This window comes from Thalassophryne amazonica, chromosome 6 (assembly GCF_902500255.1).
Source record: "Thalassophryne amazonica chromosome 6, fThaAma1.1, whole genome shotgun sequence".
Taxonomy (NCBI): domain Eukaryota; kingdom Metazoa; phylum Chordata; class Actinopteri; order Batrachoidiformes; family Batrachoididae; genus Thalassophryne; species Thalassophryne amazonica.
Window position 1 is genome coordinate 73633317 of NC_047108.1, and position 271217 is coordinate 73904533.

The 271217-nt window shown below is 41.7% G+C and overlaps 6 protein-coding genes and 3 long non-coding RNA genes across 16 annotated transcripts in view; 8 read left to right on the top strand and 1 right to left on the bottom strand.

Moving 5' to 3' along the window:
• The window catches only part of LOC117512423 (neuron navigator 1-like), a 261229-nt gene extending 244283 nt beyond the window's left edge, over positions 1 to 16946 (bottom strand). For 3 of the 6 annotated variants that reach the window (XM_034172485.1, XM_034172484.1, XM_034172483.1), the window contains exon 1: positions 16779 to 16941. The gene's annotated coding sequence lies outside the window, so the exon portion shown is untranslated. Of the gene's footprint in view, positions 1 to 16778 lie in introns of all 6 variants that reach the window. The other 3 variants (XM_034172482.1, XM_034172481.1, XM_034172486.1) reach the window with 2 other exon arrangements.
• A 24186-nt stretch (positions 16947 to 41132) lies between these two features.
• On the top strand, positions 41133 to 69077 carry LOC117512426 (cysteine and glycine-rich protein 1-like). Of its 3 annotated transcripts, XM_034172491.1 has the most exons (7): positions 41133 to 41402; positions 49257 to 49326; positions 52820 to 52929; positions 60597 to 60765; positions 60849 to 60978; positions 61055 to 61151; positions 68879 to 69077. In XM_034172491.1, the coding sequence occupies exons 3-7, from the start codon at positions 52821 to 52823 to the stop codon at positions 68953 to 68955; spliced, it is 582 nt and encodes a 193-aa protein (XP_034028382.1). In that variant the 5' UTR covers positions 41133 to 41402; positions 49257 to 49326; position 52820; the 3' UTR covers positions 68956 to 69077. The 3 variants fall into 3 exon arrangements, with proteins under 3 accessions (XP_034028382.1, XP_034028379.1, XP_034028381.1); XM_034172488.1 differs by lacking the exon at positions 49257 to 49326 and having other exon boundaries at positions 41133 to 41376; positions 52802 to 52929; XM_034172490.1 differs by lacking the exon at positions 49257 to 49326 and having other exon boundaries at positions 41134 to 41402.
• A 10108-nt stretch (positions 69078 to 79185) lies between these two features.
• Positions 79186 to 84842, top strand: phlda3 (pleckstrin homology-like domain, family A, member 3). The gene is made up of 2 exons (XM_034172493.1): positions 79186 to 79807; positions 83621 to 84842. Exon 1 carries the CDS (start codon positions 79395 to 79397, stop codon positions 79794 to 79796), a length of 402 nt encoding a protein of 133 aa, XP_034028384.1. The 5' UTR covers positions 79186 to 79394; the 3' UTR covers positions 79797 to 79807; positions 83621 to 84842.
• Positions 84843 to 95093: 10251 nt separating this feature from the next.
• Positions 95094 to 104939, top strand: tnni1a (troponin I type 1a (skeletal, slow)). Its single transcript, XM_034172492.1, is given in 9 exon segments — positions 95094 to 95233; positions 97495 to 97526; positions 97654 to 97660; positions 99136 to 99177; positions 99316 to 99447; positions 99648 to 99737; positions 103717 to 103810; positions 103813 to 103892; positions 104466 to 104939. Coding segments are annotated over 8 exon segments (564 nt in total). The 5' UTR covers positions 95094 to 95233; positions 97495 to 97512; the 3' UTR covers positions 104571 to 104939.
• Positions 104940 to 118356: 13417 nt separating this feature from the next.
• Positions 118357 to 185720, top strand: lad1 (ladinin). Its single transcript, XM_034172494.1, has 14 exons — positions 118357 to 118487; positions 119123 to 119308; positions 148670 to 148925; positions 151482 to 151555; positions 154398 to 154569; positions 157925 to 158011; positions 158255 to 158295; positions 166039 to 166081; positions 166283 to 166323; positions 166760 to 166826; positions 166941 to 167069; positions 167229 to 167318; positions 176471 to 176590; positions 185220 to 185720. The coding sequence occupies exons 1-13, from the start codon at positions 118450 to 118452 to the stop codon at positions 176561 to 176563; spliced, it is 1317 nt and encodes a 438-aa protein (XP_034028385.1). The 5' UTR covers positions 118357 to 118449; the 3' UTR covers positions 176564 to 176590; positions 185220 to 185720.
• Positions 185721 to 185834: 114 nt separating this feature from the next.
• On the top strand, positions 185835 to 188048 carry LOC117511660. Its single transcript, XR_004561024.1, has 4 exons — positions 185835 to 186083; positions 186186 to 186243; positions 186670 to 186680; positions 188028 to 188048. It is a non-coding gene; the product is annotated as an uncharacterized LOC117511660 (long non-coding RNA).
• A 1880-nt stretch (positions 188049 to 189928) lies between these two features.
• LOC117511661 lies at positions 189929 to 198015 on the top strand. Its single transcript, XR_004561025.1, has 3 exons — positions 189929 to 190003; positions 197692 to 197721; positions 197990 to 198015. It is a non-coding gene; the product is annotated as an uncharacterized LOC117511661 (long non-coding RNA).
• Positions 198016 to 211135: 13120 nt separating this feature from the next.
• Positions 211136 to 213281, top strand: LOC117511662. Its single transcript, XR_004561026.1, has 4 exons — positions 211136 to 211279; positions 211382 to 211439; positions 211863 to 211873; positions 213261 to 213281. It is a non-coding gene; the product is annotated as an uncharacterized LOC117511662 (long non-coding RNA).
• Positions 213282 to 215144: 1863 nt separating this feature from the next.
• On the top strand, positions 215145 to 240953 carry tnnt2a (troponin T type 2a (cardiac)). The gene is given in 12 exon segments (XM_034172495.1): positions 215145 to 215238; positions 222947 to 222976; positions 223245 to 223269; positions 228671 to 228734; positions 229799 to 229915; positions 230007 to 230084; positions 230177 to 230287; positions 235343 to 235385; positions 235388 to 235451; positions 235609 to 235699; positions 235801 to 235841; positions 240783 to 240953. Coding segments are annotated over 12 exon segments (789 nt in total). The 5' UTR covers positions 215145 to 215147; the 3' UTR covers positions 240817 to 240953.
• The last annotated feature ends 30264 nt before the right edge of the window (positions 240954 to 271217 follow it).

The window sequence follows — 271217 nt, forward strand, 5'->3', positions numbered from 1 at the left end:
TCCGTTTTCTTTGTTCGCTTTTTGTTTTGTTTTATTTCTCACTGTGAAAACTGTAAACAAAGTCGCAAATTTGATACGCGATCTAGACTGATTGTCATGGTAATGGTCTGATATGGGAAAATATCAGAGCGTGCATACCGTTGTAGCCATATAATCACAAGGGTTATCAAACTTGTTAACTTGCACGAGCAACCAGTAGCTAGTGTCGAGGGAAGCATCCACTCTTTCATTGTTTTTCTGTTTGTTTTGTTTTTCTTCAGATTTCCGGCTACATCTGCAAAATGCAGAAGTCGGAGTAAGTGTGTCCCTTTTGAGCTACTGTAGTAACATGGCGGTGCAAGATGATAGCCTCTATGAGGGGTCCCACTCCCACATAGATATGAAGGGCTCATTCTAAGCTCATGAAAACACAGTGTTGTTGTTGCAGGAAATTGTACATTATGTACATTATTGTACATATGTAGTGGCTTGCTCTGAGCTGTGTTATGATTGACTCCTCCCACTCACTCCACTCGGGACACAAACTCATGCATGGGAGGTGGACACTCTGACCAGTCAGCTAAAACCCTGGGCTCTGGTCTGAAATAAATGGACTGCATTTATATAACGCTTTTCCATCTACAACAGAGGTTCAAAGTTCTTTACAATGATGCCTCACATTCACCCATACACACTCACACATTGATGTCAAGTTGCTGCCATGCAAGATACTCACTACACACCGGAAGCAACTTGGGGATTTGGGACCTTGCCCAAGGGCGATTAGTGATTTTCCGGTCAGGCTGGGGTTTGAACCGAGGATCCTTTGGTCTCAAGCCCAGCCCTTAACCACTAGACCATCATCCCCCGAGTGACCCCCCTGAGTATCCTTTGGCTGTCAGGGGAGTGAGGCCTATTGACTACCACATGCACAGCAACTCCTGCTGACCTCCATGACATGTCTATGAATGCTATATTCCATTTCTGCCAATAAACAAACACATAAAAGCAAATAACAAAAATCTGAAATACTGTAGCTTTGCCAACAAAATGGCTTTTGGGTATTTTTGAGTAATTCAACTAATAAACAGACAGAATGAGACAGCACCTTACACCAGCAATACGAGGTCTGTCCGTAAAGTGTCGTACCTTTTTATTTTTTTCAAAAACTATATGGATTTCATTCATATGTTTTTACATCAGACATGCTTGAACCCTCGTGCGCATGCGTGAGTTTTTCCACGCCTGTCCGTGACGTCATTCGCCTGTGAGCACTCCTTGTGGGAGGAGTGGTCCCGCCCCCTCGTCGGATTTTCATTGTCTGGAAATGGCGGAATGAAAAGGACTTTTTTCCATCAGAATGTTTTCAGAAGCTGTTAGAGACTGGCACCTGGAAACCATTCGAAAAATTTATCTGGCTTTCAGTGAAAATTTTACGGCTTCACAGAGAATAAGGACTTAACTACAGGTTTAAGGACCCCTTTAAAGGACGGTCGGTGCGCCGCGCTGCGAGCTGCGACGATGCGGCACAAACTACTGGATCATTTCTAAAAACGGATGGCTCTGTGGATACGAGACCGTCGTGTGCTCGTTCTCTGGTTATCACAAAGACCTGGACATCAGCCATTTTCCCGGCAGATTTCACTTTAACAAGAGATTTTGTCATGGAAAGCCGCGCGGAGGCTTCGCGCGTCATGACCGATTCGCTGATGAAGCGAGACAAAGGAACACCTCCGTTTCGGGAGTGTTTAGAGGACAAGTTGGGACATGTCCAGCTCTCCACAAGTTCTTTTATACTCACTCGACTGGTAAGCACTGAAAGCCGAGATAGGCTTTTCCATGACAAAATCTCTTGTTAAAAGTGAAATCTGCCGGAAAATGGCTGATGTCCAGGTCTTGTGATAACCAGAGAAAGAGCACACGACGGTCTCGTATCCACAGAGCCATCAGCTTAGAAATGATCCAGTGGTTTGTGCCGCATCGTCGCAGCTCGCAGCGCGGCGCACCGACCGTCCTTTAAAGGGGTCCTTAAACCTGTAGTTAAAGTCCTTATTCTCTGTGAAGCCCGTAAAATTTTCACTGAAAGCCAGATAATTGTTTCGAATGGTTTTCCAGGTGCCAGTCCTCTAACAGCTTCTGAAAACATTCTGATGGAAAAAAAGTCCTTTTCATGCCGCCATTTTCCAGACAATGAAAATCCGACGAGGGGGCGGGACCACTCCTCCCACAAGGAGTGCTCACAGGCGAATGACGTCACCGACAGGCGTGGAAAACTCACGCATGCGCACGAGGGTTCAAGCATGTCTGACGTAAAAACATGAATGAATCCATATAGTTTTTGAAAAAAATAAAAAGGTACGATACTTTACGGACAGACCTCGTATCTAAAACTCCCAAAGTTTCGTGTCAGCAGCACAAGTACACTTATATGTAGTTCATTTCACAGGGCAAACATAACATTAATGGAGTGAGTCACTCATTGAGTCATTGAGTCAGTGAGTGGGTCTGCAAAATTTCCATGAGAAAGTAAGTAAATATTCTAGTAGTTTCAGATGAGGACCACTGAACCTCCAATTTTGGCATCTTTTAACATACACAAGTCAAATCAACTTTGGGAACAATGAGCTTGTGTCTCGCTTTACTACATTCATAACACACCACAGAACTGAATTGGGGTCCTGGATGGACAGCTCTACCTCTCAAAAGTAACTATCATCTGTCACAGCCAGGTGTATTGGAGAAATTTAAATTAGTCTTGAATGCAGAAAAATCCAAAATAATGTTTTTCTCTAAATCACCTGTTTCCTTGGAGAACATACCATCAATCAAAACTACCCGGGGTAATGTTCTTGAGTTAGTCAGCAGCTACAAGTATTTAGGATTGACTATTGACACAGATCTCTCTCTTAAAGTTCATTTTAAACACTTGATTTCCAAGTTAAGGGTGAAGCTAGGCTTCCTTTACAGAAACAAGTCAGGGTTCTCCTCAACTGCTCCTGATAACTGCTGCCTTACTGCCCTTATTGGACTATGGCGATGTTGTGTATAGATGTGCCTCAACCAGTTGTCAACAGTCCTTGACCCCCATGTATCATTGTGCCTTGAGATTCATCACTGGTTGTAGCCACCTCACCCACCACTGAGTTGTACGCCAAAGCGGGCATGCCCTCTTTGTCTGTCAGGTGTTATACACACTGGTTGATTCTGGTTTACAGAACTCTTATTGGTCTGGTTCTGATCTAGTTGTCCAGTTTACTTCCGACATGTGAAAGCCGTTACGCTCTGGGCTCGAATGACAGGTTATGTTTTTGTATACCTTGTGTCCGCTCTGAAGCGGGAAAAAATGTCTTTAGTTTTTCAGCTCCCTCTGATTGGAACATTCTCCAAATCCAAACTGAAACTGTCCAGACTGACTTCCCTGAACACCTTCTTGTCTATTTTACAAGATCACAAATGGGATTTTTTGGCACAATGCCTATGTTTCTAAATCTAAATCTGTTTGAGACTTTACATCATGTGCAATGTTTTTATGGACAAGATGATTGTATTGTATTTATCACCAGCGTTTTATGTTGATGTTAACCTGTCCACTATGACGTGTCCTTTGTTGGCCAAGTCATCCTTGAAAAAGAGGTTTTGATCTCAATGGGTTTCTACCTGGTTAAACAAAAGTTGTTATTATTAGTGTCAGTGTCCTTTTGGTCTTCTCCAGCCACTGTAGTCCTCACAAAGCAAATAATAATTGTCATCTCTGTCTCTCTCTAAGTAACCACTCATTTGACACAAAGCCATTCCAGCCGTACCCAAGGACCCTCTGAAGCAACCTGGTACCAAAGACATCTAGGTCACTGGGTACCATCCAAGTCTTACAACCATACAGTAAGCCAGGAAACACACATCCTAAAGACTTGGACCTTTGTTCTCCTGCAAAGATATCAGCTTTGCCAAATACTTCTGTCTAGCAAGCTCATGACTTCCTAAGAGCGTCACAGGCGTTTTTTGATCTCAAAGACCGAGGACCCAGACACATGTATGTCACTGCTGAGATAAATTAATGTCTCTATAAGTTCAGCACTTTCAACCACATACGCATACACTTCTGATGGTCAAGTCCAGGAAGTCATTAAAAGCTTCATCTTAGGTGTTTAGTTTTGGACTTTTGACATTTGACATGAAATGCAAATCTTATGGTATGGAACTGGAAAACAGATTTGGACAATACGGTCCCTTTAAATGGTTTTTTAGCAGCCAAAAAGTTCAAAATACCACATAAACACACACACACACACAGAGAGAGCCAAAGAGAGAGAAATGCAGAGATTTAATGCTTACCCTACTTGGCTTTCCTTAAACAGCGGACGTTAATGCTGCCAGAAGACTCTTTGGGAAGCTGTCTCTGGTAAAGTAGAGATGTATCAAATTAAGCCATGATGGATTATTTGATAGCGCATCTAATCGTGTTTTTTTGCACACAGTGTAATGCGGATTGCAGACATGCATATTAAAAATGCTACAGCAGTTTGAGCAAAAGGTCTGTACTTTTCAGAATCCCAGCAGAAAAGAGATTAATTCCTTTGCCTCCAAAAGTCATAACAAAGTGAAATTTACCTTCCGTGTTCTTATAAGTGAAAGCAGAACTTCTCTGTGGGAGAGTTTACTAAACCTACATGTTTTTTTTTTCCTTTTGGTTTTTTTAAGGAACAGTTTGAGCTGTCCTGTCCCCTCTGCCCCCCACCCCTCAATCACACCCCGAATTCTGGTGGTCTGTCATGTCTAAGTCAACGCTAATGAAGAGCTGAGCAGCGGCGTGCAGCTACACGGATCCAACAGTGGATAAACAGAGACAGATGTGAGCATCCTTTCCCCTCATATTTCTCTTTAAATTACCCCCAATTCCCTCTGTCCTTCTCCTGGGAGGCCTGGACACTAGTCAGCATCAGAATGTGTGGCTGACTGATTCAGTTCCTGTTAGGTTTTCCAGGAGCACAGGTGTGGTCTCGCTGTCTCTATCAGTATGGAAATCGACTGCTCCCCCGGGACACACCGGGGTCATGTCGGTACTCCTGCAGACCACATAAGGGCTCAGCTGGCGTGTGCAGAATGAAGGAGAAAGAAATAGAGAAGAAATGTGTCCTGCCTGAATCCAGTCGCTCTAAGGTGCATGACAAATGAGCAAATCAATTTTCTGGTGGTTCTGTCAAAGTGTTTTACAGCTACACAGTAGACATATGAGATACGTTCTCCGTGTTGTGTTTACAACATTACACAAACGTCTTTACAAACAGATTACTGGTTTGTTGATGTTTGTGACGTGACTTGCAGCAGAAGACAAAAGGTGAGTTATTTAAAAATTACAACCTGAGATATTACAGATGCTTTTTGTTTGTTTTAACTGGTCTGATAACACTGCGCCTCCTGAACCCTCAGAGCTCTTAGGGTATTTTCTTGATTTTACCGTACCTTAAGATAATCCCCTTTTTAGGTACTTACTTTTAGTATAATGGCCATGCGTTGCCTATCAAAATATTCAGAACAATCTTTGTTTTTTTTACCCTCTCTACATATATAGTGATGGTAAATGCCAAACTGGCAGAACCATTTATATACATATATACACATATATGCAATTTGTTTTTGCAAGACAGACAGCATGTAGTGCACTGTGCGTGTGTGACCTTCACCTACCATTCCCAATCAGCCTATAACATTTTAATTTAAGGGCTGACAATCAAAACAACATAAAGACAGATAAGAACGAAAGACAAGTGGTGACCGTAATAACTGTGAAGTGATGTAAAACGTGAGACACCACAGAGGCAGAAGCACAACAATACAACATTCCAGGACAAACAACCACACATGAACAAGCAGTGACAACAATCACCTGTTGTCTGTTTAGTGAACATCCACACCCTATTCTAGGACACCAGAGTCTTGATCCTCTGGGGAACACCTAAAACCGAATTGTGGTGACAGCCACAAACAGAAACCCAGATCACAGCTAAATATCTGATCACTACTGTGTCTGGTGTGTTGGACAAACACAAAAGCACAGAACCTTACCATATGACGTGGACCACAATCATCGCTTTCTGAATGGAGACACAATTTGTCTTGAACACAGTATAAAGAAATGATTTATTAACAGAAATATGAAGATAACCAGGATGCAGGAGAGCATCATTTGGGCTCTGAAAGTTATGAAAAAATGAAAAGCCCATTTGGGGGTTGATCTGATCTGGATGTCAATTACAGACATGAGCCTCCCGCCCCCATCTGTATGATGATCAGCTCGGACTCTATGATGAGTCCGAGCTGGCTCATACCATTAAGAATGTATACATTTCTTTTTCTAATAATTTCACCAATTAAAATTAGAAGAAATAAAAAATATAGAGTGTAATGCTAAAGTACCCTCGACTGTATAAGCATGTAATCAGTCAAAAAGTGTGTAGAAAGAATGTGACCTTTTTGACTCCTTAGAATAGGTCAAGGTTTGCCATCTTTGAACTTGTCCAAGGTCTGTGTCCCAAGAATGTTCCCTGTGAATTTGAAGACCCCCACAGCAATAGGACTGGACTTATGCTGAGCACAGACAGCCAGACGGACGGATGCAAAGTCTATGCAGTACCTGATGGCCATATTTTGGCCTTGGGTAAAAAGTAGTAACAGTCAATTGCAACATCAAAAACCGGATAATTTTTGCCCAAGGCCAAAATATGGCCATCGGGTACTGCATAGACTTTGCGTGCGTCTGTCCGGCTATCTGTCTGTGCTCAGCATAAGGGGTCAAAAGGTCATATTCTTTCTACACACCCCAGCAGTAACTAAATTCCTGTTGCTGCCAGGGTCTTTAAATTCACAGGGAGCATTCTTGGGACACAGTCCTTGGACAAGTTCAAAGATGGCTAACTTTCACCTATTCTAAGGGGTCAAAAGGTCACATTCTTTCCACACACACATCATAACTCCATCCGTATTACTGCCAGGGTCTTTAAATTGACAGGGAACATCCTTGGGACACAGACGTTGGACAAGTTCAAAGATGGCTAACCTTGACCTATTCTAAGGAGTCAAAAAGGTCACATTTTTTCTACACACTCTTTGATCAATTACATGCTCATACAGTCGAGGGTATTTTAGCATTGCGTTATATTTAAAATCTTAATTTACATAGCAAGTTGGGACATTTTTTAGCACTGAGATCACATTGTCTAAAAGTCTTCAAGCAATCTCCATGAAAAGTCTTATCCAGAGAAAATCCAGATACGGGTTAATTTTTCTTATTTCTTTAACATGATGAGACAATTTTGGACATTTATATTTGTTGCAGAAATGTGATGACAGACAATCAACAAGGGAAACTTTGTATTGATTGGATTACAATGATATTTGCATTTGTACACTGAACACAATGACACCATTTAAAAATGGTGTTAATAACAATGTCAATGCAAAATTCAAGGTGTTTGTTAGTCTGTGACAGAGATGTGTGCACTTACAGTGATTTTCTAGGTAGCCTATGTTACAGGGTACATTTGTAGCAATTTTTTTTAAATGAAAACAAAGAAACAAAATATGAATTTGGAGAGTCCTACACCTCCACTGGGATAATAATGATCAATTATTATAGGTGATTAGGTCGTTACATAAGATCTATAGGCATAAAATTTGTGAATAAGTCTGGTCTGACCAGACTTGTTATGTTATGTAATCTTATGGCTCACAAATCCTGTGCCCCACCCCCCAACCCACCCCACCCTTACAAAATCCTGGCTCTGCCCCTGCACACTTTGCTTAGCTTCTGGGGTCAGATAGGATCAGGGTCACACGGAGAAGACTGGCTGCAGCACTCTAAACCTGAATGTTCAAGTTAATTAAAAGGATTAAGTAGTGTAAACTCAAAGTTTTAAGAAAACATTTGACTTACTAAAATATTTCAAGTTTGTGTAACATGGTCTTGCTTTTTGAGTAAATTAAACTCTTTGATTGACTTGAACTAATTATGTATTAAGTAAGCAAAACTTCAAAGTATAACTTAAGCACAACTTAAAAGAATTAAGTAATTATATATGGAAATATTTGAGTTGACTTAGCAAGCACTTCAACAGTGGTGGTGGTGGAAAGTGGTTAGTGTGCTTTATTTTGGTGCAGAAGGTTCCTGGTTCAAACCCTGCCACATTTCTTTATGTAATGTGGAGTTGTGTCAGGAAGGGCATCTGGTGTAAAAACCTGTCAGCTCAACATGCAGATCCACCTCTGATCTGTTGAGGTGACCCTGAGTGAAAAGCAAGGGAGCAGCTGAAATGGCTTACTTTTACTTAATGAATATGTTGTGTGGGCCGCTGAAGAGGAGGTACTGCTGGCCCACCACCACCAGAGGGCACCCTGCCTGGAGTGCGGGCTCCAGGCACCAGAGGGCGCTGCCGCCTCACAGGAGCAGCCGGGTGACAGCTGACACTCATCACCTGTGACAGCTGTCACCACTCATCTGATCTGCATCGGTATATCAGCAAGACGTCATCTCCACCTCTTTGCCGAGATATCGTTCTACCTGAAAGGTAATATCCTCAGCCTGACTGCTTGATAGAAAGCCCTTTTTGTGATTTTTGTGAGTGATAACAGACTTTTTCTCCAACGAGAGGTGGAGGTAGCTTCCCTGCCGTGCAGATTGCTGGGTGCAGACGCACCCACGTTTAATTGTGTTTTTGTTCCTCGCCAGCAGTACCAGGTCCGACACGCGGAGGCAGTGGCCACCTGGGAGTTCGGGACTTGGCGGCTCCAGTATTCCCGGGGTCTGGTGGCGGAGGAAATCGTGTGGTTCCGGTTCTGCTTTGGACAGGCGTCTCCTATCTTCGAGCCTGCCCACACGACACCTTGTAATTTGACCTCTGATCTATTGTGTAATCTGTTGTGTTTGTTGTGCACGTTCGCAACAGTAAAGTGTTGTTATTTGACCTATTCCATTGTCCGTTCATTTGCGCCCCCTGTTGTGGGTCCGTGTACTTACACTTTCCCAACAGAATACTAATTTAACTGTAATCCTGAGGTACAAGTAGCATATAATCAAAACTTTTAAGTTCTGGCAACAATTTAATTTTAAGTTCATGAACTCAAAAATATTGTGGAAACTGATTACCTCAGTATTTTTGAGTTCTGCAAACTTGTTTGGGTTTACTGTGGGAAAAATTGTACAAAATAATAATAATAATAAACTTCAGTCAGACTTAGATTTATTGAAGTCTTCCCTGCCCAAAGGACCTTCATGACGCAAAATGGTATCAAAACCTATCCTCAGTTTTTAAAACGATTATGTGCACAGGCAGCCTCATGAGTTGTGAACTGAACATGAGGAGGGTATCGAATAGCTTGATGACCAGCTCAGTCATTCCATAAGGACACTACTGACATCTGGTGGATGTTGTGTGCAATAGCAGTGCTGAGAGGATTTAAAACAGTTTTTTCATCACTTATGAAAGGAATGAGTCCAAATCTAACTTTTCTCAAAGCAAATAAATGAAGATTCTGATAAATGAATTTACAGCTGAGGTAAGGTGATGGGCTTGAACCATGACACACACACACACACACACACACACACACACACACAAAATGGACAAGCTCGATGTTCATAACAAATAAAGGATTGCATGTACATATTGTGACTACAGCAAGAAACTTTCAGGATTGTTTCTCTATAATAATAAATATTATTTTCAGATGTGGAAGCACTTTCAGATTGACCTTTGAGGGCACAGTATTGATATTTTATGTCATGAAATTATTATTATTATATACTGTCCTGTGAATAAACTATGTTGAAAGGAAACTAATGTTTCATTTCATTTGTTCATTATTTCTTTATGTACCTCCAGATCAACTTGAGCATCATCTGATCTTGGCATGTTAAACTTTGTGGGAATGTCCATGTTATGGTACACAATCAAAAAAATTCAGCTCTTTGTCATTCTTTTTTTATGGTTAAGATCTGTTTTTCAGCTAAAAACAAATAATTACATTTCATAAAAGTTAGAAGCTAGTGGTTATCATTAAAATTGTTGTTAAAATTGCCCAAGTCTCCCTTGCAAAAGAGATCTTGATCTCAATGGCACTAATGTGGTTAAATAAATGTTCAATTAAATTAGTAGCTGGAGCTAAATGTTTTATCGATTTAACATGATCACATTTCACTTAAAGTTAGCAGATTAGCAGCTATCCAAGTTAACTTTTAGGTTAGCTATGGCCATCACTGATATACACACACACAGATAGAGAACGAGAGAGTCACATCCATAGTATTTGGCCCTTAACAACTTTAACAATTTTGCTTCTGTGCATGACCACAATGTAATTAAAACACAGTGATCAATATGTGCTTGTAGAGTAGACTTTAAACTTTAATTCTTGGGATGTAACAAAACTAATCCATTAACCAATTGGGAATCACAGCCTTTTTACACCTCGTGTCACCAGTTTCTTCAGACAGGTGGAGGCATACAGGAATATGTCAGAGTCAGGATATAATCTGTCTTAATTCAGTGATCAACCGAGCGAGGGAAACCACCAAGATGCCTAAACAGCCCTGAAAGTGTTATAGGTCTCTATGGATGTGAGAGGAGAAAGTGGGAATGGTTCAACACTTGTCTGTTGGAAGACGCATCACCAGTCACTGCTTCATGGTGGAGTGAATTAGAGAAGGATGACCAAATCTAGGCTTGAGTCATCCATGTGCCTTCTGGGAAAGTGTGGAAAAAATTTCACATCTTTTTTATAAGAAATTCCTTCTCTATATACCACTTCACCATAAAAGTGCAACTGGTGATAAAACAGAAAAAAAAAAAGTTGCACCAGTGCAGTTACTCCAGTCATAGCCATAGAACCCTGTAACTCTGGGTGTCTTGTTGGTTTCCCTCACTCACATTGTGGTGGTGTCCAGAGGCAAAATTACCAAAAATATGTCACTTTCCAAATACTTATACACTTGACTGTATTATATATATATACAGTATATTTATGTCAGTTGATTTGTCAGTTGATAAAAGATATATAAAGGCTGAGTGGATCCTTGTCATTTGATTGGTGCTTAGTATGTCACGTGACATGGATTATTCGTCCCATTTGTATTGCATTCATTGAGTTCTATTTACTCAGGACCGAGGCGATCCGCTCATTTGCTGGCTGTTGCCAGAGCGCCGCCATCTTGGTTAGCATCTGACAACCAGGTATACGAGGTCTGTGAGAGTAGTATTGTACCTTTTTATTTTTTTCAAAAATTATATGGATTTGATTCATATGTTTTTACGTCAGCCAAGCTTGAACCTTCGTGGGCATTCATGAGTTTTTCCATGCCTGTCGGTTGCGTCATTCGCCTGTGGGCAGGCTTTGAGTGAGGAGTGGTCCATCCCTCTCGTCGTTGTTTCATTGCGAGGAAATGGCGGAATGATTTGGGCTTTTTTTCCATCAGAATTTTTTCAGAAACTGTTAGAGACAAGCAGCTGGAAACCATTCGAAAAATGTATCTGGCTTTCGTTGAAAATTTTACGGGCTTCACAGAGAATAAGGACTGTTACTACAACTTTAAGGACGGCCCACAATGGCGCACGGCGCGCCACGCTCTGAGACACCATCGAGAGGCAGAAACCACCACATCATTTCTAAACGGATGGCTGTGTGGAGCCGGGACCGTCATGTGCAATTTCTCTGGTTATCACAAGAGCTGGGCATCAGCCATTTTCTGGCAGATTTCACTTTTAACAAGAGATTTTGTCATGGAAAGCCGCGCGGAGGCTTTGCGCGTCACGACCGATTTGCTGATCAAGCGAGACAAAGGAACACCTCTGTTTGGAATGTTAAAGGAGAAGTTGGGACATGCCCAGCTCTCCACAATTTCTCTTATACTCACTGGGCTGGTAAGCATTGAAAGCCGAGATAGGCATGTCCCAACTTGTCCCCTGGCACTCCGAAATGTAGGTATTCTTTGTCTCGCTCGATCAGCGAATCGGTCGAGACGCGCGAAGCTTCCGCGCGGCTTTCCATGACAAAATCTCTTGTTAAAAGGGAAATCTGACGGAAAATGGCTGATGTCCAGCTCTTGTGATAACCAGAGAAATTGCTCACAACGGTCCCGGCTCCACACAGCCATCCGTTTAGAAATGATGTGGTGGTTTCTGCCTCTCAATGGTGGCTCGGAGCGCGGCGCACCGTGCGCCATTGTGGGGCTTCCTTGAAGCTGTAGTAACAGTCCTTATTCTCTGTGAAGCCCGTAAAATTTTCACCGAAAGCCAGATAAATTTTTCGAATGGTTTCCAGCTGCTTGTCTCTAACAGTTTCTGAAAAAATTCTGATGGAAAAAAAGCCCAAATCATTTCGCCATTTCCTGACAATGAAAATCCGATGAGAGGGCTGGACCACTCCTCACTCAAAGCCTGCCCACAGGCGAATGACGCAACCGACAGGCGTGGAAAAACTCACGCATGCACACGAAGGTTCAAGCTTGACTGACATAAAAACATATGAATCAAATCCATATAGTTTTTGAAAAAAATAAAAGGTACGATACTTTTCTCACAGACCTCGTAAATAGAAATCAATGTGGGCATGATGATCAATGTTTTCAAGAAAGTTTCACCATAAATCTGCATTTTCTGTGCTATTACTGTGCTGTTACATTAATTCAAACTCAGTCCCACATTTGTACAGACACTATTTGTCAACAGAAATACAGAAGAGGATCAGACTCTTTATACAAGGTGAACACAAAAACACTCCTTGGTCTCAAATATTTATAATATTAAAAGTTACCTGAATAATTTTACAATTTTGAAGAAGAAGAATCTACAAAAGAGAAAAAAAACTCGATGAATTTCTGTAACTGTAGATACCAAAATTGTAAAATTATTCAGGTAACGTTTGATATTATAAATATTTGAGACCAAGGAGTGTTTTTGTGTTCACCCTGTGTAATAGATTTGAATTAATTTAAGTTAGTTAAGTTAAGCACATCTGCCATAACGCGATATAATGATCCTTAACCCACCTGTGGCGATGCTTTTACACAGCGCTCAAATAAAATAAATAAACACAACAGCCATGCCGGCCAGTTTTGCTAGTACTAAAGTTGTCCCTTGTTAATTCTAATGGTGTGCGCCCACTCCAGCGGGATCTGAAAGCACTACACTGGAATATGGAGTATATCATAGAGAAATTAATCTCATTTGTGTATATTCTTATAGTAACAGAATATGTCAAAGATGGTTCGTGACTGTTATGTGACCCACCAAAGTGAGAGAAAAAACATTTCCATTCTGTGAATTTGCTCTTACACAATATCTCTGGATGGAAAACCTCATGTAAAGAAATAACCCCGAGGCTAATTAAAAAGGGATAAATTGAGACTTATGAAAGTGAGACTTCTAATTGAGTCGCTAAACAAATGGTGCTATATTTCTCACGACAAAGCATTCAGGCAGTAAAACTGAAGTCACTACTTTACAGAATACACATCGACACAAAACATAAATCACTTTCTCACTTTATTCACCAATTCACCAATTTTAGTCATGACATATAATACACACTTATGAAAGCTCACTCCACAATACTTTGTCAGCTTGTTGAGTGCTGCACTAAACAGCATTTTCAGATCACTTCAACCCAAGTTTAAGTCAGTGAATCATCAATTTCTATTTAATCTAATTCCTGATGACACGCAATAATGCTAAGCAAGATGGCAGATTAAATAGAAATCGATGGTTGGGTTGCATTTAGCGTGCAAATATGGTTCCATTTAAGGTGCAAATTTGGTTCCATACGTTTTGTACCATTGCACGCTGCAAACCCCGCCCACACACACGCCGCTTAGCTAAACACAGCAGAGTTTGTTTTGTTGACAGATGACAGTTTGAAAAAGCTAATTGACATAAAAAAAAACGAATCCACTACACCATAAGCCGTCTGGAGGCATGAAGAGCTGTTAGGATGAAAACCTGGACAAATTTCTGATGTGATTTTTCACTGGACTGAGGAAGTACATAAAGTCTTTTGGGGGGAGGGGGGGATATCGCAGACTACAGCATCAGAAATATTTTTTAACTATCTAATGCTTCTTCCAGGAACAATTTTGGACTCCTATTTAAAGGTCGTGTTCAACTGTTGATGTCAAAGCACCAGTGGTGCACACCAAAATGTAAGTCCCTTTTCTATTATTTATAAATTAATATATCAAATGACAAGGATCTTTTTTTAGCTGTTATATAAAACAAATAATGAATGTTTTTACATTCTTTCAATGGTACGAATATTTAATTCGTTGAGGCTGGAATGTACATTCCATCTTTCATCTCATGAAATAGTTGTACTATTGAACTCATAAACATTCATTATTTGTATACCATCCTACATAACACTCTCAAATATGAAAGAAATTCATTATGTTATGAGTTATGAGTTTTTGAATATTTGTTCAATGTTAAAGGATAGGGATTTTTTTTCTGACTTTGCCCTTTGATCTATGACCTTGAAAATTTAATCAGATCTTGCCTATCAGGATATGAATCCTCTGTAAAAAATGTCATAATGATATAGGAAACATTGCAGGTTGCAGGCTGTTCACAAGCAGGCAAACAAACACCCAACTTCATTGACGGAGGTAATAAAGAACTTAAAATAAATTGTATGCAATAATGTGGCCACTTAATAACACCAAAGCCTTTTAATTAAGTTGGTTGTAGAGGACAAAGCAAGTCAATCAATTAATTAAAGGCTTTACTATTAGTCAAATTCGTCTGACTATAAAAGTGTCATTGCATTTACTCAGTAATGACTACATCATGACACACTTAAAATGCTAATTGTTACCTGAATTTTTCTAAGTTGAGTTAGTAAATTATTTTTTTATAGTGTACTTTATGTACCCCCCCCCCCACACACACACACCAGATGAATGTAATCAACAAATGAGTGCCTATATCCTTCAGCCTTTGTACTTCCATAAGTCTGAACATGCACATTATTTAAGATGTGCACTTCAGGGCTGACTTTGAACATTTGCACCATCCAGTACAACCCTTTTTGCAGCTGCAGCCAGCGAGTTCATAAGTGTGAAGGTTCTGGAAGTGTGATCCAAAATGAATGGATGGATGGAGCACTTTAGCAGCAAGCTCTCTTCGCACTTACTAAGACACCTTCAGCGAAGGAGAAACATTAAACCTAGTAGCAATAAAAAACACTGATCAGGTTTATAAATTCATAACTGTAGAAATCTGTCAAAAATGTCCAAAATCATAATGAGCAGAATTATGAATAAATATATAGTTAAAATTGGACATGTGGGTCTTTTCCATTTCAAGGTCATCAAAGGTCACACTGAAAATACTTCCACGTCTGAAAATTAAACATATGGTATCTGCTATCACCCTCTCTACTTTTAAGATTAGGCTTAAAACTTTCCTTTTTGCTAAAGCTTATAGTTAGGGCTGGATCAGGTGACCCTAAACCATCCCTTAGTTATGCTGCTATAGACGTAGACTGCTGGGGGGTTCCCATGATGCACTGTTTCTTTCTCTTTTTGCTCTGTATGCACCACTCTGCATTTAATCATTAGTGATCGATCTCTGCTCCCCTCCACAGCATATCTTTTTCCTGGTTCTCTCCCTCAGCCCCAACCAGTCCCAGCAGAAGACTGCCCCTCCCTGAGCCTGGTTCTGCTGGAGGTTTCTTCCTGTTAAAAGGGAGTTTTTTCTTCCCACTGTAGCCAAGTGCTTGCTCACAGGGGGTCGTTTTGACCGTTGGGGTTTTACATAATTATTGTATGGCCTTGCCTTACAATATAAAGCGCCTTGGGGCAACTGTTTGTTGTGATTTGGCGCTATATAAAAAAATTGATTGATTGATTGATTGATTGATTGATTGATTGATTGATTGATTGATTGATTGATTGATTGATTGATGAGAATTTTAGTTTTTAGCCACAGAAAGCACAATTCTGCTTTTCTGCTCCATCAGCAGACCTTTTATGATGTGGAAGATCAGCTCCCCAACATGACCTTAAAATTCACATTAAGATTACCATCATATCTGATATCCTTTAAATGACATTTAAAATGTTCTTAACAAAAAAAAAATCTTTAAATGTGAAGACATGATAGTGAAGGTTTCATGCAAGATTCTTTCACAGACTGAGATGGGTAAATTTCAGCACACAGAAAAGTCAGATAAATACTTTCTTTTCATGTATATTTTCTTTTCAGAACAGATAAGATGACACGCTGACTGTTTACGCTCTGGTTTATGGTGCTCTATGTCACAGTGGTGATGTGGAACTGAAAACACTGAAAGCCACATGCACACTTTGGTCAGGATCATACCGGCGTACATCACTTCTGAAGTCTATGCAGGCCTTTTCAGGATATTTGTTTTAAAAAAAAAAGCAGAAACAAACCATGAGCACATCATGACAAACGCTCTGTGACTCATCCCAAAATCAATAGCTGGGGTCGTAACATGAACTGATGGGCATTGATTGTGTTTTTTCCACGTTGCCCAGTCTGGAGTGTCTGCAATAAATAAACGTGATGACATCCAACTAACAAAACTAAATCAAAGCTATGGCAATGTCCTCTTCTAAACCATCTTAAAATGATGCAGTGATGTCAAGTGGTACAAAAACACTGCAATATGTTGTTGACGATGCAGAAAAGGTGCAGTTTTCACAAAAAAGTTGCAACAAATTAATAATAATGTGATGCTCATGTATATGTTGTATCTTCTGTTACATTTGCTGTCTTGCACCGGAGTCCTACCTGTCAGTGGATACTCCGTCCTTTGGCGTGCCGTTAGTCTGAGCAGGCGGGAGCCGGCAGCAGGGAGGTCACACTCCTTCAATGGCCCAGGAACAATGGACTGACTTTTTCCTGGATCACTGTTGCATCCTCACAGCCTCCCTCCCATTGGTCCGCAGTGCCTCAGCTTTCACTAAGACAGGAAACTGTGACAAACAGGAAAAATATTTTCAGCCAATCAAATGGGTGGTGACTCAAGGTGACTCATTTTCAAAGAGATTATCTTGGGTAAGTTCAGTCTTCTAATGTTTTTGCCACAAAATTACAATTTCAAAAAAAAAAAAAAAATTATTTTAATCATAAAGATTTGAGGTTGTCCTGAGATCATTATTATTGTTGTTATTGTTATTATTATTATTACAAAAACCAGTAAAAGTGCTTCACAAAGTTACTACAATAAATATAATTAGTGTGTTGCCTGTGGAGATCCACGGGCTCTGGGTAGTGTTTATAAAATAGGTACAGTGGGGTAAAAAGTATTTGGTCAGTCCCTGATTGTGCAAGTTCTCCTACTTAGAAAGATGAGAAAGGTCTGTAATTTTCAACATAGGTACACTTCAATTATGAGAGACAAAATTAGAAAAAAAAAATCCAGGAAATCACATTGTAGGATTTTTAAATAATTTATTTGTAAATTATGGTGGAAAATAAGTATTTGGTCAATAACAAAAGTTCAGCTCAATACTTTGTAACATAATCTTTGTTGGCAATGACAGAGGTCAAACATTTCCTGTAAGTCTTCACCAGGTTTGCACACACTGTAGCTGGTATTTTGGCCCATTCCTCCATGCAGATCTCCTCTAGAGCAGTGATGTTTTGTGGCTGTCGCTGGGCAACAAGGACTTTCAACTCCCTCCACAAATTTTCTATGGGTTGAGGTCTGGAGACTGGCTTGGCCACTCCAGGACCTTGAAATGCTTTTTACAGAGCCACTCCTTTGTTGCCTGAGTGGTGTGTTTGGGATCATTGTCATGCTGGAAGACCCAGCCACATTGCATCTTCAATGCTCTCACTGATGGAAGGAGGTTTTGGCTTAAAATCTAACAATACATGGCCACGTTCATTCGTCCCTTAACACAGATCAGTCATCCTGTCCCCTTTGCAGAAAAACAGCCCCAAAGCATGATGTTTCCACCCCCATGCTTCACAGTAGGTATGGTGTTCTTGGAATGCAACTCAGCATTCTTCTTCCTCCAAACACGACTAGTTGAGTTTTTACTAAAAAGTTCTATTTTGATTTCATCTGACCACATGATATTCTCCCAATCCTCTTCTGGATCATCCATATACTTAAGCAGGGGGACACGCCTGGCACTGCAGGATTTGAGTCCCTCTCTGCATAGTGTGTAGCCTTTGTTACTTTGGTCCCAGCTCTCTGCAGGTCATTCATCAGGTCCCTCCGTGTAATTCTGGGATTTTTGTTCGCCGTTCTCATGATCATTTTGACCCCACAGGATGACATCTTGCGTGGAGCCCCAGATCGAGGGAGATTATCAGTGGTCTTGTATGTCTTCCATTTTCTTACAATTGCTCCCACAGTTGATTTATTCACACCAACCTGCTTGACTATGGTAGATTCACTCTTCCCAGCCTGGTGCACATCTACAATTGTCTTCCTGGTGTCCTTCGACAGCTCTTTGGTCTTGGCCAAGGTTGAGTTTGGAGTCTGACTGTTTGAGGCTGTGGATAGGTGTCTTTTATACAGATAACGAGTTCCAACAGGTGCCATTAATACAGGTAACAGGTGGAGGACAGAAGAGCTTCTTAAAGAAGAAGTTACAAGTCTGTGAGAGCCAGAAATCTTGCTTGTTTGTGCGTGACCAAATACTTATTTTCCACCACAATTTACAAATAAATTCTTTAAAAATCCTCCAATGTGATTTCCTGGATTTTTTTCTCATTTTGTCACGGCCAAATTCACGGCCACTTGGCTATTATAATATAGGTTTTTGGTAAGCCCTTGAATAAACACTAACAAGCTACACTACGAGCACATCTTGATTGTCAATGCTGTATACTACAATCACATGGGGAACTTTTACTATTTAAAGTGTGACTAAATCCAGCAGAATAACAGGGGAAGAAGAAAAGATAATACAAGACAATCACTCCACATGGATCAAAATAAAAGTTGAAACTTACTTGGACCGACATTTTTCGCCGCTCCATCAGCACAGTCCCATCCATGCCACTGAAACCTACCTACCTCACTGCCACTGTAGAGTCCCACAGACTGAGTATGAATCACTCACTATCAAACAAAATACCTCTCTAGGCACACATTAACAAAGTTGCAGGTAAATATAGCATTGCATACATGTAAACACGTGCACAATCCCACAAAAATAACAAGGCAGGACAAAACCACAGTGAGTGTGTGTGCACGCACAGCATCACTCTGTTCTAAACATCCACTTAATCAAAAACTGTCAACTGATCTGACTCAGATGGGCGCTCATTATAAAGGCTGCTGTGCACGCTGCGCTGAGTCATACAGCACTCATTGTGCTGACTCGGTGATTGCATCGTGTCACCCCTGGATATACAGAGCGACCCCCTTCTTGTCCCGCTTTCACTGTCTCCTTTATGACAGTGACAGCTCTACAAAGGTGCAGGAGTTTGGGTAGATCTTATCAACACTACGGCATGCTTCACACTTGCACAAATGAGACAATGCATAAAATGTAGACATGACAGTAAGAGTTCAGTGCTGAAGTGCTGAAATAATAATTCATGTAAACTCACCCTTTGGAAGAATCAGTACACAAAGCAGGAAGAGTGGAGGAGTTTGTCTAGTCTCTGTGCTGTATCCTTCCTCTGTTCCTGTCTACTTTAGGCCTCTGAGCTGCAAGCATGTGTGTGTGCGTGTGCGTGCGTGTGTGCGTCTCTGTCTATCATCTCACTCCTCTATCACGTCATGCCGCCTTGCTGCTGCCGCAGTACGCCTGCAGCCGTGTCCCCGCCCCTCGGCCTCCATTGCAATCCCTATCTCCATCATCCCATCTCTCTCTCTCTCCCTCTCTCTCTCCCTCTCTCAGTAATGGACCTGTTGGCAGTGGTCCCTCCCTCTCTGAGGTGAAATATAAGCTCAGGGTGAAGTAGAGACAGTCTGCTCCATTAGCTGGATGAGGTCTTGGAGGTCTGTGTATCCTTGCACACTGTGCAGTGTAAGTAATATGAGGTAATTAAGCAAATGTAGACACATCCAAACCCATCATCTGGATTTTGGATTGTAATTGGTGGTCACATAAAGCATAATAGAAAGAAGGAACTGAGCCACTGACATCAAATAGAAATGTCCATGATGCTTGATAAATGATGATAACTGAACCTGTACACAGTTCTGACATCTGTATTTGTGGAGACCCGTATCTGGATGAACACACCTCTGTTGAAAGAGAGTGACACAGGAAGAGTAGAGGTCACCTTATCCAGTCAGCTAACATGTCTCTCTCTGTCTGGCTTGACTTCGCAGACGAAGATTTAGGAAGGACACACACGACTACTACAAGCCCGCTCATGGCTGATGAAGCCAATCCGTGAGAGGCAAGTTCTACAACAGTGGCGGCACTTAAAGGTCTGGATGGTATTTGGTTTAGAAGAGGTGGTAGCAACCTGAGTTTTCCTCCTCTGGCATTTTTCTTCCAGGGCACCCCTCCGCCTATGCTCGAACTGATCTACGGCCTTATGGATTTGGTGGCACCAGCCCTCACGCTCGGCGGCCATGCGGTTCCACTGGTCTGGATCTATAGCACAGGATTTTAAGATTGTCCTTAAATCTTTTAGGGCCCCTCTCTCTCAGTCGCCAGAGATCCAAAACATCACAATCTTGGGAAGATGGTTGTTCTCCATTCTGGACACATGACCAGCCCAGTGGAGCTGGAACGTCAAGAGCATGGCTTTGATACGGGGGATCACTGCTTGTTCAAGGACCTTGATGTTGGTGATGAAGTCACTCCAGTGAATGTTAAGGACGGTGCGGAGGCAGTGCTGATGGAAACACTCATGTAACATGTACAACCCCAATTCCAATGAAGTTGGGACATTGTGTAAAATGTAAATAAAAACAGAATACAAGTTGCAAATCCTCTTCAACCTATATTCAATCGAATACACCACAAATACAAGATATTTAATGTTCAAACTGATAAACTTTATTGTTTTTGTGCAAATACAATAGAATAGAGGGTTTTCAATCACGTGATCGAATTGCTGCAGGACGGGTGCCGTCTCCATTCTGGATTACAAGGAGGCTGGAGCGTGACAGAAAAATGGAGAGAATGTACGGTTATTACGATGCTTTAAATCCTCGAGATAAAGCTATTTATCGTGATAGATGTGTAGCAGTTGGTTCAGTGGATCCTGTGAACTAGGAAGCTGCCGACCAGGTCAGCCTCGCCGGCCTCCTGCAGAGCATCACAGTGGAGCTCCGAAAGCGGAGGTCGTCTTGAGGTCCTGAGCGATTTCTCTCACCAGGCGCTGGAAGGGCATCTTGTGGTTCAGCAGCTCGGTGCTCAAGGATCACAATGTAAATAAGCATCCGTATTGGAAGTGTTCTTGTGTTATCCTCAGCGGTATTTTTATGTATTCTTATATAATTTTATTGCCGAATAAAATAAAATAAAATTCTGGGAGCAGTGGATTTCTGGTAGCGGCGGATCTCTCTCAGAGCCACGGTGCCGTGAGGCTTCTTCACACCAATGTTGAAGCTTCTGCAATTGTTCGCCAAATGCACGTAGCGTATCACAGCGGCCACCACGTCGTAATCCAGAATGGCCGCGGGACACAAAATGACGTGACCGATACATCACATGAAAACCCTCTATAGTTGCAGGCATCCATTTTGAAATGGATGCCTGCAACACATTTCAAAAAAGCTGGGACAGTGGTATGTTTACCACTGTGTTACATCAACTTTCCTTCTAACAACACTCACTAAGTGTTTGGGAACTGAGGACACTAATTGTGAGTATCATGATTGAGTATAAAAGGAGCATCCCCAAAAGGCTCAGCCCTTCACAAGCAAAGCTGGAGCAAGGATCATGACTTTGTGAACAGTTGTGTGAAAAAATAGTCCAGCAGTTTAAGAACAATGTTTCTCAATGTTCAATTGGTATGGAATGTAGGGATTCCATCAGCTACGGGCCATAATACGGCCATAATACTCGTATAATCAGAAGATTCAGTGACCTTCAATTCCTCAGGCGGCACTGCATTAAAAACCGACATCATTGTGTAAAGGATCTCACCGTGTGGGCTCAGAAACACTAAAGAAAACCATTGTCAGTTAACACAGTTCATCGCTGCATCTACAAGTGCAAGTTAAAACTCTACCATGCAAAGTGAAAGCCATACATCAACAACATCCAGAAACACCTCCACCTTCTCTGGGCCTGAGCTCATTTGAAATGGACAGATGCAAAGTGGAAAAGTGTGCTGTGGTCTGATGAGTCCACGTTTCAAATTGTTTTTGGAAATCATGGACGTTGTGTCCTCCAGACAAAAGAGGAAAAAGACCATCCAGATTGTTACCCGTGCAAAGTTCAAAAGCCAGCATCTGTGATGGCACCATCAATGCTGAAAGGTACATCAAGGTTTTGGAGCAACACATGCTGCCATCCAACCAACGTCTTTTTCAGGGACGTCCCTGCTTATTTCAGTAAGACAGTGCCAAGCCACATTCTGCACGTGTTACAACAGTGTGACTTCGTAGTAAGAGCGGGTACTAGACTGGCCTGCCTGCAGTCCAGACCTGTCGCCCATTGAAAATGTGTGGCGCATTATGAAGCGCAAAATACGACAACGGAGACCCCGGACTGTTGAACAACTGAAGTTGTACATCAAGCAAGAATGGGAAAGAATTCCACCTACAAAGCTTCAACAATTAGTGTCCTCAGTTCCCAAACACTTATTGAGTGTTGTTAGAAGGAAAGATGATGTAACACAGTGGTAAACATACCACTGTCCCAGCTTTTTTGAAACGTGTTGCAGGCATCCATTTCAAAATGAGCAAATATTTGCACAAAAACAATAAAGTTTATCAGTTTGAACATTAAATATCTTGTCTTTGTGGTGTATTCAATTGAATATAGGTTGAAGAGGATTTGCTAATCATTGTATTCTGTTTTTATTTACATTATACACAATGTCCCAACTTCACTGGAATCGGGGTTGTAATATAACTAAATATCTATCAGCAAATTTGTAAAAAAAACTTACACCCAGATTAGCCATAACATTGCAGCCACCTGCTTAATATTGTGTAAGTCTCCCTTTTCACACCAAAACAGCCATGACTCATTGAGCCACTGTGTGTTCGGATGCATTTCTATCAGAACCAACATGAATTTTTCAGTAAATTGAGCGACAGTAGCTCTTCTGTTGGATTGGACCACATGGGCCAATCACATGCATCAATGAGCCTTGGTCGCCCATGACCCTGTGGTCAGTTCACCAGTTTTCCTAACTTGGACCACTTTTAGTAGGTACTGACCACAACAGACTGGGAACATCCAACAAGAGTTGTCATTTTAGAGATGCTCTGGTGCAGTCATAGAACCATCACAGTTTGGCCCTCGTCAAAGTCACTCAAAGCTTTATGTGTCGTCATTTTTCCTGCTTCCAACACATTGTTCCCTAATACAGTAATAGTTCAACCCAGATGGCTCCAAGCCAGAGAGGTCAATGCAGCTTTTGGACAAGGTTGACACAAGGTTTATTTTTTGCACAGTAAAGTTTTAAGACACAGCCATTCGTGGATACTGCTTTTGTACGAAATTATGATTACAATCATCTGTTGATATCACATGTTCGAAAGAACATCATGATTATTATTTTTGTTTTGTTTTTTACCTCAAACCTTAACTTGTGGCTGTCCCAACTCTTTTTGGAATGTGTTGTAGGTCTTAAATGCAAGAACAAATGAAAAAATGAAGCTGGCTTCACAAAACATGAAATACGAGGTCTATTAGAAAAGTATCCGACCTTATTATTTTTTTCAAAAACCATATGGATTTGAATCACGTGTGATTACATCAGACATGCTTGAACCCTCGTGGGCATGCGAGAGTTTTTTCACGCCTGTCGGTTACGTCATTCGCCTGTGGGCAGTCTTTGAGTGAGGAGTCGCCCACCCTCTCGTCGTTTTTTTCATTGTTTAGGAATGGCTCAGAGACTGCTGCTTTGTTTGATCAAAATTTTTTCAAAACTCTAAGGCACAACTGAGTGGACACCATTCGATAAATTCAGCTGGTTTTCGGTAAAAATTTTAACGGCTGATGAGAGATTTTGGTCTGGTAGTGTTGCCGTAAGGACTGTTATATGGCTGGGGGGGGCCTGGCTGCCGGTTTGTTTGTCTGTTTGTTTTCCTCCCAGGTGGCGTGCATTTGGGACTGAGTGGCTGTGTTGCTGAGGCTGTCAGGACCTCACCCTGATCACCTGCGACTCGTCAGGACTCACAGCTGAGGTGCATCTGGATGGATTGGAGCATGTTGGCATTTAAGACTGGAGTGCACAGTGTGTATTTGCCAGAGACTCGACCTTGTGACCAGACGGGTGAGATCGTCGTCTCGGGAGCCATCTCATCAGCAGCGGATGCTGAGAAACGTCCAGGTTTGATGCACAGTCTGTGAAAGAGGAGGGGGTGAGGTCTCACGCTCGTCAGCACACTTCCTGAGGTACGTTAGATTTTGTGACTAACAGTTATACAGTCAGTAAATGTGGTGTCCCTCACACCTTATTGTATTGAGCTGTTTGTTAGTCATGTATCAGCTTCCACTGCGGTGGAGTTTTGTGAACTGGATGTTCCATGCCTGCAGGTTGGAAGCTGATCAGCAATCAAGCCAGGAAGTGTTTGCTGTTTGTACACCTTTAAGTGTTCTGTGTGTAGAGTGTGGACTCACATAATGGTTCCTTCTTTCACAGACTCGGTTGTTGCGGCCACCTGGGGGGTGTCGGCGGGGTCCTTGGGTCCGAAACAGCTTCTGGCTCCGGACCGTTAGCACTGCTGGGAGCGCACCACGCCAGGCCGCATCTTTTTGTATTATCACTGTTATGTATTAAATTCAGTTAGCCTTTGTACCGTGCTCTGCTTATTTAATACTGGGTCCTTCAAACGCTGGTCGGTTCTCCGAGCTGCGTCCGACACATAACAGTAGTCTCTGGCCAAACATCACGGACCCAGCGTTAGCAGAGACGGTAACGCGCCGGGAAGGCGGCAGCAGACGTTCAGTGGTTATCCGGATCAGTTGCGGGGCTCTCCGCCCGGAAGGTGCGTGTGTGAGACCCATTACTGGATACTAATTTGTGCTCTCTTGCAGCCGTGTTCCTGTGTTGTGCCTCATCCGTGGATCGTGGTGGAGTGTGACTGGCGACGGCTTCGCGTCACACTCCGACCGGATGGGAGGTGTAAACGGGAGCTGCAAGAGTGCGTTTGTAATGGGTTCACGCGCACGGCGGAGCTCTGTTAGCACGGGTCGCTGGGCTTCCTGTGTTACAGTCGTAGCCCCGTTTCCCCGGATAAAGGTAACTACTGCGTCTGTTGTATCAGCTCCGGCGTTATTTAGTTGAGCACATTTTGGTTGTGTGTTGCACTCAGCTGCGCACACAAAAGCAGCTCGTTTGTTTTTTTCTGTCGCCCAAGGGGTTTTTCATTTTTAGCACTCTGGTTCCCCCTTGTGGTGACTGAATCACGGTACCGTCAAGCTCTGGAGTAGGAACAGGTGTGTTCCATTTGGTTGAGCTTGACGGTATAACTCACTGATTTGTTTTGTGTTAGTTTATTTTGTGTGGGTGTTTTTTGAGTTGGTTTTTGTGTGGGCTTTTCTTTTTTGTTGTCCACTATTTGTCTGGGGGTGTGACCCTGTAGCCTTTGCTAACCAAGAACAAAAAAAAAAAAAAAAAAAAAGAAAAACGGGGACCCAAACAACTGTGTGTTGGTCTGTTTTTTTTTTTCTTTTGTTTCTTTTTGTTTCACATCCCCAGGGTTAGATGGAGCGGTCCCCTGGGGGGTGATGGGGTGGTATTTGGGTTGTTTTTTCTCTTTGTTTTTTGTTGTGCCCTCTCTTCTCCTCTGACTCCAGCCGGGTGTGCCGTAGTGTCGGCATTGCTGGAGGGGTGCAGTTAGGTTGTGCTGGGCGTTTCCCAGGTGGCCTCTGCACCCGGGAGGGGAGGGGGGGGGGGGTTTGGGGTTTTTTTTTGTTTTCCCTCCCCCAGTTTCCGCCCTCAGGGTTTGACTGTGGTGTCCTCTGGGGGGGAAAAGGCGTTGGGTCCATCTAGCCGTGGACGGCCGGGGCTGGGTCCATTGGTCGTGAGGGGAGGCATCTCCTGGGGTTGACGAGTGGTCCTCTGGGGGGCGCTGGTAGTCCCCGTGGGTGACGGTGGATCCCAGAGGGACCTCGGCCGTGGTTATTACTCCTGGAGCTGGCGGGTGGCCCTCTGGGGGGTGTTGGTCCCTGCGTGTCGTTTGGGGGGGAGGAGGGGGGGTATTTTGGCATTTTTGTTTGTGAGTTTACATGTGGGTTGTTTTTCTTTTCTCCCCTTCCCTGGGGTTTGATGGGACGGTCCCCTGGGGCGGGGGGGGGGGTGTTTTGGTTGTTTTGTGTTATGACTAATCACACGTGTTTGGTTAAAGGCTGACCGCACAGGTGTAGGAACTCCTGGCCACACCTGTGCTGAGACTGTCAAACAAGGGCAAAGATGCAGCCAGTTCAACCAGTCTGTTGGAGGACGAACGCAGACGCGGTTTCCAGCCATGGTCCCTGGAGGGGGGTGTTTCTCCTGGGCCAGGTGTGTGTGGTCGCCGGGAGGCTTCCCGTGAGGGTGGGGTACTGTTATATGGCTGGGGGGGGCCTGGCTGCCGGTTTGTTTGTCTGTTTGTTTTCCTCCCAGGTGGCGTGCATTTGGGACTGAGTGGCTGTGTTGCTGAGGCTGTCAGGACCTCACCCTGATCACCTGCGACTCGTCAGGACTCACAGCTGAGGTGCATCTGGATGGATTGGAGCATGTTGGCATTTAAGACTGGAGTGCACAGTGTGTATTTGCCAGAGACTCGACCTTGTGACCAGACGGGTGAGATCGTCGTCTCGGGAGCCATCTCATCAGCAGCGGATGCTGAGAAACGTCCAGGTTTGATGCACAGTCTGTGAAAGAGGAGGGGGTGAGGTCTCACGCTCGTCAGCACACTTCCTGAGGTACGTTAGATTTTGTGACTAACAGTTATACAGTCAGTAAATGTGGTGTCCCTCACACCTTATTGTATTGAGCTGTTTGTTAGTCATGTATCAGCTTCCACTGCGGTGGAGTTTTGTGAACTGGATGTTCCATGCCTGCAGGTTGGAAGCTGATCAGCAATCAAGCCAGGAAGTGTTTGCTGTTTGTACACCTTTAAGTGTTCTGTGTGTAGAGTGTGGACTCACATAATGGTTCCTTCTTTCACAGACTCGGTTGTTGCGGCCACCTGGGGGGTGTCGGCGGGGTCCTTGGGTCCGAAACAGCTTCTGGCTCCGGACCGTTAGCGCTGCTGGGAGCGCACCACGCCAGACCGCACCTTTTTGTATTATCACTGTTATGTATTAAATTCAGTTAGCCTTTGTACCGTGCTCTGCTTATTTCATACTGGGTCCTTCAAACGCTGGTCGGTTCTCCGAGCTGCGTCCGACACATAACAAGGACGGCCCACGGTGCCTGATGGCGATCTGCGCTTCGAGGCGGCAGCGTCTCGCCGTTTCACATTGAAAACTTTCACATTTCAGGCTCTGTTGACCCAGGAAGTCGTCAGAGAACAGAGAACTTTCAGAAGAAGTCGGCATGAGGAGTTTATTCGGACATTCCATTGTTAACGGACATTTTGTAATGAAAGAACGTGCGGGCAGAGTCGCATGTCGGCCGGACCCGACCGCGGGGGGTCGCGACAGGAAAAACACCTCCGTTGGAAACCTTAATGGGCAAGTTGGAACATGCCCACGCTGTTAAACAATTTCTCAGTTACTCACTTGTTGAAAGCCATCAAAAGCCGCCTGAATTTTACAAATGGTTTTCAACACGGAGGTGTTTTTCCTGTCGCGGCGCACACAGAATTTGCGCGCACGTCTTTCATTAAAAAATGTCCTTAAACAGTGGAATGTCCGCATAAAGTCCTCATGCCGGCCTCTTCTGAATCTTCTCTGTTCTCGCACGACGTCCTGGGTGAATTAAGCCTTAAATTAGGATGTTTTCAGGTCTAAACAGGCCGACGACGGCGCCTGGAAGCGCTGCAGGACGTCCCGTTCTGTGGGAAGTCCTTAAAGCGACAGAAATACCCCATAATCTCTCATCAGCTGTTAAACTTTTCACCGAAAACCAGCTTAATTTCTCGAATAGTATCCACTCGGATATTCCTCACAGGTCCAGAAAAAATTTTGATAAAGCAACATGCGCCGTCTCGAGCAGCGTGTGAAACAAAGGAATTCAGCTGAGAGGGCGGGACCACATCTCACTCGAGGCCTGCCCACATGGAAATGACATCACCGACACGCGTGAAAAAACTCACGCATGCGCACGAGGGTTCAAGTACGATTGGTGGAATCGCACGTCATTCAAATCCATATAGTTAAAAAAAAATAATAAAAGGGTCGGTTTATTATCTGAGAGACCTCGTACAGTATGTTTCATTCAGGATTCTACAATAAAATAAAAGATCAAGAACATGTCAGGATCATGGATCACTGATCACTGATCACTGTAGGGTGGGGGACGGGGAGGCACGTTTTTATATTGACCCAACATTTTTGATCTGGGGTTGGTTTGTATGGTTGGCATATAGTGCTACTGAGTGTTCAAATGAGTCTCTTTTTCTACAGTTTGACAATCTGCATGTTCTGTCTCTTTGTGATTTTCCTTTTCTTCTCTCTTCTCACATTTCTGCTGTGCTGGCTTACAGTTTGATCCTGTGACATAAGGGATGCTCTAAATATTTAATGAGGACTCTGATACAAACAAGGAGCCATGGCCTTGCTGACCACCAGGCTTAGGTTTTGGAAATGAAAGAAACTGACAAACCAGCTCATTTTAAGCAACGTGTAACTTCAAACGTAGACATATTATGTTATGAGAGACACTTGGAAAAGGAAGAATATTCTACTTTGGCTATATTCATATAAATCTTTTCTGGAGGGTTGTGTGGATTTCTGAGTTTCAAAATGTAACAGCTGTTAAACAATCAGAAAATAAAGGTTTATTTCTCCTCTTTAGTACATTTTTGTTCAAAAACAGCCTGTCTCTCACTGATAACCCCACCTGCTCCTAATTTCCATCATCCATCCAGCATCCACCAACCACTCAGCAGGCGGCAGTGTTCAGCAGGTGTCAAACAAGCTACATGTAAATTCAACCCCACTTGCTCCTAATTTCCCATCATCCACCCAGTAAGTCCATAGGATAGTACATGAGCAAAACAAAGTTGGTTTTGGATGGGTTTATCCTGTTTTTAATGTTGACAAAAACAAGATGACAGCATTTATTGTGTTGGAGTTATAATGTTAACAAAGTGAAGGGGATAGACTCATTTATTTTATCAATTCACTTACTGCATTTTACAGGGCGCATACTCAATGTAGGTTGTCCCAAAGCCTAGGAAGAGGACTTCTGCATGGGAACATTTCTCAAACCGCAAACTGAACAGCCTCCAGAGAAGTGCTGCAATCCAGATCTTGAAGCAAAATTTAATCAAAGTTACACTGCACAATGATCGGGCAGCAAGTCACTCTGGATAAATTGGTCTGTAGATCTTTGACTGAAAGACCACCTACAACTAGAGAAACTACCCAAACTGATCAAGCAACCAGCCAGCTTTGACAGACTGAGACATTAAACCTGGGTGTCGGACCTCACCCACACATACAAAATGTGTTCAGTACATATGACTCCCCCCACCCCCCCACTCATCACATTATATGCCCCGTAATCTCCTACTCACCACCAAGTACAGACATGCCAAGGTGTCTCTTCTTTGAATATCAGATCACGGAAATAGAACAGGTTAAAACCCAAGCACAGCAAATACTGAAAGTCATGATTAAGTACAGAACTCCCTCACATGATCATTGCTTTGTCACATGAAATGGGAAGTCACTTTTAACGGAGGCATTACGGGGAGGAGCGCGCAAGCATGTGTGACAAGTGTGAGTGTTTAGAGGCCGGAGGGGGTTAATGCCATAGCTGATCTTTTGATGTCCCCCAAAGCATGTCCACCCCTCCCAAAGAGGCTGAGTCCAGCAGACGCTGTTGTGACAAAGAGCCACTTTGTGCCACTGTCACCCAAGAGGCATCTGCATAGATTGGGAGGAGACGGACTCAACCATGTGGTGTGTGGAACTAAGGGACTCTCAGATGAGATGTTTTGAAAAAGATAAAATAATGGAGGAAATCTACAACTACACACACACACACACACACACATATATATATATATATATACATCCATGTAATGTGGAGTTATATCAGGAAAGGCATCTGGCGTAAAACCTGTGCCAATTCAACATGCAGATCCACCTTGGATTCGCTGAGGCAAACAAGGGAGCAGCTGAAGGGACTTTTATATATATATATAGAGAGAGAGAGAGAGAGAGAGAGAGAGAGAGAGAGAGAGAGAGAGAGAGAGAGAAATAACGTACAGCTTAAAACAACCAGCAGATAACTTGTAATCAAATTATGTAAGTGACATCATAAAGAAGTCATGAATTCATGTCATAGTTGTTCAAAAAACACATTTTCCAGAAGCAGTAGCCTTATACATTTACTGATCATAAGATCAGGGAATCACTTGTGATTCTGTGGAATTGGTGATGTCGCGATAACATGACCAAAAAATAAATTAAATGAAGTCACAACAGTATGAAAAAAAGAGAACATTGCCTGAATAGTTGCAACCAACAGGGTGGGATGGCGGAAGCTTATCACACATATGACAAAAATTAGGAGCAGGTGTGGTTGGAGTAAAATGTGTCTTTAAATAAACTCAATTGTCAGTTTCTATCATTTCCAAAGCCAAGGTCAGGTGGCCACCAAGGCCATCGCTGCTTATCTTTGAATGTGTGCGTTGTGTTTCCCTGTATCATCAATACGATATTTCTAATATGGGGTAATTCCATCTCAAGTCACCCAGAGGATCCCAGGTCACCCCTCAGTTCCATTCTGTCAGTTTGATGTGTTATTCCTATTACAAACTTATGGTGAAATGCCAAATATTAGGTCTGTAACACCATATTTGCAGCATATCATCTTGAGATATGTAAGAGATATGATAAAAAAAATATGAATATGATAGTCAACTATCCACACTGGCATCTGGGGTGACGAAAATTGGTATATTTCGACACTTTTTTAAAAATTACCATTTTTTCAACAACCAGAAATTTTGTTAAAACAACATGGTATATCATTTAAATGTGTAGATATGTTCCATTATATCACAAACCATCATAGAAAAAGTTCTAAAATTGGTAGAAAACACTGTTTTCATGATATGTGAAAAATTCACAAAAAGGCTATAACTTCAAAAGTTTTCAAGATACAGACCTAACATTTGGCATTTCACCCTAACTTTGGAGTGTGATGAACATATAAATTTGACAGAATAAAGCTGAGGGGTAACCTGGGAATTTTTTTCAAAATTGGGTGATTTCAGATGGAATGACCCAATGGTTATTGTTTTAAATGATTGTTTATGGTGTAATGAAATAAGATGGAGCCTTGATGATCTCTGCAGCACAATTTAATGTGACAACAGCAAGTTACATGTTTGTGGTGAGTTGGAGTGATTAACTGTAGCTGTGGCATGTACGTACCTACTAAAAATACAATGTGAAATGACTGTACAGACAAATGGACTGCATTTATATAGTGCTTTTTCATCTGAAATGGAAGCTCAAACTCCTTTACAGCAATGCATCAACTTCACCCATTCACAGATACACACACACACATACACAATGATGTCAGCGAGCTGCCATATTGGGCACTCAGTTGCACTCCTGGTGCAACTTGGGGATTAAGAACCTTGTCCAAGTGCCCGTCGTGCAGAGATTGAACCAACGATCCTCTGGTTTCAAACCCACGGCTGAGCCACTACGAGACCATCAGAGTTCATCCCCATCAGATTGCCAACACAACTAAAAACAGAAATCAATAATAATGAATGAATACATAACTAAATCAATAAATGCAATCATCCTGTTACTCATTGGTCTGTGCATGAAACAGCGCGTACAGACAGGGCCAAAAGTATTTTGACAGTGACTTTTTGCTGTGATTTTCCCTGTAGAACAATGCAATAGAGTTTTAAAAAATCAAGATGTGCTCATAGCGTCGACTTTCAACTAAAATTAAACATGTTCAGGAAAAAAATCACATTATTCCTTTTGCTTTTACAGTTACTTTATAAAGTCCTTTTATTTTAATTATCACATTTACAGCAAGTTTTCTTTCAACAATTCAAGGGATGAATACATGAACATTCCCAAGTCCCTGAAGATGTTTTAGAATTTATGCCATCAATCATTAAGAAGTGTAATCAATATGGTACTGTGTGTTAAATCTGCCTGAAGTCAGTTCTTTAAAAAAAAAAAGACAAGCGAGGGGAGCCACCAAGACAATTTGAAAATGCATAGCCAGATAACTGTGGTAGATTGAAGACATTTAACATAAAACCCAACCATGTTTTTCTTTCTTAAAAGTAGATGAAAAACATTTTTTAAAGTATAACGTATGATTTTGTGTCATACTACATACTGTGTCAGTATAAAGTATGAATCATACTCATGATCTCATTAACATCAACATAAATATATCATTGGTTATATGCTCCCTAATAACTGACGAGAAAAAATGATCCTGATGTGAACCTGAATTATCTGTTGAGTTGTGTCCTGCTACATATCTGGAACAACATGTGTGATGTATCATGGCTTCTTTATGTCGAATATTTTTCTGCTCTGTGGCATCAAATAAGGTTTCACATAATGAACATTTTGGAAAAAAAGACTCTAAAGCCTCACTGCTTCATAAAGACTCATGATGACATCACAAAACTGCAGTGCTCACATGTCATAAAGTGCTTAGCTCCTCCCACATCAGCAGTCTGTGTGTGACAGTGAGTTCAGTTCATCATCTGCTGCAGTTGGAAAAGAAGCTCCAGGTTGGAATCACTGGATAAACATTTGTAATTATTATCATTATTAAAGCTTTTGATTTTATTGTTTGTACGTTTTTTTAAATTATTTGATTTCTGTGATTGTTTTCTAGGAGTTAGCATCAAAAACATCACATTTAAATCTTCCATTCTGTACTTTCAGGTGATTATATATTTGTTCTGCATCACAGACATATTTGAATGAGGTGGAGTTGAATAATTGTTCTTAAATCAGCCACTAAGAGGCGGTAGAGAGCATCTGGTTCATTCTCACTTTTCTGCTACATTAAATGTTTTTGATTGTGGCTGATTCAGTTGGACAGTTTGAAAGTGGAACATAAAGATGAATAAAAAACAATATTACAGAATAGATTAACATTAACAACACACGCACACACACACACACACACACACACACACACTTGTTCAACTCTGTTTTTGGAGCTACATCCTCCATATGAACACATTCAGACTCTTAAAATGACAATAGTGACTTTATGTCAAAAACAAACAAATATTTTAACCAGTGAAAGAGGAAGCAAATCCAAAATATATTTTTCATGAATAAACAGTACACGCTAGAGTCTACTTACTGCCCCCTACTGGCAGACACAATCATTACATCAAAACAAACATTAAATTTTCCCTTTTTACCAGACTTCACTAATTTACTTCTGTCTTCTTTCGTTGTAAAACAGGTGTTTATTGTTGAGGACTGAAGCTCAGTGCTGCCCTCTACTGTTTCCACATCAACAATGACAGCTCAGTTGATAACCTCTGACCTCTTTATTGTGGCCGTGGTGGTTCTGGTGCTGGTTCTGCTGGTTCTGTTGGGTCTCTGTTGTCTCATTGGACACAGCAGCAGAAGGTAAGAAGTCAGTTCTTACTGAAAAAAAAAAATCTATATTATACAGTCAATATTACAGTGTTAAATTAACACTGCAGCAAGTGCACATGGTCATGTTCAAAATATTGTTAAAATCAACTCTGGCATAGTGTGAATTAACTATATTAGTGCCGACCTGTTTGATTTAACACTGGTAGAGTTGTTGTTGTTTTTTTGAATGGGACCATTTGTTCTCCTTCTGTTCTAGTTCTGTTCAGTTCCTCCAAACATCATAACAATCACTTTCCCAAAATGTGTTCATATGAAATCAGACAAAATTATTAATGACCAACAGTCTGATCTCTGTTTCTATTTATCCACCAAAAATGTTCTGGTTCTCAAACTGGTTCCTTGGAGTTCTGATCTATTTCCTCTGTCTTCTTCTTCTTCGTCGTCTTCAGAGACTTTGTAGAAATCGAAATCTCAACTGGGAAACCAGTTGATTTGTTTTACTAAATTTGTTTTACTAGTAGTTGTAAATGTGCCAGAGATAATATTGGAATTTATCGGTTATCTGTAACTTCCGATACATTTTTGGGTGGTTTATTGTTTTATCTTTATCGAAGATAACTTTTCAGTTATCTGATTATCTGTTATCGAAGTTCATTTTTTGGTTGTCTGTGCCCACCACTGCCAAAAGAGGACCCTGAACTGGAAGGAGAGACTGAAGCTGAAGAAGAACTTCAGCCTCCAGAGTGTTCTGCTTCAGTCCAGACAGTCTGGGTCCAAATATAAAAATTGGACAAAATAATAAATAAGCTTTTTAGATTGAATCATGTATTTTGGAGTGAAGTACTTCTGATGTAGTATTTTTGTATTGAGATATATTTTATGTCTTCTCTTAAATCTTTGTTTATTCAAAAATAAAAAGATGAAACACTTGTACATCTTTTGTTTTATAAAAATGTTTAATTTGTTGCTACAAAACAGAAATATTTGAAACATGTTGACACAAACACATTCACGCTAAATTTAAAGTTTTCAATTCACCAAACATGTCTTTGGATGTGGGAGGAAGCCGGAGCATCCGGCGGGAACCCACGCAGACATGGTGAGAACACACAAACTCCATGCAGAGAGGGAGGGATGTGACACCACAACCTTCTTGTTGGGAGGTAACAGTGCTCACCACTAATGGGTGATTCTTTAACTACGGGCACTATTGGCCTTGTAAATGTAATTTCCACCACACCATTGCCTTACAATATAAAGCGCCTTGGGGCAACTGTTTGTTGTGATTTGGCGAAATATACATGTGCTCTGATGTCACTGTTTATCACCATAGAAACTACCCAAACAATCTTTCATACAAACTGTTTAGGGACATTACAGTGTTGTGGTGGAAATTACGGCAATAGTGTGGGACAACTACATTTTGTTTAAAAAAAATCACAACAGTTGTATGACATTGAATACCCCAATTATATTTTGATTATTTTACTGATATTTTATTCAGAGATATTTTAAAACATTAGAAAAAATGTTTCTTTACCATTCATTTTTATCATTGAAGATCAAAAGTCTGGGTGTGGGACAAGCACAAAACGGCAATATTTGCATATAATGATGCTGAAAAAAGGTGAAAAAGTCATCATAGACTACTAGAACAAATTTCTTAACACACTTTCATTGTAAAGATTATAAAAGTGTGAAATTTCCCCTTTTTTCTGTTTTTCATACAATATGATCAAAGGACATAATAAGTGCCCGTAGTCTAAGAATCACCCTAATCCATCATGACGCCCCAACATTTGACATATCAGGGATCATTTTTACTTCCTGCAGGGGAGTTTCAAAACATAGTGTCAGTTAATTACGGCAAATGAATTATGTTTAACATGAAAACCCAACCATGTTTTAAAAAATATCAACGAAAAATAATGTTCACAATATAACCTATGATTTTGTGTCATACTACACACTGTGTCTGCATAAAGTACACACAACGGCCACTTTATTAGGTTAATTAGGTTCAACTGCTTGTTGAAGTACTTCTGAGGTCCAGTGAGTTTGTTTGTTTTTCTGTGAAAAACAACACAATGGAGTTTAAATAAATCAAGGTGTGCTCGTTGTGTCAACTTTCAGCTTTAATTTAAAATGTTCAACAAAAATATCACATAATTCATTTTGTGTTCACTGCCCTTTTACAGAGTCCTTTATTTTCAGGGACAAAGTAAACACAAGGATTATTATTCATATAAATCATCACTTTTCAAGCCAGTTTTTAAAAAACAAGTCAGGGGATGAACACATGAACATTTCCAAGTCACTGAAGAGGTTTTGGCGTCATGTACATCAATCATTCAGAAATGTAATCAATAAGGTACTGATAAATCTGTCTGGAGTGACTACTTCTCAAATACTGATTGACTGTGCAACAGATAAGTGAGAGAAGCCACCAAGATGAGCCTGACAGCTCTGAATGAGTTATGGACTTGTGTGGATGTGACTGGAGAAATGGGGACAGTTATGATGACCTTTTCTCGTAATTACGAGATCAGGGGTCTCTTTTTTTAATCCACTGAATGCAAACTTTGTTCCTTATTTTGTACAGTAACAAGATTAAAGTCCTTCAGTTTACTCAGATTGAGAGTTCCAGTTCCTAAATGGTAAATGGACTGCATTTATATCCATCTGCATCAGACACTCAAAGCGCTTTACAATTATGCGTCACATTCACCCCAATGTCAGGGTGCTGCAATACAAGGCGCTCACTACACACCGGGAGCAATATGGGATTAAAGGCCTTGCCCAAGGGCCCTTAGTGATTTTCCAGTCAGATGTGGATCTGAACCCATGATCTTCTGGACTCAAGCCCAACACCTTAACCACTAGACCATCACCTCCCCTCCTCCTCCTCTGCCAGGGTTGGTGATCCCTGGTTTAAATGTCCTTACTGAGTCAAACTGAAACTGCCAAATTGGTGGCAGTATTTTTGATAGTTGAAGTTCAAAGTTTGTGCATGTATTCATTCACATTCTTAGTGTTCATGTAAAATTCATCGTCATGAGAACAGAGGGCACTGTCACTCTCTGTGCTTTAGATGTGTTTGACAGCAACATAGAACATTAATTATATTACCCTCAATTTTATTATTATTCTTTCTTTTTTTCCTTTTTTGTTAAGTTTCTGTGTAGGCTCTCAGTTGTCCAGGTGGTTTCCATAGTAGAGAAGCTTGAATCTTCGACTGGACTGGGTTGCTTGATGCGAGGATGTTTCACTTCAAATCGCAGAAGCTTCCTCAGCTAAAATTCTTGCTCTGGTAGTCTGACTTCTGTCTTGACTCTTGTAGAGAAGAATAAACAGAAGCCAACACACACTCACTTGTTTTTTGTTAAGGGTGATTATCACTTAATGGGCTTGACTCGGGTTATACTCCCTCGTCATTGCACAGGCCAGACTCAATATTCCATATTACTGGAATATTCTGGAATATTCTGTGGACTGATGAGAGTAAAACTGTTGTTTTTGGGTCCAAGGGCTGCAGACAGTTTGTGAGACGACCCCAAAACTCTGAATTCAAACCACAGTTCACAGTGAAGACAGTGAAGCATGGTGGTGCAAGCATCATGATATGGGCATGTTTCTCCTACTATGGTGTTGGGCCTATATATCACATACCAGGTATCATGGATCAGTTTGGATATGTCAAAATACTTGAAGAGGTCATGTTGCCTTATGCTGAAGAGGACATGCCCTTAAAATGGGTGTTTCAACAAGACAATGACCCCAAGCACACTAGTAAACAAGCAAATCTTGGTTCCGAACCAACAAAATTAATGCCTCGCAGATGTGAAATCATGAAAAACTGTGGTTATACAATTAAATACTAGTTTAGTGATTCACAGGATTGCTAAAAAAAAGCAGTTTGAACATAATAGTTTTGAGTTTGTAGCGTCAACAGCAGATGCTACTATTATTGTGAACACCTCCTTTTCTACTTTTTTTTTACTAATAGCCCAATTTCATAGCCTTAAGAGTGTGCATATCATGAATGCTTGGTCTTGTTGGATTTGTGAGAATCTACTGAATCTACTGGTACCTTGTTTCCCATGTAACAATAAGAAATATAGTCAAAACCTGGATTAATCTTTTTAATCACATAGCACTACTATTATTCTGAACACTACTGCATTTTCCTTTTACTGCATTAAAAAAAGCACAATTTCTCTCATATGGTAACTTTGGCGTTTAGACGTAACAATGATTTAATATGATTTAGGCTGAATAAAAGTAAAGTTGTACTTTGGTTTGTTCCAGTATTGAGTGTATAGTATGACCAGACAGTGGCAGCAGAGTTCAGTCATCATATTGCTGAATCCCCAAACACCCTCCTGTATTTAACAGTCACGAATAGCTCCACACAGCATGTATCACATCTATTTCACATCCATTAAATAGATGCGAGTGACCTTTAATAGTTTTCCTGAAAGGTCATTTAAGGTTCTGGTGATAAATTTTGACAACTAGAATTAGTTGGAGCTTGCTACATTTGTATAGAGGAAAAGTACTGATTTATGATTTGCCATTTCAAAGTGACTGTGCGGTAAAGGTTAACCTCTAGAAAGAGATTACTGTAAAGAGAAGATAAAGATATTCACACAATAAAATATAGGTCAAATGAGAAAACTGTATCAAGCAAAATGCCTAAACATTCATTCTTATTCATAACGCAGTTTCCAAGGTAGCTTGTAATATGACAGCCACAGTAGTTCCTTCTTTTACCAAATAATCTATTTAGTGATGATGGCAAAGCCTTCTATGCAATATTGCATCAGCAGCAATAATTTCATATGGATTTGGATATATCACAATGGAGACATGGTCAGAGTCAGGCCTGATGCATGCTTTTAGGGTAGATTAGAAAGCCAACAGTCCCTTAAATCTTTACCCTGTTGGAACAGCTCCACATTACATGAAAAAGAAGTAGGATTGACCTTGAATGCTGGACACAAGTCCACTTGACCACTTGGCCACAGCCCCTCAATGTGAATGTGAATATGACGGCCATTTTTGGTGTCGGAACAAGACTCTAAACCTGTCTTGGATGCCTAGCAACTTTATATTTAGGTGTATGATTAGAATTAGGCTCTAGGTTGAAGTATTGTTTATGTAAAAGACATAAAATATTTAGAAATTTGAATACCTCTAGTTCTGGACCAGAGCTTTGCACACTTCTGGGAGTCTTACGAAGTAGCACAATTCCAATATGGCATAGGCAGAAACTTGCATTTGTATTGTCAGTACTTCCATTGTGTTGTTGAATTATTTTCATTGTGTGTGAAACTTTCCAAAGTGTTTCGGTGTTTGCCTGTGTTGTCTGTATTTGCAACAGACACGTTCAGATTAAATTGTTCCATGTGCTGTAGGGTGTTTGCTTTGTCTGTGTCTGCAAGCATTTGTCAATTTGCAAGACATTTTTTGATGCAACTACTGTCTTGATCAATCGCTTTGGGTCCTGGATAGCAACCACCCAGACAGACTAGTCCATCACCACATCTCTAAAATAACCATTTATTAGCTGCAGGCAGGTGAAGTGTAGGTATCTCCTTCGCCTCTCCATCTACTGGGCTCCTTAAATTGATGCAGGTTATTTTTTTTCTCTTGTTAAATGTTTAACGTATTTGCTGGTATCGTGTGATGGCTCATTTTGTTAATCTGAAAGCAAAAATAAAGAAAGATAGTTTGCATTTTTTAAAAAACAGAAGTGTATCAAAAAAATGAAGAAATGAAAATACAGACATTTTCATACAGAACAGAAAGTATTTCATATCAGCCACAGAATACAGAAAACTAGCGTATATCAGGCGTGGCACAAACCGGGTAACTGATAGAGTTCAAAAGGTTTAATAAGTACAACAGGCAGGAGGTCGGTACACGGGGAATCCAGTAGTGAGGCAAAGGCAGCAAAAGGGCAAGATGCTGAGACGTAGGGCAATAAACGGGCACAGGTCAAAACACGGTATATGGGCTATCAGAGGCAAGACAAAATCAAGGTCAAGAATGAGGCAAAGTCAAAATACAGGCAGGCAGAATGGAGCAAGGTACAATGCTGGAAAGTGACACAAAATCAACAATCTGGCAGTGAGCTGTGAGACTGTGAGGGCTTAAATAGGGAGCAGACTTATCAAGGTGTGATGAAGTGCAGGTGTGTGGCTGGCTCTGGAAAGGGTCGTAGCCGGGGAAGACAAAGGTGAGTGCAAGGGAGTGCAGTGAGACAAAAGTAAAGCGAACTGAGGCAAGATAAAGAAGTGACAGAAAAACGTGACAGTTCAAAACGTGACGTGCTCGACAAACAATAATTAACATGAACAAAAGGGGGAAAAAACAGGAAATAACGAGACTAACCTAAACAGCGAGAAACAGGAGGATCAATGATTATAATCGAAACTAGAACCAAAATGACAAGATTAAAGTATAAAAATAAATGCAATAACTGATGAGCAGAAAATAAATGACAGAAACCAAAAATAGTGACCAGAGAATAAATGAGAATCAGAGAATGCAATAAATAACTAAAGGAACATAACCAGATAGGAAACACTTGAAGGTAAATAATAACCAAAACCTGTGACTGAAGCATAATACAAAAAAATGTGATAAACAGAACTAAACTAAGATGACAACAACTAAGGAACCAAGAGTAAAAGAAAACAATAAAGCAAAACTATACATGGCAGGCAAATGATATACTGAAAATAAATTAAACAAGACCAAACATAACCGAAGCTTGACCATGATTACATGACGACATGAATAAAAACACAAAAGGCCCAGAGCACGGAAGTTGAAAAAAGTCCAAAACCATAACAACTGACCTAAAAGGGCCAGATCATGACAGTGTATGAGGAAAAACAATGCTTTTTTCCTCAACTGGCTGCAGCATCTTGAAACAATGGCAGCAGGAGGAAAATGGGCTTTAAACTGCAGGAATTTGACAACGTGAAAATTCAGAGTCCTGGTCCTAGACACCGCCTCGCTCCTGGCCTTATCATGCATTACCTCCTGATTTTTTTTTTTTTTTTTTTGTCAGAGTGTTACTTTTCCTGATCCTCATTTTTCTCCATGTTTTTATAAAAGCACTTTATCTGGTTTCCATGTTAAATTACTTACTCTGTTACCTTCATACAACTTCCCCAGTTTCTGTTGTGTGAGGCAATACAGTTCTCTCTCTCTCTCTCTCTCTCTCTCTCTCTCTCTCTCTCTCTCTCTCTCTCTCTCTCTCTCTCTCTTGTCTCTCAGTCAGTCAGTCAGTCAGAAACTGCCCTGTTCCTGTCACCCATAAGAACAGAAGCTCCTCCTCTGTCAAAACCACATTCGCCTCACACATTCACCATCACCAGAAATAAAGTCAAACAGTTGGATCGCCTCAGAAGAAACCACCTTGCTGGTGCAGACTTATAGTGGAACTGAGCCGCCTCCCTCTGTGCACTGCTGGCTTCCTGAACACACCCAGTGCTGCAGTACTCAAAAACTGGGACTCAAACCTAAAGCCTGTGCACCAAAGCTGACTGACAGCACTAACTGACTACAGGTACGTACGCTGCTTTTAGTTTTCACTCAGGGTTTAAAAAGTGACAAACAACTTTCCTTTTTGCTGCTCCCAGAGGTGATACCTTTGTTTGAACAGTTGTGTTGTGTTAGTGGTGTCACATGCTAGTTTGGTTAGGGAGCAGGTCAACAGTAACACGGTGACTCTAAAAAATAACACGCTGAATGCAAAATGTTAAAAGCACTGGGTAACTACTAAGTGCTGTTAGTGTACAGTTTGTACTTGAAACGTTCTTATCCTGTTCCTGAATGCCAAGGATTTCACATTGTGTTTTCCTTGTTTTCAGCTTCCTTTTTTTCTTGCATTCTTGTTCTGCCATCCAACGTGGAACTCTGTCCTAACTTGTCGAAGCATGAAAATGATCAGAAATGCCTCACTATGAACTCGCCTTTATCAACACACAAGAGCTCAGCTAAAAGACTCAGATGCTTCACAAAAGCAAAAAACAAAAGAAAACTAAGCTCTGTCACTGGTGTGAGAAGTATTTGTTGGGCACCATGTATCCAACTGTGCCAAATTCAGTGAGGTGCCTCTTTGAGCATGAACGTTTCACCTGTTATGAGAAATATTTCTGAATTGGACCTGGAGTATTTCATAATTCTACCATTGTTCTAAAAGTGTTAGCATTGTTAAAATTTCCCAAATTTTTGTGTGTTTTTAGAAAAAAAATGTAACTATAATGGGATCATTATGCTAACAATAAAACCATTTAGGAAATATGCAGCTGAGACAGGTTTAGAGCATTGTGGTACCAGAAGTGCCAAGTAGTCATCCCAAAATGAAAGCTTGATTTTGTCATATGAAAAAATTTCAATTTATTTTTATTTATATAGCGCCAAATCTCTACAGAGTTGCCTCAAAGCGCTTCACACAGGTAAGGTCTAACCTTACCAACCCCCAGAGCAACAGTGGTAAAGAAAAACTCCCTCTGAGGAAGAAACCTCAAGCAGACCAGACTCAAAGGGGTGACCCTCTGCTTGGGCCATGCTACAAACATAAATTACAGAACAATTCACAGAACAATTCACGGACAAATATACAAGAAATGCTATTGGCGCACAGGACAGGAGGATCGCCAACACGAACACAACTCCCATCTCTGGATGGAGCTGCACCTTAAACAGAGAGAAAAAACAGAATCAGGCATCAGAAAGACAAAAAATACCGTATAATTTGCCAGCATTAAACAACAAGAAAAACAGAGAAATACTAAGGTGATTGCCGGCCACTAACCCTAAACTTCACTAAAAGACCCAGAATTTAGGTAAAGTTGAGGCCGCGGCCCGCTCCAATTACTAATAAAATGAATTAAAAGAGTAAAAAGCGTAAAACAAAAGTGTACCAGTATGCTAGCCATATGAAAGGGAAAATAAGTGCGTCTTAAGTCTGGACTTGAAAGTCTCCACAGAATCTGACTGTTTTATTGACGCAGGGAGATCATTCCACAGAACAGAGCAATGATAAGAGAAAGCTCTGTGACCCGCAGACTTCTTATTCACCTTAGGGACACAAAGTAGTCCTGCACCCTGAGAACATAAAGCCCAGGCCGGTACGTAAGGTTTAATTAGGTCAGCTAGGTAGGAGGGTGCCAGTCCATGAATAATTTTATAGGTTAGTAGCAGAACCTTAAAATCTGATCTCACTGGGACAGGAAGCCAGTGAAGGGATGCCAAAATGGGTGTAATGTGGTCAAACTTTCTGCTTCGTGTCAAAAGTCTGGGTGCAGCATTTTGAATCAATTGGAGACCCCTAATGCTAGACTGCGGTAAACCAGAAAATAGAACATTGCAGTAGTCCAATCTAGAAGAGATAAATGCATGCATCAGGGTCTCAGCATCAGCCATAGACAGGATGGGACAAATCTTCGCTATATTTCGCAGGTGGAAGAAAGCAATCCAATCCACTCCACTTTATTTATATAGCACATTTAAACAACAGAACAGTTTCCAAAGTGCTGCACATAAAAATGATTATACAACTATACAAAACAATAAACCCACTCAGATACTAATAAATAAATAAACATAAAAACAATAAAACAATAAATAAATAAAACACTAGGCCAAAGACAACAGAGGACCATACAACTCATGCAGAGCTAAAAGCCAGAGAATAAAAGTGGGTCTTCAGACGAGACTTAAAACACTCCATTGTGGGGGCTGTTCGAACGTGGAGAGGCAGAGCATTCCAGAGTCTGGGCCCAGCCACAGTCCTAGTAATATTTCTAATGTGGAGGCCAAAGGACAACGAAGGATCAAAAATTACCCCAAGGTTCCTCACTTTGTCAGTGTGATGTATGACACACGAGCCGAGGCTGAGCGTTAACTGGTCAAATTGATGCCGATGTCTCACTGGACCAAGAACCATCATTTTAGTCTTATCAGAGTTTAAAAGTAGGAAGTTTCTAGACATCCAACTTCTCACTGCTGCAAGGCAGTCTTCTAAGGATTTTATGTGAACGAGATTACCAGCAGTTACTGGCATGTATAACTGAGTATCATCTGCATAGCAGTGAAAGGTAATCCCAAAACACCGCAATATGTGCCCAAGGGGTGCTATATAAAGGGAGAAAAGCAGGGGGCCTAAGACAGACCCCAAATTTCATGTCACTAAGGTTAGAGGTAGTGTTACTGTACAAAACACAGTGAGAACGACTGGTCAAGTATGACGTCAGCCATGCAAGGGCACTCCCAGTAATCCCAAAATGATTTTCCAGCATATCAAGTAGAATATGATGATCCACTGTATCAAATGCAGCACTGAGATCTAACAGCAACAGAACCGTAGTGGTGTCCGAATCTATTGTAAGCAGAAGATCATTCACCACTTTAGTGAGAGCCGTCTCTGTGGAATGATATTTTCTAAAAGCAGACTGCAGTGGCTCAAAGAGATTATTCTCAGTAAGATAGTCTACGAGCTGCCGTGACACCACTTTTTCCAGAATTTTAGAGAAAAATGATAGATTTGATATCGGCCGATAGTTTGTCAATACACTAGGGTCAAGATTAGGTTTCTTAAGTAATAGTCTAATCACTGCAGATTTGAAACATTTAGGAACAGATTCAGAAGTTAAAGAAAGATTAATAATTTCCAGCACAGTCGGCCCAAGAGTGGGCCACAGGTCCTTAAACAGTTTTGTTGGTATAGGATTAAATAAACAGGTTGTGCTTTTTGTTGACATTATGAGTTTTGTCAGCTTGCCTAGTGAGATACTATCAAATTCTGTAACTCTAGGTAATACCTCAGTAGTGGCGCCCACATCAATAGCAGGGTGTAGTGGCTGGATTAAGGCATGCCGGGATATGTTTAACCTGATGTCTTCGATTTTCTTCCCAAAGTAATCCAGGAAATCTTGTGCTGTAAAAGGAGAGCAAACTACAGGTGGTTGTCCATGCAAAAGTGTTGCCACCGTGTCGAACAAGAACTTTGAGTTATGCTTGTTTTTGTTGATCAAATCAGAGTAGTAAGTCCGCTTTGTAGCCAATAATGCATGCTTATAGTCTAAGATAGCATCACGCCACGCAAGGTGAAATAGTAGAGAAGCAGGAATCTTCGACTGGACTGGGTTGCTTGACGCGAGGATGTTTCGCTTCAAATCGCAGAAGCTTCCTCAGCTAAAATTCTTGCTCTGGTGGTCTGACTTCTGTATTGACTCTTGTAGAGAAGAATAATCAAGAAGTCACAAAAGCTAGAGTTTTAAACCTAACCAGACCCCTCCTACCGAGAGGCAGACTGCTATAGGCCAGTGACTAAACAATAGCTCTAATTAGCAACTATTGTGCTCTAGTTAGCACCCTCCTAATGACAGGGCAGCTGTCCCCCCTAATGATGGGACGGACCCTCTCTTGATGGCTCCCTTGACGACTCTGCTGATGATGTGCCATGTCATTAGGAGGGTGCTAACTAGAGCACAATAGGTTCTAATTAGACCTATTGTTTAGTCACTGGCCTATAGCAGTCTGCCTCTCGGTAGGAGGGGTCTGATTAGGTTTAAAACTCCAGCTTTTGTGACTTCTTGATTATTCTTCTCTACAAGAGTCAAGACAGAAGTCAGACCACCAGAGCAAGAATTTTAGCTGAGGAAGCCTCTGCGATTTGAAGCAAAACATCCTCGCGTCAAACAACCCAGTCCAGTCGAAGATTCAAGCTTCTCTACTATGGAAACCACCTGGACAACTGAGAGCCTACACAGAAGCAAGGTGAAATACTTCTAATTTTGAATGACGCCATTTCCATTCTTGACCTCTTGCTTTATGCTTGAGGTCACGCAGATAATCACTGAACCAAGGTGCCTGTGATTTGGGGGAGCGCGGTTTTAACACAGGTGGTGCAATCATGTCGAGTGTAGTTTTGAGCACCGAGTTTAAACTATCCACAAGTCTGTCTACTGACTGTGTATTTGTCAAATGTGAAGCTAAGACACCAGGCAGTCTAGCTTCGAGTTCAGTCTTAGTTGAGGAGTTGATGCATCGCTGTAAAGATATATAAGGTTGTTGTTTCACTAAACACGGCAGCGAAACTGTAAACTTAAGTGAGTGATCAGACACCACTGATGTAAGAGGCATGATGTCAATATTCGTGACAGCAATACCTCGTGCGAGAACCAGATCCAGGGTATTTCCACTAATGTGCGTCGAATCCCGAATGCATTGCCGAAATCCTAATGCATCCACTAGGCTTAAAACTTTCCTTTTTGCTAAAGCTTATAGTTAGGGCTGGATCAGGTGACCCTGAACCATCCCTTAGTTATGCTGCTATAGACGTAGACTGCTGGGGGGTTCCCATGATGCACTGTTTCTTTCTCTTTTTGCTCTGTATGCACCACTCTGCATTTAATCATTAGTGATCGATCTCTGCTCCCCTCCACAGCATGTCTTTTTCCTGGTTCTCTCCCTCAGCCCCAACCAGTCCCAGCAGAAGACTGCCCCTCCCTGAGCCTGGTTCTGCTGGAGGTTTCTTCCTGTTAAAAGGGAGTTTTTCCTTCCCACTGTAGCCAAGTGCTTGCTCACAGGGGGTCGTTTTGACCGTTGGGGTTTTACATAATTATTGTATGGCCTTGCCTTACAATATAAAGCGCCTTGGGGCAACTGTTTGTTGTGATTTGGAGCTATAGAAAAAAATTGATTGATTGATTGATCCACAATTTCCATAAATGATTTGCAGAGGGGATCAGAAGGCTTATTTATATGAATATTAAAGTCACCAATTATCAGAATGTTATCTACACTAGTTGACAAGTTGGAGATGAACGCACCAAATTCATCTAAGAATTCAGAATATGGGCCAGGAGGCCTATATACAGTGACAAAGTAACACAACTGATTTTTATTATTATTGAATAATATTATTATAATATAATATAATAATATATAAATTTATTATTGAAAAAATAAAATAAAAATAAGAGTTTGTCCAAGTGTTCATACTCTGTGGAATACGCTAACAGGAAGTGTAAAGTGGTATTCAGTCAGGACAAGGGTACATTGCCCCAGTTCACTGTCAGTTGTTGTACTTGCAACCCCAACCCTTTCTTCATCTGCTGAGAGAGAATAAAAAATACATTTTTAACACTCTGCAACAATAGGTACATGGGCAAACTGCTAGGATTACTCAGTGCAGCCCACATAACTCACAAGGTACACAACAACTTAATGGCCCGGTCACATGGCATACAAGGATTCCTGAACGAAGGGAAAAAATAAGAAAGTCACACAATTCGTCAAGAAAAGGTGGACGAATGAGCTTTTGACTTTTCCCATCACCGAATAGCTTGCGAATCAAGAGCACAAAAGGAACGATAGAGGAACGAAGCTAACGTTGATCTCCATGCTTTAAACAAAAACATGCCTGGAGTGGATCCACCTGCTCTGGGTGCTCGTCCAGAACAACAGAGGGATCATCAGAATCCTCACTGTCTGGTTCAGACTGATGACGTGCTGTGCCGCTGCTGCTGTTGCTGCTCCGTTCAAGTACCTTTGAAAATTAAACAAGCTGTTGTTGTTTCAAATTTAGCAGTTGCTTGTGGCAGGAGCATGGTTTTTATTTTATTTTTGGTAAAATAATTCATTGTGTCCACACAAAACATTAATTCTGGCCTATATAAGGTGCCTGAGCCCATTGAAGCTGACCCCACCACCCCAAAAAAAAAAAAAAAAATCCAAGTAAACAGGCTGAGTTTGCCCCGTAATTTACAACGGTACATGAATGCAGAGGCAGCAGCAACTCTCACAAACCAGCTTCTGCACTGTATGAAAACATTCAGCTGGTTGAATGAAGTTGAAATAATGCTAACGTTACAAAACTAAGCAAATGATAAAATCATTAAGAACAACAGCAAAACGAAATACGGACAAACTGAGGTTTCTGGTGGCATTCGTTTAAATCTTTCGACAGTTTAAAAATCCTGACAAAGCACCAGCTGCAGGAACGAAGCTGTGCAAAGGTTAAACAATGCCAACGAAAGTCAACGAAACTCCAGATTTCTTGTTTCGTTTGGGCTTCATCGCACTTCGTTAAGTGCCGTGTGACCGGGCCTTTCGTAGCACTAGTCATCGTAACAGAGCACGTGGCATCCAACAGCACTCATCCTGTGGACTTATGATACTACACAGAGGACTTTTTGAAAATCCCACAGTCTTAAAATGAGTTACATGATGCACTATTTCAACAAGCTAGCGTAGATGCTAATATGCGCATCTTAAAAATGAAGGCACTTTCACTTGTGCAGACATGTAATTGTAGTACTTTGTGGGTGCTTCAGTCAAAACCCCAAACATTTTAACTATTAAAAAGTAGTTTTAACACAATATAATCCTATTGACTAAAATTATAAATAAACTAAACTAAACTATAAACTAAACTAAAATTGTATAATCAGCTACAGCTAGCACAATCAGCTAGCACTTTGTAATGCTCACAGTAGCTTTTCAGTCACATCTTTCCAATGACTCATTATTAAAAGTCAACACAGAACTACGTGATACAAATGTAGACCACTTCAACTGATAAAACTTCATCAGCACCTGCTTTGTCTCATTTTCTGGTCTTTGTTCTGGAGTTGCAACTATTTGGACACAAAGTCATCTTCAGATAATGACACTCAGCTCCAAGCATCACCAGGTCTAGTTGATTTTCTTGACTTCAGAGTATAAAAACATGAAAAACTCTCGGGACTCCTTTTTTTTTTTTTTTTTTAATCAGGTGCTTGGAAGGTGACAAAGTCAAAGTATTTTTTCTCTTTAAAACATTATGAATATGCATAAGCTATTCCTTAATATACAGTAATCCCGAAAATACCCATTTATATCTGTGTGGTCGTCTACATTCTCTCCAAAAGATGTAAGCTTGGTTTTGACTTTCCTCCAAGTTTGGCTCATGGAATTTTGCCTCACCACTGCTGCCTTAAAGTTAGCAAATTTAACTTTCTTTCTTTACAGTTTGTGTGTCTATGAGGCCGTTTCCGTCACTGTAACAGAGATACAGTTGTCTGACATTCCTCCGAATAATGTACAACATATACTGAATGATAACATACACAACAAACATTGTCACTAGACCCTAAAGACCAGAGTTTGGCTTGGCTGCAAGTCAACCACTGTGCAGGAAGAGTGGACTGAAGCTGACTCTAAGTCATAACCGACCAATTCATGCATGAAATACTCATTTAGAGGCTGGAGCATAATGACTTTCCTAAAGTCAGACCTTCACTCTTGTATCGGAAACAATATTTTGAAGGTTTTGATAAAAATGTTAGAGGAGGATATCAATCCATGTGAGCATCTGCCCCTCTCCACCGCTGGAAAACAGCGTACCAAACCCGTTGCACTGTCTTTGCAGGTGGAAATCCAAGGCGGGACTTGGCTGATGATAGGGAAGTGCGGGAAGAGCTGCTTAGTCTACTGCCAATGTGACCCAGATTTGGATAAGTGGCATAAAATGAATGAATGTTGGAGGATATTTTGTTCATCATTTGTTGTTTGTGTATTTACCTTGGTTCAGAACTGGGTTATGGGGAAAATAAAAAAGCAAAATCAACACAAACATCAAAGGGATTCAAACCACCTCAAGTTTTTGTTAGATACTGGCAACATTAATGGTTGTTCAGATGTCATAATGAGCAGATGTTGTGCTCCAATGTAACATCCAACAATTCTCATGTATAGTTTGTTTTTTGTATGAATCTGAGTTATGACCATGAAGAAAAACGAGATCAGGGTCAGGGTCAGGGTGCCCCCCACCACCATTCCACAGACCAAAACTACTATGTGCTTTTGTTCCTCTGGCAGTATCTTTTCAAGTTTTTTAGATATCATGGAGAACAGATGAACAAAAAGTAAACAAAAATCAATGATTATAATAATAATAATCCTTCTGTGTAGTTGTCATGATGATAGTGACAGAGCAAACTGCATTACTTTTACATCCCAGTCAGTATAACTGCAGTTTGAATGATCCAGAATCAGGATAATACAGTACATTTCACTGCTTCACAGACTGTACATAAAAATATATAAATACAGTTTCATATACAGACAGAAGTTGTTGATGGTGGAGGTCACCATGCAGCAGCATGACACAAATAACCACATATCAGTCTGAGATTAAATACAGAGAGCTGTTACCCACATTGAACACCTTTTTTGTCATCAGAAGCATCATATGAGGCCATGTTGCAACGATGAATCCATTTATTCATTGACTACTAAATTAATCACCAACTATTTTGATCATCTGAGCATCTGGGCCCCATGAAAAGAAATCTCACTGGGCCACCCCCGATATTATTTTGTCAATATTACAATTACATTAGGGGTCTCTTTGGGCCCCTGTCAGTCATGGGCCCATAGAATCCTTCTTCTTATTCCCTTTTTGGCAACCCTGCATCTGCGGACCACAATGAAAATGTTTTCTGCCAACCTCAGCAATCTTTGTTTTTATGTATTTTGTGTGCATAGACTTAATCAATGGATTAACCATTTTAAGTTTTTTTTTTTTTTTAAGCTTAAAATGTCTCTGGAACTTTTTCTAGTTTCTTTAATCTTCTCCAGCACTAACCTGGAAATTTTTAGGTTGTGGACAAACAGACATTTTTAGGATGTGGTCGTTTTGGTCATTAATGATGGATATTTTTCACCATTTGCTGACATTTTATGAGGCGAACAATGAATTAGTCATGAAAATATCAGAATCAAATTTGTCAAGTAAGTTTGCACATACAAGGAATCTGATGTGGTGTTATTGGTGCATAAACAAAAAGAAAAAGAAAAGAAAAAAATACACTTCTGTAAGAAGTAAAAGAGTCAAATAGGCCAAACTATATTCACTAAGTAAATAAAATGGAATGGGACTGTGCAAAGACAGGTGACTGGAGTACACATGTACAGTACCTTTCAGTGCAGGGATACTTACTTACCTACAGGGATAAATACTTAACAGGTGAATCAATAATTAAAATAATCATTAGTTGCAGGCCTAAATTTGATTTTTGTTTATTTATTAGGATAAACTTGGGTGCATTTATAAAAAGAAGTGTGAGTTTGGGTGATAATGTATATTACATTATACAGTTCTGCCATTTGACCACTATGAAAAAGGAACTGACACAAGCTTTTTTAATCTCATTTCCCACCCAATAAACAAACCTACAACTCGAGTCTGTCTAAGTGAACAAGACAAAACAACAGGCTGATATGAGGAGTTGGGGGGTTTGTACAGGCAGGAATGTGGTTTGGATATGTGAGAAGTGAATGGGAGGGTCATGTCGGGAACGCTACTGGGTGGAAACAGGCAGGATTCCAAAACTTTACATCACACTGACTTTAGGCAACAGAGAGTCACATTTTCACATTATTTCCACATTTGCTGCCTCTGGCGTTCAAAACAACACATGACAATGTGAAGCAACGCCACATTAATTTTTATCCAATTAACAACAATGAACAAACAAACAAAAAAGTTCTCTGTTCTTCCAGTACAGATTTGCTTTTTTGTTTTTTTGTTTTTTTTGAAGATACGCACAACAAAGAGCAGGAAATGACTAAACCTGGGCCTGCCATGAGTCAATGAAAGCTACAGGCAGCTAAATTTGGATGATGTTAAAACTGCTTTTTTTAATGCAAATTATTTTAATGGCAAGCTTCGTGGTCAGGAATCTAATAATTAATTTGTTGAACCCTCAGTGTGACTAATGAAAGACAATTCTTCTTCTGCTGTGAAAAATAGATTTGATTACTTTTCTCTGATATAAAATGAGAATAATCTCTCTGTGTAGACAGCTGATGCTGCGATAATGAGGAAAATAAACCATCTATAGCTTCTGTAATATGAAATTTCATCACTTGAAATTAAATTTTGCATGGGACTGACATCATTTGGTCATTTGAAAGTGATCAAGACTTGGTGAGCAAAATGAAACAGCCTATTTCAGAGTTTTAGATACAAGCCTGCATTCAATTTTGAGATTTTTAGATTTATCTCAGTCAGGTTGCCTGGTGAGTGCCGAACTCTTGTTAGATGTTTCTCTGACCTTCTTTAGCATCACTAAATGACCGACAAACAGCTTCTGTCCTACACCTCACTCGCTCCTGTGTTTGATCAGACTCCTCTATGAAGACATTTAAATCTAGATGGCACTCACAGTGTTTACCTCCACTGAAGCCACTGAACACATTTCCCCTCTAACAAAATACCCACTCTAACTTGCATTTATCATTAAGCCTTGTTTCTGAAAAAAATCCATCTATATGTTCATAAAATTTAATCAAGATCCATTCAGAACTTTTTGTGTTCAATGTTGCTATATCTCTAACACATGTTTGTGGATCCATGATCCAGACTATGTTCCATATCAAATCAAAAAGTACATCAATTATTCATCTGCTCACAAAATGTTATTGAAATTCATAAATTAAATTTAATAAATTTTTGAATTAAGTGTTCCTGAGAGCTTAAAATATCTTCTGGAGTCTGGATCTTTTTAAGTTAAATGTTGCTATCTCCCAAACATTCTTCTGGATCTCAGTTCCAGAATATTTTTCCAAATCACTTCCAAAATTGAATCACTTATTTCCCAGAACATTATGTATCTGCTCAGTAAATTTCATAGAAATCTGTTCATGATGTTTTGAGTTATCCTACTAAAAGATAAACAGATAAGTGGCGGTGAAAACAGTATCTTCTTGGTGGAGGTAATTACGTATGTTACTTATTTCACTGCAATTTCAAGGAACTGCTATTTATAAGAGAACATATATATATATATATATATATATATATATATATATATATATATATATATATATATATATATATATATATATATATATATATATATATATATATATATAAACTGTACACATTTAAAAGGTGTCTGTGTGTTTTCTTATGTGTATATGCTACAGAATGCCATTAGGAGGAGGAAACAAATGTGGCAGATGTCAGAAGACGGTCTACTTTGCAGAAGAGGTACTGTGTGATGGGAGGAGCTTCCACAAGTCCTGCTTCCTGTGTAGTGAGTCAGTTCTGCTGCTTCCTATGATTGTCTGAGAACTTTGTGACCTTTACTCTTATCAATACAGTGGCCCTGAAATGCAACGATAAACATCAGAGGGAGAAAAAAACAAGTTAACAAATCATGAAATGCAACATTTTACAAAGCAAACTGAAAAAACTTTGTTATACTTCCACAAATGTACTTGTTATTTGAGTATGTTGCATGCAATTATGTACAGCTTTTCCCCTGATGAGAACCAAGTGCTGGTGTATAAGACTACTACAACAGTAGGTATTCTGCCAGTGACCAGACATGAAATTGTATCAAACCTCAGAAAGTACAGAAAAATGTGTGCATGTGTGTATATATGTATATATATATATATATATATATATATGTATATATATATATATATATATATATATATATATATATTCACTGGTCATTTCCTTAGGTACGCCTCTTCAAACAGCCATTAATGAAAACAAACAACCAGCCAACCATGTGACTGCATTTTGGCATGTAGAGTCTAGATATGGTCAAAGTTTCAACCATCCATCAGAATGGGTTGTACAACCATCTGTTGGGTCAACAGAGTGGTCCAAAATCGAAGAAACGTCCAGAGAGTGGGGTCTCGCTCTGGGTACGAATGCCTTGTTGCTGGCAGATGTTAGAGACGAACAGCCAGTGTTTCACGATGATAGAAATCAACAAGTAGCATATCAATCCTTGAAGAAGATGAACCACAGCAGCAAAAGACCACACCGGGTCCCTGTCCTGTCAGCTGGGAACAGTCAACTGAGGCTACAGTGGGTGAGGCTCACCAAAATTGGAAAATTGCTGCTTGGTCTGAAGAGTTTTGATTTCTGCTGTGATACTGAAATGGGAGAATTTGGCATACACCGCATGAAAGCATGGATCTATCCTGTTTTATATCAACAACTAGCTGGGGTACCCGGCGCTGCCCGGGTTAACCTGTTTTAGACATAAGCCACATGCCAGTCATTTTAATCAAAACAATTGCCCAACATTTGTTTTTGTAATGCTGATGTCTTATAAATATAATAGTTAATGGGCTAAAGTTTGTATGGCAGAACTATAAGAGGTGGACTCCCCAAACTAAGTGGAAATGGTTAAAAGACAAACACATTTGAAGTCCTTCATGCAGACTTTGTTTTGCAATCAAATTTATAACAAAATCACAGACAAAAGGTAGGTAACAGTAAATGTAAATATCAATGAATCAAACTTGAGGTAGTGGTGTATTTCACTGTTTTTACATTGCAATTTTACAAACATAAAATGAATGTATTCAGACAGGAAGGCAAACTGGGTTGTACAGGACAATCAGGTGCTTAATAGTTGAGAACATAAAGTAGCTGAAGGAAGGGATTAAATAAACAGAGATGGCCAACACATATACAGGGCTGGAAATTTGAATCTGCCTGGTCATACCCTCAGCCTAAGCATGTTGTTGTTTTGCCGAGTGTGCTGTGGCTGTGCTGTGCTGAGTGCGCTGTAGAAAGGGTTTAAATAAACAGAGATGGCCAACACATACACAGGGCTGGAAATTTGAATCTGCCTGGTCATACCCGCAGCTGGCTATTTTGGGGGTAATTTTCAGTTCAACTTTTTAAAAAATGGTACCAGTTTGTTCCCCATGTCATGAGGATTCAGAATATATATAGTTTTTAGGGCTACATATTATAGTTTGGGAGTTTATCCTGGACAGACAGACAGACAGACATACCCTTTATGTATATAGATTCAGATTGCTGGTGATGCTGTAGCAAGTGTGCAATGATATCTTGTCAATATTTACTGAAATCTCTGAGGAATGTTTCCAGCATCTTGTTGAAGGTATACTGTGAAGAATTAGGGTTGGTAGGGTATGCACTGATGTAGAATCTGACAGAATTTCAAAACTGCCGGGTAACTGATGAACCCACTTGATGAATAGTCCCATGATCTTTACCACTTTAGTCTTTGGACAAATTGGTCACAATGATCACTGGACTTTATGAGTACCTGGATGCTTTGGTCCACTGTCTCTCACTGTCCTCTGAGCGGCGATCAACAGGCTGAAACGACCAGATCATTTCCAAACTGAAGGTTGTGTTGATCTGGGACGTTGTCTGACTACCAGAGAAATGGCAGAAAAGGTGGACATCAGCACTTTTCCGGCACATTCCACTGTTAAAAGAGATTTTGTCATGAAAACAGGAGCGGAGGAATTCACCACTGAGCCGCTAATGGCGCAGAACTAAAGCACCTCCGTGTTGGTCTCACAGGACATGTGACATGCCCAGATCTTCGACAATTTCTCGGATACTCACTCGACTGAAAAGCCACCCAAAGCCGTCTGAATCTTCGTTCAGACATTTTCCTGACAATAAAAATCCGCTGAGGGGGCTGGACCACTCCTCCCACAAAGCGTGCACACAGGCGAATGACGCAACCGATAGGTGTGAAAAAACTCACGCATGCGCACGAAGGTTCAAGCTTGGCTGATGCAATCACACGTGATTCAAATCCATATGGTTTTTGCAAAAAATAAAAAGGTCGGATACTTTTCCAACAGACCTCGTACAAGGCAAACAAGTATTTTTATGTCCTCACTTTAAAGATTAAAAATATTAGTCTGTTTTCCTTCATATTTATGTTTATGATTGCACACTTCACTGACTGCACAGTTTATCTTTAACAGTTTCGTGTTAATAAAGCACTTAAAGCTTTACGTATAACTAAATGCGCACTCTGCGTGCATCGCAGAGTGTGTGCACGAGCAACTCCAGCGGTCACTGGGAGCCCCTCTGTTTTTCCTTGGAGATTTCAATCATTGTAAGCCAGAGTCCGTGTTGGCAGGATTTGATCAGTATGTACAGTGTGACACACGGAAAAACAAAACTTTGGACAAATGCTATGGAAATGTGAAGAACGCCTATGTGGCCAAACCCAAGCCCCCCTGTCCAATTCAGATCATAACACTGTACATCTAATTCCCTCTTACAGATCAGTGTTCAGGACATGTAAGCCAGAACACAAAACAGTTAAGATATGGACAAATGATACAATGGAAGCACTTAAGGGATGCTTTCTTTGCACAGACTGGTCCATCTTCCACTCACTAGAGCTTGATGAAGCAACTGACACTATTAGTGATTACATGAATTTCTGTGTAGACAGTCGTGTTGATAAAAAAGAGGTTGTTGTGTATCCAAACAACAAACCTTATATAACTAAAGAAATTAAGCAGTGCATAAACAAGAAGAATCGGGCTTTTAGAGAAAAGGACAGAATTGGGTCACAAGTTGCACAAAAAGAGCTTAAATATCATCTAAAAAAGGCAAGGCAAAAGAATAAACAGGCCATGGAAAACAGCTTTCATGGGTCAAACACCAAAAAGCTGTGGGACATGATGAGGATGGTCACAAATATGAACCCGGCAAAAACTCATATCACAGCAATTGATGAACTCCAAAGAGCCAATGAGTTAAATGACTTCTATCTTAGATTTGATAATCAAGACTACTCAGAGCAATGTCACAAGCTCCTTCAAACATTGCCAGACACTAGGGCAGCCCCTTGGGTGGAGATAGACCCTAGTGATGTGCAGCACCTTTTTAAGCGTCTGTGTCCAAACAAGGCAACAGGGCCTGACAAGCTGTCAGCTTTTCTATTAAAAAGCTGCACAGAGGAGCTGGCATCTGCCTGGACTCCTCTATTTCAACTGTCCCTGGACACGCAGACAGTACCAGCTCTATGGAAAGTGTCACATATAGCACCAATTCCCAAAAGACCTGGTACTACTGCAAATAACGACCTGCGCCCTGTGGCTCTAACATCTAATGTTATGAAATGCTTTGAGAGGTATGTTGTCACTCTGCTGGAGAAGGAGGTGGCACCACAACTGGACACTTTTCAGTTTGCCTATAGAAAGAACAGGAGCACTGAAGATGCAGTTCTAAGCACGGTTCACTTTGTCTCCAAGCACCTTGAGAACACAAAGGCCTATGCCCGTATTTTATTTGTTGATTTTAGCTCAGCTTTTAATACAGTGCAGATCTATCTACTTTTAGAGAAGCTTTTTAACATGGGTGTCAGTGCATTTTTAATCAAATGGTTTTACTCATTTTTAAATAACAGAACCCAGCGAGTAAAGGTGAATGGTACATTGTCAGAGGTCAGAAGCTGCAACACTGGTGTTCCACAGGGCTCTGTGGCATCGCCTGTACTTTTTGCACTTTATACTAATGATTGCAAAAATACACATGAAAACAATTACATTTTGAAATATGCAGATGACACGGCCATAGTGAGCCTTCTGCATAAGGACACTGACATCTCCTCATACCACAGTGAAATACAGCAGTTCACTCAGTGGTGTGAGAGGAACTGTCTGCTACTAAACACCAAGAAGACTCAGGAAATGGTGCTGGATCCAAGAAACATCTGCCAGCATGACCTTGTCACAATAAAGAACACCACCATCCAGCAGGTGTCTACCTACAAGTACCTGGGGATCCAGGTGGACAGCGCCCTCTGTTGGAAGCCTCATGTGGACTTTCTGTGCTCCCGCCTGCAGCAGAGGCTTTGAAGGCTGAGGCTGTATGGGGTGAGCACAAGCATTTTACTTGTTTTTTACTGAGCCATGGTGGAGAGTCTGCTCAGGTACGGGCTCATAGCCTGGTTTGGGAATATAACAGCTCAATCAAAAAACAAGTTAGCAAACATTCACAAGACAGCAATGAAAATTATTGGACTCAAACAATATCCCACAATTCAACACATTTATGAAGAAGCAGTGATGAGGCAGGCCAAGATCATCTCCACCGACCCAGATCACCTGCTGTTCCCTGAATATGTGCTGCTGCCATCAGGGAGGAGACTGAGAGTGCCTCAGTGCAGGAACAACAGGCTGAAACTCTCCTTTGTACCAGCCTCTATCAAACTCTTAAACACAAAGCACATTAGCACTTTACTCACCCAAAAACTGTTTTGTTTTGTTTTTTTTTTAATGTTTGTGTTTGTGTTATTTGTGTTTGTCTTTGTCAATGTCTTTTAATGCAACTCTGTAGTACTTTGCCCAAGACAAATTGCCTCTTGGGGACAATAAAGTTTATTCAATCAGTTCAATCAATAAATGTTTGTTGTTGTTTTTTTTCAAAATTAAATATACAACTCCTTGGGTGGTGGTAGCGACCCCGAGGAGCCGTGGTGGGCGTCCTTTATTTTCATTTCTGAAAGGTGGCAACCCTATCTCATGGGCCACTTTATTAGGTACATCTTGCCAGTACCGAGTTGGACCCCCTTTTGCCTTCAGAACTACCTTAATTCTTTGTGGCATAGATTCAAAGAGCTGTTGAATCTATGCCAGACCAACAACCATGCCACATTCAAAGTCACTTAAATCTCCATTCTTCCCCATTCTGATGCTCGATTTGAACTTCAGCAAGTCATCTTCACCATGTCTAGATGTCTACATGCATTGAGTTGCTGCCATGTGATTGGCTGATGAGCTATTTGTGTTAAAATCAAATTGAACAGGTGTACTTAATAAAGTGGCCAGTGAGTGTATTTCATTGTCTGTGGGCACAACATATGCCCATTGTTGGTATATATCAAAATTAATTTCAGCAATAGAAACACATTTCTGTTTTCCAAACAACCATGTGCAATGTACTATCTTATCCATAATTGTATATTAAACAAATAATGAATGTTTGTGAGTTCAATGGTATGAATATTTCATGAGGTGAAACTGGAACAAACCATTCAATGAGGCGAAGCAGAGTTGAATGGTTTGTTCCAGCTTTCACCGAATTAAATATTTGTTCCATTGAAAGAATGTAAAAACATTCATTATTTGTTTGTATAACGGTTAAATAGATCCTTGTCATTTGATATTATATTCATTTATAAACAACAGAAAAGGGACTTACATTTTGGGGTTCCACTGCTGCTAAAGTCCAACACGAACTTTAAATAGGAGAACAAATTGTGACGTGTAATCCAAAAAAAAAAAAAGATGCCAAAATTGCGACGATGTAGTCCATCATGCTGTGCACTGACTTCGTGTACTTCCATAAAAAAGACTTTGTGTAGTTCCTCAGTCCAGCGGAAAATCACGTCAGCTTTTCAGCTTTTTATCCAAACAGCTCTTCATGCCTAAAGACAGCTTCCAACGGAGTGTGTGTGTTAGAAGAACTAGCACCATCAAAACGTCTTCCGTCAGCAACACAAACTCCTCCATGTTTGTTTTAAAGCTAAGCGACGTCCCGCTTGTGCGCACATGTACATGCAAAAAAAGACTGTGTACTTCCTCAGTGCAGCAAAAAAAATCACATCAGAAGTTAGTCCAGCTTTTTATTCTAATTTCCTCCTAACAGACGGCTTACAGCGCAGTGGATTTATTTTGTGTGTGTGTGTGTGTGTGTGTGTGTGTGTGTGTGTGTGCGCAGAGTGCAATGGTACCAAACATATGGAACCAAATTTTCACACTAAATAGAACCAAATTGCACTCTAAATGCAATGCAACACAACACAAATGAGACCAAGAATACACGTCACGTATCATACAAAGCACCAGAATCCACTCAGCCATTATATAAAACAGTATAACTGTACTAACAGTCAACCTTTTGTATTGTCTACTGACACTGTATATTTCAAGATTGCTACCATCTGCTACATTGTCAGAGGAATTAAAGGACCCCTATGTATTCTCAGAGGGTTCATCCAGGCCTGTCAGAATAGTAAAACATTTACTTTTAGAAGTACTTCTATATAACACTCAGGAAGCATTGTCTATAGACACAAGAGAATGCTTTGAACAAGTCAATTGTGTCATTTCTGATGTTGTAAATCTGAAAAACATTGCTTTCAAACATTTTTTTCATCAATATATCATTAAATAGCCAAATAACCATAAACCAGTTAAAAGTTTATATTATGATGAAATGTTAGAGGGATTATATCTGTCATATATCACACACACACACACAACTTTGTTCACTGGAATACTTCTGAAATGACATTTTGGATGGCATCCTTTGTCAGTATTATAGGGAAGTTAAAAATAATATCTCTGGAAAATTCAGTGCCTGATAGAGTTGCATTTTTCAGCTGCAACTAATGTTTGCAGATTTCACCACAAAATAGAGATACGTAAAAGACAAAAGATATCTACACAAGGTTTTCAGGGACAGTACGTTTTAGGTAGTTCCTGTACCAGATTCCATCAAAACTCACTCACTCAATCGCTTACTTCAATTAAGGGTCACAAGAGTCATCAAAACTGTTTGGGATCATTTTGAAAAAAGCTGATACACACTTTTTGTATTATTTGTTACACCTGATTGTGGAAAAAAACGAATGTTTATTCCTTAATCTGGGGAGTTCTGGTTTTCATAGTAAATTATTTCCAAGTGTGTTCTTCTTGGCCTTCACTTGAAATGCATGAGTTCATGGAGTTCTGAGCAGAACTATTTGTGTCCAAACATTCTTGTGATGGAATTTTGATGAGAACGCGATTTAAAAAAAATAAATAATACAGCTCTGTAAAAGGAAACAATTCGGAGCCAATCAAATGACTCTCCTCAACAAAATATACAAAAAAAAATTCAAGCAATAGCATATCTGTGTGTTTCTGTAGCTACAGTATAATTTGTGTGTGTTTTGTACAGCGGTGTGTAGGAAGTTACTGGACAGCACAACTGTGACTGTTCATGAGGAAGAAATCTACTGCAAATCATGCTACGGCAAGAAGTATGGGCCAAAAGGCTATGGTTATGGCCAGGGAGCAGGAGTCCTCAGCATGGACAAGGGGCAGGCCTTGGAGACTAAACCTGAAGAGTGAGAAACACATACACACAGACGCACACCGCTTCATCTGTGCACATCGTTATCCACACGTTTTCCTTTGCTGTCTTTGTCAGACCAGCTGCTGACCATCCAACCAACAACCCGAATCCGTCCAAGCTGGCACAGAAGTTTGGTGGGTCAGACCGATGCTCACGCTGTGGTAAAGCTGTTTATGCTGCAGAGAAAGTGATTGGAGCTGGGAGTGTAAGTATGCACACGCACGTGGGTGCATCTGCAGAAGCACTTTTTAACATAATGTAGATCTTCTGCTTGTTTGCAGTCGTGGCACAAGGCTGGATGTTTCACCTGTGCCTCGTGTGGGAAGGGCCTTGAGTCAACTACACTGTCTGACAAAGATGGGGAAATCTACTGCAAAGGTAAAACTACACAGTCCCAAGCATCAACTAGAAGGGCACTCAGTAGAGCACATTGTCATCCTTAATCCCATAGTCACTGAACTTTGATCCAGATCGTGACTTCTATCTCAATGATTAGTATTTAACTGATTGCAGCCGTGGATGTTTTAGTCTGATTACTGATCTTTGATCCTCACAGCTGAACTTTGATGCTGATTGTTGAATGTTTCTTTCAATCATGACTTTGATCATGATTTAAGTTAAATTATGGTCACTGACTTTTTTTTCTGATTGCTGTACTTTGACCTTCAAGTCTGGGAGCACACACTTGTGCTGTGCTTCACCACACCCACGACACCACGGAACCACCCTGGGACCTGGATAGCAACCACCCACACAGACACTCTGATCAGATCTTTCATCATGATAGTGATTTAATGCTGACCACGGCCACTGACCTTTCATCCTGATTGCTGAACTTTGATCCTGATATTTTATTGTAATTCCTCATCCATGACCTTCAAACATTTTGGCTGCTGATCATACGTTCTTAGTATCTACCGTTTATCCTGATTACAGTATTGCAGCAATCTACATCAAAGTCCGACATTAGAGATCAAAGTTGGGATCAACGCGAAACTTTAATAGGTCTTTCCTTGGCCCGTGCATAGCAGCGGTCTTAAAACTGAATATGCACAATGGCTGAGAGGAAAGCAGATGTAATTTTATTCAGATGTGCGACAAATTAAGTGGACTGTATTTCTGTAATGTTTTGCCTTTAATGTATGGGAGAGTTTGGGTTGTCACCACTCAGTGTTTTTAGTTATTTAGTTCTGGTGGTAAAAGTGTTTGGTGGAGCAATGGTGAATTATTAAACTGTCGCACAACTTGTGCTACAGGTTTACCCTAACTACTTTCAACATGTCTTTTCACGTTTGGTTATCTGCTTGTTTTAATGTGTTCCACTCTATTTTTCTGGAAATTCCCACAGAGATAAAAAAAAAAAAAAGAAATAGTATTAGGGTGATTCTTTAACTACGGGCACTATTGGCCTTGTAAATGTAATTTCCACCACACCATTGCCTTACAATATAAAGCGCCTTGGGGCAACTGTTTGTTGTGATTTGGCGCTATATACATGTGCTCTGATGTCACTGTTTATCTCCATAGAAACTACCCAAACAATATTTCATACAAACTGTTTAAAGGGACATTACAGTGTTGTGGAAATTACAGCAATAGTGTGGGACAACTACATTTTGTTTAAAAAAAAATCAATCAATCAATCAATCAATCAATTTTTTTATATAGCGCCAAATCACAACAAACATTTGCCCCAAGGCGCTTTATATTGTAAGGCAAGGCCATACAATAATTATGTAAAACCCCAACGGTCAAAACGACCCCCTGTGAGCAAGCACTTGGCTACAGTGGGAAGGAAAAACTCCCTTTTAACAGGAAGAAACCTCCAGCAGAACCAGGCTCAGGGAGGGGCAATCTTCTGCTGGGACTGGTTGGGGCTGAGGGAGAGAACCAGGAAAAAGACATGCTGTGGAGGGGAGCAGAGATCGATCACTAATGATTAAATGCAGAGTGGTGCATACAGAGCAAAAAGAGAAAGAAACAGTGCATCATGGGAACCCCCCAGCAGTCTAGGTCTATAGCAGCATAACTAAGGGATGGTTCAGGGTCACCTGATCCAGCCCTAACTATAAGCTTTAGCAAAAAGGAAAGTTTTAAGCCTAATCTTAAAAGTAGAGAGGGTGTCTGTCTCCCTGATCTGAATTGGGAGCTGGTTCCACAGGAGAGGAGCCTGAAAGCTGAAGGCTCTGCCTCCCATTCTACTCTTACAAACCCTAGGAACTACAAGTAAGCCTGCATTCTGAGAGCGAAGCGCTCTATTGGGGTGATATGGTACTACGAGGTCCCTAAGATAAGATGGGACCTGATTATTCAAAACCTTATAAGTAAGAAGAAGAATTTTATCTATTCTAGAATTAACAGGAAGCCAATGGAGAGGCCAATATGGGTGAGATATGCTCTCTCCTTCTAGTCCCTGTTAGTACTCTAGCTGCAGCATTTTGAATTAACTGAAGGCTTTTTAGGGAACTTTTAGGACAACCTGATAATAATGAATTACAATAGTCCAGCCTAGAGGAAATAAATGCATGAATTAGTTTTTCAGCATCACTCTGAGACAAGACCTTTCTGATTTTAGAGATATTGCGTAAATGCAAAAAAGCAGTCCTACATATTTGTTTAATATGCGCTTTGAATGACATATCCTGATCAAAAATGACTCCAAGATTTCTCACAGTATTACTAGAGGTCAGGGTAATGCCATCCACAGTAAGGATCTGGTTAGACACCATGTTTCTAAGATTTGTGGGGCCAAGTACAATAACTTCAGTTTTATCTGAGTTTAAAAGCAGGAAATTAGAGGTCATCCATGTCTTTATGTCTGTAAGACAATCCTGCAGTTTAGCTAATTGGTGTGTGTCCTCTGGCTTCATGGATAGATAAAGCTGGGTATCATCTGCGTAGCAATGAAAATTTAAGCAATACCGTCTAATAATACTACCTAAGGGAAGCATGTATAAAGTGAATAAAATTGGTCCACAATCACAACAGTTGTATGACATTGAATACCCCAATTATGTTTTGATTATTTTACTGATATTTTATTCAGAGATATTTTAAAACATTAGAAAAAATGTTTTTTTACCATTCATTTTTATCATTGAAGATCAAAAGTCTGGGTGTGGGACAAGCACAAAACGGCAATATTTGCATATAATGATGCTGGAAAAAAGGTGAAAAAGTCATCATAGACTACTAGAACGAATTTATTAACACACTTTCATTGTAAAGATAACTATAAAAGTGTGAAATTTCCCCTTTTTTTCTGTTTTTCATACAATATGATCAAAGGACATAATAAGTGCCCGTAGTCTAAGAATCACCCATTAATCAAACAAATAAGATTTTGAATTGAATTGGATCCTGATTTGCCTCAGAGTTGAATCATGTTCCTGACCCATTTCTCCATAACAGAAAACCATATTCTACTTTTTCAGTTATCATGCGCAACCAACAAATGGTCAACCAGGATTACCATCACTAAATAACAGGCATTTTGTTTGTTTGTTTACTTTCATCGAAAGGTCCCTGTGAAGTGTAGGACTGGAAGTTTGTAATGTCACAAGGAAGGTTCTCAAAGTAGTAGTAAAGAAATCAAAAGAAAATATAACTGGTTTTAAAAGAATTTGAATAAGATATGTATTAAAATTTAACTGACATTTCCCTGATCCAACGAGCGATTATGCATATAATATACTCTACTTTTTTAAGTTAACATATAGACAGACATATGGGAGACAAGTCATTTTCTCAACCCTCCTCAGTCAGTTGTTACAGGTAAGAAAAAATATAATTAACTGCACTATATTGAGCAGGTGTGCCTTTTTTTAAATTAATTAATTAGTTCATTTAAACTTGCCAGATCAACATGCAGATCTGTTGTGGTGACTACAAGCAAAACAGGAAAATTATTATCTGTATTATAATAGCCATGTTTGCATGCTTGTGCATGGCTTCAATCGTGGAAAAACTGGGGAGAGCTGACATTTGTCATTTGGTTTGCTGACGTATTTTGGGTCAGGGATGAATGCTGCGAAAAGGGAAAGTTGAGAGGACTAATATTTTTGGAGAAATCAGCAATACGAGGTCTGTGATGAAAAAAGCGGTCCTTTTTATTTTTTTCAAAAAATAAATGGATTTGATTCATATGTTTTTACGTCAGACATGCTTGAACCCTCGTGCGCATGCGTGAGTTTTTTTCACACGTGTTGGTGCCTGTGGGCAGGCCTTGAGTGAGGAGTGCTCCACCCCGCCCGTCGGAATCTCTTTGTCTGAATAGCTGCTGCGGACGGCGCGCGTTGCTTTATCAACATTTTTTTCTGGACCTGTGAGGGATATCTGAGTGGACACTATTCGAGAAATTAAGCTGGTTTTCGGTGAAAAGTTTAATGGCTGATGAGAGATTATGGGGTGTTTCTGTCGCTGTAAGGACTTCCCACGGAGCGGGACGTCGCGCAGCGCTTCCAGGCGCCATCGTCGGCCTGTTTCGAGCTGAAAACATTCTAATTTAAGGCTTAATTCACCCAGGACGTCGTGAGAGAACAGAGAAGATTCAGAAGAGGCCGGCATGAGGACTTTATGCGGACATTCCACTGTTTAAGAACATTTTGTAATGAAAGACGTGCGCGCAAATTCGCCGAGTCGTTTCTGTGACGACTCGGCGAATCTGTGTGCGCCGAGACAGGAAAAACACCTCTGTGTTGAAAACCATTTGTAAAATTCAGGCGGCTTTTGATGGCTTTCAACAAGTGAGTAACTGAGAAATTGTTTAACAGCTTGGGCATGTTCCAACTTGCCCGTTAAGGTTTCCAACGGAGGTGTTTTTCCTGTCGCGACCCCCCGCGGCCGGGTGCGGCCCGACATGCGACTCTGCCCGCACGTTCTTTCATTACAAAATGTCCGTTAACAATGGAATGTCCGAATAAACTCCTCATGCCGACTTCTTCTGAAAGTTCTCTGTTCTCTGACGACTTCCTGGATCAACAGAGCCTGAAATGTGGAAGTTTTCAACGTGAAACGGCGAGACGCTGCTGCCTCGAAGCGCAGATCGCCATCAGGCACCGTGGGCCATCCTTACGGCGACACTACCAGACCAAAATCTCTCATCAGCCGTTAAAATTTTTACCGAAAACCAGCTGAATTTATCGAATGGTGTCCACTCAGTTGTGCCTTACAGTTTTTGAAAACATTTTTATCAAACAAAGCAGCAGTCTCTGAGCCATTCCTAAACAATGAAAAAACGACGAGAGGGTGGACGACTCCTCACTCAAAGACTGCCCACAGGCGAATGACGTAACCGACAGGCGTGAAAAAAACTCTCGCATGCCCACGAGGGTTCAAGCATGTCTGATGTAATCACACGTGATTCAAATCCATATGGTTTTTGAAAAAATAATAAGGTCTGTTACTTTTATCACAGACCTATTAGCTAATGATAGTAAACAATGGGTGTTGTGCTGCAATCCACCATGGGAGTTGTGGCTTTTGGGGTTTTAAATGTTGTTATTGTGGTTCATGTTAGTTTAACAGTGTCATAAGTGTTATTGATTTGTGTTTTGTAGTTCAATTAGTTTAGTCAGTTTCGTTAAGTATCATGTTGCCTTTACCATGAGTGAAAAGAGTATTGCTTTTGATGACTTCCACCACTGTTTCTGTTTCTGGGTGTGTAAACATAGAAACACCTGCTTGGGGGAGAATGCATAAAAGTAAAAATTTCTGCATGTGTGCATATAACTTCCATCACAGACAAACTGGAGAGAGCTGACATTTGCCGTTTGGTATGCTTATGTATTTTGGGTCAAGGATGAAGGCCACCAAAACAGAACGTTGACAGGACTAATGTTTTTGGAGAAACTACAGATATTAGATAACAACAATGGGCACTGATAATTACATTCTGGACTCACACATGAATCCAGCAGGGCAGGGTAGATCACCAATATATTAAAAGCGTGTGTGCATGAGTTTATTGAGTAAGTACACAATGTAATTGTAAATACATGTATGCGCAAGAAAGTGAAAACACGTATTTCCATTGTGGTCCATTTATAAATCAAATGACAAAAAAGAAGTAAAAATAAAGTAATAATAACTCTAATAATAATAATAGTGTGTATATGATGACAACATCCTAAACAATTTATAAATACATTAAGACAGTAAATTAACATTAAAAAATTACATAATTAACAGGAAATAAAAGGACTGAGTTCTTCTAAAAACTGTTGAGGTCTAAGGTTCTAAAAACCTTCTGGACTCACACACCATTCCAACTCATAGAAACTTTGCATAATTTATTACCACACTTGAACCCTATTTTATAAACACTACCCAATCTAGAGCCCGTGGATCCCCATGGGCAACATGTTATGTTATTATTATATTGGATCGATATCTATTTGATCCTATATGGAACTTGGCAGTAAATCATCTGTTCTTCCTCAGCTCTTACAAGATGAAAAGCTCAGTTATTACTGGCATCATACAGTGAGCCCAGAAAGTATTCACAGGGCTTCACTTTTTCCACATTTTATGTTATGTTACAGCCTTATTCCAAAATGGATGAAATTCATTTTTTCCTCTCAGAATTCTACTCACAACACCCCATACTGACATGAAAAAAGGGTTCTCCTCTCTCCACAGAGGAATGCTGGAGCTCTGACAGAGTGACCATCAGGTTTTTGGTCACCTCCCTGACTAAGGCCCTTCTCCCCGATCGCTTAGTTTAGATGGGAGGCCAGCTCAAGGAAGAGTTCTGGTGGATCTGAACTTCTTCCATTTGTGGATGATGGAGGCCACAGTGCTCATTGGGACCTTCAAAACAGCAGAAATGTTTCTGTACCCTTTGCCAGATTTGTGCCTCGAGACAATCCTGTGCCTTTCCAAATAATTTCGAATCAACTGTATTTACCCCAGGTAGACTCCAATTAAGCTGTAGAAACATCTCAAGGATGATCAGTGGAAACAGTATGCACCTGAGCTCAATTTTGAGGTTAAAGGCAAAGGCGGTGAACATTTATGTACAGTTGATTTCTTAGTTTTTTATGAATTTGTAAAAATAAAAATAAAAATTCACATTGTCATTATGGGGTGTTGTGTGTAGAATTTTGAGGGGAAAAAATAATCCATTTTGTAATAAGGCTGTAACTTCCAACAGAAGTTTAATGTCTATTATTTAACATATGTGTTTAACTTATGTTGACATTGAGTGCTCTTGCATGATGCTGTAAACCTCAGTCACCTCAGAAAATTATGTTGTCATAATTGAATTTCACTGAATGTCGTGTGAGATGTGATTTTTTTATTATTATTCTGCAAAATACACCTAATTGAAATAAGCAGATATAGAAAATGAATGAACTGTGCCGCCAATGTTTTCATAGAAGGCTTACATTTTAAAATCTACAGATATTTTAGAACATGTTTCAGTGTATCGATCTGATTGACTGAAACGTTCTAAAATACAGATCAGTGCTGTGTCTGAGGCCCTGCAGACACTGTTTCAGACTATCATGAGGAAGACAGCGCTAAGTCCTGAGACTTCAGTCAGTTTACACTCCTATCCTCAGCTATGATCATGAGCTTTGAGTATTGACCGAAAGAACAAGATCATGGATACAAGTATCGGAAATTAGGTTCCCCCATAGGGTATCTGCTCTTACACTCAGGGACAGCGTGACAAGTTTTGGGAGAAACTCCGCTGTTGCTCCTTCACATCAAAAGGAACCAACTGAGGTGATTTGGGTATCTGGTGTGGATGCCACCTGATCATCTCCCTAGGTAGGCCTTCCAGGCACATGCAACTGGAGGAGGACACGGAGAAGACCCAGAATATGTTGGATATCTCCTAGCTGGCTTTGGAACACCTAGGAATCCCTCAGCAGTCGTTAGAAGCCCTAGCCGAGAACACGGAAGTACGGAGAGGGCTGCTTATTCTGCTCCCACCATGACCCAAATAATCAGCAGAAAATTAATGAATGAATGTTTCAGCTGAAGCTCGTTTTTAAGAGACACATTTACCTGCAAAGCTCTTTGTTGCTGCCATGTTGGCTGTGAGTCCGAAGGATGGAGTGCTGACATTTTTAACCTTATCTCTCCCTCATTTTCAGCATGCTATGGCAAAAACTTCGGCCCCAAAGGATATGGATATGGACAGGGTTCTGGGACACTGGCGCACACTCAGTAAACCAGTGGGAATGCTGGTTCTTTAAAACAACGCAGTACTGACTTCGGCCTGCAGAGGGCAGACACGCGCCTGAAGATATGTTTGTTTTTTGAGCTCTGCAGAATAAATCTCATATCACAATGCATAGCGTCATCTGTGCAAATATAAAATGTGTGCAGATGTTTAACGCTCAAGCAGGAAGATAATTATAAATAAAATTGCAAGATGATGATTTTAGTGATGTTTTTATTTGTTCATGTTACATAAGGAGAGTAGGACTGGTTTCCTGATGACAAATTCTTAAAATTTTTGATATTCTTAAGATTCTGAAAACTGTTAACCAAAATAGGTTTGGTATTTTCATTGTGATTAACAGTTCAAGCGTAAGATTATTTGAGCCAGTCATTCCGTGAGTGGATAAAACATCTGTAAGTAACTCCACAAAAACAGCATATTCATCTATGACGATTTGGATTCTTGTAGATAAAAGTGAATTGAGCCAAAAAGTCCAAATTTAAAATCTATTTATACAGCAATTTTTACAGGCTTACTAATTTACTTACTTACTAAATTTTGCTGACTCATTGACTCGCCAACTAACTCCATTATGGCCATGCTTGACCTAACCGCTGGGAATTCTAATCAACCTGGTCACTCACATTGTTAATTATGATGAATTACCCATCAGGGGAAGTATACACAAGTTGATTTTAATGGTGTACCACGATAAAATAGAGAAGACAGCAAAATGTCCTTTGTTTTGCAGATATATGGTTTAGAACAGAGATCTCCAGCCCAGTTCCTGGAGAGCACCTGCCAGACATGTTTTCCAACTCTTTCTACTCCACCCACAGCTAATTAAGTCAGTCAGGTGTGCTTAGGCAATCAAGAGTTTATAAACACCAGTTAATTAATCAGTGATGATTAGAGCAGGTAGACTTGGGATAACATCCTGGGCAAGAATTCTCCAGGAGCAGGGTTGTAGACCCCTACCATAAATGAACATACATCTACTTGTATACTATTTAGCACACAAAACAGTACGGACCATCTGTAGGGTATCCAACTATTCCTACGCACCGAGATGACAACTCCCTCCACAGTGCACAAACAGACTACGCTACGCTATCCCATGATGCAGCTGGAGCCTGGTAACCAAAGAAGAAGAACTTCCTGTGGAAAATTCAAAGAATGTATGAAATATATGAAAGCGGTGCCATCATCCAATGGGCCACGGTATTGTGCAGAAATACATTAGGAGTCTTTTTTTTTTTTTTTAAGTCTGCCGTTGCAAAAAAGAAATTATGGCATACATGTGGGTATGCACACGTGCATCATCTGTTAACATCCAGGTCAAAGAGCAGGGCAAGTGGCTGTGGTGTAGTATGTCCAAATTGTGTCTCAACTACCTACTCCCTTTAGTATATACAGCAGTCGTAGCTGATTAGTATTTACAAATGTACATTAACTACATATGAAGTATTATGTCGTAGGATATATTTTGGGCTAAAACATCAAAATGGCAGATTATAGCCCTTTAAATGTCATTGGCCCACCTCCTGTGGAGCGGGCACTTTGCTGGTTTACCGGAAAATCAAGAAAGTGGAAGCAGCTTTGATTGGTCCTTCCAGGCTGCCCTACATGATTGATTCGATTGGGAAGGCAGTGGCTGCGCAGTCGGCGGGGGTTAACCGCGCGTTGGAAAACATCTCGAGCAGGATTGCGGCCCTGGAAACCCGCTATGACCGTCTGTGAAGACCACATTCTACATTCAGATGCATTGAGAGCCACTCTGTTCTCAGAACTGTGGAATCTTTCAGGCGTCTGCTAATCTGGCTATTCATTTGGCTCCCCCAAATACAGCTGTACTTCAAGGTCGCTGTGATAAAACCTCCTCAGAAGATCAACACTTAAGCCTCGCTCCCTGGTCTTCCCCCCTCCCCTCAGCTTCTCCAGCTCTGTTAGAACTGTTCAGGACTGTTCGGACTGCTCAGACTGCGCAGGGCTGCTCCCTCCCCCTCCAGGACTGTCGGACAAGGCCGTTGACGGCGCCAAACAGGCTGCCTCCGGAGTGTTCTGATAAACTGGTCCTTTCAAATCTCAGTTGTCGTCCTGTGTCCTTGTTTTTGTCTCTGTGATTATTGTTTTTCTGTGCTGATGGGGATTTTTTTTTTCCTCATTGCTGCTGTGTAATTTAGCAGCTATGAGGGGTTTTTTTTTTTCCTCCTTTCCCTCGTGTTTTGCTTTCATATATATGTTTTATGTACCGGGCCGGCCTATGTTTTGTGTGTTGTGTGTGTGTTGTTTGTTATGGGTCGGTGTTGGTTTGCTCAGCCCTGCTGTTGACCAAGGCAGGGATGTACATCTGGAGCTGGTCCCCGGGCGCCTATGGCGACTTCTGCTCCTACTGGCAATTAGGATTGGGTTAAATGCAGTAGACACATTTCATTGTGCAGGGAACATGTTCATGTTCTATATTGTGCATATGACAATAAATTTCTTTGAATCCTATATGTAATAAATAAGCTTTCCATCAGTCAAAGAACATAACATTTTTACATATACACAAAAAATGTTTTAGGGGAGGTGATGGTCTAGTGGTTAAAGCGTTGGACTTGTGACCAGCGGATCCTCAGTTCAAATCCCAGCCTGACCGGAAAATTACAAAGTCCTTAATCCCCTTGCTCCCGGTGTGTAGTGAGTACCTTGTATGGCAGCACCCTCACATCGGGGTGAATGTGAGGCATTATTTGTAAAGAGCTTTGAGCGTCTGATGGAAAAGGGCTATATAAATGCAGTCCATTTTGTTTTATACATTTATCTGTTTGGCAAAATATTGAAATATTGAGCTAAATATTGAAGTACATTAACAATAAATACATATTTGAATAAATATTTAGTTACACATTTATCTTAATGTGTGACTAAATATGTAGATTGATGTATCTAAATGCCATCCATCCATTTTCTATACCTGCTGACACCCATTAAGGGTCACAGCGAGGGGGGCGCTGGAACCTGTCCCAGCAGTCACTGCAAAATAGTTAGCATTCGTTGACATATTTAGTATATCACTTAATATTGTTGTTGGTTATCAAATTGTATATTAAATACTGACACAACTTACAAGTAAGAAGCTAAGGAGCATTTTGTTAGACCTTAAAAACAAAACATGGTGCAAAATTATGCTTGTCTTTTCCATATGCTTTGGAAAAACTCCTGCAGCAGGTTACTATGTCCATTCTTCATAATTAATGTCAAATAATGAGGACTAACTGGTTAAAATTTGGTGAACTTTGACATACCAGGTCAGTGAGGAAAAAACATTTCTCATGTAACATAACAACTCATAGACCTGCCTGCCACCTGCTAAACACTGCCATCTGCTGCATTTGTCTGGGTGTATTGCAGGGAGTAATGTCATCACATATGCAATGGAAATTATGATCAGGTGCGATTGAAATTACATTTATCTTGAAATCAGTTCGTCAGTCTCTAAAGCCTAGGTCTGGTTGCCACCAAGGCCACCACTGATTTCCAAGTGTGTGTGTACTGAAAAAGAAATACAAGTGTCATCTCTTGTGACCTCATGCGTGCAGAGGAATGAAGCATGAGGTCATTTGTGGTTATATAAAAATGTGAGTGAAACTGTGTAAGTATGGGAAATGGCAACATGTTGCAGATTTGATGTCGTGTTAAAGTTTCAGGGAACGCCACATGTTCATTGTAACCATTCTTCTCATAACACTGCAATGACACATCATTTACATCACTGTCACATCAAAGACACACACCTTAATAACAATACAAATGAATACCAGCAGTCATTCTAATTTCATAGCTGTGCTCCTGCAATCAAGGGTGTCTAAAATGTCACCAGTACTGTACTTTAAATGGTCTTTTTAACACAGAGGATATTTTTTATATGAAAACATAAACCATCTGTGTAGACTAGCAATATCAGTATGCTATAGTGGACATACTGTGCCTTGAAAAAGTATGTATTCAGCACCGTAGAATTTTACACATTTTAATTTGTTTATGTCATGTCAAATAAAAAGGTAATTCAGGCTTCTCGATATAAAGTTTTCTAAAATTATCCTCCTTAAACTCAAACTCAAAGCAAATCTCTATAATTTGATAAAATCGAAAAAGGAGTGCTACGTGGGTCCACAAATTGTGAATCAAAAATATTTAAAAAAATCTTAATACACAGGTGCTCAATTGGAGGTGGGGGTGCTATACAATACTCAAAAAACTCACGTTTTCGTCTTCAAATGATGAAAAAATGAAAAAGAGAACTGCTCAGTGTGAAAGCCCAAGGCACTCTGTGAAAATTAAATTAAAAAGCCTTTATTGTGGCATGGCTATATAATTAAAATTCGCACCAACGCGTTTCGGCCCAGCATGGCCTTCATCAGGATGTCAAACAGGTTTTACACAGGCGTCATAGGTCTCCTTTAATAAGGAGGAAATTAGTGCACGCCTACACTCAAATGATAGAAAGAAATTGACATGAGAAGTGCTTTTTTAAAAAAAAAACGAACAATGGAAAGACAAAACGCTAAAAAAAAACAGTATATAATATGTACAATATAATACAATTAAGTATATGTAATACAATCGCTCAAGTGATAAACTTTTATCACTTGAGCGATTGTATTACATATACTTTACTCAAGACATTCACTGACTTAAAAGTCACTGAATATGTCTTGTCTTTTTTTACAGCTATTATGGAGAAATATAAACAGTATGGCACCTTAATGTGTGTCACGGTGACACTCCTGTGTCGATAGTTAGTTTCCTAATGTCTGGTAAGATGTCCTGTAAATCACCTCAGAGGTATTATCTGGTTACAAAAACAAGGTTTTTTTTTATTTAGAAGTCTTTATTTTGTAAGAGTGTTCCATGACGCATAACACAAAATGGCTGACGTACATCCAAAATGCCCTTGGAACTATCTGATCTTAACCTAAGTATTTTTTCAAAATGGCTGATGCACAAAATGTCCTTGTATTTCAATCAACTTCAATCAACTTTTTTCTTCTATAGCGCCAAATCACAACAAACAGTTGCCCCAAGGCGCTCCATATTGTAAGGCAAGGCCATACAATAATTATGAAAAACCCCAACGGTCAAAACGACCCCCTATGAGCAAGCACTTGGCAACAGTGGGAAGGAAAAACTCCCTTTTAACAGGAAGAAACCTCCAGCAGAACCAGGCTCAGGGAGGGGCAGTCTTCTGCTGAGACTGGTTGGGGCTGAGGGAAAAAACCAGGAAAAAGACATGCCCTGAAGGGGGGCAGAGATCGATCACTAATGATTAAATGCAGAGTGATGCATACGGAGCAAAAAGAGAAAGAAACAGTGCATCATGGGAACCCCCCCACAATCTACGTCTAAAGCAGCATAACCAAGGGATGGTCCAGGGTCACCCGATCCAGCCCTAACTATAAGCCTTAGCGAAAAGGAAAGTTTTAAGCCTAATCTTAAAAGTAGAGAGGGTGTCTGTCTCCCTGATCTGAATTGGGAGCTGGTTCCACAGGAGAGGAGCCTGAAAGCTGAAGGCTCTGCCTCCCATTCTACTCTTACAAACCCTAGGAACTACAAGTAAGCCCGCAGTCTGAGAGCGAAGCGCTCTAATGGGGTAATATGGTACTACAAGGTCCCTAAGATAAGATGGGACCTGATTATTCAAAACCTTATAAGTAAGAAGAAGTATTTGGTAAAACTATTTGATCTTTTTACAACTGTCTAATTGATAAAACATCTGATGTTTTTATAGATGTTTAATTGATAAAACCAAAGTATTCATGTCTATTTTGAAAAGAATCAGCATGATGGAACACTCTGATTTAGTGCATGACACGCAGACACACTAAGATATTTTACATAACAACCTTAAATGCAAGTGAGCAGACACCCGCCTATAACCGCCTACTTCACTTTTGCAGCCAATCACACAGCCACTGATCCATGACAGGGTAAGGACCACCCACGTGGGGCCGGTCTTGACTCAGCAGTAAAAGTTAGTGGAGAAGAAAAATCTAGGTTCTTAATTCCAGGTGTTTGCATGTGATCCGGAAAACGATCCCAGTGCTGCAGATGACTCTCTGTATCAAGGTTTGAACTTTTTCAATACAACATCTAAACTTTGAAGTCCATTTCCTGTCCAATTCTTTTTAAGATCACTCACCGGAATAAAAGAACCTAACAATTTCTTGTTAACTTTTACAAAATATAAGAAAAACGGCAAATATGTGAGACTTCTACAGAAATACAGTGACTGGGAGTATATCCTGCCTTCTTGGGGTTTTTTTCTCCAATCAACCAACCAACATATATGCTGCTTCATTCTGATTGGAAGTCATTATTTTTATAAAACAGAGTACTCATCTATTTTGGCCCAACCAAACTGATGGCATAGTGACCTCTTGTTGCTGCAAATCACCTACTCTGATTGAAACTGAATGACAGAGTCACTTTGCCTCTGTCTCTAATAGCTAATGCTGAGTTCGAATGCAAGTCATTAATTCAGAGTCAGTGTTGCCGGCGTCCATTCTAAATGTGTTGTAGTGCATCCTTCAGCGATATTGTTGTTCTCCATCTTGGGAGTGGGGATTGTCATGAGTTTGCAACCCACCATGGTACTGAGAGCAACACTAAGGTCCACAACTGATGTAAGGACCCATCAGAAGCATTTATTGCATAAACTGGCCATCAAACACTCGGTACCGGTGTCGCCGCCTGAACGGTCCCCCCTGATGACGCGGTTCATGGATAACACCTCGTTTCTGCTTCAAACTGCACTCCAGTCATCATCTATGTCTGTGACAGATATCTGAAGCTTTAGCACAACAATCACTTCCACATAAATTCAGCATTATTTCATCATAAAAGGTGGCTGAAGCGATCAGAGTGCTGCGGCTAAACGAGCTGCTAGCTGATGGATTCACTGCACGTCGAACATTTCAAAGCATCATGGAATTTTGCCACATTTCTGCTTAAAACTGGCTTTAGAATGATTTAAAAGGTTTTACCTTTATCATCTGATGGTTAATAATACCATTAATTCATTTGATTGCTTTGGGTGAAGAGATTCCATCTCAGACAAGCTGCTGTGGTCCGAAATGATGCACGTGTAGATGCAAAAGGAGGACTGTTCGGTCTGCAACACTTATTATAAACAGCTTATTGTTTTTCAGTGCCACATTGCTGTGACATCAAATTGGTGAACCTGGTCTTTGTGGATCCCACCTGAGTTTCTGACTTGGAATCCCAACTTGAATGGACGGTAACATCCCAGTTGGCCTGTTCCCATTTCATCTACTTTTATAAGTAAGTCCCTTCGGCTGCTCCCTTGTTTGCACTCGGGGTCACCACATTAAATCCAAGGTGGATCTGCATGTTGAACTGGCATAGGTTTTATGCCGGATGCCCTTCCTGACGCAACTCCACATTACATGGAGAAATGTGGCAGGGGTGGGATTTGAACCGGGAACCTTCTGCACTGAAACCAAGTGCATTAACCACTTGGCCACCACCCCTGCACATTTCATCTACTTTTATACTGAATAGTATTCCCATTCCATTTACTACATATTATGCCCATTATCATGTTATTGAAATATAAAAGACAACTCGAGGAATAATTCTCAAAGGTTTATTTACAATACAAGACCTATTTACAATAGAAAAAATAATCACAAACACAATATAGAGTTAGATTGTGAAAAGAAATTTTTTTTATGATATTAACAAATTTTTCATAAATACAGGAAGTGTGTTATAAGTGACATAAATTTGCTCTATAACAGGAGTAGACATAATCGGAATAAGTGAAATTTAGCAGGTAGACAAAATGGGAATAGACCATGTTAATTCTTCCCCCAGTTCTTTCTGTAATACTGCCCCTTACAAAGCACAAACTCGAACTATTCCGCACTTTTAAATTTAATCAAAGTCACAGCAAAAATAATCAGGCCTGGGCCCTGCAAGAGCTTCTCTTACAGACAAGACCCGCTCTTACAGAACCCCGGACAATGGATACAAGCAGTTATTATACAGGATTACATATGCGTAACAGAGGTGGACCTTATTTCGCAAAATCCTTCTCTTATTGGCCCCCGTGGGCATTCAAGTGAGGTCCATCCCCCTGCCCCAGGCCCACGCAATAACAGGAGACATACAATTTGTAATTGTAACCTAACTCTCTTTATCCTAAGTGGTACAAACCGGTTAAATCCAGTTCTACATGCACATACCAAGAAAGAACAAAGGAAAGTGAGAATAAGAATGAAACTAAAAATATAACCCTAAATATAATAACTACCTTAATACCAAAAGAAATACAGAAAACAAATAAAGAAAACCATAATTAAACACAGAAATATATCTAACAATCAGTTGGGAGTAAACCAACTGGGAATATATGCTGCTACGAAATGGGGGTTTCTGAGTAGGCCAACTGGACATAAAGTGAATAAATGTTTTATTGCACTTTCCTGAGTCTGAGCTTTTTTCCCCCCAAATTCTGAGTACAATCCAGTGCAGCACAGTGTAACCAAGGGGTTACATTAATCAGGACTGACTACTTCTAAGGTAGGAAGGAACCAGCTGTGCATAGAATATGACAGTTGTTGCTATTATTACTACACTCTTAGAAATGAAACATACACTCTTAGGCATAAAATGTTGAATTTAATTGATAAAGGTAACTTTTTCCACATAACATTGTTAATTAAGTGCAAAACAACATTGTCATTGACATTAATTAAATCAAATGAAACATTATTACTTAAATTCCAATATTGTGTTGCACTTAATTGACAAAGTTATGTGGAAAAAGTTACCTTAACTTTATCAATTAAGGTGCGTTTACACATAAGCAAGACACGTTACGAATGTCATTTTTCTGTCATTCGTGACACATTCCTGACATTCTTAATGTGACTTAACACATCTGAATAGGTTTCTTAATAGTGCGTGTTGGTGCGTGATATTCTTGATATTCGTGGAGCATGTTTTTGTCTGTCAAAAAATCTCCCATGAATGTCACACACCATCCTCATTTTGTATCACATCGTGGAGGTCACAACTGAGCGTATTTTGATCCGTCTTGATGAATAGTGATCCTTAATAGAGCGTGACAACGTGTGATGGTTCTTGGAGCCCAAACGGTCACGCGTTATTACGAAGTGACACAGAATCTGTCAAGTTTTGACATGACTTGTAACGCAGCGTCACATTTCACTGCGCACCACGACGAATCAGTTTTCTGTCACATGCGCACAATTAAACTTGGCTCCAAATGTCATTCCACAGTTCCTGCTGAAGCTCCTCAGGACACTCCTGCAGGTGTTCCACCTGCTGTTGTAACCAATGAGCGGGAGAACGAGTCTGAGCAACCAGAGGAGCGAGAGGAGACTCACGTGCAGCCAGACATCTCTGCACTTCCTCCAGTCCGGCAGAGGAAGAAGCATGCACACAATTAAACCCTGCTGCATCGCATTCAGTTTGATCGCTGACACCAAGTTGGCTAAAAGTCTAATTTCAGTGCTCTTCAGTGCGCTCCTGCAGGTGTTCCACCTGCTGCATGTGCCTGATGTTTGGGAAAATGCACGAGACGAGAGCCGCATGAAGCCACACATCTGGGTCTGTCCTCCTCCTCCTCTCTGCGCCACTCCATGGCACAGAGCCCAACTACGCATGCAGTCACAAAGTTCTTCTGAAAAACTGGTGCGATCTGAATTCGGTTGGATGAATATGGGTGTGTGTGGAGACAATTCACCTCGTTCACAACATGACAAAACTTAATGATGCGCTGTTACGCGCAATAGCGCGCAACAACGCGGAACACTATTCTTGACCGTGCGTAATGGTTCCTGATAATTCTCCAGTAACACGTGCCATTAATCATAACGTGTGGTAACAGGTTGCAGCACTTCCTGAGGACACCTGACGCCTCTGTCCCGAATCATCACATTCGTGATCAGTGGCCAAGAATGTGTACTTCGTGGCATTCGTGACTTGTTGTCGTTATGTGTAAACGCAGCATTAAATTCAACATTTTATTTCTTAGAGTGTATTATTAGTGGGGGGGGGTGGCCCCCCTCAGCTCCCTCTGTCTACGCCCCTGCTCTGAAACATAAACACACTTTGTCAGCGCCATAGATTGTATACATAGGGTCAGCAGCACGCGCGCACAAACAGCTCGGGTCTGTCCTGTTGACGTCACGGGGAGGGGGCGGGGCGCGCCTCAGAGGAGCGGGCATGTTCCAACATATCCCAGCCTACCGAGCCGCTGCAGACGCACGGGGCGCGTGTGCGCAGGCTTTAATAAACACACGGCGGCGTGTGCCTGCGCTTTGAAGAGGTCGGATCATGTCTTTAGCGTGTTGATGTCGAGCCGCTCCTCCGCTTTCCTCTGAAGTCCACGCACGGGGCTCTTCGTGGCCATGTCTCTGCCGGCCAAAGTGATGAGAGACGGGCTGCTGGAGAAGCGCAGCAGCGGACTCCTCCAGCTGTGGAAGAAGAAGCGCTGCGTGCTGACCGACGAGGGCCTGCGCCTGCACAGCTGTAAGGGAGACGCTCCGAGTGCCAGAGCCAAGGAGCTGCGCTTCGAGCGCATGGCCACCGTGGACTGCGTGGAGTACAAGCGCGGGCTGGTGTACTTCACGGTGGTCATGGCGACGGGAAAGGAGATCGACTTTCGGTGTCCGCAGGACGGCACCGTGTGGAACGCGGAGATCGCGCTGGCGCTGGTTCGATACAAGAACCTGCAGGCGGTGCAGACCGGGAGGAACCGACACCTGTCCGCCACACACCTGGGCAGCACCGGGGAGGATGAAGAGCTCTGACCTGCCTCAAGGTAAGCCCGAGTAGAGCCTTGGACCTCTGATCGCTCATCAGAGGTCCAAGAGTTGGCAGCAAGACCTCATTTTAAAGATTTATGTGTCTACACACACACACACACACACGCACACACACACACACACACACAGCAGCAGCAGCAGCCTGATATAATTCATCAGGAGCTAAAAACAGACAGTGAACTTAGTATTTTCCAGATTGTCTCACTGGAGTATTTGTGAAATCTGGCTCAGAATGCATCACAAAAACCACAGCACTTTTTTTTTTCCTTTTCAAGTGCACCCAAGAACAAAGTTCAAAACATGGGTGATTCAAAGGCTTTGAAACATTTCGGAACAGTGATTTATGTGTGCCTTGAGCAATTTTCAGTACCAGTAGAAAGTTTCACTATCATCCCCATTCATATGATGTATCCAGTGATTAATTCTGTTTTTACTTTCTATTTTTGTTGTATATTTCATCCCTTATTTGGACACACAGTGGGCATCATGTTTGTCAATGTGTTTGCTAGCCTAACCTGTTAGCTCACATAAAGGCAAGCACCAGAACTCACAGGTGGCAGACACGTGTATGGGATTGTACACAGGCTAAACAAAGTTGCTTTTTTGATTGATCTATTGTATCAACGCTCACCACATTTTAATGTGTTTTTCTGCATTGTATGCCCTTTTAAATTGGAGCTGTCAAAGATTATAGCTTGTAATATTTTTGAGTTATTGTTTACACAATTCTTGTTGGGATGGACTAACCCACCCGCCCACCCAACTATATTTTTGCTGTTCAAATCCTATGCAGTTACCAGTGTAGAGAAAAACAATAACAATGCAAATATAGTGCAAAATTTGAGGTTCACTCATCTTGACCTCCATGGTGGAAGCAAATTTCACAAATTTGTTTAGCTTCTCCCATGTTTTGCTCATGGTTCCCACATCTGCTTGTTGATTTGGCACAAGTTGTCACAAAGTGAGTGAGTGAGTGAGTGAGTGAGTGAGTGAGTGAGTGAGTGAGTGAGTGAGTGAGTGAGTGAGTGAGTGAGTGAGTGAGTGAGAGCGAGAGAGAGAGAGAGCTACAAAGCAAATAATTATGTTATTTTATGCCCCACCAGCGACCCCAGGCAGGTGGTATAAAATCATAGTCCCTCTGTGCGTGTGTCCGGCACATTTCTCGTTCAACACTAAACACCTGAGCCCATTTATTCCAAAAATGACATCCGTAATCTTATGCTATGTTTCCTCATTCTCTGAACGTTTGTCCGTTGTATTACTTTGTTTGTTTCACTTAGTTACATTACTGATTGGCATTTGTTTATTGTGTGTATTTTTTGTTTGTACATAGAAACTGATGTACAGGGTCGGCGTTTATAAGCCTCTGCTTCTGCCCACACCCTTTCAACCGCACCAAATTTGTATTTGTTTATGAGTTTTGTTCTATATGTGTTAAAACTTTGTTTTCTCTTTATTTGTTTTGTAAATGAGAAATTTTGTTCGTGCATGCTGAATAAACCATTCATCATCATTCATTCATCTCTCTGCCAGGATTTTCACAGACACTTGGGGCACTGTGTGAACTCTGTAGGTCAGTGGTTTTCAAACTTTGTCCTCAAGTACCACTAACTTGCACTTTTTTCATCTCTGTCCACTCTTCCAAAAACTCATTAAGGTGTGCTCAGGCAATCAAGTACTCCCAGACACTTGAATTACTTAATCAGCTTGCGGCAGAGCAGAGAGAGATGAAGAATGTTCAGGTTTAGTGGTCCTTCAGGTCCGGTTTGAGAACCACTGCTGTAGATGATATTCTTGTTGTACGATGACTAGTATTATGTCTATACATGTTATACGGATAATCATGAACTAGATTTCCCCATCCTATGAACCTTTGGGCAATATAGCATAGTGCTTTTTCTGTGTGTGTGTGTGTGTGTGTGTGTGTGTGTGTGTGTGTGTGTGTGTGTGTGTGTGTGTGTGTGTGTGTGTGTGTGTGTGTGTGTGTGTGTAGCGACTGCACTCTGCATTGTGTTGTTATGACTCCGCCCATTTGCTCCCCTCAGGACGTGAACTCAAGATCTCCGGCATGGGAGTCGGACTCTCTAACCAGAAGGCTAAAACCCAGGGATCTGGCCTTGTGACCAGAAAATCCTTTTTGAGCTGTTGGGAGTGAGGTTTACTAACTACATCTGCACAGCGACACCTGCTGGCCTCCGTTACACATGTGTGTGTGTCCTTTTCTGGATTATGAGTGTGACTTATACATGAATGCATCAGTTACTCCCGCGGGGTGATGCTCGGCCATGAGATGCCTTGTTGTGATTATGTAATGGTGGCTCCAAAGCACAAATAATCCTGGTCACACTGTAGCACGAGCTTCTTCCACTTGTCTTTCTGCACTTAACACCCCTGACACGTTAAAGGAGGTGCTACACAACAGCAACAGTAATAGTAAGTCCCTTCGGCTGCTCCTTTGTTTGCACTCGGGGTCGCCGCAGCAAATCCAAGGTGGATCTGCATGTTGAATTGGCGCAGGTTTTACGCTGGATGCCCTTCCTGATGCAATTCCACATTACATGGAGAAATGTGGCAGGGGTGGGATTTGAACCCAGAACCTTCTGCACTGAAACCAAGCGCATTAACCACTTGGCCACCACCCCTGTCTTAACAACAACAATAATAATAATAATAGGCAGCGGTGGATTAGTGGTTAGCATGGTTGCCTCACAGCAAGAAGGTCCTGGGACCACTTCCCATTCATTCCTTTCTGTGATGAAAGTCACTAGATCCTCTGTTCAAAACCCAGCCAGATAGGAAAATCGCTAAGATCCACCGGGCAAGGTTCTTCATCCCCTAGTTGCTCCCAGTGTGTAGTGAGCACCCTGACATTGGTCTGAATGGGTGAATGTGAGGCATCATTGTAAAGTGCTTTGAGTTTCCAATGCAGCCATATAAATGCAGTCCATTTACCATTTCTGTGTGGAGGTTGCATGTTGCTGTAAAACACCCACTCTGATTGAAAATGATTGGCAGCTGCTCGCTTTGTCTCTTGTAACTAACGTGACCAAGGGGTGGTGGGGGTTCCAGTCACGCTTGACAGCATTGTAAACAATGGCGTCATCCCGCCCTCCGCATAGACAAGCTAAGGAATGACACCATTTCCAACAGACTGTGTTTTTCTGTATTATTTATATGTAAAATAAAAATAATATAGATACCGATACCCCGTAACCCTTAATTTGACTAAGCGGTTGTAGATGAGTGTGTGTAGATACAGATATGTCTGTGAAAGGCTAATATCAGCCAACTGAATCAGTCAGGCTCTAAAAATGAGTCGTTTCTACATAACCTGACGTAGAATTGTCAGTCTTTGAGAATGTTTAGCTTGAAAACTCCACTATATTTTAACTGTAAAAAGGTAGATGCATACCACAGCTCTAAACAAAAACCTGGTCTTAATCCTACAAATGAATGAACACAGAAAGTGAGTTCCCACAGTCTGAGTGTGTAAACAGATCTGTTCCCCTTTTCAACATTGCGGGCGTAATAAATACCATCACACAACGTTTCATTTTCTGAAACCGGGCGCGGACATTCAGACGTTCATGAAGATGGCGTATAAATCTGAACTATGAGCTCACGACCCAGGAATCCACAGCCGTGCTTCCTTGAGAGGGCTTCAACAGTCAAGTTCCTAAATTAACTTAGTAGCCATGGTAACAGTGCAATACAACTCACTACATGTGCACTGTGTACAACGCAGCCAACTGCATCATAACAAGGAAAAATCTAATTACCTGTCCCTTTTTTTGTTTGTTTTTCTGCAGCATCGCTACTTCCGGGGAGTCAGCCAGTCAGAGTGGAGAGAGGTCGAAACCCACCAGAAAATACCATCACAGCTGATTACGGCTTCAACAGTGAGGACAGTGACGCACGTCTCACCCTCCTGTGTGCACTTCCACATGCTGTCATGCATAGTTTCGGCATCATTAACGTGGATTTAAGTGTCTCCTCCTCAACCACCTGGCCCCCTGAGGTCAGACCAGACCCCACCGCCGAAACCACGTGGACAAAAACTGTTGAGCTGGGACCCTGTCACCCATTGTGCCTTGATATTTTGAAATATATATTTTATTCCAGATATTATTTTACGGGACACTTTAACACTTTTTGCTCCTTATGTATTGCTTTTGATGCAAACATGTGACTTGCTTTGAAAAGTCCTGCTACAGACTGAACCGCCTGCTTTTGTAAAAGTTGCATATGAAGAAGAAAAAAGAAATGCGTTTTGTTCTTACTCATTGCACATCGTATTCTAAGACCATATACAGTATTATACCCTCAAAAAAAAAAGAAAAAAGAGTAAGCTGCATTTTATTTTCGGTTCAGATGATTAATTGCCAACTTCATCTGTTTCCAATTATGGTGTAACCTTGCTGTTATAGCCTCTGGAAAATACACACAACTCTTGCAACAACACATGCTTCTGTGTGTATGTTGAAGTTGCCTTTTTGTTGTCGGCGGCGTTGTGAACTCTAACGAGACTGAGGCGCGCGCACGCCAACATCCACCCACGCGTATTGCGTCCACGGCCGAATTCATCGTCAGCAGACTCATTACTGAGACCTCATGGCTATTGCTCATCCAAGCATTTTGTGTGTGTGTGTGTGTGTGTGTGTGTGTGTGTGTGTGTGTGTGTGTGTGTGTGTGTGTGTGTGTGTGTGTGTGTGTGTGTGTGTGTGTGTGTGTGTGTGTGTGTGTGTGTGTGGGGTGGAGTTCAGTGCAGGTCAGGGATAAAGGCTCAATTGTGTGACAAGTACTCTGGTTACTGTGGAAAACCCCAAAGCTAACCGCAGTGACAGAGTGAGTCAGCGTGGTACCAGGGGCACTGCAGGCGCTGACTGACAGATCAGTGCACAAAAGATTGTGCACAGAGAAGTACCGCAGTCAAGGTCCCATGTTCACCGGGGGGCAGTTACTGTACAGTATCACTGGAATGTGTTACTTTTTTGCACTGCACCATAGAATACAATATAAACTGAAATAACAGACCTTAAAGAGGGCCTGTTTTTTTTTTTTTTTGTTTTTTGGTCTCCCTTTTATATATAAATATGGGTTGGTACTACTTGTTAAACATTCCCAAAGCTGTAATTCTCTGTGCATGTAGAGAAACTACATGCACAGAAATAAACACCACTCGGGTCTGAAATTGCTGGGTTGAAAATACTATGACAGATGTGACAGACGTTGTGGAACCTTGCTTGTTCTGTTATTCATTGTGTGCTTTATGTGACGCACCCACACCGTCTGTGGGACACAAGTGAAAAGATGGCCTCTCTGCAAACAGCGAGGAGGCGTGGCCAGCAGCAGTTTCTTTTAAAGGAACTGACAGAAATAGTGCTTTTCATAGAGGCCTGGGAAGAATTTGTATATCTATATATGTTCTACTTTATTAGTCTAAATATTATGAGCCACATCCCCACCACCATCACCAACACATTTTTGGAAAAATACTTTCTGAAGATCAAATCTCATATTTGAAAAACCAAATTTCTGTATTTGAAAATAGCGCTATTAAAACCACATTGAAGGCCCTACAGTGACTTAGTGGTTAGCACCGTTGCTGCACAGTGAGAAGATCCCTGATCCTTTTTGTTTGACGTTCGCGACGATCCCCTCCGACTTTCTCCCACCTCCAAAGAAACGTACGTGAGGTAAATTGGAGATTTAAATTAACTGTAGGCGTAAGTGTTAAAGTGTTTGTGTAAAAGTTGAGTCTGCAATGGGGGATTTTCAAGATCCCGCTCGACAGCGCCTACACGCATGTGTGATGATGTCACGTCACAACTCTGTCCGGTATGGGACACGCGGTTTCATTCAATAACAAGAACCGTCACAAAACTTTCTCATGTGGTTGGAGTTGTGTCGCAGTAGGAACAGCCATCTGTGGCGCACAGCCGTTTGTGTGTGTGTGTGTGTACAACGTTCGTGCAAGATGTCAGACTTAGGAGGTTGGACGAAGTTGGATGACAGTCAAACGGAAAGCTGAGGGTACGGGAATTACGCAAACGATGAGGAACCATCAGGACAGAAAGCAAAACGGAATACAGACGACTTGAAGTTGTCGATGGGATTCGTACAGGAACTAAGCTGGACGACGGTTAAATTATGTCTCTGAAAGTCAACGGAAGTCCAGATTTCTTATTTCATTTTGGCTTCAGTGTCCTTCATTAGTGCCATGTGACCGGGCTTTAGATCGATATTCGCACCAGTGCAGCACTCCTTCTCATTCCTTGTGGGTTAACAACAACAGTGACAACAAAATTGCTTTCCAATACAGCGTGGAATTTGCCTCCAGTGGCCATTTCACTCCCTGGAAATCTGATAGCTGAGCAGATGTTTCTAATGACTCCAAACACGCAAGCGAGAGGCTCCCTAACGATCTCGATTTCAAGATGGCAGCGCATCGTGAAAATTGTCCATTATGACTTGATTTTTTTCCTTCCTTTAAGATGCATTATTTCTGGGGGGGCGGGGCTTGGCGACCGAAGCCCTGTGTTATATTCAGGCCAATAACACCAAGGTGAAAACACCAAGGTGATCGAACCAATACACCCTTCCACAATAAGAGCCTGTATTTCAAAATAAAAGCCTGTGACATTGCTGCAGACCTGACAGAATTCATCAGTTTGTCCATCCTCTAACACCCCAGACAGCAGATTCAAATCTGGGCATTTTGTGTGTCCATGTGACCCCAAACCCAGAATGAACATGTTCACACTCTGGGCAAAACAGCAGAATTGTGTCTCAACAGTGTCACACAGGCAAAAAATAAAAATTTGATCTAATGTTAACACACATGGAAAATCTTTTTAAAAACTTTCATAAAGCAAAGAAATTTTTCTAGGTTAGTGTAGCATAACTGTAAACAGATTTCCCCTAAAAGTCAGCTATCCTCCGTATACAAACGACCACATCTAGACCCCATGGTCCCCCACGGGTCAGTGTTCTAGTATAGTATATTACACTGGTGACAAAAGAAGGTTTATGGCCATAAACGTTAAAATCACTTTTCAAGACACAAAAAAAGGTGACAAATGTGACCCTGTTATGATCCTTTGTATATCATCTGGGTGGCTGACAACCGGGACTGGGGTGCTTCAGTTGTGTGGTGGATGTAGCAATGTTTGGCACCAGTACATCCTCCCTCAACACCAAATTCTATGTTCTGCCTTGTGTTGTGTTTGTGTTTTTAACTTACTTTCTTGGTTATTACTAAATCTGCATGATAAATGCATTTGGGTTCTATCAGACTACCCCAGATTGACACACTTTCAAGCAAATATGTATAAATGTCATTCATGTGCTGCCAAATGGCAACAACTGACAAAATGATGATCTGTTTTTGTGTGCTGCTACTACAGATATTTTTCCTACCAGGTACTGCACTTCAGAAAAAAACAGAACACGAGCAATAACAGCGATGGATCGCATTGTGAACCAGTTGCACTTACATCCAACCACCACCAGGTGCCTCCACCAGCATTGGAACTGGCCATAATCACAAACCTTAGATCTGTTTCGTGGTAGAGGTCATCTGTCCAGTCAGCTGTCTAAATTGTACAAACAGCACAAACCTCCGTTAAGTCAGCAGACTGATTAGAAATGTCATGCGGCTGAAGTTTCCTGAAAGTGTGTAGTGGCTGGGATAGAATACATGTGTGTCCAGAAATGTGTGTTGTGGTGATATGAGAGTCATACAGCATTATCTTCCTGTGTTGAGGCAAGTTTCACATGGAAGCTGTGACCTGCTCTGGAATTTTGGCCTTGTAGGTATCTGCGTGATGGATCATACTTGGGAAAATGCACCACATGGCCATAATGTCATAGATTACTCTCCCTCATCTATAATAACCAAGTGGCCTCTGTGTGCATGCGTGCGGCTTCAATCACGCTAAAACTGGGGCAGCCAACATTTGCCGTTTGGTGTGCTTATGTACGAGGGTAGGCTGAAAAGTTCTAAGGCTCACCAAGAAGGAGCAATGCCATTTCAATAAAACTTGGCATGCATTAAGTTCAACTCTTCTGATGACTGTGTTATTTTCTTCCAGGTTGTGAGGTAGTTTGTGGTTCATAGCCAAGTTTGAAAGTTTGTGGTAGAGGGAAATGGCAAAAATGGACAAAATCTGGCATCACCGTGTGATTAAGTACCTGCATAAGAAGGGGTTAAAGCCCAAAGACATTCATGCGGATATGGTTGCTACATTAGGGGATGAAGCTCCCTCCATATCTACAGTGCAGAAGTGGGCAGCTGAATTTAAGAGGAGCAGAGAGAGCCTTGAAGACGACCCAAGGTCTGGGCGGCCTGCAACAGCCGCAACCCATTAAAACATTGACCTTGTTCATGAAATGGTGATGGACGACAGACGATCAACGATTAATCAGCTAGCAGATGCTGTGAGAATAGCCCGTGAGAGAATTGAACACATTCTGCATGAAGAACTTGGAATGTCAAAGGTGTCAGCTCGGTGGGTGCCACGTCTTCTGACGTCTGATCAGAAACACACCAGGCTAGTCATGTCGAAGGCAAACTTGGCACAATTTGAAGAGGATCCAGCCAATTACATGGAACGTTTTCTTACCCAGGATGAGTGTTGGGTTCACCACTTTGAACCAGAGACAAAAAACAATCAATGTAGTGGAAACACCCAAGGTCACCACCTCCAAAGAAGGCCAAGGTTGTTTCGTCTGCGGGGAAGGTCATGGTTTCAGTTTTCTGGGATGCCAAGGGCATTGTGTTCGTGGACTATCTTGAAAAGGGAGAAACCATAAATGGACAGTACTATTCTAACCTAATGAGACAGTTACGCGAGGCTATCAAAAAGAAGCGACCAGGAAAGCTGACGAAAGGGGTGCTGTTCCATCAAGACAATGCCCCAGCTCACAAGTCAACAGTGGCCATGGCCACTATCCACGAGTGTGGATTCGAACTGGTAGATCAACCACCATACTCCCCTGACTTGGCACCCTCGGACTTTCATCTGTTCCCAAACCTGAAAAAAACCTCATGCACCGCTGGAAGAAGTGTGTGGAGTTACAGGGAGACTATGTAGAAAAATAACCCTGAATTTGTTCAATTCGACAACTGCCATCATTGTCAGCCTTAGAACTTTCAGCCTACCCTCGTAGTTTGGGTCAAGGATGGATGCTGCAAAAACGGAAAGTCGAGGACTAATATTTTTGGAGAAATTAACTATTTTAGCTAACCAGTAAACAGTGGTGGGCACAGTTCAGCTAATCCGATAACAGATAATTATCAAAGCTCATGTTTTTGCTAGCAGATTAGCTTTTCAGATAAATTTCAAACCATCATCAAACCAATTATCTTCCAATAAATTTAGTTCTGATAACTTTCAGTCCCGATAACTTTTTTTTTTTTTGCTGGTAAAGTGAGCAAAGGTTTAACGGTCAAGAACGTTTGTAACCCTAAAATCAAACATTTTAGTCCATGTCTCGTGTTTGTAGCAGACTGGCTGTCACTTGACGTCATTATTAAGCGCAATTGGCCGGTTGACGCAGGGAGCATTGTGGGTAGTGTAGTTCAGGTTCACTTTGGACGTTAGAGTGAGTTCAACACAAAAACAAAACAGACTAATTTGACATTATTTTATTTCTTTGTGGCTTGTAATTTAATCGCCAAGACTCGGTGGGGGAGAGGAGCTCTCGCGGCACAGCTGTGTACAGAGGGACTTTTCTTCATGTTTAGACCTGTTTGGTTTTAAGAAAGGACGCTTTATGTGGATTATTTATTCAGATGAATCCCACAGGTAAGAATTTATATTTCATGTCTATTTATTAGGCCAATCAATGCAGTAATGGACATATTTTGGTTGTTTAAGCAATAGAGTTCAAAGCGTGTGAAAAAAGCACCAGCTTTTAGTTTGTAAATGATGTGTATCAAATACCGAGATAAACTGTGACTTCTAATACTGTGTTTTACTGCTTTTGAAAGATGATGAAAGTGTCTGGGGGTTTATTTTTATTCATTCGTTTTTCATGCATTCTTATGTGTTTGTGGATCCTTGAATTTACCCAGCAGCAAAAAGTGAAAATGAAACTGGTTTATCAGAAGCCGACAGTGTAATCTGATGTGGCCGCGTCCGAATCAATACTAAAAGTTGACGGTTTATTGGTTATCTGTAATAAAGATACATTTTTTAGCTCTGCATGTGTGCAATTGGAGACAGCTGACATTTGGCGTTTGGTACAGTATGCCATATGTATTTTGGGTCAAGGATGAACGCCCGCCCAAATGGAATGTTGATAGGACTAATATCTTTTAGAGAAAACTACAGATATTATCTAACATTTTAAATAACATCCTGGACTAACGCCATTCCAGCATGGGGTTGTAAATCAGCTTGATATTAAAGCTTATACAGAGAATAAAAGAATTAAAGTCCTTCATAGGCTCTGATGACCATTGCTTATCTCCAGACTCTGGTTTCCGTAGTGTTGCATCAAGCAGAAAGACTCCTCCTGAACAGGACACCAGTGTGACAGATTCCTACCCCAGCCAAGGCCGGTACCCATTTACAGAGTGGACTGAGACAACACAGATTTAAATATCTTGCTCAAGCACACAAACAGGTAGCATGAGTGGGATTCAAACCCAGCACTAGATATTGGCAGGTTTCTCTCAACACACAGAGAAACCGAACACAACAAAACAACTACCTATGGTATCAGTTCACTGTTCAACAAAGTAAGGCTGTGTTCACTGTGGTGCAGCAAAATGTGTTGTGCACATCTCCTCCATTGTGTGTTTCAGTGGTAACTGTTTTTGCACAGAGGAATGCAACATGCCCTGTGGAGCTGCACCACATCAAAAGTTTAAATTTATTGGAATTGCACCACACAGACATGGTAACTGTGGTCACAATGGAGGAAAAACTATTGCTAATAAGAAGAATTGTACAACAGCAACATAAATGTTTTTTGTTTTTTTAAACCCTACATATAGAAATGTCAGACAGTTGTCAGATTTGTTACAAAAATAGTATGAAGTCTGAAATAATTACTTGATGTCTAAATTGAGTGTAAATGTGTGTGTATATATATATATATATATATATATATATATATATATATATATATATATATATATATATCCCAGTGGTTCCCATCCTATCCTGCACATTTTCCAACTCTCTGAATCGAAACCAAGAGACATTCCAGAGCCGTGTAAATCTACAGTCCTCTTTCTCAGCTCTGCTCTGAGCTGCTTGGATTTTCCCATTATGCTGCATGTTGGTCAATCCAATAAATGCTGCCAAACAAATCCTTTTTATGTGGGCGCAAGAGGAGCTAACAGCTGTAGTTCATCATAGCACCAAAAGGCAAGTCAAGAGGGCTTTGGTTGTGGGAGTGTGTGTGTGTGTGGGGGGGGGGATTTTTGGCCCTGTGCTGATTAAAAAATAAGAATAAATCAAAATTGTTCACATAGGCTACTTCATGTTGTTGTTATTATTATTATGTCCGCCAAGGACATAATAAAATCATTGGTGCTTATTTACTCGTTTTGTCTGTTAGCAGATTTTGACAAAATTTGCACCACAGATAGATATTAGGACATGAAAGACTCCACTTAATTTTGGACATGATCCAGATCCAGATTGGCAGATGTCAGAAATTTCAGATTGCTCTTGTTATTATTACTATTATTAAAGATGTATTTGGGACAATCATTCTGCCCCAGAACATGAACAGTTCAAAGATTTCTTTCAAAGTCCAATATTGACATGATATTCATGTAGGTCATTAGTTAGGTTATCCTCACAAAATATTCACAGTAAAAAGTAATTAAAGGTAAGCACAACATTTTGTACATATCCTATGTATTCATCAGCCAGAAAGTGATGAAAACGTTACTGAAAAAGACTGGCGTGTTTGAGGAAGAAACCTTAAGCAGACTAGACTCAGAGGGGTGACCCACTACTTGGGCCATTCGAACGCAAAGTTTTTACAAAAAAAGAAAGAAAAAAAGAGAAAGAGGCATATTAAATTGCATATAGTCCATCTCGGAGCACAGTCTGATTGTTACAGATGTCATATGCATTGTGCATGTTTGTGGAAATATGCATGGTTTTCTTTGTGTATGATATCATTCACAGTGCTTCATAAGAATGGGTTGCACGAGTTTATTTATTTGTCTGTCTGTCAGCTAGGAGGATTATGTCAAAACTACGTACTGCACAGATTTTGATGAAAGTTTTGCCACAGATAGATATTAGGGCATGGAAAACTCCATTAAATTTTCAAGGTGATCTGGATCTGAATTCAGATCAAGATTTCACTTTATATAGGCTTTGAAGGATTAATTCAAAACTACTTTACGGATTATCACCAAATTTTCACCACAGATAGATATTAAGGCATCGAAGACTCCACTGAATTTTGGAGGTGATCCAGATTCTGGCTCAGGAGTTTTCTTTATGGGTTTTTAAGGATTACATCAAAACTACTTCACGGATTCTCAACAAATTTGCACTGCAAATAGATATTAGGGCATGGAAGACGCCACTGAATTTTGGAGGTGATCTGGATATGCGGACATCAGAAATCTCAGATTGCTCTTGTAGCCTGCAGACACTTTTTAACAAATATTCGTACACAGTGACATAATGTTTGACAGGAAAAGCTTCTTAGTGGTTTGACCAGATGCAATAAGTCATTATTTTCTCTCTGCAACAGTTATTACCTCCGCCAAGGAGGTTATGTTTTCGGTCGCGTTTGTTTGCTTGTCTGTCTGTTTGTCAGCAGGATAACTCAAAACGTTTGAATGGATTTTGATGAAATTTTGTGGAGTGGTTGGAAATGACAAGAGGAATAGTAATTACATTTTAGCGGTGATCCGAAGCACGAGCCCAGATCCAGGAATTTTTAAAGGATTCTTCACCATTGCGGGAAATGGGGAATTTTGACATTCTAGTTTCTAACTCCACAAAAACAAGACAGAAAAGCTTGAAAAAAATTAGGGTGTAACATAGTCAAATGTTCTGTCAAACAACAAAATTTGGTGATGATCGGATCCGGATTCCGGATCTGGTGATCCAGAATATGCAAAAATATAGGGAAAATAGAAAATGTGTCAGTGTGAGGTGACAAATGAAGCTAGAGATGCACAACTAACACCAAATTGTAGCTGAATCTGTACTGATTCAGTAAGGTGTCATCAGATTTGATGTAGCTTCAAATGTTATGGAGCTACATCCAGAAGAAAACCGCCATTCCCGAAAAATCGTTTTTATACAATAACTTTTGAACTAATAAAGACATAAAAGTGATTCCAAGTTCTAGTGGTATGTTTTCATGGTCAAGGATGTCAAATATACAGGAAAGAAAAGTGTATGTGTCATAGTTTTGGTTGTAACACTGAATTGTTGAATAGATCACTGTGCCAAGGAGGGAATCTCTTTAGGGTCAGTGACCCTATGGCCTTGGCGGAGGTTTGCACTCTCTGAGTGCTTCTAGTTGTATTTGGCACACTTCAGCTGGAGTGATTTTTGCACATCCCTCCTGTGATGATGTCCAGCAGTATGTGTGCTCACACTCTTCACTGGAATGTCTTCTCTAAACATCATAAACCATGTTCAGTGTGTCTGCGCTTCTCTGCAGACAAAATGTCCCACGAGGTCACAAACCGATTCTGAACGCACACACACACACACACACACACACAAACACAGTAATTTGATCAAGATTTCACAAACCCATGTCCTTTTGGCGTGGATGTTTGGCAGAACAACACTTATGACGTCTGTCTTTTGTAGGTTATAATCAGTCAGTATATGTGTGCAAGATAAAGGTTTAAAATCTGCCAGTAACCATCTGATTCCTCTCAGACGAAGACACTGCTGTGTGAGTGTTAAACCACAAGAGGTCTGTCTCCCGCTGACCATAAAAACACTTCAGCTCAGTGGCTGTGAGGCTGTCCTGTGCCGGCTCCTCTTCACATTTTTTGGCTCTTGATAGAAGCCAGCAGCTCAGCTGACTCCAGCTGTGTTTCTACAAAGTTCTGGCCGTTGTGATGCTCGATAACAGATTTGGTTTGTTTTCACTTCACAGTACTTCTGGGACACTTCTCGTCAGTCATCTGCTCCTGAAATACCACAGTGAGCCGTGAAATATCCCACAATGCCTCATACTGTATGTTTTTTCTGCTTCTGGAAAATTCTTCCTTTTGGTCGTCTTGCGAACAGGGAGCCTGTCATACCTGGTATTGTATTACAAATGTAATTTACAGGGAAAAACATTGAAACACAAACTGCGATATGCCACGAAACAGAAATACAGTAAAGCTCATTCTCTCTCTCTCCTTCATTATCTCCCACTGTCCAGACAGCGTCAGTAACTTCTGGTTTCAACAGCAAAACAGAACAATCCTCGAGAGAACAGAATCACACTTTAAATTAGATGGGATTTCCATGTGGTGTCACGCCTCTGTAAAGCCATGCCTCATCTAAATCTGCACGTTTTTTATATGTCAAAGCCTCTTGTTATAATTGTGACATGCAATAAAAAAAAGCATTTTGTGTGTTTCTCAAATATTTTGTGTGTATTTCATAACCTCTGCTATGGTTACTACTAATTACTAATAAGGTCAGTTCTGGAAGTACGCCCCTGGTGCCTCCACCATACACCATAAACACCCTGGATGACAACCACCCAGGCAGACAGCCAGTTCATCCCCATCTCTCGAATGTAGACATCAAACTTCCACTGCCGGATGACATGTGAGTGTCTCCATGGCTTTCTCCAGATGCTGAAGTCCTACACAATATTTATCAGCCAATTGATATATCAGTTGGGCACTACCTTTGACCTTGGGTGACACTTGGGTGACCTTGGGTGACTCCAGCGCCGTTTATGCTGGAGATGCGATTTGGATGGAATCTGACAGAAGCGTCTCACTGAAAAGCTTTCTGTTGATGTTTGAGTTCAATGATATCAGTAGGTTACAGTTTGGAGTACCCTGTACTGTAGATCGTGCCATGGGACAGGTGTCAGTCATGTTATGTCTTTCTAAACCTCCGTCCCCATCTCCCTGTCATTTCTTCCGCAAATTCCAGCATCTTTCTTCTAACATTCCAATGTTTTAATGACGTTCATGTTGGTTCAGACTGTTTAACTTCTGCTGAGACATTGTCTCCTGTTTGTTGACGTTGAGTTCAAAGCTCCAGGCTCTGGCAGCTGGTTTATAATAAATTGAATGGAGAGAATAAGCTTAGGCTCTATGAGAGGACTAATAATAGCCTCCACTAACAAAAGAGACAGGACAGAGTGATGCAGTGGGAGGTGCCGTTAAATAGAGGGTCACCAAATTGTTGACTTCATCTCTTGTCTGTCCATCTGGCATTTCTCTCCTGCTGCTGACGCCGGTAAGGTCCTTTTATGATGTTGTCTGTAACAGTGATCTGGTCTAGTTTGCCACCTCACCTTCGTCTTTGCATAGACAATCTGTATATATGAGAATAATTATCAAGTATTGGCAGTTGCAACCCTTTGTTTTATAGGATTTAATTTCTTTTTTATTGAACAGCCTTTAAAATGACCAATGATAAACTTTAATACATACCATATGATTTTTAGGGACAAGCGAATGTGATTAAAGATATTGTAGAAATCACAGATAGTAGCAGCTAGCCTAAACTTTAGCTTTAATACCTGCTAATCTGCTAACTAAAAAGTTCATGCTAAACTGATAAACTGCCTGCAACATTTAGCCAAAACTAAGTGTTACTATATAAATTATTTTTTGATTGTTTTTTTTTTTTTGTTTGTTTGGTTTTTTTGAAGGCGGGGCTCTAAAACCCTGAAAAAAAGATCTAAAGATATGAAATTTTAATCTGTCAAAGTGTAAACTTGGAAACTCCCAAAAAGGGTTTAGCATACTAAGATCAAATGTTGTAAATAATTAAATGAGCAAAGAAAATTAAACAGAGGTTTCCATTCAATGTACAGTTTATTCACAGTATAGAAACTATTTAATAAGAAATATAAAAAAAAAAATAGTCAGGAAAATAATCAAATTAATGCATTTGTTCTGGCTTGATATCTCGTTCCTTCATCTCCTCACCGTGATATTTGTTGCCTTTGCACAGCCGGGTTTACAAACATTTTTGACCTTTGAGCTTTGTTTTTATTTAAATGTTAGCTGATTTAAATTTAGCAGAGCTAAATTCACTGGACGCTAGTTCATCCGCTAATGTTTTTCAAAGTTAGCTGAAAAAGCTAATCCGCCAATGAAAAGGTTAGCTTCACTAATTAGCTGATTGGTGCCCACCAATGGATAGTACTGAACAGTACGGTGGGGGGCCTACCAAGTATTTTCCTCACTGGCCTCGACCTTGTGCTGATTCTACTCAAAGTAAACTTTGTGCAGATGACAAACTTAGTTCCGACCTGTGGCTGAAGCAACTCTGTTCAAATAACAGCCTGACTCCAACTTTCCAAAGCACCTATATGGCTGTTTCTGTTCCGCCAACTTGGCTGCCCCACAGACGCTCGTGAGCATCCATGAGTGACTGACGGTAAATCCCTGTGCCTGACCGACTACCCCAGACCACATTTGTCATTCACAGCTGTTTATCTGATGTCCCGCGTCTATTTGGGGATGAGGGCCACTTTAAATTCCTTTCCATCAGATAATCCTGAGGAGAAAGATGGGGATGAGAGGCAGCGGCTTTGGATGAGCGACGGCTATGAGTCTGGAATTTTCTTAATCCACTGGAGCATTTGTAACCCCATCACACTCAGAGGTCTTACGTGGTGTTATTGTTTGCAGGAATAGGAACGGAAAGAGAGAAAAGGTGAGATAAAATTCAAGATTAAGGGACTGAGGGAGGTAAAGCAGTTGCAAATGTGCTAAAGGGCAGAAGGTCATGAGATAAAGTGATAAGAAAAGTGAAGACAGTTACGTTGACGCTTTGAGATGAGTTAAGACTTTGAGTAGTTGAGGTGATTTAAAACAGTTTCACCCCCTGCACCAATAAATATGTATGTTACTAACAAAATAGGAATATTCACAACAGATTCTGTAGTCTGAATATATTTTTGACAAGACAGACAACAAAAAAGTTATTTTGTTTTATTTTACTTCTTGAGCAGCAAAAATAATAATAATAATAATAAATCAATAAAAATAAAACAGACAACCTTTTAACGTTTAATGCACTTTGGCTCCAAAGTGTTTTAGTTAAACTTCTATGACCTTGAATTTGAACTTTAAAGGTCACCCCAAGTCAAACAAGTTGACCAATTGCAAGGTGGTATATGACTTCATATTAGTGTTTAATAGTAACTATGAGCATATCTTTAACCAATTCCTTGGAATAGCCATTTTAAATATCTCCTGGAAATAGGGATCGGGCCCCAATTTAGACTTTGTCCTGTGACCTTGACTTTTAACCAGTATTTCTCAAAATCATATCCCTTTGTCCTGGATAACCCTCAGTCATTCCAACAAATTTTGTGCAAATATTATCAAAAACCTTTCAAGATATTTCCTTCACAATCGTAAGGACATGCAGGACCAGAGGCAGCATCTACATACACAAAAGCACTGAACTGGTTCCCCAAAAGTTGATTGACAAACAACAACTGTTGAACATGTCTCTTGTCTTTCCTGTCTCTCCTCCAGATATATCTTTTCAGCAGGATGCCTGAGCACGTGTGAGTAATCAGGCTTTGTGTTCTTATTATAGAACATTCACTAACACACGTAGGCACACATATTTTGATATGGTCTCTCAACATTTGTTTTTATACCTTTAAGTCTGTTCCATTTTTCTTTTTGCAGGCAAGAAGTAAGACTGTGCATTCTACTGTCTGGTACCTGTGCCAAGGAGCTCATGTGATGACTGTTTTTTAAATTATCAGAAGAATGTCTCACAAAGGTTAAAAATTATTTCAAACCATTTTTACCACATCCACCACGCAAGAGAATTGCCCTAGGTCCTGGATGGCAACCACCAAGCAGACAACCAGTCCATCCCCACCTTCCAAAACTACCCATCTATCTGACCCATTCAGGTGATACGTAGGCAACCCTTTGGGCTTTTGCAGTCATTGGAATCCTCCGCACTGAGGCACCTGTGCGCTGGATCAACCCCAAAGAAACATTTCATGTGCCCAAATGTTGGGGGCTGCATTATGTTTCCTCATAATGTAGTTCTCATCTGAGTCTCCCTAAGTAACCACTTGTTTGAGACAAAGTCATTCCAGTAGTACTCAAGGACTCTCCAAGGAGACCTAGAACCAAGACATTCAGTCGTTGTGTTAAGTCTCCAAGGCATCCAACACAACAATACAGTACGTCAGACAGCACCAGGACCCTAAAGACAAGGACCTTCATTGTCCTGCAAAGGTTCCGGTATCAAAAAGGCCTTTGTCCAGAGACCTCATGACTCCATGAGCTCCCAGGTATTTCTTGATCCCAAAGACAGGAATGTCATTACTGAGATAAGTGAATCTATCTGTAAGTTAGACACTTTGAATGCATACAGATCCAGTTCTGATGGAGGAATCCAAGAGGCCATTTAAAGCCTAGATATTACTCTGGATCCAGGACAATCAAACTCAGATGCTCCAACCTGTTGCTCAGCTTCTCAAGTCCTGCAATTGGGGTATCCATTGATTCAATGAAGATCACAGCATCATCTGCAAAGTCAAGCTCAGTAAACCTTTCTGTGCTAACAAAGGCCCTGATTTTGCTGGATACCACAAACTAAAGTGGTGAGCTTGAGATAAAAGGATTGACAGTTGAAATTCCTGTCAAACAGGAAAATCACTAAGGGCCCTTGGTTAAGATCACTAATCACGAACTTGCTCCCAGTGTGCAGTTAAGCACTTTGCATGGCAAGCACTCTGACATTGATGTGTGAATGTTTGTCTGAATGGGTGAATGTGTGGCATCGCTGTAAAGCGGTTTGAGCTACAGAAGAAAAAACAGATTCAAAACCCAGTCCGTGCAAGCATTAAACAGAGGAGGAACCAGAACATATCCCTGACAAACACCACAGTTCACTGGGAAGATATGAGAGACTCTACCACTACTCCGGATCTGCCTAAAATTCTGATCAGCTGGTCCTTGCCCCAAAGGCCAACCTGTTATAACATTTCTTATAAATTCTGATTTTTATTTAGATTTCTTTCTGAAACAGATAACAAAAAAAGACAGATATGCTTAATTCTGAAAATAATCTAAAGAAATGAATAAATGACTGACTTTTTATTTGCAACTCAAGCACTATATTTTTACCAAGTTGTGTTCTCTTTCCAGAGGAAACCAAAGATCTCAGCTTCCAGAAAGCTGATGCTTAAGGTAAGTGTGTGACACATATTTAACCACACGATGGCAGCAGAGCTCACATTTCGTGTCGTTATCGTGTTGTCTTTGTTTTAATATTGAGAGAACACTATGATGCAGCAGGAGAAAAAGCAGAATTTCCTGTCTGTTCAGAGTTTGATGGTGGCTAAGGCCAAGGAGGAATTGGAGCAGGAGATCCTGGATAAAGAGGAGGAGAAACACAAGTATCTGTCAGAAAGAGCTCCTCCTCTAAACACCAGTGGCATGAGCCTTTCAGACCTGCAGGTAACCTTTCCTCAAACAAATTGAATTTCCTTCCATCCTCCCTCAGCTTTGCATCTCAAACATCATCTCTTGCAGTTATCATGCAGATCGCTTCTACTGAAGATCTTAATGTGCAATCGATAACCTACACTGCAAGCATTCTAAATGATCAGTTTTGTCATGTCATAATTTTTTGCAGTCATTTGTGTGTTTGTGTGTAGAACCTGTGCAGAGAGCTCCATGCCAAGATCGACGTGGTGGATGAGGAACGATATGACATTGAAGCCAAAGTCATGCTCAACACGCGTGAGGTATAAATGTGTTCATTTCCTTAAAAACATCCCATTTTCATTGTAGTCTGGTGGCTAAGGGACAAATTTTAGGGGAATCATGCACTTTTATACAAAAGCGGCAAAACTTTATCAGAGGTACTTTATAGTGTCCTGAAGTATATAAGATCGGGAGACATTGAATCCATAAACGTCTACACTCTAAAAACTTGGGTTTAAGAGAATAACCATTGTCAGCCTTCTACAGCATATGATTCATGACAAACTCTGATCCAAATGTCTTTTTAAGTTCATAATATGAACATGAAGGTTATGAAAAATGTATTAAGGCTAAGTAGGGATGCTTTGGATGTACTTCAGTGTGCTTACACTCTTAGAAAAAGCGTTAATCTAGGGAAAGTGACTAAATATTGTCTAACTCATTGTGAATATCAATATACCTATGCAATATAGCTGTTTGTGAGCATAGGGCAAAGGAAAGATGCTACTCATGCACTCTAACATATTTACACTCTAAAATAACAACAGTGTTTGAACGGAAAGAAATGCTTTTTTATTAATTACAAGAAATCAATTTTGTTTTTATGGCCATAACCATTATTATTGTTGTTGTTGTTATTATTATTTTATGTTATTGGTATTAAGATGATTATCACCATATTTTTTAACTGAAAACATTGTAAATACCTGGTTGGCAAACTTCCTAGATATGCACAAATGTTTCATGAATATTTTTAATGAACTACTCTCTCCAGTTTTCATGCTAGGAAGATCACAGTGACCTAATTTTATGTCTCAGAGGTAGAGGCCTGTTAAAGATCCCTACAGGCCTGAAATGAGTCCTGTACCTCTTTCCATTTTGAAACATACCACCCTGCTAATATATAAGGATGTACGACGACGTATGACGCCGCACGACAGACGATACATAATCACGTAGGCTCAGTATAGCTTTGCACTAGTTGCAGTTGCCATTCTCTACAGCTTAACAATGTCCAATCTTGATCACTGGCCCCCTACATAATAACCATATGATCGTATTGTCATATGAATTGCAAAATATACACTGTATTATAACTATGCAAACACCCTTTTAAAAAATCAGGATACAGGGCTAAAATCAAATGTCTCCTGCTTTGACATGACTTAATATAACCTAAAGAGTCCCTGGACAAAGTTTGGCACTTTTGTAAAAAAGTGCACAATTCTATCCCTTAACTGCTGGACTATTGTGGATGGTTGTATTGAAGAAAAAAAGAATCTGCAGAAATGTATAAACCCAAATAAATGTGTTCCCATTCTGCTAGGATCTTCTCCCAAATCCATTGTGTATGTGTGTGTGTGTGTGTGTGTGTGTGTGCGCGCGCGCGCATGTGTTTATATATATATATATTACACTTCAACAGAGCAAAAATTGTGTGTAACATGTTGAACCATCATTATTGATGTTCATGTCAATTTTTTGCCAGAATTTAATATTATAATTTTTTTAAAACCCTGTCTCACAATGTTAGGAAAGGTTATAAACAGTCTAAAAGTTTATGGATTATTTATTGGCCTATATACGCCACAATTTCACTCTTTTTCTGAAAATTAGATTTAAAGTTCTATTATAGCATTTTTTTTTTTTTTTTTTAAGTGAAGAAAAACCTACATCCACCCTGTCTTTCTGGATCTTCTCAAGAACTCATTGGGTACTTTCTTGGCTAATCTCCTCACAGATTTCATGAAAAATGGCTAACAATACCTCCTTTATAGAGAACAAGAAGTGAGGTGAAGGTCTTGTGGTTAAGTGATGGGCTTCAGACAAGAGGTTCCTTGACCGGGAAAATTCTTAAGGGGCCTTGGGCAAGGTCCTGGTGTGCAGTCGAGCGCTTTGCATGGCAGCACCCTAACATTGATGTGTATAGGTGGCTGTGAGGCATCATTGTAAAGCACTTTGAGCTTCTAATTCAGATGAAAAAGCACTGTGTAAATGCAGTCCATTTAAGTGTCTTATCTAGTGCCTGAGGCCCATTGTTGGTGGCACTTTTGCCCAGATTCTATGGTGTGAAGGAGATGACTGTAAACAACTTCCGCTGGACAGGACACCAGTCCAATGCACGTGCTTTCTCAGATAAGGACTGGGACATATTTACGGCTGGGGGGCTGGGACAGTGCAGTCTTGCCCAAGAACACAGACAAATGGCCTTACCTTCTTCACAGTAAGAAGGTCTGGGGTTCAATTCCACTCATGCTCAGTTGCTTTCTGGGTGGAGTTTGCATGTTGTGTCTACATTTGTTTCCTCCCACCATCATAAAACATGCATATTACGGTCATGCTCCTTTCTCTGCCCTGGACCAAGGCAGCACCTCTCCATCTGGAGTCAGCTGCCAGACTGTGACTGCTCCTAGTGGTTGGATTGTGTCTAAATGTAATTTGGATGAGTTAAATGCAGAGGGCACATTTTGTTGTCTGGACAATGAGGGCCCTTCTTCTTCTTCCACATTTCACCAGTGCTTGTGAGACAGACCATTTTTGTTCATTAATTTCTCAGGCAATTATGGGCAAACATCCCAAAAAAGTCACATGGCGAAGGGTTGGAATGTGGACTGAGGGTAACCTGCCTGTGATGTGGTTCTGGTTGTGCATTCTACTGTGTGATCTGTTTTCAGTATACAACTCTCAGTTTTTAGAAAATACCTGTTCAAAGAGGCTCAGGCCGATTGATTTCTGGTCATATTTAGTGACACAGTTGGGTGTGTGATCTAGAAATTGATCAAAGTGAGTGTGGTGCACGCTTCGTGTGTATCCCAAAGGAGCATACCAATGGGTACACCAGTGGGCTCGTCTGTGGAATTTAGGCTCTTTTGCAGCTGAGGAGCCTTGCTCTCTGCGTGTGTCTGCAACTTTGGTGTGTGCCAGCTGGCTGCAGGGCTCCTGTTAGGCTACACTATTATTACCATCAGGGTTATTATCTTATTTTCCCTTTTTTTCATTACTTTCTTCTATCTTTCTTTAATCCTGCACAGCCAGTGCAGTTTGTGTTCACTTGTTTCTGGGTGTAACGTCTCCTCCCTTTGGCAGGCAGGATTATTTTTGGTCATTTCTGCACTGGTCCCTCAAAGAAGAGCGATACTGAGTTTACTGTACCTGTGCACATACATCTGCACACTTTCACAAATAAAAAAGTGTATTTGCTATTCTTGACACCATTTTAATGAGTGTTTTAAAGGCTTCTAAAATTTTAAGACAGTTGAGCAGATTGTTTTAAGCAGCAAATTGTGCTCTTCAAATGGGACAACAGGGTCAATTTTGGCATTCTGATTTAATTGGAGGTATGCTCCAAGTGTGGGATTCTTTTGACTGCTCCCAATTTTTTGCTCAGGGTGGCCACAAAAATCCTCCATGGATCCGCATTTTGATTTGGCAGGAATTTTTACGTTGTATGCCCTTCGCATGCAATGGCATTGAAACCAGGGGTCTTCTGTTGAAGGCATTGTGCTGTATGTTGAAAGTACAGTAGTACTGTAGAGGGTGACACAAAAAAACAACCCATAAAAATTGTAATAAATCCTACAACTTCAGTGTGTATATGATCATTCCCCAAAATTTCAGTTATCTTGGTCAATTTGCATAAAAGTCATGTTCTTTCAAAATTATGTTCCAAATGGTATGATTTGTCGGCAAAATAGGCCTCCAGGCAAAATGTTTTTTCCTTGGTTGGCCAAGACATGTTGGGGAAGCCTATTGTTCCAGTCGTCTTGTATGTATGTAAGGTTCATCACTGAAAAATTGTATTTCTTAAAAAAATGTGGTTGGTTAAGATTTCACATTTGGGTAGCTCTTTGTGAACAACACAACAATTGGTTGATCCTTGACATTTTTTTAAACCACTACCCTATAGTGCAGGAAGAACTTTAACATGAACATATACCTAAAGTACCACTTTTGACCTCTAGCTCATGACACAATCATGTTGTACCTAAAGTAATTATCAATTTTCTGGCCACAATTCAGATTAAGGACCTCAACATCAAGGTGTTGGACCTCAGGGGGAAATTCAAGAGACCTAATCTCCGACGTGTGCGTGTGTCTGCTGACGCCATCCTTCGCCGCTGCTGGGCTCCAAGCACAAAGTCTCCATGGACCTCCGAGCCAACCTCAAGTCTGTCAAGAAAGAGGACACCGAGAAGGTGTGTGCGGTACCCAGAACAATGGCTCCATTGTGCATTAGAGTAGCTTTTGTGTCCACGCAGTGATTGTTGTGTACTCTCACCTGTGGAAATGTACACTCAACAAAAATATAAACGCAACACTTTTGGTTTTGCTCCCATTTTGTATGAGATGAACTCAAAGATCTAAAAGTTTTTCCACATACACAATATCACCATTTCCCTCAAATATTGTTCACAAACCAGTCTAAATCTGTGATAGTGAGCACTTCTCCTTTGCTGAGATAATCCATCCCACCTCACAGGTGTGCCATATCAAGATGCTGATTAGACACCATGATTAGTGCACAGGTGTGCCTTAGACTGCCCACAATAAATGGGAAATGGTGATATTGTGTATGTGGAAAAAGTTTTAGATCTTTGAGTTCATCTCATACAAAGTGGGAGCAAAACCAAAAGTGTTGCGTTTATATTTTTGTTGAGTATAGTTTCACTGGTGCCGGTCGGACTTTTTCCGCAAGGAAATCTCACCTTCTGAACCTGCTTTACTTGTGATTTCATTGTTTTGTCCCTTCATTTATTATTTGTCTGCAGAAGAGGCCAGTGGAAGACAGTGACTGGAGGAAGAATGTGGAGGCCATGTCGGGGATGGAGGGAAGGAAGAAGATGTTTGATGCCGCTAAGGGTTCTGCCCAGTAAACTCAAAAGGAGTCAGTGTGTCATCAGAGGAGCCATCGTCATGCTCCTGAATTAGTTTTGCTCTCCTGCATTTCTTCCTTCATTCTTGTGTTTGCTCCAATCATGGAGGTGAACAAAATGCCCTTTGCCCCAGAAAAGTCTTTCTGCACTTCTCATAAGAACTGATCTGATGTCTCTTCAGTAATGTTCTATCTCTGCGGCACTCAGAATGTTTAAATATATCGATTAATAATATGAAAATGACTTTGAAGCTTACTTGGGGATGTACTGTAAGCATGACCTGAACATATGTGAACTGCAAACACTGGCATGAACTCAACTGGCTGGATAGAAGTGGAGATGTTTTCACAATAAAACAGGCTAAATCAATCTTTTTTTTTTTTTTGTCATATGTTGTGAATGTGTCCCAGAACTCATATTGGCCGGTTTATCTCTGGCAAGAAGATGATGGTTCTGTTGCTGTAAGTTAGTTAGTTTATGGGTTGGTTGGTTGGTTGGTTGGTTGGTTGGTTGGTTGGTTGGTTGGTTGGTTGGTTGGTTGGTTGGTTGGTTGGTTGGTTGGTTGGTTGGTTGGTTGGTTGGTCAACGGCATGAACAGATCTCAATTGAAAATTGTTGTACATGTAAATCATCAGAATCAGCTTTATTGGCCAAGTATGACAACATATGCAATGAATTTTCCTCCGGTTGTACTTGCTCACAGTACTATCACAAACTAGACATACGTAACCAAGACATAAAAGGGACAATGATGAGGTAAGGAATAATAATAAATTAAGGATAAATCAATTGGTATCATAATATTCGTGAAAAAAATCTAAGGAAAAACATTGTCACAAAAAGGTGAAATAATCCTTACTGGCTATTCCTACACCAACACAATTACATCTGCAATTTCAGGTATGCGCAGAATCACCTTTGATGTAACACATACACACAGTAGTCAGTAAAAAAATTAGATGTAGATGGACATGTATTTGAAACAATGTGCTGTTATGGAATTCCTCACAGTGGAGGTTATGCATCCATGGACATTTAGATACGAATGACTGCTGTCTGTTGCAAAGTCTGTGTGAATGTTGGTACAGCCAGGAGGTGGGCAAGGAATTAGAAGTACGGTGACCAAATGGTCCTGTTTTCCCAGAACATGTCCTGTTTTCATATCCTGCCCTGGCTGTCCTGGGTTTGTTTTTTGTTTGTTTGTTTGTTTGTTTGTTTGTTTGTTTGTTTGTTTTAGAAAATGATGAAAATGTCCTGGTTTTCATTGTTTTTCATCTTTGAGCGTCTTTGAGTAAACGAGTATCGTTTGAATATCTCATTGCCGGGCAGAGTGTCCTGGTTTTCAGTAATCAAAATATGGTCACCCTAGAGAAGGGTAGAAACCACATGCATGATGGGTCCCATGGATGCTGTCTCTTGAAATTAAACAGAGCCAAAAGTGGGTTTCTCAGGGACTTCTGACTCAGCATGAACAGGAAGGTGAAGTTCTCCTGTGCCAGATTGTCATGTGACCTTCAACTTGTTCCTTTATCCCAAACTGAAAGAACACCTGAAGGGACACCGTTACACTAATGATTCAGAAGAGCAAACACCTGTGCATCACTAGTGGAGAGACGATACCTGATTTATTCACTGACATGATACAAAAACTGGCCTAGGCATGAGTGCATTGAGAGCGAAGGTAATGACTCTACCTGTTAGAGAACACTCCGAGTTTTAAGCAGATGATGTGAGTGTCTTGCTTGTTATTCAAATAATTGCATAAGAGGCACATTTCAGCCAACCTTCGTACGACTATCTTCCACTCCTGTCACTTGGAAAGCTTCACATTACTATGAATGCAGTCTCTGAAGATCACTGACTGACTAGAGGCCAGACCTCGGTGAGTGGATGTACCTATTTTTGGTCTTGTCATTCCAACAGTCGGCGTACCATGGGAGCAGCAATTGCTGTGGCAGACTGGCTCCTTCAGATGGTGTCAAATATCACCCCTGTCAATGAGCATATTATGAGACTGAGACTTTGACTTTTTTTGTGTGTGTCCAACTTGTTGCCTCAGTCAACACTCTGGTTGTGGCGAGTGATATCTCTGTAAGAGACTTTTTCTTGCAACTTCATTTGGTGATTGATGACTGTGATTTCAATGCAGCCGCTGGCACCAACAGGGCTGGATACAAGGACTGTATTGGGCCCCAGAGATTTGTCAATCTGTCATAGTGAAATTGGCTCAACATTTTGGACATGTGATGCATTTCTCTGATCCACGATGCAGGTAAAAGGGGATGCACACTTTTCCTTTGGCTGTGGCAGATAAATGCTTACTTTTGAGAGGTGCGGATGGATCAGTTCTTTGCCTGGGTGGCTGCCATTCAGGTCCCAAGGCAGCCATAGTGTAGTGGATGCAGCAATGCATGGCACCAACACTAATCCCAGACCTGACCTGTGCACACACGCACACACAAAGGACTGAAAACAACACCCCCATGTGCTCCTTTGCACACGGGTGTAAAAATGTCAACAGGAGATGTGAACAGAAGGCTGGTGTAACTTTGGCAGAGGTACTGATGAATGTAGGGTGCAGGTCAACATCCTGCCCACTGCTATAAAACAATTGTGTGTTGTCACTGGTCTGTTTTAGAGTGCTGGTCATGGGACTTTCATTTTATTGCCTTATCCTGGTTAAAGCAAAGATCTTTCAGTGATCTTGTGTTTCAAGCACTGGCAAATCTTAAAAAAGTTTATTTCCGTAACAAGGTGCAAGACCTTTCTTCATGAATCATAAATTACCAACTCCTCTCCTTTCCCTCCAAATTGCACAATTTGAAGTACCTGAGTTGAAAATACGCTTAATGGAAACGCATATACTTGACAAAGAAAAGGAAAAAACTTGAAAAAAAAAAACACTTTCAAATATCATAAAAGGATTTTTACACTTGCAAGAGGTGGTTTAATCAGGCAATTAAAAAAAAAAAACTTTTTTGTCTATTACAGTCTCTTAGTAACTGACTACTGAAAGAGATGAGGATGAGGGGGATCACGTGTATTGTGAGGGAGTGTCAGCTGCAACATTTTGGCCATGCGGCGCACAGGTGCATGAGCACTGAGGACCCCAGTAGCTGCAGGAGGCCAAGGGCACATCCACATTTCACCTGACTGCGGCAGATAGATGGTTATTTGACTGGGTGGTTGCTACCCAGGACCTGGGCGTCTCCGTGGACTTTGCAGATGCGGTAAAGTGCAGCACCAGTGCACGCTCTCAGACTTGACTTGTTATAGGTCACATGACACTCAGAAAGCATCACATGGCATTTTAAAATACATGACAGGTTACGTGTGGGCAGAGAACGAGGTGGAGAGCTTGTTAAATGTTATAAGAGGTGACTTCATGGAAGTAGAGGATTAAAATAATAAATCAAAATACTTTTTGTCAACATTCTCAAAATATCACTAAACTTTGATTTAAATTTATAATGGACACCCGGTACGTTCTCCTCTCCTCTAGTGTTTTTGACTCTGTAGATGGTGTTTCCTCAGTACACACTTCTGTCAAATCAAGCTGATTTATGGCCACTAAGTGCCACTTTGTTGGCATAGTGTGGTGTAATAAGAACTGTACCACGTGCACACTTCCGCCAGCCTATTCTTTCATTTATCTCTTGTGGATATTCCAGTATTGATTTAAAGTGGGCGTGGTAAACTGCAGCTTATTTCCATTTAAAGAAACAGGCACAGAAACGTTTTTTTTTCTTTGAAATATTACAGGGTTTTTGCTGTTATTGTTTGCATAGTTTTTAGTTCTGTTAGTGTCCTAACAACTACAGTATGCAGGATTATGTGTCATCGAGTTGTAATTTGCAGAATGGATCATCGCCAGTCATGGCTTTGTTTTACTTGATATTGGAAACGCCTGCATCAGTTCAGGTTTCACATGAAAATCTAAGTGTAATTACAGGCATTGTTCCACCTATGAACTGTGCAGATGCACATTTGTCCTTGCACATGCCATTCATGGTCAGGGAGTGACAAGCAAATTGTTCCCTGAGACTGTGTCTAAATGATGTGTGTTAATAAGCCAAGACGTCTGTTTGCACAGGTGGAATTAAGAAGATGGTGAGGATTAAGAACAGAGAGAAGAAGTGTCACACTTGGCACAGACGTTGGCAGCGGTACAGGTGTCTGTTAGCAGTGGTGGGTGTGTTGGACTGATCCCGAGTTTGGGTCAGAGTCCACCACACCGGGCTGCGGGGAAAGGTGTGTTCTCCTCACACACCAGAGCAAACAATCTGACTCATACTGTAAAGAGACCAACTGCAACAACAACATCACTATCCACACATATTTAGACTGCACGTGAAACCTGGAACACGTGCAGCAGAATTTATTCATATTATAATCAGATGGAGCAGAACACACACCTCCGCTGAGGTACAACAGATCTTTCAAGCACTTTCACCGCAACTGACCTACTACCTGAATGAAGCAGTAATCTGATTAAAAAGTGATTGGCTACTTTGGTTTATCTGCACGGTGTCTTGAGAAAAACTGAGCCTCATTGCTCCTGACAATGTCCCCCAAGACACAGGCCTCTAACAAACAAAAAGGAGGGAACAAAACCTCCTTGGTGTGTTGTTAGAATAATAATATGAAGAACAGGAAAAAAAAAATAGAATGATTGAATGGATAACAAAACACCTGTCCTGACCACTGATCTGTATATAACACTGGATAGCTCATTGGCCAGTATTTCTGAAGCAATTTACCACTTGCATTTTCTGCTCCTGAATGGTCTTTTCTACTTATCTTTAACCAGGTGCACGCAAGTTTATTCTTTGTGATTTTTGCTAAAAAACCTTCATGTGCAGCTATAAACTGCGCAAATCGGCAGTTCAAAGGCTGTGGATGAACATTTCACCTGTGAGTATGATTGAAATGGAAAGTAATGAACAATAATTTGAAGCGTTCTATTCCTTATTCCAGCATATAGACATAGATAATAATAATAATAATAATAATAATAATAATAATAATAATAATAATAATAATAATAATAATAATAATAATAAGTGGCTTGTGTGTAGCCACATGCTGAGTTTTGTGTTGGACAAACTATTTTAAGACATTTATTAGGTCTACTTGTGCATAATTTTGAGCTTTAGTTGTTGTTGATACAAGCTTTATTACAATTATTAGGCTAAAGCTCTTAGAGCTGTGTGTAATACATATTGTCACTGCAAGGGAAACCACCTCTCCTGTAGCTAGTTAATTGGTGATTTTTTTTTTTTCAGTGCAACTAAAAAAAAATCCACTACTGCTATATTGTCCATATGGGGTGTGTGGATTTATATATATATATATATATATATATATATATATATATATATATATATATATATATATATATATATATATACAGTGAGGAAAATTATTTGAACACCCTGCAATTTTGCAAGTTCTCCCACTTAGAAATCATGGAGGGGTCTGAAATTTTCATCTTAGATGCATGTCCACTGTGAGAGACATAATCTAAAACAAAAAAAAAAAATCCGGAAATCACATTGTATGAATTTTTAATAATTTATTTATATGTTACTGCTGCAAATAAGTATTTGAACACCTGTGAAAATCAATGTTAATATTTGGTACAGTAGCCTTTGTTTGCAATTTCAGAGGTCAAATGTTTCCTGTAGTTTTTCACCAGGTTTGCACACACTGCAGCAGGGATTTTGGTCCACTCCTCCATACAGATCATCTCTAGATCTTTCAGGTTTGGAGTTTCAGCTCCCTCCAAAGATTTTCTGTTGCGTTCAGGTCTGGAGACTGGCCAGGCCACTCCAGAACCTTGAAATGCTTCTTACGGAGCCCCTCCTTAGTTGCCCTGACTGTGTGTTTTGGGTCATTGTCATGCTGGAAGACCCAGCCATGACCCATCTTCAATGCTCTTACTGAGGGAAGGAGGTTGTTTGCCAAAATCTCACAATACACGACCCCATCATCCTCTCTTCAATATGGTGCAGTTGTCCTGTCCTGTTTGCAGAAGAGCACCCCCAGAGTATGATGTTTTCACCCCCATGCTTCATGGTTGGGATGGTTTTCTTGGGGTTGTTCTCATCCTCTTAACATGGTAAGTGGAGTTGATTCCAAAAAGCTCTATTCTGGTCTCATCTGACCACATGACCTTCTCCCATGCCTCCTCTGGATCATCCAGATGGTCACTGGTGAACTTCAAACGGGCCTGGACATGTGCTGGCTTGAGTAGGGGGACCTTGCTGCCCTGCAGGATTTTAAACCGTGACAGCATCATGTGTTACTAATGTAATCTTTGTGACTGTGGTCCCAGCTCTCTTCAGGTCATTGACCAGGTCCTCCTGTGTGGTTCTGAGCTTTCTCAGAATCATCCTTACCCCACAAAGTGAGATCTTGCATGGAATCCCAGACCGAGGGAGACTGACAGTCATCTTGTGTTTCTTCCACTTTCTAATAAATAATCATAACAGTTGTTGTCTTCTACCAAGCTGCTTGCCTGTTGTCCTGTAGTCCATCCCAGCCTTGTGCAGGTCTACAGTTTTGTCCCTGGTGTCCTTAGACAGCTCTTTGGTCTTGGCTATGGTGGACAGGTTGGAGTGTGATTGATTGAGTGTGTGAACAGGTGTCTTTTATACAGGTAACAAGTTCAAACAGGTGCAATTAATACAGGTAAAGAGTGCAGAATAAGAGGGCTTCTTAAAGAAAAATTAACAGGTCTGTGAGAGCCAGAATTCTTGCTGGTTGGTAGGTGTTCAAATACTTATTTGCAGCAGTAACATACAAATAAATTATTAAAAAATCATACATTGTGATTTCCAGAATTTTTTTTTTTTTTAGATTATGTCTCTCACAGTGGACATGCACCTAAGAAGAAAATTTCAGACCCCTCCATGATTTCTAAGTGGGAGAACTTGCAAAACCGCAGGGTGTTCAAATACTTATTTTCCCCACTGTGTGTATATATATATATATACACACACACACACACACACACACACACACACACACACACACACACACACACACACACACACACACCATTATATATAATTATATATATACCTGACAGTTGTGGTGAAGAAGGACCTGAGCCAGAAGGTGGGGCTTTCAATTTACCAGTTGATTTATGCTCCTGTCCTCTCCTATGGTCATGAGCTTTAGGTAATGACTGAAAGAATAAGATCGCTGATACAACTGACAGAAATGGGATTCCTCCATCGGGCATCTGTGCTTACACTCCTGGACAGGGTGATAAGATCGACTATCCGGGAGGGACTCAGAGTTGAGCTGCTGCTTCTTCGCATCTGGTGAGGATGGGCCCTGGTCATCTCCCGTCTTCTCGGCATGTTCAATCGGTAGGAGACCCTGGGGAAGACTTAGAACACACTGTACAGTTTACATTTCCCAGCATGAATACAGAGGTGCAGTACAACATGTACAGACCCTCTATTTCTTTTCAGTGGAGTCGTCATGAGACCATTTATAAAGTTCTGACTCATACTGTTTTAAACATTAAAACCAATCACACGTTAAATACTGTTCAAGTGGAATTTTAAAAAATACAGCTTTAAAATCTACTTTAAGATATTACAGCTGTGACTGTGGTCAGATTATAATAGTCTCCAGAAAGTGTCACCAGTCCATAGCAGTTATCAATTTTGTGTCTTTACCCTTCCCTTCCTCTTATAAAATTGTATATATTCAGCTTTAAATTGTTTAAAGGAGGTACTGGATTGATTATCAGGAGGCAGAGAATTGAATATCACTGCTCCATCACAGCAAAACAGTTTCTTTGCTAAGGTGGTCATAACTCTATATGTACATAAAGACCATGAACTTCATGTCTAGATGCATGAGAATGGAAATCTCTAGCATATATATGAACTTTCCTCTCAGGTAGGAAGGAACCACATTGAAAAGGTATCTACCAATCATGATGGATGTATGATGCTTAACACAACATCTTCACAAAAAATCCAGCCCAGTGTCTTATGTACGTATATGTGCAATGTGTGTACACCTGAGACATTTGAATCCTCCTTGATTTCACAGAAAAAAGTAGGTCAAGGTCAGCACCCTTTGAACTCCATCAGAGGGCTGTGAGACCTCATTGGTGGAGGTTATGTTTTGGCCCTGTTTGTTTGTCTGTCTGTCTGTGAACAGCCTGGGGCCTACAATTTTACATACAGTAGTGTTCAGAATAATAGTAGTGCTATGTGACTAAAAAGATTATTCCAGGTTTTGAGTATATTTCTTATTGTTACATGGGAAACAAGGTACCAGTAGATTCAGTAGATTCTCACAAATCCAACAAGACCAAGCATTCATGATATGCACACTCTTAAGGCTATGAAATTGGGCTATTAGTAAAAAAAAAGTAGAAAAGGGGGTGTTCAGTCAGTTTGTCGACTTTATTGCCATATGCTACAAAAAAAAAAAAAAATAGTTCCAAGCTATATATATATTTTTTTTTTCAGACTTTCTTCACTATGGCTACATCCACGTGGATCCTGTCTATATACACAAAGATGCATTGACACTGAAGAATATCGATTTCATTTTAAAAGCCTTTGAATAAGTGGCATAATTAAAGACTAAGGAACCCCTGCTGTATTTTACTGATATTCCCACCAAACCCCTTCCACACAACAATAACAACAACAACAATAAATGATGTCACACCCTTCCACACACAACAACAATAATAATAATTTAATTATTATTATATTTACATTACCATTTAATAGCAATGTTGCATCACACCCCTCCTACATAATAATAATAATAATAAACGCCTATGGTTCTGTCCCACATAGAATGATTCGGTTCGCTTTGGATTTCTTCCACGTCCCAGGGAAATTGCAGCACGCAGTTGAGAAGTACTTCAGGAAATTCAAGTTCCGGTTTCCGACGGAGGAGTTCACGAATAAGCTCATGCGACTGGAGAAAGGTATCGCAATGGGATGTGCGATATCACCTGTCTTGTTCATTTTGGTGATGGAGGTGATTATAAGAAGCTGTGGTGGTGGTGAGTACCAGCTAAAGGCCTTTATGGATGACCTGACAGTTCTAGAAGCGGAGGAATGGAGAGCCAAGAAGTTGGTGGAGCGGTTACAAGAGTTGGTGACATGGTCAGGCATGGTGTTTAAAGCTAAGAAGCGTAGGTATCTTATGCTACGGGCTGGGAAGGTGAACGAATTCCATCAGTGAAAGAAAAGTGCATGAGGAGCCTAGGTCGTTGGTACTCCTTTCCAATCACAGACCGACATCGAGGAGTTGAAGTCCAGCAGCAAGCTGAAGATGGACTGAGAGCAATTGCAAAGACGAAGCTACCTGGGAAGTTTAAGGTCTGGATGGTTCAGTTTGGGCTACTACCAAGGTTGATGTGGCCGTTGACAGTTTATGAAGTGGCGCTGACAAGAGTTGAGAGTATTGAAGGGAAGATCAGCAAGATGGTACAAAAGTGGCTAGGAGTTCCTAAGATGCTGACGAATGTAGCACTCTACAGTCGGTCAACGAAGCTCCAGTTTCCCTTATCATCAGTGGTGGAAGAATATAAAGTTGCGAAGGTTAGACTACAGTCAATGCTAAATGATTCCAATGACCAAGTGATAAGTAAAAATCCACCGGCCCTGCAAGTTGGATGGAAGTGGAATGTTGGTGGTATGGTGAAAGAAGTTGAGGCCGTAGCACGTCAACGTGAATTTGTTGGAGTGGTGCATGAAAAGGGAGCTTACCTTGGAGTAGTAAGAAGGCAATGATTTTGGTCGGAGGCCGGAGTTGGGGAATGAAGAAAGATCAGGGAGCAGGAGACTCGTCATTTGGTAGAAGCTGAAAGGGTGTCGAGAGCAGCACAGCAGGGTCAGCAAGGTCGATGGATGAAGTGGGATGTAGAGGAGAGAAAGGTGACTTGGAAGGACATTTGGGGAAGACGTTTTGGGAGTCTGAAGCGGCTACTCCAGATGACGTATGATGTGTTTCCATCACCAGCGAATCTGAGAAGATGGGGTACTGGCAAGAGCGTGAACTGTCATCTGTGTGGAAAGTATAACACTCTTTACCATATCTTGTCAGCGTGTCATGTTGCTCTGAGTAGAGGATGGTATACATTTAGGCACAACTTAGTTCTGAAGGTGGCTGTGAAGGCAGTAAACGAAGCGTTTGTCCTAGTGAAGAAGAGCCAACCAGTTAAGTTTGTGAGAGCCGGTGAACAGGTGAGAGGTCGAAAGCAGAAGAGGACAGGCACTGGTCCAAAAAGAAAGTGGACCATGTTAGAAGACAAGACTTTGCCAGTAGATGTGGTGGTGTCTGATTTGCGGCCTGATGTTACGCTGATTGACAGGGAGGAAAGAAGGGTAATACTTGGAGAGCTGACAGTCCCATGGGAGGAGGGTATTGATGGAGCATGACAGAGGAAGCTCAACTGCTATGAAGATTTGAGGGTGGAGATAGGGGAGCGAGGCTGGAAGGTGGAGGTCATTCCTTTTGAGGTGGGATGCCGGGGCAGCATCAGTGGGTCGATTCCTGAGGGCAGCTGGTGTTGATGGATGTCGTATGGTGGTGAAGGAAATGGGAGAAAGAGCAGAAGAAGGTAGCACCTGGATTTTACGGGCCTGGGCGCAACAGGAAACAGCTGTTGCGGACCCACTATCATGAGGGATACTGAGCTTAATGGGTTGAAATCCCGAGGAATGATAGCACTCAGCTGATGACCCAGGCCCTGGGAAATAGCGCTTTTTGGCATACTTATCTCCATTACCGTTTAATAGCGATGTTGCCATCACACCCCTCCTACATAATAATAATAATAATAATAATAATAATAATTATTATTATTATTATTATTATTATTATTATTGTGCCGTTTAATATCAATCAATCAATCAATTTTTTTTTTTATATAGCGCCAAATCACAACAAACAGTTGCCCCAAGGCACTTTATATTGTAAGGCAAGGCCATACAATAATTATGTAAAACCCCAACGGTCAAAACGACCCCCTGTGAGCAAGCACTTGGCTACAGTGGGAAGGAAAAACTCCCTTTTAACAGGAAGAAACCTCCAGCAGAACCAGGCTCAGGGAGGGGCAGTCTTCTGCTGGGACTGGTTGGGGCTGAGGGAGAGAACCAGGAAAAAGACATGCTGTGGAGGGGAGCAGAGCTCGATCACTAATGATTAAATGCAGAGTGGTGCATACAGAGCAAATCACTCTGAGACAAGACCAGAAAGGTCTTGTCTCAGAGTGATGCTGAAAAACTAATTCATGCATTTATTTCCTCTAGGCTGGACTATTGTAATTCATTATTATCAGGTTGTCCTAAAAGTTCCCTAAAAAGCCTTCAGTTAATTCAAAATGCTGCAGCTAGAGTACTGACGGGGACTAGAAGGAGAGAGCATATCTCACCCATATTGGCCTCTCTTCATTGGCTTCCTGTTAATTCTAGAATAGAATTTAAAATTCTTCTTCTTACTTATAAGGTTTTGAATAATCAGGTCCCATCTTATCTTAGGGACCTCGTAGTACCATATCACCCCAATAGAGCGCTTCGCTCTCAGACTGCAGGCTTACTTGTAGTTCCTAGGGTTTGTAAGAGTAGAATGGGAGGCAGAGCCTTCAGCTTTCAGGCTCCTCTCCTGTGGAACCAGCTCCCAATTCAGATCAGGGAGACAGACACCCTCTCTACTTTTAAGATTAGGCTTAAAACTTTCCTTTTTGCTAAAGCTTATAGTTAGGGCTGGATCAGGTGACCCTGAACCATCCCTTAGTTATGCTGCTATAGACGTAGACTGCTGGGGGGTTCCCATGATGCACTGTTTCTTTCTCTTTTTGCTCTGTATGCACCACTCTGCATTTAATCATTAGTGATCGATCTCTGCTCCCCTCCACAGCATGTCTTTTTCTTGGTTCTCTCCCTCAGCCCCAACCAGTCCCAGCAGAAGACTGCCCCTCCCTGAGCCTGGTTCTGCTGGAGGTTTCTTCCTGTTAAAAGGGAGTTTTTCTTTCCCACTGTAGCCAAGTGCTTGCTCACAGGGGGTCGTTTTGACCGTTGGGGTTTTACATAATTATTGTATGGCCTTGCCTTACAATATAAAGCGCCTTGGGGCAACTGTTTGTTGTGATTTGGCGCTATATAAAAAAATTGATTGAATTGATTAATTTTAGAGATATTGCGTAAATGCAAAAAAGCAGTCCTACATATTTGTTTAATATGCGCTTTGAATGACATATCCTGATCAAAAATGACTCCAAGATTTCTCACAGTATTACTAGAGGTCAGGGTAATGCCATCCAGAGTAAGGATCTGGTTAGACACCATGTTTCTAAGATTTGTGGGGCCAAGTACAATAACTTCAGTTTTATCTGAGTTTAAAAGCAGGAAATTAGAGGTCATCCATGTCTTAATGTCTGTAAGACAATCCTGCAGTTTAGCTAATTGGTGTGTGTCCTCTGGCTTCATGGATAGATAAAGCTGGGTATCATCTGTGTAACAATGAAAATTTAAGCAATACCGTCTAATAATACTGCCTAAGGGAAGCATGTATAAAGTGAATAAAATTGGTCCTAGCACAGAACCTTGTGGAACTCCATAGTTAACTTTAGTCTGTGAAGAAGATTCCCCATTTACATGAACAAATTGTAATCTATTAGACAAATATGATTCAAACCACCGCAGCGCAGTGCCTTTAATACCTATGGCATGCTATAATCTCTGTAATAAAATTTTATGGTCAACAGTATCAAAAGCAGCACTGAGGTCTAACAGAACAAGCACAGAGATGAGTCCACTGTCTGAGGCCATAAGAAGATCATTTGTAACCTTCACTAATGCTGTTTCTGTACTATGATGAATTCTAAAACCTGACTGAAACTCTTCAAATAGACCATTCCTCTGCAGATGATCAGTTAGCTGTTTTACAACTACCCTTTCAAGAATTTTTGAGAGAAAAGGAAGGTTGGAGATTGGCCTATAATTAGCTAAGATAGCTGGGTCAAGTGATGGCTTTTTAAGTAATGGTTTAATTACTGCCACCTTAAAAGCCTGTGGTACATAGCCAACTAACAAAGATAGATTGATCATATTTAAGATCGAAGCATTAAATAATGGTAGGGCTTCCTTGAGCAGCCTGGTAGGAATGGGGTCTAATAGACATGTGACGTTTCCATCACACCCTCCCACATAATGATAATAATTATTGTTACATTGTCGTTTCCAGCACCCCTCCCACATAATAATGATAATAATAATTTTTTATTAATAATAAATCATTATTATTATATTACATTGCCGTTTAATGACGACGTTTCCATCACACCCCTCCCACATGATGATTATGATAATAATACTAATAATACAGTATATTATTATTATTATTATATTATTATTATTATTATTATTATTATTAATATTATTATATTACATTGCCGTTTAATAGATGTTTCCATCACACCATCCCACATAATAATGATAATAATAATTTTTTATTAATAATAAATCATTATTATTATATTACATTGCCGTTTAATGACGACGTTTCCATCACACCCCTCCCACATGATGATTATGATAATAATACTAATAATACAGTATTATTATTATTATTATTATTATTAATATTATTATATTACATTGCCGTTTAATAGATGTTTCCATCACACCATCCCACATAATAATAATAATGATCATTTATTATTTTTATATTGTAGTTTCCAGCACCCCTCCCTGTGTGTGTCAGGTGGGCAGGCCACCTGTAAGTCACGTGACGGCGCTCCCAAGGGTAAAGGTGGTTCTGTTTAGTGCCGCGCTGACTGTTATTTGGTTGCTGTTCTCAACAGGAACGTTTTCACTTTTCCAACATGTCCATCAGCCGGAAGAACTGGTCAGCGTTGTCCAGGTAAAGTTAAAACCGGCGTTTGGTTGGTTGTTTTCTGCGCAGAATGATACCTGTAATGGAGAACAGCGGCAGGTTTCCTTTTTCTTTTATGTTGTGGCAGTGCGCAATTCTGCACAAATAGGTACGGCGCGTACGATCGTGTGTGTGTGTGTGTGTGTGTGTGTGTGTGTGTGTGTGTGTGTGTGTGTGGTGTGTGTGTGTGGTGTGTGTGTGTGTGTGTGTGTGTGTGTGTGTGTGTGTGTGTGGGCGGGGGGCGGGGATCTATCTCTGTAGTCACATCTATACTGTCGTGTTGAGATAAAATTACACGTTCTTAGGTTCAAAACAAAGACATTTTTAGTCTAAAGCTGCACCAGCAGGTGCACACCTTTTGGGATAATCAGTAAATTGTTTAATGTTTCTCAGACTGTCCTTTGATAAACAGCTGATGAACCAGTAAAGCAGGTTCTGCTTAACGGTTCTTCCACACACTGTAAATCCCCTCTGCAACATCAACACAATTGTATGTGTTATGACTATAATGATTGCACTTTCAGTTTTTGCTGTGCACTCACCTTGTCTGCTCTGAATAGTTTCTGTTTCCAATGTGCATTGGTTACTGTCCTATATGTGTCCGTGTGTGTGTCCGTGTGCAGCCTAACGCGCCAGTGGACGATGGAAGATGAAGAGGAAGTAGAGAGGGAGAAGAGGAGGAGGGTGAGGAGCTCCAGCAGTACCGCTGACCTTGATTCTGAGTCTAACCAAACAGCCGGAGACACACCCACCGCCGACGGCACCCGCGGGACAGACGGCACAAATGAGGTGTCCCTGAGCCCCAGCAGGTTATTCTCACAATTCACTCAGACCTAATATTTGCTTGGTGCCTGTCAAAACATGACGTACAGATTGTCTGAGCATGTCAGCAGTCTCCTTTTTTGTTCTTCATCTTTCTCTTTGTTTGTCTTGTTTTTTGACGGCTGTCTAAGAAGGATTTGTGTTATGCCAAGCTAAAATAGATCGACAGGTGTCCTAACAGTAGATTTTAAAAAGTTTATAGCTAAAAGACACTGAGATGAATCTTTAACGAAAACATTTTCAACTATGTTAGGTTTCTGTGCCTGTTTCTTTAAAAGGAAATGAGCTGTTGCTAGCCACAACCCCTTTTATATTTGGGAAAAGAGTGCCAAGTGTGTGTGTGGGTTACACCAGCTCAGTGAACATGTCTTACAGACAAAGTAGGGGGTTAAACACGGACTTTTGTTCAATTCTCATGGTCAGGCGTTACCTCAGTGCCCTCTGGTGGCCGTTTTTTGTTCTGTGAAAACATCGCTGAACTCCGTACAAATACATGTAATTTAGTCACTTTTCAAAGAATCAGACTCGTCAAAGTCAGTTTAATGTACAATGGTTCATTTCAGGTCAGCTTGGTGTATAAATCTCATCTTTCCAGGCAATGAGAGCTATCAGCTGTTAGAAGTAAGTCAGAGACCCAACCAAACCAGCTGATTTTAATAGAACAGCATACAGCCCTAGTATATTTTCACCTAGCGGTCAGTCGCGGGTACAAATTCTCGCCTTCAGATTTGCCACTTTGCTGGAAGTGATGTGTACCCGACCTCACCAATATGTAACAAAAATCTAAAAAGAGCCTCAACCTCTGTTTCCTGTTAAATGAAGCTTGCAGTTCCGTGAATGGCTGCTTTAGGCTGGCTATACAAAAGGTAGTCATTCCCCACTGAAGCCCATGTTAAAATGTCCAAGTTTAAGTCAAAGTCGTTATTGTCAATTCTTCACATGTACTAGACATACAAGGAATCGAAATTTCGTTTCTCACCTTCCCTCAGTGATGACCGGACAAGACATTTTGACAATAAGTATTTAGTATTTACAGTGTAGTGTCTGAGGTAATAGTAAAAGTGGAAAGTGCAGTAGTGCAAACCATTCAGAGGACAAATATATATTTACAACTTGGTACAAAAAAAAGGGTTTGGTCTCCATAACCATTGGCTTATTGGTTAGCACCGCATCCTCATAGCAAGAATGTCATGGGATCGCTTCCCACCTGGTCCTTTCTGTGCGGAGTTTGCATGTTCTCCCCATGTTGGCGTGGGTTCTCTCCAGATTCTCTGGCTTTCTCCAGCTTTCAAAGGCATGCAGGATAGGTGAATTAGTGGCTCTAAATTAACTGTAAGGGTGAGGGTAAATGGGTTTGTCTGTCTGTATGTATGTGGCCCTGTCTGTATGTATGTGTACCCCACCTCATGTTGTATGACTGCTGTGATAGACTCCAGCCCCAGGTGACCCTTGATTGGAGTAAGCAGAGATAGAAAATGGATGGATGGTCTCCATAACTAGTTTCCACTTTCATAATAACTGTGTAGTTATGATTTTTTTTTAAATCATCAGTTGAAGATGTGTTAAGCTATAAAGTTATGAAAAATTAGGGCTGAGGTTGCATTGAGTGCCATGCCCAGAGCCCCACCAGCACAGGTTGCTAGCTGTGGCTGCTAGCTGTTGGGATGGCCCATGTCTGTCCTTCCTGCACATTTTATTACAAATACCTGAGATAATAAGACTCGTCAGACACTATTGGACCATTAAAGAACTCTGGTCCAGTATTTCTGTCGAGTGAAATTCAAATGTTACTTAATTTGTTTATTAGCCCCGTTAGCACTGTTAGCAGGTATCAGTAGTTTGGTGACATTGTTAGTCCACAGTTACAGGGTCAACAAGGCAGCCATAATTTTTAATATCAACACACGAGTCAATTGTCATGAAAACCACCATCCAGTCTGCAAAGATATGCATGAATAAAACACCTTAACCAAGATACGCATGTTAGCTTTAGCTTGTTCAGTAACTATGACATGGTGCATGTTCGGGCTTCATTTTTTCCACTCACGTTACACAATCTCATCCTCACTCCACCGCTTTACCAATTTTTGGGTTGGTTGAGACTTTTGCTGAGTAAGCAATGCCGACGTGGTGACATCCATCCACATACACAGAGTCATCTATATTTCAGACATACCTAGTACTAATGACTGGACCACTGAGGTGAGGCCCGTCCAGTGACACTGTATTCCGATCCAATGACTCAGATCCGGGGCTCATTTTTCCTCTTCTTCTTGCGGATACAGATTCTTTATTGCCATTGTAAACAGTACAACAAAAGTTAAAGTGCAAGCCTTTCAGTGCAAATAGAAACGTATAAACCTGAGTAAACCACCTGCCTACTTGAGAGGTGTGTAGAAGAAAAGAAAAATAAACACAAAATTTAACCGAATGAAAGAGGTATGTTCAGAGCACAAATTAAAAAAGGACAAAAATTATAAGAATGTAGTAGCAAAAGAGAGATTGCATATATAAAAAAGAGAAAAGTATGTACAAAACTGTGGATACTTCAGTGGCAGCGGATATTGCACATTATTATCACTTACTGAGGTGTTGCTGGGCCTGTAGCATAGATTTACATCCCAATACCTGCCCGCTGTGCAAAAACTGATGACGTCATAGCGTGCAGCCCAAGAACTGTCCGCAGAGAAGTGTGTGTTGGTCCCAATATGGATATTACAGATGATTTTATCATGGATAGTACAACAATGAACAGCAGTCAAAGCAGCCAGCTTGATGAGGACGCACTGGCGAATTTGGAGAGCAGCGCGCGCCAGCCGACACGACAAAGGTTAAAGTGAGCCAACTTTTTATGTCCGCGTTTGCTGGGTGTCGTGCGTTTTGAAATGCCATTAAATATTGTTAATGTGATTCCACATGTTGTACATCTTAGTAAGTGATAATAATGCAAATAACATGCAGTTGTCGTGTGGTATGTATTTTCAGAGTCCCTCCGTCCATGCCCATCATTTTGGGCGACTGGGCATGGACGGAGGGACTCTGAAAATGCATACCGCCCTCCAAAAGCATGTTATTGTATTAACAAATATTGCACTCATTTCAAGTGTGCCATGTGACATGGCTATTTGGTTCCAGTGGCATTCAAAGCTCTAACAGCGGGTGGGTAGAAATTGTTTTTCAATCTATTTGTACTTGTTTTAATGGTCCTGTACCATCTGTCTGATGGCAGTAACTCAGACAGACAGTGGCCAGGGTGGACTGAGTCCTTTAGGATGGTGTTGGCTCTCCTGAGACAGTAAGAGCCATGAAGGTCCCCCAGTGTGGGTAGAGGGCTGTTAACCCCCAAAACGTGAATCAGAGCTTTGCAAATTGTGAATTATCTGCAAACTGGAAGGGAAGGGAAGGAGCCTGAGCTTGTGCGGGAGGTTGAGAGATACCGACTAGAGATAGTCGGGCTCACCTCCATGCACAGCTTGGGCTCTGGTACCCAACTCCTGGAGAGGGGATGGACGCTTCATTTTTCTGGCGTTGCCCACGGGGAGAGGTGGAGAGCTGGGGTCGCATTGCTTATTGCTCCCCAGCTCAGTCACCATGTGTTGTGTTGTTGTTCACTCCAGTGAACGAGAGGGTCGCATCCCTACGCCTTCGGGTCAGGTACAGGTCTCTCACTGTTGTCTCGGCCTATGGGCCGAGTGGCAGTGCAGAGTACCCGACCTTCTTGGAGTCCCTGGGAGGGGTACTAGATAGCGTTCCGACTGGGGACTCCATTGTTCTCCTGGGGGATTTCAATGCCCACGTGGGCGGTGACAGTGAGACCTGGAGGGGGGTGATCGGGAAGCACGGCCTCCCCGATCTGAACCCGAGTGGTGTTCAGTTGTTGGACTTCTGTGCTAGTCACAGTTTGTCCATCACAAACACCATGTTCGAGCACAAGGGTGTCCATAAGTGCATGTGGCACCAGGACACCGTGAGCCGGAGGTCGATGATCGACTTTGTAGTCATATCATCTGACCTTCGGCCACGTGTCTCGGACACTCGAGTGAAGAGAGGGGCAGAGCTGTCGACCGATCACCACCTGGTGGTGAGTTGGATCCGCTGGGAGGGGAGGAAGCTGGTCAGACCTGGCAGGCCCAAACGTATCATGAGGGTCTGCTGGGAATGACTAGCGGAACCCTCTGTCAGCGAGGTCTTCAACTCCCACTTCCGGGAGAGCTTCTCCCAGATCCCGGGGGAGGTTGGAGACATGGAGTCAGAGTGGACCATGTTCTCCACCGGCATTGTCGATGCGGCTGCTCGTAGCTGTGGTCGCAAGGTCTGTGGTGCCTGTCGCGGCGGAAATCCCCGAACCCGGTGGTGGACGCCAGAAGTAAGGGATGCCATCGAGCTGAAGAAGGAGACCTACTTATCTTTGTTGGTAGGTGGGACCCCGGAGGCAGCTGATGGGTACTGGCAGGCCAAGCGTGCCTCAGCCCGTGCGGTCACAGAGGCAAAAACTCAGTTCTGGGAGGAGTTCGGGGAGGCCATGGAGGAGGACTATCGGTCAGCCTTGAAGAGATTCTGGCAAACCGTCCAACGCCTCAGGAGCGGAAGCAGCTCTCCACCAGCACTGTTTATGGTGCGGGTGTGGAGCTGTTAATCCTGACTGGGGATGTTGTCGGGCGGTGGAAGGAATACTTCGAGGATCTCCTCAATCCCATCATCACGTCTTCCGAATAGGAAGCAGAGACTGCGGACTCAGAGGCGGACTCATCCATTACCCAGGCTGAAGTCACCGAGGTGGTTAGAAAGCTCCTCAGTGGCAAGGCTCCTGGGGTGGATGAAATCCATCCTGAGTACCTTAAGTCTCTGGATGTTGTGGGACTGTCTTGGCTGACACGCCTCTGCAACATCGCGTGGTGATCGGGGACAGTGCCTCTGGATTGGCAGACCAGGGTGGTGGTCCCTCTGTTTAAGAAGGGGGACCGGAGGGTGTGTTCCAACTATAGGGGGATCACACTCCTCAGCCTCCCCGGTAAGGTCTATTCCAGAGTACTGGAGAGGACAATTCGACCGATGGTCGAACCTCGGATTCAGGAGGAGCAGTGTGGTTTTCGTCCTGGTTGCGGCACACTGGACCAGTTCTACATGCTCCATCGGGTGCTCAAGGGTTCATGGGAGTTCGCCCAACCAGTCCACATGTGTTTTGTGGATCTGGAGAAGGCGTTCGACCATGTCCCTCAGGGCACCCTGTGGGGGGTGCTCCGGGAGTACGGGGTCCGGAGTCCTTTGCTAAGGGCTATCTGGTCCCTGTACGACCGCAGCAGGAGCTTGGTTCGCACTGCCGGTAGTAATTCAAACCTGTTTCCAGTGCACGTTGGCCTCCGCCAGGGCTGCCCTTTGTCACCGGTTCTGTTCATTATTTTTATGGACAGAATTTCTAGGTGCAGCCAGGGTGTAGAGGGGGTCTGGTTTGGGAACCACAGAATCTCGTCTCTGCTGTTTGCGGACGATGTGGTTCTGTTGGCTTCGTCAAATCAGGACCTTCAGCGTGCACTGGGGCGGTTTGCAGCCGAGTGTGAAGCGTCCGGGATGTAAATCAGCACCTCCAAATCCGAGGCCATGGTTCTTGACCGGAAAAAGGTGCTTTGCCCTCTTCAGGTTGGTGGAGTGTCCTTGCCTCAAGTGGAGGAGTTTAAGTATCTCGGGGTCTTCTTCACGAGTGAGGGACGGATGGAGCGTGAGATCGTTAGACGGATCGGTGCAGCATCTGCAGTGATGCGGTCGCTGTATCGGACCGTCGTGGTGAAGAGAGAGCTGAGTAGGGGGCAGAGCTCTCGATTTACCGATCGATCTACGTTCCAATCCTCACCTATGGTCATGAGATTTGGCTCATGACCGAAAGAACGAGATCGCGAGTACAAGCGGCCGAGATGAGTTTCCTCCGCAGGGTGGCTGGGCGCTCCCTTAGAGATAGGGTGAGAAGCTCGGTCACTCGGGAGGAACTCGGAGTCGAGCCGCTGCTCCTCCACGTCGAAAGGAGTCAGTTGAGGTGGCTCGGGCATCTTTTCCGGATGCCCCCTGGACGCCTCGCTGGAGAGGTGTTCCGGGCACGTCCCATTGGGAGTAGGCCCCGGGGAAGACCCAGGACACGCTGGAGGGACTACATCTCTCGGCTGGCTTGGGAACACCTTGGGGTTCCCCTGAGGAGCTGGGGGAGGTGTGTGTGGATCAGGAGGTCTGGGCAGCTTTGCTTGAGCTGCTGCCCCCGCGACCCAACTCCGGATAAAGCGGAAGAAAATGGATGGATGGATGGATGGATGGATGGATGGATGGATGGATGGATGGATGGATGGATGGATGGATGGATGGATGGATGGATGGATGCTGAATAAATGTCTCCCAAAACATGAACACAGGTCTCGCAAAGCGTAAGTCACAAAATGTGAATTTCTTAACGATTTGGTGTATGTGCTTGGCTGAGGAACCAGTGGTGTGAAGTTACCATCTGTGGGACTATGACTGTGTGCCTCTTACTACCACCACAGGGATTCACGCCATCCTCAACTCGCGTGCGTGACCTTGACACTTGCACGAATTTGATGCACGCACTGACAGGCAATGTGGCGTGTCAATGAGTAAACTCATCGTAAACTGTGCGTGGCTGCGTACCAGTGTGCAAAGAAAATTTTGAAATGTTCAAAGAGGAACAACAAATGCCAATACTCACTTTATAGTCACCCTTTCTTGACTTCAATGAACATTAATATTTGTTTTTATAAAAAAAAGACATCTTTCTTTACTTCATATTTAACTATTGACAGCACTGTTACAGTAAAGCTTTCAATTTCTAACCTAATTGTTTCTAAATGTAACTATCAAATTCTTTCTAACAGTTTAGTTGCTGAAATTATTGTTATTATAAGTAGCATTAGTAGTAGTAGTAAAAAAGGTGGACCTTTAATCTAGGGGTGTTCTTGGGGGTTGCATCCCTGTCCTGTTCCACGTCTCCTTTCTGTCTGGATTCACCCCTGCTCTGGTGTCTGAGCAGGAAGAATGGATAATGTTTGTTTATGCAGAAAACACAACCAGATTGACTAGTAAAAAAGTTTTGTCAGCATTTTTTACATCATGTCATTGTCAGAAAGAGAGTTTTGGTGCATTTGGGTGGGAAAAAAGTGTTAGTTGTTCAGGTGTTTTTTATTGAGCAGCTCAGAGTTTTAAATAAACGGGGAAAAAGTGTAAAAATGTCTTTGTAAAGCTCAGTCCAGGTGTGCTGCCGTCACCACGCTTTGAGAGGTGAACACTGTTTTTTCAGTTCGGAACTGCTGCAGAAAACAGTGGATTAAAAGCTTGCAGTTCAAAAATTCACAGCTCGCTGAAAGTGGGCAAAGTGGGAGGTTCAGTCGAACCCCGACCCCCTGCCCACGGGCCAAGTTTAATGCTGCGATCAATCTGTGATGCAAAAACAATAGTAATGCACAGTGACTTGGAGAAGTGACTTTAGTCTGATTACTGATTTGGAAAAAATTAATCAATTAATCAAACAATCAATTTTTTTTTATATAGCGCCAAATCACAACAAACAGTTGCCCCAAGGCGCTTTATATTGTAAGGCAAGGCCATACAATAATTATGTAAAACCCCAACGGTCAAAACGACCCCCCTGTGAGCAAGCACTTGGCTACAGTGGGAAGGAAAAACTCCCTTTTAACAGGAAGAAACCTCCAGCAGAACCAGGCTCAGGGAGGGGCAGTCTTCTGCTGGGACTGGTTGGGGCTGAGGGAAAGAACCAGGAAAAAGACATGCTGTGGAGGGGAGCAGAGATCAATCACTAATGATTAAATGCAGAGCGGTGCATACAGAGCAAAAAGAGAAAGAAACAGTGCATCATGGGAACCCCCCAGCAGTCTACGTCTATAGCAGCATAACTAAGGGATGGTTCAGGGTCACCTGATCCAGCCCTAACTATAAGCTTTAGCAAAAAGGAAAGTTTTAAGCCTAATCTTAAAAGTAGAGAGGGTGTCTGTCTCCCTGATCTGAATTGGGAGCTGGTTCCACAGGAGAGGAGCCTGAAAGCTGAAGGCTCTGCCTCCCATTCTACTCTTACAAACCCTAGGAACTACAAGTAAGCCTGCAGTCTGAGAGCGAAGCGCTCTATTGGGGTGATATGGTACTACGAGGTCCCTAAGATAAGATGGGACCTGATTATTCAAAACCTTATAAGTAAGAAGAAGAATTTTAAATTCTATTCTAGAATTAACAGGAAGCCAATGAAGAGAGGCCAATATGGGTGAGATATGCTCTCTCCTTCTAGTCCCCGTTAGTACTCTAGCTGCAGCATTTTGAATTAACTGAAGGCTTTTTAGGGAACTTTTAGGACAACCTGATAATAATGAATTACAATAGTCCAGCCTAGAGGAAATAAATGCATGAATTAGTTTTTCAGCATCACTCTGAGACAAGACCTTTCTAATTTTAGAGATATTGCGTAAATGCAAAAAAGCAGTCCTACATATTTGTTTAATATGCGCTTTGAATGACATATCCTGATCAAAAATGACTCCAAGATTTCTCACAGTAATACTAGAGGTCAGGGTAATGCCATCCAGAGTAAGGATCTGGTTAGACACCATGTTTCTAAGATTTGTGGGGCCAAGTACAATAACTTCAGTTTTATCTGAGTTTAAAAGCAGGAAATTAGAGGTCATCCATGTCTTTATGTCTGTAAGACAATCCTGCAGTTTAGCTAATTGGTGTGTGTCCTCTGGCTTCATGGATAGATAAAGCTGGGTATCATCTGTGTAACAATGAAAATTTAAGCAATACCGTCTAATAATACTGCCTAAAGGAAGCATGTATAAAGTGAATAAAATTGGTCCTAGCACAGAACCTTGTGGAACTCCATAATTAACTTTAGTCTGTGAAGAAGATTCCCCATTTACATGAACAAATTGTAATCTATTAGACAAATATGATTCAAACCACCGCAGCGCAGTGCCTTTAATACCTATGGCATGCTCTAATCTCTGTAATAAAATTTTATGGTCAACAGTATCAAAAGCAGCACTGAGGTCTAACAGAACAAGCACAGAGATGAGTCCACTGTCCGAGGCCATAAGAAGATCATTTGCAACCTTCACTAATGCTGTTTCTGTACTATGATGAATTCTAAAACCTGACTGAAACTCTTCAAATAGACCATTCCTCTGCAGATGATCAGTTAGCTGTTTTACAACTACCCTTTCAAGAATTTTTGAGAGAAAAGGAAGGTTGGAGATTGGCCTATAATTAGCTAAGATAGCTGGGTCAAGTGATGGCTTTTTAAGTAATGGTTTAATTACTGCCACCTTAAAAGCCTGTGGTACATAGCCAACTAACAAAGATAGATTGATCATATTTAAGATCGAAGCATTAAATAATGGTAGGGCTTCCTTGAGCAGCCTGGTAGGAATGGGGTCTAATAAACATGTTGATGGTTTGGATGAAGTAACTAATGAAAATAACTCAGACAGAACAATCGGAGAGAAAGAGTCTAACCAAATACCGGCATCACTGAAAGCAGCCAAAGATAACGATACGTCTTTGGGATGGTTATGAGTAATTTTTTCTCTAATAGTTAAAATTTTGTTAGCAAAGAAAGTCATGAAGTCATTACTAGTTAAAGTTAATGGAATACTCAGCTCAATAGAGCTCTGACTCTTTGTCAGCCTGGCTACAGTGCTGAAAAGAAACCTGGGGTTGTTCTTATTTTCTTCAATTAGTGATGAGTAGAAAGATGTCCTAGCTTTACGGAGGGCTTTTTTATAGAGCAACAGACTCTTTTTCCAGGCAAAGTGAAGATCTTCTAAATTAGTGAGACGCCATTTCCTCTCCAACTTACGGGTTATCTGCTTTAAGCTACGAGTTTGTGAGTTATACCACGGAGTCAGGCACGTCTGATTTAAAGCTCTCTTTTTCAGAGGAGCTACAGCATCCAAAGTTGTCTTCAATGAGCATGTAAAACTATTGACGAGATACTCTATCTCACTTACAGAGTTTAGGTAGCTACTCTGCACTGTGTTGGTATATGGCATTAGAGAACATAAAGAAGGAATCATATCCTTAAACCTAGTTACAGCGCTTTCTGAAAGACTTCTAGTGTAATGAAACTTATTCCCCACTGCTGGGTAGTCCATCAGAGTAAATGTAAATGTTATTAAGAAATGATCTGACAGAAGGGAGTTTTCAGGGAATACTGTTAAGTCCTCTATTTCCATACCGTAAGTCAGAACAAGATCTAAGATATGATTAAAGTGGTGGGTGGACTCATTTACATTTTGAGCAAAGCCAATAGAGTCTAATAACAGATTAAATGCAGTGTTGAGGCTGTCATTCTCAGCATCAGTGTGGATGTTAAAATCGCCCACTATAATTATCTTATCTGAGCTAAGCACTAAGTCAGACAAAAATTAACACATTAGATTACTCGTTACTGAAAAAAGCGGTCAGAGTAACGTGTTACTAAGTACTAGGGGTAAGTAACGTACAACCCTGGCAAAAATTATGGAATCACCGGCCTCGGAGGATATTCATTCAGATGTTTAATTTTGTAGAAAAAAAGCAGATCACAGACATGACACAAAACTAAAGTCATTTCAAATGGCAACTTTCTGGCTTTAAGAAACACTATAAGAAATCAGGAAAAAAAATTGTGGCAGTCAGTAACGGTTACTTTTTTAGACCAAGCAGAGGGAAAAAATATGGAATCACTCAATTCTGAGGAAAAAATTATGGAATCATGAAAAACAAAAGAACGCTCCAACACATCACTTGTATTTTGTTGCACCACCTCTGGCTTTTATAACAGCTTGCAGTCTCTGAGGCATGGACTTAATGAGTGACAAACAGTACTCTTCATCAATCTGGCTCCAACTTTCTCTGATTGCTGTTGCCAGATCAGCTTTGCAGGTTGGAGCCTTGTCATGGACCATTTTCTTCAACTTCCACCAAAGATTTTCAATTGGATTAAGATCCAGACTATTTGCAGGCCATGACATTGACCCTATGTGTCTTTTTGCAAGGAATGTTTTCACAGTTTTTGCTCTATGGCAAGATGCATTATTATCTTGAAAAATGATTTCATCATCCCCAAACATCCTTTCAATTGATGGGATAAGAAAAGTGTCCAAAATAGCAACGTAAACTTGTGCATTTATTGATGATGTAATGACAGCCATCTCCCCAGTGCCTTTACCTGACATGCAGCCCCATATCATCTTACAGTTCGGTCACAGATGTTGACTCCAGTTTCCTCCCATTTGTTCCTCATTTGTTTTGTTGTGCATTTTTGATTTTTGAGACATATTGCTTTAAGTTTTCTGTCTTGACGCTTTGTCTTCCTTGGTCTACCAGTATGTTTGCCTTTAACAACCTTCCCATGTTGTTTGTATTTGGTCCAGAGTTTAGACACAGCTGACTGTGAACAACCAACATCTTTTGCAACATTGCGTGATGATTTACCCTCTTTTAAGAGTTTGATAATCCTCTCCTTTGTTTCAATTGACATCTCTCATGTTGGAGCCATGATTCATGTCAGTCCACTTAGTGCAACAGCTCTCCAAGGTGTGATCACTCCTTTTTAGATGCAGACTAACAAGCAGATCTGATTTGATGCAGGTGTTAGTTTTGGGGATGAAAATTTACAGGGTGATTCCATAATTTATTCCTCAGAATTGAGTGAGTCCATATTTTTTTCCCTCTGCTTGGTCTAAAAAAGTAACCGTTACTAACTGCCACAATTTTTTTTATTGATTTCTTATAGTGTTTCTTAAAGCCAGAAAGTTGCCATTTGAAATGACTTTAGTTTTGTGTCATGTCTGTGATCTGCTTTTTTCTACAAAATTAAACAACTGAATGAACATCCTCCGAGGCCGATGACTCCATAATTTTTGCCAGGGATTGTATTACCGGCATCACTGCCCACTGGATGCCGCACTTTGTGCCGTTAGTCGCTGCGTTATAGAAAATAATTATTTCGTAGCAGATGACACATTTGTTCTCGGAAATTGGCTGATGAAACCGTCTCTCATCACTCCCAGAATCACAGAGAAATTATCTTCAGCTTCTCTCATGTGCTTCATGAGGTGGAGAAAGCATTAGGAATCATCTCAAAGGTAATTATGTTTATATTGTAATGGATTGGTAAACCAGTTGCATTTTCATTCCTTCTTATGAGTTAGATAATGTATCTGGTGGATGTAACGTCTCGTCATAATCGCTCAGATGTGCTGCACTGGAGCAATGAGACGCATTGACTTGCAGTGACACACAGTGTTTTTGAATAGATTGTGCAATGTTTACATCTAGTTCACAAAATTAATGCGTGCCATAGATTTTGATCATTTCAAAAATTTTCTTTGCGCACTTGCACACAGTTTACAAAGAGTTTACTCTCCAGTGCCCAAATGAAATTCATGCAAGTCTTAAGGTGGCTAAAGCTCTGGCACCCATTCATTTCATGAACATTGCACAACCTATTCAAAAAAACACTGTGTGTCACTGTCTGTCAATGCATGTCATTGCGCGCAGTGCATCTGAACTTTCTATAACATCTATAATAAGGGCAATCAGAGATTTCTGACATCCACTAAACCAGATCACCTCCAAAATTGAGTGGAGTCTTCCCTGCCCTAATATGTATCTGTGGTGCAAATTTGGTGAGAATCAGTGAAGTAGTTTTGACGTAATCCTTAAAAGCCTATAAAGTGAAATCTTGGATCCAGAATCCAGATCCGGATCACCTCCCAAATTCAGTGACGTCATCTATGCCCTAATATCTATCTGTGGTGTAAATTTGGTGAGAATCTGTGAAGTAGTTTTGACATACTCCTTCAAAGCCTTTATAATGTGAAACGGATCACCTCCAAAATGTAATGGAGTCTTAGATGGCCTAATATGTGTCTGTGGTGCAAATTTGGTGAGAATCCATGCAGTAGTTTTGACGTAATCCTGCTAAATGTAATCCTTCAAAGCCTATATAAAGTGCTTGATCCAGAATCCGGATCAACTCCAAAATTTAATGGGGGTCTTACATGGTCTAATATCTATCTGTGGTGAAAATGTCGGGAAAATCCGTGCAGTAGTTTTGATGTAATCTTGCTAACAGGCATACAGACAGACAAATAAATAAACGGCAATGATTTTATGACGTCTTTGGCAGACGTAATAACCATAACTTTACAGATACATGATCTAACACACAAGAAGGAAATAAAATGCAACAGTTTTACCAACCCATTACTATATAAATAATTACCTTTGAGACAAGATTCCAAATGCGTTCTACACCACAGATGCACAAAAATGTCAGCTGTAGATAATTTCTCTGTGTTTGTGGGAGCGATTAGATAATGGATTCATCAGCCAAGTTCTGAGAGCAAACGTGTCATCGGCTACAAAATGATTATTTTATATAGCGTGGCGTCCAGCCAGACAAAGTGGGATGCATTGGCGTGACGAATTGAGTGGCATTGTAGGGGATCTTTCATGTTCGTGGGTGAACAGTCCAACGCTTGGTGAATTCTGCTTCATGATGATAGGAAGAGTCGACGTCGAAGGATCAAAAAGTGACATCACTATGAACGCTACAAGCCAGTTATCCCTGTGGTCACTTTTCTGACACCTCCTGCTTAAAACCCATACAATCAGAAGAAACATGAGACCCCGTTTTCACAGTCTGTATTCCTACTGAAAATCAAGATCAAGCGAGCTTTTGCTCAACAGGAGGTTTCTGTCCTCCCTGAGTTTGCCTTAGGCCACCTGTGTTCAACAGGTGTACCAGATTCCCCACCTGCCACTGTCCCCGAAGTGGCTCACGCCCAGCGGGGCCGTGTGCTTGACACCAAAAGTGAGAGCGTGTTCGGGGGTTCGGGCCCCCCCCCCCCGGAGATAGGGTTTGCGATCAAGATTTCTTGAAGTAACTCATCTGTAAACTGAACTCCATAAACTGCTTAAACTAAAAGAAAATATATGTCATGAATGGTATTCATGTTTTGCTACTTATGTTTTGCGAGACCTGCATTCACATTTTGTGCGATATTTTATTCACGGTTTGCAGCAGAATTATTAAGCGTTTGGGAATAATTCTCGATTTGCAGCAGATTCATGTTTTGGGGGTCAACAGGACACTCAATGTTCTTCTCTGCTATTTTGGAAACCCTGTGGAGGTCTTTCCTGTTTGGCACCGTGCAGCTGGCAAACCACGTACAGAGGCAGTATGTTAGGATGCTCTCTGTGGTAGAGCAGTAAAAAGACACAAGCAGTCTCTGGTTTATGGCATTTTTCCTGGGGGATTCTCAGAAAGGGGAGTCTTTACTGTTGTCATGCCCAGCCTGGGTCTAGACCTTGGTCTTTATTTTGCCTCTCCCTTTGGCTCACCTCCTGCCCCACCTTTGATGTATTAGTTATTTTTTTCATCATGTGGTTATTCTCTGTCCTAGTTTTGCTGTGTTACTTTGTTTTGTTACTTTTCATATTTGAGCCTTTGTCCAGTTCCATTCTAGTTTTGTTCTGCCAGATTGTGTTTGCATTATGTTTTCACTGTTTATCACTTGTTTATTTTGTTCTCATTCGTTACATCATCTGTTGTGCTTTAGAGTCGGGTGGTGTTATCACCGATTCTCTGTTTTATTTATAATTTGTTTATAGCCACTTTGTTTTCTTAGTCAGTTCCGGTCTCGCTTTGTCCTTGGGTTTATTTTCTTATTATTCTCTGATTAATTCTCATGTTCTGTTCATAGACCTCCATTTCAGTCCACGTCCTGCACTTGCCATTTTGTCTTCATCCTTCACTTGTATCTGATCATGTTCTCACTTCACATCACTGCACCTCCCTCATGCCTTGGTCTCGCACCTTGTTTCTGTCTGCTTTGTGTTTTCATTCACTCCCGCTCTTGCACCAGCTCACGTATCTTTGTCTATTACATCACTCCACTTTGCACACTCCCTGTTGGGAAAGTGACCCCTCCCTCAACGGGCGCCTCGTGGCGCCCGACCAGGCTTGTCCGGGTGGCGGTGGTAGAAATCGGCCAGGAGGGCCGGATCCAGGATGAAGCTCCTCTTCACCCAGGGGCGTTCTTCGGGTCCATACCCCTCCCAGTCCACCAGATGCTGAAACCCCCGGCCCATCCGACGGACGTCCAGGAGCCGGCGCACGGTCCAAGCCGGCTCCCCGTCAATGATGCAGGCAGGAGGGGGACCTTGAGGATCTTGAAGGGGCCAATGTACCTGTCCTTCAATTTCGGGGAGTCCACTTGTAAGGGAATGTCCTTCGTAGACAACCACACCTCCTGCCCGGGCTGGTATGCAGGGGCCGGGGTCCGCCGGCGGTCTGCATGGGCCTTAGCCCTCGTCCGGGCCTTCAACAAGGCAGAATGGGCGGTGCGCCACACCCGACAGCACCTCCGCAGGTGGGCCTGGACCGAGGGCACACTGACCTCTCCCTCCACCACGGGAAACAATGGGGGCTGGTACCCCAGACACACCTCAAATGGGGAGAGGCCGGTGGCAGAAGACACCTGACTGTTAGGGCATACTCGATCCAGGCCAGATGGTTACTCCAGGCCGTCGGATGCGCGGATGTCACACAGCGAAGGGTCTGTTCCAGCTCTTGGTTGGCCCGTTCTACCTGTCCGTTTGTCTGTGGGTGGTACCCGGACGAGAGGCTCACGGTGGCCCCCAGTTCTCTGCAGAAACTCCTTCAGACTTGAGAGGAAAACTGGGGACCACGATCCGAGACAATGTCAGTTGGTATCCCATGCAGACGGACGACGTGGTGGACCAGGAGGTCAGCAGCCTCCTGGGCAGTAGGGAGCTTCGGGAGGGCCACGAAGTGGGCCGCCTTGGGGAATCGGTCCACTATCGTGAGGATGGTGGTGTTGCCCTGGGACGGCGGGAGGCCCGTGACGAAATCCAGGCCGATATGGGACCAGGGGCGATGAGGCACTGGCAGCGGCTGGAGAAGCCCTTGGGTCTTCTTGTGCTTGGCTTTACCCCTGGCACAGGTGGTGCAGGCCTGGATATACTCCCGGACGTCGGCCTCCATGGACGCCCACCAGAAGCGCTGCCGGATAACTGCCACGGTCCTTCGCACCCCCGGATGACAGGAGAGCTTGGAACCGTGACAGAAATCCAGAACTGCAGCTCTAGCCTCTGGTGGGATGTAAAGTCTGTTCCTCGGATCAGTTCCGGGGTCCGGGCTCCGTTCCAGGGCCTCCCGGACGGTCTTCTCAACGTCCCAGGTGAGGGCTGCCACAATAATGGACTCTGGAATGATGGACTCCGGTGGATCCGACAGCTCAGTTTTGACTTCATCTTCGTGCACCCGGGACAAGGCAGCTGATCTCTGGTTCTTGGTCCCGGGGCGGTAAGTGATTTGGAAGTCAAAACGACCGAAGAACAGTGACCAGCGGGCTTGCCTGGGGTTCAGCCGCTTGGCAGTCCTGATATACTCCAGGTTCCGATGGTCAGTGAAAACCGTGAATGGCACAGACACTCCCTCCAACAGGTGTCTCCACTCCTCAAGAGCCTCTTTCACCGCAAGGAGTTCTCGATTGCCGACGTCATAGTTCCGTTCGGCCGGGGTGAACCTGCGGGAAAAATAGGCACACGGGTGAAGAACCTTATCGGTCTCTCCGCTCTGGGAAAGCACGGCTCCTATCCCTGAGTCAGAGGCGTCCACTTCAACCACGAACTGGCGACTAGGGTCGGGCTGCACCAGAACTGGTGCAGTCGAGAACCGTCGTTTCAACTCCTTGAACGTGGCTTCACACCGATCCGACCAGGTGAAGGGGACTTTTGGAGAGGTCAGGGCTGTCAGGGGGCTAACTACCTGACTGTAGCCCTTAATGAACCTCCTGTAGAAATTTGCAAAGCCGAACTGTTGCAGCTTCCTGCGGCTTGTTGGTTGGGGCCACTCTCTCACCGCCGCAACCTTGGCCGGATCAGGGGCGACGGAGTTGGAGGAGATGATAAACCCCAGGAAGGACAAAGAGGTGCGGTGGAACTCGCACGTCTCGCCCTTCACAAATAGCCGGTTCTCAAACAACCGCTGCAGGACCTGACGTACATGCTGGACATGAGTCTCAGGGTCCAGAGAAAAGATGAGTATATCGTCCAGGTACACGAAGACGAATCGGTACAGGAAGTCCCACAAGACGTGATTTACCAAAGCTTGGAACGTCACAGGGGCATTAGTGAGGCCGAACGGCATGACCAGGTACTCAAAGTGACCTAACGGGGTGTTAAATGCCGCCTTCCACTCGTCTCGCTTCCAGACCCGAACCAGGTGATACGCATTCCTAAGATCCAGCTTTGTAAATATTTTGGCTCCATGCAGGGGGGTGAACCGTAATCTCATTCAGCCCCCTGTAATCAATGCATGGACGGAGTCCACCAGCTTTCTTGCCCACAAAAAAGAAACCTGCACCCATTGGGGAGGTGGAATTCCAGATCAGCCCAGCAGCTAATGAGTCCCGGATGTAGGTCTCCATTGATTCGCGCTCAGGTCGTGAGAGGTTGTACAGCCTGCTGGACGGGAACTCCACGCCTGGAATCAAATCAATGGCACAATCGTACGGACGCTGCGGGGGAAGGGTGAGTGCCAGATCCTTGCTGAAGACATCAGCAAGATCGTGGTACTCAACCGGCACCGCTGTCAGATTGGGAGGGACTTTGACCTCCTCCTTAGCGTGTAAACTGGGAGGAACCGAGGATCCTAAACACACCCGATGGCAGGTTTCGCTCCACTGAACCACCACCCCAGACGGCCAATCAATCCGGGGATTGTGTTTCAACATCCAAGGGAAGCCCAAAATCACGCGGGAGGTAGAAGGAGTCACAAAAAACTTGATCTCCTCCCGATGATTTCCAGACACCACCAGAGTTACTGGTTGTGTCTTGTGCGTGATTAAAGGGAGAAGGGTGCCATCTAGTGCCCGCACCTGCAATGGCGAAGGGAGCGCCACCAGAGGGAGCCCTACCTCCCTAGCCCATCTGCTGTCTAGCAGATTCCCTTCCGACCCCGTGTCCACCAGTGCTGGTGCTTGAAGGGTTAAATCCCCGCTCAGGATTGTAACTGGGAGTCATGTGGCAATACGTGCGTGTCCCACGTGAATGTTATGACCCCCCCTTAGCCCAGTCTCTAAGGGCGAGTGTTGTCATTTTGGCCGTTTGGGGCAGTTTTTCTGTATGTGCTCTTTTGAGCTGCAGAGAAAACACTCCCCGCGGACCAGCCTCCTCATTCTGTCATCTGTTCTCATTTTGGCCCTGTGCGTTTCTCTAGCAATGTCAGCAGGGGGAGCTGTTGCCACATGGAGCGCTGCGGCTGTGGAGCGTGGGGAGGGCGGAACCCTTTCGGAACCGGAAGGGAGAGGGACGGCGCGTACCCGGCTACGTCCTTCGTCTCGCTCCCGACGGCGTTCCTCCAACCGATTGTCTAACCGTATAACGAGATTGATAAGCCCATCTAAATCTCGCGGTTCGTCCTTAGCCACCAGGTGCTCCTTCAGGACGGACGACAGTCCGTTTATGAAGGCGGCGCGGAGCGCAGCGTCATTCCAGCCGGACCTCGCAGCCGCGATGCGGAAGTCGACTGCATAAGCGGCTGCGCTCCGGCGCCCCTGTCTCATTGACAGCAGCAAAGTTGAAGCTGTTTCTCCTCTATTAGGGTGATCAAAAACCGTTTTGAACTCCCTCACAAACCCAGCATACGTGTGAAGGAGCCGTGAATTTTGCTCCCAAAGCGCCATAGCCCAAGTGCGTGCCTCACCTCGGAGCAAGTTAATGACATAAGCCACCTTACTGGTGTCAGATGCGTACATTACGGGACGTTGTGCAAAGACAAGCGAACACTGCATAAGAAAGTCCGCGCACGTCTCCACACAACCCCCGTACGGCTCCGGGGGACTTATGTATGCTTCAGGGGATGGTGGGGGGTGTCGTTGAACGACCAGTGGAACGTCTTTATTCTGCACTGGGTCGGCAGGAGGAGGAGCTGCAGCAGCGCCCTGAGCACGCGCTTCTACCTGTGCGGTGAGAGCCTCCATCCTGCGATTAAGGATGATGTTTTGCTCAGTCATCTGATCCAACCGAGCAGTAAAGGCGGTGAGGATTTGCTGCAACTCACCAAACACACCTCCTGCAGACACCCGTGCACCCTGCTCTTCCACTGGCTGTTCAACGGCTGGGTGACGCCCCTCAGGATCCATGACGCTGGCCGAGATATCCTGTTGGGAAAGTGTCATGACACGGACCCACAACAGGGGGCGTAAATGAACGGACAATGATAGAGTCAAAAATTAACACTTTTACTGTTGTGAATGAGCACAACCACAATACAACAGATTACAGAATGTAAGACAATAGTCAATCCACAAAGGTGACGTGTGGGCAGGCTCGAGGATAGAAGACGTCTGTCCTGAGAACACGATTTCCTCCTCCACTGAACCTGGAGAATACTGGAGCCGCCAAGTCCCGAGTCCCCAGGTGGCCACCGTCTCCGAGCGTCGGATCTGGTACTGCTGGCGAGGAGCAGAAACAGTCAAAGGTGGGTGTGTGCACACCCAGTAATAATAAATGGTGGGAATTCCACCTCCACCTCTCATCCACACGTGCAGCTCCTGTCACAAAGCACTTATCTGGCGGGGTGTGAAGCGGAGCTGTCGCCGGTCACGCCAATCTCCAGACAATGCACTCCACAGGAAAAACAGCTGCAGAAATGAGTTCAGACTAAACACAGTTAGTTATACGGCTGAAGAATATTACCTCTACTGGTAGATGATATCTCGGCAACGAGGTGGAGATGAAGTCCGGTTTTTATGGAGGAGAATGATGAAGTGTAGATGGGTGACAGCTGTCATGAGATGATGAGTAACAGCTGTCACCCCGGCTGTGTCCGTGGCGGCAGCACCCTCTCGAGCCTGAAGCCCGCACTCCAGGCAGGGCGCCATCTGGTGGTGGTGGGCCAGCAGTATCTCCTCTTCTGGCGGCCCACACAACACTCCCTTCATCACAGTTTTGCCCCATCTATACTCTTTGTCCAGAAGCCATGCACCCTTTCTAGATCCTTCCCCTCACGTGCACCTTGTTAACACCTGCTTATTTAATGTCCTCCCAGTCACTATACCAGCGCCAGTTTGTCGTTGCTCTTAGCACACATTCCAGCCTTTTGATCACAGTCCTGTTTTGTTTAGCCACGTACTGTCTTCTGCTTTGTATTTCTCGACCACGTCTATTGCCTATCCCTGACTACCGTGCTTGCTTGTGCCTCTGACCCCTGCTGAACTATGACTGCGTGTTTTCCGGTCCTGTTTGTACATCTGCTCCGCTGCTTGACTGCCTGTGCACCAAACCTAAGTATGGAATAAAGACAATGATGTCATATACACCAAAGCCTGGTTTGGGAGTCTGCATTGCGGGTCCAGCCGCTACAGTTGTCGGGCAGCTGCCCATCGTGAAAGCTGTGCTTTTGTCTTAAAAAAAAAAATCCCTGCAGAAAGTTGTTTCTTAACCCTCTATTCAGCAACAAATGACTCAGCTGGATATATTTATACCAGACCATGCTTCACAAGGGTGTTCACTTTTTTAACTACAGACATTTCAAATGTTCTCTGGTCATCATAAAGTCATCACATCACATTCACGATTGTACAATGCAAGTTCAAATTAATTAAAAAAAAAACCTTTTTATAAATGTTCAATACGTGTCAAAATGCATGATATGGCACCTAAAAATTCAAAAATGTCTGGGGACAGCTACCTCAGCCCCCACCTCCCCCAGTTACGCCTTACTCATTCGCAAATCTATCTTCCCCCTTTACAATATCCTGGATCTGCCCCTGCTGTGGGCATGCACAAAAATGTCTCGTACCTGCTGTCATATCTATCACTAAAATAATTTTTCCAAGAAAAGCGTCTAAGATTATTGGTGTTACGACCAAAAAGAGTCTTTGTTTACATGGCAGCAATATTATTATATAGGTTGACCAGCTAGCCACAGAAAATTTTGCCATCTTACATTCATGTTGTTTATATAAGGCCTAAATAGATCCTTGTCATTTGATTGATGGTTTGTTTTCTCACGTGATACAGATTATTCATATCATTTGCCATTATGTTTCCATTTACCATGCAATTTTGGTTCTATTTAGCGTGCAATTTTGGTGCTATGCATTTTGTCTGGTCCGCCCTTCATGCTGAAGATTGTGAGTTTGTGTCCCGCGAGAAGCGAGTGGGAGGAGTCACAACAGGAACACAATGCAGAGAAGAAGACTACAGCCACTACATTGGTGCCATGACCTGATTTGAGTGAGATGGAGGCCAGCGGGAGTCGCTGTGCAAAAGTAATCAATAAGCCTCACTACCCCAACAGTCAAAGGATACTGTCAGTTTCTTAATTTTAATAAATTTGCAAAACTTAAAAAAAAATCATGTTGTCATGATGGGGTGTTGTGAGTAGAATTTTGAAGGAATTAATTTACTCTATTTTGGAAAAAAAAAAAGGCCGTATAACAGCATAACATAACAAAATGTGGAAAAAAGTGAAGCGCTGTGAAAACTTTCCAGATGCACCGTAATTTCAGGTTGATTGATTTCAGTGTCAAGCATTCAATTTCAATATCAGTTCAATTCATATCAGTTTGAAAAATGGATAACAGGTGAATTCTCTAGCAAAATTTAAGAAGCCTTTAATAAACAAGTAATTTGCCCATAAGGGTTAGGGACACAAGTGTAAGTTGATTTTTGGCTGTTAGACCATCTTATTTTGTCCAAAGATTAACTTCTCAAATTAATAAACATTTGTACCTTGCTGCATATTTGTGCAGCTTTTGTTGCCATCTAGTGGATGATGTCAGCATTTCAGGATTTCTGTACATTTCCTACTTGAAACCTAAAATTCAGCAAAAAAAAAAACGGGCATTTATAAATATATGATTTTTGGGCAGGCAGTGCTTTGACCTCCCAGCATTGATGTATAAAAATGTTGATTTTTAGAGATTCGCAGTCGTTGAATTTTAGGACGTGTAAGGTTTTGCCGTATGTGTCAGGCTTACTGGTACAGCCTGGCTGGACACAAATGCAGGGTTCAGATGATGATAAAACAGGGTTTAATAATTGTTCAGGTAGGGTTCGGTACACAGATAGGCATGCCAAGACAAACGAGGAGTTGCAGCATTAGGCAGAGACGGAGTAAAAAAAAACAAAAAAAAACGGCAGACAGGTCAAAAACACGGATTGGCTAAACTAGGAAAAAAACGTTCAGAAGAAAAGTGCTCAAATGTGGCTCGAGGCAATCTTGCAACTAGGCAAGGTGAAAGGTGTGATTTAAATAGAGAGAGTGATAAGAAGGAAATGCAAGACGTGTGTGGAAGGATCTGGAAAGGGGCGTGGCAAGCAGGAGAGAGGACAGGGAGGGGATGTTCATCACCAAGCATTAGACAGCAGACAAGAAAAGTCCCTCCACCAAAACCCCAGTCAAGCATGACAGTGACAGAAAACCAGAGGAGACAAACACACATAAACACACTCCCTACAGAACCCAATCATGACAGTATAGATGGAAGGACAACAATTCCCTTGACAAGCACAACTTACAGTTGTGAATATGTACGCTAGGAAAAAAGTTCCATGAATGTACTTGATTTAAATGTGTACACTGGTCCCACATGATCAGAATGTGTCAAACTAACAGAATTTTCTTCTTTACACATTTACGAGGTCTGTCAATAAAGTATAGGTCCTTTTAATTTTTTTCAAAAACTATATGGATTTCATTCATATGTTTTTACGTCAGACACGCTTGAACCCTCGTGCGCATGCGTGAGTTTTTCCACGCCTGTCGGTGACGTCATTCGCCTGTGAGCACTCCTTGTGGGAGGAGTCGTCCAGCCCCTCGTCGGAATACCTTTGTCTGAGAAGTTGCTGAGAGACTGGCGCTTTGTTTGATCAAAATTTTTTCTAAACCTGTGAGACACATCAAAGTGGACACGGTTCGAAAAATTAAGCTGGTTTTCAGTGAAAATTTTAACGGCTGATGAGAGATTTTGAGGTGATACTGTCGCTTTAAGGACTTCCCACGGTGCGAGACGTCGCGCAGCGCTCTCAGGCGCCGTCGTCAGCCTGTTTCAAGCTGAAAACCTCCACATGTCAGGCTCTGTTAATCCAGGATGTCGTGAGAGAACAGAGAAGTTTCAGAAGAAGTCGGTTTCAGCATTTTATCCGGATATTCCACTGTTAAAGGAGATTTTTTTTAATAAAAGATGTGCGGACAGATTGCAGCGTCGGCTCGCAGCCGTCGCGACGCTCCGCCACAGGAAAAACACCTCTGTTGGAAGCCTTAAGGACAAGTTGGAACATGTCCAGCTGTTAAACAATTTCTCATATACTCACTCCACTGAAAGCCATCAAAAGCCGCCTGGATTTTACAAATGGTTATCAACACGGAGGTGTTTTTCGTGTGCCGCCGCACCGCGCCGGCTGCGTCCCGACGCGCGGGCCCGTCCGCGCGGGCCCGTCCGCACGGGCCCGTCCGCACGGGCCCGTCCGCACGGGCCCGTCCGCACGTCTTTCATTAAAAAAATCTCCTTTAACAGTGGAATATCTGGATAAAATGCTGTCCATTTCGGCGTTTCTTGATGTTGTTGATGTATGGCTTTCGCTTTGCATGGTAGAGTTTTAATGTGCACTTGTAGATGTAATGACGAACTGTGTTAACTGACAAAGGTATTCTGAAGTGTTCCTGAGCCCACGCGGTAAGATCTTTACACAGTGATGTCGGTTTTTAATGCAGTGCCACCTGAGGGATCAAAGGTCACGGTCATTCAGTGATGGTTTTTGGCCTTGCCGCTTACTTGTAGAAAGTTTTCCAGATTCTCTGAATCTTCTGATTATATTATGGACTGTAGATGATGGAATCCCTAAATTCCTTGCAATTGAACGTTGAGAAACATTGTTCTTAAATTGTTGGACTATTTTTTTCATGCAGTTCAGAAAGTGGTGATCCTCGCTCCATCTTTGCTTGTGAATAGCTGAGCCTTTTGGGGAAATGGAAGACCCAATCATGACACTCACCTCTTTCCAATTAGGTGTTCTTTGAGCATTCATCAACTTTCCCAGTCTTTTGTTGCCCTGTCCCAACTTTTTTGAAACTTGTTGCAGGCATCCATTTCAAATTGAGCAAATATTTGCACAAAAACAACATAGTTTAGCAGTTTGAACATTAAATATCTTGTCTTTGTGCTGTATTCAATTGAATACAGGTTGAAGAGGATTTCAAATCATTGTATTCTGTTTTTAATTTACATTTCACACAATGTCCCAACTTCATTGGAATTGGGGTTGTAATGAGTGGCAACATGGGAGCCTCTAAACAACTCTCAAATGACCTGAAAACAAAGATTGTTCAACATCATGGGTTAGGGGAAGGATACAAAAAGCTATCTCAGAGATTTCAGCTGTCAGTTTCCACTGTGAGGAACGTAGTGAGGAAATGGAAGACTGCAGGCACAATAGTAGTTAAGGCCTGAAGTGGCAAGCCAAGAAAAATCTCAGATAAGCTGAAGCGGAGGATGGTGAGAACAATCATAGTCAACCCACAGACCTGCTCCAAAGACCTACAACATTATCTTGCTCCAGATAGTGTCTCTGTGCATCGTTCAACTATACAGCGCACTTTGCACAAGGAGATGCTGTATGATGCTGTAACGCAGAGGAAGCCTTTTCTACATACATGCCATAAACAGAGTCGCTTGAGGTATGCTAAAGCATATTTGGACAAGCCAGCTTCATTTTGGAATAAGGTGCTGTGGACTGATGCAACTAAAATTGAGTTATTTGGACATAACAAGGGGCGGTATGCATGGCTGAAAAAGAACATAGCGTTCCAAGAAAAATGCTTGCTAGCTACAGAAAAATTTGGAGGTGGTTCCATCATGCTGGCCAGTGCAGGTACTGGGAATCTTGTTAAAGTTGAGGGTCACATGGATTCCAGTCAATATTGGTGGTGTGATTTTAAGCAGGCTGTCCATGCTGGGAAATCAAAAACCTGAAATGTTTTGTAAAGAAGAACGGTCCAAAATACCTTCACCCAGAATCCAGACTCTCATTGGAAGCTATAGGAAGCATTTCAAGACTGTTATTTCTGCAAAAGAAGGATCTACTAAATATTCATATATTTTTTTCTGTTGGGGTGCCCAAATTTATGCACCTGCCTAATTTTGTGTAAAGAATTACTGCACGCTTCCTATAAACTTCATTTCACTTCTCAAATATCACTGTTTGTCTGCTATATGATATATTTAACTGAAATTGCTGACCCAAACAACCAATGACTTATAAAGGAAAATCATGGAAATCATCAGGGGTCCCCAAACTTTTACATACCACTTTTACACTTTTCTTGAGACACATTAGGGAATGTATACATGAACATTTCCCAGTAGTTCTGGAATATAACATGTTTTTTAATAGTTTGGGAGGCCCTGTGATTTATGCTACAGTGCGACCTACATATTGAAAAAAATCACACATGCATTGTGAATGATAATTATAAAGACAATTTATATAGGAGTTTCCCAGGAATCAAAACACTAAACAAAATAAACTCTAAAAATAACATAATAAAATCCCAGCAATAAAAAGTGCACAAGAATAATAATGCACAAAAATCCCAAATTAAAGAGTTAATAATATAGAAAAAAGTTGTGACTTATATACCAGTACGACTCCAGTGAGACTTACATATTGGTTTTTACTCTTCAATAGGCCTTTTTTTAACAGGTGGTGACTTATAGTCCAAAAAATCTTATTCTTCACTTGGCTGCTCCCGTTAGAGGTTGCCACAACAGATCAATAGTTTCCATCTCACCCTGTCCTCTGTATCTTCCTCTGTCACACCAACCACCTGCATGATCTCCCTAAGCACATCCATAAATCTCCTCTTTGGCCTCCCTCTTGTCCTCCTGCCTGGTGGCTCCATCCTCAGCATCCTTCAATTCAATTTCAATTTAATCAACTTATAAAGCGCTGGATCACAACAAAAGCCATCTCAAGGCACCTCACACAGAACAATTCAACATAAACATTAAAATAAATAAATAAAAAATCAAATACATAATTAAAAACAGAAGTAAAAGAATAAAACAGATAAAAAATAAAACTATTCATAAGAAAGACAATAAAAATAGGTTTTAATTCTTGACTTAAAAATGTCCACAGACTCCGACTGCCTCATGGTAAACACACCTTCTCCCTATATACCCTGCATCTCTCCTTTGCACATGTCCAAACCATCTCAGTCTCGCCTCTCTGACTTTGTCTCCAAACTGTCCCACCTGTGCTGTCCATCTGATATGTTCATACCTAATACTGTCCATTCCTGTCACTCCCAAAGAGAATCGCAACAATTTTGTGGTTATATTTGTTTAAAAAATAAATGTCACATTTGGGTTTCATCATGAAGATTCCAAATTGGCTTTATTTATTCAGTGTCAAATTTAATCATTGACTAGTCAACTAATGATTTCCATTAGTTTTTTCAACCCTACTCGAAAGTAATCATGTATCTTCTGCAGCCAGGTGCAATGTGGGTATCCCCATGTACTTTTCCAGTTGCTGGAGTCCTCAACACTGAGGAACCTTTACATAAATCATTGAGAAACACAAGCAGTAACAGCCTGTTCAAGACAGTCAATTTCAATTTATTTTCAATTATATAGAACCAAATCACAACTAAGTTGCCTCAAGGCAACTTCACACAAGTAAGGTCTAGCCTTACCAACCCCAAGAGCAAGCACACAGGTGACAGTGGTAAGGAAAAACTCCCTCTGATGATTTGAGGAAGAAACCTCAAGCAGACCAGAGTCAAAGGGGGACGCTACTGACACAATTTACAAAACAAATATACAGGAAATTTTGGGCGTCCATGTCCGTGCTTGCAGAAGAAGACACCACCCCCATCTCTGGATGGAGCCGCAACTCAAACAGAGAGAAATAACAGAATCAGGCATCAGAAAAACAACAAATACAGTATAATTTGTCAGCATTAAGTAACAAGAAAAACAGAAGAAATACTAAGGTGATCACCGGCGACTAGCCCTAAGCTTCACTGAAACACCCAGACTTTAGATATCGTTGAGCCCACAGCCCACTCTCTTTACTAATAAATGAATTTAAAAGGGTAAAACGCATAGTACCATACTATGCCAGTATGCTAGCCATACGAAAGGGAAAATAAGTGCATCTTAAGTCTGGACTTGAAAGTCTCTACAGAATCTGACTGTTTTATTGATGCAGGGAGATCATTCCACAGAATAGGGGCATGATACGAGAAAGCTCTGTGACCTGCAGACTTTTTATTCACCCTAGGGACATAAAGTAGTCCTGCACCCTGAGAAGGCCGAGCCCGGGCCAGTACGTAGGGTTTAAGCATGTCAGCTAAGTAGGGAGGTGCGAGTCTGTTAATAATTTTATAGACTAGTAATAGAACCTTAAAATATGATCTCACAGGGACAGAAAGCCAGTGAAGAGACACCAAAATGGGTGTAATATGGTCAAACTTTCTGCTTCCTGTCAAAAGTCTGGCAGTAGTATTTTGAACCAATTGGAGATCCCTAATGCTGGTCTACAGTAAACCAGAAAATAGAACATTGCAGTAGTCCAGTCTAGAAGCAACAAATGTATGAATCAGGGTCTCAGCATCAGCCATAGACAGGATGGGACGAATCTTTTTGCTGTATTTCGCAGGTGGAAGAAAGTAGCCCTCATAATATCTCTAATGTGGAGGTCAAAGGACAACGTAGGATCAAAAATTACCCCAAGTTTTCTCACTTTGTCAGTGTGATGTATGACACATGAGCCTAGGCTAAGCATTAGCTCGTCAAATTGATGCCGATGTCTCACTGGACCAAAAACCATAATTTCAGTCTTATCAGAGTTTAAAAGTAGGAAAACACTAGACATCCAGCTTTTCACTGATGCAAGGCAATCTTCTAAGGATTTTATGTGGTTGAGATTACCAGCAGTTATCGGCAAGTATAACTGCGTATCATCAGCATAGCAATGAAAGGTAATCCCAAAATGCCACAATATGTGCCCAAGGGGTGCTATATAAAGTGAGAAAAGCAGGGGGACCCCTGTGGAACCCCAAATTTCATGTCACTAAGGTTAGAGGTAGTGTTATTGTACAAAACAGTCAGAAGGACTGGTCAGGTATGATGTCAACCACAGTAAATCTGTCTGGAGCTGGCCGTTGTCAAAAGAAGAGTGACCTTGGAACAGACAATGGTTTTCTTAAAAAGAACATGTGAAATTTCACGGGACATCCCAACCTGTTTTCATGGCAAGTCGTGATTCAGCAGCACAAAATCTACATTATTCTATTGGTTCGTGATATTGTGCCGAAAAGCGCCTCATTTTCGCCACGGCAGCACAAATTCATTCTAATTCATTCTGTGATGGCTGCACGAAATTAAAAGTGAAGTGGTGGGGGGCGGTTATGGTTAGGGTGGGGGGAAAGAGTAAGATTAGGTTATGGTTAAGGTTAGGGTCGGGGGTAGGAGTAGGGTGAGGAATTAAAAAAAACCCGTCACGAAAATTTGATTCATTTCGTCACGCGAGCGAGAAAAAAAAACGAGACTGGACTGGACATCCGCATCCAAATGTTGGCAGGGATGTCAAGGTTCACACACTTTCTTCACTGAGTAAAAGGAGTGGTTGCAGCTCCAGCAGGTCTATTGTTTTAAGGGTTAAATTAACTTAGTAAATGGCTTTTGACTAGTCTACTAATAAAAAATAGTTGAGTAGTCGGATATTAGCTAGTCGTAGTCGACTATTACGACTAGACGTCCCATCCCTACATTTGAGAAGTGGAGATGGACTAGTTTTCTGCCTGGATGGTTGCCTTCCAGGACCAAAAGTTTCTGTGGTGTGGTGGATATGGTGATGTGTTGCACCACTGTATGATCCCTGACCTCACGGAGTGTAAATAAAGTCCAACACATATTCAGTGACTTGGAAATGTTCATGTATGCATCCTCTGACCTTTGTAATGAAAATCTACAGAAACATTGATAATTTGTATGAAAAATAACCCTTGTATATTGATTGTCCAATGACTTATGACCACTGGAAATGAAAGGACAGGGCTTAAAAATGGCTGTAGTTCTTAAATAGTTAAAGCAATATTTTCTTGTTGTTGTTGATGGTTTATTAAACCTGTTCAATTAAAGCTGAAATTGGTGGAGTGCAGAAGCAAAATGCTAAAAGTTGTATAGCTGCCCAAATAATTATGGACCTGATTATGCAGTAGTCATTTCTGCGTGTGTGTGTGTTTCCAGTCAGGAGCAGCTACAGTTGGATTTTGTGGAGATGCTGCGTCTGCGAGATGAAAAGCGAAGGCTGAGACATGTGGAGGCGCTGAGGAGACAGAAAGAGAAGGAGGAGGTTGAAGCAGGAGTCTGCACAGGAGGAGAAAGCAGGGCCAGGATGGATGAAGGAGGTGCACCGCCTTCAGTGAGCTCCACATCCAAACCAGAGCAGTCCGTAAAAGCAACCCCTCACAGTCCCACCAGCACCACCCTCACAGACACACAGGTAAGACCAAACCATCAACATACTACAGCCTTCCTGACATTTACTGAGGGCAGAGAAACAAGAGGAACTCTGGCTTAGCTTTACTCTTAATGCTTGACTCAGTGACAACACAGCGCTGCCACGAGTGCCACCGAGCAGCGTGGTTAAAGATGCTACCCCACCCAGACGGCCAACTTTGTTAATCATTATCTATTTCCTGCAATAAACAACTCAGAGATGGGAACACCACGTGCACGGGCGTGTGTGTGTCCTCAGGGAATGATATTAATGTCAAATACAACAAATACTGACCTACATTCTCCTATTAAACACTTGCTCTGAAAATAATGTCTCACATTCACCCCAATGTCAGGGTGCTGCCATACAAGGCACCCACTACTAGTGATGGGATGAACAACACTGATGCGTCAACACTGTGTCGAGCACACAAGAGTGAAACCCCGTATCGGTCCGCGTATCGCTTTAAGAAAAAAATCACGTGACCGATACAGGAACTGTGTCGTTCGGCTGCGCCATGTCAAATTGTGTTTATAAGGAAACAAACTGTATGTTGCGGATTTGTTGGATGGAGTTTTGCTGGTGGATTTTTGCTTGCCCTCACCTTGCTCCACTGACTTCATGGGAAGGTATTTTAGAGCCATTTCTAAACAAATGCAGATTCCAGGATCATCAGTTCAAACAATTGTATATAAGTACAAGTTAGTTGGATGGGCCAACACTTTGCCAAAGTCTAGAAGAAGACCCAAACTGTCACCTTCAGATGAGAGGAAATTGGTTTGGATGTTCAGGAACAAAACAGGAACCACCAAGGCTGAGGCTGACCATGTACTGGAAACTACTGGAACACCAGCATCACTGTCCACAGTGAAGTGAGTTTTACATCACCATGGCCTGAGAAGGTGTTGACAAGAAAGGAGCCCCTGCTCCAAATTTTACACCTTCAAGCCAAATGCCTTCTGGAGAAGTGTTTTATGGTCAGAAAAGACAAAGATTGATTTATTAGGCCATAGTGACAAGAGGTTCATTTGGAGGAGTAAATGTGAGGCTTTCAAACTTAAGAACACTGTGTCAGCTGTCAGGGATGGTGATGGTAACATCATGCTCTGGGGCTGTTTTGCTTCAAGTACTGGTGCATTGCACAAAATGGATGGAATGATAAGGAAGGAGGACTAACTTACATTTTTCAAATTCACCTCAAATCAACAGCTAAATGGTTGAAACTCGGCCACAATTGGGTGTTCCAACAGGACAATGATCCCAATCACACATCAGAACTGGTTGGACTGGGTTGGATAAAGCAGGAATCCGGAATGGCCTTCCCAAAGCCCAGACCTCAACCCTATTGAAAATTTGTGGACTACGCGTTAAAGCCAGGTCTGTGCCAGGAAACCAACCAATGTAAATGAACTCCATTGATGGTGTCTGGTCAAGGTGCAGCTTCTTAAGGGACATTTGACCAAATATTCGTGGAGTGTATGTATATATTTGAGCCTGTATGTATAATTTGGATGCAGCAAGTCTGTTCTCTATAAGCCTGATCCTGTCAGATCTCAGAAACTAAGCAGATTGGGTTCTGGTTAGTACTCGTAAGACCAAGCCCAGTTGCATCAGGAAGGGCATCTGGTGTAAAACTTGGTGCCAATTCCTAATGCAGATCGGTGCTGGATCCTCTGTGGTGACCTTGAACAAAACGGGAACAGGCAAACAACAACACCAACATGTATAATTTTGACCCTGTGTGGATTAGAGAGTAAATAAATAAAATAAATTAAAACTTGGCCACCCAATTTTATTTTTTAGAGTAATTAATGTTTTATGCTGTGCAATCATTCCACCCTGGTTAAAGAGCAGTTCAAAGAAACCATTAAAAGCACAAAATTACCATGACATTCATGCCCATGATGCATGTATGTAAAGTTCTGACCTCAGTTGTATTTTTTAGAGAGAGTAATATCAGGGCACATATTGTTTGTATGTGATTAGATGTAAAACACCATACAGCATACTGGGCTCATGTATGTGTACTTTCTGTGTAATTTTAATTTTGACATAAGTTTTTTTTTTTGTTTTGTTTTTTTTGGACTTGTCTGGGTGATACAGGATGAATAAGCCACAAAAGTGAAAAAGGAATTTTGGCTTTACTTTTTACGAGCTCTCTTATCATCTATATTACTGTACATAATTAAAATGGGAAAGAGAAAAAATAGTTAATGACACAGAAATCTGTATTTTGTTTGAGTATGAAAATATCTGAATATCAAAGTTGAATGCGTGACAGGACTTTGAATCTTCCATATTACTGAACATCATAAAATGAGCACTCCTAGTTTATACATTGTCTTTGCAATTCAGTTGTAAAACATTGATAAGGTGTCCTTTAAGTTACTGTTTTAAATGTGTCTTTTATTACACGTATCTGTGTTTCTTCTGCAGTGTGAGCTGTAAATGAGGCCATATTCACACAATGTTACGTATTACTAGATGTGTCTTGGTGTTGAAGCTTGTATTCTAGATACACATTTGAAGTACTTTCAATTTTATGTTTCTTTGTGTTAGCATAAAAGTGATTGTTCACCAGGCGGCCCTGTCAATTACGAGCCCCCTTCCAGCCGGACCCGTAAATTTGTCAGGTTAGTAAGAATGATATTGTTATATTTATTGTTAATGTATATTTATTGTTTTATTGTCACTGGTGTGCAGCACTAAGATTGAGCAAGAATACCGAAAACTTAGTTTCGATAAACATTAAATTGCAAACTGAGAAGTTAATTTTTAATTTAACGCTAAACCAATAAACCACTAAAAAAAAATTTAGCGAACATGACCACTAACCACTAACTTTTAGTATTGACTCTGTACACTGTCAGCTATGGATAAACCAATTTTGAGTTTAAGCATCGCAGGGTCTTCCGGGTAAATTCAAAGGCGATTACCAACACAAAAGGAACACATGAAAAATAAATAAATAAAAATAAAACTCCAAACACTGTCATCATGTTTATCTATCGGGGTGAATGTGAGGCATTATTGTAAAGCGCTTTGAGCTTCTGATGCAGATGCAAAAACGCGATATAAATGCAGTCCATTTACCATTTATCAAAAGCAGCAAAAGGAACAGTTCATAATATAATCAAAGATTCAGAGAATCTGGAGAACTTTCTGCACATATGGGGCAAGGCCGAAAACCAACATTGAATGTCCGTGACCTGCATTAAAACCGACATCATTGTGTAAAGGATCTTACCGCGTGGGCTCAGGAACACTTCAGAAAACCACTGTCAATCAACACAGTTCGTCCCTACATCTACGTACAAGTGCAAGTTAAAACTCTACCTTGCAAAGCGAAAGCCATACATCAACAACATCCAGAAACGCCGCCGCCTTCTCTGGGCCCGAGCTCATTTGAAATGGACAGATGCAAAGAAGAAAAGTGTGCTGTGGTCTGATGAGTCCACATTTCAAATAGTTTTTGGAAATCATGGACGTTGTGTCCTCTGGACAAAAGAGGAAAAAGACCATCCAGATTGTTATCAGTGTAAAGTTTAAAAGCCAGCATCTGTGATGTTATGGGGGTGTGTTAGTTACAACAGCGTGACTTCATAGTAAAAGAGTGCGGGTACTAGACTGGCCTGCCTGCAGTCCAGACCTGTCACCCACTGAAAATGTGTGGCGCATTATGAAGCGCAAAATACAACAACAGAGACCCCAGACTGTTGAACAACTGAGGTCGTACATCAAGCAAGAATGGGAAAGAATTCCACCTACAAAGCTTCAACAATCAGTGTCCTCAGTTTCTAAACACTTATTGAGTGTGGTTAGAAAGAAAAGTGATGTAACACAGTGGTAAACATACCACTGTCCCAGCTTTTTTGAAACGTGTTGCAAGCTTCCATTTCAACTTGCACTTGTAGATGTACCAACAAACTGTGTTAACTGACAATGGTTTTCTGAAGTGTTCATGAGCCCACACGGTAAGATCCTTTACACAATGTTGTTGATTTTTAATGCAGTGCCGCCTGAGGGATCGAAGGTCACGGTCATTCGACGTTGGGTTTTCGGCCTTGCCGCTTACGTATAGAAAGTTCTCCAGATTCTCTGAATCTTCTGATTATATTATGGACTGTAGATGATGGAATCCCTAAATTCCTTGCAATTGAACGTTGAGAAACATTGTTCTTAAACTGGTGGACTATTTTTTCACGCAGTTGCTCACAAAGTGGTGATCCTCGCTCCATCTTTGCATGTGAATGGCTGAGCCTTTTGGCGATGCTCCTTTTATACCCAATCATGACACTCACCTGTTTCCAATTAGGTGTTCGTTGAGCATTCATCAACTTTCCCAGCCTTTTGTTGCCCCGTCCAAACTTTTTTGAAATGTGTTTCAGGCATCCATTTCAAAATGAGCAAATATTTGCACAAAAAACAAAGTCTATCAGTTTGAACATTAAATATCTTGTCTTTGTGGTGTATTCAGTTGAATATAGGTTGAAGAGTATTTGCAATTCATTGTATTCAGTTTTTATTTAGATTTTACACAACGTCCCAACTTCATTGGAACTGGGGTTGTAAGTTCTTTCAGCTCTATGTTGCAACAGCAGCAGTGCTTATGTGCTTTGACTTGTGACCCGGAAGTGTTAGCTTATTCTCTGTGTTCATAAACAGGAACTAACATGTATGATTTTAGGGTTTACAAATGTTTTTGACCGTTAAATTTACTCACTTTACCATTAAAAAAATGTTAGCAGACTGAAAGTTAGCTGAATGAAATTCACCGGCAGCTAATTGGTCTGCTGATGGTTTTCAAAGTTAGCTGGAAAGCTAATCTTCTAATGAAAACGTTAGCTTTACTAATTAGCAGTTAGCAGATTAGCGGCACTGTGTGTGTGTGTGTGTGTGTGTGTGTGTGTGTGTGTGTGTGTGTGTGTGTGTGTATATATATATATATATATATATATATATATATATATATATATATATATATATATATATATATATATATATATATATATATTTCTTGCTCAGTCTTAGTTTATTTTGTTTGTTCAGTGCTTTGATTCCTAGGAAAGCCCAATATATATATAGTCGCTATAATAAATATTGCTACTTAAGAAAGATTTGTTTGTCGAAGAGGAGTATAAGTTGCAAACTAAAAATTCTAATTTTTGGAAAAAATTGACATGTTTGTGTAGTGTTGGATAAATATATGTTGTCCAGTTTTTCTTCATGACATTCAGCTGATGAGACATTTGAGGGAACCATGTCAAATTAATTAGGGCAGTAAAAATGTGCACAGTATGAAATGCATTTGTATCAGTTCTGTCTTTACATTTACATCATTAGATTTGTCTTATTAGTTCTGACACATACACGTAGAAGAAATGTTTCAAATTGACGATGACTGCAATAGCTTTGCAGAATTCTTGACGTTCTCTCTACATATCCTTCAAATAAAAACTGTTTCTGGTGTTGTAGTTCTGTGTCCATCTCACTTGACCGGACTCCGTCTGTCAGTGAGTGTAGCACTCCCATGAGCCCTCGCTCCCCTACGGACCCTTTTTACCCTCAAGAACATTGGCCCTCACCTTGCCAGAGTCCAACTCCTGCAGGAACCCGAAGCCCCGCTCAGAGCCAACAGACACAAGAGGTACAAAGACACACAAAATACACTCATACATGCACACACATCCAGCTTTAGACATGAAATTATTCACTAAGACTATCTGTGCTTGACCCTTTTTGTTATAAAATGGAGTTTGGCTGCAAAGTGGCACCCTCTGCTGTCGAGACTGAAAACTGCGTTTTTGTCTCCAGTTTTAAACCGTTTCAAAGGCAAGATATATCAGGAGAGGAGATACTCTGTGGAAGTCCCATTCAGTGAGAGAGGTTCTGTGACTGAGGAGAGGTGCACTGCATTCCAGACAAAGTGGGATGTGGATGTTTAGCAGTTGATAAATCTGATTTCAAAGTGTTCCAGCTCCACGATCAGATGTTATAGCATTTTGCAAAGCTGTAACTAAGTCACACGACCACTTTATTAGAAAGAAAAGTGAACCTTGTGTTGCATTGATTAGTTTACATGGTATAGTTACAGTGCATCCAAAAAGTATTCACAGCACTTCACTTTTTCCACATTGTGTTATGTTACAGCCTTATTCCAAAATGGAGTAATTTTTTTTTTCCCTCAAAATTCTACTCACAATACCCTATAATGACAACATGAAAAAAGTTAAGAAATCACATGTACATAAGTATTCACGCACAGCCGATCTGCTATGTGTCAGCCTGATCCTGTCAGATCTCAGAAGCTAAGCAGTGGGGGGCCTGGTTAGTACTTGGATGGGAGACCTCTTTGGAACACCAGCAGCTGTGTGTGTTTCTCCAGGTTACACTGGAGTTGCATAAGGAAGGGCATCCGGCACTCCGGAACTTGTGCCAAATACCAATGTGGATCTGGCTATATCCGCTGTGGCAACCCCGAACAAACCGATAGCAGGCGAATGGACAACAACGACTTGTACATAAGTATTCACACCCTTTGCTCAATACTTTGTTGATGCAGTTGGGATGATGGTTCATCTTTCAGCAGGACAATGACCCTAAGCACACAGACAAGATATCCTTGAATCTGTGAATGTCCTTGAGTGGCCTAGACAGAGCCCAGACCTGAATCTGATTGAACCTCTCTGGACAGATCTAAAAATGACGCTCCCCATCCAACATGATGAATCTTGAGAGTTGCTGCAAAGAGAAATGGGCAAAACCGCCCAAAGATAGGTGCACCAAGCTTGTGGCATCATGTAATTGCTGCTAAAGGTGCATCAGCAAAGTACTGAGTAAAGGGTTTGAATGCTTATGTACATGTGATTTTGTTTTAGTTTTTTATTTTTAATAAATTTGCAAAAATAAAAAAAATACTTTTTCATGTTGTCATTATGGGGTGTTGTGAGTAGAATTTTGTGCGAAAAAATTAATTTACTCCATTTTGGAATAAGGTTGTAACCAGCGTTGTAATGTAACGAAGTAGAAATACTGTACTGAAGTAGAATTTTGACGTATCTGTACTTTACTTCATTTTTTACATTTTTGGCGACTTTCACTTTTACTCCACTACATTTCCTCAGTAAAATGAATATTTTACTCTGATACATTTCCCTTAGCCATCTTAATTACTCTTTACTACAATATAAAAGTAGAAGAAATTTGTTTACAGAGGTGAGTGTAAGCCGGAGCGCAGCGGTATGCTGTACCAGGGAGACAGTGCTCTACAGCCTGAGCACAGGGGCACGCCTTTCACCCCTGCAGCTTCAAGTGCCATGTTTGACATAAAACAAGTTTAAAAGACAAAAAAAAATGAAAGATGATAGGTTGAATCTGTGCCCCCGCTGAGGAAGAGGACACTGTGGAGGGTGAAAAGGGGGCCATCTGCACTTTGGACTCCAGACATGCACACGCTGATGCACACACACATACACATTTTACTTGTAGTCAATACTTTTAATTAAAGTACATTTTATATGAGAAATTTACTTTTGATATTAAGTACTAGAGCTGGGTATTGATTCAAATTTCAAAGAATCAATTCAATTCCAATTCTTAAGAATCAGAATTGATTATTGTGATTCGATTCAATTCGATCAGATCTCAATTTGGGTTAGTGTTATTAAAACTAGTTTTTGAACTGTTACATGATTGTCTAGTTATGCAGCATATGAATACTAGTTCACAAAATTTGGCCCTCAAAATGCAGCCAATAGTGTTTCAGAGAGTTATAAATTAAAAAAATTTCTGGGGGATAACGGTCCTGGTCTCCCCTACAAAACTCGCGCCTGTAGCACTCGCTGCACGGCACGCTGCAGCAGGAGAACGCAGATATTAGAAAAGTTACACTGCAGTGGGGGAAGTTCTCCTACATTCTTCTGCAGCAGGAGAACATGGATATTAGAAAAGTTCTCCTGCAGTGGGGGAAGTTCTGCTAAGTTCTCCTGCAGCAGGAGAACACGGCTCCCACAGTCCACACAAGAGAATCTTCATCTGCTGTTCCACGGAAATGGCACGTTATGAGGAACGGAAAAAAAAAACCAACTGTGTGAATTAAACAGCACACGATTCTCTTTTCTTGCCCACAGCAACAGTTCCGGTAGTCATGATTAACATCTATAAATGGCTAATACACACCCTCGGAAACAGGGCAACGGCCCAACTGCAGTGTAATTTTTTTTCAGACATGCTGTTAGAACGATGGCGAGAAGTGCATATTATATATATATATATATATATATATATATATATATATATATATATATATATATATATATATATATATATATATAATATGCACTTCTCGCCACAGATCAATTTATACATCCAAATTATCGATTTTTTTTCAAAAATTATATGTATATATATATATATAAAAAAAATTATATGTATATATATATATATATATATATATATATACATATAATTTTTGAAAAAAAATCGATAATTTGGATGTATAAATTGATCTGTGGGAATTAAAATAAGAATCGATTTAAAATCGGCGAATCGATCTTTTCAACCCAGCACTATTAAGTACAGTAAATGTCAGATACTTTAAGACTTTTACTCAAGTAATATTTTGAAAGGAGACTTTAATTTTTACCAGGGGATGTTTAACTTTGAGGTACTTTATACAAGACTGGTTGCAGCATAACAAAATGTGGGAAAAGTGACGCGCTGTGAATACTTTCCGGATGAACCGTATACGATTTATCGGACAATTTGCAAATTGCAAAAACCTGACTTTAAACAGCCATTATCGGATTATTTTACACTGACGTGTAATACCACAAGGTATGACATCTGCGCTGTCAGATCTGTGAAATATTCAACTTCAAATGCTGTTACAAAGTACTTTTTAAAGTAGGAATTTCGGAGGTTTTGATTTCAGTGTTGCATGGAATGAAGCAAAAATTTGAACCCTTCCAAGCTGTAACTTTGAACTGACTACTCTGCTGCAGGCTGGTGTGAATGGATCCTCAGCCAGCTCTGAACAGACCCCCAAACCTGCCTTGATCAGAAAGAGCTCCAGGACTGTGTCTTTCAGGGTAAACATATCCAACCTACCTATGTACACATTTTGCTGCCTGCTGATTTAACTGTTAACACACTGTATGAACTTGCATCACCTCTCAGACTATCAGGATATTTTATACTCATTATCCTGATGATGTATTTATCTGTGTTTGCTGCTGAATGTTAACCCTGAGAATGCTGCAGGAAACACCACTGTGCAGCTTCTCACTTTTTTGTTTTTTACTAATGCATACTTCCAAACTCATTTTCTACAGATGATGAGAAAGAAAGAAGAGCATATGGCTTTCCAAAGGAGGTAAAAAAAAAACGTCTTTTAAGTCTTTCTTCATACAACCCCAATTCCAGTGAAGTTGGGACTTTGTGTGAAATGTAAATAAAAACAGAATACAATGATTTGCAAATCCTTTTTAACCTATATTCAGTTGAATACACCACAAAGACAAGATATTTAATGTTCAGACTGATAAACTTTGTTTTTGTGCAGATATTTGCTCATTTTGAAATGGATGTCTGCAACACGTTTCAAAAAAGCTGGGACAGTGGTATGTTTCCCACTGTGTTACATCACCTTTCTTTCTAACCACACTCAATAAGTGTTTGGGAACTGAGGACACTAATTGTTGAAGCTTTGTAGGTGGAATTCTTTCCCATTCTTGTTTGATGTACAACTTCAGTTGTTCAGCAGTTCGGGGTCTCCGTTGTTGTATTTTGCCTTCAAAATGCGCCACACATACCTGTCAGCATTGATGGTGCCATCACAGATGTGTAAGTTGTCCATGCCATGGGCACTAACTAACTAACTAACTAAGTTATTTTTATGGACAGAATTTCTAGGTGCAGCCAGGGTGTAGAGGGGGTCTGGTTTGGGAACCACAGAATCTCGTCTCTGCTGTTTGCGGACGATGTGGTTCTGTTGGCTTCGTCAAATAAGGACCTTCAGCGTGCACTGGGGCGGTTTGCAGCCGAGTGTGAAGCGTCCGGGATGAAAATCAGCACCTCCAAATCCGAGGCCATGGTTCTCGACCGGAAAAAGGTGCTTTGCCCTCTTCAGGTCGGTGGAGTGTCCTTGCCTCTGTTGTGAAAGTGTAGGAACACGGACCCACAACAGGGGGCGCAAATGAACGGACAATGGAGAAGGTAAATAACAAGTTTTACTGTTGTGAAACGAGCACAACCAATACAACAATCAACAATTTGGGATTAAGCCGAATTCTGCTGGTGTCGTGTGGGCAGGCTCGAAGGTAGGAGACGTCCGTCCGAGTCGAACCGGAACCACCCAGATCTCCTCTGCCACCGAACCCTGGAAATACTGGAACCGCCAAGTCCCGAAGTCCCAGGTGGCCACTGCCTCCGCTCGTCGGATCCGGTACTGCTGGCAAGAGAGAGCAACAAACACACAGGTGTGGATGCGGCTGCACCCAGTAACACGGAGAGGGAAGAAGCCGCCTCCACCTCTCGTCACGTTAAAACAGGAAGGTGAGTACTTATCCAAGCAATTGGCTTTCAGTAGTCAGCTGTCCTGAAAGGTTTAACACGTATTATCAAATATACAGAATATGCTGCAGAGTAGTTTACCTCTATCTCAAGGCGATATCTCGACACTGAGGTGGAGACGCCGTCCTGCTGATATACCTCCGTGCTGAGTGGAACAGCTGTGTCCAGTGATGGGTGACAGCTGTCACCCTGGCTGCTCTCGTGAGGCGGCAGCGCCCTCTGGTGCCTGGAGCCCACACTCCAGGCAGGGCGCCCTCTGGTGGTGGTGGGCCAGCAGTACCTCCTCTTCAGCGGCCCACACAACAGGACCCCCCCCTCAACGGGCGCCTCCTGGCGCACGACCGGGCTTGTCCGGATGGCGACGGTAGAAGTCGGCCAGGAGGGCCGGGTTCAGGATGAAGCCCTTCTTCACCCAGGAGCGTTCTTCGGGACCGTACCCCTCCCAGTCCACCAGGTACTGAAAACCCCGGCCCATTCGACGGACGTCGAGGAGCCGGCGCACAGTCCAAGCCGGTTCCCCGTCGATGATCCGGGCAGGAGGTGGTGCCGGACCCGGAGTGCAGAGGGGTGAGGTGTGATGGGGTTTGATCCGGGAAACATGAAATACTGGATGGATCCGCAGTGAGGCCGGGAGCTGGAGCCTCACTGCGGCGGGATTGATGACTTTAAGGATCTTGAAGGGTCCGATGTAGCGTTCCTGGAGTTTTGGGGAGTCCACTTGCAAAGGGATGTCCTTGGTGGACAACCACACTTCCTGCCCAGGACGATACGTAGGGGCCGGGGCCCGCCGCCGGTCTGCATGGTTCTTCGCCCTCGTCCGTGCCTTCAACAAAGCAGAACGGGCGGCACGCCACACCCGACGGCACTTCCGTAGGTGGGCCTGGACCGAGGGCACACCGACCTCCCCCTCAACCACCGGAAACAACGGGGGTTGATACCCCAAACACACCTCAAAGGGGGAGAGGCCGGTGGCGGACGACACTTGACTGTTGTGCGCGTACTCGATCCAGGCCAGGTGGGTACTCCAGGCCGTCGGGTGCGCGGCTGTTACACAGCGCAAGGTTTGCTCCATCTCCTGGTTTGCCCGCTCTGCTTGTCCGTTGGTCTGGGGGTGGTACCCGGACGAGAGACTGACCGTGGCCCCCAGTTCCCGGCAAAAGCTCCTCCAAACATGCGAGGAGAACTGGGGACCGCGATCGGAGACGATGTCTGATGGTATCCCATGCAGACGGGCGACGTGGTGGACTAGGAGGTCCGCTGTCTCCTGGGCCGTTGGGAGCTTCGGGAGGGCCACGAAGTGGGCCGCCTTGGAGAATCGGTCCACTATCGTGAGGACGACGGTGTTTCCCTGGGACGGCGGGAGACCCGTGACAAAATCCAGGCCGATGTGGGACCAGGGGCGATGAGGCACGGGCAGCGGCTGTAGCAATCCCGGTGTCTTACGGTGATCCGCCTTGCCCCTGGCACAGGTGGTACAGGCCTGGATGTAACCCCGGACGTCGGCCTCCAGGGACGCCCACCAGAAGCGCTGCCGGACGACTGCCATGGTTCTTCGCACCCCAGGGTGACAGGAGAGCTTAGAACCGTGACAGAAGTCCAGAACTGCAGCCCTGGCTTCTGGTGGGACGTAGAGTTTGTTCTTCGGTCCGGTTCCGGGGTCCGGGTCTCGTGTCAGGGCCTCCCGGACGGTCTTCTCCACGTCCCAGGTGAGGGCGGCCACGATAGCGGACTCCGGGATGATGGGTTTCCGGGGGATCTGACGGCTCCGTTTTGACCTCATCTTCGTGTACCCGGGACAAGGCATCCGATCTTTGGTTTTTGGTCCCGGGACGGTAGGTGATCCGGAAGTCAAAACGGCCGAAGAACAGTGACCAGCGGGCTTGCCTGGGGTTCAGTCGCTTGGCGGTCCTGATATACTCCAGGTTCCGGTGGTCAGTGAAAACCGTGAATGGCACGGACGTTCCCTCCAACAGATGTCTCCACTCCTCAAGAGCCTCTTTCACCGCAAGGAGCTCTCGATTGCCGACGTCATAGTTCCGTTCGGCTGGGGTCAACCTGCGGGAAAAATAGGCACACGGGTGAAGGACCTTATCGGTCTTCCCGCTCTGGGACAGCACGGCTCCTATCCCTGAGTCCGAGGCGTCCACTTCAACCACTAACTGGCGACTAGGATCGGGCTGCACCAGAACGGGTGCAGACGAGAAGCGCCGTTTCAACTCCTTAAACGCGGCATCGCACCGATCCGACCAGGTGAAGGGAACTTTTGGTGAGGTCAGGGCTGTCAGGGGGCTAACTACCTGACTGTAGCCCTTAATGAACCTCCTGTAGAAATTAGCAAAGCCTAGGAACTGTTGCAACTTCCTACGGCTTGTTGGTTGGGGCCAGTCTCTCACCGCCGCAACCTTGGCCGGATCAGGAGCGACAGAGTTGGAGGAGATGATGAACCCCAGGAAGGACAAAGAAGTGCGGTGGAACTCACACTTCTCGCCCTTCACAAACAGCCGGTTCTCTAACAACCGCTGCAGGACCTGACGTACATGCCGGACATGAGTCTCAGGATCCGGAGAAAAGATGAGTATATCGTCTAGGTATACGAAGACGAACCGGTGCAGGAAGTCCCGCAATACGTCGTTAACCAAGGCTTGGAACGTCGCGGGGGCATTTGTGAGGCCGAACGGCATGACCAGGTACTCAAAGTGACCTAAGGGGGTGTTGAATGCCGTCTTCCACTCGTCTCCCTTCCGGATCCGAACCAGATGATACGCGTTTCTAAGATCAAGCTTGGTAAAAATCTTGGCTCCATGCAGGGGCGTGAACACCGAATCCAACAGGGGTAACGGGTATCGGTTGCGAACCGTGATTTCGTTCAGCCCCCTATAATCAATGCATGGACGAAGTCCGCCATCTTTTTTACCCACGAAAAAGAAACCTGCGCCCATCGGGGAGGTGGAATTTCGGATCAACCCGGCAGCTAACGAGTCCCGGATGTAGGTCTCCATTGATTCGCGCTCAGGCCATGAGAGGTTGTACAGTCTACTGGACGGGAACCCACTGCCTGGAACCAAATCGATGGCACAATCGTACGGACGGTGGGGGGGGAGTGTGAGCGCCAGATCCTTGCTGAACACGTCGACAAGGTCGTGGTACTCTACCGGCACCGTCCCCAGATTGGGCGGGACTCTGACCTCCTCCTTAGCTTGGGAGCCGGGAGGAACCGAGGAACCTAGACACACCCGATGGCAGGTCTCGCTCCACTGAACCACTACCCCGGATGGCCAATCAATCCGGGGGTTGTGCTTCAACATCCAGGGAAAGCCTAAAACCACACGGGAAGTGGCCTGAGTCACAAAAAACTCGATCACCTCCCGGTGGTTTCCTGACACCACCAGCGTTACAGGTGGTGTCTTATGTGTGATCGGAGGGAGCAGGGAGCCATCTAGTGCTCGAACCTGCACAGGCGAGGTAAGTGCCACCAGAGGGAGCCCTATCTCCCTGGCCCATCTGCAGTCCAACAGATTCCCCTCAGAGCCCGTGTCCACCAGTGCTGGGGCCTTCAGGGTTAAATCCTCATACAGGATCGTGACTGGGAGTCGTGTAGCAATGTGGGTGTGTCCCACGTGAATGTCTCGACCCACCCCTAGCCCAGTCTCTAGGGGCGGGCGTTGGTGTTATAACCGCTCGGGGCAGTCTCTCACATGGTGCTCTAGTGCACCACAAACAAAACAAGCTCCATGGGCCCGTCTCCTCTGTGCAGCTGGTGCCCTAAATGTTGCCCTACTCGTGTCCATAGCTTCGTCAGTAGGGGGAGCTGTGGCCCCACGGAGCGCAGGGGCCGTGGAGTGTGGGGAAGGCGGAGCGCGGTCGGAACTGGAAGGGAGAGGGACGGCGCGTGCCCAGCCACGCCCTTCGTCTCGTTCCCGCCGACATTCTTCTAACCGGTTGTCCAACCGTATGACAAGATCGATAAGCCCGTCTAAATCCCGCGGTTCGTCCTTAGCCACCAGGTGCTCCTTGAGAACCAAAGACAGTCCGTTTACAAAGGGGGCGCGGAGGACAGCGTTATTCCAGCCGGATCTCGCAGCCGCGATGCGGAAGTCGACTGCATAAACGGCTACGCTCCGGCGCCCCTGTCTCATTGACAGTAGCACGGTTGAAGCGGTTTCTCCTCTATTAGGGTGATCGAACACGGTTCTGAGCCCCCTCACAAACCCATCGTATGTCAGAAGGAGCCGTGAATTCTGCTCCCAGAGCGCTGTAGCCCAAGCGCGTGCCTCACTGCGAAGCAGGTTTATGACATAAGCTACTTTACTAGCATCGGTCGCGTACATAACGGGACGCTGTGCGAAGACGAGCGAACACTGCATCAGAAAATCCGCGCACGTCTCCACACAGCCTCCGTACGGCTCTGGAGGGCTTATGTATGCTTCCGGGGAAGGAGGGAGAGGTCGTTGAACAACCAGTGGAACGTCAACGTTACGCACAGGATCTACGGGAGGGAGAGCCGCAGCGGCGCCCGGGGGGCGCGCTTCCACCTGCGTGGCGAGAGCCTCCACCCTGCGGTTCAGGAGGACGTTCTGCTCGGTCATGCAATCCAACCGAGTCGTGAAAGCGGTGAGGATCCGCTGCAACTCACCGATTACCCCTCCCGCGGACGCCTGCGCGTCCTGTTCTTCCATTGGCCGTTCAACAGCCGGTTGACGCCCCTCGGGATCCATGACGCTGGCCGAGATATCCTGTTGTGAAAGTGTAGGAACACGGACCCACAACAGGGGGCGCAAATGAACGGACAATGGAGAAGGTAAATAACAAGTTTTACTGTTGTGAAACGAGCACAACCAATACAACAATCAACAATTTGGGATTAAGCCGAATTCTGCTGGTGTCGTGTGGGCAGGCTCGAAGGTAGGAGACGTCCGTCCGAGTCGAACCGGAACCACCCAGATCTCCTCTGCCACCGAACCCTGGAAATACTGGAACCGCCAAGTCCCGAAGTCCCAGGTGGCCACTGCCTCCGCTCGTCGGATCCGGTACTGCTGGCAAGAGAGAGCAACAAACACACAGGTGTGGATGCGGCTGCACCCAGTAACACGGAGAGGGAAGAAGCCGCCTCCACCTCTCGTCACGTTAAAACAGGAAGGTGAGTACTTATCCAAGCAATTGGCTTTCGGTAGTCAGCTGTCCTGAAAGGTTTAACACGTATTATCAAATATACAGAATATGCTGCAGAGTAGTTTACCTCTATCTCAAGGCGATATCTCGGCACTGAGGTGGAGACGCCGTCCTGCTGATATACCTCCGTGCTGAGTGGAACAGCTGTGTCCAGTGATGGGTGACAGCTGTCACCCTGGCTGCTCTCGTGAGGTGGCAGCGCCCTCTGGTGCCTGGAGCCCACACTCCAGGCAGGGCGCCCTCTGGTGGTGGTGGGCCAGCAGTACCTCCTCTTCAGCGGCCCACACAACAGCCTCAAGTGGAGGAGTTTAAGTATCTCGGGGTCTTCTTCACGAGTGAGGGACGGATGGAGCGTGAGATCGATAGACAGATCGGTGCAGCATCTGCAGTGATGCGGTCGCTGTATCGGACCGTCATGGTGAAGAGAGAGCTGAGTAGGGGGGCAAAGCTCTCGATTTACCGATCGATCTACGTTCCGATCCTCACCTATGGTCATGAGATTTGGCTCATGACCGAAAGAACGAGATCGCGAGTACAAGCGGCCGAGATGAGTTTCCTCCGCAGGGTGGCTGGGCGCTCCCTTAGAGATAGGGTGAGGAGCTCGGTCACTTGGGAGGAGCTCGGAGTCGAGCCGCTGCTCCTCCACGTCGAAAGGAGTCAGTTGAGGTGGCTCGGGCATCTTTTACCGGATGCCACCTGGACGCCTCGCTGGAGAGGTGTTCCGGGCACGTCCCATTGGGAGGAGGCCCCGGGGAAGATCCAGGACACGCTGGAGGGACTACATCTCTAGGCTGGCTTGGGAATGCCTTGGGGTTCCCCCGGAGGAGCTGTGGGAGGTGTGTGTGGATCGGGAGGTCTGGGCGGCTTTGCTTGAGCTGCTGCCCCCGCGACCCAACTCCGGATAAAGCGGAAGAAAATGGATGGATGGATGGATGGATGGGTTTTCTGAAGTGTTCCTGAGCCCATGTGGTAAGATCCTTTACACAATGATGTCAGTTTTTAATGCAGTGCCGCCTGAGGGATCGAAGGTCATATGCAGCATTCAATGTTGTTTTTCGACCTTGCTGTTTATGTGGAGAAAGTTCATTCATCATTTTTCCCAGTCTTTTGTTGCTCCGTCCTAGCTTTTTTGAAATGTGTTACAGGCATCCATTTCAAAATGAGCAAATATTTGCACAAAAACAATAAAGTTAATCAGTTTGAACATTAAATATCTTGTCTTTATGGTGTATTCAGTTGAATATAGGTTGAAGAGGATTTGCAAATCATTGTGTTCTGTTTTTAATTTACATTTCACACAATGTCCCAACATCACTGGAATTTGGGGTTTTAGTATTTCTCACAATTTGTTGACAGTTGCATCAATGTGTTTTAGTGCAAGTGTCAGGATGGCTTCCAAGAAATTTGAATCCAACATGGTAAGAAAATTGTTCATTTTCCCCTTCAAGTCCACAATGAGTTTTTTTTTTTACAAAGCCTTTAAAAGATCTAAGTAAAAAATTGCACTTTTTACTTTCTTAATTAACCCGTTTGAGATTTTATAATTTACAGTTTGTGTTAACAGGTGTGATAGGTGTTTTCAGTGTCAGTAATATTAATTTTCTTTGGATTTGGACCAGGATCAAAACCAAGAAGACAAACCTCCATCTTTCCAGAGAAAGTGAGTTCCTCATCATATTTTTACCATTGTTAAAAAATATTTTTTGAAACTACTGTGTGCAAGATTTAGGGGTTTTCTTCGGGGTAAATTTTTACCAATTAGAAATTTAAAGCTACAGTGTGTTATTGTGGAACCTGTTGGTTGCGAGTACAGGCAAACAAGTTTGAGAACCCTAATTCTTGTGAAATGGAAGATTATACTTATTGATTATCGGAAAAGAAGACAAGGGAGCATGAATGCACATCGCCATCGGCAAGTGAAAACATAACAGGAAACAAAATCATGATTGGCAATGGCATAATGCAATGTGCAACCTCAGCACTAGATGGCACTCAATACTACACACTGTAGTTTTAAGTACAGCATTTATAGTACAGCAATTACATTGTCTTTGTATAAGAAATAAATATTTATTTATTCATTCATTCATTTCCAGTTCCAGACAGAGGGTGTCATCCAGGTCCATTCAGGAGAAGATGGAGCGACTTTCCCAGGCTGCACAGGTCACAGTCTGAACCAACAAAACACAGGAAACCAGCAAGCTCACTTTTGCTGTCAGTATAGTGCCAAGATTTTGTCCCTCGTTTGGTCTTGACCCTTAATTCTTGTGTTTGTAGAAGTCAGAAATGCCGCGATCTCCAGATGTGACCCAAAGGACCCTGGTCCTGCATGACGCAGTGTCCAGGAAGAGAGATCTTTATGAGCAGAAGGCATCGAGTCCCACCAGTCCTGGAGTTTCCAAACAGGTAGCGTTCATACCAGATCAACCAGGTCCATTAGGATTCTCTGATCTACTGTATCAGCAGAAGCCTGATTATATGAGAGACATTTGCCCTCCTTTCTTGAATTGATGGCTTATTGAAGACAGAGCACTAATTTTTTTTGTACTTCTCTGGTGTTATCAGGAATTCAGAAGCTTCTCATCAGGAGTATCAGAGCGGATCAATCGTTGGATCAGCAAGGCCAGCCAACATGGATCTTCACACATTTCTAGGGTCAGATCACATATTAAAGTACAGTTTCATTTTTCCAAACCACTCACTCACTCATCTTCAACCGCTTACTCCAATTAAGGGTCATGGAGTGCTGGAGCCTATCCCAGCAGGGCGAGAGGTGGAGTACACCCTGGACAGGACGCCAGTCTATCGCAGGGCCACATATAGACAGACAAACACATTCACACCCACATGTACTCCTACGGACAATTTAAAATTTCCAGTCCACCTAACCTGCATGTCTTTGGATGTGGGAGGAAGCCGGAGCACCCGGAGGGAACCCACTCAAACACGGGGAGAACATGCAAACTCCACACAGAAAGGCTACGTGTAGGAATCGATCCCATGACCTTCTTGCTGTGAAGCAACAATGCTAACCACTAAGCCACCATGCTGCCCTTTTCAAGTGATATTGAAACATTATTCACAATTTAAAAAAAAAAGTTTATGAAGGAATGAATGAGACAGCTGTACCAGAAGATGTGCAACTGTCAGTATGTTAGTGGTACAATGATGCCTGAAGAATTATGACCAGGTAGGTGTGTCTGTTCGAACGTACAGACTGTATCAACCCTGTAACAGTGTTAGAATTTATCTCCAGTCAGTTAATTTACTGCAGATGTCACTCATGTTAAATGGTCATAATAAATGCCTGATTGTAAGCGATGATAAAATGCAGGAATGTGTCAGTAAAGACTGGCAATACAATGATATGATTCAGAAATCAATTTTTAAAGCCAACAAACAATATCCCTGGATCGATGGTCTAATCATTATGCTGGCCCAAGAATAATGATAAGAATCAGTTGAGTGAAGCTTTTATGCTGCTACTTTCATGTCTTCAACTCTCTTTAAAATGTTCAAAGGTCAGTGCACAGGTTCAGAACATGAAAGTCCAGTTTAGAGCTTGTAATACCTATGTTGCTGGGTATTACATTGACAAGCTGCTGCTTGTCAGTGTTCAATCTGGGTGACGCACCACTGCTTTGTCTCTGCGACACACCAGGCTTGAATCATACCAAAATGAAGAAGAAGAAGACTGACGAGTTTAAACATCAAAAACCAACTACAGAGCATGTTCACAATGCTGGGCATCAAAACCAAATACCTTCAATTCAAGTTTCAGAAACAGACAAAACTCATTTTTCAAAGAAGTTATTGGCCTTATTGTTTTGCCACTGCTCCTAGAAATCTGTCAAGACAAATTGAGGTGGCTGGTGTGTTTAATAGTCCCACATTGAGCATTAATTGACCCAAAAATACAATGGTTTTTCCAAAATAATGTGACATCTTTGATATAATGTAAATTCAGCTGGACAGAAATAAGATGTACACCTAATAAGAAACATCACATTTACAGCATCCTTATTGTTTCTAGTTTCCATTGATACATGTGGTACTTTCAGGGCAATTACAGATGGTCCGTCCTGTTTTTCTTCAGTGAAGCAAAACAACCAAAATTTACTGTACACACAGGTCACCTTGCATTTAGTGGATAAAAAATACATGTTAAAACTTGTGGAAGTACCCAAAACACCTATTGGTTGATCGAAAGAATTGACAAAAATAACAACTTTTCATTAGATTTTTGGAATTTGATACTGTAGTCCTTTTATTTTGGGCATATTTCTTTCCATCCCACAGTGTCCGTCCATAAGCTACGTACATGTTGCTCCTCACTGTGGGAAGATTAAAAAAAATGTTGACCTAAGTGTGATGAAGACCTATCCAAACATACTCTATAATGACATCCATGAAAAAAATTCAAGTGGCCAAATCCCCACAACCAATGAACCTATATATCTATAAATATATATCTATATATATATATATATCTATATATAGATAGATAGATAGATAGATAGATAGATAGATAGATAGATAGATAGATAGATAGATAGATAGATAGATAGATAGATAGATAGATAGATAGATAGATAGATAGATAGATAGATAGATAGATAGATAGATAGATAGATAGATAGATAGATAGATAGATAGATAGATAGATAGATAGATAGATAGATAGATAGATAGATAGATATAATTTTTGCATAGTCACAGTGTTTACAACAGATATTTTGTGCATTTTTCACAAATTACATTTACTTTTGCATGACAACAGATCTCTTAAGGCTTACTGATTTTGTTCTTTTTACGATATTGGAGATAATTTTTCTTCATTCATTGCCAATTTACATAGATGAAGGTGACATTTTTTACTCAAATCAGAATTTGTGAAGATTTATTATTCACACATATTTAACTTTGGGATATTGAAGGTTTCAGAGATGGAAATCCTCATTTTGGTCCCACAGTGTCCATTCGTCACATGTACAGTCGGGAGCTCAGTCTAATATTATTAGTCATTATAAGTAACTTGTCTTTTAAAGATGAAATTGGTCAAGTACTGATTACATGTTTATGCTTCATTGAATTTAGGGCCCCTCAGATTAATTACTTGCAGTATATCACTTTAGAATGAAGCAGCAATGCAAGTGCAGAAGCACCAAGTGCAGTTCAATGAGTGCATGCTAAGTGCAATCAGTGTCACAGGGTATTTTGATCGGTGGCTTCAGAATTCTCATTAGGAGTGGAAATCTTGAACTGTACAGATATGGCCCTACTGTATAAAGCTTTCTGAAGGTGAGTCACCATGAGTTTCCTGATTTTAAGTCAATTCACATTCTTTCAAAAGCTGTTTGTCAAATTCGATTTTTGATAAGTAAAAAAATGCATGTGTCAATTATTCTAGGGTGTGCTGAGGTTGGTTTTAGGATGATTCCTTTTTATGCACATCCCACTCTGATAAATCAAGATGGCTACTACATGCATGGCAGCCATATTGATTTTATTTTCTGCCTCATAAATCTTAAAAATGCCCAGTCCTTTTGTTTTCACTTTCTCAGGGTACTAAAAGTATGTTAGGGTGGTAGGAATGCTTCATATAGATTTGTGGCATGCTCCAGTAATCAAGATGCCCCCATGGCAGCCATCTTGATTTTGGTTTACACCAGGGGTGGGCAATCATGTGCCATGAAGGGCCAAAGCACTGCAGGTTTTCCTTGCTACCAGTCACCTCAGCAGGTGATTTCATTAATGATCAGGTGTTTCAACAGGTAATTTCAAGACGACCAGGTGTTTATGTTCAAGGTAGAAGCTCATCAGCAACCCACCTGCTGAGGTGATTGGTTGCAAGGAAAACCTGCAGTGTCTCGGCCCTCGTTGCCCACCCCTGGTTTACACTAAATAACTTGTTAATATCTTGTCAATTTGTTTTCATTTCAAGGTATGTTTGGATGCTTAATACAGCCTTTTTCAATTGCATGTAAATCCTTAAAGCCATGGTCCATTCCGTGTAAAATCAGGCTTTTGTTTACTTTTAGTAAATTACTCCTATAAAACCTTGTGTCAGGCGAGGCACAAACCGAGCAGGACACAAATGCAAAACTCTCACAAGCAGACTGGTGTAAGAAAAAGGTTTAATTACAAGCTGGGATTCGGTACATGGGGGGTCCAGCAGCGAGGCAAAGGTACACTCAAACATGAGGCTGAGGCTTGGTTGAGAAAACAGGCAAAGGTCAAAATACACAGTGTGGTGGCAATCAGAGACAAAATCGTGGTCACGGACAAAGCAAGGTCAAATATCAGCAGGCTGAATTCGGGGCAAAACAACGCAAGGTCGTGAGTGCTGGAAAGTGAAATCATTCAACAATCAAGCGAGGGACTGTGAGACTGTGAGGGCTTAAATAACTGGTGAAGTAATTAGTGCAACAAGACACAGGTGTTGGTGAAGGTTCTGGAAGGAGGCTTGACCAGGGAAGACAAAAGGTAAGTGCAAGAGAATGAAGGCAGGAAGACACAGTGGAGTGATGAAAGTAACAAAGACACGTGAGCAAGTACAAGAGTGGGAGTGAGTGAAAATACAAAGCAGACAGAAACAAAGACACAATAGCTGGTGCAGTGACATGGAGTGGGAACATATTTGGGCGGGCATGAAGGAAACGTAGAAAAATGAACAGAGCTAAAACAGAATCATATATAAACCAGACCTGACAGAACTAAGAAGATGGCAGTAAACAAAGAAATCAATTATCTTAAAACTAGAACCGGAGTGAGACGGATCAAATATAAAAGTGAATGCAATAATAAGTGGATGCCCTTCCTGGCGCAACTCCACATTACATGGAGAAATGTGGCAGGGGTGAGATTTGAACCCTGAACCTTCTGCACTGAAACCAAGTGCATTAACCACTTGCCCACCACCCCTGCTCAGAGATAAATAATGACCAATACCTGTGACAAAAGCAAAATACCAAAAATGTGATAAACTGAACTGTAGACCAAAGCATAAATGAACAGAAACAAACCAGGACTGAAGTGACTAAGTGAACATGAATGACAAATACCAGGATAACAGAAACAAAACTAATGATAACATAAACCTGACGAGACATGGATAAACTGGCGGACTAATAACAGATGGCCCTAAAGGGCCAGATCTTGACACCTTGCCCTTTAATTTGATGTTGTATCGGCAACTTGGCTAAATAGGATTTGCGATATCGACAGACCACATTAGAAAATGCATGTGTTGTCTGCAAAAAGTAAACAAAAAAGGAAATTAATTGTGGCACGCATAATTCAAATGGACAATGGCTTTAATATAATTTGCATTTCAGTGCTCTATGCATAGAAAACATTATATGTAAATCCTTGTTAGATTTTTGATGGTCTATATGTCCCACAGTGTGTGTCCGTCACATGCACATTGTCCCACAGTGTCCGTCCATCACAGATATTTCAGCACATTCTCTACATAAAACTATACCCCTTCCAGCAAAACCTCTTGCATGAGGCTTGGGCACTACAGAAGGCATGTTTCAAACAGTTTTTTTTTTTTACTTCTTTCTTTTGGTTTTGTATTCCAGTTTTTGGGCCTTTTCATGCAAAAGAGCGACCAGGATTTTATTCAGAGAATAAAGATTGTTTAAAAACCTACATTCTCAAGACCCTAGTGGTCCATACTTAAAAACAAATACATGTTCCACTTGTTTTGAAGAATTTGTTGTTTTTTTTTCACTGTTGCTGTTACATTTTGATGCCCAGGTTGGTGAACACACTTTCCACCGAAATTGATGCTATGCTAACAGGCTAAAAACAACTGGCTTCTCCTTCTGGGCTTCTTCTGTGCTGCTACTGTATGTGGTGCTGCTGTCCCTTCATGAACAAAAAGGCGCAGTAGTAAAAATCTTTCTTTCTTTCATTAAATACAGTACATCCAGAAAGTATTTTGTTATGTTACAGCCTTATTCCAAAATGAATTAAATTCATTTTTTCCTCAAAGTTCTACACACAACACCCCATAATGACAATGTGAAAAAGTTATTTTGAGAAAATTTTGCGTACTTAAGTATTCACAGCCTTTGCAGTGAAGCTCAAAATTTACCACAGATGCATCCTGTTTCCACTGATCATCCTTCAGATGTTTCTACAGCTTAACTGGAGTCCACCTGGGGTAAATTCAGTTAATTGGACATGATTTGGAAAGACACAGACCTGTTTACATATATGGTCACACAGTTGACAGTGCATGTCAGAGCACAAACCAAGCATGAAGTAAAAGAAATTGACTGTAGACCTCTGAGACAGGATTGTCTCAAGGCACAAAGCGTAAAGGTACAGAAACATTTCTGCTGCTTTGAAGGTCCCAGTGAGCACTGTGGTCTCCATCATCTGTAAATGGAAGTAGTTTAAATCCACCAGGACTCTTCTTAGAGCTGGCCACCCGTCTAAATTGAGTGATTAGGGGAGAAACGCCTTAGATAGGGAGGTGAACAAGAACCCAATGGTCACTGTCAGAGCGCCAGCATTACTCTGTGGAGAGAGGAGAACCATCTCTGTCGCAATCCACCAATCAGGCCTGTATGGTAGAGTGGCCAGACAGAAGCCACTCCTTAGTAAAAGGCACATGGCAGCCCACCTGGAGTTTGCCAAAAGGCACCTGAAGGACTCTCAGACCATGAGAAACAAAATTCTCTCATCTGATGAGACAAAGATTGGCATGAATGCCAGGCATCATGTTTGGAGGAAACCAGGCATCATCCCTACAGTGAAGCATGGTGGTGGCAGCATCATGTTATGGGGATGTTTTTCCGTGGCAGGAACTGGGAGACTAGTCAGGATTGAGAGAAAAATGAATGTAGCAATGTACAGAGGCATCCTGGATGAAAGACTGCTCCAGAGCGCTCTTGACCTCAGACTGGGGCGACGGTTCATCTTTCAGCAGGACAATGACCCTAAGCAAACAGCCAAGATATCAAAGGAGCGGCTTCAGGACAACTCTGTGAATGTCCTTGAGTAACCCAGCCAGAGCCAGACCTGAATCGGATTGAACATCTCTGGAGAGATCTGAAAATGGCTGTGCACCGATGCTCCCCATCCAACCTGATGGAGCTTGAGAGGTGCTGCAAAAGAGGAATGGACAGAACTGCCCAAAAATAGGTGCACCAAGCTTGTGGCAACACATTCAAGAAGAGTTGAGGCTGTAATTGCTGCCAAAGGTGCATCAAGAAAGTATTGAGGAAAGGGTGTGAATACTTGGCAAAAATTTCAAAACAACTTATTTCATGGTGTCATTATGGGGTGTTGTGAGTAGAATTTTGAGGGGAAAATTAATTTATTCCATTGTGGAATAAGACTTTAACATAACCAAATGCGGAAAAAGTGAAGCACTGTGAATACGTTCCGGATGCTCTGTATGTATTTGAAGGTGAGTAATGCCACTGTTTGCTTATTCTAATTTATAATGAAAAATATAGAATTGTATTGATTACATTGTATCACAGTGAATCCAATCCTTCCATCATGAAAACGTATCATCCCTGAATCGTGTCATAGCCCATATATGAAGGTACATATTGGATAATTTTATAAGGGACAGCAACATGCACCTATTAACTACATGATGCAGTTTTAAAATTCAGAATTACGTAATGCAATCCACATTGAGGGTCCAGTATGGATCACTTATAGTCTTTTTTTTTTCATGGGATTTTACCTCACATGATTTAAGTTGCCAAATATGATTACAGCAGTCAGATGCTTGATTGCTTTCCATATTTTACTCTGATTAAAGTTACAAAAATGAACTAGTCCCTCAGTTTGACTGTTGCATTGTTGCTGGGCCATCTCTATGGAGCTAAATCAAGGCCAAAAGTTTTGTAATCTGAAAATAAAAAAGATTGAAAAAATAAGTTTTGAAACTGAAAATTAAAGTTTTGTAATCTGAAAATAAAAAAAGATTGAAAAAATAAATTTTGAAACTGAAAATTCAATGATTGTTCTTGAATTTTATAATCATTTAAAAAGTATTATCAAAATAAAAATAAGTGTAAGATATATATTTTTGAGTTTAAATAAATTTTTGATTCAGCTCTTTAATTATTTTGATCAAATAATTTATTTTCATTCAAATTTATTTTTTTTCACCTTCAGTTCTTATTTTTTCAGTTTCAAACTTTTGGCCCCTTCTGGCGTGGGAGGGCATGGCATTGTGAGTGACAGGAGAGCAATCAGTCCTCACATGATGTTACTTTCAGGAAATGTGGGTACTTTGATAGATAGTGACTTAACACTTTCTCTCCACTGTATTGTCTTGATATCTGTAAATAAAGTGATGCTAAAGATGTCTATTACAAGTAATTCTAGATCACTCTTGGTCATTTTTGATGTTTAAAAACTGGAAAATATGCAAGATTGTAAAGTTTAACACCTATACCTAAAAAACCGATGTGTCCCAAATCCACACAAGACCATGAACGCAGCGCAGCATCGCCACATGAAAATGAGGCAGGTCGCTCATTTTACAGGCTGCAGTGGAGTGTTACGAGCTTTCTCAGTGACACACAGAGAGACCTGGCTCAGCAGATCTGAAGGAAGCTTTAATATGGACACAACCAAACAGACTGCCCGGAAATCCAAATCCAAAGCCGCCCGGAAGAGCGCTCCGTCTACCGGCGGTGTGAAGTAGCCTCGCCGCTACCAGAAATCCATCGAACTGCTGATCCACAAGCTGCCCTTCCAGCACCTGGTGAGAGAAATCGCTCAGGACTTCCAAGACCGACCTCCGCTTTCAGAGCTCCGCTGTGATGCTCTGCAGGAGGCCGGCGAGGCTGACCTGGTCGGCAGCTTGTGGATCAGCAGCTCAGTGGATTTCTGGTAGCGGTGGATCTCTCAGCGCCTCAGTGCCGGGCCTGTAACGTTGGGGCTTCCTCACACCGCCGGTAGCCGGAGCGCTCTTCCGGGCGGCTTTGGATTTGGATTTCCGGGCAGTCAACTTTGTTACATCGTCATTAAATTCACTATCCGGTACAACATACGTATCCACTGAACCAACTGCTACACATCGATCACAATAAAAGCTTTATCTCGAGGGTTTAAAGCCTCGTAATAAGCTTTCATTCTCTCTGTTTTCTTTCACGCGCCAGCTGCGTAGTAAATAAACGATGGAGACGGGAGCAGAGTCATTATCTATCAAAGTACCCACGTTTCCTGAAAGCAACATCATGTGAGGACTGATTGCTCTGCTGTCACTCACAATTCCACGCTCTCCCACGCCAAAACGGGGCCAAAAGTTTGAAACTGAAAAAATAAGATCTGAAGAAAGAAAAGAAATTTGAATGAAAATAAGTTATTTGATCAAAAAGATTACAGAGCTGAATCAAAAATTTATTTAAACTGAAAAATATATATCTTACACATATTTTTATTTTGATAATACTTTTTAAATGATTATAAAATTCAAGAACAAACATTGAATTTTCAGTTTCAAAATTTATTTTTTCAATCTTTTTTTATTTTCAGATTACAAAACTTTAATTTTCAGTTTCAAAATTTATTTTTTCAATCTTTTTTTTATTTTCAGATTACAAAACTTTTGGCCTTGATTTAGCTCCATACATCTTAACCATATTTCCTTCATGGCACTAGGGGGCAGTATAAACTCTTTTATATGCTATGAGCATAGTAAGAGATTTTAAATTTAAAAATTTATGTTGTTGTCAAATGAATTTATAGAGTGCTTGTCTGTTTCTGTTTGACTGATTTTTTCACACATTAATAAGGACAGTCTTGTCATGTTTTCTCTGCAGGACATGAAACATGTGGATATTAGCAGTAAGAGAAGCCTGTTTGAAACAGAAGACAATACCGCAAAAGCCAACAATAAAAAATTCCACACTTGAAGGATGACTTTTTAAAATGCCCAGTCGGTGAGTATTTTGAGGTCAAACCTTAAAAGATTTAGAACAGAGACCAGTTTCGACCTGAATGACAACAATCCAGGTCTAAACTGGTCCGTCCCCAACACCTGAATGTACAATCCCTGGCAAAAAATTATGGAATCACCGGCCTTGGAGGATGTTTATTCAGTTGTTTAATTTTGTAGAAAAAAAGCAGATCACAGACATGACACAAAACTAAAGTCATTTCAAATGGCAACTTTCTGGCTTTAAGAAACACTATAAGAAATCAGGAAAAAAATTGTGGCAGTCAGTAACGGTTACTTTTTTAGACCAAGCAGAGGGAAAAAATATGGAATCATGAAAAACAAAAGAACGCTCCAACACATCACTAGTATTTTGTTGCACCACCTCTGGCTTTTATAACAGCTTGCAGTCTCTGAGGCATGGACTTAATGAGTGACAAACAGTACTCTTCATCAATCTGGCTCCAACTTTCTCTGATTGCTGTTGCCAGATCAGCTTTGCAGGTTGGAGCCTTGTCATGGACCATTTTCTTCAACTTCCACCAAAGATTTTCAATTGGATTAAGATATGGACTATTTGCAGGCCATGACATTGACCCTATGTGTCTTTTTGCAAGGAATGTTTTCACAGTTTTTGCTCTATGGCAAGATGCATTATCATCTTGAAAAATGATTTCATCATCCCCAAACATCCTTTCAATTGATGGGATAAGAAAAGTGTCCAAAATATCAATGTAAACTTGTGCATTTATTGATGATGTAATGACAGCCATCTCCCCAGTGCCTTTACCTGACATGCAGCCCCATATCATCAATGACTGTAGAAATTTACATGTTCTCTTCAGGCAGTCATCTTTATAAATCTCATTGGAACGGCACCAAACAAAAGTTCCAGCATCATCACCTTGCCCAATGCAGATTCGAGATTCATCACTGAATATGACTTTCATCCAGTCATCCACTGTCCACGATTGCTTTTCCTTAGCCCATTGTAACCTTGTTTTTTCTGTTTAGGTGTTAATGATGGCTTTCGTTTATCTTTTCTGTATGTAAATCCCATTTCCTTTAGGCGGTTTCTTACAGTTCGGTCACAGACCTTGACTCCAGTTTCCTCCCATTCGTTCCTCATTTGTTTTGTTGTGCATTTTCGATTTTTGAGACATATTGCTTTAAGTTTTCTGTCTTGATGTCTTCCTTGGTCTACCAGTATGTTTGCCTTGTATTTGTTTGTTTGCCCAGTATGTTGTTTGTTTTTGGTCCAGAGTGTAGACACAGCTGACTGTGAACAACCAACATCTTTTGCAACATTGCGTGATGATTTACCATCTTTTAAGAGTTTGATAATCCTCTCCTTTGTTTCAATTGACATCTCTCGTGTTGGAGCCATGATTCATGTCAGTCCACTTGGTGCAACAGCTCTCCAAGGTGTGATCACTCCTTTTTAGATGCAGACTAACGAGCAGATCTGATTTGATGCAGGTGTTAGTTTTGGGGATGAAAATTTACAGGGTGATTCCATAATTTATTCCTCAGAATTGAGTGAGTCCATATTTTTTTCCCTCTGCTTGGTCTAAAAAAGTAACCGTTACTGACTGCCACAATTTTTTTTCTTGATTTCTTATAGTGTTTCTTAAAGCCAGAAAGTTGCCATTTGAAATGACTTTAGTTTTGTGTCATGTCTGTGATCTGCTTTTTCTACAAAATTAAACAACTGAATGAACATCCTCCGAGGCCGGTGATTCCATAATTATTGCCAGGGGTTGTAGCCATGTTGGCATCACATTGGTTCTCCATTAGCTCAAATCAGCACTGAGACTAGATCGTGCTCGAGAAGGGAATTACATGGCAAAAATGCAGCGCAAGTTCTCTCACGCCGCAAATGGTACACCTCAAATGGTACACCTCATGTGTTGGACACAAAGTCATTCCAGAATGACCTACATAAAGACCCTCCAGAGGGACCTAATACCAAACATGCTCAGCGGTCATCTTAGGTCAGTGGTTAACATCTATTACAACAGAACATTAAGACTGTAAGCACTTGGATCTGAAAGATTTGCATCTTTATGCTCCTGCAAAAACTTTGGAACGGTTATGAGTCTGAGCCAGGAATTAAGTAGAGTCGAAACCCCAATAGCAGGTCAGCCAGGACACAAGAGGTGAGTTCCAAAAAATTGCAGTGTTTAATTTGCAACAGGTGAGTCAAAAAGAGTCAAAACACACAAAAGGGTGTAGGGAAGGTTCCAACAAAAATACAGTCTTTAACCCAACACTGGGTAGGGAGAGAAACCAAATAGCTATAGAGGAAAGAAAGAAAGGGAGTGCAAACACCAAAGAATACATACAACCCCAATTCCAATGAAGTTGGGACATTGTTTAAAATGTAAATTAAAAACAGAATACAATGATTTGCAAATCCTCTTTAATCTATATTCAATTGAATACACCACAAAGACAAGATATTTAATATTCAAACTGATAAACTTTATTGTTTCTGTTAATTTACATTTTACACGTCCTGACTTCATTGGAATTGGGGTTGTACTTACAAACCCGAGGAAAACACACAGAACACCAGCAATCACCAACTAACCAGTAACACGAAAGACACTAAACAAATGGACCTGCAATGGAAAGACAAACAGAAGTGGCTTAAATAAACAGACCAATGAACCACAGGTGCAAATGATCAGAGCGACAGAAACGTGCTAATAAAAGGAAACACAAGGGGGGAGCAAACAGACATCTACAAGCATCATCTCTTGATAACGGAATAAACCGATGAACCAACGCAAACAACCGAAGTATAACAACACGAGGAAGGAGACGAATTACAGAAAGTCAGAGGCTGGAGATCCACATAACATACACGCACGAGACTGACACTATAATGACATTTCACGCACACACATGACAGAGAGGATTGCATCCCCACACTGGGACAGAGACACGTAGGACTGAGACACCCACACGCACACAAGTGCAAGTGCATGCGAACACACGGGCAGGTACACGACTGATAGCAGGAGGGGGTGTACATAACAGAACACAAACCAACATAGAACGCAGGAGTTAAATAAAGTGCAACAGAAAGACACAAGACTGACAGGTAAGGACTCAGAGGTGGAACACGGGGGACAGACATGACACAAAACCAATAAAACCCCATTACAGATGACCCCACAACAGGAACTGTAAAATACCACTATGTGGCCATCTCATGATTCAGTAAGGTCTTCCTAGGCAATATCAAACACTGAAGAGACAGAGACATTAACATCAAAGCCAGAATAATCTGTACAGCCTTTGGGTGTTTTTTTTTGTTTGTTTTCTTTTGTTTTTTGTTTGTTTTGTAAAATTTATCTCATCAAGAATATTTTTTCCTTGGAACCAGTAGAATTTTATTCCTCAGCAGATAGATAAAGGATACATAATATTATATTGTCAATATGGTCAAAATTCACACTGTCTGTAGACGATTTAGAATTTTGACCTCTAATGGGTCGAAATTCAAGCAGTCAAACGCCATGACCTGCATTTGATAGTGATATTATAGATTCAATTTAATTCCATTTATTTTATTTCTATAGCACCAAATCACAACAAACCTCCCTCAAGTCACCACATGAGTAGGGTCCAACCTTACCAACCCCCCTGAGCAAGCACACAGGCAACAGGGGTAAAGAAAAACTTCTGATGATACTGAGGAAGAAACATCAAGCATACCAGACTCACAGCTGGGGCCACAGCTTAGGCCATTCTAACAGTTACAAGGTTTTTACAAAGTTTTACAAAGCTGTAGGAAAACAAAACAAAAAAAAAAAACAGAATGGCATCAAAAACAGTGCATTATTGAGGTGAGCATGCAGTCATTGGCAGCACAGGCAGGGTGTCGTGAGATCAGTCCAGTGCTTTGGGATGCAGGGCCAGCATCCATCCATCGCCTTGTCAGTTTCACTTTAGTAAAAGCTGTCTTCATGGAAGACTGCATTCCAAAAGCTGATTGCAGTGGCTCAGAGAGGTCAGTCACCCTCAGCAAGGTAGTCCACGGGCCTCTGCTTTAGCTTTAGCCAGGGCATCTCATGGTCAGTCCAGTGCCTTTGACGTCTCGTTAGTGCCTCAGACAGAGAGAAAAAGATCAGAATCAGTTGGCCGGAAATAACTACACCTGTTGTGAAAGTGTAGGGACACGGACCCACAACAGGGGGCGCAAATGAACAGACAATGGAATAAGCCAAAATATAACAATTTAATGTTGTGAATGTGCACAACAGAGCAACAGACAACACAATTGAGATTAACAGTCAATTAGTCACGGTGTCGTGTGGGCAGGCTCGAAGATAGAAGACACCCGTCCAGAAAAGACCCGGATCCCACACACCTTCCACTTCCACCGGATCTGAAGCACCCCGGAGCCACCAAGCGCTGGGTCCCCAGATGGCCACTGCCTCCGGCTGTCAGATCGGGTACTGCTGGCAGGAAGAACAGACAGGTGATGGTGGGTGCGTGAACACCCAGCAAACAGTTCAGAACAATGGTGGAAAACACCTCCATCTCTTAATCACTATACTCCCAAACTAACTGCAGATCCTGATGGTACACTTAGCAGTCCACAACCGAGGAGCGGAGTACGCCAGCTCCCCCAACACACGACTACTCCTTAGCGTACAAATAAGGTTCGTCTGCAAAAGCAGGGATTACACACAGAAGTAAAGACGTTACTACTGTAGAGTTTACACGGGCTGAGCAGTTTACCTGATTGGTAGACGATTTCTCAGCAGTGAGGTGAAGATGCTGCCCGGCTCTTATGGAGATGTGGTTGATGATGATGAGTGACAGCTGGTGTTGTTGATGAGTGACAGCTGCCACTCCCGGTTGCTCCGGCGCCCTCTCGTGCCTGAAGCCCGCACTTCAGGCAGGGCGCCCTCTGGTGGTGGGCCAGCAGTACCTCCTCTTCAGCGGCCCACACAACAACACCTACGGTATGAGTTCACCAGCAGTAAATCGACAGGGAAGCAGAGAGAATACTAAGGTGATCACTGGCAGCGAGACGTGAGCTTCACTAACAGACCCAGAATTTAGATGAAGTGAGGCTAATTCCATTCTGCTGTTCTGTTGCTAATAAAATGAATTAAAAGCAGAGGAGGCACAGTTCCATACTATGCCAGTATGCTAGTCATACGAGAGGAAGAATAGATGCATCTTTAGTCTGGACTCGACCGTCTCTGCGGAATCTGAAGATCATTGTACACTGCAGGTGCATGATAAAAGAAGAGTCTGTGGCCTGCAGACTTTTTTTCACCTTCAATTTATTTTCATTTATATAGTGCCAAATCAATCAATCAATCAACTTTTTTCTTATATAGCGCCAAATCACAACAAACAGTTGCCCCAAGGCGCTCCATATTGCAAGGCAAGGCCATACAATAACCATGAAAAACCCCAACGGTCAAAACGACCCCCTATGAGCAAGCACTTGGCCACAGTGGGAAGGAAAAACTCCCTTTTAACAGGAAGAAACCTCCAGCAGAACCAGGCTCAGGGAGGGGCAGTCTTCTGCTGGGACTGGTTGGGGCTGGGGGAAAGAACCAGGAAAAAGACATGCCGAGAAGGGGGGCAGAGATCGATCACTAATGATTAAATGCAGAGTGATGCATACGGAGCAAAAAAAGAAAGAAACAGTGCATCATGGGAACCCCCCACAGTCTACGTCTAAAGCAACATAACCAAGGGATGGTCCAGGGTCACCCGATCCAGCCCTAACTATAAGCCTTAGCGAAAAGGAAAGTTTTAAGCCTAATCTTAAAAGTAGAGAGGGTATCTGTCTCCCTGATCTGAATTGGGAGCTGGTTCCACAGGAGAGGAGCCTGAAAGCTGAAGGCTCTGCCTCCCATTCTACTCTTACAAACCCTAGGAACCACAAGTAAGCCCGCAGTCTGAGAGCGAAGCGCTCTAATGGGGTAATATGGTACTACGAGGTCCCTAAGATAAAATGGGACCTGATTATTCAAAACCTTATAAGTAAGAAGAAGAATTTTAAATTCTATTCTAGAATTAACAGGAAGCCAATGAAGAGAGGCCAACACGGGTGAGATATGCTCTCTCCTGCTAGTCCCCGTCAGTACTCTAGCTGCAGCATTCTGAACCAACTGAAGGCTTTTTAGGGAACTTTTAGGACAACCTGATAATAATGAATTACAATAGTCCAGCCTAGAGGAAATAAATGCATGAATTAGTTTTTCAGCATCACTCTGAGACAAGACCTTTCTGATTTTAGAAATATTGCGTAAATGCAAAAAGGCAGTCCTACATATTTGTTTAATATGCGCTTTGAATGACATATCCTGATCAAAATAACTCCAAGATTTCTCACAGTATTACTAGAGATCAGGGAAATGCCATCCAGAGTAACGATCTGGTTAGACACCATGCTTCTAAGATTTGTGGGGCCAAGTACAATAACTTCAGTTTTATCTGAGTTTAAAAGCAGGAAATTAGAGGTCATCCATGTCTTTATGTCTGTAAGACAATCCTGCAGTTTAGCTAATTGGTGTGTATCCTCTGGCTTCATGGATAGATAAAGCTGGGTATCATCTGCGTAACAATGAAAATTTAAGCAATACCGTCTAATAATACTGCCCAAGGGAAGCATGTATAAAGTGAATAAAATTGGTCCTAGCACAGAACCTTGTGGAACTCCATAATTAATTTTAGTCTGTGAAGAAGATTCCCCATTTACATGAACAAACTGTAATCTATTAGACAAATATGATTCAAACCACCGCAGCGCAATGCCTTTAATACCTATGACATGCTCTAATCTCTGTAATAAAATTTTATGGTCAACAGTATCAAAAGCAGCACTGAGGTCCAACAGAACAAGCACAGAGATAAGTCCACTGTCCGAAGCCATAAGAAGATCATTTGTAACCTTCACTAATGCTGTTTCTGTACTATGATGAATTCTAAAACCTGACTGAAACTCTTCAAATAGACCATTCCTCTGCAGGTGATCAGTTAGCTGTTTTACAACTACCCTCTCAAGAATCTTTGAGAGAAAAGGAAGGTTGGAGATTGGCCTATAATTAGCTAAGATAGCTGGGTCAAGTGATGGCTTTTTAAGTAATGGTTTAATTACTGCCACCTTAAAGGCCTGTGGTACATAACCAACTAACAAAGATAGATTGATCATATTTAAGATTGAAGCATTAAATAATGGTAGGACTTCCTTGAGCAGCCTGGCAGGAATGGGGTCTAATAAGCATGTTGATGGTTTGGATGAAGTAACTAATGAAAATAACTCAGGCAGAACAATCGGAGAGAAAGAGTCTAACCAAATACCGGCATCACTGAAAGCAGCCAAAGATAACGATACATCTTTGGGATGGTTATGAGTAATTTTTTCTCTAATAGTCAAAATTTTGTTAGCAAAGAAAGTCATGAAGTCATCACTAGTTAAAGTTAATGGAATACTCAGCTCAATAGAGCTCTGACTCTTTGTCAGCCTGGCTACAGTGCTGAAAAGAAACCTGGGGTTGTTCTTATTTTCTTCAATTAGTGATGAGTAGAAAGATGTCCTAGCTTCACGGAGGGCTTTCTTATAGAGCAACAAACTCTTTTTCCAGGCTAAGTGAAGATCTTCTAAATTAGTGAGACGCCATTTCCTCTCCAACTTACGGGTTATCTGCAACAAAGTTGCAACAAATCACAACAAAGTTGCTGCAAGGCGCTTCACACAAGTAAGATCCAACATTACCAACCCCCAGGGCAAGCACACAGGCAACAGTGATAAGGAAAAACTCCCTCTGATGATTTGAGGAAGAAACCTCAAGCAGACCAGATTCAAAGGGGTGACCCTCTGCTTGGGCCATGCTACTGACACAATTGACAAATCAATTTACAAAACAAATATACAGGAAATTTTGCCGATGCACAGGATGGGAGGATTGCAGAAGTAGACACCACACCCATCTCTGGATGGAGCAGCACCTCAAACAGAGAGAAAAAACAGAATCAGGCATCGGAAAGACAACAAGTACAGTATAATTTGTCAGCATTAAGCAACAAGAAAAACAGAAGAAATACTAAGGTGATCGCCGGCCACCTTAGGGACACACAGTAGTCCTGCGCCCTGAGAATGCAGATCCCAGGCCGGTATGTAGGGTTTAATTAGGTCAGTTAAGTAGGGTGGTTAAGAAGGGAGGACAGAATCAGTGTAATGTGGTCAACGTTTCTGCTTCTTGTCAGAACTCTGGCAGCAGCATTTTGAACCAATTGGACACCCCTAATGATGAGCTGAGGTAAACCAGAGAATAGAACATTGCAGTCCAGTCTGGATGAGACAAAGGCATAGATCAGAGTCTCTGCACCAGCCATATGGGATGAAAAGATCACGTGGAGGCTTCTCCTGAGCTGCCGAAGGATGTCAGGAAGGAAATTTAATTTGATCTCACAAACAGCATAGACATGGAGAAGAGGATCTAAATGAGGAGCCAGAATACATCCCTGATGTCTGACATGGAAAGCAGTGTTCTGTGTATGTAGTTGTTGCAATACAAGCAAGCACTCTTTTCCAGAGAGGGACAACAGTGGTTTCTTTTACAGTTTGTTTGTGTGTTTGATTGTTTTTTCAGGTCTGTGTGTAATGGAGTCAGGAGAAGGAGAGACCTGGAGCATTGCTGGACGAGATGACTGATTCTTTCTTTGAGGTTTTTTTTTTTTTTAAGTTTTTCTTCATCTTGCACAGGATGGAACGAAAGGCGACAGCAAGACAAACAGGGATGGGACTTGTAGCTTTGAAAGACTGAATGAGACTGTTTTGCTTCTCTGATTTGTTTCACTTACACATTGTTTCAAACTTTAGCATGAAAGAAACTCTGAGACATGATTCATTGTGTGGCAGCATGAGAAAAAAAGACATGTGAGAACACAAGAAACTTGATGGATAAAGAGGTTTCAGATGTTTGTTGCAAACCTCTTTGTCCCAACATTATGATTAATAAATGAGAATTATTTTTATTGAATTACATCCAATTTTGGAGAGCATAATCTCCAAAAATGTAGGTTTTTGGGGGATTTTCGGTCCTTGTGGGTGAGTTGTTGCCTTTTAAAGAATAAAGTGTTTTACAACGACAGATGACTATTGTACATTTCTTTTAATTGCACATTCACACAACACAGCATGTGCTGAAAAAGCCTGACCATTGGAGGGGTGGGGGTGGGGGGTGGCAGATGCCAGAAGCCTGTGTTTTGTCAGTGACGCTCAGCTTGTGTTGGTGCGATTGTGGTTTTATCTGGGTGTCGTCGGAAGCCATCGTCGTGCCTTTATTAGGAAAGATGATAAGCTATCTAATAATATATTAATAACACAACAGGGGTCTGGTGGGCTCCATCCCACTACACCGTCCACCCTCTGAGACTAATAAGTTGACTGAGGCAACAACTTCCATACTCAAATCTGGTTTTCTTCTCTGTCCATTACTCCAGTTCATCCTCAGGTATGTTTAAGTGATCACAGTATTAGTGGACAGTTTCCATTTAATGAAGCGGTGAATGTACACAAGACTTCTAGGTTGAATTTAGTCTGTTTTTGTGTTTAGATACCTGAAACCTCGCTGACATGTCGGACAACGAAGAAGTAACCGAGGAGTATGAGGAGTAGGTTGATGCTCGTGTTTGTGGGTTTGACAAAAGTTTTTGTTCTTTCTGACAATCGTATTTCTGCTTAAGGCAGACGTATATTTGCTATTCTCTTTTGTGATGACTGGGATGAGGTAACTGGCCACAGACGGTGCAGTGAGCTACCTCTTGAGTTACGTACTATTCCTGACCTAGCATTTTTTAAATCTAAGTTAAAGACTTATTTCTTTAAACTGGCTTTTAACACTTAGTGGGGAGGTGACATGTTCTGTTATTTTTATGTTCTTTTTTATGTGTTGTTTTAAAATTTTATTCTATTTGTGTTTTATTTTTGTGAATTTGTGTTTTTAATGTTAAGCACTTTGGACACCAGTCGGTGCTGTAAAGTGCTTTATAAATAAATGTTGATGAGAATACAAATGTACTTGTGTTTGGTATTCACAGAGAGGCAGAAGGTAAGAACACCACAACTTGATGTTGAAGCCAAACATCTTGAAGTAAAAGTGACTTTAGCTACAAATCATTCAGTCATGGCTTTATGATTGGTAATGATCAGGAAAAAAAGGGCACTGTCAATTTCAATTTCTGTTTATTTCATTTTATTGAGCCAAATCACAACAAAGCTGCCTCAAGGTGCTTCACACAAGTAAGGTCTAACTTTACCAACCACTAGATCAAACACAAGTCATAGAAGCTTGTTTATTTCATGTGCTTTGACGTAATAATTTTTGAAATTTCAAGTGAATTTCATGAGTTATCTTCATACAAAGGCAGGTTTGTGAGTCAGTTCAGTGAAATAAAATTTTTAATATGTTAATTTAACTTCTCGTATTTTCCGGCGTGTAAGTCACATCTTGTTTACTAGTTTAAGTCCTGTGACTTACACTGTGATGAGCCTTATACTTTGAAAAATCATGCTTTCATTACTAATAATAACAATTATAATAACATCTATTTACACAGGGCTTTCCCAGGAATCAAACCACTAAACAAAATTAACTCCAATAATTAAAGAATAAATGCCAATAATAAAAAAGTACATTAAACAACAGACATTATAGAACTAATTAGACAGAAAATAAGTGTGACTTATACTACAGTGAAACTTACAGTATATATGTTTGTTTCCTCTTCAAGAGGAATTTTTTGACAGGTGAAATTTATACTCTGGAAAATATGCTGTTGTGAAGTTGCGATTTCTCGTGTTTTAAGGTAGCAAATGAACTTAAACCACCATGATCATTTTTACAGTGTTGCAAATTACATAGTTTGTATTACAAGCTTAAATGTATGTCATCTGTTCCAGTAGGTTTGCATTCATAGTTTCCGTAGCTGTAGGTAATGTCTGTTGTGTATACACAGAGTGACTTTCAAGAACTATATCATTAATGGGGTGAGTGCACTACCCTGTGATCTTAAAGGATTAGTGCTGCATGAACATGTCAGAAACTCAAACAGCAGAGTAGATGGATGATTTTTTTTTTTCAACAAATCCACAACAGACAAAAGTTAAATAATATGCTGATGATGATGTGGTGTGTGTGTGTGTGTGTGTGTGTGTGTGTGTGTGTGTGTGTGTGTGTGTGTGGTGTGTGGTGTGTGTGTGTGTGTGTGTGTGTGTGTGTGGGTGTGTGGGTGTGTGGTGTGTGTGTGTGTGTGTGTGTTTCTTCTAATATCTTGTAGCAGTAGCAACATTTACTGCAGCAGAAATATTTGTATAAATTCAAAATTAATATTGTGACTAATATATGTTGAGTGTTTTTTTTTTTTTCCTGTGTGTTTTTTCTGGCTGTGCAATTCAGAAGAGGAGGAGCCTACTGAAGGTATTTTATTTTGCTGTGTGATTTTATTTTGCTCTGTGAATTTTGCTAGTCATATGTGCACACAGAGCTTCATTCATGAATGAATCTCTGGAATGAATCGTCTGTCTGTCGTTAAAGTATGCTGCTCAGTCGTACAGCTGTGACATCTGTCACCAGTGTTTACTTTTCTGTGTGTCTTTCTTTGTAGAGGTGCAAGAGATCCCTGAGGAGGAGGATGAGGAGGAGGTGGAAGGTGTTGATTTTTAGCTTTTATGAGCACACTGAAGTGTTGAAGCTTGTGTTCTTAAAAAATACAAACCATCAGGGAATTAAAAACCATTTCTGTTTTCATGACCAGCTACAGTAACTTGAATTAGATTTTTTCTTTTTTGCCACCTGTCTGAACTGCTTCCATCTCTAAGCCATGTGTAGGTAGTTTGACCTTTCACAGTGCAGCCACATTGGTGGATATCTGATATTAATCAGATCTGAATCATATTTGAAATTGGTCCCATATCACTGAGGAATTTTATATTTTTATATATATATATATATATATAAAAAATTTTATGCGCACCACTGTGGAAACATAAGTGGATGGTTTACATAGCTGTGACAGCAGATTGGTGTAAGATGTGTAAGTGCCCCCCATCTAATTAAACAAAACAAAGCAGTCTGATGTTCACACTACAGGAAAAAAAATTGAATTTCTGTGCTATTTCACAAAAACAATCAATTTCAGGCCACTTTGGCTGGTATTGTGAACTGTGAGGTTCTTCTGAAATAGTTTGAATTGAAATAACATCAGGTTTTGTTGTGTGCAATTTTATACTGAGAAATATAATAAAAATACAAACAATTGCAGTGAGGTTACACTTGAGGACAGCAGATAAATGCATTTATCATAAAAAGCTTTCTTTTTTATGATACAAGCACCAAAGAATTGCCACTTCAATTTTCAAGATAGTGTCTCTTTTTTCAAGATTGCACCCACAAATATATATTTTTCAGGGTGTTAATGTGAGGGATCTTTGTAAGGCACTTTGAGCATCTGCATTATATGGAAGCATTCTATAGAAATTAAGATGTAAGGATACAATACATCTCATGATATACATATCGCGATTCAATACATAATTGGATCACTGTCCACACTAATTATGTAGAAAGTAACCTTTGGTGGATGTGTAACATTACAGATTTTTATCTGTATAAATTGTAACCCTTAGTTTCATATTTGTACATTTTATAAATCATTCACAATTCTTCTGCAAAAGGTATTTCTTCCATGCATTTGCTGACTTTTGATGGTATCACAATACTCATTTAAAAAAAAAAATTGTATAATACAATACAGGCCCAATTGCACAGTTATCACAATATGTGATGTATCATTCCATCCCTGACAGCAATGTTGTTTTTTGCAGTCAACTGCAAAAAAACAAGATTGCTGTTAGTTTTGTGCAGATGGTAGAGGCGCTTGCACCATAGTTAGCTTGTAGTTTTTAAAAATAAACTACACCACCACACTCATTACACCTCATTAGCTCTCTGTGCTATCTGACTTGAATTCCAGAGGCACGTATCTCATTCTGACCTGAACTCTGGTATCTGTCAAGATTTTCCGCGGCACAGCACTAAACCGCTGCTAGTTCCAGCGGTAGTATCAGCCCAAAGCTAAAATGTTACAAATATCTCTGGAAAAACAAACAGTAAAACAAGTTCATGCAACAGTAGGAACATGTTGGGAGGTGTGGGGATATAAAGAAAATAGATCATAAATTTACTAGCATTTTTTTCACATCTCACTCCGTTCACCATAACACTGTTAACTATGGATCACCGACAACACAAAGTGATCTTTTACGAGCCAGTGTGGAGATTTATGTGGGTGTTCACCATGTTTCCCTCTCTTCTTGAAGCGCCGCACGAAGACGACGAAGCCGCTGCAGAGGACGAGGCCTGCGAGCAACAAGGTCAGGGTTCAAACTTAGAGGTTATTTTGAGCAAACAGTCAGTAATGTGTTACCCAGCATGACGGTGTAGTCTCCATGTGTTAGCAACAACGCTACGATGATAATGTCACCGTCAGACGGCTAAATCCTCCGCTATCTCAGCTGCAATTCACATTGGCATGTGACCAGTCTGCACTTACTTGATGAGTTTTAGATGGGTTTTTCTTCTTGTCTCACTCACTCTGAATCATTCCAGACACAGCTGCCGCGCGATAATAAGCCCCAGGCTTCTCGTCACTCCCCACCCCAAGGCTCTTAGTCATTAGCCGCCCTGAAATATTTGCTGTTACACTGAATCAACCTTGTTTAGGAGTTTTATTGCTGTTGAAAGTGTAAAACAAACAGGAGGGATGTAGTTTTAAATTTACTTTCTTTCTACACCCTCAATATAGCGAAGTGACACCAGCTGTCACACACCAGCTAGGACAATGTCACTGATTCAGCTTCCCCAAATGTTTCAAATTCGACGTCTTTCATCATATTTCAACATGAGAAACACAAGGATAATTTTAAATTTCAATCAATCAATATTTATTTTATATAATGGCTGAGTGGATCCTTGTCATTTGATTGGTGCTTAGTGTGTCATGTCACGTGACATGGATTATTCGTCCCATTTGTGTTGCGTTGCATTTAGCGTGCAAATATGGTTCCATTTACAGTACAAATTTGGTTCCATATTTTTTTGTACCATTACACGCTGTGAACCCCACCCATGCACACACTAGTGGGAGGTGGCGTTAAGCTAACATGGTGGAGTTTGTTTTGCTGACAACAACGATTTGAAGAAGCTAATTGACGGTGCTAGTTCTTCAAACACACACACATAAAAACAATCCACTACGCCATAAGCCGTCTGGAAGCATGAAGTGCTGTTAGGCTGAAAACCTGGGCAAATTTCTGGTTGCAATTTTCGCTGGACTGAGGAAGTACACAAAGTCTTTTTTCTTTTTCTTTTCTTTTTTTTCTTTTTTTTTTTTTTTTTTTTGAAGTATCACGGATTATCTAACTGTTTTTCCAAGTTGACTGAGAACAATTTTGGACTCCTATATAAAGTTTGTGTTGGACTGCTGATGTCAAAGCACCAGTGATACATACCAAAATGTAAGTCCCTTTTCTGTTGTTTAGAAATTAATATAATATCAAATGACAAGCATCTATTTTAGCTGTTATATAAACAAATAATGGAAGTAGTTTTTACATTTTTTCAATGAAACAAATATTTAATTCGGTGAAAGACGGAATGTTCCATTCAACTTTCACCTCATGAAATATTCATACCATTGAACTCATAAACATTCATTATTTGTATAATAACACCCTTTACTACAACCAAAAGGTGACCAAAGTGCTTTACAGTAAAATTAAGAAATACAATTAACAGGAATACGAGCATATACACTAAAATATATAATAATTTTTTAGAAGGCAACATAAAGCACAAAAGTCACAGTGCTACTAGGTATAAATGCCCATTCTGAATAAATATGTCTAGCTTCAATTTAAAAAGTGTTATATAAGTAATAGCACCTCTATCAGGAGGTAACTTGTACTACAGTTTGGAGCCAGCTACAAACACACAATTACCCTGAAGTCTGTATTTCGACCTCGAGACTTCCAAGTAAAATCTAGCAGATGGCTGTCAAAGTTTACAGACCCCTTTCCATTCTGGGCGTGGTTACCCATGGTGCATCGTGCAACACCATTTGTCGGGCAACCCACTGCAGACGACAGCAGGAGCTGAAGCAAGAACATTCAAATGTCTTTTTAAAACATTGTAAAACCTCAGTTTCAATGCCTACAGCGATTCTTTGGATGAAGCAACATTTACTTGCCACAAGGAAAAGCTAAAGGCATTTAATGACATTAATCTTATGAGGTAAAAGCCCGCGACTGGAGTTTGGATGTTATTTTTTGTCATGGCAAAATATTTAACGTTATGAAAGGGATGATTTTTGCAGACAGTTTCAATTTTATATCCCAAGAATTACCAGCTCAAATAAGTTGGGAAAAAAGTTTGCTACATTTTTTTTCCCCAATGGGTTGTGAGTCAGCCATGTAGCCATCGGCTACATCGCATTATCTACTCACAACCACAATTAAAGTCTGAGGATTAAAATCACTTTGTCTGTTAAACTACTGTGTATACAGTATTTTGTGGTTATTTCAATTAAATTTGATGTTTAAGGTTTTGGCTTGGGTAGCTCGTTATCCTGTTAGCTGAGTTAATTTGAGGCATCTTTAAATTAAATCAAGTGAAATTTCATGATATCTCTAAAACTATTAGAACATACTAAATAATTTGTGCAAATGTTTCTGATGATCACAAATGGGTGAAGAAAAAAAAAAACAATCAGGGTCCACAAAATGCAAAGCTAACTGAAGGGACAAATGGCCAAAGATCACTGTTTTTACAGCTCGCAATCACTATATTATTGCATCTTATGTTACTTTACTCATTCCAGAATTATCTACCAAAAACACTTATCTGAGAAAATGCTCAGAGCACACTTTGTAATGCCGCTTGCTCACATCAGGGTTGAAATTAGCTCCGTTGATCCGAGCTAACCACAGCCAGCGTCGCTTGCTAGAAAACTCCGTCTTGATGTGTAATAACTGTCGTGATGCCAAAAACCTTAGTGACCTCTTGGTGGCATTTCCACAGTTTGTATATCCAAACACCACGCATTAATTAACTATTGTCTCCTTTTAGTGATAAATGGCCATTCACAGCTGTGTTTACTTTTTCTGCCCAACATTATGGTAGAGCGCTAGGCATCATGGTTAAGATGTCTGTTGAGGAAGCCTGTTGCTGTAGTAAAAGTGTAGATTAAATTGAACTCACAAAAGCACTGTTGCAACACTGCAAAATTTTATGACTTATGTGAATTTAGTTGAACACTATATATGACATTTACTACAACACTCAAACTATTTAAACTAGCATGGGGAACCATTGTACCCATTAGGAAGCAGAGTTGTAGTCTTACACACCTCTCTGCAGCTTCTCTCCCCCTGCCATCCCCTCATTACCCCATCCCCGTAGAGACGATGTCTGCTCCCAGACCACCAATAACCAGCAAAAATCTATTAAGCAAAAAAATCAAAAAGAAAAAATAATATAGCACCTTCAACTGGACCACAGACTAAAACAGTTAAATGTGGTCTATTAAACATTAGGTCTCTCTCTTCTAAGTCCCTGTTGGTAAATGATATAATAATTGATCAACATATTGATTTATTCTGCCTTACAAAACCTGGTTACAGCAGGATGAATATGTTAGTTTAAATGAGTCAACACCCCCGAGTCACATTAACTGTCAGAATGCTCGTAGCACGGGCCGAGGCAGAGGATTAGCAGCAATCTTCCATTCCAGCTTATTAATTAATCAAAAACCTAGACAGAGCTTTAATTCATTTGAAAGCTTGACTCTTAGTCTTGTCCATCCAAATTGGAAGTCCCAAAAACCAGTTTTATTTGTTATTATCTATCGTCCACCTGGTCGTTACTGTGAGTTTCTCTGTGAATTTCAGACCTTTTGTCTGACTTAGTGCTTAGCTCAGATAAGATAATTATAGTGGGCGATTTTAACATCCACACTGATGCTGAGAATGACAGCCTCAACACTGCATTTAATCTATTATTAGACTCTATTGGCTTTGCTCAAAAAGTAAATGAGTCCACCCACCACTTTAATCATATCTTAGATCTTGTTCTGACTTATGGTATGGAAATAGAAACTTAACAGTATTCCCTGAAAACTCCCTTCTGTCTGATCATTTCTTAATAACATTTACATTTACTCTGATGGACTACCCAGCAGTGGGAATAAGTTTCATTACACTAGAAGTCTTCAGAAAGCGCTGTAATAGGTTTAAGGATATGATTCCTTCTTTATTTTCTCTAAGCCATATACCAAACAGTGCAAAGTAGCTACCTAAACTCTGTAAGTGAGATAGAGTATCTCATCAATAGTTTTACATCCTCATTGAAGACAACTTTGGATGCTGTAGCTCCTCTGAAAAAGAGAGCTTTAAATCAGGAAGTGTCTGACTCCGTGGTATAACTCACAAACTCGTAGCTTAAAGCAGATAACCCGTAAGTTGGAGAGGAAATGGCGTCTCACTAATTTAGAAGATCTTCACTTAGCCTGGAAAAAAGAGTCTGTTGCTCTATAAAAAAGCCCTCCGTAAAGCTAGGACATCTTTCTACTCATCACTAATTGAAGAAAATAAGAACAACCCCAGGTTTCTTTTCAGCACTGTAGCCAGGCTGACAAAGAGTCAGAGCTCTATTGAGCTGAGTATTCCATTAACTTTAACTAGTAATGACTTCATGACTTTCTTTGCTAACAAATTTTAACTATTAGAGAAAAAATTACGCATAACCATCCCAAAGACGTATCGTTATCTTTGGCTTGCTTTCAGTGATGCCGGTATTTGGTTAGACTCGTTCTCTCCGATTGTTCTGTCTGAGTTATTTCATTAGTTACTTCATCCAAACCATCAACATGTTTATTAGACCCCATTCCTACCAGGCTGCTCATGGAAGCCCTACCATTATTTAATGCTTCGATCTTAAATATGATCAGGCTATCTTTGTTAGTTGGCTATGTACCACAGGCTTTTAAGGTGGCAGTTAATTAAAACCATTACTTAAAAAGCCATCACTGACCCAGCTATCTTAGCTAATTATAGGCCAATCTCCAACCTTCCTTTCTCTCAAAAATTCTTGAAAGGGTAGTTGTAAAACAGCTAACTCATCATCTGCAGAGGAATGGTCTATTTAAGAGTTTCAGTCAGGTTTTAGAAATTCATCATAGTACAGAAACAGCATTAGTGAAGGTTACAAATGATCTTCTTATGGCCTTGGACAGTGGACTCATCTCTGTGCTTGTTCTGTTAGACCTCAGTGCTGCTTTTGATACTGTTGACCATAAAATTTTATTACAGAGATTAGAGCATGCCATAGGGTATTAAAGGCACTGCGCTGCGGTGGTTTGAATCATATTGTCTAATAGATTACAATTTGTTCATGTAAATGGGGAATCTTCTTCACAGACTAAAGTTAATTATGGAGTTCCACAAGGTTCTGTGCTAGACCAATTTTATTCACTTTATACATGCTTCCCTTAGGCAGTATTATTAGACGGTATTGCTTAAATTTTCATTGTTACGCAGATGATACCCAGCTTTATCTATCCATGAAGCCAGAGGACACACACCAATTAGCTAAACTGCAGGATTGTCTTACAGACATAAAGACATGGATGACCTCTAATTTCCTGCTTTTAAACTCAGATAAAACTGAAGTTATTGTACTTGGCCCCACAAATCTTAGAAACATGGTGTCTAACCAGATCCTTACTCTGGATGGCATTACCCTGACCTCTAGTAATACTGTGAGAAATCTTGGAGTCATTTTTGATCAGGATATGTCATTCAAAGCGCATATTAAACAAATATGTAGGACTGCTTTTTGCATTTACGCAATATCTCTAAAATTCAGAAAGGTCTTGTCTCAGAGTGATGCTGAAAAACTAATTCATGCATTTATTTCCTCTAGGCTGGACTATTGTATTCATTATTATCAGGTTGTCCTAAAAGTTCCCTAAAAAGCCTTCAGTTAATTCAAAATGCTGCAGCTAGAGTACTGACGGGGACTAGAAGGAGAGAGCATATCTCACCCATATTGGCCTCTCTTCATTGGCTTCCTGTTAATTCTAGAATAGAATTTAAAATTCTTCTTCTTACTTATAAGGTTTTGAATAATCAGGTCCCATCTTATCTTAGGGACCTCGTAGTACCATATCACCCCAATAGAGCGCTTCGCTCTCAGACTGCAGGCTTACTTGTAGTCCTAGGTTTGTAAGAGTAGAATGGGAGGCAGAGCCTTCAGCTTTCAGGCTCCTCTCCTGTGGAACCAGCTCCCAATTCAGATCAGGGAGACAGACACCCTCTCTACTTTAAGATTAGGCTTAAACTTTCCTTTTTGCTAAAGCTTATAGTTAGGGCCTGGATCAGGTGACCCTGAACCATCCCTTAGTTATGCTGCTATAGACGTAGACTGCTGGGGGTTCCCATGATGCACTGTTTCTTTCTCTTTTTGCTCTGTATGCACCACTCTGCATTTAATCATTAGTGATCGATCTCTGCTCCCCTCCACAGCATGTCTTTTTCCTGGTTCTCTCCCTCAGCCCCCAACCAGTCCCAGCAGAAGACTGCCCCTCCCTGAGCCTGGTTCTGCTGGAGGTTTCTTCCTGTTAAAGGGAGTTTTTCCTTCCCACTGTAGCCAAGTGCTTGCTCACAGGGGTAGTTTTGACCGTTGGGGTTTTACATAATTATTGTATGCCTTGCCTTACAATATAAAGCGCCTTGGGGCAACTGTTTGTTGTGATTTGGCGCTATTAAAAAAATAATTGATTGATTGATTGATTAGGCCAGACTTCCTAGTTAGCTAGCAAACATGGGAACATATCTGTATTATCAGGGTCCTATGTTCCCTGGGTCCTGAGTTTAAAGGGGTCTCTGTTCCCTGGGCTCTTTGTTCCAAGAACCCTATGTTTCCAGGAGCCTATGTTGCAAGGGCGCTATGTTCCCAGGGTCCTGTGTTGTCAGTGCTGTATGCTCCAAGGACCTTATGTTCCCAGGGCCCTGTGTTGTCAGTGCTATGTGTTCCGAGGACCCTATATTCCAAGGGTCCTGTGTTGTCAGTGCTGTATGTTTCCAGGACCCAGTGTTCCCAGGGCCCTGTGTTGTCAGTGCTGTATGTTCCCAGGACCCATTGTTCCCAGGGCCCTGTGTTGTCAGTGCTGTATGTTCCCAGGACCCTGTGTTGTCAGGGCCCTGTGTTGTCAGTGCTGTATGTTCCCAGGACCCTGTGTTGTCAGGGCCCTGTGTTGTCAGTGCTGTATGTTCCCAGGACCCAATGTTCCCAGAGCCCTGTGTTGTCAGTGCTGTATGTTCCCAGGACCTTGTGTTCCTAGGACCATATTCCAAGGGTCCTGTGTTGTCAGTGCTGCATGTTCCCAGCACCTTATCTTCCCAGGGTCCTGTGTTGTCAGTGCTGTATGTTCCCAGGGTCTTGTGTTCCCAGTGTCCTGTGTTGCCAGGGTTTTATGATCCCCAGTTCAGTTCTCTGTTCACAGTTTTTGTGTTTTGTTTTTTAATAGGGAAAAGGCTTCGCAACGAAACTGTCATCATTTTCCATGTTTTTGAAATTGAGATTTTCATTTCCAAATTACATGCGAGTTAGGTATTTATGAGGTATTTATTTTAATGAATGGATAACAGGTTAATTGCTTTAGTGCTGTGGGAGCTCAAACTCTGAGCTCTGAGAAGTGCACTTGTGTTTAATTTTATCACGACTCTTTATTTGAATGCAAATCTGCTATTTCCAGTCAGTATTGTGTTTTCTCTTGCCTTTGACCAGATTATCTCTCAGAGGTCAGAGTTGCTAAATTTATTCTTTATTGGATCTATAAGTTTCACCTCTGCAAAACATGTATACATTTACATGCTACATCATGGACTTTCCGATGATCCGTGTTGGTCTTTCTGTTCCTTTTAAACACTTTGACTGACTATAATCTGTCAGTATTTATGTTTCCTTTGTTCTAATCCACACTCAAGCTTTATTTTGGTTTCAGATGGAGAAGAAGAGACAGAGGAGGGAGAAGGTAACATTTATCTGAACTACATCTAAAGCACTGCTGGCTTCAGGAGAAAGTTTGTTTCGGATAAGAACCGCACCATTGTTCACAGATGTAATCACAGCGTGAACCTTTTACTTCCTTGATTTACAGCCGTACCTGTAGAGAAAATTTACAGAAACGTCATTGTTAGAACTTGCCGGTGTTTTCCGCTACGCTTCAGAAATCACTTTGCTGTGGTCTGGAATAGCTCACATTACTTTAATGTTTCTATTTTCATTTTCACACAAAACAGAGGAGGAGGCCAAACCCAAGTTCAAGTGAGTAACACAATGACACACACACGGTTGGGTATATACAGTAGTGTTCAGAATAATAGTAGTGCTATGTGACTAAAAACATTAATCCAGGTTTTGAGTATATTTCTTATTGTTACATGGGAAACAAGGTACCAGTAGATTCAGTAGATTCTCACAAATCCAACAAGACCAAGCATTCATGATGCACACTCTTAAGGCTGTGAAATTGGGCTATTAGAAAAAAAAAAGTAGAAAAGGAGGTGTTCACAATAATAGTAATGTGGCATTCAGTCAGTGAGTTTGTCAGTTTTGTGGAACAAACAGGTGTGAATCAGGTGTCCCCTATTTAAGGATGAAGCCAGCACCTGTTGAACATGCTTTTCTCTTTGAAAGCCTGAGGACAATGGGACGTTCAAGACATTGTTCAGAAGAACAGCGTAGTTTGATTAAAAAGTTGATTGGAGAGGGGACAACTTATACGCAGGTGCAAAAAAATTATAGGCTGTTCATCTACAATGATCTCCAATGCTTTAAAATGGACAAAAAAACAGAGACACATGGAAGAAAACGGAAAACAACCATCAAAATGAATAGAAGAATAACCAGAATGGCAAAGGCTCACCCACTGATCAGCTCCAGGATGATCAAAGACAGTCTGGAGTTACCTGTAAGTGCTGTGACAGTTAGAAGATGCCTGTGTGAAGCTAATTTATTTGCAAGAATCCCCCGCAAAGTCCCTCTGTTAAATAAAAGACATGTGCAGAAGAGGTTACAATTTGCCAAAGAACACATCAACTGGCCTAAAGAGAAATGAAGGAATATTTTGTGGACCGATGAGAGTAAAATTGTTCTTTTTGGGTCCAAGGGCCGCAGACAGTTTGTGAGACAACCCCCAAACTCTGAATTCAAGCCACAGTTCACAGTGAAGACAGTGAAGCATGGTGGTGCAAGTAGAGAAGCTTGAATCTTCGACTGGACTGGGTTGCTTGACGCGAGGACGTTTCGCATCAAATCGCAGAAGCTTCCTCAGCTAAAACTCTTGCTCTGGTGGTCTGACTTCTGTCTTGACTCTTGTAGAGAAGAATAAATTTATTCTTTATTCTTTCTTAATTTATTCTTATTTATTTATTCTTATTCTTATTATCTTTATTAATTCTTTATTCTTCTCTACAAGAGTCAAGACAGAAGTCAGACCACCAGAGCAAGAATTTTAGCTGAGGAAGCTTCTGCGATTTGAAGCGAAACATCCTTGCGTCAAGCAACCCAGTCCAGTCGAAGATTCAAGCTTCTCTACTATGGAAACCACCTGGACAACTGAGAGCCTACACAGAAACATGGTGGTGCAAGCATCATGATATGGACATGTTTCTCCTACTATGGTGTTGGGCCTATATATCGCATACCAGGTATCATGGATCAGTTTGGATATGTCAAAATATTGAAGAGGTCATGTTGCCTTATGCTGAAGAGGACATGCCCTTGAAATGGGTGTTTCAACAAGACAATGACCCCAAGCACACTAGTAAACAAGCAAAATCTTGGTTCCAAACCAACAAAATTAATGCCTCGCAGATGTGAAGAAATCATGAAAAACTGTGGTTATACAACTAAATACTAGTTTAGTGATTCACAGGATTGCTAAAAAAGCAGTTTGAACATAATAGTTTTGAGTTTGTAGCGTCAACAGCAGATGCTATTATTGTGAACACCCCCTTTTCTACATTTCTTTACTAATAGCCCAATTTCATAGCCTTAAGAGTGTGCATATCATGAATGCTTGGTCTTGTTGGATAAAAAGATTGAAAAAATAAGTTTTGAAACTGAAAATTAAAGTTTTGTAATCTGAAAATAAAAAAATTGAAAAAATAAATTTTGAAACTGAAAATTCAATGATTGTTCTTGAATTTTAAATCATTTAAAAAGTATTATCAAAATAAAATAAGTGTAAGATATATATTTTGAGTTTAAATAAATTTTTGATTCAGCTCTTTAATTATTTTGATCAAATAATTTATTTTCATTCAAATTTATTTTTTTTCACCTTCAGTTCTTATTTTTTCAGTTTCAAACTTTTGGCCCTTCTGGCGTGGGAGGGCATGGCATTGTGAGTGACAGGAGAGCAATCAGTCCTCACATGATGTTACTTTCAGGAAATGTGGGTACTTTGATAGATAGTGACTTAACACTTTCTCTCCACTGTATTGTCTTGATATCTGTAAATAAAGTGATGCTAAAGATGTCTATTACAAGTAATCTAGATCACTCTTGGTCATTTTTGATGTTTAAAAACTGGAAAATATGCAAGATTGTAAGTTTAACACCTATACCTAAAAAACCGATGTGTCCCAAATCCACACAAGACCATGAACGCAGCGCCGCATCGCCACTGAAAATGAGGCAGGTCGCTCATTTTACAGGCTGCAGTGAGTGTTACGAGCTTTCTCAGTGACACACAGAGAGACCTGGCTCAGCAGATCTGAAGGAAGCTTTAATATGGACACAACCAACAGACTGCCCGGAAATCCAAATCCAAAGCCGCCCGGAAGAGCGCTCCGTCTACCGGCGGTGTGAAGTAGCCTCGCCGCTACCAGAAATCCATCGAACTGCTGATCCACAAGCTGCCCTTCCAGCACCTGGGAGAGAAATCGCTCAGGACTTCAAGACCGACCTCCGCTTTCAGAGCTCCGCTGTGATGCTCTGCAGGAGGCCGGCGAGGCTGACCCGGTCGGCAGCTTATGGATCAGCAGCTCGGTGGATTTCTGGTAGGGGTGGATCTCAGCGCCTCAGTGCCGGGCCTGTAACGTGGGGCTTCTCACACCGCCGGTAGCCGGAGCGCTCTTCCGGGCGGCTTTGGATTTGGATTTACGGGCAGTCAACTTTGTTACATCGTCATTAAATTCACTATCCGGTACAACATACGTATCCACTGAACCAACTGCTACACATCGATCACAATAAAAGCTTTATCTCGAGGGTTTAAAGCCTCGTAATAAGCTTTCATTCTCTCTGTTTTCTTTCACGCGCCAGCTGCGTAGTAAATAAACGATGGAGACGGGAGCAGAGTCATTATCTATCAAAGTACCCACGTTTCCTGAAAGCAACATCATGTGAGGACTGATTGCTCTGCTGTCACTCACAATTCCACGCTCTCCCACGCCAAAACGGGGCCAAAAGTTTGAAACTGAAAAAATAAGATCTGAAAGTGAAAAAAGATCTGAAGGTGAAAAAAAAAGAAATTTGAATGAAAATAAGTTATTTGATCAAAAAGATTACAGAGCTGAATCAAAAATTTATTTAAACTGAAAAATATATATCTTACACATATTTTTATTTTGATAATACTTTTTAAATGATTATAAAATTCAAGAACAAACATTGAATTTTCAGTTTCAAAATTTATTTTTTCAATTTTTTTATTTTCAGATTACAAAACTTTAATTTTCAGTTTCAAAATTTATTTTTTCAATCTTTTTTTATTTTCAGATTACAAAACTTTTGGCCTTGATTTAGCTCCATACATCTTAACCATATTTCCTTCATGGCACTAGGGGGCAGTATAAACTCTTTTATATGCTATGAGCATAGTAAGAGATTTTAAATTTAAAAATTTATGTTGTTGTCAAATGAATTTATAGAGTGCTTGTCTGTTTCTGTTTGACTGATTTTTTCACACATTAATAAGGACAGTCTTGTCATGTTTTCTCTGCAGGACATGAAACATGTGGATATTAGCAGTAAGAGAAGCCTGTTTGAAACAGAAGACAATACCGCAAAAGCCAACATAAAAAATTCCACACTTGAAGGATGACTTTTTAAAATGCCCAGTCGGTGAGTATTTTGAGGTCAAACCTTAAAAGATTTAGAACAGAGACCAGTTTCGACCTGAATGACAACAATCCAGGTCTAAACTGGTCCGTCCCCAACACCTGAATGTACAATCCCTGGCAAAAAATTATGGAATCACGGCCTTGGAGGATGTTTATTCAGTTGTTTAATTTTGTAGAAAAAAGCAGATCACAGACATGACACAAAACTAAAGTCATTTCAAATGGCAACTTTCTGGCTTTAAGAAACACTATAAGAAATCAGGAAAAAAATTGTGGCAGTCAGTAACGGTTACTTTTTTAGACCAAGCAGAGGGAAAAAATATGGAATCATGAAAACAAAAGAACGCTCCAACACATCACTAGTATTTTGTTGCACCACCTCTGGCTTTTATAACAGCTTGCAGTCTCTGAGGCATGGACTTAATGAGTGACAAACAGTACTCTTCATCAATCTGGCTCCAACTTTCTCTGATTGCTGTTGCCAGATCAGCTTTGCAGGTTGGAGCCTTGTCATGGACCATTTTCTTCAACTTCCACCAAAGATTTTCAATTGGATTAAGATATGGACTATTTGCAGGCCATGACATTGACCCTATGTGTCTTTTTGCAAGGAATGTTTTCACAGTTTTTGCTCTATGGCAAGATGCATTATCATCTTGAAAAATGATTTCATCATCCCCAAACATCCTTTCAATTGATGGGATAAGAAAAGTGTCCAAAATATCAATGTAAACTTGTGCATTTATTGATGATGTAATGACAGCCATCTCCCCAGTGCCTTTACCTGACATGCAGCCCCATATCAATGACTGTAGAAATTTACATGTTCTCTTCAGGCAGTCATCTTTATAAATCTCATTGGAACGGCACCAAACAAAAGTTCCAGCATCATCACCTTGCCCAATGCAGATTCGAGATTCATCACTGAATATGACTTTCATCCAGTCATCCACTGTCCACGATTGCTTTTCCTTAGCCCATTGTAACCTTGTTTTTTCTGTTTAGGTGTTAATGATGGCTTTCGTTTATCTTTTCTGTATGTAAATCCCATTTCCTTTAGGCGGTTTCTTACAGTTCGGTCACAGACCTTGACTCCAGTTTCCTCCCATTCGTTCCTCATTTGTTTTGTTGTGCTTTTCGATTTTTGAGACATATTGCTTTAAGTTTTCTGTCTTGATGTCTTCCTTGGTCTACCAGTATGTTTGCCTTGTATTTGTTTGTTTGCCCAGTATGTTGTTTGTTTTTGGTCCAGAGTGTAGACACAGCTGACTGTGAACAACCAACATCTTTTGCAACATTGCGTGATGATTTACCATCTTTTAAGAGTTTGATAATCCTCTCCTTTGTTTCAATTGACATCTCTCGTGTTGGAGCCATGATTCATGTCAGTCCACTTGGTGCAACAGCTCTCCAAGGTGTGATCACTCCTTTTTAGATGCAGACTAACGAGCAGATCTGATTTGATGCAGGTGTTAGTTTTGGGGATGAAAATTTACAGGGTGATTCCATAATTTATTCCTCAGAATTGAGTGAGTCCATATTTTTTTCCCTCTGCTTGGTCTAAAAAAGTAACCGTTACTTCTGCCACAATTTTTTTTCTTGATTTCTTATAGTGTTTCTTAAAGCCAGAAAGTTGCCATTTGAAATGACTTTAGTTTTGTGTCATGTCTGTGATCTGCTTTTTCTACAAAATTAAACAACTGAATGAACATCCTCCGAGGCCGGTGATTCCATAATTATTGCCAGGGGTTGTAGCCATGTTGGCATCACATTGGTTCTCCATTAGCTCAAATCAGCACTGAGACTAGATCGTGCTCGAGAAGGGAATTACATGGCAAAAATGCAGCGCAAGTTCTCTCACGCCGCAAATGGTACACCTCAAATGGTACACCTCATGTGTTGGACACAAGTCATTCCAGAATGACCTACATAAAGACCCTCCAGAGGGACCTAATACCAAACATGCTCAGCGGTCATCTTAGGTCAGTGGTTAACATCTATTACAACAGAACATTAAGACTGTAAGCACTTGGATCTGAAAGATTTGCATCTTTATGCTCCTGCAAAAACTTTGGAACGGTTATGAGTCTGAGCCAGGAATTAAGTAGAGTCGAAACCCCAATAGCAGGTCAGCCAGGACACAAGAGGTGAGTTCCAAAAAATTGCAGTGTTTAATTTGCAACAGGTGAGTCAAAAAGAGTCAAAACACACAAAAGGGTGTAGGGAAGGTTCCAACAAAATACAGTCTTTAACCCAACACTGGGTAGGGAGAGAAACCAAATAGCTATAGAGGAAAGAAAGAAAGGGAGTGCAAACACCAAAGAATACATACAACCCCAATTCCAATGAAGTTGGGACCTTGTTTAAAATGTAAATTAAAAACAGAATACAATGATTTGCAAATCCTCTTTAATCTATATTCAATTGAATACACACAAAGACAAGATATTTAATATTCAAACTGATAAACTTTATGTTTCTGTTAATTACATTTTACACGTCCTGACTTCATTGGAATTGGGGTTGTACTTACAAACCCGAGGAAAACACACAGAACACCAGCAATCACCAACTAACCAGTAACACGAAAGACACTAAACAAATGGACCTGCAATGGAAAGACAACAGAAGTGGCTTAAATAAACAGACAATGAACCACAGGTGCAAATGATCAGAGCGACAGAAACGTGCTAATAAAAGGAAACACAAGGGGGGAGCAAACAGACATCTACAAGCATCATCTCTTGATAACGGAATAAACCGATGAACCAACGCAAACAACCGAAGTATAACAACACGAGGAAGGAGACGAATTACAGAAAGTCAGAGGCTGGAGATCCACATAACATACACGCACGAGACTGACCCTATAATGACATTTCACGCACACACATGACCAGAGAGGATTGCATCCCCACACTGGGACAGAGACACGTAGGACTGAGACACCCACACGCACACAAGTGCAAAGTGCATGCGAACACACGGGCAGGTACACGACTGATAGCAGGAGGGGGGTGTACATAACAGAACACAAACAACATAGAACGCAGGAGTTAAATAAAGTGCAACAGAAGACACAAGACTGACAGGTAAGGACTCAGAGGTGGAACACGGGGGACAGACATGACACAAAACCAATAAAACCCCATTACAGATGACCCCACAACAGGAACTGTAAAATACCACTATTGGCCATCTCATGATTCAGTAAGGTCTTCCTAGGCAATATCAAACACTGAAGAGACAGAGACATTAACATCAAGCCAGAATAATCTGTACAGCCTTTGGGTGTTTTTTTTTTGTTTGTTTCTTTTGTTTTTTGTTTGTTTTGTAAAATTTATCTCATCAAGAATATTTTTTTCCTTGGAACAGTAGAATTTTATTCCTCAGCAGATAGATAAAGGATACATAATATTAGTATTGTCAATATGGTCCAAAATTCACACTGTCTGTAGACGATTTAGAATTTGACCTCTAATGGGTCGAAATTTCAAGCAGTCAACGCCAGGACCTGCATTTGATAGTGATATTATAGATTCAATTTATTCCATTTATTTATTTCTATAGCACCAAATCACAACAAACCTCCCTCAAGTCACCACATGAGTAGGGTCTCTACCTTACCAACCCCCCTGAGCAAGCCCACAGGCAACAGGGGTAAGGAAAAACTTCTGATGATCTGAGGAAGAAACATCAAGCATACCAGACTCACAGCTGGGGCACAGCTTAGGCCATTCTAACAGTTACAAGTTTTACAAGTTTTACAAAGCGTAGGAAACAAAACAAAAAAAAAAAAACAGAATGGCATCAAAAACAGTGCATTATTGAGGTGGCATGCAGTCATTGGCAGCACAGGCAGGGTGTCGTGAGATCAGTCCAGTGCTTTGGATGCAGGGCCAGCATCATCCATCGCCTTGTCAGTTTCACTTTAGTAAAAGCTGTCTTCATGGAAGACTGCATTCCAAAAGCTGATTGCAGTGGCTCAGAGAGGTCAGTCACCCTCAGCAAGGTAGTCCACGGGCCTCTGCTTAGCTTTAGCCAGGGCATCTCATGGTCAGTCCAGTTGCCTTGACGTCGCGTTGTGCCTCAGACAGAGAGAAAAAGATCAGAATCAGTTGGCCGTGAAATAACTACACCGTTGTGAAAGTGTAGGGGACACGGACCCACAACAGGGGGCGCAAATGAACAGACAATGGAATAAGCCAAAATATAACAATTTAATGTTGTGGAATGTGCACAACAGAGCAACAGACAACACAATTGAGATTAACAGTCAATTAGTCACGGTGTCGTGTGGGCAGGCTCGAAGATAGAAGACACCCGTCCAGAAAAGACCCGGATCCCACACACCTTCCACTTCCACCGGATCTGAAGCACCCCGGAGCCACCAAGCGCTGGGTCCCCAGATGGCCACTGCCTCCGGCTGTCAGATCGGGTACTGCTGGCAGGAAGAACAGACAGGTGAATGGTGGGTGCGTGAACACCCAGCAAACAGTTCAGAACAATGGTGGAAAACACCTCCATCTCTTAATCACTATACTCCCAAACTAACTGCAGATCCTGATGGTACACTTAGCAGTCCACAACCGAGGAGCGGAGTACGCCAGCTCCCCCAACACACGACTACTCCTTAGCGTACAAATAAGGTTCGTCTGCAAAAGCAGGGATTACACACAGAAGTAAAGACGTTACTACTGTAGAGTTTACACGGGCTGAGCAGTTTACCTGATTGGTAGACGATTTCTCAGCAGTGAGGTGAAGATGCTGCCCGGCTCTTATGGAGATGTGGTTGATGATGATGAGTGACAGCTGGTGTTGTTGATGAGTGACAGCTGCCACTCCCGGTTGCTCCGGCGCCCTCTCGTGCCTGAAGCCCGCACTTCAGGCAGGGCGCCCTCTGGTGGGTGGGCCAGCAGTACATCCTCTTCAGCGGCCCACACAACAACACCTACGGTATGAGTTCCACCAGCAGTAAATCGACAGGGAAGCAGAGAGAATACTAAGGTGATCACTGGCAGCGAGACGTGGAGCTTCACTAACAGACCCAAGAATTTAGATGAAGTGAGGCTAATTCCATTCTGCTGTTCTGTGCTAATAAATGAATTAAAAGCAGAGGAGGCACAGTTCCATACTATGCCAGTATGCTAGTCATACGAGAGAAGATCGATGCATCTTAGTCTGGACTCGACCGTCTCTGCGGAATCTGAAGATCATTGTACACTGCAGGTGCATGATAAAAGAAGAGTCTGTGGCCTGCAGACTTTTTTCACCTTCAATTTATTTTCATTTATATAGTGCCAAATCAATCAATCAATCAACTTTTTCTTATATAGCGCCAAATCACAACAAAACAGTGCCCCAAGGCGCTCCATATTGCAAGGCAAGGCCATACATAACCATGAAAACCCACAACGGTCAAAACGACCCCCTATGAGCAAGCACTTGGCCACAGTGGGAAGGAAAAACTCCCTTTTAACAGGAAGAAACCTCCAGCAGAACCAGGCTCAGGGAGGGGCAGTCTTCTGCTGGGACTGGTTGGGGCTGGGGGAAAGAACCAGGAAAAAGACATGCCGAGAAGGGGGGCAGAGATCGATCACTAATGATTAAATGCAGAGTGATGCATACGGAGCAAAAAAAGAAAGAAACAGTGCATCATGGGAACCCCCCACAGTCTACGTCTAAAGCAACATAACCAAGGGATGGTCCAGGGTCACCCGATTCCAGCCCTACTATAAGCCTTAGCGAAAAGGAAAGTTTTAAGCCTAATCTTAAAAGTAGAGAGGGCATCTGTCTCCCTGATCTGAATTGGGAGCTGGTTCCACAGGAGAGGAGCCTGAAAGCTGAAGGCTTCTGCCTCCCATTCTACTCTTACAACCCCTAGGAACCACAAGTAAGCCCGCAGTCTGAGAGCGAAGCGCTCTAAGGGGTAATATGGTACTACGAGTCCCCTAAGATAAAAGTGGACCTGATTATTCAAAACCTTATAAGTAAGAAGAGAATTTTAAATTCTATTCTAGAATTAACAGGAAGCCAATGAAGAGAGGCCAACACGGGTGAGATATGCTCTCTCCTGCTAGTCCCCGTCAGTACTCTAGCTGCAGCATTCTGAACCAACTGCAGGCTTTTTAGGGAACTTTTAGGACAACCTGATAATAATGAATTACAATAGTCCAGCCTAGAGGAAATAAATGCATGAATTAGTTTTTTCAGCATCACTCTGAGACAAGACCTTCTGATTTTAGAAATATTGCGTTAAATGCAAAAGGCAGTCCTACATATTTGTTTAATATGCGCTTTGAATGACATATCCTGATCAAAAATAACTCCAAGATTTCTCACAGTATTACTAGAGATCAGGGAAATGCCATCCAGAGTAACGATCTGGTTAGACCACCATGCTTCTAAGATTTGTGGGGCCAAGTACAATAACTTCAGTTTTATCTGAGTTTAAAAGCAGGAAATTAGAGGTCATCCATGTCTTTATGTCTGTAAGACAATCCTGCAGTTTAGCTAATTGGTGTGTATCCTCTGGCTTCATGGATAGATAAAGCTGGGTATCATCTGCGTAACAATGAAAATTTAAGCAATACCGTCTAATAATACTGCCCAAGGGAAGCATGTATAAAGTGAATAAATTGGTCCTAGCACAGAACCTTGTGGAACTCCATAATTAATTTTAGTCTGTGAAGAAGATTCCCCATTTACATGAACAAACTGTAATCTATTAGACAAATATGATTCAAACCACCGCAGCGCAATGCCTTAATACCTATGACATGCTCTAATCTCTGTAATAAAATTTTATGGTCAACAGTATCAAAAGCAGCACTGAGGTCCAACAGAACAAGCACAGAGATAAGTCCACTGTCCGAAGCCATAAGAAGATCATTTGTAACCTTCACTAATGCTGTTTCTGTACTATGATGAATTCTAAAACCTGACTGAAACTCTTCAAATAGACCATTCCTCTGCAGGTGATCAGTTAGCTGTTTTACAACTACCCTCTCAAGAATCTTTGAGAGAAAAGGAAGGTTGGAGATTGGCCTATAATTAGCTAAGATAGCTGGGTCAAGTGATGGCTTTTTAAGTAATGGTTTAATTACTGCCACCTTAAAGGCCTGTGGTACATAACCAACTAACAAAGATAGATTGATCATATTTAAGATTGAAGCATTAAATAATGGTAGGACTTCCTTGAGCAGCCTGGCAGGAATGGGGTCTAATAAGCATGTTGATGGTTTGGATGAAGTAACTAATGAAAATAACTCAGGCAGAACAATCGGAGAGAAAGAGTCTAACCAAATACCGGCATCACTGAAAGCAGCCAAAGATAACGATACATCTTTGGGATGGTTATGAGTAATTTTTTCTCTAATAGTCAAAATTTTGTTAGCAAAGAAAGTCATGAAGTCATCACTAGTTAAAGTTAATGGAATACTCAGCTCAATAGAGCTCTGACTCTTTGTCAGCCTGGCTACAGTGCTGAAAAGAAACCTGGGGTTGTTCTTATTTTCTTCAATTAGTGATGAGTAGAAAGATGTCCTAGCTTCATGGAGGGCTTTCTTATAGAGCAACAAACTCTTTTTCCAGGCTAAGTGAAGATCTTCTAAATTAGTGAGACGCCATTTCCTCTCCAACTTACGGGTTATCTGCAACAAAGTTGCAACAAATCACAACAAAGTTGCTGCAAGGCGCTTCACACAAGTAAGATCCAACATTACCAACCCCCAGGGCAAGCACACAGGCAACAGTGATAAGGAAAAACTCCCTCTGATGATTTGAGGAAGAAACCTCAAGCAGACCAGATTCAAAGGGGTGACCCTCTGCTTGGGCCATGCTACTGACACAATTGACAAATCAATTTACAAAACAAATATACAGGAAATTTTGCCGATGCACAGGATGGGAGGATTGCAGAAGTAGACACCACACCCATCTCTGGATGGAGCAGCACCTCAAACAGAGAGAAAAAACAGAATCAGGCATCGGAAAGACAACAAGTACAGTATAATTGTCAGCATTAAGCAACAGAAAAACAGAAGAAATACTAAGGTGATCGCCGGCCACCTTAGGGACACACAGTAGTCCTGTGCCCTGAGAATGCAGATCCCAGGCCGGTATGTAGGGTTTAATTAGGTCAGTTAAGTAGGGTGGTTAAGAAGGGAGGACAGAATCAGTGTAATGTGGTCAACGTTTCTGCTTCTTGTCAGAAACTCTGGCAGCAGCATTTTGAACCATTGGACACCCTAATGATGAGCTGAGGTAAACCAGAGAATAGAACATTGCAGTCCAGTCTGGATGAGACAAAGGCATAGATCAGAGTCTCTGCACCAGCCATATGGATGAAAAGATCACGTGGAGGCTTCTCCTGAGCTGCCGAAGGATGTCAGGAAGGAAATTTAATTTGATCTCACAAACAGCATAGACATGGAGAAGAGGATCTAAATGAGGAGCCAGAATACATCCCTGATGTCTGACATGGAAGCAGTGTTCTGTGTATGTAGTTGTTGCAATACAAGCAAGCACTCTTTTCCAGAGAGGGACAACAGTGGTTCTTTTACAGTTTGTTTGTGTGTTTGATTGTTTTTTCAGGTCTGTGTGTAATGGAGTCAGGAGAAGGAGAGACCTGGAGCATTGCTGGACGAGATGACTGATTCTTTCTTTGAGGTTTTTTTTTTTTTTTAAGTTTTTCTTCATCTTGCACAGGATGGAACGAAAGGCGACAGCAAGACAACAGGGATGGGACTTGTAGCTTTGAAAGACCTGAATGAGACTGTTTTGCTTCTCTGATTTGTTTCACTTACACATTGTTTCAAACTTTAGCATGAAAGAAACTCTGAGACATGATTCATTGTGTGGCAGCATGAGAAAAAAAGACATGTGAGAACACAAGAAACTTGATGGATAAAGAGGTTTCAGATGTTTGTTGCAAACCTCTTTGTCCCAACATTATGATTAATAAATGAGAATTATTTTTATTGAATTACATCCAATTTTGGAGAGCATAATCTCCAAAAATGTAGGTTTTTGGGGGATTTTCGGTCCTTGTGGGTGAGTTGTTGCCTTTTAAAGAATAAAGTGTTTTACAACGACAGATGACTATTGTACATTTCTTTTAATTGCACATTCACACAACACAGCATGTGCTGAAAAAGCCTGACCATTGGAGGGGTGGGGGGGGGGGGTGGCAGATGCCAGAAGCCTGTGTTTTGTCAGTGACGCTCAGCTTGTGTTGGTGCGATTGTGGTTTTATCTGGGTGTCGTCGGAAGCCATCGTCGTGCCTTTATAGGAAAGATGATAAGCTATCTAATAATATATTAATAACACAACAGGGGTCTGGTGGGCTCCATCCCACTACACCGTCCACCCTCTGAGACTAATAAGTTGACTGAGGCAACAACTTCCATACTCAAATCTGGTTTTCTTCTCTGTCCATTACTCCAGTTCATCCTCAGGTATGTTTAAGTGATCACAGTATTAGTGGACAGTTTCCATTTAATGAAGCGGTGAATGTACACAAGACTTCTAGGTTGAATTTAGTCTGTTTTTGTGTTTAGATACCTGAAACCTCGCTGACATGTCGGACAACGAAGAAGTAACCGAGGAGTATGAGGAGTAGGTTGATGCTCGTGTTTGTGGGTTTGACAAAAGTTTTTGTTCTTTCTGACAATCGTATTTCTGCTTAAGGCAGACGTATATTTGCTATTCTCTTTTGTGATGACTGGGATGAGGTAACTGGCCACAGACGGTGCAGTGAGCTACCTCTTGAGTTACGTACTATTCCTGACCTAGCATTTTTTAAATCTAAGTTAAAGACTTATTTCTTTAAACTGGCTTTTAACACTTAGTGGGGAGGTGACATGTTCTGTTATTTTTATGTTCTTTTTTATGTGTTTTAAAATTTTATTCTATTTGTGTTTTATTTTTGTGAATTTGTGTTTTTAATGTTAAGCACTTTGGACACCAGTCGGTGCTGTAAAGTGCTTTATAAATAAATGTTGATGAGAATACAAATGTACTTGTGTTTGGTATTCACAGAGAGGCAGAAGGTAAGAACACCACAACTTGATGTTGAAGCCAAACATCTTGAAGTAAAGTGACTTTAGCTACAAATCATTCAGTCATGGCTTTATGATTGGTAATGATCAGAAAAAAAGGGCACTGTCAATTTCAATTTCTGTTTATTTCATTTTATTGAGCCAAATCACAACAAAGCTGCCTCAAGGTGCTTCACACAAGTAAGGTCTAACTTTACCAACCACTAGATCAAACACAAGTCATAGAAGCTTGTTTATTTCATGTGCTTTGACGTAATAATTTTTGAAATTTCAAGTGAATTTCATGAGTTATCTTCATACAAAGGCAGGTTTGTGAGTCAGTTCAGTGAAATAAAATTTTTAATATGTTAATTTAACTTCTCGTATTTTCCGGCGTGTAAGTCACATCTTGTTTACTAGTTTAAGTCCTGTGACTTACACTGTGATGAGCCTTATACTTTGAAAAAATCATGCTTTCATTACTAATAATAACAATTATAATAACATCTATTTACACAGGGCTTTCCCAGGAATCAACCACTAAACAAAATTAACTCCAATAATTAAAGAATAAATGCCAATAATAAAAAAGTACATTAAACAACAGACATTATAGAACTAATTAGACAGAAAATAAGTGTGACTTATACTACAGTGAAACTTACAGTATATATGTTTGTTTCCTCTTCAAGAGGAATTTTTTGACAGGTGAAATTTATACTCTGGAAAATATGCTGTTGTGAAGTTGCGATTTCTCGTGTTTTAAGGTAGCAAATGAACTTAAACCACCATGATCATTTTTACAGTGTTGCAAATTACATAGTTTCTATTACAAGCTTAAATGTATGTCATCTGTTCCAGTAGGTTTGCATTCATAGTTTCCGTAGCTGTAGGTAATGTCTGTTGTGTATACACAGAGTGACTTTCAAGAACTATATCATTAATGGGGTGAGTGCACTACCCTGTGATCTTAAAGGATTAGTGCTGCATGAACATGTCAGAAACTCAAACAGCAGAGTAGATGGATGATTTTTTTTTTTTCAACAAATCCACAACAGACAAAAGTTAAATAATATGCTGATGATGATGTGTGTGTGTGTGTGTGTGTGTGTGTGTGTGTGTGTGTGTGTGTGTGTGTGTGTGTGTGTGTGTGTGTGTGTGTGTGTGTGTGTGTGTGTGTGTGTGTGTGTGTGTGTGTGTGTGTGTGTGTGTGTGGGTGGGTGGGTGTGTGTGGGTGTGTGTGTGTGTGGTGTGTGTGTGTTTCTTCTAATATCTTGTAGCAGTAGCAACATTTACTGCAGCAGAAATATTTGTATAAAATTCAAAATTAATATTGTGACTAATATATGTTGAGTGTTTTTTTTTTTTTCCTGTGTGTTTTTCTGGCTGTGCAATTCAGAAGAGGAGGAGCCTACTGAAGGTATTTTATTTTGCTGTGTGATTTTATTTTGCTCTGTGAATTTTGCTAGTCATATGTGCACACAGAGCTTCATTCATGAATGAATCTCTGGAATGAATCGTCTGTCTGTCGTTAAAGTATGCTGCTCAGTCGTACAGCTGTGACATCTGTCACCAGTGTTTACTTTTCTGTGTGTCTTTCTTTGTAGAGGTGCAAGAGATCCCTGAGGAGGAGGATGAGGAGGAGGTGGAAGGTGTTGATTTTTAGCTTTTATGAGCACACTGAAGTGTTGAAGCTTGTGTTCTTAAAAAATACAAACCATCAGGGAATTAAAAACCATTTCTGTTTTCATGACCAGCTACAGTAACTTGAATTAGATTTTTTCTTTTTGCCACCTGTCCTGAACTGCTTCCATCTCTAAGCCATGTGTAGGTAGTTTGACCTTTCACAGTGCAGCCACATTGGTGGATATCTGATATTAATCAGATCTGAATCATATTTGAAATTGGTCCCATATCACTGAGGAATTTTATATTTTTATATATATATATATATATATATAAAAATTTTTATGCGCACCACTGTGGAAACATAAGTGGATGGTTTACATAGCTGTGACAGCAGATTGGTGTAAGATGTGTAAGTGCCCCCCATCTAATTAAACAAAACAAAGCAGTCTGATGTTCACACTACAGGAAAAAAAAATTGAATTTCTGTGCTATTTCACAAAAACAATCAATTTCAGGCCACTTTGGCTGGTATTGTGAACTGTGAGGTTCTTCTGAAATAGTTTGAATTGAAATAACATCAGGTTTTGTTGTGTGCAATTTTATACTGAGAAATATAATAAAAATACAAACAATTGCAGTGAGGTTACACTTGAGGACAGCAGATAAATGCATTTATCATAAAAAGCTTTCTTTTTATGATACAAGCACCAAAAGAATTGCCACTTCAATTTTCAAGATAGTGTCTCTTTTTTCAAGATTGCACCCACAAATATATATTTTTCAGGGTGTTAATGTGAGGGATCTTTGTAAGGCACTTTGAGCATCTGCATTATATGGAAGCATTCTATAGAAATTAAGATGTAAGGATACAATACATCTCATGATATACATATCGCGATTCAATACATAATTGGATCACTGTCCACACTAATTATGTAGAAAGTAACCTTTGGTGGATGTGTAACATTACAGATTTTTATCTGTATAAATTGTAACCCTTAGTTTCATATTTGTACATTTATAAATCATTCACAATTCTTCTGCAAAGGTATTTCTTCCATGCATTTGCTGACTTTTGATGGTATCACAATACTCATTTAAAAAAAAATATTGTATAATACAATACAGGCCCAATTGCACAGTTATCACAATATGTGATGTATCATTCCATCCCTGACAGCAATGTTGTTTTTTTGCAGTTGACTGCAAAAAACAAGATTGCTGTTAGTTTTGTGCAGATGGTAGAGGCGCTTGCACCATAGTTAGCTTGTAGTTTTTAAAAATAAACTACACCACCACACTCATTACACCTCATTAGCTCTCTGTGCTATCTGACTTGAATTCCAGAGGCACGTATCTCATTCTGACCTGAACTCTGGTATCTGTCAAGATTTTCCGCGGCACAGCACTAAACCGCTGCTAGTTCCAGCGGTAGTATCAGCCCAAAGCTAAAATGTTACAAATATCTCTGGAAAAACAAACAGTAAAACAAGTTCATGCAACAGTAGGAACATGTTGGGAGGTGTGGGGATATAAAGAAAATAGATCATAAATTTACTAGCATTTTTTTCACATCTCACTCCGTTCACCATAACACTGTTAACTATGGATCACCGACAACACAAAGTGATCTTTTACGAGACCAGTGTGGAGATTTATGTGGGTGTTCACCATGTTTCCCTCTCTTCTTGAAGCGCCGCACGAAGACGACGAAGCCGCTGCAGAGGACGAGGCCTGCGAGCAACAAGGTCAGGGTTCAAACTTAGAGGTTATTTTGAGCAAACAGTCAGTAATGTGTTACCCAGCATGACGGTTTAGTCTCCATGTGTTAGCAACAACGCTACGATGATTAATGTCACCGTCAGACGGCTAAATCCTCCGCTATCTCAGCTGCAATTCACATTGGCATGTGACAGTCTGCACTTACTTGATGAGTTTAGATGGGTTTTTCTTCTTGTCTCACTCACTCTGAATCATTCCAGACACAGCTGCCGCGCGATAATAAGCCCCAGGCTTCTCGTCACTCCCCACCCCAAGGCTCTTAGTCATTAGCCGCCCTGAAATATTTGCTGTTACACTGAATCAACCTTGTTTAGGAGTTTTATTGCTGTTGAAAGTGTAAAACAAACAGGAGGGATGGTAGTTTTAAATTTACTTTCTTTCTACACCCTCAATATAGCGAAGTGACACCAGCTGTCACACACCAGCTAGGACAATGTCACTGATTCAGCTTCCCCAAGTGTTTCAAATTCGACGTCTTTCATCATATTTCAACATGAGAAACACAAGGATAATTTTAAATTTCAATCAATCAATATTTATTTTATATAATGGCTGAGTGGATCCTTGTCATTTGATTGGTGCTTAGTGTGTCATGTCACGTGACATGGATTATTCGTCCCATTTGTGTTGCGTTGCATTTAGCGTGCAAATATGGTTCCATTTACAGTACAAATTTGGTTCCATATTTTTTGTACCATTACACGCTGTGAACCCCACCCATGCACACACTAGTGGGAGGTGGCGTTAAGCTAAACATGGTGGAGTTTGTTTTGCTGACAAACAACGATTTGAAGAAGCTAATTGACGGTGCTAGTTCTTCAAACACACACACATAAAAACAAATCCACTACGCCATAAGCCGTCTGGAAGCATGAAGTGCTGTTAGGCTGAAAACCTGGGCAAATTTCTGGTGCAATTTTTCGCTGGACTGAGGAAGTACACAAAGTCTTTTTTCTTTTTCTTTTCTTTTTTTTCTTTTTTTTTTTTTTTTTGAAGTATCACGGATTATCTAACTGTTTTTCCAAGTTGACTGAGAACAATTTTGGACTCCTATATAAAGTTTGTGTTGGACTGCTGATGTCAAAGCACCAGTGATACATACCAAAATGTAAGTCCCTTTTCTGTTGTTTAGAAATTAATATAATATCAAATGACAAGCATCTATTTTAGCTGTTATATAAAACAAATAATGGAAGTAGTTTTTACATTTTTTCAATGAAACAAATATTTAATTCGGTGAAAGACGGAATGTTCCATTCAACTTTCACCTCATGAAATATTCATACCATTGAACTCATAAACATTCATTATTTGTATAATAACACCCTTTACTACAACCAAAAGGTGACCAAAGTGCTTTACAGTAAAATTAAGAAATACAATTAACAGGAATACGAGCATTATACACTAAAATATATAATAATTTTTTAGAAGGCACATAAAAGCACAAAAGTCACAGTGCTACTAGGTATTAAATGCCATTCTGAATAAATATGTCTAGCTTCAATTTAAAAAGTGTTATATAAGTAATAGCACCTCTATCAGGAGGTAACTTGTACTACAGTTTGGAGCCAGCTACAAACACACAATTACCCTGAAGTCTGTATTTCGACCTCGAGACTTCCAAGTAAAATCTAGCAGATGGCTGTCAAAGTTTACAGACCCCTTTCCATTCTGGGCGTGGTTACCCATGGTGCATCGTGCAACACCATTTTGTCGGGCAACCCACTGCAGACGACAGCAGGAGCTGAAGCAAGAACATTCAAAATGTCTTTTTAAAACATTGTAAACACCTCAGTTTCAATGCCTACAGCGATTCTTTGGATGAAGCAACATTTACTTGCCACAAGGAAAAGCTAAAGGCATTTAATGACATTAATCCTTATGAGGTAAAAGCCCGCGACTGGAGTTTGGATGTTATTTTTTGTCATGGCAAAAATATTTAACGTTATGAAAGGGATGATTTTTGCAGACAGTGTTCAATTTTATATCCCAAGAATTACCAGCTCAAATAAGTTGGGAAAAAAGTTTGCTACATTTTTTTTCCCCAATGGGTTGTGAGTCAGCCATGTAGCCATCGGCTACATCGCATTATCTACTCACAACCCACAATTAAAGTCTGAGGATTAAAATCACTTTGTCTGTTAAACTACTGTGTATACAGTATTTTGTGGTTATTTCAATTAAATTTGTGTTTAAGGTTTTGGCTTGGGTAGCTCCGTATCCTGTTAGCTGAGTTAATTTGAGGCATCTTTAAATTAAATCAAGTGAAATTTCATGATATCTCTAAAACTATTAGAACATACTAAATAATTTGTGCAAATGTTTCTGATGATCACAAATGGGTGAAGAAAAAAAAAACAATCAGGGTCCACAAAATGCAAAGCTAACTGAAGGGACAAATGGCCAAAGATCACTGTTTTTACAGCTCGCAATCACTATATTATTGCATCTTATGTTACTTTACTCATTCCAGAATTATCTACCAAAAACACTTATCTGAGAAAATGCTCAGAGCACACTTTGTAATGCCGCTTGCTCACATCAGGGTTGAAATTAGCTCCGTTGATCCGAGCTAACCACAGCCAGCGTCGCTTGCTAGAAAACTCCGTCTTGATGTGTAATAACTGTCGTGATGCCAAAAACCTTAGTGACCTCTTGGTGGCATTTCCACAGTTTGTATATCCAAACACCACGCATTAATTAACTATTGTCTCCTTTTAGTGATAAATGGCCATTCACAGCTGTGTTTACTTTTTCTGCCCAACATTATGGTAGAGCGCTAGGCATCATGGTTAAGATGTCTGTTGAGGAAGCCTGTTGCTGTAGTAAAAGTGTAGATTAAATTGAACTCACAAAAGCACTGTTGCAACACTGCAAAATTTTATGACTTATGTGAATTTAGTTGAACACTATATATGACATTTACTACAACACTCAAACTATTTAAACTAGCATGGGGAACCATTGTACCCATTAGGAAGCAGAGTTGTAGTCTTACACACCTCTCTGCAGCTTCTCTCCCCCTGCCATCCCCTCATTACCCCATCCCCGTAGAGACGATGTCTGCTCCCAGACCACCAATAACCAGCAAAAATCTATTTAAGCATAAAAATTCAAAAAGAAAAAATAATATAGCACCTTCAACTGGACCACAGACTAAAACAGTTAAATGTGGTCTATTAAACATTAGGTCTCTCTCTTCTAAGTCCCTGTTAGTAAATGATATAATAATTGATCAACATATTGATTTATTCTGCCTTACAGAAACCTGGTTACAGCAGGATGAATATGTTAGTTTAAATGAGTCAACACCCCCGAGTCACATTAACTGTCAGAATGCTCGTAGCACGGGCCGAGGCAGAGGATTAGCAGCAATCTTCCATTCCAGCTTATTAATTAATCAAAAACCTAGACAGAGCTTTAATTCATTTGAAAGCTTGACTCTTAGTCTTGTCCATCCAAATTGGAAGTCCCAAAAACCAGTTTTATTTGTTATTATCTATCGTCCACCTGGTCGTTACTGTGAGTTTCTCTGTGAATTTTCAGACCTTTTGTCTGACTTAGTGCTTAGCTCAGATAAGATAATTATAGTGGGCGATTTTAACATCCACACTGATGCTGAGAATGACAGCCTCAACACTGCATTTAATCTATTATTAGACTCTATTGGCTTTGCTCAAAAAGTAAATGAGTCCACCCACCACTTTAATCATATCTTAGATCTTGTTCTGACTTATGGTATGGAAATAGAAAACTTAACAGTATTCCCTGAAAACTCCCTTCTGTCTGATCATTTCTTAATAACATTTACATTTACTCTGATGGACTACCCAGCAGTGGGGAATAAGTTTCATTACACTAGAAGTCTTTCAGAAAGCGCTGTAACTAGGTTTAAGGATATGATTCCTTCTTTATTTTCTCTAATGCCATATACCAACACAGTGCAAAGTAGCTACCTAAACTCTGTAAGTGAGATAGAGTATCTCATCAATAGTTTTACATCCTCATTGAAGACAACTTTGGATGCTGTAGCTCCTCTGAAAAAGAGAGCTTTAAATCAGAAGTGCCTGACTAAGTGGTATAACTCACAAACTCGTAGCTTAAAGCAGATAACCCGTAACTTGGAGAGGAAATGGCGTCTCACTAATTTAGAAGATCTTCACTTAGCCTGGAAAAAGAGTCTGTTGCTCTATAAAAAAGCCCTCCGTAAAGCTAGGACATCTTTCTACTCATCACTAATTGAAGAAAATAAGAACAACCCCAGGTTTCTTTTCAGCACTGTAGCCAGGCTGACAAAGAGTCAGAGCTCTATTGAGCTGAGTATTCCATTAACTTTAACTAGTAATGACTTCATGACTTTCTTTGCTAACAAAATTTTAACTATTAGAGAAAAAATTACGCATAACCATCCCAAAGACATATCGTTATCTTTGGCTGCTTTCAGTGATGCCGGTATTTGGTTAGACTCTTTCTCTCCGATTGTTCTGTCTGAGTTATTTTCATTAGTTACTTCATCCAAACCATCAACATGTTTATTAGACCCCATTCCTACCAGGCTGCTCAAGGAAGCCCTACCATTATTTAATGCTTCGATCTTAAATATGATCAGTCTATCTTTGTTAGTTGGCTATGTACCACAGGCTTTTAAGGTGGCAGTAATTAAACCATTACTTAAAAAGCCATCACTTGACCCAGCTATCTTAGCTAATTATAGGCCAATCTCCAACCTTCCTTTTCTCTCAAAAATTCTTGAAAGGGTAGTTGTAAAACAGCTAACTCATCATCTGCAGAGGAATGGTCTATTTGAAGAGTTTCAGTCAGGTTTTAGAATTCATCATAGTACAGAAACAGCATTAGTGAAGGTTACAAATGATCTTCTTATGGCCTTGGACAGTGGACTCATCTCTGTGCTTGTTCTGTTAGACCTCAGTGCTGCTTTTGATACTGTTGACCATAAATTTTATACAGAGATTAGAGCATGCCAGGGTATTAAAGGCACTGCGATGCCATGGTTTTGAATCATATTTGTCTAATAGATTACAATTTGTTCATGTAAATGGGGAATCTTCTTCACAGACTAAAGTTAATTATGGAGTTCACAAGGTTCTGTGCTAGGACCACTTTTATTCACTTTATACATGCTCCCTTAGGCAGTATTATAGACAGTATTGCTTAAATTTTCATGTTACGCAGATTGCTACCCAGCTTTATCTATCCATGAAGCCAGAGGAACACACCAATTAGCTAAACTGCCGGATGTCTTACAGACATAAAGACATGGATGACCTCTAATTTCTGCTTTTAAACTCAGATATAAAACTGAAGTTATTGTACTTGGCCCCACCAAATCTTAGAAACATGGTGTCTAACCAGATCCTACTCTGGATGGCATTACCCTGACCTCTGGTAATACTGTGAGAAATCTTGGTGTCATTTTTGATCAGGATATGTCATTCAAAGCGCATATTAAACAAATATGTAGGACTGCTTTTTTGCATTTACGCAATATCTCTAAAATTAGAAAGGTCTTGTCTCAGAGTGATGCTGAAAAAACTAATTCATGCATTTATTTCCTCTAGGCTGGACTATTGTAATTCATTATTATCAGGTTGTCCTAAAAGTTCCCTAAAAAGCCTTCAGTTAATTCAAAATGCTGCAGCTAGAGTACTGGCGGGGACTAGAAGGAGAGAGCATATCTCACCCATATTGGCCTCTCTTCATTGGCTTCCTGTTAATTCTAGAATAGAATTTAAATTCTTCTTCTTACTTATAAGGTTTTGAATAATCAGGTCCCATCTTATCTTAGGGACCTCGTAGTACCATATCACCCCAATAGAGCGCTTCGCTCTCAGACTGCAGGCTTACTTGTAGTTCCTAGGGTTTGTAAGAGTAGAATGGGAGGCAGAGCCTTCAGCTTTCAAGCTCCTCTCCTGTGGAACCAGCTCCCAATTCAGATCAGGGAGACAGACACCCTCTCTACTTTTAAGATTAGGCTTAAAACTTTCCTTTTTGCTAAAGCTTATAGTTAGGGCTGGATCAGGTGACCCTGAACCATCCCTTAGTTATGCTGCTATAGACGTAGACTGCTGGGGGGTTCCCATGATGCACTGTTTCTTTCTCTTTTTGCTCTGTATGCACCACTCTGCATTTAATCATTAGTGATCGATCTCTGCTCCCCTCCACAGCATGTCTTTTTCCTGGTTCTCTCCCTCAGCCCCAACCAGTCCCAGCAGAAGACTGCCCCTCCCTGAGCCTGGTTCTGCTGGAGGTTTCTTCCTGTTAAAAGGGAGTTTTTCCTTCCCACTGTAGCCAAGTGCTTGCTCACAGGGGGTCGTTTTGACCGTTGGGGTTTTACATAATTATTGTATGGCCTTGCCTTACAATATAAAGCGCCTTGGGGCAACTGTTTGTTGTGATTTGGCGCTTTTTAAAAAAATAATTGATTGATTGATTGATTAGGCCAGACTTCCTAGTTAGCTAGCAAACATGGGAACATATCTGTATTATCAGGGTCCTATGTTCCCTGCGTCCTGAGTTTAAAGGGGTCTCTGTTCCCTGGGCTCTTTGTTCCAAGAACCCTATGTTTCCAGGAGCCTATGTTGCAAGGGCGCTATGTTCCCAGGGTCCTGTGTTGTCAGTGCTGTATGCTCCAAGGACCTTATGTTCCCAGGGCCCTGTGTTGTCAGTGCTATGTGTTCCGAGGACCCTATATTCCAAGGGTCCTGTGTTGTCAGTGCTGTATGTTTCCAGGACCCAGTGTTCCCAGGGCCCTGTGTTGTCAGTGCTGTATGTTCCCAGGACCCATTGTTCCCAGGGCCCTGTGTTGTCAGTGCTGTATGTTCCCAGGACCCTGTGTTGTCAGGGCCCTGTGTTGTCAGTGCTGTATGTTCCCAGGACCCTGTGTTGTCAGGGCCCTGTGTTGTCAGTGCTGTATGTTCCCAGGACCCAATGTTCCCAGAGCCCTGTGTTGTCAGTGCTGTATGTTCCCAGGACCTTGTGTTCCTAGGACCATATATTCCAAGGGTCCTGTGTTGTCAGTGCTGCATGTTCCCAGCACCTTATCTTCCCAGGGTCCTGTGTTGTCAGTGCTGTATGTTCCCAGGGTCTTGTGTTCCCAGTGTCCTGTGTTGCCAGGGTTTTATGATCCCCAGTTCAGTTCTCTGTTCACAGTTTTTGTGTTTTGTTTTTTAATAGGGAAAAGGCTTCGCAACGAAACTGTCATCATTTTCCATGTTTTTGAAATTGAGATTTTCATTTCCAAATTACATGCGAGTTAGGTATTTATGAGGTATTTATTTTAATGAATGGATAACAGGTTAATTGCTTTAGTGCTGTGGGAGCTCAAACTCTGAGCTCTGAGAAGTGCACTTGTGTTTAATTTTATCACGACTCTTTATTTGAATGCAAATCTGCTATTTCCAGTCAGTATTGTGTTTTCTCTTGCCTTTGACCAGATTATCTCTCAGAGGTCAGAGTTGCTAAATTTATTCTTTATTGGATCTATAAGTTTCACCTCTGCAAAACATGTATACATTTACATGCTACATCATGGACTTTCCGATGATCCGTGTTGGTCTTTCTGTTCCTTTTAAACACTTTGACTGACTATAATCTGTCAGTATTTATGTTTCCTTTGTTCTAATCCACACTCAAGCTTTATTTTGGTTTCAGATGGAGAAGAAGAGACAGAGGAGGGAGAAGGTAACATTTATCTGAACTACATCTAAAGCACTGCTGGCTTCAGGAGAAAGTTTGTTTCGGATAAGAACCGCACCATTGTTCACAGATGTAATCACAGCGTGAACCTTTTACTTCCTTGATTTACAGCCGTACCTGTAGAGAAAATTTACAGAAACGTCATTGTTAGAACTTGCCGGTGTTTTCCGCTACGCTTCAGAAATCACTTTGCTGTGGTCTGGAATAGCTCACATTACTTTAATGTTTCTATTTTCATTTTCACACAAAACAGAGGAGGAGGCCAAACCCAAGTTCAAGTGAGTAACACAATGACACACACACGGTTGGGTATATACAGTAGTGTTCAGAATAATAGTAGTGCTATGTGACTAAAAACATTAATCCAGGTTTTGAGTATATTTCTTATTGTTACATGGGAAACAAGGTACCAGTAGATTCAGTAGATTCTCACAAATCCAACAAGACCAAGCATTCATGATATGCACACTCTTAAGGCTGTGAAATTGGGCTATTAGTAAAAAAAAAAAGTAGAAAAGGAGGTGTTCACAATAATAGTAATGTGGCATTCAGTCAGTGAGTTTGTCAGTTTTGTGGAACAAACAGGTGTGAATCAGGTGTCCCCTATTTAAGGATGAAGCCAGCACCTGTTGAACATGCTTTTCTCTTTGAAAGCCTGAGGACAATGGGACGTTCAAGACATTGTTCAGAAGAACAGCGTAGTTTGATTAAAAAGTTGATTGGAGAGGGGACAACTTATACGCAGGTGCAAAAAAATTATAGGCTGTTCATCTACAATGATCTCCAATGCTTTAAAATGGACAAAAAAACAGAGACACATGGAAGAAAACGGAAAACAACCATCAAAATGAATAGAAGAATAACCAGAATGGCAAAGGCTCACCCACTGATCAGCTCCAGGATGATCAAAGACAGTCTGGAGTTACCTGTAAGTGCTGTGACAGTTAGAAGATGCCTGTGTGAAGCTAATTTATTTGCAAGAATCCCCCGCAAAGTCCCTCTGTTAAATAAAAGACATGTGCAGAAGAGGTTACAATTTGCCAAAGAACACATCAACTGGCCTAAAGAGAAATGAAGGAATATTTTGTGGACCGATGAGAGTAAAATTGTTCTTTTTGGGTCCAAGGGCCGCAGACAGTTTGTGAGACAACCCCCAAACTCTGAATTCAAGCCACAGTTCACAGTGAAGACAGTGAAGCATGGTGGTGCAAGTAGAGAAGCTTGAATCTTCGACTGGACTGGGTTGCTTGACGCGAGGACGTTTCGCATCAAATCGCAGAAGCTTCCTCAGCTAAAATTCTTGCTCTGGTGGTCTGACTTCTGTCTTGACTCTTGTAGAGAAGAATAAATTTATTCTTTATTCTTTCTTAATTTATTCTTATTTATTTATTCTTATTCTTATTTATTCTTTATTAATTCTTTATTCTTCTCTACAAGAGTCAAGACAGAAGTCAGACCACCAGAGCAAGAATTTTAGCTGAGGAAGCTTCTGCGATTTGAAGCGAAACATCCTTGCGTCAAGCAACCCAGTCCAGTCGAAGATTCAAGCTTCTCTACTATGGAAACCACCTGGACAACTGAGAGCCTACACAGAAACATGGTGGTGCAAGCATCATGATATGGACATGTTTCTCCTACTATGGTGTTGGGCCTATATATCGCATACCAGGTATCATGGATCAGTTTGGATATGTCAAAATATTGAAGAGGTCATGTTGCCTTATGCTGAAGGGGACATGCCCTTGAAATGGGTGTTTCAACAAGACAATGACCCCAAGCACACTAGTAAACAAGCAAAATCTTGGTTCCAAACCAACAAAATTAATGCCTCGCAGATGTGAAGAAATCATGAAAAACTGTGGTTATACAACTAAATACTAGTTTAGTGATTCACAGGATTGCTAAAAAAGCAGTTTGAACATAATAGTTTTGAGTTTGTAGCGTCAACAGCAGATGCTACTATTATTGTGAACACCCCCTTTTCTACATTTCTTTACTAATAGCCCAATTTCATAGCCTTAAGAGTGTGCATATCATGAATGCTTGGTCTTGTTGGATTTGTGAGAATCTACTGAATCTACTGGTACCTTGTTTCCCATGTAACAATAAGAAATATACTCAAAACCTGGATTAATCTTTTTAGTCACATAGCACTACTATTATTCTGAACACTACTGTACACACATCATACATTCTTATGTAACCAAGAATCATAGCAACCTTAAAGTCAGTCATCCAAAATAGATGAAACCTTTCATTTAATCTAAACATTCAGTCAATTATGTCATTTTAATTCAACATTTAACTGTCTCGACACGTTACGCTAAAGAGTTTGAATGGATACAAACCTTTTCACACTACAATCTATTATTAGTTCATATATTTGCCGACAGTTATCTTATCTTGTTCTAGATCACCTCACCTTGCAACAACAATCAACTTTTTTTTTTTCTGTGTAGCTAGACCTGTTGAAGGTCTCTGCCCTTTGGGCATTTTGGTGGCACCGGGGTATTCGTGAAGGGGAATATACGCATATACAAGAAATACAGCTCTGAAGTGAGCTCCCGTGTGGCCCCTCAAACGTGGTGTAAATTTGCCCTAAAAAAGGCATAAACCCAGCGTAGGAAGGTTTGTGCATAGTGTGTGTATGAGTGCTCCAAGCATGAAATATATTCTTTCACCAACCTGATAATTGACACATTAAATATACATAAATAACTCACTTTATTTGGTTAACCCATCACCACTATACACAAGGACGAAATCAACCCTATACATTGGTCTTCAAACCCCCAAAATGGCCATTTTTAACAGATAGGATACAACCAGCTTAAGCGTTCTCACACATCAGAGCTTTATTGCCTTTGGAAGTTAAACAAACATCATGACATCATTATCCTAATGTATGTTACAACCTAACGTAATTTTTATAAACATTTATCACGACTGCCAACTATCATAAAATCAAGAATCTTTAAAGCTACAATGTGAAGGATTTAGTGTCATCTAGTGGTGAGGTGGCAGATTGCATTTTGTCATTGCCGGCCACAATTTAGTTTCCCTTCATGCCTTTGTTTCTTTGGCGATGGGTTTGATACTACCTTGTCTTCACTTGTGATAAACGATATGTATCCTCCATCTCCTCCATCTGGCATGGCGGAGTTGGCCACTCCCACATAGATATGAAGGGCTCATTCTAAGCTCATGAAAACACCGATTTGTTGTTGTTGGTAATTACACCCAAATGAACAGGTGGGTATGAAAGTTATATATTCCATTTGAGTGAAGAAATGTCCTGAAATCCTACACAGACTGTAGTTTTAAGACAGAGCAACTTTGGCAGTGGAACATCTGATGACATCAATATTCTATTCAAGGAATTTACAACATGTCCAGAAAGTATTCATAGAGCTTCACTTTTTCCACATTTTTTTAGTTTACAGCCTTATTCCAAAATGGATGAAATTCTACAGACAGTACCCCATAATGACAATGTGAAAACAGTTTTTTTTTTGTTTTTTTTTTAGATTTTAGCAAATTTAATAAAAATAAAATAAAAACTTAGGAGTCAAATGTACATACGTATTCACAGCCTTTGCCATGAAGCTCAAAACTGAGCTCAGGTGCATCCTTGAGATGTTTCTACAGTTGTAATTGAGTCGATTGGACACATGATATGGAAAGGCACACACCTGTCTACATATAAGGTCTTACAGTTGACAGTGCATGTCAGAACACACACCAAGTATGAAGTCAAAGAAATTGTTTGTAGACCTCAGAGACAGGAGTGTCTCAAGGCACAAATCTGAGGAAGGGTACAGAAACATTTCTGCTGCTTTGAAGGTCCCAGTGAGCACAGTGGCCTCCATCATCCATAAATGGAAGAACCTCAGATCCACCAGGACTCATCTTAGAGTTGGTCACCCATCTAAACTGAGTGATTGGGGGTGAAGGGCCTTAGTGACAGAGGTGACCAAGAACCCAATGCACTAAAAAAAAAAAAAAATACTCATTGAATGAACTTAATTCAATTATAAGCAGGATTTCCATTTAATGAATATATGTAGTCCCAACTTACAAAAAGCACATCCATGCAAGATAATTGAATTTAATTTAGTTGGGACTACATATATTTATTAGATGGAAATCCAATCCAATGAGTCAGTTTTTGAATGTGGTCACTCTGTCAGTGCTCCAGCATTCCTCTGTGGAGGGAGAAGAACCTTCCAGAAGGACAACCATCTCTGCAGCAATCCACCAATCAGGCCTGTATGGTAGAGTGGCCAGATGGAAGCCACTCCTTAGTAAAAGGCACATGGCAGCCCACCTGTTGTTTGCCAAAAGGCACCTGAAGGACTCTCAGACCATGAAAAACAAAATTCTCTGGTCTGATGAGACAAAGATTGAATTCTTTGGCATGAATGCCAGGCATCATGTTTGGAGGAAACCGGGCACCATCCCTACAGTGAAGCATGGTGGTGGCAGCATCATGCTGTGGAGATGTTTTTCAGTGGCAGGAACTAGGAGATTAGTCAGGATTGAGGGAAAGATGAATGCAGCAATGTACAGAGACATCCTGGATGAAAACCTGGTCCAGAGCGCTCTTGACCTCAGACTGGGGCGACGGTTCATCTTTCAGCAGGACAATGACCCTAAGCACACAGCCTAGATATGGAGTGGCTTCAGGACAACTCTGTGAATGTCCTTGAGTAACCCAGCCAGAGCCCAGATCTAAATCTGATTGAACATCTCTGGAGAGATCTGAAAATGGCTGTGCATGAACGCTCTCCATCCAACCTGATGGAGCTTGAGAGGTGCTGCAAAGAGGAATGGACAAAACTGCCCAAAGATAGGTGCACCAAGCTTGTGGCATCATATTCAAGAAGACTTCAGGCTGTAATTGCTGCCAAAGGTGCATCAACACAGTATTGAGCAAAGGGTGTAAATACTTATGTACATGTGATTTCTTAGTTTTTTTTTATTTTTTTATTTTTAATAAATTTGCAAAAATTAAAAAAAAAGTTCTTGTTATTATGGGGTGTTGTGAGTAGAATTTTGTGGGGAAAAATGAATTTACTCCATATTGGAATAAGGCTGTAACATAAAAAAATGTGGAATAACTGAAGAGCTGTGAATACTTTCCACATGCACTGTAATTTCATTTAATTGATTTAACTAAATTTTTTTAATATATTGCCAAAATCACAAACAAGTTGCCCCAAGGTCCTACACAAGGCTATGGTATGACCTTACCAATAACCATGAGCAAACACATAGCCAACAGTGGTCAGGAAAAAAACTCCCCCAGGTGTTTTTGAGTAAGAAACCTCCAAAAGGGATCATGCCATCAAACCAGTCCAGTCAGTGGTGCACAATGCACCATCTAATGCAAAATGTGTCCCCTTTTTTGTTGGTTTGAGGGGAAAACAACTAATGCTGAAATACTGCAAAACATTCTGATATATTCCAAACCAGACTGTGCCAAAACCTGACAGAAGGTTGCTTCTGAACTTTGATGACATGCAGAGACATGCAAAATACACAGAAGATTATTTCAGTGTGGCATGTTGATCAACCTGTTTGTCACATTTAATCTTTGTTTTTTCCATCCACAGAATTAGAAGATTTATTGGGGTTTTTTGCAGTAACATCCCCTGTTTTCCTCTCTTAATATTTCAGGCCATTCATCATGCCGAACCTCATTCCTCCTAAGATCCCCGATGGAGAGAGGGTGGATTTTGATGTGAGTGACAGTCTGGGAGTTGGTGCCTGTTTACTGAGCGCATAGCATTCATGCATTTCTGCCAGAGGGTGTGACGTGTCCTTAAGAATGCCTTACAGTGTTATGTTAGGATGCCTACGCAGATTTTCCACACTTTCTTTTTTGACTCAAATGACATTTATAATGTTTCCAACGTTACTAAAATATTACAAGAGGAGGAAATCATTCGGGCCCTTTCACAGATAATACAAATAAGTATAAATCAGGGCAAATCATGGCAAAACAGCTCGTATGAGCGAACCATGAAAACATTGAGCCGATGTCCAGAGGGAAACATGGTCGGGCAGGTGTGAACGATTCCGCTGCAATGGTTTCATGCATGAGCATGCACAAAACTGTTGCAGCGGGAACACAGTGCAAGCAGCTGGAGCATGTGTAACCACATTGCGCTGCTACTGTGAAAAAAAAATACATGCCACCCATGGGATTGCTGCATTCATCTTTCCCTCAATCCTGACTAGTCTCCCAGTTCCTGCCGCTGAAAAACATCCCCACAGCGTGATGCTGCCACCACCATGCTTCACTGTAGGGATGGTGCCTGGTTTCCTCCAAACAAGATGCCTGGCATTCATGCCAAAGAGTTCCTTTGGCTTCATGCGTGGTTTGTGCTCTGACATGCATTGTTAACTGTGGGACCTTATATGTAAACATGTGTGTGTCTTTCTGAATCATGTCCAATCAATTGAATTTACCTCACGTAGACTAAAAATTAAGCTGTAGAAACATCTCAACCATGATCAGTGCAAACAGGATACACCTGAGCTGAATTTTGAGCTTCATGTCAAAGGCTGTGAATACTTATGTACATGTGATTTCTTAGTTTTTATTTTTAATAAATTAGCAAAAATCTCAAAAAACCTATTTCACATTGTCATTATAGGGTACTGTGTGTAGAATTTTGGGGTAAAATGAATTTCATCCATTTTGGAATAAGGCTGTAACATAACAAAATGTGGAAAAAGTGAAGCGCTGTGAATACTTTCCAGATGCACTGTATATGCAGACAGCTTAATCCGTTTCTGTAGGACATACATCGTAAGCGGATGGAAAAGGACCTGATGGAGCTCCAGACTTTAATAGAAGTTCACTTTGAAAGCAGAAAGAAAGAAGAGGAAGAGCTCATTTATCTCAAGGAGAGAATTGTGAGTGTCCTACAGTGTGATGGCATGAACGTTATCACTGTTCATGTACAGAGATGGATTCATGACCAAGATGCTGTAATGCATTGTGCAGGAGAAGCGACGTGCTGAGAGAGCCGAGCAGCACCGAATCCGCAGTGAGAGAGACAAAGAACGACAGAAGCGTCTGGAGGTACATTCATGTTCCAACTGCTCCAAAGTCCCTTATGACTCCTCCAGCTCTGAACAATACACCTTATTCTTCTTTATTCTTGGTTGTTGTAGGAAGAGAAAGCTCGCAAGGAGGAAGAGGAAGCCAAAAGGAGAGCAGAGGATGATGCAAAGAAGAAAAAAACTCTTACCAGCCTCCACTTTGGAGGCTACATGCAGAAACTGGTAAGCAGATGCATGGGTGAAAGTCAAAAAAATAAAAAATTCTCAAAACAGAAAGAAAGGACAAAAGGAGAGTTGGGCACCCTCTCGAGATCTGGACTTTGTTTTGTTTTTTGTTTTTTTTTTTGCTAAATGTACCTTAAAAATGGTGCATTCTGGTGAATTTTGAGACATAACTACTAACATTGCATTGTATTAAAAGGTCGTTTTCTGGCAGTTTAAATTGGTATTCTTTATGGAGGACACACATATTAACAAATAGTATTTACATGATGATTGTATGCTACAGTTGATATTTTTTTTCATTCCAGGTAACAGACACCACCAACAATGAAATATTAATTTCAGTGCAATTAATTTATTTTTGCAGTGTACACTTTACGTATCCAACACTGTCACTGTCAATGGTACATGATTATAAATTGTAATTTATCATGGTTCATGCAGCAGCTGCAGCACCTAATCAAGAATGAAAGTACAAGACTAAATTCTTGTTGACTGATTGAAAATTTCGATGTGATTATTTGCAGCAAATACAAGTCCAGCTCGCAAAATAATAATGTCAGGCTCCTCTGGTTATTGTTGGGAAAGTGTAAGTACACGGACCCACAACAGGGGGCGCAAATGAACGGACAATGGAATAGGTCAAATAACAACACTTTACTGTTGCGAACGTGCACAACAAACACAACAGATTACACAATAGATCAAAGGTCAAATTACAAGGTGTCGTGTGGGCAGGCTCGAAGATAGGAGACGCCTGTCCAAAGCAGAACCGGAACCACAAGATTTCCTCCGCCACCAGACCCCGGGAATACTGGAGCCGCCAAGTCCCGAACTCCCAGGTGGCCACTGCCTCCGCGTGTTGGACCTGGTACTGCTGGCGAGGAACAAAAACACAATTAAACGTGGGTGCGTCTGCACCCAGCAATCTGCACGGCAGGGAAGCTACCTCCACCTCTCGTTGGAGAAAAAGTCTGTTATCACTCACAAAAATCACAAAAAGGGCTTTCTATCAAGCAGTCAGGCTGAGGATATTCTTTCAGGTAGAACGATATCTCGGCAAAGAGGTGGAGATGACGTCTTGCTGATATACCGATGCAGATCAGATGAGTGGTGACAGCTGTCACAGGTGATGAGTGTCAGCTGTCACCCCGGCTGCTCCTGTGAGGCGGCAGCGCCCTCTGGTGCCTGGAGCCCGCACTCCAGGCAGGGTGCCCTCTGGTGGTGGTGGGCCAGCAGTACCTCCTCTTCAGCGGCCCACACAACAGTTATAAATGGAAGCATGCATTATGCTTGAAGAATTTTACTGCAAAACAATGTTTGTATCTAAAACGCACACATTTATGTGATATTCAATCAATCAATCAACTTTTTTTTTATATAGCGCCAAATCACAACAAACAGTTGCCCCAAGGCGCTTTATATTGTAAGGCAAGGCCATACAATAATTATGAAAAACCCCAACGGTCAAAACGACCCCCTGTGAGCAAGCACTTGGCAACAGTGGGAAGGAAAAACTCCCTCTTAACAGGAAGAAACCTCCAGCAGAACCAGGCTCAGGGAGGGGCAGTCTTCTGCTGAGACTGGTTGGGGCTGAGGGAAAGAACCAGGAAAAAGACATGCTGTGGAGGGGGGCAGAGATCGATCACTAATGATTAAATGCGGAGTGATGCATACAGAGCAAAAAGAGAAAGAAACAGTGCATCATGGGAACCCCCCCACAGTCTACGTCTAAAGCAGCATAACCAAGGGATAGTCCAGGGTCACCCGATCCAGCCCTAACTATAAGCCTTAGCGAAAAGGAAAGTTTTAAGCCTAATCTTAAAAGTAGAGAGGGTATCTGTCTCCCTGATCTGAATTGGGAGCTGGTTCCACAGGAGAGGAGCCTGAAAGCTGAAGGCTCTGCCTCCCATTCTACTCTTACAAACCCTAGGAACTACAAGTAAGCCTGCAGTCTGAGAGCGAAGCGCTCTATTAGGGTGATATGGTACTACGAGGTCCCTAAGATAAGATGGGACCTGATTATTCAAAACCTTATAAGTAAGAAGAAGAATTTTAAATTCTATTCTAGAATTAACAGGAAGCCAATGAAGAGAGGCCAACACGGGTGAGATATGCTCTCTCCTGCTAGTCCCCGTCAGTACTCTAGCTGCAGCATTTTGAATTAACTGAAGGCTTTTTAGGGAACTTTTAGGACAACCTGATAATAAAGAATTACAATAGTCCAGCCTAGAGGAAATAAATGCATGAATTAGTTTTTCAGCATCACTCTGAGACAAGACCTTTCTGATTTTAGAGATATTGCGTAAATGCAAAAAGGCAGTCCTACATATTTGTTTAATATGCGCTTTGAATGACATATCCTGATCAAAAATGACTCCAAGATTTCTCACAGTATTACTAGAGGTCAGGGAAATGCCATCCAGAGTAAAGATCTGGTTAGACACCATGCTTCTAAGATTTGTGGGGCCAAGTACAATAACTTCAGTTTTATCTGAGTTTAAAAGCAGGAAATTAGAGGTCATCCATGTCTTTATGTCTGTAAGACAATCCTGCAGTTTAGCTAATTGGTGTGTGTCCTCTGGCTTCATGGATAGATAAAGCTGGGTATCATCTGCGTAACAATGAAAATTTAAGCAATACCGTCTAATAATACTGCCTAAGGGAAGCATGTATAAAGTGAATAAAATTGGTCCCAGCACAGAACCTTGTGGAACTCCATAATTAACTTTAGTCTGTGAAGAAGATTCCCCATTTACATGAACAAACTGTAATCTATTAGACAAATATGATTCAAACTACCGCAGCGCAGTGCCTTTAATACCTATGACATGCTCCAATCTCTGTAATAAAATTTTATGGTCAACAGTATCAAAAGCAGCACTGAGGTCCAACAGAACAAGCACAGAGATAAGTCCACTGTCCGAAGCCATAAGAAGATCATTTGTAACCTTCACTAATGCTGTTTCGTACTATGATGAATTCTAAAACCTGACTGAACCTCTTCAAATAGACATTCCTCTGCAGGTGATCAGTTAGCTGTTTTACAACTACCCTCTCAAGAATCTTTGAGAGAAAAGGAAGGTGGAGATTGGCCTATAATTAGCTAAGATAGCTGGGTCAAGTGATGGCTTTTTAAGTAATGGTTTAATTACTGCCACCTTAAAACGCCTGTGGTACATAGCCAACTACAAAGATAAGTTGATCATATTTAAGATTGAAGCATTAAATAATGGTAGGACTTCCTTAAGCAGCCTGGCAGGAATGGGGGTCTAATAAACATGGTTGATGGTTTGGATGAAGTAACTAATGAAAATAACTCAGACGAACAATCGGAGAGAAAGAGTCTAACCAAATACCGGCATCACTGAAAGAAGCCAAAGATAACGATACATCTTTGGGATGGTATGAGTAATTTTTCTCTAATAGTCAAAATTTTGTAGCAAAGAAAGTCATGAAGTCATTACTAGTTAAAGTTAATGGAATACTCAGCTCAATAGAGCTCTGACTCTTTGTCAGCCTGGCTACAGTGCTGAAAAGAAACTGAGGTTGTCTTATTTCTTCAATTAGTGATGAGTAGAAACATGTCCTAGCTTTTACAGAGGGCTTTTTTATAGAGCAACAAACTCTTCTATTCGAATCCCAGTTACATTTTTTTCTGCAAATCTGATTGGTTAATTGTGGAGATTTCACACCATAAAATATTGTGTAACAATAGCAAAATATTAAAACCGTTTCACATTTAATGGTTACTCGGCTCCCTGTCCGCGCGCAATTGCTACACAGATGTCAATAATGGCGCTGTCAGGTGAGAGCGAGAGTTGCCAATCGGCATTAAACACAAAGAAGAAAAAGAAGAAGAAGAAAAAAATAACTGGCGGAGCAATGACACCGAAATGGATTAATTTCATCTACCATATGAAAGTAGTGATGTGGATTCTGCTCACAGAATTTCCAGTTGGCATGAAGACGCCAGAGCCACAGTAATCTTTGACGAGCCGACCACACCCTTTGTCCGCGTAACATTTTTACCGAACTATATTATTATGCGGATTAAGATGTAGCCTTCAGTGGTGGACACGGATCCGTGCAAACGTTGGAATTGGATTCGAATGGGAATAACCCCCTTGTGTCTGATGATTTGCGGACGTTAATGCTAGATTACGGCCGTAAATAGCCATTTTACCGGTAAAACTCAATTTGCAACTGTAAAATCCAGCATTATGTCCGCAAATCATCAGACACAACAGGGTTATTCCATAACTCAGTGTCCTTAGAATAAAATAATGGCAAACTTGGCACTGCATTCACTTTCTGTGATTCGGAAGACTTGTGGACTGAGTCCACAACATTTTCATAGCATGTCCATATTATGCACCCCCTCCCTCGTCCCCCTTCTTGGCAGAAAAGTGGGAAGAAGCAACGCTTTATCCCAGCGCTTTCTTAAAACTAAACAACACTCCTCATGGGAAATGTTTGTCTTGTGACTAGTTTATAATGTACAACAATAAAAAGCACTCACTGTCAGCAGGATATTTTGTGTGTGTGTGTGTGTGTGTGTGTGTGGTGTGTGTGTGTGTGTGTGTGTGTGTGTGTGTGTGTGTTGTGTGTGTGTGTGTGTGTGTGTGTGTGTGTGTGTGTGTGTGTGTGTGTGTGTGTGTGTGTGTGTGTGTGTGTGTTGTGATGGATTTTGTGCAACATATCAGCTGACTTCATACAGAAATGACAACATAAGCATTCCTTCTTGATGTGAAGCTGTGACATTTGTCACCTTTGCTTCAAGGTGCTACAGAGATGTCACAGCATGTTTCAGAAAAGTCAGGTATTTTCAAATTAAAAGTGCTCAGAGTGACCACGCCCACAAAAGTAAAGGGATTCACCCCAATACATGTGTTTATTTCCCTCCCTAGATTCCACCTTTCATACAAAAAACAGCACTGAAAGTTTTTCCCAAAACACAAAAATCTGTTTCAAAAGGGAAAGCCTCCACTATCCATGATTTAAAGTGTACAGGATGTAGGACAAGAAGCAAACAATGTTCTCTCTTTCTCACAGACAGAGAAACGGAGTGGTAAGAGGCAGACTGAGAGAGAGAAGAAGAGAAAATCCTAAGTGAGAGACGCAAATCTCTGGACATTGAGGACATGAGTCAGGAAAGCCTTAAGTATGTGGACGAATGTTATTCGTAGGACAAAAGAGGCATTTTGGGAGGGATGTACTCGTACAGCTCATAGAGTACTCATGAGCTCATAAAAATAACTCCTTGGGATAAAAATGAGATAAATAACAGTACTTTTATTATTCTTTTATGTCTCTCACAGGGTGAAGGCTAAGGAGCTGTGGGACTGGATGTTTGAGCTGGAGGCGGAGAAGTTTGACCTGCGGTATCAGTTCACTAGGCAAAAATATGAGGTGGGCACGGAATAAACATATTCCACTGTAGACAGGAATGTTCATATGGGCGCTAACGGTGTGGAGTACTGTTTAACATTTACATCATTTCTTTTCTCCAGATCAATGTGTTGAGGAATCGTGTCAGTGACCATCAGAAAACGTAAGAATATTGACTGGGAATGTTGTTGCCTAATCATCTATTTAAATGAATGACCTCAAAAAAATAACAGGTCAAAGAAATCACTGAAAGTGTATTACTGCCGTGACATTCATGTCCACGATGAGTGTATGTAAACCTCTGACCACGGTGGTCTGAGACCATGTGCTGGTGCTGCACATCGCTACATCCACTACAGCAGGAAACCGCCTTGGGCCGTGGATGGCAACCGCCCAGGCAGACAGCTGGTTTATCCCCACCTCTCGAAAGTAGCAGTCAGTTCAATTAAATGTATTGAGCTAGCACTAAATCACAACATAAGTCACCCCAAAGTGCTTTACAAGCCAGCTCGATGAAATATGGCTTTCCATCCCAATGCAAGTCATAGTCCTCATGTGAGTCTCCCTGAAGAGACCTGGTGCCGACGACATCCAGTCATCACAGTAGGTCACTGGTTAACATCAAAGTTCGACAACTACACAGTAAGACAGGAAGGACCAGGACCCTAAAGACTTTAAACTTCATTCTCATGCAAACACAGTGGAAACTCCAAACACTTCCACCCCATAACCTCATGACTCCATAAACTGAGATATTACGAGGACTGCTTTCTTCCACCTACGAAATATAGCGAAGATTCATCCCATCCTGTCTATGGCTAATGCTGAGACCCTGATTCATGTGTTTCTTTCTTCTAGATTGGACTACTGCAATGTTCTATTTTCTGGTTTACCACAGTCCAGCATTAGGGATCTTCAATTGGTTCAAAATGCTGCTGCCAGACTTTTGACAGGAAGCAGAAAGTTTGACCACATTACACCAATTTTGGCGTCTCTTCACTGGCTTCTTGTCCTTGTGAGATCAGATTTTAAGGTTCTGCTACTAGCCTATAAAATTGTTCACGGACTGGCACATCCCTACCTAGTTGACCTGCTTAAACCCTACGTACCGTCCCGGGCTCTGCATTCTCAGTTGTGCAGGGCTACTTTGTGTCCCTAGGGTGTATAAAAAGTCTGCGGGTCACAGAGCTTTCTCTTATCGTGCACCTGTTCTGTGGAATCATCTCCCTTCGTCAATAAACAGTCAGATTCTGTAGAGACTTTCAAGCCCAGACTTAAGATGCACTTATTTTCTCTTTCGTATGGCTAGCATGCTGGCATAGTATGTTACTATGCTTTTTAACCTTTTAAATTCATTTATTAGTAAAGAGAGCGGGCCGCTGCCTCAACTGTATCTAAAGTCTGGGTCTTTTAGTGATGCTTAGGGCTAGTGGTCAGCGATTACCTTAGTATTTCTTGTTTTTCTTGTTGCTTAATGCTGACAAATTATACTGTATTTGTTGTCTTTCTGATGCCTGATTCTGTTTTCTTTTTTCTCTCTGTTTGAGGTGAGGCTCCATCCAGAGATGGGGGTGGTGTCTACTTCTACAACCCTCCCGTCCTGTGCATGGACCCTCAAATTTCCTGTATATTCATTTTGTCAATTGTGTCGGTAGCATGGCCCAAGCAGATGGTCACCCCTTTGAGTCTGGTCTGCTTGAGGTTTCTTCCTCAAATAATCAGAGGGAGTTTTCCTTACCATTGTTGCCTCTAGGGGTTGGCAAGGTTAGACCTTACTTGTGTGAAGTGCCTTGAGGCAACTTTGTCAATCGGGCCATGGGTCATGAAAATATTCAACATGTCCCTGTCATCCGGTCTCTTTCCGAGCTCATTTAAACATGCTGTGGTGGAACCAAGACTCAAAAAGCCTAACTTGGACCAGTCTGAGCTTAAGAATTTCCGGCCAATATCGAAGCTCCCCTTTATAGCAAAAATACTAGAAAAAGTGGTCGCAAAACAACTAATGTCTTTCCTTGATGTTATGTGTCGGACGCAGGACGGAGAACCGACCAGTGTTTGAAGGACCCAGTATGAAATAAGCAGAGCACGGTACAAAGGATAACTGAATTTAATAACATAACAGTGATGTGCAAAATACAAACAAATAAGTGCGCGGTCTGGCGTGGTGGAATGCCGGTGTGCTCCCAGCAGCACTAACGGTCCGGAGCCAGAAACAGTTTGGACCCAAGGACCCCGCCGACACCCCCCAGGTGGCCGCGACAAACCGAGTCTGTGAAAGAAGAAACCATCATGTGAGTCCACACTCCACACACAGAGAGACCACTCAAAGGTGTACACAAACAGCAAACACTTCCTGGCTTAATTACCAATCAGCTTCCCACCCTGCAGGCATGGAACACCCAGTTCACAGTCTCACTGCAGTGGAAGCTGATTAAACGACTAACATAACAGCTCAATATAATAAGGTGTGAGGGACACCACATTTACTGACTGTACTAATGTTAGTCACAAAACCTAAAGTACCTCAGGAAGTGTGCTGACGAGCGTGAGACCTCACCCCCTCCTCTTTCACAGACCATGGCATCAAACCTGGACGGTCTCTGCATCCATGATGATGAGATGGCTCTCAAGACGACGATCTCACCCGTCTGGTCACAAGGTCGAGTCTCTGGCAAATACACTCTGTGTACTCCAGACTTAAATGCAACCATGCTCCAATCCATGTAGATGCACCACAGCTGTGAGTCCTGACGAGCTGCACATAAGCTTCAGGTGATCAGGGTGAGGTCCTGATAACTCAGCCACACAGCCACTCAGTCCTAACGCAAGCCACCTGGAAGGAAAAACAAAAGACAGAACAAAAGACAGAAACAAAAGGCAGCCAGGCACCCCCAGCCATACAACACTTGAGATGCACAACATCTATGACACTTTTCAGTCAGTCTTTTGGAAACACCACTCCACCGAGACCGCACTACTGAGAGTGTCTAGTGATATCATGATGGCTGCTGACGCAGGAAGATGCACGGTCCTAGTCCTGCTAGACCTGTCCGCAGCCTTCGACACCATCGACCACAGTATTATGGTCAACCGGCTGCGTGATCTGGTAGGGTTGTCGGGGTCCGTGCTGAAGTGGTTTGCCTCATACTTGGAGGAGAGGACCTTTAGTGTGTTGGCTGGCCATAAACTATCGAAAACAGCTGCTTTACAGTATGGTGTCCCGCAAGGTTCTGTTTTGGGGCCACTGCTGTTTCATTTGTATGTCCTTCCCCTCGGCCAGTTGATTCAGGGATATTTCCTACCACCTGTTTGCGGACAACTTACAACTGTACTGTTCCTTTAAGATTTCAGAAGTCCACAAATTGAACTCTTTATTTGACTGCCTGTCACAGGTGAAGAAGTGGCTTAATGGAAACCGTCTGCAACTGAACTCTGAAAAAACTGAGACACTTATTGTTGCCCCTGACAGTGCTGTTCCTGTTATCAGGAGCCTCCTTGGTGACTTGGGATTAACGGCAAAAACAAGCCTTAGAAACCTTGGTGTTATTTTCGATGAAGGAATGTCTCTTGCTCAGCACGCAAGCAAGCTTGTGAAGAATTGCTTCGTTCAACTGCAAAATATTGCCAAACTTAAACAATTGGTGTAACAGAAAGAATTAGAGGAAATCATCCATGCCTTTGTCTCCACGGGGTTGGACTATTGCAACAGCCTGTTCACTTGCCTGGGTAAGAAGGAGATAAATCGGTTGCAGTATGTCCAGAACTCTGCTGCGAGGCTTCTGACCCGCACCAACAGGAGAGCCCACATCACGCCTATCTTGGAATCCCTCCACTGGCTCCCTGTTGCCTCCAGAATTAATTTTAAAATCTTGGTTTTGACTTACAGAGCATTACATGGTCAGGCTCCTGATTACATTGCTGACTTGATTCAGCCTTACACCTCAGCCCGCAGCCTCAGATCCTTAGGCCAGAACCTGTTTGATGGTTCCTCGAACCTCCTTTAAAACTCGAGGAGACCGATCTTTTAAAGCGTAGCGCCTCGTCTCTGGAACAAACTCCCTCTGTCCCTAGCGATCCCTGGACTCTGTTGAGATGTTCAAAAAGCAACTAAAGACTCTACTTTTTAAACAGGCTTTTCATGGCCAATAATCTTTTAGTACTGAGTGTGTATTTTTACTGTATACGTATTTTTATTGTTTTACCTTGTAAAGCGCTTTGTGACCCCTGTCTGTGAAAAGCGCTATATAAATAAAGTTTACTTACTTACTTACTTACTTTGTTGTGATTTGGCGCTATATAAATGAAATAAAAATCACAAATCCAGACACTGCGAATCCTCAACCAGCTTGTCAAGCTTCTGACCACAACTGTACATGCCAGTTAATAAACAACACAAGAACCACTGGAGACATGTCCAAGTTAGCTTGGAATCAACAATTTTTGCTACACAAATAATTTTAACAATTACGTGAAGGGAATTCACCATTCACTACCTAGCCTTATCTCTCAGCTGCCTGCAAACCATATTATAACTCTGGTTTTGGTGCAGCTCATACTTCAGCAATGCACAAGTTTCTAAAATGGTATCATGTGAGGTGGCTGGTTAATACTGTTTGACGGTCACCAGAATGTTTGATCCTTGGTTGAATCATCCAGAGGTTTACCCAAAAGCACTGGTGAAATGTATTGAATAATAAAAAAAGTCTAGGGTGATTAGTCAGACACAGCTACACATTGTTAAGTGCTGATTAATTGTGTGCAGAGCCTTTTGTTGGAAAAGAAGTCTACAGTTTGGTGCACTTGTCTCTCTGGATATGTCGAGCCAGTTTGGACACTCCTCACTAATTTGACATTGAGGCCAAAATGAGTCTCCACTCCTTCACTTGTCTACACGTTAAAGCCCCTAGAGGCTTCATCACTCACTTTAAACTGGGTGAGGTGGCTGAATGTTTGGGCGTGTTAGGTCGGAGTGCCACGTCTGTCACAGACACACATACATACTTGAGTAAATCTTACATTTGTTATTGTTGGAACGATGAGACTGTATTATTCTGAGCTCTTGTGTGTGAATGTTTTCAGCCCATGTTGCTTGTATTTTTAACAGGTCGAAGAGAACCAAGAGAGGCCTGAGGAAGTAGATGCCAGCGATTCAGAGCGTGCACTATCCTCCTGTTATTGTCAGACAAATCTCACAACGGTGTTTTCCATTTAATCCCAGTCTTTAAAAGATACTTATGTTACATCCAAGAGTGTAAATAAAACCACCACAGTTAAATGCCCGGCCTTTTGAATTTCTAAATATTTAAGATTTTGGTACATGTGGTTGCTTGAGTGTGAAAATGACTGAGACATTGAACATGTTACAGCCTGGAGCAAAGTCAGAAGAGAGATCTCATGCCGAGACAAGCTCTGACATGACAGCGATTGACATGATCCCTTTGGGCTAACGCCCAGACCTCACCCAAAATACAGGGTTGAAAGAGGATGACTCAAATAAATTACCAGTAATCGAGGTGAGAAAAGTTTCCATAAAAGATATTCCTTCTCCAACAGAATTCACTTCGAAATTTACATGGCAGCATTCTTGGATTGGATCAGACATGTTTCCAAGCCACATCTGTATTGAATGCAAGACTAAGAACAGGAAATTTGCAAGGTCAAAACCAAGTAATTGGACTACATTTCAATAGCACTTTCCCATCTGAAGCAGATGGGAAAGTTCACTGTGTAACAATGCTTCACATTCACCCATTCACACACTGATGTCAGCGTCCTGCACTCAAAATCCTTATACAGTAATAGCTTTTATTTCCAAATGCATTGGGGATACCACACATTCTATTCAAAGTCAAAACAACAAGAAAATAGCAGTGTCTGCATTTTTCTTTACAAACTCAAACATTTACTGTGACAAAACATTTACCGCTGCTCCCTTGTTTTCATTCTGGGTCGCCACAGCAGATTCAAGGTGGCTCTGCATAATGATTTGACACAGGTTTTACACCAGATGTCTTTCCTGACACTACTTCAGTTTCACGGAGAGAAATACATACAGCCCCTGATGTTATGAAGAGGTCTCTCATCCAAGTGCTAACCAGGCGCCATCACTGCATAGCTTCTGAGATCTGATGGGGTCAGACTCACACAGAGCAGACTGGCTACCAACTCAAACATTTACTGTATTAACAGAAAAATGCTTGAAGATTTGACTTTCCTGTGAATTACTGAACTAATATTTAGTTGTATAATCAGTGTTTCTGAGAAGTGCTTCACATCTATGTTGCATGGAGTCGACCAACTTCTGGCACCTGTGAACAGGTATTCCAGCCCAGGACCAGTGGACTACATTCCACAATTCCTCTACATTTATTGGTTTTGCCTCAGAAACAGCATTTTTGATTTCAAACCACAGGTTTGATTAACGTCCTGGGATTGGGCTGGCCACTCCATGACATTAATCTTGTTAGTCTGGAAGCAAGATGCTGCTCACTTACTGGTGTGTTTCAGGTCGTTGTCTTGTTAAAACGCGTATTTCAAAGGCAATCCCTCTTTGGTATAAAGCAACATGACCTTTTCAAGTATCAATGCATTCAAAACTGATCCATGATCCCTGGTATGTGATAAGTAAAACCACCACAGTATGAGAAAACATCGACATATCATGATGCTTTGTTCCTGTTGTGAAAAGTGTAATGACACGGACCCACAACAGTGGGCATAAATGAATTGGTCAATGGAAATAAGAAGTAACACTTTTAATGTGTGAAATGTGCATAACGGATACAGATACAATTCAATACTAAGGTCAATTATACAGTTTGGTGTCGTGTGGGCAGGCTCGGATGAAGAGACGCCCGTCCAGAGAAGAGTCGGGACCACAAACGATTTCCACCGCCACGGATCTGGAACACTCCAGAGCCGCCAAGTCCGGAGTCCCCAGGTGGCCACCGTCCCCATCTGTCAGATCGGGTACTGCTGGCAGGAACAGAAACAGTCAAAGTGGGTGTGTGTGCACACACCCAGTAAAACAGTCAGCTGAGTATTCCTGATAAAGGGAGAAAACACCACCTCCCATCCCACTACTTCCTCTGGTTATCCGTGCAGACTCCCTAACAAGTATAAGAGTGAAGAGTGGAGAAAACCACCTCTTACCACTCCCTTCGATTCGGCAGACAGTGGAGAAAACTGCAAACTCAGAAGGTAATTAGCTACTAATACAGATGTGAAGGACGTCACAACTTAATATTACGGCTGAGTGTCTACCTGAAACGATTCAGATGATTTCTCAGCAGAGGTGTGGTGTCTTCTCCAGGCTTTTATGGGTGGCATGATGAGTTGATGAATGACAGCTGTCAGAGTTCCTGGTGCTCCTGGCGGCGACTGCGCCCTCTGGTGCCTGAAGCCCGCCTACAGGCAGGGTGCCCTCTGGCGTTTGGCCAGCAGTACCTCCTCTTCGGGCGGCCACCACAACATGACCCCCCCCCTCAACGGGCGCCTCTGGGGGTCGTTGGTAGAAATCGACCAGGAGGGCTGGGGTCCAGGATGAAGTTCCGCTTCGCCCAGAAGCGTTCCTCGGGTCCGTACCCCTCCCAGTCCACCAGATATTGGAATCCCTCGGCCCCGTTCGACGAACGTCCAGAAGCCTGCGGACGTCCACGCAGGCTCCCCCATCGATGATCCGGACAGGATGCGGCGCTGTCCGGGAGTGCAGAGGTTGTAGGAGTGACATGGTTTAATCCAGGACACGTGAAAACTGGATGTATCAGCAGTGAAGCTGGCAGCCTCAACTTCACTGCGGCTGGACTGAGGACTTTGGTGATTGGAAAAGGTCCGATATATCTGTCCTTCAGTTTTTGGGAGTCCACCTGCAGAGGGATGTCCTAGTTGACAGCCAAACCTCTGCCCGGCTGGTATGCAGGGGCCAGGGTACGCCGGCGGTCTGCATGGTCCTTAGCCCTTGTCCGGGCTTTCAGAAGGGCAGAGCGGACAGTGCGCCACACCCAATGGCACCTTCTGAGGTGGGCCTGGACCGAGGGGACCTTGACCTCTCCCCCTACGGCTGGGAACAATGGGGGCTGGTACCCCAAACACGCCTCAAAGGGGGAGAGGCCGGTCGCTGAGGGTACCTGACTGTTGTGGGCGTATTCGATCCAGGCCAGATGTTGACTCCAGGCCACCGGGTGTGCGGAGGTGACACACCGCAGGGCCTGCTCCAGGTCTTGGTTCGCCCGCTCTGCCTGTCCATTGGTCTGAGGGTGGTACCCGGACGAGAGGCTCACGGTGGCCCCCAGTTCCCTACAGAAACTCCTCCAGACTTGCGAGGAGAACTGGGGACCACGATCCGAGACTATGTTTGTGGGGATACCATGCAGATGCACGATGGACCAGGAGGTCTGCAGTCTCCTGGGCCGTCGGGAGCTTCGGGAGGGCCACGAAGTGGACCGCCTTGGAGAACCGGTCCACTATCGTCAGGATGGTCGTCATAACCTGGGATGTAGGGAGACCCGTGACGAAGTCCAGGCCTATGTGGGACCAGGGGCAACGAGGCAGCGGCTGGAGGAGTCCTTGGGCCTTCTTATGTACTGCCTTGCCCCTGGCACAGGTGGTGCAGGCCTGGACGTACTCCCAGACGTCGGTTTCCATCGACGCCCACCAGAAGCGCTGCCGGACCACTGCCATGGTTCTTCGCACCCCCGTGTGGCAGGAGAGCTTAGAACCGTGACAGAAGTCCAAGACTGCAGCCCTGGCCTCTGGTGGGACGTACAGCCGGTTTTCAGGTCCACCTCTGGGGTCCGGGTGTCGAGTCAGGGCCTCCCGGACGGTCTTCTCCACGTCCCAGGTGAGGGTTGCGACGACAGTGGACTCGGGGATGATGGTGTCCGGTGGATCCGACAGCTCTGGCTTGACTTCCTCTTCATGCACCCGGAACAGTGCATCGGACCGTTGGTTTTTAGTCCCAGGGCGATACGTGATCTGGAAGTCAAACCGACCAAAGAACAGTGACCAACGTGCTTGCCTGGGGTTCAGACGCTTGGCGGTCCGGATGTATTCCAGGTTCCGATGGTCTGTGAAAACCGTGAAGGGAACCGTGGCTCCCTCCAGAAGGTGTCTTCACTCCTCAAGAGCCTCTTTCACCGCCAGAAGTTCCCAATTGCCGACGTCATAGTTCCTTTCAGCCGGGGTCAACCTGTGGGAATAGTAGGCACAAGAATGGTGAACCTTATCGGACTCCCCAGTCTGGGACAGCACGGCTCCTATCTCTGAGTCAGAGGCATCCACTTCGACTATAAACTGGCGATCAGGGTCAGGCTGCACCAGAACTGGCGTTTCAACTCCTTAAACGCGGCTTCGCACCGATCCGACCAGGTGAAGGGGACTTTAGTGGAGGTCAGGGCTGTCAGGGGGCTAACAACCTGACTGTAGCCCTTAATGAACCTCCGATAGAAATTCGCAAAACCGAGGAACTGTTGCAATTTCCTACGGCTTATTGGTTGGGGCCAATCTCTCACCGCCACAACCTTGGCCGGATCAGGGGCGATGGAGTTGGAGGAGATTATGAACCCCAGAAAGGACAAAGAAGTGCGGTGGAACTCGCACTTCTCACCCTTCACAAACAGCCGGTTCTACAACAACCGCTGCAGGACTTGATGTACACGCTTAACATGGGTCTCAGGTTCCGGGGAGAAGATGAGAATATCGTCCAGATATACGGAACGAAACTGATGCAGGAAGTCCCGCAAGACGTCATTACCAAGGCTTGGAACGTCGCGGGCGCATTGGTGGAGACCGAACGGCATGACCAGGTACTCAAAATGACCTAAGGGGTGTAAATGCCGTCTTCCACTCGTCTCCCTTCTGGATCCGAACCAGGTGATTGCATTTCTAAGATCCAACTTTGTGAAAATTTGGGCTCCATGCAGGGGCATGAACACCGAATCCAGTAGAGGTACGGGTATCGGTTGCGAACCGTGATCTCGTTCAGCCCTGCTGTAGTCAATGCATGGACAGAGTCCGCCGTCTTTCTTGCCCACAAAAAATAAACCAGCAACCAACCAACGGGGAGGTGGAGTTCCGGATCAACCCGGCAGCTAACGAGTCCCGGATGTAGGTCTCCATTGATTCGCGTTCCGGATGTGAGAGGTTGTACAGCCTGCTGGAAGGGTACTCAGCGCCCGGTATCAAATCAATGGCAGAATCGTACGGACGGTGCGGGGCAGCGTGAGTGCCAGATCCTTGCTGAAGACGTCAGCAAGGTCATGGTACTGCGGCTGGCACCGCCGCCAGATTGGGGGGACTATACCTCTTCCTTAGCTGTCACGCCAGGTGGAAACCGAGGATCCTAAACACTCCCGGTGGCAGGTTTCGCTCCACTGCGTCACAACCCCAGACGCCAATCCGGGGATTGTTTTTAACATCCATGGAAACCCAAAATCACTCGGGAGGTAGAAGGCGTTACATAAAACACATCTCCTCCTGTGATTCCCAGACACAACCAATGTCACTGGCTGTGTCTGGTGTGCGATTAGTGGAAGAAGGGTGCCATCTAGTGCCCGTACCTTCAATGGTGAAGGAAGGGCCACTAGAGGGAGCCCCACTTCCTCTGCCCATCTGCTATCCAGCAGATTCCCCTCCGACCCCGTGTTAGATCCCCACTCAGGATCGTAACTGGGATGCGTGCAGATTTATGGGGTTTCCCCGCGTGAGTATTATGGCCCACCCTTAGCCCAGTCTCTAAGGGTGAGTGTTGCTGTTTTGACCGTTTGGGGCAGTTTTTCTGCGTGTGCTCGGTTGAGCTGCAGTAAAAACACTCCCCATGGGCCAGCCTCCTTTGTCTCTGATCTGATTTTCTTTTGGCCCTGCTCGTTTCCCTAACAACGTCAGCAGGGGGAGCTGTCATGGAGTGCCCTGGCTGTGGAGCGAGGGGAAGACAGCTCCCTTTCGGACCCGGGAGGAAGAGGGACGGCTCGTGCCTGACCACGCCCTTTGTCTCGCTCCCGTCAACGTTCTGCTAATCGGTTGTCTAACCGTATTACCAGGTCGATAAGCCCGTCTAAATCCCGCGGCTCGTCCTTTGCCACCAGGTGCTCCTTAAGGACCAGAGACAGTCCGTTTACGAAGGCGGCGCGGAGCGCAACAGCATTCCAGCCGGGTCGCGCAGTCAACTGCATACTTCACTGCGCTCCGACACCCCTGTCTTAACAACAGCAACACGCTTGAAGCGGTCTCGCCTCTATGAGGGTGATCGAACACCTGTCTGAACTCCCTCACGAACTCAGTGTATGCGGATAGAAGCCGTGAGTTCTGTTCCCAAAGCGCCGTAGCCCAGGCGCGTGCCTCACCTCGAAGCAGATTTATAACATAAGCCACCCGGCTGGCATCTGACGCGTACATGATGGGACGCTGTGAAAAGATGAGCGAACACTGCATCAAGAAGTCTGCGCACGTCCACACACCTCCGTACGGTTCTGGAGGGCTTATGTATGCTTCAGGGGACGGGGGGGGGGGGTTCATTGAACGACCACTGGTATATCTGTATGCGGCACTCGGTCAGCAGGAGGAGGTGCTGCAGCAGCGCCCTGCGCGTGTGCTTCCACCTGTGCGGTGAGAGCCTCCATCTTCCGATTGAGTATAACGCTCTGCTCGGTTACCAAGTCCAACCGAGCAGTGAAGGCGGATAAGATTTGCTCCAGCTCACCTAACACGCCTCCTGCCGACGCCTGTGCACCCTGCGTTTCCATTGGTGGTTCACTCGATGGTTGACGCCCCTCGGGATCCATGACGCTGGCCGAGAAATCCTGTTGTGAAAAGTCTAATGACACGGACCCACAACAGGGTGCGTAAATGAATGGTCAATGGAAATAAGAAGTAACACTTTTAATGTTGTGAAATGTGCACAAAGGATACATATACAATTCAATACTAAGGTCAGTTATAAAGTTGGTGTCATGTGGGCAGGCTCGAGGATAGGAGACGCCCATCCAGAGAAGAGTCGGGACCCACACGATTTCCACCGCCAGCGGATCTGGAACACTCCAGAGCCGACAAGTCCTGAGTCCCCAGGCGGCCACCGTCTCCAGCTGTCAGATCGGGTACTGCTGGCAGGAAACAGAAACAGTCAAGAGTGGGTGTGTGTGCACACACCCAGTAAAACAGTCAGCTGAGTATTCCTGATAAAGGGAGAAAACACCACCTCCCAATCCCACTACTTCCTCTGGTTATCCGTGCAGACTCCACTACACAAGTATAAGCATGAAGAGTGGAGAACGCCACCTCTTACCCCTCCCTTCGACTCGGCAGACAGTGGAGAAACTGCAAACTCAGAAGGTAAATTAGCTACTAATACAGATGTGAAGGACATCACAACTTAATATTACGGCTGAGTGTCTACTTGAACGATTCAGACGATTTCTCGGCAGAGGTATGGTGTCTTCTCCAGGCTTTTATGGGTGGCATGATGAGTTGATGAATGACAGCTGTCAGAGTTCCTGGTGCTCCTGGCGGCGACTGCGTCCTCTGGTGCCTGAAGCCCGCCTACAGGCAGGGCTCCCTCTGGCGTTGGGCCAGCAGTACCTCCTCTTCGGGCAGCCCACACAACAGGTCCACTGTCTTTACAGTGTGCTGTGGCTTGAATTCAGTTTGGGGGGGTCATCTGACAAACTGGTCCCTAGAACCAAAAAAAACAATTTTGCTTTCATCAGTCCACAAAATGTGCCATTTCTCTTTAGACAGTCAAATTGTTCTTTGGCAAATTGTAACTTCTTTAGCACGTCATTGGGTCTTGTGGTGGCTCCTTATCCATTGCTTGGCTTCACATAGGCATCTTCTAATTGTTACAGTACTCACAAGTAACCTTAGACTTTCTTTGATCACTCTGGAGCTGATCATTGAGTTTTTGTCAGGGCCCCATCACATGAATCGGTGCAAATGAAGCTGAATCAGGCTGAATGGGGGGAAAAAAGCCAAACTTCAAGACACAGTCAGAAGGGAAAGACATTCACACAGCCGTGTATGAATGTTGTACAACCACTTTGAATGTGGGTGGATCCCGTCTTGACTGATTCGTGCACAACTAAACAACTGCAGCCCAAAAGTAGTTGGAAAACAGTATGAAGACAGACTGCTGTAGAATACACTAAGATCACAAATAAAGCGCTGTCGGATGAATGTGGTCGACTGTCACCCGATGTCTAAAAGTCTGGATGGCAAACACAAGGAGAGAAGGGTGTGAGCCAGCGCTATGCCTGCCCTTTGCACAAGACCTGCCGATACGGGATGTTGACAAACGGACACAGCGTGGCGAGGTGATGATTCAAGTACACGGAGGCTGCGTCATGCTGTCCTGCTGGGTCATTGGTGCATGGCATGCATGGACTGGTGCGTCATGTGGGATATATATTTTGTGGTGGGTGAGGCATTTGTGAGCCGATATGATCAGGTCACACCGCAGCCAGGATGAGAGGGACTTCACAGGCTGCAGCTCCGACTTGGTGTCAGCCCTGTGCTGTGACACACACCTGGAGCCATTCCAAAAGTGTTTTTATTTTTACTTATGTCCTAATGGCCTGGCGGAAGTTTGACCTTCTTTCCTCCTGCAGGGTTTCATGGTGTATATGTCATTATATGTGTATTACTGTTATGTGCAGACGCAGGTTGAGGAGCGGACCAACGTCTGACCGAACCCAGCGCTAAATAACCAGAAAGCGGTTCCACAAACAAAACGATTTATTTCCTCTCCAGTGCAATAATTAGTGTACAACATAAATATTTGGTTTGTCTGGCGGAGTGAAGGACGGCGCGCTCTCCAGCGCCCAAAAGGATCGAAGCCTCAGCGCTTCTGGACTCAGATTCACCGCCAAACACCCCCCAGGTGGACACGACAGACTGACTCTGTGAAGGATGGAAAAGGTGAGGTAAGTCAACAGAGCTTCAGCAAATATCCTTCAGAGGCACACACTATCAGCAACACATTCAGGTCTGAATTTAAGCTTTATGTAAATGAGCAGCTTCTCACAACAGGTGGAGGATCATCAGTCTCATCAATGTTCAAATATACTGCGTAACAAAATGCCAAATTACTATTAACGATCATTCATACAATAATCACCTCTGATGTGTGCTGACAGCATGTGTCCCTCACCCGTCCTCCTTCACAGGCACGATGTGTCAAACCCTGGCGCGGTCCTCAGCGTCTCACAAACGAACGTCACAAGGTCGAGTTCCCGGCAATTCTGCTTGAACCACTCATGGCTTAAATGCAGAACGCCATCTCATTATCTGCTTCAGCTGAAAGTCTTTAAGTTTGCACGTGAGCATCATCCACAGGTGCTGCGAGTCAGTAGGCCTGCACGTTAACATCCTCCACAGGTGCAGCTAATAATGCTGATGAGGGTGAAGGACTCTTCTGCCAGCACCTTCTCCACAGACAAAAACCAGTTTGCATGCCACCTGGAGAGCAAAGAAAAGAAAACAACACAAAAACATCCAGCCAAACCCCCCAACACACAACAATTACAGCTATAACATCCTGTTCAATGCCATATACCAACACAGTCCAGAGTAGCTACCTAAACTCTGTGAGTGAGATAGATTATCTCATCAATAGTTTTATATCCTCATTGAGGACAACTTTGGATGCTGTAGCTCCTCTGAAAAAGAGAGCCTTAAATCAGAAGTGCCTGACTCCGTGGTATAACTCACAAACTCGCAGCTTAAAGCAGATAACCCGTAAGTTGGAGAGGAAATGGCATCTCACTAATTTAGAAGATCTTCACTTAGCCTGGAAAAAGAGTCTGTTGCTCTATAAAAAAGCCCTCCATAAAGCTAGGACATCTTACTACTCATCACTAATTGAAGAAAATAAGAACAACCCTAGGTTTCTTTTCAGCACTGTAGCCAGGCTGACAAAGAGTCAGAGCTCTATTGAGCCGAGTATTCCTTTAACTTTAACTAGTAATGACTTCATGACTTTCTTTGCTAATAAAATTTTAACTATTAGAGAAAAAATTACTCATAACCATCCCAAAGACATATCGTTCTCTTTGGCTGCTTTCAGTGATGCCGGTATTTGGTTAGACTCTTTCTCTCCGATTGTTCTGAGTTATTTCATTAGTTACTTCTTCCAAAACATCAACATGTCTATTAGACCCCATTCCTACCAGGCTGCTTAAGGAAGCCCTACCATTAATTAATGCTCCGATCTTAAATATGATCAATCTGTCTTTATTAGTTGGCCATTGTCAAGGATTTTATATAGTTCATGCTTATATATCATTTATTTTATATAGTTCATGCTTATATTATCAGTTATTTCCTTTATGACTACGTGTACTTTTCCTCTTTGTGAGAAGAGGAGGTTTTAAAAAGAAAGACTTGTCTGCATTCTTCATGATTGAGCAAACTATTTTTCATTTTGCATAAGTGCCTAATCCTGGTTTTGACGAGCCACAAGGCTCATGTCACAGGAATGGAAGGTTTCAACTGCCACCTTGCTTTGCTATCTCCCTCATGGGGACATGACTCATGTGTAACCTCTCCCTGACTGTCCTTGTTTGTTTTTTCTCATGTTGGTGAACTAAATAAAAAGCTGAGCCAGAGGAGGGGATTTTAGGAGAGCTTTGGAGCTGAGCACTTACAAGCTGCTACTGCCCGTTCTCCTCCTCTGCGCAGAGCATAAAATATATATATTTGTCTCTCTCTGACTGGTTTCTTTACAGTGTCTGTGCCTCTCATTTCTTTAAAACAGGGTGCAAACCCAACAGTTTTTTTCCTGGCGCCCAACGTGGGGCGTCGACAGATCTTCTCGAGCGAACGGAGGGAGACGCACCGCTGACAGCGCGCACTGAAGAAAGTCCTGAGGAGTGAATTCTCCGTCGGGCTGGTGACCGTAGACGTCCACCTCCACTCGCCGCAGTAGATTGATGACACCTCCGAACCAAATGAGAGGCGCAACAAATTAACGTAAGTAATTACTGCCTGCCTGTGAGGATAACATGGGTAATAAAGTGCGGGGGAGGGAGTTAGAGTCTCCGGTCCTGCTGGCACATTTGGCGGAGGGGTTTGAGTCCCCATCCGGCTAAGAAATACAGGAGGAGTAAAAATAAATTTCAGGAGAAGCAGTTAGAGAGACGCGAATTAATTGAATATTCCAAAAGTGAAACTAAGTATGTCCATACGCACCACACTCACATATTCCCGACGAGTCTGCAAAGAGGGGGATTCCAAGGAAGGTCCGCCCCACGGGGTAGAAGCTTGACCTGAACTTTGCAGAGTGAAGGGGAATAGGTGACCAACATGGGAAACACATGCACAGAAAATAAGCCCCTATTTCAGGGCGACGAAAAATACATGCACAAACGCAATCCGGAAAATCTGAAGTACATAACTAAATGGAAAAAGAAATATGGCTTTTCAGGTAAATTGGTTGTGCCAGATTGTGAAGGTTTGGTGTTAAAACTTATGGCAGCAAATAAAAAGGGTAACAGGAAAGCAAGAAAAGAAGGAGAAATAGAGTGTGCAAAAGTATGGCTCAGTGAAGCACAGATGAGAGTAGAGGCCATAAAGAGGAAGAAAGACCTGTGGTGACTCTAAAGGTAAATGGACAGGACATGGATTTTGTCTGTGACACAGGAGCATGTAGGACAGTGATAACAGACAGACCTCCCGGAACTAAATTTGCAAAAGAAGTTGTTTGGGTAAAACCTGCAAATGGACAGGTGAATTCAGAGAAAATATTGAAGTTTGTCAATTTTGAAGATCCTGAAACGGACCAAACTGCTTGTGTCTCTGTGGTTTATTCGCCCCATTGTCCAGTAAATTTACTGGGATGAGATTTGATGACTGTCTTGTCTATAGGAGTCACACCAACAGTAGGTGGTATGAGAGCTGTGAGACAGCCCGCTACTGTATATACAGATTTGGCCCAGGCCTGGCAGTACTCTTTGGATCTGTCGGAGTTGAGACAAACTGAACAACTATTGGAGGACAGTCTGACGACCTGTGAAAACAGAGAACATGTAGTAATGATGTCACCAAAAGATCTACACATAACTATGCTATTCACTCCACAAAAGGATGAAAGGTATGGAGCAGGATTTCTGAAAATTCCATCAGAATTACAGACAGTAGCACACCTATACACAGACAGAAAAACCACCTCTGTGTGTAGTGTAGTGCTGACCCAAAGTGCAGACAAATGGTACAGAGGAAAACCTGAGGCTGTGCTGCATATTTCACTGACAAGGACAGACACTCAGTCCTGGAAGGACCTTGGAGGAATTGCTAAAATAGCTGAGGAAGCGACTGATTGGCACGAAGCAGATGCAATGTCAGTGTGGGATTTCAGTCCATCCACAGGCTTGTATCGGAAATACATGTTTGTAAGTGCTTGGACGACACCGGTGATACATGAAGTAGATCTGGACGATTGAAATTTAACAACATCTGTGTGGTTACACAGGAAGATGAGACTTTATTGGCCAAACTGCCTCCTCATCTCTGGGTGAATGCACCCACAGATGTAGGACTGTTGAAAAACATTCCGCCAGTCAAAATTAAGCCACGATCTGATTGGAGACCATGGATCAAACAATATCAGTTAAAACCTGAAGCAGAAAAAGGAATTGAACTGGTTTACAGAATTACTGGAAGCAGGAGTCATCAGGGAATGTTTAGATGCATCCTGTAATACTCCAATATATCCTGTGAAAAAAGCAGACAATCAGAATTGGCGAATGGTACAAGACCTACGTGCAGTAAATGCTGCAGTAGAAACTAGCGCCCCTCTGGTCCCAGACCCACATACGCTGCTAATTAGATTAAGTCCTGGAAACATGTACTTCTCTGTCATAGACATCAGTAATGCATTTTTCTCAGTACCTGTTCATCCAGACTCTCAATTTTGGTTTGCTTTTACATTTAAAGGGAAAAGATATACATATACAAGACTCCCTCAAGGTTTTGCTGACAGTCCGACCATTTTTACACAAGCAATAAATTGTTGCTTATCTTCATTTACTCCACTAGAAGATTCACAAATCTTGGTGTATGTAGATGACATTTTGGTGGCAGGAAAGACTAAAGACAGCTGTGCAAAATGTACCATGATGCTTTTGCAACATTTGCCAGAAACAGGAAGTAAAATTAAAAAGCAAAAGTTGCAGTTCATGCAACCACAAGTGACTTATTTAGGCCACGTCCTATCAGCTGAGGGGAAACGAATACAAGACGATCGAACGCACGCTATTCTCAAAGCGCCTAAACCGTCGACAAAAAAGGAAATGATGACTTTCTTAGGTATCTGTAATTATTGCAGAGCCTGGATTCCATGTTATGCAGAGAAGGTGCAGAAATTGCAGGATTTAATACATTCTATACCAATGGCTATGACTGACAAAATACAGTGGAATAAAGAAGCTGAAGAACAGTTTACAGCTCTTAAGAACTTGTGAGTTCCACAGTATTATCTCTGCCCAATTATGCCAAGCCATTCACTCTCATGGTGGACACAAAACAGGGATTCATGTGTGCAGTCTTGCTACAACAACATGGTAATAAAAATAAACCAGTCGGCTATTATTCCAAACGTTTGGATCCAGTGGCACAGGGCCTACCTCCCTGTGTCCAAGCAGTATGTGGAGTAGCAATGGCAGTGGAAATTACAGCAGACGTTGTTTTGTTCCACCCATTGACTGTTAAAGTACCACACACAGTCAGTGTGTTACTTCTGCAAACAAAGATGACATTCTTATTGTCTGCTAGACAGATAGCTTATACAGCAATGCTATTGTCTCAGCCACACATTACCATTGAAAGATGCAACACCTTGAATCCCGCCACACTCCTACCTAGTGAGACAGATGGTGAACCGCATGATTGTTTGGCAGACACAGAGAAACAACAATTACCTCGACCAGACTTAACAGATGAACCATTTACAGATGGACTACATTACTTTGTGGATGGCTCATGTTTCAAAGATCAGAAAGGACAGACATTAACAGGCTATGCTGTTGTTCAATTACCAAATACTGTTATTGAAGCAAAACAGATTGATCATTTTAAATCAGCCCAAGCTGCAGAACTCATTGCATTAACCAGAGCTTGTATCTTGGCTAAAGGACAGAAACTGACAGTCTATACAGATAGTCAATATGCATTTTCAACAATTTGGTTCTTTGCAAAACAATGGCAACAAAGAGGTATGATAACCTCTACAGGGAAACCAGTGACACATGCAGGCTTACTCATAAATTTGCTAGAAGCAGTGACATTACCATCACACTTGGCATTATGTAAATGCCCAGCCCACACCAGAGGCACAGATTGTGTCTCCAGAGGAAATCGTCTCGCAGACAAAATAGCGAAAGAAGCAGCAGCTGGTCGATATGGCACTTCTTCTATTTACACAGCTCAGACAGATAGTGAACCATTAATAGACTCTGACCTTTTACTGGATATGCAAAAACAAGCACCAACACAGGAGCGAAATCTGTGGTTGAAAAATGGGGCAACCCCAAACCCGAAAGGACTTTATTGTGTACATAACAAACCCATCCTACCCAAAAGCTTATTCAAAGCAGCTGCAATTGCGACACATGGGTTAACACATGTGTCGACAGGGGGGATGGTACATATGGTAGACCAACACTTTACTACCTATGGATTTTATATTCAAAAAAATTTTGTAAAGCTTGTGTTACCTGATTGAAACACAACCCACAGGGAAATATAAGACCCCGGAGAGGGCAATTCCCAAAACCACAGTATCCTTTTCAAATTGTTCATATGGACTTTATTGAACTAAATCGATGTGGACCTTATCAATACTGTCTAGTATTAATTGATGCTTTTTCAAAATGGGTAGAAATTGTTCCATCACAAAAAGCAGATGCTTTAACAGTAGCAAAAGCACTGTGTAAGACAATTATTCCGTATTATGGAATATCAGAGACATTGTACAGTGATAATGGAACACATTTTGTAAATGAAGTTGTACAAAGATACAAAGTTAAAAGTGTACAAAGCTAAAACATCATTGTGCTTACCACCCACAAAGTGCAGGATTAGTGGAAAGGACAAATGGCACAATAAAAACAAGATTAAGGAAATGTGTGGAAGAGACAAAACGAACCTGGATTGAATGTTTGGACCTAGTAAAATTGTATATGAGAATAACACCAACACCATCAGGTTTAACACCATTTGAGATACTTTATGGACGACCATATCGTCTACCAATTTTTGATATGGATACTAAAACAGCAGATGAGGAACAAACATGAGCAGATTTTATGAAAAAGACATTAACACAGAAAGAGATAACTCAAATACATTTACTGCCGGATAATTCTGATCTTCCACAGGACGGCCTTCCAGTAGTCCAACCAGGAGACTGGGTGTTCATCAGAGTGATTAAGAGGAAGAACTAGTCCAGTCCTCATTGGGAAGGTCCATACCAAGTGCTGTTAACAACACCAACTGCAGTAAAGATAGCAGAGAGATCAACGTGGATACATCTAAGTCACTGTAAGATACAGCGTGTGTTGGCTGCCTCCACAGTGTAAGGGGAAGTCTGGCTACAAAGGGAGTCTATTTAATTAGCAATAGATTGTCTCAACGCCAGTGAAGCAGGGAGATCCTTGCACTATTAGGTGAGGTTGGTCAACGGCACTGTATCCTAGCAATCATGACTGAACTACAGCAGACCCCGGAGCGGCGTGCTCAGCGCCGCCATTGCCGGACTGTTGGTAGGGCAGCCGGTTGCGCTGTGACCTTAGTGTGTTTTGTGCTCCTTGGATTCCTGGCCTGGTGGTTGGCCCAAGAATTGAAGCTCACTGTGGACTGAGCCAGAGAACAACGGAAGCAACGTCAGAAGAGGTTTATTCATAATGTGAATGCGACAGATGGACACCCTCATATATACCATACTAATTTGTGGTACAGATAAGTTCATATATTGGCTATGGAATTACATGTTACTAATTGTTATGTTTGTTCACATATGCCTATATTCTCAACACACCCAGCTCTGACGTCTAAACCGTACCCTGCTAGGGTGACAGAATGTCTTATCATACGGATACATAATCAAACTGTATTTCGGGGACAACAGTTCTCAGCAAATCTGATAAGACGTAATACCACTTGTCTCAGTGCAACCACTTTTATGATAGGGACTTCAACAGAAGATGTACAAGTGTGCCCAAGTGCTGCTCCATTGACTAGACTGAAGGGAAATGCAAAAATATCATCGCATGTTAAATTGTCATCACAACAGCCATTCCCGATTTGCCTTTACGGGACAGGGAATAAAACTGTAGGTAAAATTAGGAAACGTCTGTGTACCCAAACTTATGTTTTATCAAATGATTTAAGCCTAACCAAAACATATTATGTGGATGGTACTTATCTTCACCACATTGGACGTGGATGTAATCATACAGGCTCCTGTCCATGGGGAACGGATGAATCGTGTGCTTATGTTAGTAAGTTTTTGTTACCACCTATAAATGGTACTCCGGTGTATGATGACATCTATTGGCTTTGTGGTTCCAGGCTGTACATGAGTCTCCCACCAAATTGGGGTGGTGTGTGCGCACCTACCCAGATGACTGACCATACATATGTGGTAGTGCCAAGGACCTCCACAGAAAAGAATGGCAGCACCAGACGGAGGAGATCGATATACTCAGATGTGTTGCCACATGATCACATGTGGGGCTCGGATGTACCGGAGGACCAAAAGTTGTGGTCTGTAGGAGATAAAATAGCACATTCACTGTTCCCCTGGATAGGAGTGGTAAAAAATTCATTAATGATTGAAACTCTGAATTATCGATTGGGTCTGTTCATGAATGTAACTGAGAAAATAGTAGCAGCTCAAAATACTGAAATAGATGCTTTACGTACCATGGTGATGCAAAATCGCATGGTTTTAGACTTGCTTACTGGTTCACAGGGAGGAGTTTGTGTTCTGCTGAACACAACATGCTGTACTTTCATCCCAGACTCCATTCATTCAGTGGATGTCCAGGACGCATTGGAAGAGCTGAATAAACTTCATGATGCAATGCATAAAGACACCCTAGCCGTGAGTCAGTGGGATCCCTGGTACTGGTTGACTTCAGGACCATGGTGGCAGTTACTATTGAAAATAATGACACCAGTTATTATAGTCCTAATTCTGATTGGACTTTGCATGTGTTGTGTGATCCCTTGTATCAAAACAATGGTTGTCAAAATGGTCTCAAATACATTTGTACAGTGTAATCTGGCTTTCCAACAAACTATGCCAAAATATCAAGCATTGAAACAGTCAGACCTTAGTGGAGAAAACTATAATGACTGTGTTGAGAATTATGATGATATTGAAAAGCCCATAATTCCAGTTTAACTTGAACTGTTGATGTGATGAGTTAACACACTCTTAGCCTATGAAGCTTTAGCTGAAAATGTAATAAGACAAGTGGTTAAAGTGGACAAATTTTCTATTGAAGTGTGTTTTGGACATGACAAACTTATGTAAATAAACGATAAACAGGGAGGATTATGTCAAGGATTTTATATAGTTCATGCTTATATTATCATTTATTTCCTTTTATGACTACGTGTACTTTTCCTCTTTGTGAGAAGAGGAGGTTTTAAAAAGAAAGACTTGTCTGCATTCTTCATGATTGAGCAAACTATTTTTCATTTTGCATAAGTGCCTAATCCTGCTTTTGATGAGCCACAAGGCCCATGTTGCAGGAATGGAAGGTTTCAGCTGCCACCTTGCTTTGCTATCTCCCTCATGGGGACATGACTCATGTGTAACCTCTCCCTGACTGTCCTTGTTTTTTCTCATGTTGGTGAACTAAATAAAAAGCTGAGCCAGAGGAGGGGATTTTAGGAGAGCTTTGGAGCTGAGCACTTACAAGCTGCTACTGCCCGTTCTCCTCCTCTGCGCAGAGCATAAAATATATATATTTGTCTCTCTCTGACTGGTTTCTTTACAGTGTCTGTGCCTCTCATTTCTTTAAAACAGGGTGCAAACCCAACAGCTATGTACCACAGGCTTTTAAGGTGGCAGTGATTAAACCATTACTTAAAAAGCCATCACTTGACCCAGCTATCTTAGCTAATTATAGGCCAATCTCCAACCTTCCTTTTCTCTCAAAAATTCTTGAAAGGGTAGTTGTAAAACAGCTAACTGATCATCTGCAGAGGAATGGTCTATTTGAAGAGTTTCAGTCAGGGTTTAGAATTCATCATAGTACAGAAACAGCATTAGTGAAGGTTACAAATGATCTTCTTATGGCCTCAGACAGTGGACTCATCTCTGTGCTTGTTCTGTTAGACCTCAGTGCTGCTTTTGATACTGTTGAGCATAAAATTTTATTACAGAGATTAGAGCATGCCATAGGTATTAAGGGCACTGCGTTGCGTTGGTTGAATCATATTTATCTAATAGATTACAATTTGTTCATGTAAATGGGGAATCTTCTTCACAGACTAAGGTTAATTATGGAGTTCCACAAGGTTCTGTGCTAGGACCAATTTTATTCACTTTATACATGCTCCCTTAGGCAGTATTATTAGACAGCATTGCTTAAATTTTCATTGTTACGCAGATGATACCCAGCTTTATCTATCCATGAAGCCAGAGGACACACAACCAATTAGCTAAACTGCAGGATTGTCTTACAGACATAAGACATGGATGACCTCTAATTTCCTGCTTTTAAACTCAGATAAAACTGAAGTTATTGTACTTGGCCCCACAAATCTTAGAAACATGGTGTCTAACCAGATCCTTACTCTGGATGGCATTACCCTGACCTCTAGTAATACTGTGAGAAATCTTGGAGTCATTTTTGATCAGGATATGTCATTCAATGCGCATATTAAACAAATATGTAGGACTGCTTTTTTGCATTTGCGCAATATCTCTAAAATTAGAAAGGTCTTGTCTCAGAGTGATGCTGAAAAACTAATTCATGCATTTATTTCCTCTAGGCTGGACTATTGTAATTTATTATCAGGTTGTCCTAAAAGTTCCCTGAAAAGCCTTCAGTTAATTCAAAATGCTGCAGCTAGAGTGCTGACAGGGACTAGAAGGAGAAAGCATATCTCACCCATATTGGCCTCTCTTCATTGGCTTCCTGTTAATTCTAGAATAGAATTTAAAATTCTTCTTCTTACTTATAAGGTTTTGAATAATCAGGTCCCATCTTATCTTAGGGACCTCATAGTACCATATCACCCCAATAGAGCACTTGGCTGTCAGACTGCAGGCTTACTTGTAGTTCCTAGGGTTTGTAAGAGTAGAATGGGAGGCAGAGCCTTCAGCTTTCAGGCTCCTCTCCTCTGGAACCAGCTCCCAATTCGGATCAGGGAGACAGACACCCTCTCTACTTTTAAGATTAGGCTTAAAACTTTCCTTGACCCTGAACCATCCCTTATTTATGCAGCTATAGACTGCTGGGGGGTTCCCATGATGCACTGAGTGTTTCTTTCTCTTTTTGCTCTGTATGCACCACTCTGCATTTATCATTAGTGATTGATCTCTGCTCCCCTCCACAGCATGTCTTTTTCCTGGTTCTCTCCCTCAGCCCCAACCAGTCCCAGGAGAAGACTGCCCCTCCCTGAGCCTGGTTTCTGCTGGAGGTTTCTTCCTGTTAAAAGGGAGTTTTTCCTTCCCACTGTCGCCAGTGCTTGCTCACAAGGGGTCGTTTTGACCGTTGGGGTTTTTCCGTAATTATTGTATGGCTTTGCCTTGCAATATAAAGTGCCTTGGGGCAACTGTTTGTTGTGATTTGGCGCTATATAAATAAAATTGATTTGATTTGATCACAACATATTCTTTACGCTCGCCGAACGGGATCCAGTGGAGGTTCACATCTGCGGCACAGGTTGGACATACCAGTAGGATTTGACGAGCCTGACCATGGCGAATATCAGACTGTTTTGACTGCTGTTTTGATGCCATCAGAACATTTAGAATGCAGTCAGACTGCGATCAGACTGCATTTCGACCGTCGTTCGACCTTTTTCCACTTTGAACGCACCCTGACAATTGAGTGCATGTGCGCTACATTCGGATAGGCCGCGCAAATGTGCCTGAGTGTTTAGACTGCACTCAGCTGTCAGAAGCTTTCGATTGGGCCCAGACTTTGCTCGAATGGCGGTTGACTTTTCATTCTATCAGCATTCAGGCTCATTCAGCCTCTAGTGTGATGGCGGGTGGGGGTGGTAATCATTCTATTTTTCAATTCGTTTGAATGAGTTTCCATTTTCTTCCAGAAATTATTTTTAAGTAGGTTGTTAATATCTGAATGACAGATTTATACAATATGTAACAGATTCATTCAAACTTGCATTACTTGGACAATAAAACTGAAAAACCTCAGTGAGTCAATCTCTTTTGGACCATTTATAAAATGAAGAATTTCTCATATTGTTTACTTGTATTAGTCAGAGAACATCATGCACAATGTAAAATCTGACAAGTTGATTACTTTAAAAACATGTGGAAATCAATTGCCTGGAAAAAGATAAGTATGGAACAAGTACTTAATGAATTTAAAAGCATTCTAAATGCAAAAAGTACTTGTTTCATACCTATCTTCTTCCAGCTAATCTGCTTCCACATTTTTTTTAAAAAGTAAAGTCAACTTGTCAGGATTTACAATGCACACCCTTTGAAACTCCTGCAGGAATGAAAACCTTTTATCAATCAATCAATCAATTTTATTTATATAGCGCCAAATCACAACAAACAGTTGCCCCAAGGCGCTTTATATTGTAAGGCAAAACCCCAATGGTCAAAACGACCCCCTGTGAGCAAGCACTTGGCGACAGTGGGAAGAAAAAACTCCCTTTTAACAGGAAGAAACCTCCAGCAGAACCAGGCTCAGGGAGGGGCAGTCTTCTGCTGGGACTCGCTGGGGCTGAAGGAGAGAACCAGGAAAAAGATATGCTGTGGAGGGGAGCAGAGATCAATCACTAATGATTAAATGCAGAGTGGTGCATACAGAGCAAAAAGAGAAGGAAACACTCAGTGCATCATGGGAACCCCCCAGCAGTCTAAGTCTATAGCATAACTAAGGGATGGTTCAGGGTCACCTGATCCAGCCCTAACTATAAGCTTTAGCAAAAAGGAAAGTTTTAAGCCTAATCTTAAAAGTAGAGAGGGTGTCTGTCTCCCTGATCTGAATTGGGAGCTGGTTCCACAGGAGAGGAGCCTGAAAGCTGAAGGCTCTGCCTCCCATTCTACTCTTACAAACCCTAGGAACTACAAGTAAGCCTGCAGTCTGAGAGCGAAGCGCTCTATTGGGGAGATATGGTACTATGAGGTCCCTAAGATAAGATGGGACCTGATTATTCAAAACCTTATAAGTAAGAAGAAGAATTTTACATTCTATTCTAGAATTAACAGGAAGCCAATGAAGAGAGGCCAATATGGGTGAGATATGCTCTCTCCTTCTAGTCCCCATTAGTACTCTAGCTGCAGCATTTTGAATTAACTGAAAGCTTTTCAGGTAACTTTTAGGACAACCTGATAATAATGAATTACAATAGTCCAGCCTAGAGGAAATAAATGCATGAATTAGTTTTTCAGCATCACTCTGAGTCAAGACCTTTCTAATTTTAGAGATATTGCGTAAATGCAAAAAAGCAGTCCTACATATTTGTTTAATATGCGCTTTGAATGACATATCCTGATCAAAAATGACTCCAAGATTTCTCACAGTATTACTAGAGGAAGGATGGTTATGAGTAATTTTTTTTTCTTTAATAGTTAAAATTTTATTAGCAAAGAAAGTCATGAAGTCATTACTAGTTAAAGTTAAAGGAATACTCGGCTCAATAGAGCTCTGACTCTTTGTCAGCCTGGCTACAGTGCTGAAAAGAAACCTGGGGTTGTTCTTATTTTCTTCAATTAGTGATGAGTAGTAAGATGTCCTAGCTTTACGGAGGGCTTTTTTATAGAGCAACAGACTCTTTTTTCCAGGCTAAGTGAAGATCTTCTAAATTAGTGAGATGCCATTTCCTCTCCAACTTACTGGGTTATCTGCTTTAAGCTGCGGGTTTGTGAGTTATACCACGGAGTCAGGCACTTCTGATTTAAAGCTCTCTTTTTCAGAGGAGCTACAGCATCCAAAGTTGTCTTCAATGAGGATGTAAAACTATTGACGAGATACTCTATCTCACTTAGAGTTTAGGTAGCTACTCTGCACTGTGTTGGTATATGGCATTAGAGAACATAAAAAAGGAATCATATCCTTAAACCTAGTTACAGCGCTTTCTGAAAGACTTCTAGTGTAATGAAACTTATTCCCCACTGCTGGGTAGTCCATCAGAGTAAATGTAAATGTTATTAAGAAATGATCAGACAGAAGGGAGTTTTCAAGGAATACTGTTAAGTCTTCAATTTCCATACCATAAGTCAGAACAAGATCTAAGATATGATTAAAGTGGTGGGTGGACTCATTTACATTTTGAGCAAAGCCAATTGAGTCTAATAATAGATTAAATGCAGTGTTGAGGCTGTCATTCTCAGCATCTGTGTGGATGTTAAAATCGCCCACTATAATTATCTTATCTGAGCTAAGCACTAAGTCAGACAAAAGGTCTGAAAATTCACAGAGAAACTCACAGTAACGACCAGGTGGACGATAGATAATAAATAAAACTGGTTTTTGGGACTTCCAATTTGGATGGACAAGACTAAGAGTCAAGCTTTCAATGAATTAAAGCTCTGTCTGGGTTTTGATTAATTAATAAGCTGGAATGGAAGATTGCTGCTAATCCTCCGCCTCGGCCTGTGCTCCGAGCATTCTGGCAGTTAGTGTGACTCGGGGGTGTTGACCTCATTTAAACTAACATATTCATCCTGCGTAACCAGGTTTCTGTAAGGCAGAATAAATCAATATGTTGATCAATTATTATATCATTTACCAACAGGGACTTAGAAGAGAGAGACCTAATGTTTAATAGACCACATTTAAACTGTTTTAGTCTGTGGTGCAGTTGAAGGGCTATATTATTTTTTCTTTTTGAATTTTATGCTTAAATAGATTTTTGCTGGTTATTGGTGGTCTGGGAGCAGGCACCAACTCTACGGGGATTGGGGTAATGAGGGGATGGCAGGGGGCAAGAAGCTGCAGAGAGGTGTGTAAGACTACAACTCTGCTTCCTGGTCCCAACCTGGATAGTCACGGTTTGGAGGATTTAAGAAAATTGGCCAGATTCTAGAATGAGAGCTGCTACATCAAAGTGGGATGGATGCCGTCTCTCCTAACAAGACCGTTTTCCCCAGAAGCTTAGCCAATTATCTATGAAGCCCACCTCACCTGAGCTTAATTAAGGGAATTGGAGACCATTCTTAGCAAATGTTAAGTATGAACATCTTACCTTTCAGCACTTCTGCATCAAACAAATACTAAAACCAAATGATTAATGATAATTTGCTGGCACACTGGACCTGCATTTAAGTGTCACACAAGACCACCAATGGCAATGTTGATTGTATGTATTTTTATTTTAATGACAAATTACACAACCACATGCAGTCCTAAAAAAATACATTATACAAATACTGATGCTCACTCTTCCCCAGAAAAATGGTGCCTGTGTATCTGAAACATTATAAACAGTCCAGTGGTTGGTCCATGTTGAAACCTTTATATTTTCATTCTTAAAAGTCACTCAAATGGATTTTCAATAGGTTTTATTTTATAAAACAATTAGTTCAGAGTTATTTCACGGCAGAGACGCCTTTGTGTATTTTAAAAGTGTAAAAAAAAAACCTTAAAAGGTATTTGATGCTGTCAGATGAAGAACCCTATGTAGATTTACAAATCAGATCAATTAAGCAGTAATTTCATAATACTATATTTTGAATGTAGAGAAGATCCGTGTCTCATTTCCCGAAAATAGCAAGCGGAGAGCTGTCCGTGGTGCTGATCGGACACGCAATACATATTAAGTAATGCAGAGCATTTAACTGTCAGTCATCTTAAAATGACAATGCATAATTCTTGATGCCACAAAAAAAAAAAAAACAGAAATGTTTTACAGTTTCATTATGAAAACAGGGAAACTGAGCTTTATAAACAGTGTGGAGTTATGTTACTGACTGACTTTAAATTCAAAAACAACCTTCACTGTTTTTCCTCCATTTCATTTACATCTCTCCTTAAATTCAAAAACAACCTTCACTGTTTTCCTCCATTCATTACATCTCTCCTTAACCATACATCAATTCAAAAAATACAGTATTCCTACATTTACATACTGTTAATTAGAGATGTCTAATGCCAAATGCAAACTGTCCATTATAAAACAAAACATACATAGGCAGCAATCAGTATGCAAACAAGGAAAAAGGATACAAAATATCAGATGAAAGTACAAGGGAAAAACACTATCGGGAAAAAATTTGAGTATCGCACTCATAGAACGCCAAATCTACGCCAACACTAGTTTCCAATCTCACAAATTTTTACCTTGGAAAAGATTTCAAGGTCAAAATCCTGTTACAGTGGCTTTTCATAAGCTAAAATATAATACAAAATATAGATCAAAAGGGCTTTTCAATGTTAAAATCAAATATCTCCAAAATCCGCAATGCGGATCAGACTTATTCTATTCAATGAGTGTATCAGTTTGAGCTTACTGCCAAAAATGAGAGTGATTGAGGCACTTTTGACTGAGATATAATGAAAAATGTATATCAAATGGGCTTTTCAATATTAAATTCAAATGTCCACAATCCGGATCAGATAAAGATCAAACCTCATCAGTCGATAAATGATACTATCCTTCATAATGCTCTCACACATGAAAGAAATTTGATCTCTTTTTTTTTTTACAGAGTTATGAATTTTTGAAAATTCGCTCAATGTTAAAGGATAGGGATTTTTAAAAACTTTTTTCCTGACTTTGACCTTTGACCTTGAAAACTGAATAGTTCTGCCTATTGGGATATGAATCCTCTGTATAAATATCATAATGATATGAAAAATAGTGGGCTCCAGGCTGTTCACAAACAAACAAACAGGTGCAAAAACATAATCTCTACCTTTTAAGTAAAAATTAATCTGAAATAAGGAATCAGAACTGAAAATCTGAAAAATTTGCTTTCAGATTTTGAGCTTTAATTTATTGATTTTCATGGAAGAAAACAGATCAAGTCTAGGCTGGAATCTCCTGTGTCCCTTGCAAACTGTGGCTGAAATTTCACCTTTTTTTTTATTTGAAGAAAATCCTCTTGTGTTCCATTTCACCATGAAGCTGTGACTGGTGGTGAAATAGACAAAAGTTGCACTAATGCACAGTTTCTCCAGATAGGAGACAGGAGCTTGAGAGGTGCTGCAAGAGGAATGGGCAAAACTGCCCAAAGATAGATGGACCAAGCTTGTGGCATCATATTCAAGACACTTGAGGCTGTAATTGCTGCTAAAGGTGCATCAACAAAGTACTGAGCAAAGGGTACGAATACTTATGTACATGTGATTTCTTTGTATTTTTTTTATTTTTAATAAATCTGCAAAAATAAATAATAATAATAAAAAATTCTCATACTCGCAATTATGGGGTGTTGTAGAATTTTGGGGGGAAAATGAATTTACTCCATTTTGGAATAAGGCTTGTAACAGAATAAAAATGTAGAAAAAGTTGAAGCACTGTGAATAATTTCTGGATGCACTGTACACATATGATAAATGTTGAAGAATTTCAGATTTTGGATGTGTACATGATTCTTCACCTGCGAGTTAAAGTTAACTACGTACTGTTGTTCCAAATGTCAGATTTTTCAGTGTTTGATTTAACACTGCAAATTTATTGTACATGTCTAAACCCCCAAAGCATCACATAATGACATTTTGACAGAGTCCTTGGCATCACGTACTGATGCTGAAGACAACATCCCACACTGGTATACATGCACGGGGAAATGGTTTTGCAAGTTATAGTAGAAAAACAGCCCTAATCTATACTCCAACCATAACCAAAACACTAAACTAAGCAACGTTACTTCATATTTCCCAGAAAACCTATTTCAAGTGCTGTCTTGGGTGGAGGGGTGTTAACCCCCCAAAACGTGAGTCAGCTGCAATCGTGAATTATCCCACAACCTGTTAATTGCAAAACGGAATATGGGTCCTGCAAAACATGAATATCATTCATGATATTTATATTTTCAGTTTATGGATTTCAGTTACGGATTAATTACTACAGGAATCTTGATCGCAAACCCTATGGCCACAAAAATGATTTTTTTTTTTTTTTGGCAGGAGTCACAACAGCTGCTGAGGTGGGGAGGAGATCTGTGAGCAGCTGTCACATCTGTTGTCAAGCGCCCGGCCCCGCTGGGTGTGTCCAACTCCAGGGACAGTGTCAGGTGAGGAGTTTGACTGGGACAGTCCACCTGTCAAACTCAGAGAGGACAGAAACCTCCTCCTCCAGTAAATGGCTCAATAATCTTAAGAGAAATGTTGTAGAAAAACAAATAACACTAGTTTCTAACTCGGGAAGGTAGACAACGAGCTACAACTATTTTTATCCATATGAGCCATCCTCTGAGCTGGAAAAAAAAATAATATTGACCCGAACAAGCAGGCAGCGGAAAAACGTAAGTGTAGGGACCATCTACAAAGTACAAAACAAGACACCAGAAAAATATTTAATAAATTCAGGTGTGGTGTCACCAAATTCACTGCACACATCAGTGGTCTCCTGCTGGTTACACTCAAGTACTCAGATTGGAAAAATGTCATTGTGAAAAACTTTGGAAAATTTTTTAATTCAATTAATTTTAATTTAATTTAATTACATTTTTACTGATTAAATTTTCAATAGATTCATTGTTAAAAAGTTTAGTCACACAAAATCCACAGCACACATCAGTGGGGTCCTGCTGGTTATACTACAGCACTCAGTTTAGAGAAATGTGCAAAAATTGAATGTTAGTGATTTTGTATCATTAAAATATAAAATGAGCAATAAAATTCACTAATATTCAATTTTGCACATTTTTCCCAAACTGGGTGCTGTAGTGTAACCAGCAGGAGCCCACTAATGTGTGCAGTGAATTTGGTGACACCACACCTGAATTTATTTAATATTTTTCTGGTGTCTTGTTTTTGTACTTTGTAGATGGTCCCTACACATCCGTTTCTCAGCCATCTGCTCCTTCAGATTAATGTTATTTTTCCATCTTAGAGGATGGCTCATATGGATAAAAATAAGGTTGTAGCTCGTTATCTACCTTCGTGAGGATAGAAACTAGTTTGTTTGTTCTTCTACAATGTTTAAGATTATTGAGCCGTTTACCTGAGGGGGAGTTTTCTGTCCTCTCCGAGTTTCCCATTTGACAGGTGGGCCGTCCCAGTCAAACTCCTCACCTGAGACCCTGAAATATTGCTTGCTTGCCTCTACTGGTGGTTGGCTCTCACTGCGGTATTGTATCACTTCCTGTTCCGGAGCACAGCGGTGTTTTGCTGTATCTGTTAGCTGTTTAATCTGCGCAGTTAGATTGGTCTAGTTATCTAGATTACGATTTGTTTCCCAGTGTAATCTTTACGTGCCTTAACTAAAGCACTCCTTCTGCTGAATCACCTCTAAATTATTTACACATTATTCACTTTGCATGTTTTTAGGAATCCGCTAGCTTAGCGTAGCTACTAGCTCTTAGCCGATTTAGCATGGCGGCTTCTCCTGTCTCTCCCACACTTTTCTGCTCTGGGTGTGAAATGTTTAGTTATTCCTCGGCCTCCTTTAGCAGTAATGGTACTTGTAATAAGTGTAGCTTATTCGTAGCTTTGGAGGCCAGGCTGGGCGAATTGGAGACTCGGCTCCGCACCGTGGAAAATTCTACAGCTAGCAAGGCCCCTGTAGTCGGTGCGGACCAAGGTAGCTTAGCCGCCGTTAGTTCCCCCCTGGCAGATCCCGAGCAGCCGGGAAAGCAGGCTGACTGGGTGACTGTGAGGAGGAAGCGTAGCCCTAAACAGAAGCCCCGTGTACACCGCCAACCCGTTCACATCTCTAACCGTTTTTTCCCCACTCGACGACACACCCGCCGAGGATCAAACTCTGGTTATTGGCGACTCTGTTTTGAGAAATGTGAAGTTAGCGACACCAGCAACCATAGTCAATTGTCTTCCGGGGGCCAGAGCAGGCGACATTGAAGGAAATTTGAAACTGCTGGCTAAGGCTAAGCGTAAATTTGGTAAGATTGTAATTCACGTCGGCAGTAATGACACCTGGTTACGCCAATCGGAGGTCACTAAAATTAACATTAAATCGGTGTGTAACTTTGCAAAAACAATGTCGGACTCTGTAGTTTTCTCTGGACCCCTCCCCAATCGGACCGGGAGTGACATGTTTAGCCGCATGTTCTCCTTGAATTGCTGGCTGTCTGAGTGGTGTCCAAAAATGAGGTGGGCTTCATAGAAAATTGGCAAAGCTTCTGGGGAAAACCTGGTCTTGTTAGGAGAGACGGCATCCATCCCACTTTGGATGGAGCAGCTCTCATTTCTAGAAATCTGGCCAATTTTCTTAAATCCTCCAAACCGTGACTATCCAGGGTTGGGACCAGGAAGCAGAGTTGTAGTCTTACACACCTCTCTGCAGCTTCTCTCCCCCTGCCATCCCCTCATTACCCCATCCCCGTAGAGACAGTGCCTGCTCCCAGACTACCAATAACCAGCAAAAATCTATTTAAGCATAAAAATTCAAAAAGAAAAAATAATATAGCACCTTCAACTGCACCACAGACTAAAACAGTTAAATGTGGTCTATTAAACATTAGGTCTCTCTCTTCTAAGTCCCTGTTGGTAAATGATATAATAATTGATCAACATATTGATTTATTCTGCCTTACAGAAACCTGGTTACAGCAGGATGAATATGTTAGTTTAAATGAGTCAACACCCCCGAGTCACACTAACTGTCAGAATGCTCGTAGCACGGGCCGGGGTGGAGGATTAGCAGCAATCTTCCATTCCAGCTTATTAATTAATCCAAAACCCAGACAGAGCTTTAATTCATTTGAAAGCTTGACTCTTAGTCTTGTCCATCCAAATTGGAAGTCCCAAAAAACAGTTTTATTTGTTATTATCTATCGTCCACCTGGTCGTTACTGTGAGTTTCTCTGTGAATTTTCAGACCTTTTGTCTGACTTAGTGCTTAGCTCAGATAAGATAATTATAGTGGGCGATTTTAACATCCACACAGATGCTGAGAATGACAGCCTCAACACTGCATTTAATCTATTATTAGACTCTATTGGCTTTGCTCAAAAAGTAAATGAGTCCACCCACCACTTTAATCATATCTTAGATCTTGTTCTGACTTATGGTATGGAAATAGAAGACTTAACAGTATTCCCTGAAAACTCCCTTCTGTCTGATCATTTCGTAATAACATTTACATTTACTCTGATGGACTACCAGCAGTGGGGAATAAGTTTCATTACACTAGAAGTCTTTCAGAAAGCGCTGTAACTAGGTTTAAGGATATGATTCCTTCTTTATGTTCTCTAATGCCATATACCAACACAGTGCAGAGTAGCTACCTAAACTCTGTAAGGGAGATAGAGTATCTCGTCAATAGTTTTACATCCTCATTGAAGACAACTTTGGATGCTGTAGCTCCTCTGAAAAAGAGAGCTTTAAATCAGAAGTGTCTGACTCCGTGGTATAACTCACAAACTCGTAGCTTAAAGCAGATAACCCGTAAGTTGGAGAGGAAATGGCGTCTCACTAATTTAGAAGATCTTCACTTAGCCTGGAAAAAGAGTCTGTTGCTCTATAAAAAAGCCCTCCGTAAAGCTAGGACATCTTTCTACTCATCACTAATTGAAGAAAATAAGAACAACCCCAGGTTTCTTTTCAGCACTGTAGCCAGGCTGACAAAGAGTCAGAGCTCTATTGAGCTGAGTATTCCATTAACTTTAACTAGTAATGACTTCATGACTTTCTTTGCTAACAAAATTTTAACTATTAGAGAAAAAATTACTCATAACCATCCCAAAGACGTATCGTTATCTTTGGCTGCTTTCAGTGATGCCGGTATTTGGTTAGACTCTTTCTCTCCGATTGTTCTGTCTGAGTTATTTTCATTAGTTACTTCATCCAAACCATCAACATGTTTATTAGACCCCATTCCTACCAGGCTGCTCAAGGAAGCCCTACCATTATTTAATGCTTCGATCTTAAATATGATCAATCTATCTTTGTTAGTTGGCTATGTACCACAGGCTTTTAAGGTGGCAGTAATTAAACCATTACTTAAAAAGCCATCACTTGACCCAGCTATCTTAGCTAATTATAGGCCAATCTCCAACCTTCCTTTTCTCTCAAAATTCTTGAAAGGGTAGTTGTAAAACAGCTAACTGATCATCTGCAGAGGAATGGTCTATTTGAAGAGTTTCAGTCAGGTTTTAGAATTCATCATAGTACAGAAACAGCATTAGTGAAGGTTACAAATGATCTTCTTATGGCCTCGGACAGTGGACTCATCTCTGTGCTTGTTCTGTTAGACCTCAGTGCTGCTT

Excerpts from the sequence above, each read along its gene's own strand:
- LOC117512426 (XM_034172488.1), top strand. The coding sequence starts at position 52,803 with ATGTGTATATGCTACAGAATGCCATTAGGAGGAGGAAACAAATGTGGC. Across the intron at positions 60,979-61,054 it reads AAGTGATTGGAGCTGGGAGT|TCGTGGCACAAGGCTGGATG; the intron begins GTAAGTATGCAC and ends GCTTGTTTGCAG. Across the intron at positions 61,152-68,878 it reads TGGGGAAATCTACTGCAAAG|CATGCTATGGCAAAAACTTC; the intron begins GTAAAACTACAC and ends CCTCATTTTCAG.
- phlda3 (XM_034172493.1), top strand. The coding sequence starts at position 79,395 with ATGTCTCTGCCGGCCAAAGTGATGAGAGACGGGCTGCTGGAGAAGCGC.
- lad1 (XM_034172494.1), top strand. The coding sequence starts at position 118,450 with ATGTCCATCAGCCGGAAGAACTGGTCAGCGTTGTCCAG. Across the intron at positions 119,309-148,669 it reads GTGTCCCTGAGCCCCAGCAG|TCAGGAGCAGCTACAGTTGG; the intron begins GTTATTCTCACA and ends GTGTGTTTCCAG. Across the intron at positions 167,070-167,228 it reads GTCCTGGAGTTTCCAAACAG|GAATTCAGAAGCTTCTCATC; the intron begins GTAGCGTTCATA and ends TGGTGTTATCAG.